The sequence below is a fragment of the Castor canadensis genome, chromosome 16, assembly GCF_047511655.1.
Source record: "Castor canadensis chromosome 16, mCasCan1.hap1v2, whole genome shotgun sequence".
Classification (NCBI taxonomy): Eukaryota; Metazoa; Chordata; class Mammalia; order Rodentia; family Castoridae; genus Castor; species Castor canadensis.
Window position 1 is genome coordinate 61,264,679 of NC_133401.1, and position 274,983 is coordinate 61,539,661.

The 274,983-nt window shown below is 42.1% G+C and overlaps 3 protein-coding genes, 1 long non-coding RNA gene, 1 other non-coding gene and 5 pseudogenes across 8 annotated transcripts; 5 read left to right on the plus strand and 5 right to left on the minus strand.

Moving 5' to 3' along the window:
• Positions 1 to 31,702: 31,702 nt before the first annotated feature.
• LOC141417936 (olfactory receptor 1J21-like) lies at positions 31,703 to 32,354 on the minus strand (annotated as a pseudogene).
• An 8,432-nt stretch (positions 32,355 to 40,786) lies between these two features.
• LOC109675903 (protein transport protein Sec24A-like) lies at positions 40,787 to 103,909 on the minus strand. The gene is made up of 16 exons (XM_074057196.1): positions 103,774 to 103,909; positions 100,220 to 100,346; positions 99,617 to 99,720; positions 90,967 to 91,117; positions 88,175 to 88,295; positions 87,743 to 87,891; positions 84,026 to 84,151; positions 81,623 to 81,732; positions 75,429 to 75,562; positions 75,017 to 75,107; positions 74,124 to 74,203; positions 72,841 to 72,935; positions 53,880 to 54,147; positions 44,922 to 53,635; positions 42,184 to 42,783; positions 40,787 to 41,050 (listed from the first exon to the last, which is right to left on the minus strand). The coding sequence occupies exons 8-13, from the start codon at positions 81,624 to 81,626 to the stop codon at positions 54,117 to 54,119; spliced, it is 435 nt and encodes a 144-aa protein (XP_073913297.1). The 5' UTR covers positions 81,627 to 81,732; positions 84,026 to 84,151; positions 87,743 to 87,891; positions 88,175 to 88,295; positions 90,967 to 91,117; positions 99,617 to 99,720; positions 100,220 to 100,346; positions 103,774 to 103,909; the 3' UTR covers positions 40,787 to 41,050; positions 42,184 to 42,783; positions 44,922 to 53,635; positions 53,880 to 54,116.
• LOC141418393 (U6atac minor spliceosomal RNA) lies at positions 76,844 to 76,960 on the minus strand (annotated as a pseudogene).
• A 116-nt stretch (positions 103,910 to 104,025) lies between the features above and the next one.
• On the plus strand, positions 104,026 to 159,224 carry LOC109696601 (uncharacterized). Of its 3 annotated transcripts, XR_002213335.2 has the most exons (8): positions 104,026 to 104,162; positions 107,093 to 107,218; positions 118,377 to 118,482; positions 123,322 to 146,450; positions 146,750 to 146,898; positions 148,901 to 149,004; positions 156,760 to 156,927; positions 158,875 to 159,224. It is a non-coding gene; the product is annotated as an uncharacterized lncRNA (long non-coding RNA). The 3 variants fall into 3 exon arrangements; XR_002213334.2 differs by having other exon boundaries at positions 156,760 to 159,224; XR_012442512.1 differs by lacking the exons at positions 156,760 to 156,927; positions 158,875 to 159,224 and adding an exon at positions 153,734 to 154,093.
• LOC109696600 (proteasome subunit alpha type-1 pseudogene) lies at positions 107,606 to 114,791 on the plus strand (annotated as a pseudogene).
• Positions 159,225 to 187,561: 28,337 nt separating the features above from the next.
• Hspa4 (heat shock protein family A (Hsp70) member 4) lies at positions 187,562 to 232,982 on the minus strand. 2 transcript variants are annotated; one of them, XM_074057197.1, is made up of 19 exons: positions 232,614 to 232,982; positions 219,862 to 219,919; positions 215,701 to 215,841; positions 213,606 to 213,728; positions 211,389 to 211,488; positions 210,621 to 210,754; positions 208,090 to 208,334; positions 204,147 to 204,223; positions 200,646 to 200,797; positions 199,683 to 199,789; positions 199,122 to 199,255; positions 197,865 to 198,046; positions 196,830 to 196,919; positions 193,334 to 193,486; positions 192,406 to 192,531; positions 191,846 to 191,953; positions 189,553 to 189,672; positions 188,017 to 188,178; positions 187,562 to 187,806 (listed from the first exon to the last, which is right to left on the minus strand). In XM_074057197.1, exons 1-19 carry the CDS (start codon positions 232,718 to 232,720, stop codon positions 187,603 to 187,605), a joined length of 2,523 nt encoding a protein of 840 aa, XP_073913298.1. In that variant the 5' UTR covers positions 232,721 to 232,982; the 3' UTR covers positions 187,562 to 187,602. The 2 variants fall into 2 exon arrangements, with proteins under 2 accessions (XP_073913298.1, XP_073913299.1); XM_074057198.1 differs by lacking the exon at positions 232,614 to 232,982 and adding an exon at positions 221,103 to 221,224.
• LOC141418314 (U6 spliceosomal RNA) lies at positions 206,670 to 206,764 on the plus strand (annotated as a pseudogene).
• LOC109696609 (glyceraldehyde-3-phosphate dehydrogenase-like) lies at positions 221,219 to 222,410 on the plus strand (annotated as a pseudogene).
• Positions 232,983 to 254,584: 21,602 nt separating the features above from the next.
• On the minus strand, positions 254,585 to 254,691 carry LOC141418261 (U6 spliceosomal RNA). The gene has a single exon (XR_012442945.1). It is a non-coding gene; the product is annotated as a U6 spliceosomal RNA (small nuclear RNA).
• Positions 254,692 to 256,943: 2,252 nt separating this feature from the next.
• Positions 256,944 to 271,699, plus strand: Zcchc10 (zinc finger CCHC-type containing 10). The gene is made up of 4 exons (XM_020179702.2): positions 256,944 to 257,037; positions 267,819 to 267,980; positions 269,739 to 269,780; positions 270,497 to 271,699. The coding sequence occupies exons 1-4, from the start codon at positions 256,997 to 256,999 to the stop codon at positions 270,762 to 270,764; spliced, it is 513 nt and encodes a 170-aa protein (XP_020035291.2). The 5' UTR covers positions 256,944 to 256,996; the 3' UTR covers positions 270,765 to 271,699.
• Positions 271,700 to 274,983: the final 3,284 nt, after the last annotated feature.

The window sequence follows — 274,983 nt, forward strand, 5'->3', positions numbered from 1 at the left end:
GCTAATGTGGACTGAATCTGTGGGGATGGGGAGGGATTGGTGGATTTGTGAAGAAAACTCAGAGAGTGCCTTGACAGGAGGATGTTAATAGTCTCACCTTCATGACAGATAGTTTCCATAGTCAGATAGAAAGAGAACACAGAAAGCAGTTGATGGTGAGGAAAATGAAGGCATATCACACAGGAAAGCTCAGAAGATTGAGGAAGGAGACCAATGTCTTGCAAGAAGGGAAGAGAATTGAGAGCTACAGATAGAGGACCACTGGAGATTCAGGTGACCACTATCTGCCTATCAAGACCCAGAAGGTGGGACATGACCTTCTGGAAACATAGTCTTCAGGTATAAAACAGTACAAGAGGCTTAGAGCTTACTATGACTCGGAGACAGTAGTCCTGGGTTGCAGTTGCAGTCTTACCACTATTTCAAGCCCTTAAGTTTCTAAAGAGCCATAGCAACTCCACACAATTTAATTTTAGAAGACTATTTCCTGCCTGTAGCCCGTGTAAACAAGGGACACCAAGAGTTCATGTGAAGACAGTTAAGATCCAAGATTCCTGATCCTAATCCCTTTTGCATACCAAGCTGAATCACAAAACATCAACAATTTAGGTGGGCCCAGTACATGGGAAACCATCATTGTTCTCAGCTGTGAGATGTAGGGGAAAGACAAGCCTGGAACAAAGGAAAATTTACCTAAGATGGCAGTGAACAACAGCCCTCAGAGAGGACAGTTAGGGACCTTTCTGAGGACAGTACTGGTGTCTGTCCCATGCAAAGAGGACATTTGTGTATGTCCGCCAGTCTGAACACTATAGCATCTCATCTTCTGAGGCCACTGGGAGAGGTGGATCTGAGCAGAATGTGCTCCGAAGTCCTCAAATTCCAGATCAATGTGTCACTGTTTACTTAGGGGTTGGTAGGAATATGTATAAAGAAAATAGATGTACATATCTCTGATCCTCAGTTTTTCTTGTCTTTAAAATAAGTAACTCTGAATCAACCTTTTTTGTAATTAAGAAATTAGCTGATTTACGACTGTGAGCAGCAATCAGCCGCAAAGATAAAGCATGATCTTGGTAACCCATCCCGAATTACAGGAATAGTCACTGGTGAAATTTGCACCTGTCTGGGCCTCAGTTTTTCTCTTTACAAGGATGATGAAATGTAGGATATCTAGGAGTGCTCTCAGCTGCAAACTTTTCTGTTCTAGGATTTGTGCATTGCCTTCCTTAGGGCTCCTTTGTATCACAGTTCCTCAGCCTGTAGAGGAAGGGATTAACCAGGGGTCGCTTCTGTGAAGATGACAGCGGCTCCATATCCTGACTGAGTAGGAGTTTGAAGGTCACATGTAGACACTCAGTATTGTCCCATAGGGGAGAGACCACAGACAAGTGAGACCCACATGTGAACAGGGCTCTCTGTATCCCATGCACAGATGGCAACTTCAGTCCATTAGAAAAGATGTATGAATAAGAACCATGAGGTATGTAAAATGTGTCAGAAATATCAGTGCACCCCCAGTGAAGACCATGAGGTCATTGACAAAGGTTATCAGAACAAGAGAGCTTTAGAATTGGGTAGGGGTCGCAGAAGAAGTGGCACACAGCACTGTGGGAACAAAATTTAAGGTGAAGTAGGAGAAGAGTGTGTCTGACAGCATGCAGGTTTGTAATGACCCATGATACGGCCACAAGAAGGGCACAGAAAGAGTCTGGGCCTCATGCTCATGGTGTAGTGGAGTGGACAACAGATGTCTGTGTAGCCATGATAGGCCATGACACTCAGGAGGAACCTGTTCATGTTGATGAGGTGACTGAGAAGTGCATCTGGGTCACGCACTCTGTGTAAGAGCTGTGATTGCTGCCCACTGTGATTCACCAATATCTTGGGGACAGTGACTGATGAAAAGGAGACTGTTGTATCTACAATGAACATTTTGTGTTGTTTGAAGGGTTTAGCTGTTCAGGATGTGCTAGCAGTAACATGTCAGGAATAGAATCTAGGAGGTGGTAAACGGTTTCTGTAAAATTCTATGAAATTGCTTTGTGTCTGAAATTTTTAAAATTAAATTACTGGATGTAGTTCTGTTTACAGTGAAGGATTGTGTTATAAATGGGCCATACGAGGCTCTGAAAGTGTACATGTTAGCAGTTTAGGAGTGGCAATCATTACTTTTGACAATCTCCCCTTATCCATTCTCAAACACTGTCAAATAATGCACTGCTTTTGAGGGAGAGTATGAGATGATACAATGAAACCAAAGTGAAGAGAGCTCTGATAAAATACTGAATTCCTAAAATGGTGTGTGCACACACAGAAACACATCTTTTTTTCCCTACTATTTGGCAAGACATGAATGAGGTGGAGTGAAAAGTATTTCAAAATGTATGTCACCAGTCAGAGCCAACCGCAGTGGGCTTACTTACAGATGAGCTCAGTCTTCAGGTCTGTTCAGAATTCATCCACGGAGCATGGAATAGTTGGTAAGAATCATCACTGCAACCCATTCATAATGCTCATTTTTATTTCCCTCCAATATGCTTTAACATATAACATATGAAGTTAAGTGTACACTTTTTAAATATCAAGAAAGGTGTCTGACTCCAAATACGGCATCGAATCTTCTCATCATCTCAAAAGTTCCTTCAAGCTACTTCCTAGTTAGATCTTGAATGGTCCCAAAGTTCGATGTAGTAAAAATTTATCTTTTGTGGTACTGGGGCTTGGAATCAGAGAATACACCTTGAGTCACTGATTAGGATTTCATCAACTATTTGCCCACACTGGTTTCAAACTGTGATCCTCCTGATCTCTGCCTCCTGAGTAGCTAGGATTATAGGTGTGAGCCACCAGAGCCTGCAGTAATTCTTTTTTTTTTAAGTGGTATTGAGGATTGAAGTCAGGGCCTTGAGCTTGCTGGACAAATACTTTACCAATTCAAACAGAATCCTTTTGGCTTTTAGTTTGTTTGTTTCAGATAGTGTCTCATGGTAAGTTTGCCTAGAATGGAATTGAAATCATGATCCTCTTGAGCAGCTGAAGTTCTGTCTGTTATGCCACCATGCCTAGCTGAATCCCATCTCTTAAAGGTTCTACCACCTCAACACTAGCACACCGAGGACCAAGCCCCCAGCACATGAGCCCTTGGGGACAAAGTTTGACCATGTACATGGAATAGCCAGATATATCCCAATGACCACCTCTCAGTGAGAACATGACTCCACAGAACTTGTGTCTTCTTGCTCTAGACCCACCAATTAGAACTCGCCAAGGGTAACCTGCTCCAGTAGTGCCCTGGCCCCCAATAAAGATGTGAGTCTACAAGTATCATGTGATAGCAAGAGGAAACAGATTGCGTCAGTAACAGACATAGCTCATAAATACACCTATGCATTTTAACATCCTAAAAATCTTACACAGTGGGTAGACCTATGTCTAAGATAAGATAGGTGTTACATTCCAACCATCCTTCAAGTATTGTCTGGATCAGGAGTCCTCATTTCCTCCACACTCAGACTATTACATTGTTTCACTCATGTTGTAATAAGGAAGGCAGACAGCTTGTGGTATCAGACACTTCCTTCAGAAGTGCACACAGCTGTTCAGCAGCTGTGTCCTCTGATGTTTCAAATGGCAGCTCAGGTACAAGGAAGCAAGCCTCACACGGGCTTTGGAGCCCTGAGTCCTACCAGAGCCAGTGTCTCTTAAATAGCCTAAGAGCATAGTTCAGTTTCCAGTGTCCCTTCATCCCATGATGTACCTGGACAGGTACAACTTACCCATCAGGAGTCTTTTTATCACGAACAAGGTTGACTAGTATTGCAGCTGTTGAATCTTTTTGAAGGTTAGCAAAGCAATCAGAATCGTAGATAAGGTTGCTTAAGAGCTCAGTTGACATATTTTCTTGTAGGTTATCAGAAGAATGGAGCTAATAAGCAATCCAAGAACAATTTCTTTTACAGACAAGAAGAAAGGATTTTGTTGGTACACATGCAGTTATAGAAATAATCAGAAGATCCTGTGTATCCTTTACCTAGATTCCCCATGGAGATATGTTGCAAAGATGTACCACAAAACAACTCATTGGTAAGTTTGTTTTCTTTCTTGTTTTTTTTTTTTTTTTGTGGAACTGGGGTTTCAAGTCAGGGCTTCACTTGTAAAGCAAGTGCTCTACTGGGGAAGGCAAGCTGCACTGCATCTTGCTCTGGTTCTGAGGAAGTGTTTACCCTGGCGTTCCTCCCAATGTAATCATCCGAAGTAGCTGGGATGACAGGTGTGCACCCCAGAGCCTACTGTGACTAGTTTTTGTGTGTTGATTTTGTATCATGCAACCTTGGCGATAAAATATTACTCAAACAGTTATTTTTGTATGTGGAATCTTTAGGACATTCTGTGATCAGAGATCAGTTTACTTCTTCCTTTGCAGTTTGATAGTTTTTCTTTCTGTTGAGCAGTTTCTTTTCTTTGGCTGGAACTTTCAATGGTGTGTTGAAGAGGAGTGGTGTGAGTGGCATCTGTATCTTGATCCTGGTCCACAGCATGGGCCACTTTATGGCCTCCACCTTCTTTTTCTTCAGTGTTTTCATTGTTTAAATAAACAAGTACTTTCACGTGGTGACCCAGGTCTTCCTCAGTGACAGACATTGTTGGTTGTCTTGATTCCTGTTTGCATTCTCTGCTTGAGAATTCTCTTGATTTCCTGACATTTCTGTGCTCCGATCGTCAGCAGTCCACTTAGGCAGGCAGCACAGGTCTTGCCTTGACCTTCAATGGGTGCTCTAGCAGCTTCTAATTGACCTTCAAAAGGTTAACAGCAGGGGCTGGGCATACAGTTCAAATGGTAGAGCACCTGCCCAGCTAGTATGAGGCTCTGGGTTCAGTCCCTAACCACCACAGATATAAAGAAATTGCCAACATTTTTTGATGTTTCATCTTTCCCTTCTGCCACCCCAAAGGGGCATCAGCAGAACCTCACCAGACAAAATGTTCATGTGTTGATGAATGAAGGCTTCTCATGCGACATCAAGCTCAGAAGGACACTTACATCTGCAGCTCTGGCCTAGAAGAAGTTACCGTGACAACTTCTGGTAAGTTCTTTTTCATTTCCATTCATCAGCAGGGATTTTCTAATATCCTTTGTGATTTCTCCTTGGATCCGTTGACTGTGTATGATTGTGCTGTTCTATAATACCTGAGAAAAACAGAGTGTTGGCGTCTAGTAACTTTCCCTGAAACACCCCTTAACCGTTCCCTGAGACTCCTGCCAAGTGGAGGGGACAGTGACAGTGGGCCAAGAGTGACATGCTGGGATAAGGCCACCTGGAGGGCCACTGACTCCCTGTCATGCACATGAGAGTGAGGGCAAACTAGTGTTATCTAGAAGAGCTCTGCTTCCTGTTCACCTTGTAATTCAGCTATTCCTGGGAGTGCTGGTCACACAAGCACAGAGCAGGCTGAGCTGATGTGTCACGACTGTGTGGTCTAACCCTTAACCCCTCTCCCTGTAGTAATTTGGGGTCATAAAGGAGCACAGGGGAGAGGACAAGTGCTCTGGGTCCTGCTGACCACCACTGCACTTCAAGGTGATGTGGTGGTGAAGGTATAGTTACTGGCATCACTGGTGAGGCAGCACAAAGGACAAAGTCGCTACTTGTCCAGCCTGTGTTCTCCGCTGGACCTCATGAGTGCTATGGAGGTCAGGGCTGGTCCACCTTTTCCCCTGGGAGCTTCCCTGTTACTAATTTTCAATAAATCTTGTCTCTCAGAGCATTTTCTTCCCTCTCTTGGCAACCTCCCAGACTGCCCTTGCACACTTAGACTCTGCAATATATTAATCATATATTATTAATTTTTCCTTCTGAGTCTTCATTTTATGATGAGAAAAGATACCTCAAATGATTGTTTATCTTTTCTTCTTTTTTTTTCTTTTGATGGTACTGGGGTTTGAATGCAGGGCTTCATTCTTTCTAAGCAGGCATCTACCTCTTGAGCCAAACCTCGAAGATTTTTCTGTCTTTATTCAAGTGATCAGAGGTAATCTTTGGCTGCCTATATTGTCTATCCTGGCAAATGTCCAACGTTCACTTGAGGATGTGCATTCTGCTGCTGTTGGGTGCAGTGTTCTGTAGGGTGTATAGATCTTATTGCCTTGAGCCTTTTATAAATAATTATATATAATAACAAATAATCTATAATTTCATCTCTTTTGAGTTAAAACATATTTTTTTGAAAGTAATGCACCCACTTCTCTCTGTTAATTACTACTTGCATGAATATATGTTTCCTTCCTTTCAACGTCAAAGGAAGATTCTTACAGTGTAGAGACAGGTCATACTTTTTTCTAATGTCCTAATATCTGCCTTTTTACAGGAAATTTTCATCAATGAACAAGTTGAAGGTGTTGGTTTTTATCTGTAATCCCATCTACACGGGAGGTGTAGGTTGAAATATGGTCCACGGCTAGCCTGGGCAAAGCCCCAAGCCCCTATTTGAAAAATAAAGGAAAAAAGGTCTGGGTGGTGTGGCTCAAGTGGTAGGGCACCTGGATAGCAAGCCCGAGGACCTTAGTTCAAAAACCCAGTCTGTCCAAAAAAGTAATTACTGAAAAGAAAGGATATAATTTTTCCATGTAGCTATTTGTTTTTATGGCTCATATTTTTCCTTAATTACATCTATTACTGCCTTCTTTTGTGGTATTTTCTGGTTTATCAATTTTATTCCATTCTCACTTCTTTTTACCTTGCATGTTTTATTTTCTTAGTTATTGCCTGTGGAATCACAGTAAACATTTTAATTTATAGTAATGTAGTCATATTTAATTAATACCAGCTTATTTTAACAGTGTTACAGTTGCTTCTATATAGTTGTACCCCTCATTTTATGCTGTTGGAGTTACTAATTACAGCTTTATATATTGAATATCCATTAACCTAGTCTTATACTTGTTTTATGTAGTCATCTTTTAATTTATATAGGAAAAGAGGAGTAACAGCCAATATACTTTAATACTTATTTATTTATTCCTGTACTGTTGCCTTTACTGTTGTTCTGTATTCCTTCCTGTAAACTTAGTTAATGTCTGTTCTTTTTATTTCAGAGTGATGGATTTACTTATCATCTATTACAGGGCAAGTTGACTAGTGATGAACTCCCTAAGTTTTTCTTTTATTGGAAATGTAATAATTTCTCCTTTATTAAATCCAGGAATTAACACATACTAGACAGACACTCTGCCACTGAGCTACATCCCCAGACCCTCTTGGTCATTTTTTGAAGGTTAATTTTGCCATATATAGAATTCTTACATGGCACATGGCTTTCCCCCAGTACTTAAAATATACCACTGCACTGCCTTCTCGCCTACATGGTATCTGATGAGAAGTCAAGTGTTAATTCTGCTGATGGGCCTTGTACAGAATGAGTTGCTTCTCTTTTGCTGTCTTCAAAATTTTCTTTTTGTATTTGAGTTTTAGTAATTTTCTAGTGTATGTCCCCTTATAGGTCTCTTTGAGTTTATCCTCCTTGGAATTTGTTGATCCTCTTTACATATTAATTCATGCCTTCCTTTAGATTTAGAAAGTTTTTGCTTATTGTTTCTTCAAAACCTTTTTTTTTCCTTTTTGCCACTTTCTCTCTTCCATTTCCTTTTTGGAGTTCCTGTGATGTATAGGTTGTTATGCTTGATAATATCCCAAAGGTCCCTTGTGCACTGTTTATTTTCCTTTATCCTTTCTTCCTCTTCATCAGACTGGACACTTTGGAATGTTTACATATACAGAATGAGATTATGTTGAGGTTAGGACCCAACTCAGAACACAGAATTTGTTTGTGTTACATATGTGTAGTATGCACATACCTGAGGATATTTTTATATAATATTTTCAAGATTTTGTGCATAATTTGAAACAAAGTCACAGGTGTAGGCCTTCCATCTGTGTCTTTATACTAGTACTCAGAAAACGATTACAGTTTCTTACAATTCGAAGTATTTATTTGGCAACGTCAAGTTGTCAGTATTTTAATCTACTCTGGCTCCTCCCCTATATTCCTCTATCCATCCCTTTTTCTCTATTGTTTTGGGGGGTGACACTGGGCTTTGAACTCGGGAGCTCACATTTGCTAGACATGTGCTCTTTCGCTAGATCTACCCTGCCAGATCTTTGTGATGGGATTTTTCGAGATAGGGTCTTGGGAACCATTTGTCCAGGTCTGGTTTCGAATCGCAGTGTTCTGATCTCTGCCTCCTAAGTAGCTAGGATTTCAGGTATGAGCCAATGGTGCTCATCTCTTTCTTTCTTCATAGGGTTTGCTATATATTCCCAGGCTGGCCTTGAACTCAGGATCCTTCTGCCTCAGCCATCTGCTCACAGGTGTGCGTTATAATGCCTGACTATAGGTGGGATTTTTCAAGATTGATTTTTGGTTTCATTATGATAAATTTTAAGGACATATATGAATTTTTTATTATAAATATAGAAATTACTTGAAGCAAATTGATCTCCAGGCAGTTTCCTGGCATGACTATGATCTGTAGGGATTTTGTGTTATAATTAGGCTTTTGTACTGTGAATTTGACCTGCACCATTGAGTCTGAACACTTAAGGGACCTTTAGAACTACAATCATTTGAGTTCACAAACAGCATGGAAAAATGATGAGGTTTTTCATCCAGGTATTCGTCATCCTTCAGCAGGTACATGTGGAGCAGTCTGCTCTATCCCTGTTGGGCCACCAGAGAACAGAAACTAACCCTGTGCTCTGGCAAGGGTACTGCATTCCAGAAAGCACTTACTAGACTCACAGTTACCTGGTTCAAAGCCATAGCTGAGCCAAAAGAACTGAGACATGTTAGAAATTCAGGATGCATCTCAGTGGTCACACAGTGCCTGGCTTGTGAAGGAAGTCACTGGTGATTGGAAGAGAATGAAATATGCTTTTAAAATATGTTTTTAAAGGCTGGTGGAGCAGCTCAAGCAGTAGAACAACTGCATAGTAGTAGTGAGGTTCTGAGTTCAAACCCTAGTACCACCGAAAATAAAATATGTTTTAAAGAGGAACTGAAAGGGTGGATTTGTTCAAAGCACATTATATGCCTATGCAGACATATAACAATGGAACCTCTTGGTACAATTAATAAATTTGATTAAACAATCATATATAAGTCAGCATGGCACACTGTACTGTGTACTTATGTGAAGATATGAAATGTCTTTAGTGACTGGGCAGGATTTGGTACCTGTAAGGAACCTCTCCCCCATTATTCCTGTACCACCTTTGTACTGTGCTTCTTATGGGGAAGTTGAGGCAGAGAAAGACAGAGGAGGCTGACACTCCTAATCCCACCCTGGCTCACATTTAGTCTTTCTAGAACTTGATTTCTTAGCAGATTGTTTGTTGTTGTATGTTTTCCCTTCAATCCAATGCAGGATGGATGGTGAGGAGGAAGCAGAAGAGTATATTTAGTGTCTCATTCAGTCCTGGTAAAATGGAAGGCAAGGGTTGTAACTTCCAGCTGTTGCAGCCTTTATTCAGGACCACATCTGCTCTCATGGAGAGCACTGTGAGACTGCAACCTTGAATCCCAGCAGTCCTCACCCGGAGAAGAGTGTGACAAGAGGTATGAACACACTCCTCCACATCCAGGTGGTGGCATTGAATGAGCACCTCTCCCATTGCAGTTGTCCCTGGTTTTACTGAACTGCCTGAGCTGGTCTGAATTTCTTTCTCTAGCTCTGGCACTGGAGCCTTTGCTCTGCCTCTGGGAAGGATTGGAGGCTCTGTGATTGCCCCACTGGATTAAAGGCTCTGTGACTGCCACACCTGAGTGGGGTTGCGTGACTGCCCAACCTGATTGGAGACTCTGTGACTGCCCCACATAGAGCAGAGGAGCCCCAGCAAGGGCTGTAGTAGGTGAGATGACTGCTTCCGCCTGCTACTCATGGAGAGCCCTGCTGGAGCATCTCCTACCATGTAATCCCTCAGAGATGGGCACCCACCCATCCCCAAAGCAGCCTGCTTCCTTTGCACCCTGTTGAAAACCTCTATGGATTGGGGATTGAGATGACACTGAGGTCATTTTTGTAACTGTGGGGTTGTTGTGTGATGCATATTTGCCCGAATTTACTGTGTGGAAGACTAGGTCCTGCTTTGGAAGTTAGGGGACGTAGGATCTGCATTCTCTTGGGTGAGAATGGCCATGACAGAGCCACTGTGCCAGTTGCTGCCATGCTTTTCCTGTTTCTTATCAGGTAATTGGTGAGGTGTTATTCTTAGGCACTGACTGAATAATATCTAAAGGTTATTAGTTGATTAACATGTGTAAGGATTTTTCTCATGCATTGTCTGACTTACCTTCTGGAACCGTAGCAGGTGCTGTGTAAGACAGAAGTGAGATCACCTCATTAGTAATTAGGGCAAAAATTGAAAACTTTGGGAAAGGATCACATGGTTTCAGATGTATTGGTAGCAACCTCTCTTTTCTCACTGCTGTGGTGTGGGCACCGTACCTCGGGTCGTGGACAGCACCATCTGTCTTCTTAACCTGTGGGCTGGCTCCTAGTCTGCTTTCATGTATGTGGGGGCTTTATGGTCCCCCTACAGCTCCTTATTACAGGCAGTTCACAGGCGAGTTTGTCTTGTCCTGCAGATAACAAACGAATCATCTTCCCTAGGAGCTAATGAAGAAAGAAAGGGGACTAGTGTTCTTATCAGAAGTCAAGGTGATGAGCTTTTGCTATTGGGAATTTGAAAGGATAGTTCAGGTCTCTGTTGATCTGCATTCCCTGTTCTTTTCTAAATATTCTCTGCCTCGGTTTTATTCTCATCAAAGGAGTAGGAAAGAGGTGAAAGGACACGGATCCTAATTGTGAACAGACCTAACATATCCTCTGATTATTTGAATATGTGTATTTGGAGTTGGTTGGATGACAAAACATGTTAGAAAATTAATTCATTCCTGATGGGGTAGGACAGTGCCACAAAATGGACAGTGTCCATGGGAGAGTCAATCTGAGTATCCAAAATTAAGATTTTTAATCCTCTTGTTGTTTGTTGAGACAAGAACGCACTTTTGACCTCCATCCAGTCCTTGATGCCAGTACTTTGTGAGACATTATCATTAAATCTGATCCAGCAATCACACACTCCCAGGGATATGGCAAAAGGAATGTGACTCAGGTTACTCCAGGGGCACCTGCTCACCCATGTTTATTGCAGCGCTATTCACAATAGCCAAGTCATGAAAACAGCCAAGATGACCCACTAGTGACAAGTGGATTAAGAAATGTGGTATTCATACACAATGGAATTTTACTCAGTCATGAGGAATTTTGAAATCTTATCATTTGTAAGTAAATGGATGGAACTGGAGAACATCATCCTGAGCGAGGTTAGCAGGCTCAGAAGACCAAAAATTCTATGTTGTTCCTCATATGCAGACTTTAAATCTAGGGCAAAGGCAGTAATGAAGTTGGACTTGGGTCACACGCTAAGGGGAGAGCACATACGGGAGGAATGGGGATAGGTAGGAAACACAAAACTTGAAAGTGGTTGATGTCCCGACTGCAGAGGAGCTAACACAGTAGCCTTAAAACGACAGAGGTCAATGTGGGAAGCTGACCAGGAAATAGTGAAGAGGTCAGGTAGAGATGACTCATTTCAGGTTGTAATACACTTGTGCATGGAAGCAATGCTAGGAATCTCTCTGTATAGCTATCCTTATTTCAACTAGAAAAAACGCTTTGTCTTTCTTATTATTGCGTATGTCTTCTCTTCAACAAAACTGGAGAAAAGGGCAGAAGAGGTTCTTCCTGAAAGCGAGGGAGTTGAGGAGGAGAGGGCAGGGGAAAGGGGAAGGTGGGAGAAATGACCAAACAATGAATGCACATATGAATAAATGAATGAAAAAAACTAAAATAATATATAGTTGTAAACTTTTTACCAAGCCTTCTTCTGGTGAGTTGATAGCCTCTTTAAAATAACAACCAAGATGATCTACTCTTCCCCTCTTTTCAACACTGTGGTAGAAAATGCCATCAATTAGAAAAAGAATAAAGGACATGAGAATTAGCAAAGGAGCGGAGGAAACTGGACTTTCTAACAGATGCCTTACTCTCTGTATAAAACATCCAAGAACATTCCAAAAGCATTAGAATAAGAGACCTAGAACATTTTTTAAAGTTCATCATCACCCTAAAAAGAAATAGCACAGTCATTTTCAAAACTGGAGCTACTGCTGTGAAGAATGGTACAGAGGTTCCAGAAAAATTAGATTCGCATATGACCTAGCAATTATACTTCTGGTTGTATATCCGAAAGACATGAACATGGTTTTCAGATGCTATTTTCACACCCATGTTCATAGCAATATTGTTCACCATGACTAGAAGTGAACCAAGAGTTCATCTCCAATGACTGGATTAAAAAATGTGGCATGTAGACATAGTGGAATACGAGTCAGCTTTAAAAGGAAGGAAATTCAGATGCATACCCCCTGTGGATGAACTTTGAAAATGTTATGCTGTGTGAAGCAAGCTGGTAACCAAGAATGAATACTGTGTGGTTCTGCTTACATGACCTATCTAGAACGGTGGAATCCATAGAGCCAGAGAGTACCGTAGTGCTTTCCAAGTGACTGGAAGGGGACTTGGGGGTGTGTTTGGTGCATTCAGATTTGAAAACTCTGAAGACCTGCCACAGAGTTATGTGAACATACTGAAACACATTCATCTGCATGTTTAATACGATTCAGTTGGTAAATTTTGTTGTATCTATTTCACCATAATTTGAAATAGTTTCACACCTCGCATTTGTAAACATCAATAATAATCAGAAAGAAAATGGAGTAGAAAACCAAAGGCTAGCATGACTCCATTGTCATTGTAAATATTAATGGATAAAATGAAATAGTACCTGAAAGATTGTAGAGGTCTACCATATTCATGAATAATGACGATTTCTGCCACAAGAAATGTATATTTTACCCTGAACTAATTCAAAATGTTCTCTGATGTACATGTAATAAAATTCCAACAGAATTTTTCATAGAATTTTAAAGAAACAAAGATGAAAAAGGAGAAAAACATTTTTGAAAAAGAAATAGGTCATGACTGCAGAATTAGGCTGCAAAACTCGAACATGTTGTAGATGTCTGGATTCAAAACAAAGGTGTTCAAATAGGAAAAGAAAATGGAAGAGCAGAAGCAAGAACCACTAGAAACAGATTCACGCATATATTGAAATTTGATAGGTCACAAAGCCAGATCTTTGGGGAATCCTGGTATTCCAGTAAATGTTGCTGTGAGAAGAGATTTTTGTGGTACTGCAGGTGGTGGGGGCGGGGGGGGGTAAAGTGGTAGAGCACCTTCCTGGCAAACTTGAGCCCCTGATTTCCAACCGCAGTACTGCAAGACAGGGAGAGAGAGAGAGAGAGACAGAGACAGAGACAGAGAAATTACCCAAAAGGAAAGAAAAACCAAGTTGAATACAACTATATTATTATGAGAACCTTTGTCAATGTCACAGTGTACCCCAGTACAACAATAATAAAATAAGTAGATAAAAGTAAAAGAAAGTGAAATTGTAAGACTTCAATATTCAATATAAAATGGAAAAAAGTACAAAATATGAAAGGGATAAAAGAAAAAGGAAAGTCTGTCCATTCTTCTGTGAGAGGAATTGTGCTTTCAAGCAATGGGAATTAAGACTGGTGTGTTAGATATGAATAAATTGTGACATGTCTAAAAGGAATTCTGAGTCTGTATTCAGAAAAACAATAGGACCCTCTACACACACACACACACACACACACACACACACACAAAAACACACACACACACAAGAGAAAGAATAGAATTTTTCTTAGACTCTATCTATGAGGGTTCCCAGATGAGCTTTAGGATACATGGGAAATCTTTCTTCATTTTACATAAGAAGGTGGGCCCTCCTGGAAAAGGTCAGACCAATACCATGTAAAGCTTCCCCCTCTGAGCTGAGGGAACGGCCCATTAACAAATCCTCCCCTGCCACCCCCGAGTCAGCTCTGAAATGGTCTGCTCCACTGTGAGGGTTCCAGGCAGAACTCTGAGTGTTGTCTGTTGAGGCTCAGCCAGGCCTTGGCAACAGCCAAAGCAGCCTTGGAGCCATGGATGGGCCCAAGACTGTCCATCAGATGTACTCGACGCTGGTCCTAAAGGAATTTTCCAGGCTTGTGACAACAGATCCTGAAGAACTGAGACCAAAAGCCCTATGATTTTCCATGGGAGCTAGTGATATATGTAGCTATTATTGGACTTTTTTCTGTTCTACTGATTTTGTGGAGAAGTTTTCAATCCGTTCGAAGCCGACTTTACGCAAGAAGAGAAAAACATCTTGCTGTGAAGCTTTCTGGACTAATTGAGGAAAAATGTAAGTTACTTGACAAACTTAGCCTTCTTCAGAAAGAGCACGATGGCTTGCAGTCATCGTTAAAGGATGCTAGATCAGTAGAAAGACACCCTTTTGAGGCAGCCTCCACAAAGGTGGAAATATCCAAGTCGAAACTGGAGGAAGTTCTCCTTCTAGGAAACCAGCTGATAGAAGAGAAATCTAAACACTCAACAAGTTGAATTGAATGTGGAAATGTCAAAAATGATACATTGCCTGGAGGATGAGTCCAAAGTTCTCAAATCCAAAGTAGCTAAAGCCAAAATAACCTTAAGACTCCTTCAGATCAATGAAGCACATCTTAAGGACTCAACAACAGATGTTTGGAAGGAAAACACCAAACTTCAAGAAAGCTGTAAGCAGCTTTTACGAGAAGCTGAAGCATGCAAAGAACAAGTGAGTGAACTTCATAGACAGAAAATTAAAGTGGAAGACTCTGTGGCACAGGCAGAACAACTTCTAAGTGCCAAGGAAGATCACATCAGGTCTCTAACTGAATGCTTGCTAACGATGAAAGTCTGGCCTATTCTTCAAGAATACGTGACAGATAATGGGCACTTGCAATCAGCAGTGAAGAGTAGATCAGGAAATGGCGCTTTCTTAGATAACCAGACAGAAGAAGCCTTGAGAAAGCTGATGTATGCTGTGAAGTTAGATGGTTCTTTAAAAACCTTAGAACAAGAAAGGAACCAAGTTTATACACAGTTGTGTGACGTCGAGAGAGCAAGTGAAGATCTTAAACAGCATATTAAAAGTGTCCAGTGTGAACAAGAAATTTTACAGTGTGAAAATACAAAGTTGGAAGTTGAGAATAAGAAACTTTGGCAGAATATTAAGAAAATTAAAGAACTGTATGAAGAGAATGGAGTGAAATTCTACATGAAATTTATGGCAGAGGATCATTACCGGCGAGACATAGAGAAGAAAGTTTCCAAAGCAGAAGAAAAGATGAGACAGGCTGCTGAAGACCTGCAGACCTATAAAAATGCAGCCAGAGAGCTCGAAGAAAAATTGGAGAGAACCAATCATTATTATCAAGAGCAGATTGTTTCCTATGATCAAAAAGCTTATTTTAACTCCTTGAAAGCCAAGGCTGCTGAAAAACAGCTCAAGTATTTTAGGAAAGTCAATGCCAGCAAGAGACAAAAGTTACTGAGAATGCGTTGGAATTTGAACATTTAGAGAAATGTGGTATTTCAAATGCAGCATGTGGCAGGGAGCATTTTCCACGTGATCCCTCACCATTGGGTGAACCTTCATCAGAAAGGAAAGCTTTCCTGTCTCCTTCAGTTTTCTTGGAAGGTCCATTCAGACCTCCACCTTTTCTTCCTCAGGGAGGACAAGGCTCCAGAAGACCAGAGAATCCTGTAGAGCATCACATTAGCAATGAAAGAAGACAATCAAGCAATGACAGGGTGACTGTCCCTCGTAGAGCACCTCCTGAGACTGGATCCCTGTCTCCTCCATGCAAACAGGATGGAAGAATGATTTTCCCTCCATCAGATCACCCGTGTACTGATCCAGCTCTTCCTCCACAGAGACATACTTCGTATGTGCCTGTTTCATCTCTGCCTATGGAAAGTAAAGTAGTGTGTCCAGGTTTTGTCCCTCCTGTCCGAGGTCCATTCTTCCCAGTGCATCCAAGCCCCGGACAGTATTTTGTCCCAAGGGATTTCCGTGGCCCACCATATCCTCCAGTTCCAATGAGAAATGTCCATTCACCGAGGGGTTTCCCCAGTTATCTTCCCCCAAGAGCTGCATATTCCCCTGCTGTAGCCACGTTCCTGAAGTAGAAGTGAGTTTTCTTCAGGGTCGATTCCACCTTCAGATGATCCTGCAGCTGAACCTGTAGAACGACAAGAAGAGACTTGGCAGTGTTTTCATCTCTGCATAACTTTGACTTCTCTCTTGTTTTTATGTAGAAGAACTGCTCTTATGTGTCATTATTATTTACCTTCAATGTAAGATTTAATAGAAGTATAATTTTCTGGATAGTATTTCACAAGTAGGTGATTTAAATAGAAATTTTATTATTTTATTTCTATTCTCTTTTATTTAGATAGTATATTTTCTTTCATTTTGTTCTAGATAAATTTTAATTTGATTATTTAATCTACAGTTACATAAACAATAATTGGAATTTTATGTATGAAATCTTGCAATGGAGCTTTTAAATTCCACAGGCTATGTATTTAGGCCTCAAATACATTTACTATAATGGTAGATTGTAAATGGAAGGCCCGTTTAAAGTCTTTTCACCTCTCTGTCATTTTCAGTCTAAATTATTACAGTTAGTCATTATACTTTATCTCAAATTAAAGCTTACTAGAATTATAATTATCAGAATAAAATTTTAAAAGTAGATGATTAAAGTAGGAATCATATATTATTCCTTTGTATTTTATTCAGATAGTATGTTTCATTTGCATTTTAGTCTAGATATATCGATTTGAATTTGATTATTTAGTACACTGTTACATAAGCGTTACTTGCAGTTTTATTTATGTCATCTTGCACTGGCTGTCTTAAACTCCAAATGTTGCGTCTTTATTCCCAAAAATGTATTTACCATAATTGTAGACGAACAGGAAAGTAAAATCTCTTTCAAAATACTTTTGACTTCTCACATTTTCACTTCCAATTACTACTGTTACTTAGTAACTACCTCAAATCGGACCTTAATAGAATTATAATGATGAGGTTGACATTTTATAAATAGATGCTTTAAATAGGAATCTTATTTTAATTCCATTCTATTTCATTTAGATAATATTTTCAGTTTTGGTCTTGACTATTTAATCCACTAATAAATAAATAGTAATTGCAGTTTTATGTATATCATCACGCAGTGGTGGTATTTTAAACTCCAAAGGCTGTGTCTTTACGCCAAAAACTGTATTTAGTATACTTGACAGCATTGTGAAAGTAAGGCCTCTTTTCAAAGTAATTTTGACTTCTCTCTTATTTTCAGTTTAAATTAACTATTGTTATTTAGTCATAATGCTTTGCATCCTATTGAAGCTTAATAAAATTTCATTCTCAGGATAGTATTTTATAAATATATGATTTAAATATGAACTTATTTTATTTAGATAATATGTTCTCATTTTATCCTAAGTAGTTTAAGTATTTTATTCTGATTATTTAATACAATATTACATAAGTCATCAGAGTCTCATGAATTAATCTTGCATTGGGGTCTTTCAAACTCCAAAAGCATTGTGTCTTTATGCCAAAAATGTATGTATTGTAATTGTAGACAAAGTGAAAATAAAATCTCTTTTCAAAGTGAAAACAAAATTAAATTGAGTCAAGGCTAAGTGACTTTCTGGAAAACATAGAGGACATTTTCATGGACTCCTTGAAGGTACATGCATTGATAAAATCCAAACCATTAAGGAAAGGATTAGTATTAATTCCTATGGGCACACATGCAAACAAACACATTCCACATGAGTAGTGGAAATCAAGCTAGAGATTAAGACCTACTAACAATGTACATAACCAATAAAGAGTAAAAAAAAAATGCAAACTATGAGGTGCATGCTTAGATCTTTTGCAAAAGAACACCCTAGCAAAAATTTTAAAAATGAGTATATGATTACAAAATAAAATTGGAAAATAAACAAAGTAAACAGATCATCCTCCTCATCATCTTTGCTCAAAATCAATGAAACACAAAGGAATGAGATAAAATTTCACACCCAATGGATTAGCAAACATTTAAATCAATTAAATGACCCCCTTTAGTATAAAACTAACGGGATAGCTTTGAATTGGAGGATTTAAACTTCCTTCCAAAGTGTTACCAGTCAGCTGACTTGGGCCCTTTTTCTCTACCCAGAGAGCAATCATGAATTGAGGACTCCCTCTTTCAATGTCAGTCAGGGTCCTTGATGCTAAAAGCCTGGAGGCTGGACTGACAGACCCAGAGGTTTACAGCTCCAAGTCCTGACAGCTAGGGCCTTATTCTTCCAGGCTTTAGAAGGCAGAGATGTGTTAGAAGCTAGAAATTTATGACTCTAGGTACTCAGCAGGAGACCAATGGCTCTGGGCTTTCATCAGGAATGGCTCTGCACTGCAGCTACTGTAAACCTTGGCTCCCGTTGCAGCTGGAGGGAATGAATGTTCCTGGAGCTCCCCTCCCCCAACAAAGGCTCCAGGAATGGGCTGTGCCTTGGAAATTTGGGAGACAGCTCAAGCAGAGGTAGTATTTGGAGAGGATGTGGCTGCTTGTGCTTCTCTCTTGGCTTGGAAAGAAGCCAGTGGCCCTCAGGTAAAGTTGCCAGTGGCACTGCCTGGTGTCTGGGTTTGGACTGGGCAGCCCTACTTTTCAGCTTTCCATCCAGGAAACAAACTGGAGGGGAAAAAAATAAATGCAGACATATAAATGTGCATGCAGTACATCTGCTAAGGCTATCTGGCATTCCTGGCTGCAGAGTTTCAAAATAACCCCACTGGTCAGGCTTGGCCTGACTGACTCTCAGAATTTCCCTGTGTGCCCTAACCTCTTTGTGAACTGGGTTCTTGGGTTCTTAATTTTTTTTTTTTTTGGCGGTACTAGGGTTTGAATTCAGAACCTACACCTTGACCCACTCCACCAGCCCTTATTTTGTGTGTGTGTGATGATTTTTTTTGAAGTAGGGTCTTGTGAACTATTTGCCTGGGCTGGTTTCAACCCTAGATCCTCCTGATCTCTGCCTCCTGGGTAGCTGGGGTTACAGGCTGAGCCACTGGTGCCCATTTTCTTAAGTCTTACCCCCTAGACCAGCCTTCATGGTCAAAACCTCAAGTCTTTGCTCTGTGGGAAAGTGACAGAGCAGACATCAAGCATCTGTATTTTCAAAGAGAAGGAGAAAATGAGCAAAGCTTATTTGAAAGGCTAGGGTGGCCAGGTGACCCACACTGGGCTGACACTAAAAATTACACCAAGACCACAGGAGTGACCTGGGGTTGTGGACTGCAAACAGGGTGCCTGGTCCTCTTATGAGTTGTGGAATCAGTGCTTCTATGTGAGGAGTGACCTGCAGAGGGCGGGGCACACCAGCTAGGAAGCTTTGGCTGCAATTCCAGGAAATAGGACTCAACTGGCTTAAATGATAAGGAAACATTACTGTTTTATAATACAAGAAGCCCACGGCTGGGCATTTCCACCATTGGTTAATTCAGGAGCTCAGTGATATCAAAGGTACAGATCCTTCCCATGCATCATTTTGCATCATCGAGTAGTCAGCAGATGTCCTCCCTCCCTCATCCTCTCAAGGTGGCTGCCATGCCTCCAGGCATCACGGGCTCACCCAGTTAGAACAGCCAAGAGTGCACTGATTGTCAGGAATTATTCTAAGCACTTTGGATCCATTAGATCTAATTTAATGGATTTCACTCTACACAACCACCTTGTAAGGTAGGAAGTCTCATGGGACCCATTTTACAGATAGGGACATTGAAACCCAGAGAGGTGAAGTCATTTCCTGAAATCACACAATCAGAAGGTGGTAGGGCTGGGATTTGAACCCAGGAACTTGATCTCTAGAGCCCCAGGAATATCCAAAGGCTAGAAAAGAAGACTGCATGCTGGCGGCAGAGTGGGATTTGAATGGAGGGTCTTGGACAATTTCCTCTCTGCTTCCTGGCTGTGTTTCCAGTGCCTTTTGGTACCTACAGGATTTGGCAACATGCTAGAGCCCTGACTTAATCTGAAATCTATTATGCTCAAATCAAATTGGAGGCGGAGCCCTCTGGAGACATGTGCTTCCCACAGCCAGACGTCCTTAGGAGAAGTTTGGATTTGGACAGTCATAGGTAGCTCAGACAGAGCTAGGTGGAAGAGAATTATTTTGGGTGAAGCAGCAAAGCTGGGCCTGTGCATCCAGCATTGGGTTCAGTGGTCCAAGTGTTCTGTTGGGTTCCAAGAGTGGAAAAACCTCTCTCCTTTTCTTAGCAAGCTGCTCTTTTAGTGTTCAGGGTATGGGCCCAACCTATTGCATTTGAGAAATGACTGACCCTGATCCTCCCAGCACAGCAGAGGCTCACTTGGCCATGCCTCTCTCTTACTTGCTTTTTCTTTTAACAGATCTGGGGAGAGGCCTTGCAGAAGCTGAACCTGCAGCACCCAATGGGATCAGGGAAGGAGGAACTGTCTGGGGTTTCCAAGCAGCAGAGCCTGGTCCCCCATCACTGTGACACTCATTAAAAAGGCAACACACTGGTATTTCCCAGCCCATGGAAAGTGCATGGCAACAGAGACTAAAACTGCCTGGGAGAATTTTCTTGTGCCTAGCATGGCTTCTTCCTCCCCATGATCTGAAAGTTGCTGCTGCTTCTTCCCATCTATTGCAGAGTGAAAATTTCACAGCTACAGTCTTTTGCAGGTCCTGTCCTGAGAGCATGCATGGACTGAAGGGTGCCCACTATAGGTCCGGGAGGGGGTGGGGTGAAGGCTAAGGAGGGGAAGACACCAAGGTTGAACAGAGATAGAAAAAGAAAATCCCCCCATTGGAATCGCTCAGTCACATTAGCTGAGGGAGCTGCTGTGTGCCAGGAATATTTGAGCCAGTCGGGCTCTGAACCAAGGGAGTCGCCTCTGATTCTGCCAGCCATGGGTACCTCTGTCTGAGTCACTAAGGCTGAGGGTTGCAGTGACCTTGGCAGAGGCCTTCGGCTGCCACCAACCAACTCTGGTTTTCCAGGCTAAGCTTCTGCAGGCCTTAGTGAAGTCCAAAGGATGGGGTTTATTAATTATTTGATTACATTCTTTCTTCCTCTGCTCTGCCCCCAATGTGTCAAAGGGCAGGGAGCTGATCTGTGGTGCCTCCTGTGTGTCCCACTAGTGCACAGTGGGTCCTCACTGTATAGTCCTAAGTGGCGTAAGGAACACGCTGTCCATCTAATTTGCCCTCCCTGTCCCTGATGGAGAGGGCCATTTTCCTGGTGGTTGCTTGATCATTTCTGCAGTCTCAGTGCCTGTGGAATGGCCCAGTGCAGAGTAGGTGCTGTGGCAAACAAGGACCCCCTCCCACACCTTCCCCAGGCCTTTTCACCTTTAAGAGCCCTGAGTTGTTCTGGCCGCCAAGTCCCAGCTCTCAGTCAGGAACTATCCAGGGTCACTGCATGACCCAGTTCTGACCTGCTGGGGGCTTCTGGTAAGAGACAGGCACAGAGCAGAGTCCCCTTTGTGCTTTTCTTTCCTGCCATGAAGCTGCTGTGGGAGGAGGTGATGTTGACCTTTCAGCAGCCATCTTTTGACTCTGGAGCTCCAAACTTTGGGAGAGAAAGCCACCATGATGAAGAGAGCAGGACAGTGCTACCTTTGTTCATCACTGAGTTCTGAACCAGCCTCCTCTGGAACTATTCCCACATAAGCAATAGCCTCGTGTTTTAAGCATTAGTAGCCTATTCTTTCTCCTGCTTGCAGCCCAATGCGTTCTAATGGATTCAGCACCCAGTGCATGAGCTGAATAGATGAAAGCACTTGCTGTGTGCCCCATGCACTTTCCTGTGTTCATTCAGGAGTCTTGCAAGGAAGGTCCAGGTATTATTTCAGGTCACAGTCAGGTGTGGTGGTGCATGCCTGCAATCTAGCACTGGGGAGGCTGAGGCAGGAGGATCCCGAGTGTGAGGCTAGCCTGGGCTGCATTGCAACACCCTGTCTCAAAAAGCCAAAAAACAGACGAACCCCCTCCCCCACAAACGCAACATAAAGCATACAGACAACAGAGGATACAGACACGCACATTCACACACACACACAAAATGAGGCATGAGTGCTCAAGTCTTTTATTAAAAGTTGGGTCATCTTACAGTACCATTGTCACTAGGAATGGGGAGGGATAGGAGGAGTATCCCAGAGGGGTCTGAGGGAGTAAGAGGACTGACTGATGGGGACGGGATGGGCTCCACCACAACTGCTGAAATGTTCAGGCAGTGCGAGTCAATTCTGAGGCAAAGCATGGGATTTGTGCGTGAATTTGGAGGTAACTTTCCTTGGTCCTGGGCATTTATTGAATCCCTTCTGTACCCCAGCTGTCAGTGACAGACACTTTTCAGGGGTTCTTTGGCAATGTTGGGAGATATCTTGTGTTCTCACAACTGGGGAGGAGGGGTGCTCCTGGCATCTCGTGGGCACCACACGCTGCTATGGCTTGCAATGATGCCCTCTCCCAACTAAGAGTTATCTGACCCCAAACGTCTCTATCCTGGGTTAGAGAAACCCTGCTGTACATCAACTTGCTTTCTTAGACTCACATTTTACAAATTAGACAACTGAGGCTCAGAGAGGGGAATTGCCTTGGCCAGGGTCGCCCAGCCGGTTAGATTTGGAGCTGGGATATGAATGGAAGCCTGTTTCATTCCCCACCCACTAACTCCCAGTTGTGGGAGATAGGATTAATTTCAAGTTCTGGCAAATGCGGCTCAGAGAGGTGTTGTGACCAGTCTAGGGTCACACAGCAGAGCTCTTCCAGTGACCTTTATTATCCTGTGAGACACTCAGGAAAAGGCCAGCCCCCTTTTAGAGTGAGTCCACTCCCCACACCCAGTGATCACTAACTCACATCCCTTTATTCTCTGCCCAGGACAGCTTCCCTCACTTATACCTGTGCCCCAGGTCAAATGCCACCTCACCCAAGATCCCAAAGAAACAGGGATCTGGGGTGGAGGGGGCAGGGCCACCCCACTCCCTCCCTGCTTTTAGGGACTTGTAGTGTTTCCCCTGAGGACACTGGGAGAAGGATTCTAAGGTCTGGAAAGGAGATAAGTAAGCAGTAATGTTCCTGGCCCAATGTTGATTATAGTCTAAAAGGGGCATTTAACTGACTCAGGGAATCCTCTGCAGAGTCTGTGGGGCAGGTCAGGGACTCACTGGCACACTGAGAAGAGTATGACCAGAAGGCCATGTGACAGGAGGTGTGAACCCCTCATCTCACATCCAGGTGGTGGCAGTGACTGAGGAACTCTCCCATCCCAGTTGTCCCTGGTCTTACTCAGCTGCCTTTTTCTAGATTATGGAACTTGAGCCTTCTCCTCTACTTCTGGGAGATGGCTCTCTGTGACTACCCCACCTGATTGGAGGCTCCGTGACTGCCCCACTGACTGGGGACTGTGAGACTGCCCCACATGGATCAGACAAGCTTTAGCAAGGGCTGTGGTAGGTCAGATGACCGCTTCCACCTGCCTGCCACCCATGGAGACCCTTGCCAGAGCATCTCCCACCACAGGGTCCCTCAGATATGGGCACCCACCCATCCCCAAAACAGCCTGCTTCCTTTTGCACTATCTGACTTACCTTCTGCAACCATTATACAGTCCTGGCTAGGACAGCATGGGCCATCACCCCATCAATAATGAGGGCAAAAATTGCAAGTTTGGAAGGGATCACATGGCTACAGACCTATTACTAGCGTCCTCTCATTTCTCACTGCTCTGTGGTCTGGGCAAGGTACCTGGGGTCCTGGGCAGCATAGTCTGTCTTCTTACCCTCTGGGCTGGAACATGGTCCTATTTCACAAATGCAGGTTTTGTGGTCCCCCCCACCCCATAGAGAGAGTACCACAGTTCCTTTATAGGCTGTTCACCAGAGGGTTTGTCTCTGTCCTGCAGATCCCAAATGAATCAGCTTGCACAGGGGCTAAAGAAGAGAGAAAGGGGCTAGTATTCATATTGGAAGTCAAGGACATGAGTTTTTCCTGTTGGGAATTTTAAAGGCTAGCTCAGGTCTCTGTTGGGATGGGGTCTCTATAGATCTGCATTCTCTGTTCTTTGTTTTCTAAATATTCTCTGCCTCATTTTTATTCTCATCAGAAGATTAGGAAGGAGGTGAAAGAACATGGATTCTAGTTTGGAACAGACCTAACTGATCCTCCGCTTGTTCTGAATATGCGTATTTGGAGTTGGTTGGGTGACAAACAATATTGAGAACCAACTGACACATGATGGAGTAGACAGTACCAAGAAACCTAGTACCTAGAAACCTAGGTACCAAGTACCTAGACAGTGGTCTAGGTTAGACTCAGTCTGAGTATTTGAAATTAGGATTCTCAATCTCCTTGTTCTTTGTCACGACCAGAACACAGCTTCCTGGTCTCCATCTGAATTTCTGATGCAAAATACCATTTTGTCAGACATTTATCATTACATCTGGGGCTGCAGTTTGGTAGTGTCAGGGTCTCTTTTGAGCAGAGCCTGGCAATTTTGTGATAAAAAATCTCTCATGCTGTAAAGGTCAGAGTTAGGAAGCCACATGCATATGAGTGTTCCCGTTCTGATGCTGTGAGCTTTACCTGTCTCTGGAATAAAATACAGCAAAGATGTGAGGATGGCCTTCCCGGCTGGGGAGCATGAACCATGTCGCTCAGAAGCTTATGGGCAGTGTGCTCAGCCTTGGTCTCTGGAAGAGCTGTGAGGACACAATCCAGAAGCTTTGACCTTTTCTTCTGCTAGTCTTCAGGTACCGTAGCAAGGCGTCCGTTTCTTGGTGTGGTAGTCAGAGCCCCACCACCCCAGTTCACCCGATGAGGAAAGAGGGGGGTAGAGAAATGAGCACACTTTTCCCTCAGATTTGGGTATTGAACCCAGGGCCTCCTGCATGCTGGGCAGGCACTCACCACTTGACGTAGCCCCCAGCCTTTTTGCGTGTATTTTGTTCTCAGAGCTGCCTGGACCTGGAGATCCTTCTGCCTCTGCCTCCTTAGTAGATGTGACTACAGATAGATATTGACAGCCCAGCAGAAACCTCTTTTCTCCAGCATTTGTGTCTCTTTTTCGTCCATAGGGCTTAGGTTATCATGAGCCTTTCTACCAACATCTGCCACATCATCTTTATCTGCCCCCAGAATGGGTGATAAAGTTGTTGCTTCCAGAAATGAGTCAGAAGAAGATTCTTTCAGAGGCCGTGATGGTTAATCTTGATGGCCAAGTTGATTGGGTTGAGAAGTGCCTAGCAGACTGAAAAATCACACTTCTGGATGTGTCCAGGAGGGCGTTTCCAGAGAGGATTAGCTAAGGAGGAAAAACCCACCCTGCATGCTGGCAGCACCATCCCAGAAGCAAGGGAGGCAGCCAGTGATTGCAGGCATTCTCTCTGCTTCCTGGCCACAATTAAGTGAGCTGCTGTGCTCTGCCATGCCCTCTGTGCCATGATGGACTGAAACCTCTGAAACCAACAGTCAAAATTAACCTTCCCTCCAATAAGTTGTTTCTATCAGGTGTTTGTCACAGCGGTGAACACATGACTAACACAGTAACCATGGCACATCCTGGGTTGATTTTCCTCCATTCTGTCACCTCAGGTCCAAGACCATTCCAGGCTTCACAAGTGAGCTCTGTATGTCAACCATCTGAAGTCATCATAATGACTGCTGTAGTGTTGTCCCTCCGTATCAGTCTTTCAGGAGGCTTTCGGGAGCCTCTGCAGATATCACAATCTCCAGATGCTCAAATCCCTTAGATAAAATGGCATAGGATTTGCATATAAACTGCAGCCACCTCCTGCATGCTTTAAATCTCTCTAGTTTACTTGTGAATCCTAATGCAAGGTAAATCTATGTAAATAGTTGTTTGACTCAAATTCTCAGTGAATAATGACAACAAAAAGGTCTGTGTGTTGAGTACAGATACTTTTTTTTTCCTCTTTGAATATTTTCCATTTGTGGGTGGTGTTTCTGTGATTTGGGACCACAGCACAGAGGGACAACTGTTTGGGCAGCCTTTCCCATTGTATTGCCACAGACGACTGCAACCCATGTCTCTTGTGGTTCTTTCTGACTGTAATGATTTCTCAGTCTTTGCTTTCTTTTTTATGCTCTTCACTCTTTTGAAGAATCATGGTCAGGTATGACCTTGTATTTGGGGTTCTCTGACTTTTTATGCTTATACAATTAGTATGACTTTGGGAGAATAATTACACAGAGGTAATGTATCCCCATCAAATCATATAAGAGATGCGTGGTATCAGTGTTATGTATATGGATGATATTAACCTTTATCACCTGGTTAAGTTAATATTTACTTTGAAGATTATGGCTGTTTTTCTATTGTCTTTGGCTTCAAAACACTAATCCAGGTGTCTCTGATGGGCAGAGGAGAGTATTAAGCTTCACATTCAGGTCGGGGGGAGGGGCAGAGAGGATCTACAAGGCACTACTTGGACATCTTCTGCAGAGAAAGTCAACTCCTTCTCTCCTATTTCTCTCCTTATTCAAATACTTGTTTTCATTGTACGGATTTAGTTATATTTTTTCTACTTTAAGTTATTATCCAATGCAGGTTGAATATCTATTATTTAAATCGTTGGCATCAGAGGGGTTCCAGATTTCAGATGTTGGAATGTTTACAATATTTAATGAGACCCCTTCGAGATGGGACTGAAGAATCAACACAAAATTAATTTATGCTTCAAGCACAGCTTATACATGTGGTCTGAAGGCAATTTTCATCTTTTTTCTCTTTGTTTTTTCTACTTACCAGGCCGAAGCTATGTAGTCTCAAACTTCAAATTTTCAAATCTCAGGCTGTCCAGTGCTAGGATTACAGGCCTGCTCCACCATGCCCAGCTGTTAAGGTAATTTTATACACTATTTGTAGTGCATTTCTGTCTTGAGTGCAGCTTGTCTCATAAGATTACCTGTGGAATTTTCCACTGGCACTTGCCAATATTGCAGATTTTGGATTTCCTGATCATGGATGTTCAACCTGTAGGTAGATATTAATTTGCTTCTGGCATTGGATTAGCTCTCACCTTTGAGAGCTCATTCAGGTTGAATAGTGTGTGTTTTTAGCATGCCCCACTCATTTTCTTCCTGCTTGCCTTCCTTCCTTCCTTCCTTCTTTTTTACCTATCATTTCTTTACAATTTATTTGGTTCTCTCTGTCTCCCTTCCCCCCACCAGCACTCCCTTAGAAACTACAGTAGAATGTGCCCCAGGTCTGTTTTTCATGAGCCCAAACAGTCATTTTTCACTGCAGCACAATATACATAAACTTCATTATACATAAACTTTGGATTTATTAGGACACAGAGTTCATTGAGCAGATAAAGCCAGCTTTCATTGTACACAAGGCAAAAGGTCAGTGCCCAGAGAAATCTTCTAAAGGCCCATTGACATTTTAGTTTGTAACCTGAAGCACCAGAAGGCAAAATTTCAGAAGAAAAAATACAAACTCTTAGAGGGTTGCCATGAGCAGTAAATGGCAGGAGGGGTCTCCTCAGCTCATGAGAGACATTCTGGGATATCTTGTTGCACAGCAGCCTCATCTTGGAATGGAGGTGGTTTCATGAAATTTCAATGGCCATGATACGGGCGGTCCCTCTTCCCTCTGGAGAGAACAGCGTCTGGGGAACTGTGCAGGGATGAGACATGACCGTCCCTTTCAGGACTCCCTGAGCAGAAGTCAAACTCTTCTCCCCAAGTTGTTTCAGTTGGTATCTAAAGGGTTGACCTCCAATGGCACATTAGTAGTAGATTGAAATTGCCCATGGGAAGGAGGGTGAGGTGCCCCCTGCAGTCCTGGCACAGGCCTGCCCTCTGCTAACTCTGGGTCTGGAAGACGAATCACAAGACATAGCCCTGGTTATCTGGCTGTCCCAGTGGGGACTCTGCTAGTCTGGCACAGTGTCTGTTTCTGTGGGGAGAGGGCACTAGAGACCTGCAAGGTGCTGTGTCCTAATGACCAGTTCATGTCCTGTGAGTGCTTCACATAGAGACCCATAACCAGGGTGATTCTGAGACCATGGAGGCATCTTTCGCATCGCCTGAACCTGGCACTGAGATGAGGGTGGCCCAGGAGAAAGGATGCAGGAGCTAGGAAGGATGCAGGGTAAGGAGTCGCTTAGCAGAATGAGGTAGAAGATGTGAGGCTTATGTGGAATTGGCCAGCCCATAACCACTCACACTGTGCCCAGGACAAGCAGACAGAGGCTTTTCAGCTCTGCTCCCACCCTGCTGCTGACCTTGTAGGGGTTTCTTTTCCCTCTCAGGTAGGCCTTTGTGCATGATGCATATGGCTTCCAAGATGAATTTGGGGTCATGGGGATGGAAAGTTGTTTTCCCTTTGGCTCTGAACCTTTTAATATGTTCATTGATTTCCTTCTATTCTTCTCTGTCTCTCTCTCCCTCCACACATTCACCTTTTCACTGAGGTTTCAGGGAAAAACAGATTCCCAATGGAACCTCTGCCCTGGCCAGGTGAGGCCCTGCATGGCTATAATCCCAGCTATTCAGAACACTAAGGTATGAAATCTCTTTGGTTTAGAAGTTGAGCCCAGTGTGGGCAACAGAGAATTTCCACCAAACACACCAGCAAGCAAACACACGCCTATCCCTCAAACCCTCGCTGTTTCTATTCAATCTCCCTGTGTCCTTAGGTCCCAAATTCAGTGGCTCTTTCCACATCTAGATCATCTGTCAGTTCTCCAGTTCCCCAGATTCTACATTTCACTACTAAGTTTTGGTGTCTAGGAAGTCACTTCCCTGTTTCCCATGCAGGGAAGGAAAATAGAATTTCTTTTCCTAAACCACATGGGTTCTTAGCTGGGACAGATTCCTATTAACGAAAGGCCGACCAAGAGGAGAAAAACACCAAGTTTGAAAAGATGATCCATGTCTGTCACACAGGAAGGAAATAACTCTCCCAGGCTAGTAACCAACTCCCAAAGCTGTGCGTTGGGCTTCTGTTTTCTACTGTATTTTAACAAAGAGCAATGACTCTTAGAGTGCTGAGACAAAGATTAAGAAATTTCCACTTCCAGTGTGGGAAAACTGTGAGAAGGTGGCAATGTCTGCTCCAGATTGCTCTGGTTTCTGCTTTGCCAGCTTAGGCTGATTAGTGCCTTCTCCAGGAAGGAAGAATTTCAGCTCTAGCTAAAGGGGAAGGAGAGAAAGACAGAAAGTTCTTATGTGTATGTTGATCTTTGTCTTGCCATCAGGGAAACTCCAGCTTCTTAACTGTCTCAGGTCAACACTCCTCAATACTTGAGAGAGAAATCTTTTAGTTTCCTTCTTGCCTTACCCTTGCCTCACGTCAGCAGTGATTCCTCCATACCTGATTATATAGTAAATCCCAACTTCACTGGGCTTTGTAGGGGATGATGTGTGCACACATAAGCTATGGTTCATTCTCCAAGAAGTGTGTAATGTAATGAGGGGATGCGCTATGGATAAAGATATGCATAACACAAGAAGGAAGACTATGAGGAGAACAAAATACTCATATTATTTAGTCCATGTTAGTATATCTCATATATTTTCACAGAACTGCTGCTATGATAATACTGAAGAGATAAGAATATATGATGTATCATATGTAGTCTTGTTCCCATAGGCACCAAGATAAGTTATCATGGGGGTTCACACGCTGCAGAAGTCCTGTGAGGTGTGTGCTGTACAGATCTGTGGGCTATAAACAGTCAAGGAGTTGATACAAATGCACAATTCTTAGGGTTTTATAGATTCCTGGAAGTTTTGTAGCAGAGAATGAGCAAAGAGAGAGGGAGAGAATTCAGAGAGAGCTGTGTTGGGAGAGCAGAGCATTGAAGTTGGTGAAAAAAAAAAGCGTGAGGACAGCTTGAGGCCACATGGTGTTAGGCTTTCTACTTGAAGGGAAGAATATTTGGGAATATTGTGGCCTTTTCCATGTTTTCTATGAGACTTGGTTGACAGATACAATCAGTGTGTTAGGAGGATTAAAGGAGTCTGTGTTTAGGGTAGAGATGTACAGAGAGGAAGGAGTTGAGAGTACAGGACTGAGACACCTCCTGCCATAATGCTGAAGGTGGAATGGAGGTCAGAATTAGCAAGTAGCCAGATGAAGTCAGGAAGCAGTTGATGGGTACAATGAGGACCTGTCACATAGGAGAGTGGAGGAGATTGAGAAAGGAGAGTACTACCAGGCAAGAAGGCCAGTGGCACAAGGGCTGCTGAGGACTGGCGATCCAAGTGAGCACTGTCTGGATGTCAGGACAGAAGAGGTGACCTTGTTGAGACTTACTCTTCACATGTAGAAGAGGAAAGAAGCTTGGTGTCCTGATCACTTGGTCCTCTAGAGTGAACTGACTCAGGACTCAGAATCGGGAGTCCTGGGTTCCAATTGGAATCCTGCTGTTAATTATGACGTTATGTCCCCAAGGTGCTATAGCAACTGTAAATGCTTAAGATTTAGGGGAATCTCTGCTTCCTGCAGCTTATATGAAATTCATGGGACGTCATAGATCCAGGTAAAGAACAGCTACCATCCAAAGGATCCGGTTCCCCATGCCTGACAAGTTCACATGCTGAGTAACAGAACACCAGAAGGTTAGTTGGGCACAATGGACAGGCAATGGGTAGTGTTCTGAGCTGTGAGATGTAGAGGGAGACGTACGCCTGGGGCAGAGCAAGAATGACCTGACATGGCAGTGAACAACCCTCTGAGGGTAGGACCTTTCTGTACCCCAGCGGCTAATGGTTTATATCCCAGGGCTAGAGAACCTGTGTGTCTGTCACCGTGAACACTGTGGCAATTCCTTATTGAGATCATGGGGCAGATAAATCTGAGGAGTGTCAGCTCTGAAGCCCTCTGAAATTCTCATATCACTGTCATGGACATTTTCTTAGGGGGTGGTAGGCCCTTCTAAAGACAGTGTACACGTGGTATGTCTGATCCTCAGTTGTTGTTATCTCTATAGTCTGTCAGAAAGCCCTTTATATAGAAAAACAAATTACTGGTTAAGGAGATATAAGCACCTGTTAGTCTCAAAAATGAAATGAAGAATCCTGCACCACTACCCATGCCAGTAATCCAGCTACTCAGGAGATAGAAATCCGGAAGATCGCAATTTGAAGCTACCTGGGTAAAAAAGTTCAAGAGACCCTATTTCAGCCATGAAAGGATAGACATAGTGGTACACATCTTCTCCAGCTACTTTGGAAGTATAAATTGGGGATTTCTTCCCAAGACAGCTGTGGCATAAACGTGAGACCCTTTCTCCAAAATACCCAAAGCAAAAAGTGCTTAGAGTGTGGCTCAGGTGGTAGAGCACCTGCCTAGCGTGCACAGGGCCCTGAGTTCAAACCCCAGTACCAAGTTATGTGCATGATAAAGCATGAATTGTGATCATGTGACACTAATTACAGGAATGGTCACGAATGAGATTTGCACCTATCTGGGCCTCACTTGCTCTTTTTACAAAGAAGAAATGTCGGGTATCCAGGAGCCCTCTCAGCTGTAGACTTCTGTTCTGAGATGTGAGGGTCACCTTCCTTTGGGCTCCTGTCATGTCAGTATTCCCCAGATGCAGAAGAAGTGATCAATCAAAGGTATCTTAAGGTGACAGTGGCCACCCTGTCTTGCACTGAGCAGGAGGATGAAGGCTGCATAAAGACACCTAGGATTGCCCCATAGAAGAGGGAAACCACAGTGAGGTGGGAACCACATGTGGACAGGGCTTCCGTATCCCACAGACGGGTGGCAGCGTCAGTACAATGGAGAAGATGTGGGCATTAGAAACAATGACGCACGTAAATGGTGTCATAAATGTCACTCCACCCACGGTGAAGACCATCAGCTCATTGACAAAACTGTCTAAAGAAGAGAGCTTTAGAATTGGGTGGGGGTCGCACAGGAAGTGATGTACAAATTGTGGGAATAAAGGTAGTTTGAAGTAGGAAAACAGTATATAATAACCCACAATATGGCCACCAGAAGGACACAGAGTCTGGGCCTCATGATCGTGGTGTAGTAGAGTGGACAACACATGGCAATATGGCAGTCGTAGACCATGACATTCAGGAGAAATCCGTCCATGTTAATGAAAGTGGTAAAGAAGTAGATCTGGGTCATACAGCCCATGTAAGAGATGGACTTGCTGCCTACTATGTGATTTACCAGCATCTTGGAGACAGTGACTGATGAAATGTAGATGGTGACACTGGAGAGGTTGGCCAGGAATAGGTACGTGGGCATCACTGCTGTTTGTCAAGATGATAATGTTCCCATTGACCATAATGAGGTACAGCCCCAAGAAAGCCCAAAGAGAATGTCCTCCTGCTCTGCCTTTCCAGAGAGTGTGAGGAGGAGAACTCTGTGTCTCTAGTCTGTCCCCATCCATGTCTATTGGGAAGAAACTGTCATCATACAGTAAGATCACATGCCAGCAGTTGAGCAGAAACTTCTTAAATAGTTTCAAAGAGATCACACGTAGGTTGAGATTATCTGGATTGCTTTATTGTATAGCTCCATAGAAAAGTCCTGGTTAATTTTAATAGGGTTTCTTATAAATGGCTGTAGTTTTATTACCTCTACTCTTAATTGCAGAGCATGTAGGTATTTTCTTGTACTCCTTCTTCTTCCTCTTGTGAAACAGATATGAACTCTCCACCACTTGAGCCATTCCCCAGCATATTTTTTGCTTTAGTTTGTTTTCCAGATAGGGTCTTGTGCTTTTTCCTAGCAGCCTTGGACAGTGCCACCCTTACTTCTGCCTCCTTAGCAGCTGGGAAAGAAAGGTGTTTACAAACACCATTGCCACGCCTGACCTCGTATAGGTCCTTTCTTGTACAATATGTAACTTAATCTAATATTTGCAGCTTAACATGTCACTTAATTCACAAGGAAACTGAAATTGCACAACTACATGATTTATCCAAATTCACAGAGACATTAAAAGTTAGATTTACAAGTAAAATTAGGTTCCTTTTTCTTTTTGCTATATTTTAATTAAGTCTCATTAGTTGAAAATTAACCAAGGGCAAATGCTGTATCAAGAGCCATACTATAACTTGATGATTTTGGGCTGTGATTTTTCTATTTTCTTAGAATTTGGAACATTTGGGAGGAGCTTTGATAGATCTTCCAGGTAGTGTGTCCTCAACACATTATCTGCCATTAAGATGGCTTCCCATTTTGCTAGGTGTGGTGGCGCACCCCTGTAATCCTTGCTGTTTAGGAGATGGAGATTAGGAGGATTGCAGTTTGAGATCAGCCCAGGCAAAAAGTTAGAGGCCCCCATCTCAACCAACAGGCTGGACATGGTGCTTCATATCTCCACCCCAGCAGTGCAGAAGGCTCACATGGAGGCAGCCCCTCGCATTTATCTGAAAAATAACTAAGGCAAAAATTGCTGGGGTCATGGCTCAAGTGTAGAGCGCCTGCTCAGCTAGTATAAAGCCCTGAGTTCAAATTACAGTACTACAAACCAAACCCAAACAAAAGGCCTTCACATTAGCTCACAGCTCTTGGTCTGCTGGTCAGAGGTACTGGCCAGTGACTATGGGCAGCCCCCTCTTGCTGCCATCAGAAGACGAAAGGCAGATACCTGTTTGCTATCTGTTTGTCTTCTACGCTTTTATTTCTCAGTTCTTTTACAATGTCATTTTTTGGTATTTAGTTGGTTTTCCTACTAAATACCAATTCCGTTTTCATTCCAGTGTCTTCTCTTTTATTTAAAGTTAGTTTATTAGTGGTTATCTTGAAAATGACAATTAATATCCTAAACCTAGTTTGAAAAGGCCAACTTAAGGTTCATTAGAATATACTGTCTTTGAGCACACATAGTTACTTTGTTGTTATCACAGAATACACACTTATTACTGTGTGCCAATTGTTACACGTTTATGAGTATTATTTTGTGAACTGCCTTTTAAATCGTACCGAGAGAAAGGAACGGTTACACTGAGCACGAGAATGCTAATCTCCTGTAGAGTTCCCCTCACCAGGGGTCTTTCTACTCTCTGTGCCTAGAGAGTTACTGCCCAGGGTCCTTGCATTGTAGCCTGAAGGATCCCTCCTGGCATTTCTTGTAGGGCAGATCTGTTTGTAATGGACTCCTGCTTTTGTTTATCTGGAAAGTCTTAATTTTTCTTTTATTATTGAAGGATAGTTTTCCAGGTATAACATATTTGGTTAACAACTTTTTCTTTGAAAACTTGCAATGTGTCAGTCCTTTTGTTGTGGCACCCGTGGTTTCTGGAGAAAGATAAGGTTGGTAATGTTACTGCGAATCTTCTGCATGCTGTGAATCGCTTCCGTCTTGTTGCTTTCAGAATTTTCTCCTCTTGTTGGGTTTTAATATTCTTGCTAGGCAGGTGGTCTGCCACTTGAGCCACCCCTCCACCCTCATCCGGGTTTTGACATGCTGACTGTGCTACGTCTTGTGAATCTCTTTGGCTCTGTACTGCTTGACGTTTATTGAGTGCCTTGGGTATACATTCATGTCCTTATGAGCAGATTTTAGATGCTTCATCCGTTGTTCCTTCAAATATTCTGTCTGCCCCTTTCTCTCTTCTCTCTCTGAGATTCCTCTGATGCAAACATTGGTATGCATGACAGTGTCCCAGAGATTCCTCAGGACATACTCCTTTGTCACTTTTTTCTGTCTGCTCTTCAGACTGAATGGCTTCAATTTTCCCATCTTCTAGTTCTCTGATGCTTTCTTTCATCTACTCAAATCTGCTATTGAACCTTTATGGTGAATTGTTTATTTCAGTTATTGTGTTTCTCGCCTCCTTAATTTCTGTTTGATTTCTTTCTATAGTTTGCATTGGTTTGATTTTCTCATTCTGCACTCATCGTTACAGGTTTTCTTTTTTTTTTAATTTGGTAGTACTGGGATTTGAACTCAGGAACTCACTCTTACTAGGTAGGCTCTCTACCACTTGAGCCACACTTCTGGCCTTTTTTGCAGTGTTTATTTTTGAGATGCCTGAGGCCGGTCTAGACCATGATATTCCTATTTGTGCTTCCCTGCCTATCTGGGTTGAGAGGTGCAGGCCACTGTGCCCAGCCATTGGTAACCTAGGAACTTGTGAACTTTGTGCCTGGGCTCGCCTGGAACAGCCTCTCAAGTAGCTGTGCTCCTAGGCATGAGCCACCATGCCAGCTTCTTTAGTTCTTTCTGCATGTTGTCTTTTTTCTTTGTTATTTGGTTCATGTGGCAAAGATGTAGCATTTTTCATTGTAAAGAAAGCATGTTCCTTCATTTGCCTGTAGTATAGAATCCCTTGTGTAGTATTTGGAATATTAAGTGGTTGACAGTTTGGGAAAGTCCTTGCAAGTGTGCAGGCCCAGCATGGCAGTGTGGGGATGACAGTGACTCTGGGAAGCAAGAGAGTTACCACAAGAGCTGCTGGAGGTGCTCTTTGGAGGGCTTATGGTGGAGAAAGAGGAAGAGAAATGTGCCATGGATTTGCCAGATTCCGACAGACTAAACACAAGTGTAGTGGCCAGTGCTCCTGAAGAGTATATGTGGAATGACACTGGCTTTTGAAGGTTGTCAGTTACTCTCTGTCTTGTCAGTTACTACCTGTCTGAGTAGTAACTCACAAGTTACTACTACCTGGCTGTGAAATTTTAGTGTAGTAGAGGCTATTTGTACTCAGTGATTCTGAAAATACAAAACCACGCATGAGCCAAGCAACATCAGGTGTGTTAAGGGAAAATTGAATTGGAAATTGAGACAGAAGAAACTATGGTCTCTCTCTCTCTCTCTCTCTCTGTCTCTCTGTCTCTCTCTCTCTGTGTCTCATCTGTGTCAGATGCCAACTCTAATCCTGAAGGTTTTGTCTGTGACTTGTCTGTTTTCTCAGAATTTGAACATTCATGGGCTTTAATAGGCCTGCCTGGTGGTTTGTCCTCAGCACTTTCTCTGTCATTAAGATGTGGTCACCAGAGCTCACAGCTCTTGGTGTGCTCACCTGAGCTGCTGTCAGTGGTTATGTGCAGTGTCCCCTCTCCTTAGTGCCATCAAAAGAGGAATGGCAGAGGCCTATGGTAGCAGAATATTTTTTCATGTGATGAAAGGGATTTGCAAATTGATAAAGAGCAATTTCATGTGGTTTACAAAAAGTATTCCAGGACTAAAAAATCACCAGAGGTGTGGGTGTGTGGTGGTCAAGTAAAACACTGTGGACTGTAGGGTCCCTGGGAGAGGTCATTGGTCAAGTGGGAAGGAAAGGAGATGTGATCAGTGGGAGATCAGTGGCCTGAAGAAAAGGAAGCAGAAAGACCAGCTGCTGCTATGGGAGGTGGCCTGACTGCCTGGCAGAGAATATCGTAGCAGTTACTTTTGGGGGGTGGATTGCATATAGGATGTACATATTATGGAGACAGCGAGGAATCTACCAGAGTGAGAGTTAAATGAATGAAATTGAAGAGAAGTGCTGAGATTTGAATTCAGTTTTTATCTGGATTCACTCCCATTGTCAAAGTAGAGCAGGTCAAGAAGGAAGGTAGACATTGCTCCTGAGGAAACACAGTAAATGTGGACCGTATATGTTGAAGGCTTTGGCAGGCACTGGGGGGTATGTAGTCTCACAAGCAGAGTTCATTGACTGTAGATGAGAATACTATGGTCTTCAGGACAGACAGTTTCACAGCAGAAGCAGAGGGAAAGGGGTGTGATAGGGATGTCGGGGGCCTGTGCTCTCGGGGGTTGTAACTGCTACAAAGGCCCTGTGCTGAGAATGGCCACAGTCTCCTCCTAGAGCATTTGCATTGAGAGGTGGGCTGGCTAGGAGGGGCATTTGGTGGATGAAATATCACTGTTCCACAGTTTAACCTCAAGACATTGAGCTTCTGAAGCAAACCACTGAATTGTGGTAGGGAATGCAGTTGGTCTGATTAGATTTTCATCAGGCAATCTGTGAAATGGAATTCAGCTTCCCCTGCAGCTTCCTGAGGGAGAGAGTACTTCTAGCACAACTGTGACAATGACATTAGCTCATATAACTGAAATCAGTTGATGTCTGCTCTCATGCATTGATCCGTGGTCAGTCATGCTAGGGTGTCAGCGTGTTTCCACATCTGACATAACTGCTTCCCTGAGTGTTTGGGTCCCTGCACCATGAAAAAAGGCTGAGGACTCCAGTGCAGCCAGCATCCCTCTTGGGGCTCAGGCTGGCACCAAGTAGCTGAGATCTGCATCACCTTTATTATGTGATCGTGGATCACTTTCGGAGGACACGGAGTCAACTAGCAACAAGTGGACATGAGGGACACAGTAGCATGTCTGACAGAGGAGAGTCTGTGTTGGGTTTCCAGGAAGTGGGACTCTTGGTTCTGAGCTCTCCCAGGCTTCTGAACAGACTCCAGCCACTGGTCATAGCACTGCTAAACCTAGTTATCTTCTCCTCTTTCCACTGCCCACTTTCCTGTTTCCATCCTGGAGATGGACTGTTCTGTTCCCAGTGCACAGCTCATCTGTTCAATGTGCATGAGAATCTGTCTATTGTTGGAGGAAATCGTCTCTCATTTGCTCTCCCAGCCCCACTTACCTGGATGCTGTCTGCTGTTGGGCACTGTCACAGAATTCCTATATCGGCTGGTTCCCTTCTGGACCTGGGTGATGGGAAATTCACAGCTGGGCTGAGAAGGGAACGGCCTTTTCTCCTGGAGCAGAACATTAAGGATGGGACACGTGGCTGTCTCTGGTCAAGCATGGGTGATTGGGAACTAACAAATAGATCCCTTCCCTGGAGACTGGGGCAGCCATGAGGACTGCTGCCTAGTTGTGGCCCCTGGGGTTAGTTCCCTTGAGGTCTCTTTAAGAACACATTCTGTTTATTGTTTGTGTTCTGTCTTAATATAGAAAACAGCAATGTGAGAATCTTACTTTGGATCTAAATAGTTGTTCCACAATCTTGCAGCTTTTTATTCATATAAGCATTTAAAATGATAAATTTCCTCCAGACATTCTACAGATTTGGGTATCATTTATTTTTGTTATCACTTAATTAAAATATTTAATCATTTGCCTCATTGTTTGATGTATGTTAAGTTGTAACATTTGGAAAAATTGTCTAGTTATGTTATTTTCTCTGGCTTTAATTAGAACATATGAATGTCATGAAGTAATGGGTTTTATTGGGTCATTTTCCTGCGTGCATACAAAATACTTTCATCATACTCAACCCTCTATTACTGCCTCTTATCCCCTCTCCTACACCTTGTCCCCTTTCACATCTCTAAGATTCCCTATTACTTTCACGCTCTTTTTCCTTAAATTCCACGAGAGAAAACATTCAATGACTTGTCTTTCTTGTTTCTCTTAACATGATGAAATCTCATTGTCTTGCAAATAATATCATTTCATTCCTCTTGGCCAAATAAACCTCCATTGTGTCGATTCACCACATTTTTACAGCGCTCATCCACTGACAGGCACCTATGGGTTCTGTCACTTGGCAGTTGTGCAGTGCTGGGTTGACATGGCTGTGCTGATGTCTCTATGAAAGCTCACTTTGTTCTGTGGTATCTTCTCCCAAGGACTGAGGCAGGGGCATCACCCTGAGTCCAAAGTTAGCCTGGCCTAAATAATGAGACACCGCCTCAAAATATCAAAAAATGTAAACTTCAACTACTCCCCCCAATAAGTTTATAAAGGAAGAACTAGGTTACTTACTGGGTAAGGTAGGAGTTTAATACTTTTTAATTGCATACATATTAAAAACTAAATAATAAAAGCAGGGGGTGGGAAAGGAAAATAGAAGCAAGATATAAAAGAGGTGAAAAGTATATGGTGGGAAGGCATTCAATTAGTAGGAACAGAGAACACAGTAAGATATGTGCAGAGAAAGATAAAATAGTAAAGATCATAGAAACACATTTTTGATAATAGCTGCAAAAAAAAATAAAAAAGAAACAAAAATCCATAGTTCTTCCTTATTGGGGAGGTTGGTACAAGATTTCCCTGCTCCTTGGAACAGTTGTTTTTTTCTTTGAAGGTCAAACAGGCTAGGCCAGTGGGGGTTGTCTAGTTTGGGGATTTAAGTCAATGGCAGACCGCTCATCCAGCAACTGCACAGTCCGGAGCCAGATCTCCTACCCAGCAGGTGCACAGAAAATGCTACTTGCAAGCTGGGCGAACAGCAAGCAGCTGCTCCCCTCCTGACTCCCGGCAACCTGTGGCTCCCAACCTCCCAGTTCTCTCCAGGCTAGTTCCTCACTCGTGTTGACTCCAGGCTCGCTCCCCACTTGATTGATGGAAATTACCGAGTCAGTCATGCTCCTGCTGACTCCTACTGTGCTCTCCACTTGACTGTCATGATTGCCACTGGGGCTTGTCACCACTCTGCCTTGACTCACGCCAGATTGCATCCAGATCCCAACGAGGCAGCACCTTGGCAGTGCTCACTGTCCATGCTCACTCCCCAGGCAGCAGCCCTGGCTTTGGCTTGCGGGATTCCCATGTCACTCAGGTTGTGCCCACTCCCAGTCTGTTCCCCACTGCACTCCTGGCGGGTCCCATGCACCTGAGGCGGTCCCGTACTGGCACTTTCTCAGCATGGCACCTCTGTCTTGGAGTTTGTGGTCTCTACCCACATGGTTTTGTGTCTGAATTTCAGTCCCAGTCTCAACTAGTTTTATGGATCCACACACATTCTCCCAAGTGATTTTTTGTTTAGTTACTGGGGAGGGGAAGCTTTTGGGGATTAGAGATACAAAACTAGAGCTTCTTCTGCTCTTCCCTGGAATGTTCTTAAGGCCTCTCTTTAGCACTCTATTTGAGGGTCCTTTCTACTTTTAGAAATCTAAAGTTCAGTGTTCCCAGACTTCTGTTCTATCCCTATCTGCTGTTTACTACTGCCTTCCTGTGCCTTTCATACCACGGCCTTTCCAAGGAGATGCAGGGCCATGGAGGGCATCTTTACCTCCTGGCCCTGTTCCTATAGCAATTCTTATACGGCAGATATGCTTGTAATGAATTCCTTCAGCCTCTGATTATCTGAAAATGGCTGTTTTTTCATTTGTTATTAAAGGATGATGATGGATGCACAGTTGGTCATTACATAAAAATAAGTAGCATTTCTATACACAAATAATGAACAGGCTGAGAAAGAAATGAGGAAAATAATACCATTCATAAGAGCTTCAGAAATATTTTTTGTTTCATTTATTTATTTGGAAACAAGGTCTCCGTGTGTAACCCAAGCTGGCCATAAACTCTCAAGCCTCCTGTCAGTTTCCCATGTGCTGGATTTACAAGTGTGTCCTACCATGCCTGGCTATATAGTACAATTTTAACCCGGGTGTTGCTGCTGGCTCATGCTGGCAATCCCAAGAGCTGAAATGGGGAAGGGGGAAGTGGTGTGAGGTCTCCCCGGGTTAAGACTTAAGGAGACCCCCGCCATCTCCAAACTAACCAGAACAAAATGGACTGGACATGTGCCTCAAGCAATAGAGTACTTGCTTTGCTAGTGTGAAGCTCTGAGTTCAAATCCTGACCCTGATAGATAGATGATTGATACGTAGGTAGAGAGATAGATAGGTAGACACTGTTAAGTAAATTTTTATAGAGAAACCCTAAGGCAAAAGTTCCTGGGACTGAGGAAAGTCCTATGTGTTAGATCCCAGTAGTGTGGCTAGTGGGCAGGTGGTGAACAATGCTATATAGATGGGAGTTAAAGCAGAGACAAAGTTTTTTATTTACTTTCCAAGAGAGAAAAGGACCAGACACCATTGGCTTCATGAGGTAATTTGAGTGAGTCCTTAAATGTTTTTGTAAGGAGGCAGTTGTAGAAACAGGTAGGGGGAGTGGGTCAGGCAGTTGTTTGTCCCTTTCACAGATGGTGAGGTTGCATCCCTGATTAGATCAGCACATTGGCCGGGTTTGGCTTGGTCCAGAGATAGGTCTTCAAAGTTTTTGAGTACTGTCGTTTGTCAGACTAGAACAGAAAAGAGTTTGAAAAGGATAAGCAAGGTTTTGTGGGAATCTACACAGAATCGGGTCTAGATGCAAAAGGGAGTTATTTAGACTAATTTTTGGGCTTTACAGTTCCCTCCATCAGACATGGAAGAGATGATTCTTTGGAAGATGACAAGGGGCAACCCCCGCCCCCACCCACTCTAGGGTTGTTGAGGATGTGAGGTCCATCTTCTATACATGCTTCATGCTGAGAAGGTGTACAGACTTGTCCCTGAGGAGTCAAGGGGTCATTTTGGACTCGGTGCTTGTGGTTCACACCTATAATCCTAGTTACTCAGGAGGCAGAGATCAGGAGGATCACAGTTCGAAGCCAGCCCAAGCAACTAGTTCTTGAGACCCTATCTTGAAAAAAATCCATGACAGACACAGCTGGGTGGAGTGGCTCAAGGTGTACATCCTGAGTTCAAACCCCAGTATGAAAAAAGGGGAATCACTTTGGGGTATGGGTTGAAAATGAATAGCCAGGTTGGGTATTTGAGTCTTGGGGTTGTGCAAGTTTTTCATGATTAAGGTTTTGTGGTGCTGAAGAAAAGATATCAGAGCAGAGAAGGCATGGGCCAAAAATGAGCAAAGAAAGGATGGCAGCCAGAGGGCCAAGAAAAGTGGTGAGCATTTATACGTAGACCAGACATTGAGCTTCCAGGAAAAGCAGTCCATACCCCAATTTTTAATTTTTATTGGTCATTCCAAACAGGTATAATTACTTGGTTAATAGTAATAGGAATTATTCCTGATTCATTTATGTAGAAACAGCATTTCCTGGTTAGATGGAAATTGTGAACATGAGTTGAGGGTTTCTCCCCCTTCTCTCTCACCAGGACATCTTCCTTATCCCTTTCCTCTCCAGTGACAAAAGGATACAGAAGAAAGAAGCAAGAAGAAAATCATGTTGTGAAAACTCTAAATTTGGTGAGTGGGGCATTACTGGGGTTTGAACTCATGAGGAATGTTGCCATTACTCACTGAATTTCCTGATTAATAAAAACTCATCAATCTCACGTGATTTGTAACCCAGGTCACACATGGCTGCCAGGATTGTAGGGTTCAAGTGTTTAGGCAGTGTGTCAGTAGGACTCAGTGACTTTTCCTCACCTTGGCTGAGGCACAGGTTCCCCATGATGTTCTCCAGGGCAGTCTTCTCGCTAGGCCTGAGGGTGAGTAATTGAATGATGATGCCTTGCAGTTCCACAGAGAGGTAAGATGGTATGCCATACCTTGGGTGCAGGACCTGCTGCTGCAGCTGCAAAAATGTCTTCCCTTTAAATGGGAAGGCAGCTGTGACCATGTAGTCCAGGGGGACACTCAGGCCATTGTATTTGTGGTACAGGAAGAGTTTGGTGGCATGGACTGAAAAAACAGCACACAACTCTATCAGAATCTGAAGCTAAAGCCAAAGTCGCTCTTCTCGATGTATCCTTGGGCATGCAGCAGGATGTTAGATTTCACGTGTGTGTGTGTATCATGCCTTTTTTGTGGCAGTATTTGATGGCACACACAATCTGCTTGTATACTCCATGGGCCTCATTCTCATGCAGGCAGTTGGTCTGTTGGATATACTGCAGGAGCTCTGCCCTACTACTGTGTTCCATGATGATGTAGCCCTGGTCCACTGTTTCCATCACTGGAACCGTTTAGTCATGCTCGGGTGGTACAGAGTCTGTTGATGATCACGTTTGGGTGCTGTAGAGACTGCTGAGAATGAAAGGGGCTTCCTCTGATAATGGTGAAACAAGAGGCATAAACTGCCCTCCCAGCTCTCCTGAGAACTGATAAAAAGCATTTTCATGGCCTGGGGACATGGCTCAAGTGGCAGAATGCCTGCCAGTCTAGCTTAAAACCCTGTGTTCCCTAGAACTGCAAGAAAGAAAACAGTATTTCACTTCTCATAACTGCTTCAGATGTGGGCAGACCTCTTTATTTCTATATGGATTGAGCCTGACATGTTGCAGCTATCTTCAGTGGTAACCGCCATGATGGCTCTAAAGAAAAACCTGTCACATTTTCCTCCACAGATAAATTCATTAGAGCAGTGTGTGGAGCTTTTGAACTAGACCTTGGTGCCTGGATGTTCCTGACTCTTTGATACTAGCTTAGAATTCTTCAGATACACTCTGGCTTGGATAAACTCACTTTCTCCTAACATTTCTCATCTGACCTAACCCGTGGGGATCCACTTTGTCTTCCTGCTGCCCCAAATCACACTCCCATCACTAAGTCCCCAAGAAACTGTACTCTGTCCTATTCTGTATGTGTCTGTTTCTCTTTCTTCAGTCTCAATGATGCCTTTGGGATGGTTCTCATGCACTGGGGCTGAACCGTTTAGTTTCATTTAAACATATTTATTATGACTATTTTTCTTTTATAAATATTAAATATACATGTATGGATGCATATGTAAATTACAGAACATGATGACATGAGCCTTTATACACCTACATGTAGCATAAGAAGTAGAGGGCAGGACTAGGGATGTAGCTCAGTGGTAGAGCCCTTGACGAGCTTGCATGAAGTCCTGGGTCAATCCCCAGTGTAAGGGGTCTCTAGGCGTTGGGTCCCTAAAGGAAATTCCATGCTGGGAGTGAAAACAACCACAAGAACCCTGGCACCAGAAGAAAGACTGCCTCCCAGTTCTGGTAACTGGGACCTAAGCTAAATGAGCACATGTGTACTTCCTGAACTTTGCTTCATCTTTTCTGAAAGTGTAATACTTTTCTGTAAGTTATTACTTTTTTTTTTTTTTTGTAAACTGTGACCTTTTCTGTAAGGTTGTGTCCTTGTTATGGGCAAGGCAGACATGGATTAAGAAGTTCTCAGTCTCCAGTTTTCACCTGATCTGTAAATAAATCCATTTTCTGCTCTTATACATATTATGTTGTTCTCTCTTAATGTAGGTGGGTGTTCCAACCCAGAGCCAGGCCCTATTGCTGGGGGAATGGGAAGCTCTGGTTATAGAATTTGGCAAACCTTGCAGGGATGGAATTGAGGCAGGAAATTTAGCGAAAGTACCCAAACCAGGTCATGGGGGACATGAAGCCTCCCTGGAGCTAGCCTTATGGGGCAACAGGTGATCTATCTCTACCCAGAATGACTCCAAAATGCCCCTTTTGAAAAAGCATTTTCATCTGGACCGAACCCTAATTAGAGCCCATGTAATTCACATGTATGGTCAATCAACAAAAGCCACTCCTAAGTACCACTCAAATCTCTTCCCTTTTCTTATCCCCTGCAGTGTATAAAAACCCATCCCAACCAAGGGGTGCTACAGGTGCTGCTGGTAACCCCTGTCACTTACAGCCTGATACTCCCCCCTTTCTTGGGGAGTGTACACTCTTGCTCTCAATAAAACACTGTTACTGTTTTGCTATCTGTATGTCACCATCTAATTCTTTGCTTGGATGCCAAGTACCTGAGATCTTCTCTACCAGGGTCTTCTGAACCCACCCACCAGTAACCATTTTTGGTGAATCAGCCAGGAGGTAAGCCCCTACACAAAATCCCACCTCTGTTCCCCACTTTACTGAGCCAGTGTACTTTCACTTCCACTTTCCTTATTTATCTGGAACACCTGGCACATGTCTATCACTATATACCACCAAGCACACCTGATTCAGGTTGGACGCCCAAAGCAGAGGCCTCCACCCAGGGGTCAGACTGGTGGACACTGGACACGGCCATTGGAGGAGCCAAAAATATCAGCATGTTGATGCCCATCCACTGCCAAAGACGTCTGGCCATGTTTTGGAGGAAAGTTGGGGTCATTCTCATTCCCCTCTACCATCTCAGGACCATAGAGGGTACCCTAAGGGCTCATGGAGTCCCAGCCTCCTTACCTCCTAAGGGTTGTGTTTCTTCTCTCTCTTCTCCTTTATTCTTTCTTCAGATCAAAATGGGGAGAAGTACATGTATCCCAACAGATTCTCCACTTGGCTGTATCCTTAAACATCAGGATCATCTCGATCCTGGTAATCTGAAAAAGAAACACATTGTCTCCTACTGGAATGTAGCCTGGCCCAATACCAACTGGGGAGTCAAGTAAAGTGGCCCAAGATGGGAGCTGAAGTTATAATCCCATTTTACACTTAGATTTGTTTTGTAAGAGAAAAGGCATATGGTGATAACTATCGTATGCCAAAGCTTTTATGGCCTTGTGTCAAGACCCTTCCCTTTGTAGGTCGACCTCCAGCCCCCAAAGGAGGAAAGCAAATAATGAGGATGTGGACATCCTTGATCCCCTGCTACAGGGAGCGACGCCTGGCTCCCGGGGGACACCTCTCTCCTTACTATAATCCTCCCTGTGCACCCCAACCTCTGATGAGCCCCCCACACTCCTGAGACCCCTATATACTCGAAGTGAAACACTTTCCTTAGAGGCTTCCCAAGCCTTGTTCCCGCTGGGAGAGATGGAGGGGCTGGAGGGGCCGGTTTGGGTATAAGTGCCTTTTTCTGTAGCTGATATCCAACAGTGCAAAGAAAAACGTAGGAGATATTCTGAGGACCCAGATAAATTTGCAGAAGGGTTTCACACCCTATCCTTGTCTTTCCATCTGTCCTGGAGAAATATCAGTTCCTTTTGGCCAGCTGTTTCACCCTCACAGAAAAAGAAAGAATACTTATTGCTGATTGTAGGGAGACAGATGTGACCCTTGGGATTGTCAGCTATGGACTGATACTGTCCCTGAAAATGAGCCTAACTGTGACTACCAACACTCTGGGGATGGGGGCAGAGGTGAAGGAAAGCTAACATGGTGGAGGCAACCCTCATGGGCATGAAATCAGGAATGCTAAACCCATTAATTATGATGAGGTTAGAGGAATTACTCAGGTAGAAGTCCTGTATCATCTTAGGACAGGCTGCAGGAAGCCTTTAGAAAATATATCAGTGTCAATCCCTGCTCTAGAGAGGGGCCACTCCCTCTAGGCCACCATTTTATTACTCAGTCCACCCCAGACTTCAGGTGGAAGCTTCAGAAGGTACAACTTGAACCTCAGACTAATAAAATCCATTTGCTGGACACTGCTTTTCTGATCTATAATAACTGTAACCTGGAAAAGAAAAAGAAAAGACAGAGTAAGGAAAGGAAGCAGGACAAAGTTATGGCTGCCATGTCTCATGATTGGGAATGCCCTCCCTTGCAAGGCACCCTAACGTGAGAGAGGAGGCAATCCCAAAGTCAACCTATTACTAATGCAAGAATCCTCGGCATTTTGCCATGGATTGCCTGGTGCCCCCCACCCCCACCCCGAGCCCTTGTCAAAACTGCTCTGAAAGAAGAGTTTTGGCACTGGAGGGTTGACTGTCCCCACTCTCAGAGAAGGACCCAGGCAGTTAAGACTCTGGCTGCACTGGCAGAAGCAGAGCAGAACTGAGGGTGCCAGAAGTGCCCTCAGCAGCCCCCGCCTAAGATCAGCACATGGGTAAGTAAATTCACTTCCTATTGGATATGGGGCAACTTACTCTGTTCTTCCTACCTATGTGGGAAAGCCTTTCTCCCTGATGATGTAATGAAGGTTGATGGGAAAAAATAGGGTTAGAAATTCCACCCACCTCTTGCCTTATTATTTTGAGATCCAAGTCTTCATGTACAGATTTCTTGGAATTTCTTTTTTCTGCAGTACTTGGGTTTGAACTCAGGGCCTCATGCTTTCTAGGCAGGTGCTCTATCACTTCAGCCACTCCACCAACATGCATAGATTTCTTAGAGTCCCTGGATGTCATGGTTTACTCTTGGGACAGGATATAATAGGAAAACTGAGCATGGTGCTGCTAATGGGACTAGAGAAACAGATGATGCCTGTAGAACCCATAAAAAGGGCCTCACTGAGGCCCTGTTCCTAAGAACTCCCAATTTGGAAAAACCTTGTATGGTATTCTGCCACCAAAAGGGTACTAACTGTAGGGTACTAACTCAGAACCTAGGGATGGAACCTTGTCCAGTTGCCTATCATTCTTTTTTTATTCATTTATTCATATGTGCATACATTGTTTGGGCCATGTCTCCCCGCCCCCACCCCTCCCTCTCCCTCATTCTAAGAGGTTGGAAGGAGTTGCCCTGGGTTTGCCACGATGTCTGAGGGCAATACTTGCCATTACCTTCCTAGTACAGGAGGCCACTACTCTGGGTCAGCAGCTAGAAGTTCTTACCTTACCACCCATTAGGTAAGAGCCACCTTGGAACTAAAAAGTCACTTGGGGATGTCCAGGGAGAGATTAACTAAATACCAAGCCAACCTTCTAGAGTTCCCAGAAGTGAAGATAAACATCCTAAATCCTGCATCTTTGCTGCCCTGTGAGCTAATGACTGAGCATACTTGTAAGCATGTGATCATACAAACTTATGCACAGAAACCAGACCTATCAGATAAGCCACTCCTTGAAACCGAGGCTGAATGGTTTACTGATGGAATTAGTTTTCTGCTAAATGAGGAGAGAAAGGCAGGGTATACAGTGGTGAGCCAAGAGAAATCACTGAACCTCAGCCTTTGCCAGCTGACTGGTTCTTCAGCCCAAAAAGTAAAACTGATAGTCTTCACTACAGCCTTAACTTTGGGGAAAGAAAAACAGACTTAACATCTATACTGCTTCAAAATATGCCTTCCTGAATGTTCCTCAATATATTAAAGGCTATATATGACAAACCCATACCACCATTATATACTAAATGGAGAACAACTGAAACCATTCCTGCTGAAGTCAGAACGAGATAGGATGCCCTCTCTCCCCACTCTTACTCAATAGTTTTGGAATTCTGATTATATAGGCATAGGCAACAACTTCCTAAATAGAATTCTAATGGCTTAGCAACTAAGAGAAAAATAAATGAATTAAAAAGCTTCTGCAGAGCAAAAGAAATAGTCACTAGACTCAAGAAATCAGGGAAATAATCCCATTTGCAATAACCTGAAAAACTCTAATGAAGTACCTTGGAATCAGTTAAAAAAGGAAACCAAAGACCTTGTCAAGGGAAACTATAAACCACTGAAGAGAGAAATCGAAGAAGACATCAGAAGATAGAACGCTCTCCCATGCTCATGGATTGGCAGAATCAACCTTGTGAAAATGGCTATACTCCAAAAGCAATCTACATGTTCAATGCAATCCCTATCAAAATTCCAATGACATTCTTCAGAGTAGAAAAATCGATCCTAAAATACATATGGAATTGTTGATTCCATTGTTAATGCCCTTGCTGTTTGTACTAAAATGGAAAAAATGAATGTTCTCCAATCTCTAGACTCCAAGTTTGTTTCCCTGGTAAACTCTTGCTGTTTGTGTTTGCTGAGTCTCATTCTTTTGTTTCCTTGTCCCTTGTGAACACTAGTGAGTTTGAGGCCTCTTGTGAGTTTTCAAGGGTTCTTTAGTATTTATATATTTTTAGGAGTCAATATTGGGGTTTGAATTAGGGCCTTGCACTTGCCAGCCAGGGACCCTAGCACTTGAGCCATGCCCCCAGCACTATTTGCTGTTTTTGAATAGTCTTGCTTTAGTTGTGGGCAGTACTGTTGGTTTGAACTCAGTGCTTTGGGCTTGTTAAGCAGGTGGTCTCCTGCTTCAGCCTCAACTCCAGGGGGTCTTACATTTTTGCCCATGCTGTCCCCTGGGTCCTTCTGTTTATGCTACCTTCTTAGCTGGGATGAGAGGCACAAGCCTTATTTGCGTAGAGAAATAATTTAATGCCTTTCAGAAGAACCGAACGGGAGCTTTGGTAATAGTCCATATTCCATAAGGGCGTCTACTGTGCCAACCCACGGAACAAGTGCTTCTCTCTTGTCCTATCCATCCATGCACTAGTTTTTGTGGATTTCTGGCTGGATGTCACACACAAAAGCCAAGAGGTGACCCACGACTTTATCCTTATTCTGCCAGAAGTAGTTCTGGAGGATGGTCATCTTCTCCTGGGTCACCATCTCCACCTTAGTGCTGCAACTGCCAGAGGATCCCAGGGCCACAACTTCCTGGCCTTGAGCTCTTTCTCCCCCTGCAGGCAGTACTGGTCAGTTTCAGCCTGTCTTCTTTAGCCTGCTTCAGCCTCTGGCTCTTTCACTTGTGGCCCTCGCACACCTTCTCAGCTGTCCACTTCTCAGCCTGCAGCAGCTGCTGGATCCCTTCCCACTGACTGGATGTGGCTCCAGAGACCCGGGGACAGGTAAGAGGTCTGAGGCAGTGCAGTGGCCACTCAGGTCAGCTGCCATGCCCAGCATTTCATTGGTTTAAATGGGGTCTCACTGACTTTTGCCTAGGCTGTCCTCAAACTGCAAACCTCTCCTATATCCACCTCCTGAGTAGCTAGGATTACAGATGTGAGCCACTGTGCCAGTACTGTACTTAAAAATCTACTGCTATAAAAATTTTAATTCAATACTTCCACGTTTGGTTCAGCCGTATAACCAACTGGCCTCAGCTTGTTTCAGTTTCTCATAACTATAAGACGGATTTAACTGGCTGAATGTAGATGTGATAAATTTACATTACCATACTGCTTTGTCTTACACTAAGTTTCAAATACAGCAATACTGAATTTTTGTTTTCTTTTGAAAAACAAAAATTACTAATGGTAAAACAATTGACTTATAGTATTTACTACACTGTCTACAGTCTTCAAGTTCATGGATAATGTAAGAGTAACTGTTAAAAAGTGAAGTAAGGCTGGGCATGGTGGCGAGTGCTATAATCCCAGCACTCAAAGGCTGAGGCAGGAAAATCACAGTAACAGGCCACCCTGAGCTACATATCAAGTTCCAGGGTAGCCTACGCTATGAGATCATGTCCCAGAAAATCAAAAAAAAAGAAATAGAAATGTGATAAATATTTCATCTGAGCCATTGTTAAGTAAGTTTAAATACTAAAACGTTTGCTAAGTATGAGTTCAAGTCTTCGTGCCCACGGACTAGGGGAAGAGGGAAAGAAAAGAGTAAGAGGCGAGTAATATCGAAATACAACAAATCTGTGCAGGAACAAGACACAATGAAATGCACTGAAAACTTTGGAACAACATGGGGTAGGGAGAAAGAGTAAGGAAGAGTAATAGAGGGGGTTAGGCTGATCAAAGTACAATATATTTACAGGTAAAATACCAAGGCAAAACTCCATTGAGACTGGGTGCCGGTGGCCCACGCCTGGAATCCTACCAAGTCAGGAGGCAGAGATCAGGAGGATCGCCATTCAAAGCCAGTCTGGGGAAATAGTTTGTGAGACGCTATCTTGAAAACACGCATCACAGAAAATGGGCTGGTGGAGTGGCTCAAGGTGTAGGCCACTGAGTTCAAATCCCAAGACCACACACACGCACACACACACACAAACTCCACTGAACAATGGACACTTAAACAATGAAGGACAGGACTATAAAACAGATCGTGTTAAGGGGAGGGCATGAGTGGGAGGGGGAAGGTGAAATGAAGAGGGTAGAGGAGGGAGAATATGGTTGATGTATTTTCTATACATGAATAAATATGGAACGTTAAAACCTGTCAGAGTCATTTCAAGAAGAGGAGGGAGAGGAGGGAGAACAATGGAGGGGATGAACCAAACTGATATGCATATATCGACACGTCACAACAGAACCCCCGTGCAACTATTAGATACTAATAAAAACATTTAAAAAGCAGAGTCAGGTGTGGTGATGCACACCTGTAATTCCATGGTACTACAAACCAGAAAAAAAGAAAGGAAAGAAAATAGAAGGCTTAGAAGTCCATGTAAGCCCCTCCCCAGGTGTCCTCACCCTCCAACACCGCACTGAGTTTTTTATGATTCCTGTGCTATTCATATTTATACATGTGTGTGTACGCGCCCACATCTGTTGGTATTGATGATGCTTAGTTTTGCTTGTGGTGGAACTTTATAGGAAGGTATTTTGGGGTTTTTCTCTGATTTGTCTTTTTTGGCACTCAACATCATGTTGGGAAGACTCATTTCTGTTCACGCCAGTAGTTCATGAGCACTGCACACGGCAGGTCATTGCATATGCAATTTACTAATCACTGTCCCAGTGGGTTTTTGGCTGTTCCCAGGAATTTTGGTTTTCTTTTTCCTAAATTACAAAGTAACTTTGGGGTTCCTTACCCCTGTTCCTTGAGCATAGCTCTAGGGTATACACTGAGAAGCAGAGCACTGAAAGGAAGAGAATAAACTTGGTTACCATTTGTCACAGCAGCTGAGGAATTTACACCCCAGTGAACAATGCTGAGACCCAGTTGAATCACAGGACAATGATTTTTGATTTTCATGTTGGAGACAGAACCCAGGGCCTTCTCACGCTAAGCCCACGCTCTGCCACTGAGTACATCCCTATTCCTAATTTGACTTTCTTTCCTGAGAAAGGTTTTGCCATACAGAATAGACTGGTCTTTAACTCTCCATCCTCCTGCCTCCACTTCCTGAGTGCTGGCATTACAGGCTTCCACCACCACATCCAGCCTTGCTCATTTCAAATTTGTGTTTATCTCATGAGAATGAACTAGTTTGTAATTATGCATTTTTGTTTTGTTTTGGGATAGGATCTTGCTATAAAACTGGCCTCAAATTCCTGGTCTTTCTGCCTCATCCTGCCAAGTGCTGGAATTACAGATGTACACCACCAGACCCTATTATAATTATGCCTTTAATTTGCATTTTTAATGATTATGAAGTTAACAATGAGTTTTTCAGGATATTGGACTATTTCCTCTTCTGGGAAATAAACTGTCTGTTCATATTAACAGGTATAAGTTTTGTCGTTTAGAAGCAAGTATATTCTAGACTCTGTTCTTCACTAGTTATATGTGTGGCACACAATTCCGTTCTCAGTTTGTAGCCTTTTTCCTTGCACTGTGGTTGTGTGTTTACCTTAACAATGTTTATTCTACAGAATTTCTAGCATGTGAGTAGGTTGACTTAAGATGATAGACTCCAGTGTAGCAGCACCCATCATCACTTCACTACAACAAAACCCATGACTCATTCTGACCCTTCCACCACGCCCTCACCTATTCTTTCCTCCCATGCTTGGTTTTCTTTCTTTTTTTTTTTTTTCTGCAGTCCTGGGACTTGAACTCAGGGCCTACACCTTGAGCCATGAGTCAGCCTTTTTTGCGATGGGTTTTTTGAGGAAGGGTCTTGAGCACTATTTGCCCAGGCTGGGTTTGAACCATGAGTCTCCTGATCTGTGCCTCCTGAGTAGCTAGGATTACAGGTGTGAGCCCCCGGTGCCTGGCAGTTTTCTTTAACTTTTTGATACAAAGTCTTCCTATGTTGCTCAGTCTGCCCTCCAACTCCTGGGCTCAAGCCATCTTCCTGCCTCAGCTTTGTCTCCCAAGTCACTAGAACTATACATGTCCAGCTCTCATGTTTTTTTTTAAACTGTAAACATCATGTTTTCATATGTAAATATTTGAAAGGATATGCCTCCTGTCTGGATGCCTTCCTTACCTCCCATGGGCACAAACACCCCATGCCAGCTGCCCAACCTCCAAAAGGCCCTCCTGTCCCTCTGCGGCTCCAACGCTGGTGCTGGAGAACCATCCCATGGGAGCCTTCATACCCTGCCCCTCCCACTGTGGGCCTCATGGTTCTCACCTCCACCTCCAATGTGGTGACCTTACCTTACTTCTTCACACCTAACTTTTCAGGACAGACGCTTCTTCATTTATGATGGGGTTGTCTTGATAAACCCAATGCAAGGTGAAAATATGTGAGTCAAAAATGCATTTAAACACCATAGCCTACCTTACACATGATCAAAACATATTTGCCTACAGTTGGGGAATTACTAACAGAGAATAAACTACTGAGTTTTTTGGAAGTTACTGGGATTTGAACTTAGGGCCTCACATTTGCTAGGCATGTGCTTTACCACTTGAGCCACTCAATTACTCCTTTTGTTGTGTGTTGGGTGTTTGTTAGATAGGGTCTTGCTTTTTGCCTGGGCTGGCCTCAAACTTGGATCCTCCTGATCTCTGAGTACCTAGGTTTGCAGGCGTTAGCCACTGGTGCTGGGCAAAAGTAATGACTTTTTGTGTAACTTACTGTGTAACTTAATGATGGGATGTGAAAATACAAAACAATTTCCAGTTAAATGCTAGCAACACAGCATACTGGAGAGTATGAGATGCTGCCCTCTGGATCCTGGTGCTGACTAGGAGCTGTGGCTCATTGTGGCTGCCTAGCATTAGAGAGAAGATCTCTAATTTTCCACATTCCAGGAAAAGATCCCAATTCAAAATGCCAAGTGTGTTTTCCACTGAATGTACATTGCTTTGGCACCATTTTAAACCTGGAAAATCATCAGCTGAATATTGTAAGTTGGCAACTGTTTGTCATGAATTGTTCTCTGCCACCTGGAATGGATGGACAACCCTGCTGCTACATGCAATGTTTCCCAGTTCTGGAATACACAGAAGGATTCTTCACTCACAGGTCTGGCCCCTCAGTCAGATGGCTAGGACACCTGGGCGCTGGCTAGACATCTCTCTTCCTCTTGACACAGCCAGTTTAAACTTCCTTACAGTGTGATGGTCTCAGGTCCAAACTCCTGGGCTTCCACATGTCAGGTCAGACTACTCACTTCTATTATGGCAAATAAAGAGATGGTAATGTTTATTAAGGGCAGAGAAAGATTTATTACTCAGCCTGGGTAGTACTGTGGAAATGGAATTTATTACTCAGCCAGGGATATACCATAGGAATAGGCAAAGTAAGCACTCATCCCATTGTTAGCCATCTTTGGGGTACAGACATGCATTTTGGCTTTAAATAGCTACAGAGTTGGGCAGGGTTTGAAAGGTATGCACAGATAAACAGTCACACTTACAGGTGTTGATCTGGTTGGATGTTGTCTCAGTCCTTGCTCTTAAAGGGTCCTGGAGAAGTTGTTACTGCCGCCAACACTTGAGGGGAGCAATCTGGTGCCCAAAAAGTGCTTACTCCTGCTCCACAGTGCAGCCTCATTGTTATGGGTATCTGTCCTCATTTGGAAAGGTGGTCTGTGCTCCAAGGCTCCACTGTCATTAGGGATCGTTTCAGTCCCTTCTCACAAAGATGCTACTGATCATTCCCATCCTTCCTTGATTCCAAGGTGACTGCAGGAGAGAATAACTCAGAGCAAAGGATAACAGGTACAAAACTGAATCAGAGATGCTAAGTCTTTCTCCTTTGTTCAGTTAATTTGTGTACCCAAGGAAGGAGTCAGTGCTTTTCAGCAAAAGCAAATGCTTTCACATTGCTTAAATTGTCCCCTTTGTTTGAACATTCCTCAATGTTGAGGGAACTAGAAGACCAAACCTACAAATTATGGCATATTCCTATGCCTTTATAGGAAACACACTTAAGAACATAATAGCAGAAAACTTCCAAAATATCAAGAACAAGATGCCCATCCAGGCACAGGAGGTCTCTAGAACAATAAGCTGACACAACCACTGAATGTCAGGGTTGTGGGGAAAGGGGAAGGGAGGGTAATAGAGCAGTTAGACAGATAAAAGTATTATAATTTACAGGTAAAATGCCAAGGTAAAACCCTTTTGAACAATGAACATACACTTAAACACTGAAGGACAGGCATGCAAAACAGGTGATGTTAGGGAGAGGGCACTAGTGGAAGGGGAAAGGGCAAATGAAGAGGATAAAGCAGGGTGAATATGGTCCATGAATTTCCTGTATGTGCATGAAGATGGAACACCAAAACAGGGTGAATTCAGTTTAAGAAGCCAGGAGGTGGTAGAGGGACAATAATGGTAAGGATGAACCTAACAGAGTACAAACTACTCATATGTGGAAATGTCACCACAAAATCCCCTGTATCACTTTACAAACTAACAAAATTGTTAAATCAAGACATACATGTGCAGGCCAGATTTCAAGTAGCAAGATTGCCCAAACATCAGGGTCTTTTTGTGTTGTTTTTTTGGTTTTTGGGTTTTTTTTTTTCCTGAATGTTACCTTTACAAATGGCAGGATGGACAAAAGTTTTATTGACCATTTTTGTATGTGGAAGGTTTAGATGTCATGCACTTGAAATAAAGAGAGCATGAGCTGGTCATTTCACATGTACACATTCACACTTTTCATTTTGAAAATGTTTGCATAATGGTTAGATAAAATTGAGACACGCACCTCTACATATTTCCAATTGCACGCGTATGAGACCAACCAGAGCAAACAGTCCAGAAAACCCCATCTCCAAATTAAGCAGAGCAAAATAAGCTGGAGGTTTGTCTAAGCAGTAGAGAGCCTGCTTTGCAAGCTCAAAACTCTGAGCTTAAACCCCACTCCCACCAAAAAAAATTTTTAAAAGAAAAAAAGACTTTTACATGAACAGATACTTAAGTGAACTCTGCTTCAGTTAAAGTTTAGCTTCCTAAGTAGTCAAAAGCTTCACAAGATCAACAGGAAACACATGTGATTGTCTTGAGACAACACAAAACCTTCCTTTAAGCCAGTTTCTTGCAATCGTTACTAAGAATAGATCAATATTGAAAAGCCTTGTCATTACAGACTTAGAGAATCAGGTTTTTGTTTTACATCAGTATGCTAGATTTGAACCTCAGAAAATTCTTTAGGCGACTTTTAAATTATAGCCAACTAAATCACACATATAAACCTTTGATAAGCTTCCTCTTGTACACAGTTTGACGATCTACTTGTGTATACTTTACATAACTTTCCACACCTCCTGTTTTCTTGACTTAGCCCTCTGTTTTCATTTTGGAACAATTCTTTAGGACAAAAGTTACTTTACAAAATTCTTTCCATCCAAAAGCACTGAGATATGTCTGGTATTTTTTTTCCTATTTGCTAATTTCTGTCTCTTTTTTTGTAATTTGAAGTATGAAATAATTTTTATAAATTTTTTAACTGACACAAAGTTGTTTCTTTTCCCCATCAAATAAAGCACTCTTAGTAGCCTTACATTTCAATAAAACCCAGGAAGAGAGGCAATATTAAACAACTTCTCGATACAATAGCAATTTACAAATATGCATTTGTTAATAGATCTAATTATAGATGAGAGTTGAATGCAAATAAATAAATACAGTTAGATAGATAAATAAAAACAACCTAGTAGTACTTGATAGGCAGCAGGTTCAGCAAGATTACAGAACACAATATCAATACAGAAAAATCAGGTGGATTTCTATACACTAGCTTAGTAGTCCAAAAATAACTAAGAAGACAGGGAAAGGGCATAGTCACATAGGGACACTTACAGTACACACCAATAATACAGTTTTAGAAATTTAAGTCCATCTCAGTGAAAGACTAAAACTACAAACATTTTTGAAAGAAATTAAGCTCTAAAAATAACAGAACCTTCTTCCATGTTCATGAACCATTAATTCTGTTAAGATGGCAATGCTCATCCTGTGACGGATTCAATGTAATCTTCCTCAAAATCCCATCTAACTTATTTGCAGGATTTGAAAAGCCAATTTTGAGATTCATATAGAAATTCAAGGAACCCAGAAAAGTCACCATCTTTACTGAGAAGTACAAAGATAGAAGACTCACACTTACTGATTTCCAAACTAAGTTCAATACATTAAGGGAAATCGCTCAAGGCCCAACCAAAAATCTAGCCCTCTTTCATTCCAGGATCAGAGGGGACGTGCACAAGCACACCACCCTAGACCCTGAGACACTGGAGGGTCTACCAGTTCTTCCCACGTTTTATCAGGCAATCCTCACCAGACAGACAAACTCCAAAATCTTCAACAGAGCCTCCCAAACTCACTTCTCAACCTAAGTAAAAATGGCTTCAAGGCCTTCAGATCTTCAACGAAGGAGGTACCAAGGGCTGAAAAGAGGTGACAGGCTGATTGTCTGTGGCAACTGCCAACTCCCTTTCACTCCAGGGAGCCCTCAGGCTCTGTACACTAGCCCTAGCCTTACTTGAGCTAATTCCAGGCAACCACAGGTTCTATCATAATTCAACTTAGACTGCTATAATAATGGCCAGCCTGGACATTTCAGTTCCAACTGCCAAAATCCATGTCCCCCACCAGATCCATGTCCATGCTTCAAACAGGAGTGCCACTGGAAATGGGACTGACTTCCTTTCCTTTTCCATGAGGAGAGGTCATTCCAAGCCCAGGAATCCCATGAACAGCCTATTCTTTGTGATTGGCAGATGCCTCTGACCCAGTTCCTGGACTATGAGGCATCAACAGATGGGGGAGACCTGTAACTCAATTGATGTGGTCCAGGGGCTCAACAGGCTCCTGTGTCCTCTACCTCTTATCTCCTGTGAAGCCCTGAATGTGGCAGGAAATAAAATTATTTTTCTGATAGAGATGGCAGCTTCATAGTCTGTCCTAGTTACTGTTCCAGGACTCACTGTTCAATCCCTGATCCTCCTCACAGAAACAGATGGACAGCCCCAACAGGGTTGCTTCCTTGCTGCTTGTTTGCTCACTGGAGACCACTGTTTTCACTCATTATTCCCTGGCACTGCCTAAATTCCCCTGTCCTGCTCTTGATAGACATATCTAATCCTAGCTAGGACCAGCTTTGTGTCTAAAACACATGTAGCACTGGGTCCACCTTTTTTATGGTAATGGGCATTGAACTCAGTGTCTTACACTTGCTATGCAATGCTCTACCATTTGAGCTACAACCCCAGTCGGTAGTGTCCACTCTTGACTGGCATTTCTGGCCCCATAACCACAAGTCACCCTGACCTTTGACCCTTTGTAACTTCACTAAATTCCCACTGAGGTCTGGGACACTATTCTCCCTGGACGTCTGTTTTCTTGACTCTAGTCAAATATTTCTGATAGACTTCAACCTCTCCCTCAAGTGCCCCTCAAATCTTCTAAAGCCAGAGGCCCAAAGAGGACTCTGGCTAAATTTTTATCAGCTGGCCTAAAACCCCCTTGCAATTTCCCCTGCAACAGCCCCATCCTGGCAGTAAAAAAAAACCAAAACAAAACAAAACAAAATAAAATAAAAAAAAAAACGCAACAGTTGGCTCTTAAAGGATGGTACAAGATCTCAGGTCCCCAATGAGGCAGTTCTCCCCCCACCCTAATTGCCCCTAACCCATATACCCTACTAAGTCAAATCCCCACAGGGTCCCTGGTTACAGTCCTAAATTTAAAAGAAGACTTCTTTTGCATCCCTGTACACCAAGATTCCCCATTCTTGCTTCTCTCTCTCTCTCTCTTTCTCATAAACTCTTACAGTATGTAGATGATCTGCTCCTGTGTAGCCCCCCTCAAACATACCACACAACGTAATTTACCACATAACAAGGGATATAGGGTCACCCCTTCCAAGGGCCAAACATCAGTTTCACAAGTCACTAACCTGGGTCTCACCATTACCTGGGTGAGTAGCCATTGTTCATTGCAAGTGCCAGCACAGATCACAGATATCATCTCCCTTAACAACTCTCTGGCAGATGCCTAGTCAAGGCTGCCACCCGGGGAAATTCATCACCTGACACTCCTGGAAGGATTGCCCTTTAACCCATGCTCTTCTCACCTTCCCCAACTTTGACCCCCCAACACAAGGACTGAACACACCACTCTCACCCGGGCTCTGGAATACCTAGTTCTTTCACATCTCCATAATCTCTTTCACTCAGGGTACAAGGCCTCACTAAATCTGTTTCAAGCTCAACTAACTCAGCCACTTAGTCTTACTTTATCTGCTCCCGGGTGTCCCCCCGCCCCAGGCAAGTGTTAGGCCCCACCCTTCCCCACACACCAGGCACAAGGCAGTCTGCCAGGACTACTCTATGGCTGTCCTTCTGTCCTTCACCACATACCCCACACTTCTACCTCACTTCTCACAGAGGACATCTGGCTCACTCTCCACCTTTCCTGACAACAATGTAGACAATATGCTTGTTGAAAGCTTCACTTTGTAAACCTTCCTCTGACCTTCCAGCTCAGTCTCCAGCCATAAAGCCAAGGGATGAAGTCTGTATCTCCAATTCCTCAACACCACTAAAGCCAAAATGGCAAGGGCCACACCAGGTGATTTTGACTATGCCCACCATGGCCCAGGTTAATGGGCAACCACATTGGATTGACCAAACTCCACTAAAGGTACAACCCAGTCAGAACCCGAAAAAAGGTGAGAGCTCCCATATACCAACATCGCTCCCCACTTAAATATTCCTCTCTCCCCACAGGACCCACTTCACTCCACCTTACCAGGATCACTGACATCCTGACTCATCCATGCCTCTAACTATAGCCCATTTTGAGTCCTTTCTATACTATCTTGCAGAGGGCTATGCTGCCATCCCTATTCAGTCCCACACGTGCCTCACAGGCCTCCTCTTCCTCCAGTAACTATGGCACCAGGACTTTTCTCCAACCCAGATTTCCTACTTCACCTTCTGCTCCCACCACTTAGAGACACTCAGTGACCTCACTCAATTCTGCCTTACTCCAAATCAGGGTTTTACCCAACAATCTGATACCAACCTCTCACAGGGGCCATGCTGCCTGCTCTTTCCCAGTGTGGGAAATGGAAAAGCCCCACTGGTGCCAGACCAAAACATTCTCCTTGGGGCGGGGGATTGGCGGACTGGATCAAGGGGCAGTGGGCCTGCCTAGCAAGCATGAGGTCCTGAGTTCAAACCCCAGTACCGCCAAAAAAAAAAAAAAAGACATTCTCCAAGGTGGCTACTTTGACCTACAATTTCTGTCTGTCTGCACCAGGCTTCCTTTCCCTGTGTGGAACATTTTCCTGTCTTTGTTTACCTGCCAACTTCTCAGGCACCTGTACCCTTGGACACCAGATTCTGGATGTGGCTACACTACAAAATAACCAAACAATTCAGGTTCCCCACTAAGCTTCCCTGACCTTGGGAGCCTGAGTCCAAAGAGCCATACAACTCATTCAATCCTTGTTGGCCTGGGACTCTCAGGCTCCCTGGGGACTGGGATAGCGGGAATAACCTCTTCCTCACTAAACTTTCAACAACCATCAAGAACTTTCTCCGTCACCTTAGAAGAGCTAGCCCAGACCCTCCAAACTCAAATTGATTCCTAGCAGGGGTGGTCCTCCTAAACTAGGGAATTCTTTTCTTTTCTTTTTTTGTTATGGGGCTTGCTAGGCATGCACTCTATCTTTGAACCACACCCCTGGGACTATCATATTGCACTTTTTGGCAGCATTGGTGTTTGAACTCAGGGCCTCATGCTTGCTAGGCAGGTGCTCTTACTTCTTGAGCCACTCCCCCAGCCCACTGGTGAACCCTTGACCTCCTAACTGCTAATGATGGGGGACGGTGTCTCTGTTTATAAGTTCAAAGCTGTGGGGTTGGCAGAGTGGCTCAAGTGGTAAGAGTGCCTGCCTAGCAAGTGTGAAGTTCAAACCCCAGTGCTGCCAAAAAAAAAAAATAATAATAAAAAAAAAAGATAAATGCTGTTTCTATGTCAACCAGTCTGCGTTCATTCACAATGCTCTTAAAAATCCCAGGAAAGCGATTCTGATCTCCCATAACATTCCTAAAAATCCCAGGAAAGTGCTTCTGGTCTCCCATAACATGTGACAGTCAACTGGGGACAGTGGTCTGCCTGAGTTAAGTGGATGCCACACGTGGCCCCCCCATTGGGAACTGTTATTTTTTCCTCATTCTGCTGACAGTGGAACTCTTATCTTTAAATTCCTTTCTCACTTTGTTTTCCAAAGGCTCCGTGCTTTGGTCCACACTACTACCCAAAAACAGTTCAACTCAATCCTGTTCCTCCAGATGGCCTGCTACAGATGCCTAAAACAAAAAGTCCCTGCCAGTACGCTCTACCTTTCAGAGACCTCAACTCCCTAACCTAGCAAGAAGCAGTTAACAGACTATTGTGGTCCCTTCTCCCAAACTATATATAGCACAAGGCAGGGATGTAGGGATGTTAAAGTGAGCATAAGGGCAGCCTTGCTGCGACCAGATGCCATTTCATATGCCGTGTGGATGGCTAACTGAAGCACCTCACCTAGCCCCAAAGAGTGACAGACATCTGCCCTTAGCCATTGTCACCAGGAACACGGGATGGTTAAACACACAAGTGACCTAATCACAACTTATCTTCCTTAGCTGCCTAGCCAAAGACTTTTCCTGCTAGCCATCTTCCTGGTACTTTTCCAACAAACTCCTTTATCTAACCCCAGTCTCTAAATGGCTGTGGACTCTAGCTGGAGTCCACAGTCCTCCACATATTCTTTCCCAAATAAAACCTGTGCTGACATTGAGCGGTCCCCTCACCTATCTCTCCCTGTGTTTCTCAGTTAATGAGGAATTTGATGGACTGTGAATGGATCCATGGTCTGGTGACATGTGAGCAGACATCAAAGAGATCATATGATCACACGTCTTTTCTTGGAGGGCATGCGTAGGGACGTGATTAAACATACTGACTTCTATAAATTAAGAGAAACCACTCAAGGCACCATCAAAAGCATTTCCCTCTTTCTTTCCAGGGTAGGAGGGCAATGCACAAATACTCTATCCTAAGGACTGAGATACTGGAGAATCTAGCAATTCTTGTCATACATTTTATCAGGCAATTCTCACCAGACATTAGACAAAAACTCCAAAATCTGTGACAGGGCCCCCCAAACTTCCTTCTCAACCCAGCTAAAAATGGCCTTCAAGCCCTTCAAAAGGAGGCATTTACAAATGAAAAGTGGTGACATGCTGATTGTATGGCCATGGCCACTGCCAACTGCATTTCACTGCAGGGTGGCCTCAGGCTGTGGACACTAGCCCCAGCCTTACTTGACCTAATCCCAGGATACCACAGGCTCCCCCATGGTCCTCATTCACCTACTATAATTGTGGCCAGCCTAGATATTTCAGTTCCAATGGCCAAAATCCGTGTCTCCCACCTGGCTTATGTCCAGACTTCAAACAGGAGTGCCACTCAAAGTGGGACTGCCCTTCCCTTGCCCACAGGAGAGGTCATTTGAAGCCCAGGATCCTCATGAACAGCTTATGCGGGGTGACTGGCAGATGCGTGGTCACTTGGACTATGAGGAATAAACAGCTGGGGGAGACCTACAGCTCGACTGATGGGGCCCAGGGGTTATACAGGCTCCCGTGTTCTCCATCTCCATGGAGTACTCCCATTTAACTCTGAATGTGGCAGGAAATAAAATTACTTTTCTGATGGAGATGGGGGATCCATAGTCTTCCCTAGTTACCATCCCTGGACCTCCTTAACAGTCCCCAATCCTCCTCACAGGAATAGATGGACAGGCCCAATAATGTTCCTTACTCCCCTGCTTGTCAGCTCTCTAGAGACCTCTGTCTTTACTCATTCTTTCCTGGTACTGCCTAATGCCTCTGTCTTATTCAAGCTAGGACCAGCCTTAGTGTCCAGAACACAGGTAACACTAGGTTCAGTCTTTTTGTTTGTTTTAGTACTGGTCTTTGTACTCAGTGTCTTGCACTTGGTATACAGGCACTCTATCATGCATCAGTTGACAGTGTCTACTCTTGACATTGATCCTTTCTAACGTCACCAAATTCCCGCTGAGGTCTGGAACCCCACGCTCTGTGGACATTCTCTTTCTCCAACTCAAGTCTGAAAGACTTCAGCTTTTTCACCAATTGACCCAATATCCCCTCAAACCTGAGGGCCAAAGAGGACTCTAGCTCCTCATTCCTAAATTTTGATTGGCTGACCTAAAACCTCCTGGAAATTTCCCCTGCAATACTCCCTACTGGCAGTTAAAAACCAGATGGCTCTTACAGGATGGAACCAGAACTCAGGGCCATCAGCAAGGGAGTTTTCCCTCTCCCCCATTGTTCCTTATACATGTAGCCTAGTAACTCAAATCCCCACAGGGCTTCCTAGTGTATAGTCCTAGAATCAAAAGATGCCTCCTTTTGCATCCCTGTGCACCAAGATTCCCAATTCCTTTCATCTTTGAGTGGAGAGACAACCAATACTCAGATTGCCCAGCAGTTAACCTAGACAGTCCTACCCCCACATCTCTCCTTCTGCAATACATCAATATAGGTCTAACAAAAAAACCCTGGAATTCAATAGCCAGGAGTCTGAGGCTCACACCTGTAATCCTAGCTACTCAGGAGGCAGAGATCAGGAGGATCCTAGTTCAAAGCCAGCCCAGGCAAAAAAGTTCATGAGACCCTATCTCGAAAAACCCTTCACAAAAATAGGGCTAAAGGAGAGGCTCAAGGTGAAGACCCTGAGTTCAAGCCCCAGTACCACCAAAAAAAGAGAAAGAAAAGAAGAAGAAGAAGAAGAAGGAGGAGGAGGAGAAGGAAGACTAAGGAGGAAGAAGAAGAGGGGAGAGGGAGGGAGAGGCGAAGGATTAGGATTAGGAGGAGGAGGAGGAGGGGGTGGGGGAGAGGGAGAAGAAGCAGCAGCAGCAGAAGCAGCAGCAGCAGCAGCTGAGATTTAAATACCATCTGGGGAGTACAGACACTGGATTCACGAGAGTACATAGTTTCACCTGCTAAGGATTAAATTTCCTTTTAAGAATAAGGTTTTCTTAAACAAGGAGCCTCTACACTGAGCCCCCAAATGGGCCGAGCCCTTTCTGTCTTAAAGCAAGCCCTTACCACTGCCCCTGGCTTGGGAAAACTCTTCCACATATGTCCATGAGGACAGGTGACTGCCTTGGAGTCCATGGCGCCCGCCAATCACCACGCAGCACACTCTGTCAAGGATGCGCCCATTTCTCAGGGCCTTGGCCTCAGTAGCTCAGGCGTCTAAACTGACCCTGAGGCGAGGGATGACAGTGCTGAACTCCATCAAGTAACAGGCATTTGAAACTCGAAGGCCTGCCATGGGCTATGCGACAGCCATTTTCAGAAGTACCAAGGTCTCTTTCTAGGCACCTCAGACCTCCAGTTGCAGTCTGGTCAAACTCTGAATCCTGCTACGTTACTAGCAGACCAAACACTGACCCCACACTCCAACACTCTTACCTGGAAGTCATTGCTCTGATCTACACATCCAGGTGGGAACCTCCAGGATGCTCCATCACTGACCCTGATACCACCTGCTCACTGATGGCAGCAGGTTTATGATTGGCAGGAAACAGGTTTCTGCTTATGCAGTTGTCAAAGACTGTCACAGGCCACTGCGTCTAGCCCTTGCCCAGTAGCTCTACTTCACTCCAAAAGGCAGAGCTATTTGCCTTCACTTGAGCTCTTCAATTAGAGGGAAAGAAAACAGTCGATATAAACTGACCTTGCGTATGCCTCAGAAAGGACACACACACACACTCAATCATCTGGAATAAAATGGACTTTTAACAGCCTAAAACTCTCCACTGAAACATGTCCCTGGAATCATAATCTTACCAGAGGCCATCAAACTACAAATGTGGGTAGCCATAATTCATTGCCAAGACCACAAGAAAGCCATGACCAGGTATCTCTGGATAACAATCTGCCTGCTAAATAAGTTGAGGAGGCAGCAACCTTACTCCCTCATCCCTTTCTACCCTCTCTCAAGTATAACTCTAGGGAAATTGAGGAGGCCAGTTGGAAGCACCAGACCATCACCTGCTCCTTCCTGGATCTTCCCAATGGAAGATTTTATCAGTCTACCTTTCTTGAAGCCAATACCTTGAGTGGTCCAAGGGGGAATGTATGGTGTACTTGTACAATACAGTAAACAAACCAGGAATGTAGTCATTTGTCATTGTGACATATTATGTACTGTACATAACTATTTGCTACACTTTTACATGATTAGAGCACACTGTTTATGACAGCATCAAGGGAGTAGTGCATTTGCACTCCACCCTTAGGATGACTGCCATGTCATCAGACAAGAGAAATTTTCAGCTCAATTGTGATCTATGGGTCTATTATGGTGGAAGAGGTCTGTGTTGGCAGACACATTGCTGTAAGGCCTATGACCACACATTCATAACGTGCAAACATCACCACCATCCATCTCCACAACTCTTTTTTAAAGCATTTTGCCCCTCAGTGGTTGGTACAAAACCAGAGCCTTTTGCAGGCTAGGCCAGGACTCCCCACTGAGCTAGGCTGGTAGCCAAGGAAAACTGAAACTGTCCATTCAGCAGTTACTCCCTGTTCTCTCTAGTAGCCATTCCTGCTGTCCTCAGTTGGTGGTGCAGAGGGAGCCCAGGATCTGCACATGCTCAGCTCCTGTTCTGCTGCTGCACTGCATTCTCACCCACGACCTCTAGGATTTCCACCACCCCGAGTACCTGTGTGTGTGGACTTCTGTCCACATTTGTAGATTGGTGGCGGGGAAAGTTTGGCCAGAGTCACCACTATGACTCAAACTCCAGCGTCCCCATCCAGAAGTAGGAACCTCCGCCCTGCTCTGCCCAGGCCTGTTGAGCATGAGCACATGGGGTCCTTAGGAGGGACCAACCGAATGAGGGCATTTCGGATGCTGCATCCCTCCTCTATGTGCGTGGCTCTCACCGCTCTCCTCCCAGGACAACAGTCCCCCTGCTGTTCACTAGGAGGTGAAGAGAACCGGCATCCTGACTGACAGGTGGAAAGGGATGCAAGCTGGAGTGGGTCCAGACTATGTTGATGCCAGGAAGCAATTGGAGGATGCAGAGGAAGGCGCTTGTTTTCAGACCTTTGGCACACGGATCAGAGGATTGGAAATACGGACGTTCAGCAGCAGCACTTTCGGTGCCTATTTCAAACCTTGAGGGCACTTGAAAAAGTACATGCCTGGTCTATTCCCAGGCTTTCCTCACATTTTGGTTCCAGGTGATTTTCCTAGTGGAGACCTCCATGTCCCATGAGGAGAGGCCCTGGCCATTGGCCATTCCGTGGAAAGACGGTTTCATTCCTCACTCCTGCGCTGGACAGAGGCCTTTGCTGGGCTTGCTGGGCTCACAGCAGCTTGAAAGTCCTGCTTGAATCCTTCCTGCAGCTGGCTGAGGATATACCTGGTCCAACCCCCACACTATGGTGAAAGGATCCACCGCACACGGGGTCCTCTGGCTCTCTGTTGTTACTGTGCCTTTCTCAGCTGTCTGTAGCTTTCACTGAAGCCACTTAGTTGTGGAAGTGAGGGTGTCACTTTTGGCCCCGCACACAACAACACAGTCTTAAAACAGAGTTCACAATCCTCCTCCTCACCCTCTTCCAGCCTTGAATATTCCCGCTGGAAGGCACTGTGGCCACATCGTGGGGCTGCCCGCTGGTGAAGGCGTGTTCATCTGAGGACATTCCCTTAGAGGACATGCCACTCTCTACCTCCCCAGGGGGCGGAGCAGCCGCAGGACCAGGCTGGGGGACGATGCTTGTGGTAGAGACATTCCTTGGCAGGATGCAGAGGGGAACATTAGGCAGGCTGGCTGTTCCTCTGCCCCTGTGCCCTGTCTTGTCATCGGAGGACAACGTGAAGGTCTGAAGAAGGCCAGGTGCACTGGCTCTCCTCCTTGGGGGGGGAGCAAAGGTGGAAGGGTCTGCAGGGGATGGGGTGGGCACAATCTCTGGGCGCACCTGGGGCTTAATTCGGGCTCTGAATGTAACCTCCTGGCACATTTGATCTCTCAACATGAGGTAGGTGGCCATCGCCTCATCAAATCGTCTCTGCAGTAGAGACTGGCGAATGTCATCTGGGTTGTAACCCAGGTCACGCATGGCCACCACGATTGCAGGGTCCGGGTGTTTGGGCAGACGCTCCACAGCTGGACTAGGTGACCCTTCCTCCCCTTGCCTTAGCCAAGGGTGCCCCACGACGTGGTCTACAGTGGGCCTCTCACTAGGGTTTTTCGTGAGCATCTGAACTATGACATTTCTCAAGCCCATAGAAAGGTATCTGGGTATGTCATACCTTAATTCCAGGACTGCCCGCCGCACCTGCATAACAGTCTCCCCTCTAAAGGGCAAGGCTCCCGTCACCATACAGTAGAGGACGATGCCCAGGCTCCAGACGTCCACCTTTCGGCCATCATAGGGTAGGCGCAGGAATACTTCAGGTGCCCGGTGTGTAAAGGCACCACACCAATCTGTGAGCTCCTCTCCAATGGAGTACCTGGTGCCAAGGCCAAAGTCGATGACTTTCACGTTGCCTTCAGTATCAAGCAGGATGTTGTCAGCTTTCAGGTCTCTGTGCACAATGCCTCTGTCGTGACAGTATTTGACTGCACACAGGATCTGCTTGAAAATGCCACGGGCCTTCTCCTCACACAGGCGCAGGGTGTCTCTGATATGCTGCCGGAGCTGCCCTCCGCTCACGTACTCCATGACCAGGTAGACATGGTCCACTGTTTCGATCACCTGAAACAGTCTGATGATGTTAGGGTGGTCCAGTGTCTTCAGTATAGAGACTTCATTCGCAAGGTAGGAGCTATTCTCCCACTTCTGCTGTAGTTTTACTGCAACCTGGGTTCTTGTGAGGTGGTGGTAGGCAAGTTTCACATAGCCAAAGTAGCCTTCGCCTATGGTCCTCAGGAGCCAATACTGAGCCTTCAGGATCTCATCAGGGGACCTGGCACTGAGAGAGCGCTGTGCTGTCAGCCACTCATACCTCTCATCATAGAATGATCGTGGCATCTTTACCAAATTTTAGAAAAGAAACAAATTAAAAAGCCCCCCCCCCAAAAAAAATAACCAATAATAAAGACAAAAAACAATGCTACCTGAGAAAAAAAGGAAACGTAACAGAAAGAGAATCAAAAGAAAAAAATAAAAGAAAGATATCAAATCAAAAGGTAAATAAAAATGAAAAATATTAGCAAAAACAGGGCGCAAAAACAAAGACCAAAAAGCAAAATCCCAAAATCCGTCAACCAAGCTTTGTAGTAGTCCAGCAGGTCACCAACCAAGAGCCTCCTGCGCTGTATGGACAAAAATCCAGCCCAGGCAAATTCCTTATATACCTGCTGGATGGCAGTTGGCCTTACTAACAATGGCCCCTCGGTGATGTCAGAGAACAAGTGAACCAATCACAGCTAGGCACAAGCCACGGGTCTTATCTCATTGGTCCAAATACCATTACAACTTTTTTTTTAAAAAATTCAAAAAATAACCTACTCCAACAGTTTCTTCCTTGATGGGTCATGGAGTCTGGTATTTCTCCCTGTGAAGCTAAAGCCAGTGGATGCTTCAATGGCCTCTTCAGTTGGAATATGAAACTCTGTGATAAAATTTGGCTTTTAAAGACCTCATCCTATCTACACTCAAGGTATTCAATTCCTTGGTCTTTAAACCTGGAGTGACTGATGTCAAACTAATCCTTTGGTAGCAGTTCTCAAACTTCCACTGTCACAAAAAGAAGTGTTCCCTAAAGCACCATGGAGCACTTTTAACATCTGTTGTGGGGGTGGGGGGTGGAGAGAGCCCACTTCACCATAATTTCCCTCATCAGATTTTGTATCAGAAGCCTTGGAACCCAGAAGACAGTGCGTTGGTATTTTCAAAGTGATGAAGGATAAAACCATCTGCTAAGAATTATAGCAGAGAAAAAGTGCTACAGCCCATTTGTGCTGCTGTTACAAAATGCCTTAGAGAGGGTTATGTGTAATTAACAGAAATTTATTTCTCACAGTTGTGCAGGTCGGCAAGTGCTTGGTTAAACTTCCCGGGAACTTCAGTGTGCCAAAGTGCTTGTTTTTGCTTTCTTACTTTGACTGTTACCCTGTTACTATTTCCTCACAAGGTGGAAGGGTAGAGACAGTCTTTGAAAGAAAACAATGTAGCAGACACACTTGCATCCCCCATCCAAATGCAACAGATGAGATTTTATTTTACTTGCTTCAGATCTCTTGTTGTTGCTGCTGCTGTTGTTCTCCTCCTCCCCTTCCTCCTCCAATTCCTTGTCCTCTTCCTCTTCTTGGGGTGTGGGGAGAGATCTTGGGCAGAGTCTCAGTGTGTAGTCCCAGCTGCCTTGAATGCTTGATCCTCCTTCCTGAGCCTCTGAAGTGCTAGGATTACAGGTGTGCCAACTCCCCCACCTTCATCTTTTCAATTTTTTTTGGGTGGGGGAGGGAAATAAGCCACACACCTGCCTAAAGCCCTGGGTCCCATCTACCCTCCTGGATATTGTCATTTTTGGCTTTTGTTCTGTTTTGACCTTGCAATACTTAGGATTTAACCCAGGGTGCTTCCCACATGCTAGGCAAGTGCTCTACCACAGAGCTACATCCTCCTTGGATATAATTCTTAAGTCATTCCGTCTTTCCCATGTGTTTATCGACCTTTCCATCCAGTCAGCTCACTGAATTCTTCTTAGGTTAGTGTACCTGCAGACACCCTTGAATTCCATGCAGTCATATGACCCTGCACATAAAAGTACAATTTCTCCTCCATTGTAGTTTTTATCCTTTCATTTATTTTTTTCGTCTTACCATGATGTCCAAGACATCTGGTACAAGGTAGAATGTTACCAGTGATAGGAAGCAGAGTTCTCTCCTGTCTGACCTTAATAGAAATGTCTCAAATATTTCACCAGTAAGGATACCGTTTGCTATAGGTATTTGATAGATAACCTTTATCAGGGTTCAGGAAGTATCCTTCAATTCTGAGTTGAAGTTTTTATAAGGAGCAGGGAGAAGGATCAGAAGAAAAAAACAGTAGGCCTGAGTTCTGATAAAGTAGCAGGGAGATAGGGATGGCTTAGTAGAGAGGTAAAACCTGAGGAATCTGAGCGTGGAGAGGGTCACATAACACTGGGGAGGGGGAAAGTCACGTAGCAGTGGGGTAAAGTAGCCTATGGAACTGCATATAACCATATATGGATTAGACTTTGCTTTTTCCTTCTGTAACCTGCTTGCAAGGATATATAAGGTGAGACCCCTTTGTTCTAGGGGCTCAGCCTTTGGACAGGAGTTCGCTGGGTCTGTGCCAGCACAATAAAACTGCTTCCTGCTAAACTGCCTCAGTGTCCCATATCTCAGCTTGAGATTCCCACAACAATATTAAAATTTTATTAAATGCTAGCCAGACACTGGTGGTTTATAAGCCTGTGATCCTAGCTACTTAGGAGGCTAAGATCAGGAGGATCATAGTTCAAGGCTAGCCTGTGCAAATAGTTTGGGAGATCCCATCCCCAAAATAATCAGAGCAAAGTGGACTGGAGGTGAGATGTAGCTCGAGTTGTAGAGTGCCAGCTTTGCAAATGCAAAGTACTGAGTCCAATCCCAGTGCCAACAACAAAAAAAATTATCACTTTTTGTGTTGGCATCTATTGAGATGTTTGAGGTTTCTTCTTCATTGTTAGGTTGATAGATTACATTGAATTTTACTTAGCCAGAGTTGGTTTTTATGGTCACAGCACACTTGGCTGTTCCAGTAGCAGCGCCCCTCCTCCATGAATCCCTATCCCTGCGTCCTTACCTATTCATCACCCCTCCCACATTGATCCAGTAAGTTGTTCTGGTCAAGATCTGTTGTGATTTGGCCAATGAGACATTACAAAGGTGACACAAGCAGAGGTTTGAAAAGCACTTGTGCACTGGGCTTGCCCTGTTTTGCTGCTTACTGGGAAACCTTGTGCCACAGGAGAAGGCTGAGGTGACCTGACACAGATGTGACTCAGCTGACAGCCAGCTCCACGGCCAGACATGTGAGGGAGGCCGTGCCATCAGATGGCTGTCGCTGCCCGAGGACTCAGGTGAGACCAGCAGAGCTGTCCAGGTGTGCCTGCCTGCGCTGCCAACCACAGAATCACAAGCACAAATAGGTGCTGTTTTCAGATAGTTTTTTGGGGGTGACTTGTTAGACAGCAATAGATAACTGATACAGGGGACATAGAACTATTTGGTTCGTCTGTAATTTTCTCTCTCCCACAAAAGTTCTAGCTGTATTAATAACCTTTTCCCACATGAGGGGCCAAGTCTCCTTTCTAATTGCTGTCATCTTCCATACACAGCTTGTGGTACAAGATGATGCTCTAGCTCCTGCCACTGCATCTAAACACCAGCCAAGCAGAAGAGGAAGAGGAGGGAATTTCCTCTCCTACTTCAGTCACTCAGCCTGTCCTTTTCATATTGGTTATTCTTGAGATGGGGTCTTGCTTTACATCTGGCCTAGACCAGCTCCCCACTAGCCTCAGAGGCTTTCACTATAGTCCAAAAGGAAAAACTCAACAAGGCGCAGCATATGCTGGGCAGTTGGTTACCCAGAAAAACTTGGTCCTGCCAGCTATGCCAAGAGATCCTAGGTTTTCAAGCCCAGCCAAAACATTTGACAAGACAGCCTTGCCAGCCAGACCTCTGGACCTGTCCCCAGGGCCTCCAAAATGGATGCCAGCTAGAGCACCCACTTCCCAGGAGAGGGAGGGTCCAGGATAAATTTGTTTTGAATCTTGTCTCCCAAGGGTGGAATAACCTAACCCACTGGGGGAGGTGGAGGCTGTGCAGACAATACCCTGAGGCAATAATTCTCAGTCAGGTCCCTGGACCAGCAGCCTAACCTGGGAACTTGCTAGAAATGCAAATTCTCAGATCTCACCAAAAACCTTAATCAGAAACTCCAAAGGTCTGCCCAGCAGACCTTAAAACCTTGTAAAAAGGCCTATACCCAAGCACAAGAAAAAAGAAAGATTGCCAGTTGCTGTATGTAAGCTTTTAATTAACTTTACTGGAAAGTCAAATTCATGAGTTAGTACAGATCAAAAGATTGTTTGCATGGGTTACAAATGAGTCTTTTTTTTTTTTTAACAGGAATGAAACAGTGCAAATTATAAATTGTAAAAAGGAAGAAAAACCTTGTTGGTAAAATTCCAGAGAAGCAAGATTTTACACAGCATATTGAAGATCGATAGATATTTTAATTTGAGAACAAGAATTTAATGTTATAGAATTATACACTACTTTATAAAATTAAAATTTCTATGTAAGGGTTATATTAGTAATAGTTAACAAAATCTTGACATCACATTTGGTGGTCTCCTACATAATAGCTGTTGTGTATCCTTGATTAGAAGAAATAAGTCTTTGTCTAACTATTGCAAAACAGTCTATCATTCTCATTGTTCTTAAAGACAATGAAAATACATGCAAATTTAAAAAATGGTAGAAATATTTTGATTTTAAAAATACAGCATTTCAGAGGTCCGTGTTTGATTTCTCTGTGGTGGTCCTTTGTTTGCTATAGTTTGCTGAGATCACAGTGAAAACATCTCAATCACCACATTTAAGTCACAAACTTAAATGGAAGACAAAGGTAGGACAAGTTCCCAGGAATTCTGCATTGCTGTGATTTCCTTAAAAATACTAAGTCCGATTTCTTCATTTTCACTTGCTATATATGCAATAAGAATTCCTAATATGACAAGGCAGATTCTGTTCTGTCTTCTACCATGTTTTGAAGGAACTGTGCATTCACTGGACTCTCATCCCTCACAAGTAAAATGTAATTTTATTGTTGGATAAAATGTAAAGGTAAGAGTGGATCTAGGACTGGAGGTGTGGCTCAAGTAATAGAGTGCCTGCCCAGCAAGCCTGAAGCCCTGAGTTCAAACTTCAGTACTGCCAAAAAAAAGAAACAGCAGACTTGTCACAGATTTTTGACCTACTGTGATAACCCATTATATTTATTACACAAATGGCTACTTCTAGAGGTTTTCTCTGAGAACATTTGGTTAATTGTGTGAACTTTGTGTTGTTTAAGGGAAAGTGTAGAGTGGAATTGGAACAAACTGTGAAGTCTTTTTGTAACAAGTAATTCCAATAATTGTTTATAAAGCACAAATTAGTACTATCTACTGAAAATAATTATTTTTCTTCTTCTTTTCTATATTCACATAATTTGCATAAGTATTAGTTTGCATATATCTGATTCCAAACAGGTTCTTGTCAAGACCAAACAAAGTATGTCACAAATGAAAAACTTGACTTACCTTATTACATAAAGTACTGAGAAAAATGGTCTCTGCTCTCTATGCCATGAGAGAAAAGCTATTGTTCTGGCCGACTCTGGTGTATCAAATTCTGTCTGTTAGACAAAACCAACAGTATCCAATCAGCTTTAAGTTACGTGTCTATTATAAGGACTATAACACTCCTCAAATTTTACCATGCTTATGAATCAATTGCCTGGTGGTTTTGTTGGTCCAGATAGTGAATACTTTTCTTGGAGTTCATTTTGTCTCAGTTGTAAATTCTCAACTCTGCCACTGTTACATTAAAGTGGCCATAGACGATATGTAAGTGAATGGGCACACCTGTGTTCCAATAAAACCTGAATTACAAAATAGGTGGCAGGCCTCCATGATCTAAGAGAACGTCCTAACTCTTCTCTACATTTTTATGACCTTAGAATAAATGGATTTATTCAGGTGGTTATTAACAAACATGACATTTTATTTCCTCATTACTTAAAATACCTGCTCACTGAGTCCAGTAATTTTGTTCAAGGTCTGAAAACCAGGTCTTATAATCCAACTGACAGTGACCAGGGTGTCAATTATCCTAGCTAGAATCTTGACACATCAGTCTTTTTAAATAGCTGAAATGCCTAATGACTCCACCAATGTAGACATAGAACCCATCACTTAAAACATGCCAATATGGAAAAGTGATGAAATAAAACACATATTCCAAAGGTGGCTACAAACTGGTAAGAGGGATTGAAAAATAAAAACACTAAGAAAGATTGTCTATTATTGATTTGAACTTTAGAATTCAAAACTATCCAAATGCTATAGGTTCCTCAGGGACTATTTCAACTATTCTTTCATAAGCAAGAACATTCTTACTTTACAAGACTATTTGTAGTGACTTGGCCAAGACCACATGGCTAGTGATACACAAAGGTCTATTATTCCTATCTTAAGTAACCAATATTAATCCAACTGACAGTGACCACCTGTCATTTGCTAAATTAAACCAGAATTTCAAGTAGTTTAGTTCTTACTTCAAAACAGCACTTTCAAAGACCCTGCCAAAGACTGGAGGTAACATTCAAGTGGTAGAGTGCCTGCTTTATAAGCATAAAGCTCTGAATTCAAACCCGTCCTACCGAAAAAAACAAAAAAAAAGACCCTGCTAAGCACCTGCCTGGCAAATGACAGGTCTTCAATACAATCCTCTGTCCCTACTCCACCCCCAAAGAAAAGAGGGAGGGGAGGAGAGGAGAGAAGAGGAAAGGAAAGGCCCTTCCAAAGACTGAAAAATCACTTACCAAGAACAAAACAACACCAGAATGGGGTTGTAGCTCAGTGGTAGACTCCTTCCCTACAATGTGTAAGGCATAGCACCAGTCTCACAGAAAAAAAAAGAAAAACAGAAACAGAGAGAGAAAGAAAGACAGAGAGAGAGACTCACAACACTAATATCATTTGTAGTAAACTCTTTTTTTGGTCATTAACTAAATTCATTGCTTTCTCCTCCAAATAGAACACTGTCTTAAACATAGACAAGTCAATGCGAAGTCACACGAAGAATGCCATTCTCTCTTTTTTTGACAGTACTGGGGGATTTCAACTCAGACCTCACCCTTGCTAGGCAGGCACTCTACCATTTAAGCCACACTGCCAGTTCTTTTTTGTATTGGGTATTTTCAAAATAAGTTCTCTGGAACTATTTGCCCAGGCTGGCTGCAAATTGTGATCCTCCTGATCACTGCCTCCTGAGTAGCTAGAATCATAGGCATAAGCCAATGACAACTGGCTAAGAATGTCATTCTTAGATTAGGAGGTGAGGTACGAGCATTGTGGGTTCCAGCCCAGCCTGGCCATACATGATGACACTGTCTCAAAGAAAACAGGGAAAAAAGAAAGTCATTAAAATATAATATCAACTAGCATGGTGGCAAGCCCATGTAGTCCCAGGTACTTGGGAGGCTGACATAGAAGGACCATTTAAGCCCATGAGGTCATAGACCAGTAAACACAGCAAGATCCAGTATGGAAACACACACACACACACACACACACACACACACACACAAAACGAAATGTTTTCTTTTTGGGAGAAATTTGGAGTGTTGATTTCTGATTTCAAAATGGGATAGTCATGTTTTTGCCTCACTTGACATGTCCTTTAAGTCTATAGTCACTGAAGTAAAAGTCTTACCATAGTCTGTGGAATTGATGCATAGTTTGGAACTCCTACCACTTGGTGGAGAAAACTCTGCACAGTTTTTCCCAACACAAAGCATCAGTGCCTGTGAATAGGAGTAAAATTATCTTAGAGGATGCCTCATAGGAAGTGTTGGCACCACACCTCTGGGAGTATTTTGAAAGGTCAGAAGGATGCGTGTATTTACAGAGATTGTACAGATCATAACAGGACTAAAAACAACTAGTATTTACCACAGTGACACCTGGCATGGAAAAAGGCAGTGGTGGGAGAAAATGGCTGACACAAATACATGTAGAGCAAAGAGTACAAATCTATTCAAGAAGAGAGATACCATGGGGAAGGAAACCTAATGCTAAAAAGGAACAGTGGTACAGTGAGGGGGTCAGGAAGTCAAACTACTCACAGAGCCTGAATCCAGGAGGAAAGCGCCATCTCTGCTCAGTTTCTCCGTGGAGAGCTGAAGAACAGGGGGCTGAGGGTTGATTCTGTCATTGATGCTGAGGGCTCCCCGAGGAAGTGAGGAGGTGATTACAGCTGCTAGACACAGGTAGGAGAGTCACAGGGAAGAAAAAAAGCAAGTAAAGGAGTGTTACCTCCAAGAGTTTGGGCCTTACTCACTTAGGCCAATCACAGTTATTCATAATATGAAGAAGATGAAGCTAAAACAAAGCTGCTTAAATCCCAAGAAATCCAAATTAACTTCTGATCCTAACTATTATTTCAAAAGCAAATGCAATCCTATGTAACACTATATAATTCTGTAGAGTGAACAAATGATGTCAGTGAGGTCCAAATAACATCTGGAATTAGTTAATAGTAGTACAGCAATCGATTTGAATTTACTGGATTTCACAAGAGTATCATGCTTTTGTAATTTACTTTATGTTGATGTATTTATTTGAGATAGGCTCTCACTATGCAGTCCAGGACGGCCTGAACCTCACCATCCTCCTCCCTTGGCACCACGCCAGCTGAAAACATTTTAAAATTTTCTATTCTTTCTTTGTTTTGACACAGGGCTGCCTGTGTTGCCTAGGCTGGTCTCAAGCCTGTGGGCTCAGATGATCCTCTCGCCTCACTTTCCAAGGAGGTGGACGATGGAGTGGACCAAACCTGTGGGCTCAGGTGATCCTCTCGCCTCACTTCCCAAGGAGATGGACGATGGTGTGAACCATCACACACATCCGAGTAAAATGATGGGGGTGAGAACTTTCTGCATTGTATTTGTAACTGACCTGTAAATCTAAATTCCAAATGAGGGGAGAAGAGGAGGAAGGGAGAGAGAATGACGTGTTAACACTGTTTCTCTCAGAAAGTATTAGGAGTGCTTTACTTGTCTCTCATTTTTTTTAGTGGTGCTGAACTGAGGGCATCCTACTTGCTAAGCTGGCTCTCCACTACCCAGCCACATCTGCAGCCTCCTCTCTTCCTGATAGTTACGATATTATAGACACAAAATCAACAACATTAAAATTCCATGTCAACTTGCTATGCTGCTATTTTTTAATGGGAGGAAAAAAGTAAGACTGAACCAGGTATGGTGGCATGGGCCTGTACTCCTAGCACTCAGGGGGTGAGGAGGATTTAGAGTTCAAGGCCAGCCTGGGATGCACAGTTAGACCTTGTCTCAAAAAAAAAAAAAAAAGAGAGAGAGAGAGAGGGAAATTTAAGTTTAGTTAATTGAACTTATCAAATAAGTAAGATTATTTTGTAATACAAATTAATAATGTTAAGAACAATTTTCATTTGTAAAAAAATTACCTCCTGTTTCTCCTTTATGTGATGGTTAATCTTACCTGTCAACTCTTTAAATTTTTTAACCATGGTTAAATGCCATGAAGTAGGCAGCAATGTCTTCACCATGTGGGTGTTGTCAGGGCCGAGGGCCCTTCCATCCTTGTCAAGGGAGTGCTAACCTCTCCTGTCATACAACACCTTAAATGTCACCTTGACTGGATTGAGAAGCACACAGGAGACCAGAGAACACACCTCTGGGGCGTCTGAGATGGTGTTTGCAGAGACGATTACATCATGAGCTCTCTGGATGGATTAAAACTCCTTAATTGATTCATAGTTTGATGCCATTACTGGGGGGAGGTGAAGGTGGGAGGTGGGGCCTGGTTGGAGGAAGAAGGTCCCTGGGGTGTCCTTGAAGGGAATATCTTGCCCTGGCTGGTTCCTGTGTTCCTTTTCTCTGCTCCTGGCTGCATGATGGGAACTGCTCTGATCCACAACACCTCCCCACCATGATGGACTGACACCTCTGAAACGGTGAGATAGAATAAATCTTTCTTCCCTTAGGTGATTTTTGTCAGATATTTTGTCAAAGATGATAAAAATAATGAATACAAAAGATATCTTAAATTTTTAAAAAATTTTGAAAGATTTTAACCAAAACATTACTCCCTATCTCTACATATACTAACTTGAGCACAACTGTAAATAGATGATGATTTAACATTTTTATGCTTTAACTTTAATAAATATGGCAATAAATAATATGACTTTAATAAATTTCCTATCAAAAGCAAAATATTACAACTCAGATAAATATTTTCCCTTTACTTCAAAGACAGCATTACATTGAACATGGACCTAGGGTACTCAGATGTCATTTCACTCTTACCATACATCTTCCAGATCAATTTGTTTAAATAAATAGGCTGCTCTGGTCAACTTGACATTTTCTTTATTTCTTACATCTGTTCTAGAGACTTGACTTAGGAAACTAAATAAAGGTACTATTTTCAGGAGCTTCCCTGAACCAGTATCTCTCTACATATAACTAGCAAAAAGATAAAAATATAAAGCTTTAGATAACAAACAAACCTCTTCTCAATTCAGCACTGGAATGAGTATGATCACGCTTAGAAAACATCTAGAAAAAGCCACTAAAAAAAGGAATCCATCTTTCCTCATCTGAGAGATTGTCAATTCTGTACAAACTGGGATGAGTTGTGAGCATAAGGTGAACCAAGGGCTGGGTTTGCACTTGACACAGCAAAATGTGTTCTTCTAGATACACGTTTGTCCAGTCTGGAATGATTTCTGTAATGAAAAACAAACCCCGTGCCCACCAAAAGAAGACATTTAAAAAGTACAGAATTTTGTAAATGTCAGACAGAATTTCCAAATTTACTATGAATTATTGTTTCAAAAAATATTCTAAGAAGTCATATACGTGTATTAACTTGTGTCTACAGTGTCACCTAAAAGTCTGGAGCAGTTAATGAACTGACCATGGCAAAGCTATCTTATATGTTTCCTCATCATAAAATAGGTCTACTATCTACCATGACATAGTGACAGTGATGTAACAATCTAAGCAGTATCACAGGAAGGACGTCAGTACGTAGCAGATGACAAAGGCACACATGACGGGCTATGGTATCCACTAAGTGTTCTACCAATGCTGCATGATAATGAGTGGTGGCTGTCTCTGTTTCTCCCACACTTAGAGAAACTAATCAAGATACCAAAGCTTGCAAATCAATGATGAAAAGTAGTAATACAAATGATGACTACTAAGTACAAAAGAGTTCATAAGCAAGAGTGACATTTAAATAGTGTATTAGCTTCATGGAGAATGATGAAGTTTTGAGGTAAAGGTTTCCAGGGGACGGAAAGGGGTAAAAGAGGCAGAGAAAACAGGAATGAGATAGGACTAAAGCAAGGGCACCGGCTAAATAAAAGACTACGAGGAACCCTGGGGGAAGCGCAATTTATGAGGGACAAGAGAGCACTGCTCATGTGTCATACTGACACACCTTCACGTGTCCTGGCGGTGCCCATGCTGGGTCACTGTCCTCAGAACCAGCTGGGCTTCTGATGCCCATGAGCACCTGCACTTGTGCAGCCGCCTACTTCCCAGGGCTGCAGCGCATCAGTGCTATGGGGACAGGACCTGGGCACTGAACTTCCTGTGTCCTGTTACACACTCTCTGCCTGACGAAACCAACTCTCTTCCTTTCTCTGTTTTTGCTTTTCCTTCCTTTTTTATGTCCTTCCTTCTTTTTCTTTCTTTCTTCCTAGTACTGGCGTTTGAACTCAGGGTCTTACCCTTGCTAAGCAGGTGCTTTACCACTTGAGCTACACCACCGGTCCTTTTGCACTATTCTGCCCCAGCTGGCCTTGGCAGCAATCCTCCTAAATATGCCTCATGCATAGCTGGGATCACAGGGGTGCACAATCATGCCCAGCTTGTGTGTTGAGAAGGGATCTCACCAACTTTTTCCCAGCTAGCCTCAAATCTTGATCTTCCTGATATCTGCCTCTGCCTCTGCCTTTTATTATAGGCATGCACCACCATGACTCAGCCTACCAAACTAAACTTTCTCTGGTCCTATCTGTGACCTTTCTTATAAAACCCAGTTTTAGCAAGAACCCCCACCCTCAATATCTGATCACTCCCTACAACTCATCAGGTTCATCATTCTCCATCATCCCCCAGCTGATGTCTAATTACCCTGGACTATCTTCATAAGAATCTTGTTAGCAAGAAGCCCCTTTACTCTTTTTTTTTTCTGTTCCTTTGAGACAGTGTCTCAATAGGTATCCCAGGCTGGTCTTGAACTCACAATCATCCTGCCTCAGCAGACCAAATGCTGGCATCACACGGGTGTGCCAATAGTCCTTGGTAATCTTGATGGTACCTATTAGTAATTTTCTATCCATCAACCCCACCTTACTCTTTCTAAAATTCCCAACTACCCATGAGGCATTCAGAGCTGCATGTAGTCTTCTACTGTGCTTCCAACAAGTGTCATTGAATGAAAAAACAAAAAGCTGTATGATTTTTGAAATTAGTATGTGGACAGTCACTAAGAAGGAGGCAAGTACTACGGGAAATGAAAGAAGCAAAGCTCCAAGTACACATTAAAAATATTTAATGAGTGTCTATTATGTTTGTTTTGGATTTTTGTTTATTGTTTTGGCAGTACTGTGGTTTGAACTTAGGCCTTTGCACTCTACCACTTGAGCCACATCCCCAGCTATTATGCAGGGAACTGTTTAGGTGCTGGAACAAAGTAGTGAATGAAAAAGATAAAAGCCCTATGGTTATGTCAGACTGCATTCTATACAAGGAGAAGAAAATAATAAATAAGCAAAATACCTGGTCAGTAATATGTGCTTCAGAAAAAACCTAGAATGGAAGAGTCAGACATGTCAGGGTGTTGTAGGGAAGGGAAGGATGAAGCGGCGCATGTTAAATAGAAATAGACAGAAAACCTGAGAAGGAAGACAGATATGAGAAAAAAATCAAAACAATGACAAAAAAAACCCTGAAGTAGAGGGAGAAGCTCTACTTCTGTGTACTTATATTCCAAAATGGAAATATGTACCTTGAAACTAGAGCCTTTCCTATGAGGGGAGAACAGGTTGCCCACAGCATCTAAAAGAGATTACACACACCAGGCAAGCAGATCTTGGAAATTCAGAAAAACACAGAAATAAACAAGATCTAAAGCAGCCCTGATCAGTACTTTTTATCAAAAAGCACTATTATCAAGAGCTTGTAGATAAAATGCTATGAGAAGATTACTTGAAGTCTGTAAGCTTGGACATTAAATGCTAGACACTGGATAAATAAGCCTATTCCATGATTCCAGAGTTCTCTATTTTTTTGGGAGGTGAGGTAGAGACACAGAGCAGTTAGGGAAACATGTAAATTACATGCCTGTAATCCCAGTGCTTAGGAGGTATATAGCATGACCCTGTCTCAAAACAAAAGAACCAAATGAAAAACGCTATGAACAAAGCTAAAACTAAACTGAGGCTCCATGAAAGAAAATTTTCCCTATAGGAAACTCAGAAAAGGGGTATCTATTTCTGTGAAAGGCACATCGAATGTGAAAGAAATCAATCTTATGAAAGGCTTCCCTGAGGGAGAAAGGATGTAAGAACCAAACTGATGTTAAACTCTGCATTTGAAAACGGGACAAGAGAATCAAAATGACAACTAGATCTGAGATGGAAGTAAATAGTTAAAGACCCAAATAAGTTTTCTCCTAGCACACAAGATTTGGGAAGGCTGTGAACATGTGTGTGGTAGTAAACTAGTTTTTAATCTCAAATTTCATGACTACAGGTCTAACAATCTTTATAGTGCCCTGCCACCTCTTACTATCCAAGCTACTGTGCTCATAAAGCACTGTTATAAACAATCCTACTAAGTACCGACATTAAACACTGGGTAGCATGGTTATTAAGTCCAAAGCAGATGAGTACAGAGACTGAAATCAGTTTACTGGGGACAAGGCAAGCGAGGGAAGGAGGCAGGAGTGCCGCTAATTGCTTATGGGCAGAAGATAAAAGTGCTCTAAACTCAGACTGCGATGATGGCTGCACAACTCTGTAGATAGACTAAAAACAATGGAATGGTACAATTAAAATGGTGCAGTCCTGTGACAATAATTCTATCTCAGTAGCGCTGTTTAAACAAGCAAAAAGTATTATCTGTGGCAGATCTTTTTATTGACATAGCTATAAGCACCCAAATTGAAACCTATAAAGCTAATCATTTACAAGAAAACAAAATATGTGAATTTGCTTAATGGTTTTACTTGTAAAATATTTACAAGTGATATCCACTCTTACCCATATTGGCCAATAACCCTGAAATTGCTTGAACATCAGCTTCCAGAAAGACTTCATTCAGAGTTGAAACTACTGGCAAACACAAAGTACGGATAGTATTCTTCTTTCACCTTTGGGGAAAACACATGATAGTAAGGACAGCTACATTCAAAAAAGATTATGCTAGAGTCAGGTCTTTTCACTATTGAACCAAGTAGTGTCATATAGGAAGCAGAGATGCTATCAACACTCTAGTCTGTGACAACAATAAAGTTTTTTTTTATTATTATTTTTTGAGTATAAAACTCTTTATTTACAGTATTACTAAACAGATAACAGGGAGCATATTTAAATGATAATATCCTAGCATTTTCTTCCTTCTCCACTTCTTTCTCTATATCCCCCCCACCACCCCGCTTTCTTTTTTGAGAGGAGGACTCACTATGTAGCCCAGGCTGGCCCAGCCATATGAGTGTTGGAATTACAGGTATCTGTCAGCACACCTGCCAATATGCTAGTGTGCTTTGTGGCCTTTTTTAAGTTCAGAAAATTTTTATTTTATTTATTTTATTTGCAGTACTGGAGTCTGAACTCAGGGCTTCACACTTGCTACCCAAGACCTCTACCAATTGAGCAATGCTCCTAGCTTTAATTTTACTCTTTTTAAACACAGAAAAAAAAAATTAAAGGAAATAGATTAGTAGTTACAATGCCCTTTCTTTGCTAGTTACCTACAACAACTATCAGTAATTCAAAGTAAAAATGAAAACTTTTAAGAATCATCAAATTATCTCTCTCCTCTCTCTCTCTCTGTCTCTCTTCTCTCTCTCTCTGTCTCTCTGTCTGTCTGTCTCTCTCTTTCTCTCTCTCTGTTTCTCTGCGGGGGATTGAACCCAGGACCTTCTGCATGGTAAGCTCATCTGGGATGTGAATAAACAAACTGGACACAGCAAGAAACTACTCAGGAATAAAAAGGAGTAAATCACTAAGATGCAGCATGTGGATGAATCTCAAAATGCTAAGTAAAGGAAGCCAGACTCAAAAGTCTACACACTACAGGTTGAGCAACCTGAACCCAAATATCCAAACTCTGAAATCTTTCAAGCACCACAAGTGGAAAATCCCGCTCCTTAGACATGAGGGTAGGGTAGCGGTCAAAATGAAGGCACACTAAAATATTGTATAAAATGATCTTTGGCTATGTCTGTAAGATGTATAGGAAACACAAGTGAACTTTATGTTAAGATCTGATCCCATCCCCAAGATATCTCATAATGTACATGCAAATAATCAAATATTTGAAAAAAATCCAAAATTGAAAAAATTCTTCCAGTGCCCAGTCTTGTTTTGTTCTGTCAAGTAAGACATAAATGTCTAGACGGGCACCGGTGTCTCACATCTGTAATCCTAGCTACTCAGGAGGCAGAGATCAGGAGGATTGAGTTTCAAGGCCAGCCCAGGGAAAATGAAAAACGAGACCCTATCTCAAAATACTCAGCAGAAAAAAGGGTTAGCAGAGCGGCTCAAGTGGTAGAGTTTAGCCTGCCTAGCAAGTGTGAAGCCTAGAATTCAAACCCCAGTGCCACCAAAAAAAAAAAGTAAATTGAACATGCCTCAGAATAAAACACAAATTAGATGTTAATTAGGAATGAACAAGTCCCACCCTTAAGAACTGCTGTCTGTCTCCAGCACAAGTCCTTTCAAAACGTCCACTGGACGAGGTCTTTCCCTGGCTACTCTATCTTAAAATAGCAACTCGAGCACTTCCTATACCCTTACCTGCTCTGCTTTTCTCCTTAACTATGACACTGTTTATCCTGTTTATTATCTGACTCACTAATAGAACTAAAATCTATGCAATAATTTTTTTTTTTTTTTTTTGAGACAGGGTCTCGCTGTGTTGCCCAGGCTGTTCTAGCACTCCTGGGCTCAAGTGATCCTCTTGCCTCAGGCTCCCCAGCACTGGAATACAGGCCAGAGCACAGCTCAATAAAGGGATTTTTAAACTGATGCACAGAATGTCTGCTACAAAACAGACTCTCAATGAGTATTTATGGCTGAGTATGGTGGCCCATGAGTATAATGCCAGGACTTGGGAGGTTGAAGCAGGAGGAACATGAGTTCGAGGCCAGCCTGGACTATACAGTAAGATCCTGACTCCAAAGAAAAGAATGTGTGAATAAAATGTAAAATGGTCTAGGAAAATAAACACCATGGCTTTACCAAGAATAACAACAAAGCTCTTATGATCAGGAACACTCTTTTGGCTGAACAGGCATTCCTAATTACTCCAAAGAGTCTCTCATACTCAGAAGAAGACATTCTACATGAACAAACGTACCTTTACTACAATACTGTGCTGAACGTTAACACAGTAGAGCTTATGTTGTGGTTTTTGTGACAATAAAGCAAACAAAAACTTACCTTTGCTTGATGTATACAAGAGTGCTGACTGAAAAGAACCCAACTGCATGTCAGGAAGACTCTTTTCCGCTGACATCTGTACTGTATACCTGGCATCTGGGTTGACATTGGGCAGAGACAGGAAGTCTGTGGAGCAGACAAAGAAGTTCCCATGGAAAGTGTGAATGGTGAGAACTAGGCGAGAACAAATTTTAAAATGACTTTATATGCCTGCCTCTGGATATTTACACTTTATCCTAGTCACTTATGAGATACTAAAAATAGGTAGATAATAGAGAGGATTTAGTGAGATTGAGGGGGATAGGTGTCTTCTTAAATAAAGGTGAGGATACAACCTTCAAAACGCTTTCTGGGAGGGACAATTTGGCTCTACATATTAACATTATTTGAACTTTAGCAATCTCTTATCTAAGAATTTATGCTATAGATATACTCATTCAAGTGCACATTTCTTTGTGCAAAAACATTTTAAACAGATTTGTCACAGCAAAAAATTTTAAAAATCACCATCACTGGTTATCAGTAGTAAAATAACTAAACTGTGATTTGTTCCTTTTAGTGAAATTAGGTAGACATTAAACAGAATGGGATAGGTTTATATAAACTAAAATGAAGGGATCTTTAAAGTTTATTAAGTGAGCATGTCATTTATGCAAATACACCATCTATGTACTTTCCATGCAGTTGTACCTAAGCCAAAAGCAGAAAATCCTGTTATGCACCAAAGTGGTTACAGTAAATACATAAGGATGTAATTGTGTGTACAATCAAGCTGATATGGAAGGAATTTAGCTTTAGCAATAGGTATATATGCAAATATACACATGCATAATGCATGTATAAAATATTTTAAAGAAAAACAGATGCATATATTGTGAAATAAAAACTAACTTTAAAACAAGAAAGATACAGTTCTGCACATACAAAAACAGATGTCCATGATGTGGTTTAAAAACATGTGAGCATCTCATGGAGCACAGCAGAGCGGGAGCCAGCATGCAGAAGCCTGGTGACTTGCCAGATTCACACTGCCCCAAGCTCCCTTGCCAGCATCTACAGCAGGGAACATCATCTGCAGCTAGAGAAACACTTCAAGGTGGATGGGTACCCTGACTATAAGACCAGGTGGCCCTGGCTACCAGGCTCAACCTGAAGGAGTATGATGTGCAGGTGTGGTTCCAAATGTATTTGATCCTTAAGGACTGTGAGGAACTCTTTTTTTCTGGGGGGGGGGGGGGCGCAAGGGGGAGTCCTGGAGTTTGAACTCAGAATTTTGCACTTGCAAAGCAGGCACTCTAATGCTTGAGGCACACCTCTAGTCCATTTTGTTCTGCTAATTTTGAAGATAGGGTCTCACAAGGTATTTGCCCAGGCTGGCCTCAAACCTTGATCTTCCTGAACTCAATCACTCAAGTAGCTAAGGCTTATAGGTGTGAACCACCACTGCCCCAGCTAAGTTCATTGTTAAGGCAGGAAAATGACATAAAACCAGCAGAAAAAAAAAAAAAAAAAAAAGCTAGGCCCCAGTGGTTCATACTTATAATCCTAGCTACTCAGGAGACCAAGATCAGGAGGATCATGGTTTGAAGTCAGCCTGGGCAAATAGTTTGTGGGACCCTATCTTAAAAAAAACCTATCACAAAAAGGGGGGGGAGGTGGGCTGGTGGAGTGGCTCAAGGTGTAGGCCCTGAGTTCAAACCCCAGTACAGAAAAACAAAAAAACAAAAAAAAAAAAAGAAAAGAAAAAAATCCTGGACCCATTGTTTGGTTTTCCGGAGATTACAACAACAGCTACGACCACTGAAAATAAAGTGCCAAAAGCAGAACATTTTACAAACCCCGCCCCATCCCCTTGCCCTGCCATTCCTGGCTCTCCATTATAACCAGCATTTGGAAGTGACTTGATCACAAAGCACTGCTCCTTTCATCTTTTCAGTCTGGACAGCTTCTTCTACCACAGCCTGAAGTCTGATCCCGATTTCTGGTCAGACACTGTGAAGTCCAGGGAGCTCCCCTCAGCCCTAGAGGCCTTCCAGAGACTTTCTATCTCTGCATTGGCACCTGGGTACAAAGAGGGAGGTAGCATGGCAGATTGAGGGCAGATCAGGCCCAGGATGGTTCTGAATATTTGAGGGGGGGAGGGTCTGTGCCTATGGCTCTTGCAGGTCCCATGGAGCCAGATCCCTGTGGGTACTTTTGGATCTGTGAATACACCATTTCCCCAAACCTGCTAGACAGTTCTCATGGATATGGTAGGAGAGCAATTCTTGCAGATTTTTTTTTTTTTCTTTTTGGGAGGGAACCCAGGATCTTATGTATGCAAGGCAGGCTCAGTAGTAACTGAGCCACACCCCTAGGTGGGGAAAGCATTTCTGGGGGATTCCTTCAGTACTTGGTGCCCACAGGCTCTAAATGGCCCTGCCCACCCTTACTCACACTTGGCTAGTGGGAGGTTTTAATGTCTGCTTTGTGCCCTGTTCTGGCTTTAATATTAATTTCCCTGGTGTTTGGCAGGTTGGTCATTCACATATGTTATGTCCTCTTATGTTTCATTCATTTGAATTTATTCCTCTACGACAACTGAAGTGCCTTATTATTTCTTCCCCACCCCCATAAAAAATCCCCGTGATTGTGAGAGTCATCTTTTTGACCTGGAATTAAGGCTAAAGTATGTGCTTACCTTGTACGGGAAAACTTTTAAAGGGATGTCAGAAGCCAAAGAATGGGACCTAGTGGACTATGTTTCTCTTTTTATATGTTTTAATACTTCATCTTTTTCCCCCTGTGGTGCTGGGGATTGAACCCAGGGCCTCAGACATGCTAAACATGCCGTCTACATACAGCTGTACCCACCCCATCTCCTATCAATGATTTCTAATGAAATTAATTGATCATAAAAGAAAAAACTAAGCCAGTTAACCACACAGTTTTCAGTTAGGCACTCTGTAGAGAAGCTCAAGCCTAGTTTGTTGGCATTTTCCCAGGCTCTTCCTACCCTTACCTTTTTTTAGGGGGCCGGGGGTAGGGGCATGGGGAACACTGAGATTTGAACTCAGGGCCTTGTACTTGCTAGGCAGGCACTGAACCATTCCTCATCCCAATTCCCAGTCTCTTTATGAAAAGTAAGATAATAAAAATAACCTCTGATTCATCAAATAGAGAAAGTCTTAAGCATGTTTAGTATGAACACTTTCCCTAATTAGCAGTCAGTATCTGGAGAAATAAACATTTTTTAATTCTGCCAATCTTATATATTAATTTTTAACATTCTGTTTTGAGACTGTGTCTTACTTCATAGCTCAGGCTAGTCTCAAACTTATGATCCTCCTGCCTCAGCCTCCAGGCACACAGTTCTTTTTTTAAAAAAAAAAATTATTTCTCAATGCATTTCTGTATGTCTTCATATACTGCCTTGTGCTAGCTGCTCTGGTGCTTATTATGAGTTTATAAGCACAGACCACTGTCTCACCAGTTGAGATCTGCCTTACTTAGAGTACTAACATCAGACCTTTTAATTTCATTTTCTCCTCTTTTCTACCAGCATATATTAATTACACAAGGGGTTTTGTTATGATATTTCCATACACGCATATAATGAGCTCTGATCAGAGTCAACCCCACTATTACTCGTTCTTAGCTTCCTCCCCCCATTTTTAAACAATTTTTAACGGGTCTGACAACTCTACTTTCATACTTGGGTACAAAATACTTACTCACCCCTCTCATCCTCCAGACTCCTGCTGGTTCCCAACCCCAAATGCTCCTCCTTCTGACACTCCCACAAACTCCTTTTAAATAATGCTACTATTACCACACCAAAGTAACTGCAGGCATTTCACTCAGCTTTTCTCTAACTTCTCAAGGTCCTGTCAAAAAGAATAATCCATTAGTGGTATAGAAACTTCTCTATTTCTCTCCTACTAAATTAGCATAGCCCACTATAAGATTTATTACTGGTTAAACTGATCAGCAGGAGGCTATTGTGCACACCTGCAGCCCCCAGCTGCTTAGAAGGCTGGGGGGAAGGGGAAATTGAGACCAGCCTGGGCATTATTCAAGGGAATAAATGCTCTTACATTGCCTTCTACTTAGAATAACGTCATATGTCATTTCACCATTCACTGAAGAAAACAATCATGAAGAACTTACCCGGAGAAGCCAAATCAGAATACTGTCCACTGAGAAGGAATAAGTCAACAGCTACCTGTTGACCAGAACAGTCCAAGGCTAATTTCTTATAGAAGTCAATGGATGGAGTCAGGTGTATTTTCTATGAATAATAAATAACAAAGATACATCAAAAAATCATTATCAAAAATGTAAATACATCTGCATATATGTATAATTATAACATCTTTGACCCACCTCTATATGTGTGGGTTTTTTTTTGGGGGGGGGCAATACTGGAGTTTATATTCAAGGTTTCACCCTTGCTACATAAGCCTTCTATCACTTGAGAAACACACCCAGGCCTACATAGATTAATAACAATTATCTCTGGGGTATTCTACTCAAACCTTGTACATTTTTATACTACTTGATTTTTCATTAAAAAACGGACTAGACAGGTGTGGTGGCCAAGCCTACAGGCCCAGCAACTGGGAGGCTGAGGAAGGAGGACAACAAGTTCAAGGCCAGCCTGAGTTACTTAATGAGACCCTGTCTCAACAGACTAAAAACGAAGATGCATGTGTGCTGCTTTTTAAAATGGAAAAATGAGACCTGTTGACACATTGTAGGAATGGGGGGAGGGGAGATAAAAGAGAAAAAGGGAGGGGAGAATTCCACTATGACATATTGTAAGAGCTTTTGTAAATGTCCCAATGTTACCCCAGTACAACAATAAAAAAAATAAATTAAAAAAATGTGCTGCTAAAGAATTTTCTTTGAACTTTTTAGGGCTAGGGATATAGTTCAATGTAGAAGCAAGACCTAGCATGAATGAGGGTTTGAGTTTGATCCCCAGCAGTACTGAAAAATTTTTAAAAGAAAAGTAAAAGAGACAAAGAAAAGAATTTTCTCTGAGTGACTTTTCCTGTCAAAAAGTAAACATCACTAATTACATTAATTTTGTAATAGGCAAAGATAATTATTTTAATTAACATTTGTCAAATGCTCAGTATGCTGGTAACTATTCCAAACAAACCACAGGTAACACGGAGCCCCTTCGACTACCTATTTCTGCTTCACATGGAAACCGAGGAGCTAGTAAGTACTCAAGTGTCCACATCTAATAAGCAGTAGAACATTAGGCAGTCTGTCTCTAGGAGTCACATAATTAGCAGAATAAGATACTGGCTTCTCTCATCTTTTGGGAAACATATTTCTCAAACTCTTAAGGTCATAATGCAAGTTGCTCAAAAGCCAGTGCCAGAATAACAAATTATGGCCACTGCTTACTAGGGACTTGCTTGTCCCTAGCAAGTGTTATTTCTTTAGTTTCCCATACTTTCTCATCAAAGCTAGGTTGGATTATAGTGGCTTGCTAAAGATATTAGAAACAAGGCATGGGAGCCTCAGGTAGAGAAAATTGTAATAAAAAAGGTATGTCTACAGAAGAATGAAACCCTTTACCCAATTCCTTATAACCCTCCTCCCCATAACTGAAAAGTACATTAAAACAAACAAAAAAGCTGGGTGCTTGTGGCTCATGCTTATAGTCCTAGTTACTCAGGAGGCAGAGATCAGGAGAATCATGGTTCAAAGCCAGCCCAGGGAACTAGTGCGCGAGACTCTATCTCGAAAAACCCTTCACAAAAATAGGGCTGGTGGAGTGGCTCAAGGTGAAGGCACTGAGTTCAAGCCCCAGTACTGCAAACAAACAACAAACAAAGAACCCTGTGGCCAAAGGGATAAGGGCACCAGCATAAATCATATCATAAACTTGATAATTTTCTGACATTAACAAATGATCTGTTTGGGTTCCTCTCTTGGTTTAAGAGCTCCCACAACAAGAATTGGGAGTTGTGTTTGAAAGACAGACATTCAACCACCAGTTGGGGCCATCAGGTCAAAGGCAGCCTGAAGGGCAGGACCCAAGGCACCTGGGTCTCCACTCTTGGTAAACATTTGTGGCAAAGTTTTCAGTAAATCCTGGAAAAGCTTGTGAAATGAAGAAGAAAACTCAAGAGTGTTACAATTCAAAATCTTTCTCACACCAAGTAAGTATCTAATACAACAGACAAGACACTGAGTCATGAGGAAAGGTCAGAGAATCTACAGAGATTAAACAATGAAGTTGGTGAGATGACAAGAAAGCCATTTTAAATCAACATTATAAATTGGCAAGCAAGACATCAGAATTGGAGTCTTACAGCTCTAGAATATGCAATAGTTCAGTAAGACTATAAGTTAAAAATGTATCCAAAAGAACTACCCCAGTGAAGAAATACCATCTATTTTAATGCCATGGAATATGGCTTTTTTCATGACCTCTATATATTTTATAAGTTCCAAAGTTCCCTGTTGCAAAATCTAAGATATTTACTAACTTGCCAAGTAGTTAATACTACCACTAAGAAAAGACAAAATCAAAACCAACTACCTCTTCAAGTTAGGGCGTAAAAATAAAGAGAATTAATGGTAAAAAAGAATACTTCCCATGATGGCACAATGACCACTGCCAAGAGCAGAGCCCATAGACTTGCTAGTGAAAACGTCACCCTACAGCATAGATGCATGTACAGGGTAGATAACATCCCCCTTCAGACACGTTCTGTTCACCTCTCATTGTATTATGTCATGGCAATTTCCAGGCAGGTGATAAGAGTTCTTTGAACTGACCCCAATGACACTCTGAACGAGAAAAGCACTCAGTGCTTCCCTACAGTGACCAGGGGCGACTTTCAACTTTCCCACTTCCCAGGAGGTCTTCAAACGTTCTTCCTTTTGGAAGAGGCTTATCTTCTACTCTGAGCTACACTCCCAGTATGTTTTCTCACCTTCTTGATGATGTTATTTTTGTTTGCTTTCTTGAGACAGGGTCTCACTGCGTAGGCCATGTTGTCATTGAACATGTGATCTTCCTGTCTCCACCTTCTGAGTGCTGGGACTTCAGAGGTACACCGCCACACCTGGCTTCTTGATGATGTTCTGTAAAGCACAAACCTCTTTAATTTTGAAGAAGTCCAATTTATATACTTTTTTCCTTTTGTCATCAATACTTTTGATGCTTCATCTAAGAGTCCAAGATTCACTCCTATGCTTTCTCCTAACACTTCCAAACTTTTAGTCTCACAATAGGCTCTATGAGCCACTTTCAGTAACTATTAATTTTTTCTGTAGTGCTAAGTATTAAACCCATGGCCTCATGCAAGGTAGGCAAGTGCTGAACCTTTGAGCTAAACCGCCAGCCTGAGTTAATTTTTTTATGGTAAAATGTACAAAATATATAAAATTCATCATCTTAACTATTTTGAACATACAATTCAGTGGTATTTGATGTATCACAATGCTGTGAATCCATCATTTATTTTCAGAACCTGTTCATCATCCCACACAGAAACTCTGTACCCACTCACAATTCCCTACTTCCCTTTCCCTCCAGCTCCTAGTAATCTCCATCTTCTTTTCTGTTTCTATGAATCTGCCTATTCTAGATACGTCATGTAAGCAGAACCACAGAATATATTTCTCCATTTGTGTCAGGTTTATTTCACTTAGCAAAATCTTTAAGCTTCATCCATGTTGTATCATGAATAAGAATTTCATTTTTCCTTGAGGCTGAAAAATATTCTATTATATGTTTATATCACATTTGCTTATTCATTCACTTGCTCATGGCTACTTGGGGTGCTTCCAACCTTTGACTATTCTGAAAAATGTTGCTATGAATGATGTACAATGATTTGTCTGAGTCTCTGATTTAATTCTTTCAGGTATAAAATAAGAAGTGGAATTGTGAAATCTTATGCTAATTTTATGACAACTCTGAGAACTACCAAACTGTTTTCCATAGAAGCTGTACCATTTTCCACACTGACCATCAATTCATGGGGGTTGTGATGTTGCCATACCTTGCCAACATTTGTTGTTTTGCATTTTGTAAAAACTAGCCATCCTTCTGATGGATGGGAAGTTAACTGATGATGAGTTTTTGGATAGTTTGATTTTTTTTTTTTTTAGAAATACGCAAGCAATTAGTATTTTATTCTATGATGGATTCCACATTGTTACAACAAAATGAAAAATGAGAAGACATGGTCTACATTAACAGAGGTGAAATGTATAAACATACTTAAGTTACAACTCACAGCAGAAAGTATAGCTATTTCTTATTATAGTTTGAAAAAAATATTTTTTGTCACAAACAATACACAGAAGGATTTTTGTTTTGTTTTTGGTGCTGAGGACTGAAGTCAGAGCCTCTAGAATGCAAGGCAAGCAGTCTACCACTGAGCTACATCCCAGCTCTCATTGTGATTTTGACTTACATTTTCCTAATGATTAAAGATGTTGAGCATTTTTCATGTCCTTATTGTCCATTTGTGTATCTTTTATGGAAAAATGTCTAGTCCAGTCCTCTACCCAGTTTTCAATATTTTTTGTTGTTTTTGAGGCATAGTTCTTTATGTGTTGTGCATACTAAATTCCATATTAGATATATCATTTGGAAAATTTTCTCCCATTCTGTGGGCTAATTTTTTCACTCCCTGGACAGTGTTCTCTGATGTACAAAACTTGTTGTTTTTCTTTTGCAGTACTGGGGATGGACCCCAAGGCTTTGTGTATGCTAGGCATGGGCTCTAATACTGAGCTACATCTCGAGCCACAAAAGGTTGCTGTCTTTTAGGAACCTGGGATGAAACCCAGGGCCACACATGCTAGGCAAACTGTTGTAGCACAAGAACTTTATTTTTAGTTAGGCCTCACTAACTTTGCCCTCATAACTCATAACTCATAACTTCCTGCTTCTGCTTCCTACGTGGCTAGGATGACAGTCATGCACCATCACACCTTATGCACAAAACGTTTTAAGATTGATGCCGGGTGCTGGTGGCTCACGCCTGTAATCCTAGCTACTCAGGAGGCAGAGATCAGGAGCATTGGGGTTTGAAGCCAGCCAGGGCTATCTCGAAAATATCCATCATAAAAAAGGACTGGTAGAGTGGCTCAAGGCATAGGCCCTGAGTTCAAGCTCCAGTACTGCAAAAAAAAAATAGTTTTTGAGATTGATAAAATCTAAGTAGGTATCTTTCTCCTCTACTGCCTGTGCTTTTGGTGTCATCTCTAAGACGTCATGAAAAATTTCCCCTATGTTTTATATTTTTAGCTCTTAAGTTCGGTCTTTAATCCATTTTTAATTTTCTTTAAAAGGTACAAGACATTCACTCTTTTGCACGTCTAGTTTTTCCATAATTATTTGTTGACAAAGACCATCATTTTCCCCATGAATGGTCTTGGCACTGCTGTCAAAAATCAATTGAAGAATGTGAGGAGAAAACCAATCGATTCATCACATGTATTAGGTCATTTCTAAGTTTACTATACAACTTGGGGTCTCCATGTACATCCTCAAATGCCAATATTGTTGTCTTTCCTTTTGTGGTACTGGGATTAAAACTCAGGGTCCCCCTTTTTATTTTGGTGACATTAGGGTTTGAACTCAGGGCCTTATGCTTGCTAGCCAGGTGCTCTACTGCACTCTAGGCTTTGTACTTGCAAGGCAAATCCTCTACCACCTGAGAAATGCCTCCAGGTCTTCTGGCACTGGTTACTTTGGAGATAGGGCCTCTATCTGGTCTGGACTGCTATCATCCTATTTAGGGTTCCCACTGTTGCTTGGATGACAAGTGGGTGCCACTGAGCCCAGATATAGGTTGAGATGTGGTCTGGCAAACTATCTTCCAGGGCTAATCTTCCACATAGCTAGGATTAAAGGCATGAACCACTGCTGCCAAGCTGAACACAGAGTTCTGTTCTTGCTTGGCAAGCACGCTACACCCCCAGCCCTCAACACACTTCTCAAATGAATGGGAAGGAAAAAGAATCATAAACTTAATCTGAATTCTAACATTAACTTGTTTTGTTTCCTCTTTTCTAAAGAGAAAGACTGGACCAAAGGAATCTTACAACTCCAACAATCTAATGACTTTGTAGTCAAGACTTTCCTTCACAGAATAAGCACATACCATACACCGCTGATTTATCAAATGGTCATGAAATACTTCTAAAATGGAAAATTCCTAAGGCAGTTTAATAAATGTAAGTATAAAACATACACTTTCAATGTCTGAAACTATTAGCATCTGTGTTTGGGAGAGACCTTCTTGAAGACTGTACAAATGAATTCTGTGTCAAATGTTATGAAGCCAGTTCTTATCCTAGTGTTGCCAGCAAGTCTAAAAACAAATTGAGAGAATGTTTTGTCAGGTTTTCCCATATACATGCACATGAAATGTCTGCTAAGCTTACATCTAATTCAGTATTATGGAAAGTAGCCCAGCACAAATGAATTTTTAAGCCAGCCAACATTCCCCTATCATGAAAACATATCCTCCCCAAGGAAAAACACTGCACATAAGCAAAATAGTCAATGAAAGAAAGCAACAATACAGAAATTCAGAAACTATTACTTCTATATAACATAAAGTTGTATGTACTTAGGAAGTAGCATGTAAAAATACTAGAAATATGTACAAAACTTTGCAGGCAATTTGAAGTGATGTTTAAAGAATGCATCAAGAACTAGGGATGTATAAACTCAGTGGTAAAGCACTTGTCTGGCATGAGCAAGACCGGGGGTTCAATTCCCAACACCATGAACAAAAACTATCACACACTGTCTCTAAAATGAAACATGAATTCAGGTACTGCATCTTTTAAAAAATGTACACAAACCTTTTTATATTATTTAAAGCATTTCCTTAAGGACAACAAAGATGACCAAAAGCATCTGTTTTGAAAAACACAATGTGAAACCATAGTAGCTTTTCATCTTATTGATCTTGCTTAGGTGAATTAAAGGGCCAGCTCATTAACACACAACCCCTATGCACAATCTACAACATGAGAAATACAAGTGATGGCAGGAATGAGGATGCCTTATTCCCAAGGTGAGGGAGCCATTCCACTTGTGATGAGGTTCGGTCTACACATTCTTCTGTACTTCCTCACAATGAAAGGTCACACTAGTTTTCATCCGGTAAAATAAGAGTCTCACCAATATTTAAACAGAGTTATTTTAAGAGACTCGAAGAGTTGTAACAATCAAATGCTATACGTGCACACTATTTGAAACTTTATTTCAAGGGGCTGGTAAAGTGATTTTTTTTTTTAAGAAAACTAGGACCCAAACAATTAACTGGGTATTAAATATGATGGAATTACTGTTACTTTTTTCTGATGTGATACTAATTTTGAAGTTAGGGTTGAAAGTCTGGAAGCATTTATAGGTAAAGTGGTATGATAGCTGAGATTTGCTTTAAAATACTCAGGTTGGGCAAAGGAGAGTGAGATGGAGAAAAACAGCAAAATGCAGGCCACCTGTCACTCGTATAGAATCCTAGATACTTGGGAGACTGACATAGGATCACTGTTTGAGCCTGAAGAAATAGGTTGAGAGACACTATTCCAAAATAACCAGAGCAAAATGCACTGGATGTGCGGCTCAAGAGGTAATGCATTTGCCTTGCAATCTCAAAGCTTTGAATGCAAACATCAGTTCCACTCATAAATCAAACAAACAAAAGCAGCAGAATGCTGAAGATGGAGGATAAGCACCTGGAATTCATTCATTATTCTGCTATTTACCTCAGGCTTCACAATAAAGTTTCCAACTAAAGGAGGCCTAAGATTTCACTGACGTAAGTGAAATTTTAGAACATACAGCTTTGTTTGTACTTTTAAACTTGCCATTTATTTTGCAAACACTTAGTTTCACAGATTGTCTGACAAACTCTAGCAAACTGAATTCAAGGATCCGGTTTCAACTGCATCATGAGACACACCAAATATGAAGAGGTACGCTGGAGGTTATGGTGGTTCCAACTGAACAAAGACAAAGAACCTCATTAAATACATTTAACAGGACTGAATTTAAACTTACTTTCTGGGTCCGCAGACAGCAAAACCATAAAAGAAGCATTATTTACAGACTGAGTGGAGGTAACATGTAAGATATCTTCCACTGTTTACATAATTAAAAGAAAAATGAGTCTGTGCCTGCCATAACTAAAAAGAGTATTTTCTCTAGGACAGGAAAGGTTGGAAATATGAGAAGGGTTCCTGGAGGTACCAGCAATGTTCAATTTCTTGACCTAGGCAGTACTAACAAAGGTGTTTCTTTTTTTTTTTTTTTTTTCCTTTTACCTTATTGGCACATATCTTTTTTTTATTCATTTATTCATATGTGCATACATTGTTTGGGCCATTTCTTCCCCCTGCCCCCTTCCTCTCCCCCGCTACACTCCTTCACTTCCAGGCAGAACCTGTTCTGCCCTTTTCTCTAATTTTGTAGAAGAGAAGACGTAAGCAATAATAAGAAAGACGTAGCGTTTTTGCTAGCTGAGATAAGAATATACAGAGAGATTCCTACCATTGCTTCTATGCACAAGTGTATTACAACCCAAACTGATTCATCTCCACCTGACCTCTTCATTACTTCCTGGTCACCTTCCCATATTGACCTCTGTCATTTTAAGGTTACTGTATTAGCTCCTCTGCAGTGGGGACATCAAACACTTTCAAGTTTGGGTTTCCTACCTATCTCCATACCTCCCGTATGTGCTCTGCCCTTAGCATATGACCCAAGTCCAACAACATTACTGCATTTGCCCTAGATCTAAAGTCCGCATATGAGGGAGAACATACGATTTTTGGTCTTCTGAGCATGGCTAACCTCGCTGGGGATGATGTTCTCCAGTTCCATCCGTTTACTAGAGAATAATAAGGTTTCATTCTTCTTCATGGCTCAGTAAAACTCCATTGTGAATAGCTCTGCAATAAATGTGGGTATGCAGATGCCTCTGGAGTAACCTGAGTTGCATTCCTTTGGGTACATCCCCAGGAGTGGGATTGCTGGATCATATGGCAGATCTATATTTAGATTTTTAAGCAGCCTCCATATTGTTTTCCAGAGTAGTTGCACTAGCTTGCATTCCCACCAGCAGTGTACAAGGGTTCCTTTTCAAAGGTGTTTCTTTATAATTTAATGATAACCTACATATTTGTGTTTTACTGACTTCTCTATGTGAACATTATATTTCACAACTTAGGGAAAACATTTTTCTGTGACAAATCAAGTGAGCCCTAAAAATGTGAGCTGCTATTTCGTAAACTTCTTTTATGAAGATTTGCTTTCAATTCAATAAGAAGCACATACCTCTTGCCAAATTCATAATGTACCTGCACCTCAAGAGGTAAGCCAGCAGGGTGGAGGATGGCTCAAGTGGTAGAGCACCTGCAGTGTGGGGTCTTCATTGAAACCCCACTACCACAAAAGAACAACAACAAAAAAAAGAGGTGAGCTCAGAAGGAGCAAAAGCCTTTGTAACAAGGAACTCCCCAAATTTCAAGGCAGCCGTTCAAAGCTACAAGATGAATGGAGCTCAGGAAGCCATTTCAGCAGCACAAACGCTTGTGCTCTTCTGCCTTTAGTTCCACAGAGAGACAGCCACACTGCAGGAAACCACGACCAACCTCTTAAGGGCCATAAAATGTTGTCTCCATTGCAACTTTGTGGTGAAAGAGACCGAGCCCTCACAAGTTCCACAGTACCAGGAACTGCCTATAGACAATGCCAGAAAATTACACTAACATACTAAGCTCTTAAAGGTTGGCATGAAGTCCTACCTTCAAGTGCCCTTTTCCCTAGAGGCAGTGATGGCACAGTGAAAGAATAACCATATCAACAGGCCTGGGTTTTATGCAAGTATTACCACTTACATAGAGGTGTTTGTTGAGTCACTCAACCAACATTTGTCTTCACATCTGTAAAATAGGATTAACAGTGTTTCTCTGGATGACCTCTCTCTTAGTGTCATCATTATTATTATAATTATTACTACTTGCAGTATGGAGGCGTGAATTCAGGGCATATACCTTGAGTCATTCCACCAGCCCTTTTTTTGTGATGGGTTGTTTTCAAGATAGGGTCTTGAGAACTAGTTGCCTGGGCTGGCTTTGTACTGTGATCCTCCTGATCTCGCCTCCCAAGTAGCTAGGATTACAGCGTGAGCCACCTGTGCCTGGCTTCTTAGTGTTATTTGTAATGATAAAAAATGTACATGCTGTCTGAAACGTAAAGACCTAAACAATAGTCATGAATTTTATCATTTTTTGACACCAGGTCTTGCTGTGCACCCCAGCCTAGCCTTGAACTTGAGATCCTCCTGCCTCAGCCTCCTGAGTAGTACATTTCAGGTGTGTGTCATCACACCTAGCTCAATAAAAATCATTTTAAAAAATATGTTCTATCCAGGTGCTGTATTTAAAAACGCATACCATCATTAACTTGGTAACAAGTTACACTTCTACCTCCTATGGTCAGGAAACCTGCCAAAAGGGTTTATACAGGTCCTGCATGAAGAACATCTCACAATTGTACTGGAGGTAACCACAGGCAACTGCTGAAAAAAACAGACCAAAGTTTTTCAAGGCAATGATCATCACTTTGAAAAGGGAAACATTAATCTATTCTTCCAGGTAACTACTGGAGCATTAGAATTTTGGAGAAAAAAGCATTCCGATTGCCAGGCCAAAAGACTATAAAACTACGTTGCTGAAATGCATTGATTTTAAACCCTGCTTTTTTTTTCCAGGATCTTTCACATGAAAGTTTTCCTTTTTATTTTCTCATTAAGCACTCATAAAACCAAGATTTAGATATACATCCAAATCAACTTTTTTTGTTGTTTTGTTTTGTTTTTTTTTTTTAGTGAAACAGGGTCTCACTGTGTTGCCCAAGCTGGCCTGAAAGTTGAGATCCTCCTGTCTCAGCCTCCCAAGAGAGACGGCATCCTAAAACAGTAATGAATGAAAGTATTACAAAGGTTTTGATATTATGGGAAGGGGCCTACACTGTTCTCACAAAACAACTATTACAGAAATAATTCTATTTAAAGTTGATACAGATAAAAACTTCTAAAATCTTCCTAATGAAAATCAGTAAGGGGCTGAGGGCATAGTACAGCGGAGAACACTTGCCTAACATGAATGAAGCCCTGAGATCGATCTCTAACACCACTCACTACCACTGCCACCACCTCCAGAAGGTATCAATAAATGCAATAAAACCCTATTACCAAAAGAAGATTTGCTTTTCAAACTGTCAAGGATTATATAATGCTCTATTTAAGTTCCTCAAATATTTCCAGTCATCCATGGGACAGCTCAACTCTCTTAGAACTGCACTGAAGCTCTTATGATGTGACCCTTACAGAGTCTTCAATCTCATTTCCTTTCTGGTCTCTTTTCCTGTACATCCCCTGAGCTTCAGCCAGAATGAATTACTTGCAATCCCTTAAATACACCACGTTTCCTCACTGCAGGCACGCACTCCCATGCTCACCTCCCCATCACTTCTTGAGCACTGACAATCTGAAGAAGTTTCCCAGCCAACATGCTAAGCTGCACACTCTTAGCCAGACTCACCACCAAGAGCAGAGTCTCCAAGCCTTTCTTTCTCTGCCTTCCAGTGATCTTCTCCTTGTTGCAACAGGGAGATCACCTTGGGTATGGTAAATGGAAGTCCAACTCTTAGAAAAATAAGCAAATAAAACACTTAAAAACCAGAAAGACTAACAGAAATAAGTTACAGAGATCACATGTGTCCTGCAAAGTCTAAAATATTTTCTACCTGGCCTTTTATAGAAAAAGTTTGCTGACTTCTTGAAAAGGCAAGTGGGAAAGGGAAGTCCAGAGGCTCAATGCAGTCCTCTGCTGAGATGAACAAACAAACCACAGAACAATTGCTGTTAGGACAGTTTTGTCTGAATCATGAAGAAACTTCTAATGTGGAATCATATAGAGGGACAAGGATGACTATCAATACCACCTCCTCCATTTCTGTACACATGTCAATTCCACATGTCTATAAGCTGTATGCTTTCAATATTTATTTACAGAGATCTGACTGATATAAACCTAAGGCAACACTCAGTAAAAATCTTACAATGACCCACAGCTTTTCTTCAAGGAAGAAGGTGCTGAGACCTCCCCATTTCTGAATTCTGTTTCTACAGGGAATTTCCTTACCCAGTGTGGCCAGGTGATTGTAGTTCTCCAGTATCATCTCTCAGTAAAAGCTGCTCTGAGAAGGATCCAGCTTTCTTCACTCATCCTGAGTAATGCATGCAGCCATGTCCTCAAACATTATTGACACCTGCAAGGACAAACCATTCCAGCTCACCCAGAACCAACCATCACACAGTAGGGGAGGTGGACAAGGTACCATGAAATGCTACTCATGACATTCAAGGTGCTGAAAGGTCCAGGTCATTTGTTTAATGAATATTTGACCAATGACAAATACACACTGAGCAGAATAAATATGAAACACCTGTTATTGTTTGAACCTGGAGTGTCCCCGAAAGTTCTGTGTATTAAAGGCTTGGTCCCTAGCCTAGCACTACTGAGCCTGGGTGGTGCTAGAACCTTCAGAAGGTGGTACCAAGTAGAAGGAAGTTAGGGAGTGTGCCCATGAGGAAGATAGAGACCTAGCCACTTTTGTTCTGGCATGTTGCTTCCTGGCCACCTTAAGGTGAGCAGCTTGATCCGCTGCACACCATCTGCCATGATGCACTGCCTTGGCACAGGTCAAAAGCAATAGGGCCAAACAACCCTGGACCAAAATCATGAACCAAAATAAACATTTCCTGCTAAGTTGATTATCTCAGGTATTTTGTCACAGTAATGAAAGGTAAATTAATACACTGGCCTAGTGTTAGCCACTATGACATATCTCTAGGTAATAAGGCAACTAGTGTGTTAATTACAATAATCCTTCTAATAAAGATTTGATAATACATATTAAAAGGCTTAGGAATGTGTGTATTCTTTAATCCACCAATTATTGTATTTGTGTATAAAATTGTATGCACAAGAATATTATGTACTGGTGAAAAAATGGAAGTCACCTAAATAGTCACTGGTGAAGACTAGATTGAATAAATCAAGACACTATCTGTTTCCTCAAGCTTGAGGACAGTTATTATGAATATTAAAATAGAAATTGAATGCTAATCTTTTGAGTATAATCTATTTAGTCTTCACCATAATCCTGTGAAGAAGGTGTTACTATGATCTACACTTGCACAAGAAAAAACAAAGTTACACAGAAGATTAGAATTCCGCCCAAGTCACACAGCTGGCTCAGTTTTGGAGGTTTCAGCTCATGACTGGTAGGCCCTGTTGCTTCTGGGCCTATAGTGCAGAGCACAAAACAGTGACAGTGTGAGTACAGGGAGTCTGTTCACTTCAAGGCTGGGAAGCTAAAGAAGACAAGGCCAACATCCCCTTCAAGGACATACTCCCCAATGCCCTGACTTCCAGCTTCTTTCCACTTGGCCCCACCAACTTCCTGTAGTGCCGTGGGCTCAAGACCAAGCCTTTAACACACTGGCCTTTGGGGAGATTTAAGATCCAACCATAGCACGAACACTGCCATGCTGTCGTGAGAAAGAGCAGTAACAAATACAAAGCCTTCAGTGCATTCCGTGCATGCCGGAAGCTCACTAAACATTCCGCGTCAGTGTTAGATGAAGAAGAGTAGATAAAGGACAAGTATTTTCTGGGTCACAGAAACACTGTCAAAGAGTTCCTGTTTTTGTAGTTGTTTGTTTTTTTGCTGGGAATCAAACTCAGGGCCTTACACAAGCTAGCATGTACCCGACCACTGAGCCACACTTCCAGCCCTTAGCAGTTAGGATGAAATCAGTATTATTAACACAGTATCCTTCAACCATGGCTGAATGGTCACTATGGGCCTGGCCCTGAGCTAAACACTTTCCATGCACTAACTCATGTCATTCCCTCATCTACCCTAGAAGATAGCACTGATTTTATAGGTGAAGAAACTGATGCACAAAGGGATAGAGTTATTTCCCCAAAGCTCACAAACAGCAACAGAAGAAAGAGGTTAAAAACATGTGTCTGACTTAAGAGCCCCACTTCCTAACCGCTGTGTGCACTGCTTCTCTGCCATAGATGATCATGGAACGCTCCTGTAGCTTACTCTTTATTCCTGGAATAAAAGACCTCTCCTATTGGATCCCCTGCTATCCTAGGCCCACTCACTGTCTCATCCTAATGGGGGGGGGGGGCTTCCCTAGACTCCCAACATAAAGATAAAAATGGCAGGCCAGTCATTTTTCCCAAGTGGTAGAGGAAAAGCATATGATCCATAATGTCCACTGGGAGAAAAAAACTAAAAACTAGGGGCTGAGAAATCTGGGAGAGGCATCATGAGGATGCTCAGGAGGAAAGAGAAAAAAGCATTCTTGCCAGGGACAGGGAGTAACATGGAGGAGACAAACTGGCAGGGCCAGAGAGGAGTTTTCCCAGGTGTGCAGTTTGTCTGTCCATAGTGATAAAAAGACACCCAGGCATCTTGCTTGTCAAATTAGTAATGACGACACAGATTGAGATTAGTGAACAAAAGTGAACGCTGGAGATGGGAATATCCCCTACACAATCCACCACCCACGAGGGTGGACCAACTCCTGCTCTGTAAAAAATGGCCTCTAAATCCTGATGGAGGTTGTATTGGGTAGAGAACTTCAGTTAAGTTGGGAAAAACTCCACCTCCATTCACTAAGAAACGAGATGGCAATGAGCTCACAAGACTGTGCTTCCCTTTGCTCAGGAGCCATCCCTGAGCTCTTCCCCAAGGACAGCTGCAGTGGCCCTCAGAGGCTGGATGGGAGAGAAGAAAAGGGACCAGGAGAAAGTCCTTTCTGCTTTAGGCCCCTCAGAATCAGCAGCTGTCAAATCCTTTTCATCATCCCAGAATGACCCCAGGGGTCTTCAGAGAGGGAAGTCAGAAGGAGCTGGGAGTGGACAGGACCAGGGAAGGGCTGGGACCATGGTGGCCCAGGGCCCGGGCCCCACTCTTCTTGGCTCAGGGAATCTCCAGGATCAAGACTAGGAAGAGACCCTGGACTCCATCACTGACCCTCGCCCCATGCCAGGCACCTTCTTACACTGCTTGGCCCCACATTATTGATCCGCATACTGAGGGCAGAGTGGGGCCACCTGACCCCATTGGCACAACCAATGAGTAGCGGCTCTAGTCTCACTGTCTTCCCCTGCGACAGTCTTCCTCAGCCTCAGCTGCGCCCACCCAATTTCTCTGCCTCCTGCAAATGAATCCATTTCCAGGGTTTTCAAGAAAACCCTTCCAGAAACGGGGAACGGTGGCTTCCCCATGCCCGGCGGGGCCCGGCCGCAGAAAAGGAAGACCTGGTTCTGGTTCTGGTCCTGGCTCTGGCGTGGGGGGCGGGCGCCTGGCTCCCCGAGGAGGACCGCGTTTCCCACGCGTGACCGCGGCCGCGGCCGCTCCAAGCCGGCAGCGCGGGCAGGGAACGCGCCGGGACGGAGCTCAGGAGGCGGGAGGCTGCGCTGGGGCGAACCGGGACCGAGCGCCGACCGCACACGTCCAGGCGGCGTCGCGGACGGCCGGCGGGGCAGTCGAGAGCCCGCGGGGCCACCGCGCCTGCAAACGCCTCTCAGCTGGTCCCGGCCGCTTCCCCGCCCGCATCCTCTCGAGGCCTGCGCCCGCCTCCCGCAATCCCCGCCCCTGCGCCGCTCACCTCCCCGGGCTCGGGAGTCTCCGTGCCGAGCTTCCGCCGCCGCGATCCGCAAACGCAAGGCTCCAAAACCGCGCCACCCGACAGCCGCCTGGCTTCGGTGCTTCGCCAGCGCGACCTCAGGCCCAGTACCCCAGCCCCGGCCAGATGCTTGACAGCCGTGAAGGCCCACGAGAGGCGGAACTGGGTCCCAGGGGTCGCGCGGCCGCTATGTCCTATGGGAAATGTAGTCCACACGAGGACCAAAGCCTTCTGGGACATGTAGTTTCCCGCGTTTGTCCGCCGGGGGCTGGGCAGATCATGTTCTCTGGCTGCAGCAAGGCTCCCCAAGCGCTCTGGGGTTCACACCTGTCCCCTCTCAGCTGTGGAGCCCTGGGTTCCAGTCAGTGAAGGTAAGCTGACCGAGCCCAGTGTCATCGCTGTGCACTCGTGTGACTGACAGTGAGGCCAGCAGATGGTGACTCAGTAGAGTAACATAACCCGCAGTTATCATCAAAGGGGTGTTGAGCATCTGCTTGGTGCAGGCACCATTGACGTCCGTTTGAAACACGTTAACGGACAAAACGAACACCATTGCTTTAGGTGGAGTAGGTTTTATAAGGCAGGGAGCAGACAAGAAGTCACAAACATAATTTCACAGCATTTTAGAGGATCCTGTTACCGGGGAAAGCAAAGGAAGCGCAGGATTGGGGTTTCTGGGGACAATTTGGGAATGTGAGCTGGGTGGCCTGTCCGGTGAGAAGGAGCAAAGGTTCCCAGGCAGCTCGGGAAGTCGGGGCCTGGGGAGGCGCATTCCAGGTGCTGGGAACCAACAGACAATTTATTCTTAATATAAATACCTTGTTACAAGAAAAACAGAAGGTTCGCCAAATACCAAAGCGGTAAAAGAAAAATGCTGTCGGTGCCGTTAAGCAGAAAATTAGTGACACATTTTGATTAACTCCTTGAACAGCCTTTTGAGTTCTACATTAATCTCAGTCTTGTCACCTATCCTGTTTTTCTCCCCGCTGAAAAACATGCCTTGGACATTTGAATTTGCCACCTAATATTCTCTCAGTAGTGTTTCTAATAGCTTTAGTGTATTCACTGCATTTAATGTTTTAAAAGTATTTAACTAAAGCTTATTTGATTCAATATATCTAACTAAACCCTTATTGCTGGTTGTTTATATTGAGTCTTTTTTCACCATTAATACCTTTGCAGCTGTATCTTTGAAGATTATTTTCTTAAACTCCTTGAACTTGAATTGCTGGATTGAGTACTGGCAAAACTCTTAACATATTTCAGTACACTGCTTGATTTCATCCTGGAAAGTGTCACAATTTATATCTCCATGAGCAGTTGCTGACAATATATGCCTAGTATTCCTGCCCACTCTGGATTTTCTTTTAATGCTTGTATCTAATAGAGCAAACAATTACCTTGTTTGAATATGTAATTTCAAGAACTTGTGAAATTAGATGTAATAAAAATGTTACCTTGTTTTTGTATATAATTTGTTACTTGGAAAATTAAATGTGTTACATATTTATTCATTATTTAGATACTTTCTGACATTTAACTGCCTATATAGATACCATGTCAGCTTTCCATACTGAATAATTACTTCAGATATTTAACTTATAAGAGAAATGGTTTATGTTTAGGCCTCCCAGTTTTGGAGGTTCCAGTCTGTGGCCAACTGTCCCTGTTGCTTTGGGGCCTGTAGCAAGGCAGCACTCATGGTTGGGAGTTTGTGGTGGAAGAAGCTACTCAAATCATGGCTGGGATATAAGATGAAGCAGGAAAGAGAAGGAGACCAGGGTCCCTCAATCCTCTTCCAGCACACACCCCCAATAATGGGAAGACCTCCTCTAGGCTCCATTGCCTTCAATACTGCCTGAAGATGGGCTGAAGCTGGGGACCAGATCTTTAACACAGGGGCCTTTGGAAGACATTCCAGATCCAAACTTGTTATGGTTTGTATATAAAGAGTCCCTCTTCCAAAAGGCTCATATATTGAAGGCTTGGTTCCTGGCTGGTGGAGCTATTTTGGGAGGTGGTAGAAACTTTAGGAGGTAGGCTTTAGTGGAGAAATTAGGTCACAGGGGGTGTGTCACTGGGGCTGCACCTTGTCCTGGGCCCCTCTCTGTCTCTGCCACATGCTCTGCCTCATCACAGACCCAGAATCAAAGGAGCCAAGAGCTATGGACTGAAGCCTCTGACACCGTAAGCCAAAACAAATCCTTCCCTGAAGTTGTTTATGTCAAGTATTTTATCACAGTGGTGAAAAATCTGACTAACACAAAACTATAGCCAGTACACTGGCCATTTCCTATTGAAGTGCTGAAATTTGAATTTTCATTTTGAAATAGCATATATGCATAATTTTTAAGGGAATAGACCTTTGTTATTTACTCATTATAAAAAAACTTGTACAGTACATGGAATGAAGAAACATGTAGTAAAGAAATAAATTCAGCATTGATTCATAAATGCTCATTTCTCATACTATTTAAAATGCTAAGTATATACAGAAAGCCAATTAGAGTCCAATAAAACACGTGATTATAAAGAGAAAATTCAGTAGCCATCCACCCAAGTTGAGAAGTAGATGCTCATTAACACTCAGTACTCCCTTCTGATTTTTAATTTTTTTTTTTGGTAGTATTGGGGTTTGAACTCAGGGCTTCACACTTGCCAGGCAGCCACTGTACCACTTGAGCCACACCTCCATCCACTTCTTCCTTCTAAGCACAGCTGCTGTCACGACTTTTGAGATAGACTTTTCTTTATAGTTTTACCACGCATTTACACATTCTTACACAAGAGTTTCACCTGTAACTAACTTTATGTAATAAATCATACACCTATATGTTTGTGTCTTGTTCTTCTTTTTGTTAGATTCATCCTTATTGCAGGACTACTGTGTCCATTGTGGACATTTTATGTTGTTTCCAGGCTTTAGCTACTCAGGACTCTGCTAGTAGTAATAAAACATGTCAGTGATAGAATCTAAGAGGTGGTATATGGTTTCTATAAAATTCTTTCAACTTTTCTTTGTGTTTGAAATTTTAAAAATACTGCATGCACTTGTGTTTACAATGAAGGGTTGTGTTATAAATGGTCCGTGGGAGGCTCTGAAACCACATATTTCAGCAGTTTGGGGATGATGGTCATTTATTTTAACAATCCTTATCCATTGTACACCATGAAATAATGTATCGCTTTTGAGGGAGAGTATAGATAACAAAGCAAAGAAGATTGGTAAAATGTTGAATGTCTAAAAATATTGAATGTTTATGTACACACACATATAAACACACATTTTTCTACTTTTCAGCAAGAAGTGGGGCAAAAAGTATTTCAAAATGGATGTCAACTAGTGAGAGTCAACCACAATGGACTTACTGATGAGCTCTGTCTTCAGATCTCTTCAATATTCAGCCACAGAAACATGCATTGACTGGTAAGAACAGTCACAGTGACACATTAATGATGCTCATTTTATTTCCCTCTAATACAATTTGATATATAACAAATGAAGATAAGTGTAAATTTTTTTAAATGTTGAGAAATGTGTTTGACTCCAAATAAGACATAGAACCTTATCATCATCCCAGAAAGTTCCCTCAATTTACTTCCAATTAGATCTTCAATGGCCCCCAGAGGTCCATGTATCAAGAGCTTAACAGCTTGCGGCACTATTAGAGGGTGGTGGAACCTTTTTTTTTTTTTTTTTCTTTTTCTTTCTTTTATTCTTTGTTGTTGTTGCTGTGGTACTGGGATTTAAAATCAGAGTTTTGTGCTTGTTAGACAGGCCCTCTGTTGTTTGAGCCACACTTCTAGTCTGGTGATGGAACCTTTTAAAGGTGAGATCTAGTGGGAGGAAGATAGGTCACTGGAGGTAGCCTTTGAAGGGGACAATGGGACCCTGGTCTTTCTTTGTCTCTATTTTGCCTCTTGGTTATCATGAGTTCATCAGTTTCCTCTGCCATGTGCTTTCACCATAATGTACTGTGCTGCTATAGATTCAAAGCAACAGGGCCATCCAACCATGAACGGAAACCAAGAGTGAAAATAAACCTTGCCTCCTTATAAGTTGATTATCTCAGGTATTTTTCACAGTAATGGGAAGCTGACTAACCCACCACTGAAAACCACCCAGCCAGCAGCAAACACTATTCTGATTTCTTTCACCATAAATTGGTTTTGCCAGTTTTAAAACCTCATAGAAACCTCATGGAAATCATATAGTATATACTTTTTTGTGTCTGGCTTCTTTCACAAGTGTATTATTTATGAGATTCACCCAGGATGTTTTATGTATTAGTAATTCTGTCTTTTCAATTACTGTGTTGTATTTCATTGCATAAATATTCAAAAATTTGCTTATCCATCCACCTGCTAATGGACACTTAGATTGCTTCAAAGCAGCTATGAATATTAGTGTACAAGTCTTTGGTGGGCACAGATTTCATTATTCTTGGACAGATACCTAAGAGCAGAATTGCTGGTTGTGGGTTAGGTTCATTGGTCTGCTTGCGCTGCCTTAACAAAACACCACAGACTGAGTGGCTTGCAAATCAGAGACTTGTTTCTCACAGTTCTGGAGGGAGGAAAGACCAAGGGTGCAGGTGCTGGGAAGTAGTTTCTGCTCCAAGGCCTCCTCTCCTGGCATATAAGAAGGTGCTACCTCACTGTGTGCTCACATGAACACATTTTTGTGGATCTGCAGGGTATGGTGAATTCTTTATAACTTCATGTTGTCTTAGCATCCATTTTGTAAAGAACCTGGGCTTTTGCATACCACAAGCACAGCTTAGACAAAGTTTCCAGTTGTCCACCTCCTTGCAGTTTCTCAAGGTGATCTATTCAGGTACTTGCATTATACAACTGCCTCCTGGTGGCCAGCTCCTATGGGACAGCTAGTTTCAATCTACTTGATTCCCCATATTGGCAATCACACCCTTTATGTTGGTTTGGTTTCTGTTGCTATAACACAGTTCCTCAGCTGGGTATTTTATAAAGAAAAGAGATTTATTTAGCTCATGGTTTGAGAGACTGAAAATCCAAGATTGAGTGGTACTATCTGATCAGTCACTGTTGAGGGCTGAATCACACATGGTGGAGAAGTAGGAAGGAAAAATGGTCTAGTGTAGAAGGGGGATGTGCAGAGACTGCCTTGCTTTATAACAATCCAGTCTTGAGAGGACAAAGTCACTCCTGAAGACCAGCATTCATCTTTTCTGAGGGCAGTGCCTCAGTGACCCCACCTCTTTTTATAGTGTTTGTGGTACTGGGGATTGAACTCATGGCCTTATGCTTGAGAGGTGAGTGCTTTACCAATTGAACCACACTCTCAGTTCTTTTGCTTTTTTTTTTTTTATTCAGCTATGGGCACACACTTTGTCTAGGCTGGTTTCAAACTCCCAATCCTCCTGTCTCTGCCTCCTGAGCAGCTTGGATTATAGGTGTACACCACCATGCCTACCTAGACTTCATCTCTTAAAGGTTCAACTAATTCAACACTACCATACCGAGGACCAAGCCCCCAGCACATGAACCCTTGGAGACAAAACTATATCCAAACCACAGTTTGGCCACATGGACTGGCCAGATATGCCACAGTGACCACCTCTCGGTAAGAATATGACTCCACAGAACTGTCTGCCTGCTCTAAACCCACCAATTAGAACTTGCCAAGGGAAACCTGCTTAGGTAGTGCCCTGGCCCCCTATAAAAGGTATGGTCCCCAGATATTGTGTCATAGCAAAAGGAAACAGATTAAGTCAGTAACAGACATAGCCCATAAATACATCCATGCATCTTAACATCCAGAAAATCTTAAGACAGTGGGTAGACTTTATGTCTTGGAGCCATCCTCCAAGAATCTTCTGGATCAGGAGTCCTCACTTCCTCCACACTCACACTATTACATGGTTTCACTCATGTTGTGATAAGGAAGGCAGACAGCTTGTGATATCAGACACTTCCTTCAGAAGTGCACACAGCTGTTCAGCAGCTATGTCCTCTGATGTTTCAAATGGCAGCTCAGGTACAAGAAAGCAAGCCTCACACTGGCTTTGGAGCCCTGAGCCCTACCAGAGCCAGTGTCTCTTAAATAGCCTAAGAGCATAGTTTACTTTCCAGTGTCCCTTCATCCCATGATGTACCTGGACAGGTACAACTTACCCATCAGGAGTCTTTTTATCATGAACAAGGTTGGCTAGTAATGTAGCTGTTGAATCTTTTTAGCAGGTTATCAAAGCAATCAGAACCATAAATAAGTTTGCTTAGGAACCCAGTTTACATACTTTCTTGGTAGGTTACCAGGAAAACAGAGCTAGAAAAGTAATCTAAGAACAAATTCTTTTACAGAGATGAAAGGAATGTGTTAACTTAATATCTCTCATCTTGATCTTTGGTTAATTTGTTTCTAAAACTTTGATTTTTGAAATAATTGTTGATGCACATGAAGAGAGATCCTCAGTATTTTTTACCTAGGTTCCCCAATGATGATATTGTACAAAACCATAGTACAAAACAGAACATTGGTAAGTTTTTTGTTGTCATTTTGTTTTTTGTTTGTTTGGTTTTTGGTGGGACTGGGGTTTGAACTTAGGGCTTCAAAACACTCACTCTACCACTTAAGCCACACCTCTAGTCCATTTTACTCTGGTTATTTTTGGAGATGGGGTCTCACAAACTATTTGTCCAGGCTGACCTTGAACCATTCTCCTGATCTCAGCCTCCAAAGTAACTAGGATTACAGGTATGAACCACTGGTGCCTGGCAATAAGTTTTCTTTTTAAGTAGGAAAAAAAGACAAGTTTTCCTATAGCCATGATCACAAGGATTTGTATTTTAATTTGTTTTAATACCCCATTCATTCCTTCAAGAATTAGGTAATTGTTTTGATGAAAATAATTTTATAGGAGCCAAGTGTAGGGGCACATGCCTATAGTTCTGGCTACTCAGGACTGAGGCAAGAGAGAATCACTTGAACCCAGGAGTTCAAGACCAACTGGCCAACTTATCAAGGCTCTGTCTCTAAAAATAAATGAATAGAAGATTGGGGGTGGAGCTCAGCAGAGCACTTGGCTTAGCATGTGCAAGGCCCTAGGTTTGAACCTAGGACCACAAACACCAACAACATAAAAATAAATAACATTAATTTTTTTGCACTACTGGGGGTTTGAACTCAGGGCCTCACACTTGCTAGACGGGCACTCTACCACTTGAGCCACTCCACTAGCCCTTTTTGATGTTGAATATTTTCAAGATAGGGTCTCACAAACTATTTGCATGAGTTGGCTTTGAACCATGATCCTCCTGATCTCTGCCTCCTGAGTAGCTAAGATTACAGGTGTGAGCCACCAGCACACAGCTTACTTTCTTAAGGATAATAATTTTATAGTCTCCATCATATTTTATAGGAAATTTCCTATGAAACAACAGCATGACAGTATTTAACACAAAAATATACTGTTAATTGACAAAAACAGCATATCAAACCAGAGTATGTTAGCATTTCATATTTTTAGCAAATGTTTCTTTTAGATATTTCAAACTCAGTATACTTAAAATTAGATATTTTGTTCTCGTTCAAAATCAGTTGTAACCACATTTTTAAAAACCGATTTTAATTTTAAGAACAATTTTAGGTTCTCAGCAAAATTGAAAAGGCATTACAGAGTTTCCACATTCCTTGACCCCACTCATTCACAGTCTCCACCATTAATATCCTGCACCAGAGTAGTATATTTACAATGATTGAATAATCTACCTTGATTTGATAGGATCACCCAAAGTCCTGTTTACAGTAAGATTCATTCTTGGTGCTGTCTCCTCCCACTTTTTTGTTTTTGGCACTGGAGCTTGAACCCAGGGCTTTGTGCGGGTTAAGCACATGCTCCACCAGTGAGTGACACCCCCACCCTTTAAGTTTCAGTTAATGGAAACTCCATTCTTACACCTCCTTAGCCAAAAAATTTCAGATTCTCCTTGATCTTTCTTGTTTTTCATGCCTCACATTGATCCACTAGTAAAGTTAGGACTTTTCCAAACATGAACGTATGACCCCACCTCAGTCACAAAAGAAAAAAGTTATGTTCATATCTTTTTTGCTCAAATTGTTCAATTACCCAGCTCTTTCAGAAGGCTTTTTTCCTTAGTCTGTATCGCTTGAAGTGTTTCCCCAAACACTCATGCATTGAAGCTTGGTCCCCAGCGGGTGATGCTGGTGCAAAGTGATTGATCATGAGGACGCTCACTTCATCAGTGGGTTAACTGTTGATGAGTTCGTGCTGAATGGGCTGTTAGGAGGTGGCCCGGCTGGAGGAAGTATGTCCCTGGGAGCCCTCCTTTGAAGGGTACACCTTGTCTCTGGCCCCTTCCTGCTTCTATCTGCTTCCTGGCTGCCATGAGTGAGCAGCTTTCCCCTGCCATGCCCTTCTCCCATGATGCTTATGCCTGCTCACAGGCCTAGAAGCAATGAAAGCAGTCAAGCATGGACTGAAACCTCTAAAATTATGACCCAAAATAAAGCTTTCCTCCCTTAGGTTGTTTATGTCAGACTTTTTGTCACAGTGAAGGCAAACACAATCACGAACATTTCCCCTTGGATGGCAGCACAGATCATTAGTCAGAGTCCAGTACTGAGTACACAGAGTATCTGCTCAGTCTGAGTTATGGATGGTGAAAGTTCATGAAGAAGTTCATTAACAGTCTACACGCAGCTACTGCTAACACAGTGATTCAAGCAAACATTTCGGGTGCTTCCTTCCTGTGATGCTCAGGAAAGACAAACTTTCAGGAAAAACCTGTGGTAAGTTGACTATAAGTAAACCTGCCTCAAAGATCCTCCATGGATCCAAATTAGGAGCCATCTCCCCTCCCCTCCCACCAAAGTCTCCTCCCATTTTATTGGTTTTTTATTTGTATGATATTTTCTGGGTAAAAATCCATTGTCAGATTTTATATCTTATCTATTTATCACCTATCTTTCTCTCTCTCTAGTTTGGGTCTGGTAGTTTAGATCTGGTTTGTCCCTTGGTCCATGTGCCCAAGGCTCGATTGCCAGCCTGTGGCACTGTTAGTAAGTGGGCCTAGTGAGAGGAAGGCCATGGGGGCAAATCCTTGAAGGGGGGATTGGCAAGCCACTCTCCTTCTCTTTGCTTCCTGGCCTCCATGAAGTGAGCCAGTGCTACGATGTTCTGCCTCACATAGGCCCAAAAACAATGGAGCTAACCAACCATGGCTAAAATCTCTGAAACCATGGGCCAAAATAAACTTTTCCTCCTTTTAAGTTGATTTTGTCATAGCAATGGAAAGCTGGCCAACACACACACACACACACACACACACACACACACACACACTACATCCTCCTGGTCTGTGGCTTGCCTTTTCATTTCTTAATGATATCTTTTGAGAAGAAGGAAATTTTAATTTTGGTAAAGTCTAATTTATCACTCTTTTAGAGTTCGTGCTTATGTGCTCTATTTAGAAAATCTTTACGCTCACAAGAGTGTGAAGACTTTTCCCTGTTTTCTACTAGGAACTCTTCATGCTTTCACCTCCTATCATTAGGTCTGTGATCCATTTGGAGATAACATTTCTGCATGACACAAGGTAGAGATTGAGGTTTTAATTTTTTTCCAGGACCATTTGTTACAAAGACTATCTTTCTCTGGAAGTGTGTGTGAAAAAAAGAAAGATTTCTCATGCTTAGCATGTGCAAGTCCCTGGGTTCAATCCCAAGCACCCTCTTATCCCACCAAAACCACTGATCTGGATGTCCACTTCTGACCACAGTGGAGTAGCAGAAACCTAATTCATGCTCTGCTGAAAACTGCACAAAATACATAAGGTGATGGTTTCAGGACACTGGACATCTGAGAAAAGGGCGAGAAAAAAGGCTTACTATACTACTACCTCACCTTGCTGCTCTGGGAGTTTCCAGGCCCTGGCATGGAGAATAGGAATGCAGCTGGACTCCTGTGGACTTCTTCACACTGGGCACTGTTCCTGTGCCACCTAACAAATCTTAAAAGCAGGACCTGGAAGTACCAAGCAGCTTCAAAATAACTTGACTATCTTGCAGGAAAAACAAAGAAAAAAAACCTCAAGAATATTTGTATGAATATAAAAATACCCAGCGGTTAACAATTCACATTGCTGGACAGCACATAAAAAATTCCCAGGCATACAAAAAGAAGGAAAATGAATATGAAATTATAAATCAGTAAGAAAATGCTAGCGCTTCAGCAGTGCTCTTACATTCACAGCTTTTCCTAGAGGCTCCCATCCAGGTCGGCAAAGCGGCTACGTTCTGCTGCCAGTGTGACAATGATGTCACTGTTTGGAGCCCTTGGGGCAGGATCCATCAAACTGAATATACAATGGAAGCTGTTAAACAAGGTTCAGCTGCAGCTGGTCTGAAATCAAAAGCCCATGTACTATTGGATGTGTTGAAGAGGGCACAGTCAGAACTTACAGCTCACCAAAAAAAAGTTCATGTTGAGAACCATATTGGCATCTCAATTGCGGGACTTATTGCTGATGCTAGAATGTTTATGTAATTTTATGTGCCAGGAGTGTTTGGATTCCAGATTTGTATTTGACAGATCACTTCCTGTATATTTTATTGTATCTCTAATTGGAAGCAAGACCCAGATACCAACACAGCAGTAGACCAGAGACCATATGGTGTCATCAGTCTGCTAACTGCTTGTTATGATGATATGGGCCCTCACATTTTCCAAGTCTGTCCATCTGCTGTTTTGACTGCAGAGCCATGTCCTTTGGAGCCCATTCTCAATCAGTTCATACTTAACTGGAGAGATGTGTCAAAATTTATAGAGTGCAATTTAAAGGAACTGGCTTGAATTGGAATGAACTTGGAGTTTATAATCTGTGATGATGATGGTGTGTCTGTATTCCTGGAAGCCCTTAAAGACAGACCACAAAGAAAAGCACAGCCTGCACAACCTGCTAATGAACCTGCAGAAAGGGCTGATGAACCAATGGAACAGTAAACAATAAAGTATATTATCAAATATTTCCGAATGCAGGAACACATACTGATAATCTGTACTTTGAGCTAACAGATACCAAGTGGTAGAATAGTATGTTTTAGGCATCAGTCTAGATGTGAACTTCTTCCCAAGCAACTTCTCTGAAGCCATTGAGAGGGACTATGTGATCATTTTCTAGAAAATATGAGTATCTATACTAATGTTTTTATATGAAGAAAATAGTGTCTTCGTGGTTCTAAAGAGTACTGTGAAATAAAATTGTTTCACCTCCAAAAAAAATGCTATCTGCAGAATCTCCTAATACTTGGAACTGAAGCAAAAACACCCCTAACTTCTTAATGAGTCAAAGAAGAAATTCCAGTTCACAGTAGAGTGCAGTAGGAGTGGGTGAGTGAGGATCCAAGGGACAAGTACCCAAGCTGAGCCACATTTAAGGGTCTACACCTTGAACCACTCCACCAGCCCTTTTTGTGTTACATATTTTTGAGATAGGGTCTCATGAACTATTTGCCTGGGCTGGCTTCAAACCGCGATCCTTCTGATCTCTGCTTCCTGAGTAGCTAGGATTACAGGTGTGAGCCACCAGTGCCCAGCAAAAAAGTTTTAAAAAGAAGAAACTACAAGGGAAATAAAATATTTCACCTGTGTGAGATTAAGCCAACCAGGGGTTTGAGACCAGCCTGGGCCTTTGTTTTGGCAGCACTGGGATTTGAACTCAGGATATCACACTTGCCTGGCAGGTGTTCTACCACTTGAACCACTCCACCAGTCCTTTTTTTTTTTGTGTGTGTGTGTGTGTGTGTGTGTGTGTGTGTGTGTTGGGTTTTTTTTAGATAGGATCTCATTAACTATTTGCCGGAGTCTGGTTTTGAACCATGATCCTCCTGATCTCTGCCTCTTGAATAGCCAGGTTTATAAGCATAAGCACCCAGCTTTTGGAGGAGCAATCAAAATGTTCTCTGCAGTAGTTGCATAATTTTACATTCCAATCAGCAATGTACAGGGGTTGAAATTTTCTTTCATCCTCAATAACACTCCTTATTTTCTGTTTTGTGTTGTCTGGTAATAACCATCCTAGGGAATAAAAAGTGCTATCTCCCTGTGTTCTGATTTGCCTTTCCCTGATGACTAGTAATGCTGAGTCTTTTCGTGAACTTGATGACTGAAAATCTTTACACAAACGTCTATTCCTAAGCTTTGGCCACTTGCTAATTGGATTGTTTATTTTTTGTTGCTGGGTTGTAGGAGTTATTTTTATGTTCTAGATACTACTTATCAGGTAGATGATTTACAAATATTACACACATTCTCTAGGATTTATTTTTCACTTCCTGGTAGTGTCACCTTATGCATAAATTTTAATTTTGGTGAAACCATTACTTCTATTTTTTTCTTTTGTTACCTGTGCTTTCAATGTCCTACCTAAGGAACAGTTCCCCACACAACATCATGAAGCTTTTCCCCATATGTCATTTTCCAAGAGTTCTATGATTTTAGTTCTTAAATTTAGGTGTTTGATCATGGATATTCACATGTCATTCTATGGCATGTGAATATCCAGTTTCCCCAAACAATTTGTTGAAAAGACTATTCTCTCTCCCCATTCAATAATCTTGGAATCCTTGTCAAAAGTGAATTGAAGTGTGTGTGTGTATGAGTGTGTGTGTGCGTGTGTTTACTTCTGGGAATTCTGTTCCATTGATCTGTATGCCTACTCATAAGCTAATACCACACCATTTAGATTACTGGAGTTTTGTAGTAACTTTTGAAATCAGGAAGTGTGAGTATTTCAACATAGATCTTTTTCAAGATTATTTTGACTATTCAGGGTCCCTTACACTTCCATGTGAATTTGAGGATTGGCTTTTCTATTTCTACAACCACAAAAAGCTATTGGAATTTTGACAGGGAATGCATTGACTTTGTAAATCTCTTTGGGTAATATTTTCTTCTTCATGTATTAAATCTTCCAATTCATGAACACAGAATATCACTCTAGTTAAGCCTTTAAAATTTGAGCAATATTTTGTAATTTACAGTGTACAAATCTTTTACTCCTTCAGTTAAATTTATGGCTAATCCCTTTATTCTTTTTTTTATTCTTTTTTTTTCCCATTCTTCTTTTATTTATTTATTTATTTTTATTGTTGTGCTGAGTGGGGATACACTGTAGCATTTACAAAGGTTCTTAACAATGTATCAAATATATCATATTTGAATTCACCCCACTGTTCTCCTTCATCCCCCTTCCCCTGATTCCTGGAACAGTTTCAACAGGTATCATTTTTGCATTTACATACATGTGTATACATTATTTTCACTGTATTCATCCTCCTACCCCTTTCCCTGCCACTTCCCCGGCAGAATCTGTTCCACCCTCCTGTTCTCCAATTTTGAAGAAGAAAAAATATAAAAGATAAAAAGAGGAAAATGATGTTTTTGCTACTTTGAGATGAAGATAGCTACACAGGAAGTTTCCTTGTGTTGTTTCCATCCATATGTGTATTACAACTTTTATTCTTTTTGATGTTTTTGGAAATAGAATAGTATTTTAATTTTCTTGTCCATTGCTAGTATAGAAACCAACTAGCTTTTTGTTGGTTTATTTATTTTGTTTTTTGGTTGGTTTTTTTTTTTTTTTTTTTTTTGGTGGGTCTGGGGTTTAAACTCAGGGCTTCACACTTACAAAGCAGGCTCTCTACTGCTTGAGCCACACTTCCAGTCCATTTTGCTCTGGTTATTTTAGATAGGGTCTCATGAACTATTTGCCCAGTCTGGTCTCCAAGTGCAATCATCCAGATCTCAGCCTCCCAAGTAGCTGGGATCACATGCATGAACTGCTGGCACTGGCTTCAAATAGTTTTTGAGAATCAGTTTTGTATCATGCAACTTTGCTGAATTCATTTATTAGTTAAAACGATTTTTTGTGTGTGGAATCTTTAGGATTTCCATGAATAGAGATAATTTTACATCTTTCAATTTGGCTGTCTTTTATTTGTTTTCTTGACTAGTTTCTTAGCTTTGGCTAGAACTTTCAATGGTGTGTTAAACAGAAGTGGTGTGAGTGGCATCTCTGTCTTGTTCCACTTTATGGCATCCACCTTCTTTTTCTTCAGTGTTTTCAGGGTGCACACGAGCACCTACTTTCATGTGGCGATGGAGGTCTTCAGTGACAGACATTGTTGATTGTCTTAATTCCTATTTGTGTGAATGTCTGACATTTGTGTTCTGATCCTCAGCAATCCTGTTAGGTAGGTAGGGCAGGTCTTGCCTTGATGCTACACCAGGGACTGTAGGCAGACTCCCGGTTGACTTGCAAAAGGCTAACAGCAAGCTAGTGGAGTGGCTCAAGTGGTAGAGCACTTGCTTAGCAAGTGTGAGGTCCTGAGTTCAAACCCCAGTACTGGCAAAAATAAAAGCAAAAAACAAAACAAAAGGCTAACCACAGGGGCTGGGGGTGTGGCTCAAGTGGTAGACAGCCTGCCAAACAAGTTTGAGACCCTGAGTTCAATCTCTACCACCACCACAGAACTAAATTACCCACATTTGTTGATGTTTCATCTTTCCCTACTGCTACTCCAAAAGGCTAACAGCAGAACCTTACCAGATAAAAACTTCATGTGATACCAAGCTCAGAAGGCCAATTACATCTGCAACTCTGGCATGGCAGGAGTTACCATGACAACTTCTGGTAAGTCCTTTTTCATTTTCATTCATCTGCAGAGATTTTCTAATATCCTTTGTGATTTCTTCTTGGATCCATTGGCTGTTGAAGAATGTGCTGTTGTGTCACCCCTGAGAAAAACAGAGTGTCAGCACCGAGTAACTTGTCCCTGAAACACCCCCTTTCCGTTCCCTGAGACTCCTGCCAAGTGGAGGGGACAGTGACAGTGGGCCAAGAGTGGCACTCTGAGATAAGGGCCACCTGGAAGGCCACTGACTCCCTGTCGTGCACATGAGAGTGAGGGCAAACTAGTGTCATCTAGAAGAGCTCTGCCTCCTGCTCACCTGCTAAGTCAGCTATTCCTGGGAGTGCTGTCCACACAAGCACAGAGCAGGCTGAGCTGATGGTGTCATGGCTATGTAGTTTGACCTTTAACCCCCCCGCCCTGAGGTAATCAGGGGTCATAAAGGAGCACAGAGGAGAGGACAACTTCTCTTGGTCCAGCTGGCCACCACTGGACCTCAAGGTAATGTGGTAGTGAGGATACACATTACTGGCAAGTCACCACGAGGTACACAGGTGCTAGTTGTCCAGCCTGTGGTCACCACTGGACCTTAGCCGTGCTGTGGAGGTTTGTGCCTGTCCACCCTTTCCCTTGGTAGCTTTCCTGATACTAAGTTCAATAAATCTTATATCTCAGATTCTTCCATTTCTTGGCAACCTATCCCACTATCATTGCACAGCTGCCTAGCAAGCATGAGGCCGAGTTAAAAAACCGCATACTGCCAAAGAAAAGTAATTATTGAATAGGAAGGATGGTTTTTCCATTTTGCTATTTGTTTTTGTATGTTTCATATTTTTTCCTTAATTATACTGATTACTGCCATCTTTTGTATTATTTTATTTATTTGCATATTGTAGTTGTACTGGGGGTTCCTTGTGACATTTACAAAAGCATTTACAATATATCTTAGATTCATCGCCCTTCATATTTTTCCTTTATCTCCCTCGCCCCATCTTGAATAGTTTCATCAGGTCTCTTCCATTTTCACACATGAGAACGTAGTACTTCCACCATATTCACCCTCCTTCGCTCTTTCCTTATGCCTTTCCCCTCCCACTGGTAACAAGCCCCACACAGAATTTGTTTTACCTTCCCGTCCTTCATTTTGTAAAAAAGACATTTTAGTTTGTTTCTGATGGTTATGCAGGAAGTTTCATTGTGACATTTCCCTGTATATATGTCTTATACCCAGAATTGGTTCATCTGTGTTATTTTCTAGTGGAAAAATTTTATTCCTTTCCCATTTTTTTACCATACATTTTTTTAGTTATTTTTTTTAGTTACTGCCTGGGGAATTTCAATTAACTTCTTAATTTGTAGCAATATAGTCATGTTTAATTCCAGCTTATTTTCAACAGTATTAAAATTGCTCCTTTATAGCTCTATCCATCACTTGTTAGAGTCAGTAATTACATCTTTGTATATTGAATATCCATTAACCTAGTTTTACAGTTATATTCGATGTAATCATCTTTTATATTATGTAGTAAAAGGAGTTACAAGCCAAAACAATTTAATAATTACTTGTGTATTTCCAGCAGTTGCCTTTACTGCTCTTCTGTTTTCTTTGTGGGCACTTCAGTCACTTAGTTACTGTCTAGTCCTTTCATTTCATTCTTTTTTGGGGGGAGGGGGAGACTGGGGTTTTGAACACAGGGCTTTATGCTTGCAAAGCAGATGCTTTACCACTTGAGCCACACCTCCAGCCCCAGTCCTTTCATTTCAGACTGAAGGATTTCCTTTATCACATATTAAAGGACAAGTTGGGCTACTGATAAACTCCTTAAGACTTTCTTTATTTGGAAATATATTAATTTCTCCATATTTTTTTGGCAATGCTAGATATGGAATTCAGGGCTTCACATATGGTAGGCAGGCACTCTCCCACTGAGCTACATCCCCAGTCCCTCTCCTTCATTCTTGAAGGTTAATTTTGCCATAATTAGAATTCTTAGATGGCAGATGGTTTCCCTGTAGCCCTAAAAATACACAATCTACTGCCTTCCTACCTGCCTGGTTTCTGATGAGAAGTCAACAGTTAGTCTTGTGATGATCCCTTGTATATAACGAGCTGTTTCTTTCTTGCTACTTTCAAAATTCCCTCTTTGTCTTTGGGTTTCAACAGTTTTATTAGTGTGTCCCAGTAAGGGTCTCTTTGAGTTTATGCTGCTTGAAATTTGTTGATCTTCTTTACTGTATTTATTCATGTTTTTCATGAGATTTAGAAAGTTTTGGGCTATTTCTTAAAAAAAATTTTTTTTCTTTCTCTCTCCTTTCTCTCTTCCTTTTCCTTTTGGAGTTTCTATAATATATATAGGTTGGTATGCTTGATGATATCCCATAAGTCCATCATGTTCTATTTATTTTACTTCATTCTTTTTCTCTGCTCCTCACACTAGATAATTTCAATTATCTTCAGATTATTGATCTTTTTTTTTTTCTTTTTTTCTTGTTTTGACAGTACTGGGTTTTCAATTGAGGGCCTTATACACTTGCTAGGCGGGTACTCTACCACTTGAGTTACTCTGCCAGCCCTTTTTTGTGTGGAGTATTTTTCAGATAGGATTTCATGAACTATTTGCCTGGGGCCAGCTTTGAACCATGATCCTCCTGATTTCTACCTCCCAAATGGCTGAGACTACAGGCATAAGCCACCAGCATCCAGCCGATACTTTCTTTTGCCTGTTTAAATCTGCTGTTGATCTTCTCTAAAGAAGTTTTTACCATAGTTATTATACTTCCAGATCCTGAATTTGTCTGGTTTCCTTTCATGGTTTGTGTTTGTTGATAGTCTCATTTTGGTCCTACATCATTTTCCTAATTTCATTTTGTCCATGGTATCCTTTGGCTCCCTGAGCAAATCCAAGGCAGTTGGCTTAATATGTTTCACTAGTAATTGTGATGTCTGGGCTTCTTAGATGATTTGTGTCATATTCCCTTTTTCTTGTGATTGGGGCACAGCTTCTCTGTTTTGTAACTTCTTGTTTAGAATTGGACACTCTGAATATTTGTAATTTGATAACTCTTCTCGGGAGATTTTTCATGCTCCCCTGGTTCTCCTGACCTAACTGGGGGCAACTGGAGATGCAGAACAGACAAATGATAGAAGACAGACATGCAGAAAGTTGGGGCCAGGTGTTCTGGGCGCTCAGGTGGAGATGCACAACAGTCTCCTTGCTTCTTTTCTCTAATATCTCTTCTATTACTTTGCTTCTTTTCTTTATCTTTAAAACCTTTCTTCTAAAGTCAGTCTTTTCTATTCTTTAAAGTTTCTTGCCTTACACTTGCTCTATCCCATGTTTTCTTTAATCTCTTTAAGTCTTGGCCCTCAGACTTGCACTGTCCCATGTTTCCTCTAATCTCTAGCATAACTCAGCAGCAGCAGCAGCATGACCTCACACAATGAGGAATATACAGTTTGCAAATATGGTTCGATAAAAGTTCAGAGTTTTTGCAGGTGTCTGGACAAAGATTTCCTTAAATGTATGGCTCAAAAAATGGAGGAAAAAAGGACTTATCTTTCAAAAATCATCCAAGAAATGCCACAGAGAGTCAGGGAAGCCAGTGCAGCTGAGTGAGTTGAAACAAGGCAAATGTCTACACTGGTTTTTCAGAGCATCATCAGACCAATAAAATCATATAATCCCCAAATTTGGCTGTATAAGGTCCCTACAGTGTCTGACAGCAACTAGTCACTGAATAAGGCTGAGAAATGGAGGAATGTTAATTTTTGCATGCTTTTTACCTCTTCTTTCACGAAGCACTCACAGGATGTTATATGTGTCCACGAGTTCAGTCACATCCCAGAGTTGTGGAATCGTTGATTCCATTTGCTCTTTGAAGCTCAGTCACTGCTTTAGTGGGAAGACCAGGCCCTAGAGCGTCACACTTCCCCACTTTGTATGGGGTCCCTCTTTCCAGTCTAGCTTGCTTTGTAGAACTATTCTTCAGACCCAACAGCAGCATGCTGCACCTCCCTGTCCTGCCACCGGGTCAAGAAGGGGTAATGAGTGTTTATCCAAGTTCTGCCTTAGGACACAACCCCAGCCCCATTGAGAACATGCTCCACTGAAGCATTTTGTTAGGAATGTCCTTAGAACCCCATTTTTGTGGTCCTCTTAGGGGACACTGGATCATGACAAAGGAGAGGACGTTTTCCTAGAAGGAAAAACTCCAAAACTACCACACACGCTGAGGGCTGGGGAAGCTGTCCTCAAATGACCTTTTGAGACAGTCCTTACACACACACACACACAGCATTCATGTATGTAATGCATTATGGATAAGGACATGTGCCCACAAAAGCCAATCAAAGCTGTCAGTAATAAGAGGGATGCCCCTCTCAGCCCCCTTCTGCTCCACCTTTGGCCTTAAATTACACAAAGACAGAAGAATCAGGGCCTTGAGCTTTTTTTGCTCAGGCCTGCTCCATGTCCTCTGTGAGAGTGTATTTTCATTTTCAATGAATCTATGCTTTGCTTGCTATTTCTGTGCCTTTTGTTCAAGTTGCTAAGAACCTGGAACTAATACACGTTGGAGGTGCTGAGACCACCCAATGGTAACAAGTGGAATTCCTTTCAAAGATGTGGATTGGTGGCAGGGACAGTACCAACAGCACTGGCTCCCTAGACTCAAGCGGGTGTCACCATCCACCAGTAAACCTGCCCCCAGCTCACTGCACTGAGCATGCACAGTTCAGAGGGAACACATGGCTCAGGCCACCATCTTTGAAGAGGGATTCCAGGAAGCTGGGTCCCTCCCCACCTTGCATGATTCTCACTGCTCCCTTCCCTTACCATCAGGTCCCTGATGCTGTCCACTCAGAGGTGAAGAGAACCAGCACCCAGCCTGGATAGGAAAGGGATGCCAGCAAGAAGCAGGTCCAGACTACCTTGGTGCCAGGAAGCAAAATGGAAGATACACAGGCAGGCACCTGTGTCCAGACCTGAGCACAACTCATAAGCCTGGAAATGTGGAGTGGAGGATCTGTGCTTCGGGGAGCAGCACTCTGGGTTCTGTTCTGGGTGCTAATTTCAAACCTCAGCTGCACTTGAAAAAATATGTGCCTGGTCTATTCCCTGGTTTTCCTCACATTTTGGTCCCAAATGAGAGTTTCCCAGTGGAGCCATCCATGTCTCTCCTGTCTGACCTGACAGCACTCCCCCTATTTCACTTCTCTGCTTTTTCTCCTTTGCTTGCACTTTGCTTGCTAAGTGACCTATTTTTCTTTTGTCACCAACTGGAATGCAAGCTACCTGAAGGCAAGCACTGTGTTTTGCTCACTGCTGCAGATCCTGGAACAGTGGGCTCACAGGGGGATGACTTATTCAGGCACAGTAAGACCAATGCTGAGGGCCCCTAAGAGCCTTGAGGTCCACTACAATGTTTCCTTTTTGGTTTCTCTTAAGAAATAATTAAATAATTACTAAGAAATAGTAAACCCAATCTAGATTATAGTCATCCCCAATACCAAAACAGTCATAAAATATAATTTTACTCACATATCTGGAGACAGGGCCTTGTTATGTAAGCCAGGCTAACAGTTAACTTTCAATCTTCCTGTCTCAGTCTCCCAATTGCAGGCATTACAGGTGTGTCCTGCCATGCCTGGCTATAAAATACAATATTAACCCAGATGCTGGGGGCTCACATATGTAATCCTGGCTACTTGAAGGCTGACATTGGGAAGATCATGATTCAAGGACAGCCCAGGCAAATAGTTCACAAGACTTCATCTTCAAAAATAACCAGAGCAAAATGGACCAAGGGTGTGGCTCAAGTGGTAGAGCGCCTGCTTTTCAAGCATAAAGCCCTGAGTTCAAACCCCAGACCCACCCCCAAAATAATGATAGATAGGTGATAGATAGATAGAGATAATGTTGAGTAACTTTTTATGGAGGAACCCTGAGGCCAGGAAAGTCATATGTTAGGTCCCAGTCATGTGGCTGGTCAATGGGGTGAAAACAATATCACATAGACCAGAGTTAAAGCAAGACAAAGAGTTTTTTATTCACATTCTGAGGGAGGAAAGGAGCCAGACACCATTGGCCTCATGGAGCAATTCAAGTGAGTTTCTAAGAATTTTTGTAAGGAGGGGATTGTAGGAAAGGAGGTGGAGGGAGTGGACCAGGCAGTTCTTTGTCCTTTTGACAGATGGTAGGGTGTACCTCCCTGGTGAGATCAGAACATCAACCAGAGCTTGGTTTGATCTAGAGACATGTCTTCAAAGTTTTTGAGTACTGTCATTTCTCAGACTAGAACAGACAAGTTACAGGGTGGGTCTGAAAAGATAAGCAAGGTTAGGTGTGAATGTACACAAAATCTAGTCTAGATGCAAAAGGGAGTTATTCAGGTTCACTGATGGGCTTTACATTTCTTCCCTCAGACAGGAAGGACTTGATTCATTGGAAGATTATAAGAGGCAACCTCCACTCTACAGTTGTTGAGGAAGGGAGGTCCATCTTCTATAATTGCATTGTGCTGAGAAGGGGTACAGAATTGTCCCTGAGGAGTTAGGGGATCACATATCATTCTGTGTGTGTTATGTATAGAAACTCTTCTGTCCATCCTTCAGGAGCATCAGTTTTATTATAAGATACTTGAGAAGGAAATACATTAAGAACCATCTCCGCTAACCCCCAGAAATATGGAGGAAATGATAGACGAGCAGGGAATGGGGAAGAGTCCCAGGGAAAAGTCTCTGAGGTTCCCCCAGGGGTGTTGTAAGGGGTTTCTCCTCTCCAGACAGCTACAGGCAACCTTCCAGCTCACTGGCCCCACTCTGCACAGGATGCTTTGGAGGCCTTCTCAGTGGCAGATGCCACTTCACTGAAATTTCATGGGGAGAGTCTCATGGCAATTTGGCATGCACATGGAAAGATAGTTTGCACACCTCTTCCTGCACTGGACAGAGACCTTTGTTGGGCATGCTGGATACATGGCAGCATGGTCTCCCTCCCCAGGTTCTTCCTGCAGCTGGTTGAGTCTACACCAGGCCAATCCACAGAGCCCAGGTCCTCTGGCTCTCCATTGTTACTGTGTCTTTCCCAGATTTCCATGGCTTTCTTTCCAGCCATTGTGTTATGAAACCTAAGGCATGACTTTTCCACCAGAATCCAACAGTATAGACTTAAAACAGAGGTCAGGAACCTCCTTGTCACTCCCTTCTAATTCCAGTTATAATCACTGGGAGAGACTGTGGTTACACGAAGTTGTTTCGAACTGGTGAGGGCGTGTTCATCTGAGAACATGCCCTCAGAGGATGTGCCACTTTCCATCTCCCCATGAGTGGAGCAGCCACAGGACCAGGCTGGGGCCTGTGCTGAGGGTGGGCAGTCCTCCTCACCAAGATGCTGAGGGGAATGTTAGGCAAGCTGGCACTTTTTCTGCCCTGGCTTCATGTCATAAAATGACAAGATGAAGGGGTGAAGGGCAGGTACAATGGCTCTCCACCTTGGGGGGAAAGCAAAGGTGGATTTGTGAGGGATAGGGAAAAGGTGCTTAACATGGGTGGTACACCTAAGCCCCTGGCATGTGTGCTGTCTTGGCATAACGTATTTGTGGCCATTGCCTCATTGAATTTTCTGCTTCATTGAGACTGGTGGATCTCACCTGGGTTGTACCACAAGTCCGAAATGGAAGCCAGGATTGTAGGGTCTGGGAACTTGGGCAGTGACTCAATGGAAGGATTCAGTGAATTTCCTCTCCCTGGCTGACCCACAGGTACCCCATCGTGCATCAGAGTGGGCATCGCCCTGGGGTTGAGGGGAAGCTGTTGATGTTTCCCAATTCCACAGAGAGGTAAAATGGTAGATCATACCTCAGGTACAGGACCTCCTGCCACACGATGTGGATGGTGCAGCTAGCCCTCTGGCCATCTCAGCATAAGGTATGTGGCCATTGTCTCATTGAATTGTCTGATAGAGACTCACGGGTCTCATTTACCAGGACAGACATGGAGGCCAGGATTGCAAGACTGAATGGTCTGAGTATTTGAGTAGTGTCTCAATAGAAGGACTCAGTGAATTTTCCTTACCGTGGCTGAGCCACTGGTACCCCAGGATGTGCTACAAAGTGGGCCTTGCAGTAGGGTTGAGGGTGAGTAATTAAATGATGCTTCTCAATTCCATAGAGAGATAAGATGGTAGGTCATACCTTGGGTGCAGGAATCCGCTGCTGCTGCTGGGTGATGCACATAACCGTAGGGGATGTGTGCTGACTCAGCACGAGGTGTGTGACCATTGCCTCATTGAATTTTCTCTCTAGTAGAGATTTGAGAAACACATATGGGTTATTACCCAAGTTCAACAGAGAGGCCAGGATTATAGGATCCAGGTATTTGGGTAGTCTCAGTAGAAGGACTCAGTGAACATTCATCATCTTGGCTGGGCCTCCAGAGCTCCTATGATATGCTCCATACGGGGCCTCTCAATAGGGTTGAGGGTAAGCAGTTGAATGATGATGTCTCTCAGTTGTTTACAGATGTAAGATGGTAGGTCATACCTTAGGTACAGGACCCACTACCACATAATGTGGACCCTGCAGGTAATCCCCTGGCATGTTTGCTGTCTCAGAATGAGATATGTGGCTATTTATTTCCTTTTTGAATATTCTCTTCAGCAGACACTCGTGGATCTCATGTGGATTGTAATCCAGGTTAAATCCATGGAGGCCAGGACTGTAGGGTCTGGGTGTTTGGGCAGTGTTCCAGTAAGAGGATTTAGCAAACTTTCCTCACGTTGCATGAGCCACATGTGCCCCATGAGGTGTTTCAGAGTGGGCCTCTCACTAGGGTTGGGGTTAATAACTGAATGATGACATTTTGCAATTCCACAGTTAAGATGGTAGGTCATACCTTGGCTGCAGAACCTTGTAGAGCATAATGTGCATGGTGCAGCTAACACTTTGGCTTGCCTGCTGTCTCAGAATTGAGTATGTGAACATTGCCTCATTTAAATGTCTATTTAGTAGAGACTTGCAGGTCTCACAGGAGTTGTAACCCAGGTGAGACATAGAGGCCAGGATTGTACAGTCTGGGTGTTTGGGCAGTATATTGATGGAAGGACTCAATGAACAGTCCTCCCACTGACTGAGCCATGGATGCCCCATGTTGTGTTCCAGAGTTGGCCTCTCATTAGGGTTGAGGTAAGCAGTTGAATTTCATAACTCCTTAAAGAGGTAAGATGGTGGATCGTACTGGGTACAAGACCTGCTGCTATATAACTCAGGTGTGCAGTACCCTCTGGCTTGTATGCTGTCTCGGTATGAGGTACATGGCTATTGCCTCATTGAATTTTCTGTTTAATAGGGACTCTCAGATCTCACCTGAGTTGTATCCCTATCAGACATTGAAGCCAATATTGTAGGGTCCAAATGTTTTGGCAGTCTTAATATAAGGACTCAGTGAACTTTCCTCACTTTGGAGGAGCCACATTTGTCCCATGATGTGCACCAGACTGGACATCTCACTAGGGTTCAGAGTGCATAATTGAATAACTTTTTCATGATTAAATAGAGCAGTAATATGGTAGGTCATGCCTTAGGTGGTACAGGACCTCCTTCCACAATGCAGATGCTAATACTAACCCCTGGCATGTCTTCTGTGTCAGCATTAGTTACTTGACCACTGCCTCACTGAATTTTCTGTCTTATAGGAGACTTGAAGATTTTGCATGGATTGTAACCCAGGTCACTCATGTTGGCCAGGACTGTAGAGTCTGGGTGTCTGGGCAGTGTACAATAGAAAGACTGGTTGAACTTTCCTCAACTTGGATGAGCAACGGTTGCCCAATGATATGGTAAAGAGTAGAGTCTCCCTAGGGTTGACAGTACATAATGGAATGATGATAGTTTACAATTCCATAGAGCAGTAAGATGGTACATCATACCTTGGGTACTAGTCCTGCCACCACATAATGAGGACAGTGCAGCCAACACCCTAGCTGGAGTGCTATGTCAGTATTGGTACTTGGCAATTGCCTCATTGAATTTGCTGTTTAATAGAGACTCGAGATTTTAACTTGAGTTATAACTCAGATCAGACATGGAGGCCAGGATTGTAGGGGCCAGGTGTTTGGACAGTGGCTCAGTAGAAGGACTCAGTGAACATTCTTCATCCTGGCTGGGCCTCTGGAGCCCCCATGATGTGCTCCACACAAGACCTCTTGATAGGGTTGAGGGTAAGCAGTTGAATGATGTTTTCCAATTCCTTAGAGATGTACGATGATAGGACATACCTTGGGTACAGGATTTGCTGCTGTATAAAGTAAATGGTGGAGCTAACCCCTTGGCATGCCAACCATCTCAGCCTAAATTTCCTGTTTGATAGAGATTTGTGGATCTCATGTGGATTGTAACCCTGGTCAGATATGGAGGCCAAGACTGTAGGATCTGGATGTTTGGGCAGTGTCTCCATGGAAGGACTCAGTGAACTTTCCTCACCTTGGCTGAGCCATGGGTGCCCCATCTTATGCTCCAGAATTGGCCTTTCACTAGGGTTTAGGGTGGGCAGTTGAATGATGATATTTCACATTTCCCTAAAGTGGTAAGATGGTAGGTTATTCCTTGGGTGCAGTAGCTGCTGCCCCATAATGTAGGTAGTATAGCTAATCTCCTGGCATGCATGCTTTCTCAGCATGAGTTATGTAGCCACTGCATATTAAATCTTCTAATAGAGGCTCACAGATCTCACATGGGTTGTAACCCAGGTCACTCATATTGGCCAGGATTATTGGGTCCAGGTAGTTGAGCAGTGTTTCAATGGAAGGACACTGTGAACTTTCCTCACCTTGTCTGAGCCATATGTGTCCCATGATGTGCTCCAGAGTGAGCCTCTTGCTAAGGTTGAGGGTTACTAATTGACTGATGATATTTCACAGTTCCGTAGAGAGGTAAGATGGTATATCATATGTTGAGTTTAGTACTCCCTTCTATATGACGGGAACAGTACAGTTGATTAGCTTGAAGGTCTGCTCTCTCAGGATCAGGTATGTGGCCATTGCCTCACTGTATTTTCTGTTTAAGAGAGTCTCCTGGATCTCATGTGGGTTATAAACCAGGTCAGACATGGAGGCCAGGATTGTAGGGTTCAGGTGTTTTGTTAGTGACTCAGTAGAAGGATTCAGTGAACATTCTTCATCTTGGCTGGGCCTCTGGAGCCCCTATGATGTGCTCCATACTGGGCTGCTTGATAGGGTTGAGGGTGAATAGTTGAATGATGATGTTCCCCAATTCCTTAGAGATGTAAGATAGTAGGACATACCTTGGGTACAGGACCTGCTGTAATGGGGATGCTGCAGCAAATACCTGGCATGTCTGCTGTCTTGGCATGAAGTATGTGACCATTGCCTCATTGAATTTTTTTTGTCTGAGACTCATGGATCACAGGTGGGTTGCAACCCAGGTCAGACATGAGGCCAGGATTGTAGGGTCCAGATGTTTGGGCAGTGTCTCAATGGTAGGATTCAGTGAACTTCCTCATCTTGGCTGAGCCATGGGTGTCCCATGTTGTGCTGCAGAGTTGGCCTCTCACTAGGGTTGAAGGTAAGCAGCTGAATGATGACATTTCACAATTCCTTAAAGAGGTAAGAAGGTAGATGATACCTTGGGTGCAGGACCAGCTGCTGCATAATGTTAACTGTACAACTAACCCTCTGTCATATGTGCTCTCTCAGCATGAGGTATGTGGCCATTGCCTTAGTGAATTTTCTGTTTAATTGAGTCTCCTGGATCTCAAGTGACTTTTATCTGAGGTCAGAGATGGAGGCAGGATTGTAGGGTCCAGCTGTTTGGGTAGTGTCTCAATGGAAGGACTCAGTGACCTTTCCTCAGCTTGGCTGAGCCACTTGGTGCCCCATGTTGTGGTCCAGAGTTGGCCTCTTGCTATGGTTGCAGGGAAGCAGTTGAATGATATTTTGCATTTCTTCAAAATGGTAAGGTGGTAGGTCGTACCTTGGGTGCAGGACCTGCTGCTGTATAACATGAATGGTGCAGCTAACCCCCTGGCATGTTCATTGTCTCAGCATGATGTACGTGGCCATTGCTGCATTGAATTTTCTGATTAATGGACACTTGAGGAAATCACAAGAGTTTATCCCAGGTCAAAAATGGAGGCAAGGAGTATAGTGTCCAGATGTTTGGGTAGTGTCTCCATAGATGGACTTGGTGAAATTTCCTCACCTTGGCTGTGCCATGAGTGCCCGATCATGTGCTCCATCCAGAGTGGGCCTCTCGTGTTGGTTGCATAATTGAATAATGGTGTTTCACAATTCCTTAGACATGTAAGGTGGTAGGTCATATCTTGGGTACAGGACCTGCTGCTATATAACATGGATGGTGAGTTTACCCCCAGCATGTCTGCTGTGATAGCATGAGGAATGTGGACATTGCTTCATTTAATTCGCTAATTAGAGACTCACAGTTCTCACATGAGTTGTAACACAGGTCAGATATAGAAGCCAGGATTGTAGGGCCCAGGTGTTAGGGCAGTATCCGCATGGAAGGACTTGGTACCAACTTTCATCTTGCCTGATCATGTGTTCCTCATGATGTGCTCCAGAGTGGGCCTCTCACTAGTGTTGAGGGTAAGCAATTGAGTGATGGTGTTTCACAATTCCTTAAAGAGGTAAAGATGGTAGATCATTCTTTGCGTGCAGTAGCTGCTGCCCCATAATGTGGATGATGCAGCTAATCCCCTCTGCCATGTGTGCTCTCTCACCATGAGAATGTGACCAGGATCTATTGAATTTTCTGTCTGCAGAACTCATGTGGGTTGTAACCTAGGTCATACATGGCTAGGAATGTAGGGGCCAGGTGTCTGGGCAGTGGCTCAAAGAAAGTACTCAATGAACTTTCCTCCCATTGACTGAGTCATGGGTGCCCCATGATGAACTCCATTTGGACCTCTCTTTAGGGTTGACGGTAAACACTGGAATGATGTTTTCTAGTTCCTTAGAGATGTAGGATGGTGTGAATGCCTTTGCTGTAGGACATGCTGCCAAGTGACACAGACTCTTCCTCAAACACCCTGGAATGTCTGCTGTCTCAGTATAAAATATGTGGCCATTGCCTCATTGAATTTTCTGATAGTGATGCATGGATCTCAGGTCAATTGTAACCCAGATGAGACATTCAGGCCAGAATTACAGGGTTCGGGTGTTGGTCAGTGTCTTGGTGGAAGGACTTGGTGAACTTTCCTAACCTTGGTGGAGCCTTGGTGCCTCATGTTGTGAGTTGGCCTCTCACCAGGGTTGAGAGTAAGCAGTTGAATGCTATTTCACAATTCTGTAAGAGGTAAGATGGTAGGTCACACCTTGGGTACAGGACCTACTGCTACATAACATAGACGTTGCTGCTAACCTTCTAGCCTGACTGCTGTCTCAGCATGAGGTACATGGACACTGTTTAATAGAGCCTCGTGGACCTCATGTGACTTGTATCCCAGGTCAGACGTGGAGGCCAGGATTGTAGGGTCCGGGTGTTTGGGCAGTGTCTTGATAGGAGGATTCTGTGAACTTTTCCTCACCATGTCTGAGCCACATCTGCATCATGATGTGCTCCTTAGTAGACCTCTCACTAGGTTCAGGATAAGCAACTGAATGATGATGTCTCACCGTTCCTTAGAGATGTATGATGGTAGGTCATACACTGGGTGCAGGACCAGTTGCTGCATAACATGAATGGTACAGGTAACTCGTAGCATGTCTGCTGTGTCGGCATGAGGCATGAGGCTATTGCATCACTGAATTGTTTTTCTAACAGAGAACTCAATGATCTTACATTGTTTGTAACCAAGCAGAGACATGGAGGCCAGCATTGTTGGGTCCAGGTGTCTGGGCAGTGTATCCATAAAAGGTGAACCTTGTTCACCTTGAATAAACCAGTTACCTGATGATATGTTCCAGAGTGGGCATCTAGCTAGTGTTGAGTCCTTAATTGAATGACGAAGTTTTCCGATTCCACAGAGAGGTAAGATGGTAGACGATACCTTAGGTACAGGTCCTGCCATCATATTAGGTAGATGGTGCAGTTAATTCACTGGCATGTGTGCTGAGTCGGCATGTGGTATGGGGCCATTGCTCATTGAATTTCTATTTAGTAGAGACACATAAATCTCACATGGGTTGTAGCCTAGGTCAGACATGGAGGCCAGATTGTAGGGTCCGAATGTTTTGGCAGTTTTTTCATACAAGGATTTGGTGAACTTTCCTCACCTTGTGCTCCATAGTGGCCCTATTGCTAGGGTTGAGAGTATGCAGTTGAATGATGATATTTCTTAATTCCATAGAGAAGATGATAGGTCATACATTGGGTGCAGGAACTGCTACCACATACATGGATGCAGCAGCTAGCCCATCAACTCTGCTGACTCAGCATGAGGTTTGCGGCCATTGCCTCATTGAATCATCCAATAGAGACTCTTGGATATCCTGTGGGTTGTAACCTAAGTCACACATTGAGGCCAGGATTGTAGGGTCCCAGTGTTTGGCCCGTGTCTTGATGGATGGATTTGTTGGGCTTTCCTCACCTTGGCTGAGCCACCAGTGCCCCATAATATGCTCCAGAATGGGCCTCTCTGGTTGAGAGTGCATATTGAATGATGATGTACAGTTTTGTAGACAGGTAAGATTGCAGATCGTACTTTAGGTGCAGGACTGCTGCTGCATAACAGGAAGGCCGCACCATCCACCTGGCATGTCTGTTGTCTTGGCATGAGATACGTGGCCATTGCCTCATTGAATTTTCTGAGAGAGACTCACAGATCTCACATGGGCTGTAACTCAGGTCAGACATGAAGGCTAGGATTATAGGATACAGGTTTCTGGGCAGTGTCTCTAAGGAAGGGCTCTGTGAACTTTCCTCACTTTGTCTGAACCACGGATGCCCCATGTTGTACTCCAGAGTTGGTGTCCCTCTAGGGTTGAGGGTAAATGGGTAAAAATGCTTCACAGTTCCTCAGAGAGGTAAGTTGGCAGGTCATACCTTCAGTGCAGGACTTGCTGCTGCTCCATATTGTATATGGTGTATCTAACTCTCTGGCATGTGTGCCCTCTCAGCCTGAGGGATGTGGCCACTACATTGAATTTTCTGTTTAATAGAGACTCTCAGATCTCATGTGAGTTGTATCCCAAGTCAGAGATAGTGGCCAGGATTATAATGTCCAGGTATTTGGGCAGTGTCTAGATGAAAGGACTTGGTGAGCTTTCCTCACCTTAGTTGAACCATAGATGCCGCATGTTGTGTTCCAAGTTAGCCTCTTGCTATTGTTGAGGGTTAGCAGTTGAATTATGATATTTCACAGCTCCTTAACAAGGTAAGATGGTAGGTCACACCTTGGATGCAGGACTTGCTGCTGCATAATGTGGACAGTGCTGCTAGATCCCCTGGGCATGTGTGCTGCTCAGTGTGAGGAATGTGGCCATTGCCTCATTGAGTTCTCTGTTAAATAGACACTCGAGGATCACGTGTGAGTTATGTCCCTGGTCAGACATGCAGACCAAGAGTATAGGGCAGTGTCTCAATAGATGGCCTCTGTGAACTTTCCTCACCTGGGCTGAGCCACAGGAGCCCCATAATGTGCTCCAAAGTGGACCACTCACTAGGATTAAGTGTGGGTCATTGAATGATGGTGTTTCACAGCTCCGTAGAAAGGTAAGATGGATCATTTCTTGGATACAGAACCTTGTGCCACATAATGTAGACAGTGCAGCTAACTCCTTGGTGTGTGGGCTGTCTCACCATGAAGTATATTGTCATTGCTTCATTGAATATTCTGTTTAATACAGACTTATGGATCTCACATGGGTTGTAACCCAGGGCAGACATGGAGGTCAGGATTTTAGGGTCTGAGTGTCTGGCAGTCTATCCATAGAAGGACTTGGTGAACTTTCCTCACCTTGACTCAGACACAAGTGTCCCATGATGTACTCCAGAGTGGGCCTCTTGCTAGGGTGGAGGATAAGATGTCACAGTTCCTTAGAGAGGAAGATGGTAGGTCATACCTTGGTTGCAAGATCTGGTGTCGTATAAAGTGGATGCTGCAGTGAACCTCCTGACATGGTGATTATCTCAGCATGAGGCATGTGGCCATTGCCTCATTGAACTGTCTGCTTGAGATTCCCAGATTTCACAAGTTGTAATACAGCTCATACATGGAGGCCAAGACTGTAGGGTGTGGGTGTTTGGGCAGTGTCTTGATGGAAGGACTCTGAACTTTCTTCACCTTGACTGAGCCATAGTTGCTCTGTGAGGTGTCCCAAGTAGGACTATGAATAGGGTTGAAGGTTAGCAGTTGAATGATGATGTTTTGCAATTCCTTAAAGAGGTAAGATGGTAGATTATACCTTGGTTATGGGATCTTCTGGCACATAACATAAATGGTGCAGCCAACTCCCTGGCATGTGTGCTGTCTCAACATGAAGGATGTAGCCATTGTTTCATTGAATTGTCTAAAAGAGAATTGCCATCTCACATTGGTTGTAACCTAGGTCAGACATGGAAGCTAGGGTTATGGTGTTTTGGCAGTGTTTTGCAATTTCTTAGAAAACTAACATGGTAGTACATACCTTGGGTGCAAGACTTGCTGCCACATAACATGAATGTTGCTGATGCCCGCTGGCATGCTGATGTCTTGGTATGAGGTACAGTGCCATTGCTTCATTGAATTGTCTAATAGAGACTCACAAATCTCAGGTGTAACCCAGATCAGACATGATTGTAGGCCAGGTGTTTGGGAAGCATCTCAATGGAAGGTCTTGGTGAACATTCCTCACCTTGGATGAGCCACAGTTGCCCCATGATGCGTCCAGAGTAGGACTCTTGCTAGTGTTGAAGGTAAGCAGTTGAATGATGATGTTTTGCAATTCCTTAAAGATGATAGGTCATACTTGGGTGCAGGACCTACTGCCATGTAACATGGACAGTACAGCTCACCCCCTGGCATGTGTGCTATCTCACCGTGAGGTATGTGGTCAATTTCTCATTGAATTGTCTAACAGAGACTGAAGGAACTCTCCTGATTTGTAACCCAAGTGGGTCATGGAGGCCAGGTCATGGAGGCCAGGTCCAGGAGTTTGGGCCTTGTTTTCTTGGGAAGGACACAGTAAACTTTCTTCAAATTGGCTGAGCCACAAATGCCCCATGTTGTGCTCCAGAATGGGCTTTTCCCTTGGCTTGATGATATGCAGTTGAATGATGATGTTTCACAATTCGTTAGAGATGTAAATGTTAGGCTATTTATTATTGGGTGCAGGACCTGCTGGTGCATATTGTGAAAGGTCCAGCTAATTTGGCATGTGTGCTTTCTCAGTATAAGGTACATGGCCATTGCCTCGTTGAATTGTCTAATACACACTCATTAAATTGCCTGTCTAATCTGGACTTTGGATATCACACAAGTTGTAACATTGGTCAGACATTCAGGCCAGGATTGCAGGGTCTAGGTGTGTGTGCAGTGTCTCCATAGGACTTGGTGAACTTTCCTCACCTTGGTTGAGTGACAAGTACCCCACGATGTGCTCCAGACTCGACCTCTGGCTAGAATGGAGGATGAGTAATTGAATGATGATGTTTTGCAATTCCACAGACAGTTAAGGTGATAGGTCATACCCTGGATGCAGGGCCTGCTGCTGCAAAACATGGAGGATGTAGCTAAATGCCTGGCATGTGTGCTTTCTCAGCATGAGGTACATAGCCATTGCCTCATTGAAATGTCTGATACTCAAGGATCTCACATGAGTTGTAACTCAGGTCAGATGTGGAGGCCAGGATTGTGGGTCCATGTTTTTGGGCAGTATCTCCATGGTAGGACTCAATGAACATTCCTCACCTTGGCTGAGCCACGTGTGACCTATTATATGCTCCAGACTGAACCTTTCCATAGAGTTGATTGTAAACATTTGACTGATGTTTCACAATTCCTTAGAGATGTAAGATGGTAGGTGATACCTTGAGTATAGGATCAGCTGTCCCATAACTTAATGGGTGCAGTTAATTCTTGGAATGTGTGCTGTCTCAGCATGAGGTATGTTGCCATTCCCTATTGCATTTTTATGTAATCCAGTTTCTCAGAATCAGGTGAGTTTTAATTGAGGTCAGACATGGAGGCAAGGATTGTAGAGTTCAGGTATTTGAGCATTGTCTCAATGGAAGGACTCAGTGAACTTTGGCTGAGGCACAGGTGCCCCACATGCTCCACAATGGACATATCATATCACTGGGACTGAGGGTGAGTAATTGAATGTGATGTTTTGTAATTCCTTAGAGATGAAAGATATGTAGTTTTTTGACACATGACTGCTACCACATAATCAAAAGTTTCAGCTAACCCCCTGCATTTCTACTGTCTCAGCATGAGGTATGTGTCCATTCACTCATTGATTTGTCTAATAGAGACACAAGGATCTCACGTGGGTTGGAACTTAAGTCAGTCATGGAGGCCATGATTGTAGGATCCAGGTGTTTGAACAGTGTCTTGGTGGAAGGACTCAGTGAACATACCTCATTATGCATAGTTACCCTGTGAGGTGTCCCAAGTAGGACTCTGAATAGGGTTGAAGGTTAGCAGTTGAATGATGACGTTTTGCAATTCCTTAAAGAGGTAAGATGGTAAGTCATACCTTGGGTGCAGGACCTGCTGCCTTATAATGTGGACATTGCAGCTAACCCCCTGGAATGTGTGCAGTCTCAGCATGAGGTGTGTGGCCATTGCCTCACTGAATTGTCTGTTGAACTGACACTCGCAATTGCATACAGTTGTAACCCAGGTGAGACATGGAAGCCAGGATTGTAGGGTCCAGGTGTTTGGGCAGTGTCTTGATAGAAGGACTTAAACTTTCCTCACCTTGGCTGAACCATAGGTGCCCCATGATGCACTCCAGAGTGGGCCTCTCCTAGGGTTGAGGGTGAGTATTTGAATGATGATTTTTCACAATTCTATGGAGAGATGATAGGTCCAACCTTAGCAGCAGGTCTAACATGGGTGGTTGGTGTGTGTGTGGTTTCAGCCTGAGCTATGTGGCCATTGCCTCATTAAATTGTCTAAAAGAGAATAGAGGGTCTCATGTGGATTATAACCCATGTCAGCTATGGATGCCAGGATTATAGCTTCGGGTGTCTGTGCAGTGTCTCCATGGAATGACTCAGTGAACATTCTTCACTTTGGCTGAGGAACAGATGCGTAATGATGTGTCCAGAGTAGGCCTCTCACTAGGATTGAGGGTAAGCTGTTGAATGGCGGTGTTTCCCCATTCCTTAAAGAGGTAAGATGATAGGTCAAACCTTGGGTGCAGCATCTGCTGCCATGTAACATGGATGGTGCAGCCAAACCCCTGGCATGTGGTATGTTGCCATTGCTTCATTGTATTTTCTGTTTAATAGAGACTCACAGATCTCACATTTGTTGTAACCCAGGTCAGACATGGAGACCAGGTATGTACGGTCCAGACGTTTGGGCAGTTTTTCCATGGAAGGACTCAGTGAACTTTCCACACATTGACTGAGTCACAGGTGCCCCATTATGTGCTCCAGAGTAGGCCTCTTGAATTACAATGTTTCCCAGTTCCTTAAGAGATAAGATGGTAGGTCATTCCTTGGATGCAGGACCTGTTGCCTATTAACATAGATGGTGCAGCTAACCCCATAGCATGTGATTTCACTCTATGAGGTTTGTGACCATTGCCTCATTCAACTTGCCCTCTAATTGAGTCTCTCATATCTCACATTAGTTGTTATTGAGGTCAGAAATGAAAGCCAAGGTTGTAGGGCGCTGGTGTTTGGATACTGTCTTGATAGAAGGACTCACTGAAATTTCCTCACCTTGACTGAGTCACAGGTGCCCCATGAACTGCTCCAGAGTGGGCCTCTTGCTAGGGTTCAGGGTGAGTAATTGAGTGATGGTATTTTGCAGTTCCATAGAGAGGTGAGATGATAGGTCATGCCTTGGGTACGGGACCTGCTGTCTCACGATGTGGACAGTGAACTTAGCCTCTGTCATGTGTGCTTTCCCAGCCTGAGAGATGTGGCCATTCCCTCATGAATTGTCTGTAATGGAGACTCAAGGTTCTCACATGAGTTGTAACTTAAGTCCGACTAGAAGCCAGGTTTGTAGGGCCGGGTGTTTGGGGACACTTCCGGTGGAAGGACTAAGTGAACTTTTCTCACCTTAGCTGAGTCACAGGCGCCCCATTATGTGCTCCAGAGTGGACCTCTTTAAGGATGATGTTTCCCAGTTCCTTAAGAGGTAAGATGGTAGGTCACACCTTGGGTGCAGGACCTACTGCTGCATAACATTGATGGCACAGCTAACTCATTGGCATTTCTGCTGCTTCAGCATGAGGTATACAGCCACTCCTCATTGAATTTTCTCTCTGAGACTTGCCTATCTCTTCACTGTGTTGTAATCCAGCTCAGACATGGAGGCCAGGATTTTAAGGTCTGAGTATTTGAGCAGTGTCCTAATAGGAATCTGTGAACTTTCCTCACCTTGACTGAGTCACAGGTGCTCCATGATAAGCTCCAGAGTGGGCCTCTTACTAAGTCTGACGATAAGCCCTAAATGATGATTTTTTTTTTTTTTTTGCAATTCCTTATAGATGGTCAATAGTTGGTTGCAGGAAATGCTCCCATAGCTGTACAAAGGTGCTCCATTTAATGGTAAGTTTTCCATGATCTTGTAGGATACTCAGACCATCATACTTGTGGCATAGGAAGATATAGGTGGCTCAGAATGCAAAAGCACTAGACACACCTGTCAGCTCTTGCCCACCCAAAAACACGGTGCTAATGCCAAAGTCACCTTGATGTTTCCTTGGGTGTCCAGCAGGATGTTGTTCAATTTCAGGTCTCTGTATGCAGTGCCTTTCTTGTAGCAGTATTTTGTGGCACACAGGATCTGTTTCAGTGTGCTTCCAGGCTCATCCTCTCACAGGGGGTAGGCCTGTCAGATACTGCAGGAGCTCCCCCTACTGGTATACGATGTAGTTGCGGTCCCCTGTTTCAATCACCTGGAATAGCTTGATCAAGTTCAGTTGGTACAGTGTCTGCTGCTGATCACATTTGCATGGTGCAGAGACTCCTGAGAGGGAATGGGGCTGTCTTTGAAAGCATTTTCATGGCCTGGGGACATGGCTGACGTGGTAGAGTCAAGCCCGAGACCCTGGGTTCAATTCCCAGTACTGAAAGAAAAGAAAAAGAAAAAGCATTTTCATTTCACTTAACTGTTTCAGATATAGTCCTCTTTGTTTCTGTATGGATTAAGCCTGACATGATTGAAGCCATCTGGAGTGGTAGCCACCATGATTGCCCCAGAGTGACACCTACCAGATTTTACTCCACAGTTTCCTAGCAGAGTGTAACTGGATAAAACCGGTAGAACTTGGCAACCAGACCCTGGTGTCTGGAATGTGCCTGACTCTTTGATGTTAGCTTAGGATACAGAAGATGCATTCTGGCTTGGATAAAGCCACTTTTGTCCCAACTAACATAAACACTTCTTCTGACCCAAACTGTGGGGATCCATGTGGACTTGCTGCTGCCCAGATCATTCTTCCATCACTAAGTCCCCTAATAAATTGCATTCTGAACTGTTCTGGATCTATTTCTCTTCCTTCAGTCTCATGGTGCCTTCAAGCTCATTCTCATGCACTTGAACTGGGTTGCTCTGGGACAGTTTCTATTAAACATTTTTGTAAGATTTTTATTTTATAAAAATGAAACATATATGTATGGGTGCATATATAAAAAGAATAAAAAATAATGGCAGGCGCCTTTATACACCTAACATGTAAGTTAAGAAGTAGAGGGCAGGACTGGGGATGTAGCTCAGTAGCAGAGCACTTGACTAGCATGCATGAGGTCCCAAGTTCAATCCCCAGTAAAGGAGTCCCTAGGAATCAGGATACCTGCAGGAAATTCCATGCTGAAAATGCTCACCCCAGGAACCCTGTACCAGGAGAAAAACTGTCAGTTCGGGTAACTGGGGCTTACAGTTAAAACTGCACATGTGTACTTCCTGGCTCTTGTTTCTTTTTTGCAGTGTGACACTGCTATGAGCAAGATGGAGACAGAATGAGAAGTTCTGTCTCCAGTTTTGCCCAATGTTGTAAATAAATTCATTTTCCCCTTTAATACATATTATATTCTTCTCTCTTAATGCAGGTGGGTATCCTAACCCAGAATCAGGCCTTATGGCCAGGGGTGGAGGTGGCACTCTGGTTACAGAACTTGGCAGACCCCATAGGAATGGAATTGAAGCAGGAAATATAGGGACAGTACCCAAACCAGGTCATGGGGAACAGGTGGCCTCCTTGCAGAGCATTTCATAGGGAACAGGTGATCGAACTCCAACCAAAGCCACCCCAAAATGCCTCCTTTGAAGTAGTATTTGCATCCATACCCAAACTATGGTATGTACACAAGGACCCCTAATTTTAACTCACTGAATTCACATGTGCAGTCAGTCACCAAAAGCCATTCGTAAGAACCAACCAAATCTCCCCTTGCTCACCCCTTGTAGTGAATACATCTCTTTCCAAACCAAGTTATTGACGCTCTTGAGCTGCTTCCCCTCCACCCCGCCCACCACTGGGGTTTGAACTCAGGGCCTACACTTTGAGCCACTCCACCAGCCCTTTTTTGGGGATGGATTTTTCGAGATAGGGTCTCGTAAACTACTTGCCCAGGCTGGCTTCAAACCATGATCCTCCTGATCTCTGCCTCCTGTATAGCTACAATTATAGGTGTGAACCACCAGCACCTGTCCAGGTGCTGCTCTTAAGCCATCTCACCAGAGCCCACTCCCTGCCTTTGTTTGGGAGTGTACTTTTCTGCTTTCACTTACTCTGTCTCAGTAAAACTGCTTTTACTTTGAAATCTATGTATCTCAGTCCAATTCTTTGTTTGGGATGTCAAGGACCTGAAATCTTTTGGATCAGGGTCTTCTGAGACCATACATTGGTTACATTTTTGGTGAATGAGCCTGCTTTTACTGAGACAGATTTCTTTACTTTCCACTCATTTGTCTTGGTCACCTGGCACATAGCTATGACCTTGTCTCACCACACATACCTGAAACAGTGGAAGTCCAGAGTCAAGTTCTCCATCCAGGGATCAGACAGCTGCAGATTAGATCCAGCCTTTGGAGGCAGCCAAAAGAATTTAACTGTGTCAACGCCCATTCCAGAGGCAGAGACATCAGGCTGTAGTTTGGAGGGAAAAGGGGTTGCTCCCAATTCCCCCCACCAGGACTCCCAGGACCATCATGGGCCACCCCAATGGCTCTTGAAGTAGCAGCCTCATTACCTCCTTAATGTTGTATTTCTTCTCTCTCTTCCCCTTCATTCTTTCTGCAGATCAAAATGAGACAAATGCATCTATCCCAACAGATTCTCTGCTTGGCTGTTTCCTTAAACACTGGCATCTTTTAAATCCTGATAATCTGAAAATGAAACACTTTATCTTCTACTGTAATGTAGCTTGGCCCCAATACCAATTGGGGAGTCAAGAAAAGTGGCCCAAGAATGGGAGCTTCAATTATAATCTTACCTTACAGTTATTTATATTGTAAGAGAGAAGGAAAATGGTAAGAAGTGGCATAAGTCCAAGCCTTTATGACCATATATCAAGACCCTTCTCTTTGTAGGGGGACGCCCCCCAGGCCCAAAATGGGGAAACAAAATGGAGGATGTGGATGTCCTACTAATGTAGTGAGCTTTCCAGTGAGCTCCTGTTCTCTGACCTAAGTGGGGGTGACTAGAGATGCAGAAAGGACAAATGATAGATGACAGACATGCAGAAAGTTGAAGCTAAGTGTGCTAGGCACTTGGATGGAGACACACAGCAGCCTCGTTGCTTCTTTTCTCTATTAACTCTTCTTTTACTTCTTTTCTCTTATACTTTTAAACTTACTTCTAAAGTCTTTCTTTAAAATCTTACTTCTTTTCTATTCTTTAAAGTCTCTTTCCTTAGACTTGCTCTGTCCCATGTTATCTTTAATCTCTCTTAGTCTCATCCTTCAGACTTGCACTGTCCCATGTTTCCTCTAATCTCTAGCATAACTCAGCAGCAGCAGCAGCAGCAGCCAGCTGCATCATTCAGTGGCAGTCCTTGCCCTGGCAATAGCTTCCGCTTCTCGCAAGCAGCCAACCAATCCATCCATCCCCCATCAAAAAACCTCTTGTCCTACTTCAGCCAGTGTTTTACATCCAGTGGTAAAGGAGGAGGTGGAGCAACAGTTCTCAGGGAGGGGTATGACATTGTAACAAGAGAAACCTGTGTTCTACTTCTCTGAATGTAAACAACTTAAAAAAGCAGCTGTGCTGCATTTTGCCTTCACCCCCTCTGCAGCTGGGGCCATGCCAAACTCAGCCTGTAGATCACTGAGCACAATGTGCTTATGTCAAGTTCTCATAGGCTTCTCAGAATCTGCTCCCCACATGCTAAGGGAGCGACACCTGACTCTCGGGGGACACCCTCCTCCTTACCGTAATCCTTCCTCTGCACTCTAACCGTTCATGTGACCCCCACCTACTCAAAGCAGAACACTTTCCTTGGAGGCTTCCCAAGGCTAGTTCCCACCGCCAGAGACGGCAGGGCCAGAGGGCCCAATTCAGGTGCAAGTACCTTTTTCCAACAATGCAAAGAAAAACTGGAGATACATCCTGAGGGCCCAGATACATTTGCATAAGTGTTTCGGACCCTGACATTGGCTTTCAATCCGTCCTGGAGAGAGAGTCACTTCCTGTTGGCCAATTTTGTACCCCATAGAAAAAGAAAGAATTCTCACTTCTTCCTGTAATGAGGCAGATGTCAGGGAGTCTTGGACTCATCAGCCACGGGCTGATACTGTCCCTGAAAATGAACCTACCTGGGACTAAAACACTCAGAGGATGACACGAAGGACAGCTAACATCATACAAGAAATTCTCCTGGGCATGAAATCAGGAATTGCTAAACCTATTAATTATTGTAAGGTTAGAGAAATTGCTCAGGAAGAGAAAGAAAACCCTGTATCATTTAATGATAGGCTGGAGGAATTCTTTAGAAAATACACCAGTACCGATCCTTCCTCCAGACAAGAAGAAGCCCTCCTGAGCCATCGTTTTATTGCTCACTCTGCCCCAGACATCAGGCGGAAGCTTCAGAACTACAGCTGGAACCTCAGACTAATAAGACCCAGCTGCTAGATGCTGCTTTTCCAGACTATGACAATCTGGAAGGATTGGAGGAGAGAAATACAGTCACAGTTATGACTGCCATGATTGGGGATGCCAGTACTCACCCTTCAGGCATGTTTAGGTGGGAGAGGCAGCAATTCCAAGAAGCCAACCTGTGACAAATGCAAGAACCTGGCACATTTTGCTAGGGAACGCCTGGAGCTACCTCTCACCCCTTATCTCAACTGCTACAGAAAAGGAGGGGATTCTTGGCACTAGAGGTTTGACTGTCCGTGCTTGCAGAGAGGGGTTCAGCCAGTGAAGACTCTGGCTGCATTGCAGAAGCTGAACACAAGTGAGGAGCCCTGAGGCGCTTTCTATATGCCCCACCTAAAATCATCGTTATGAGAAATCTCAGGTAGCCTTGAATGTCTTGGGTAAGCAAATTAATTTTCTATTGGATATGAGGCAACAACATACTCTAGTCTTTCCACCTATGCGGGAAAGCCTTCCTCCCAGACCATGATTGCAATGAGGGCCACTGGAAAAAATAGGGTTAGAAATTTCACCCCTCATGCCTTGCCATATTGAGACTCAAGTCTTTGTGCGTAGATTTCTTAGAGTCCCCGGATGCCCCACTCCACGTTTGGGCCAGGATATAATGGGAAAATTGGACACAGTCCTGCTAATGGACTGGAGAAACAGCTAATGCCTTCAGGGCCCTTAAAAAGGCCCTAGCTGAGGCCCCAGCCCTAGGAATTCCCTTTTGTATATGTATCAGAATAAAAAGAACTGCAGTAGAAGTCCTAACTCAGAAGCTAGGGTCAGAAACTCGTCCAGTAGCCTAAGAGGTTGGATGGAATAGCCCTGGGTTGGCCAGGATGCCTGAGGGCAATAGTTGCCACTTCCCTCCAAGTGGAGGAGACCACTACAGGACCTACTCCCCCATCAGAGAAGGGCCACATTGGAACCAAAAGGCCAATTGTGGATGTTCAGGGAGACATTAACTAAACATCAAGCCATCCTTCTAGAGTCCCCAAAGGGATCATAAAGACCAGTAGCATCCGAAATCCTGCATTTTTGTTGCCCTCTGAACTGATGTCCAAGCACACTTGTGAGCAGGTGATGATACAAACTGATGCATGCAGGCCAGACGGGGCAGATAAGCCACTCCTCAACCCAAGGATGATTGGCTTACTGTTGGAAGTAGTTGTGTGCTAAATTGGGAAAGAAAGGCATGATATGGAGTGGTGAGCCAAGAGGAAGTCACTGAAGCATGGCCCTTGCTGGCCGGGACTTCAGCCCAAAAAGCAGGACTGATAGCCTTAACTAGAGCCCTAACTCTGGAGAAAGAAACGAAGACTTAACACTTCAACCACTTCAAAAGATAAATTCCTAGTACTGCCTGCTCATGCAGCTATATGGAAGGAAAGGGGACTTCTCTCAGGAAGGCAATTCCCAATAAAACACAGAAAGGAAATCCTTCAGCTATTGGAGGCTTGTCGCCTACCTAAGGAGGTGGTAATGATCCACTGCTAGGGACATCAGAAAGATTTAATCCTAGAACTGCAGGGAAACAATCAGGTGGACTGAGAGGCTAAACAGGCAAGTCTGTGGCCTCTAGATGTCTCACTGATCTCTGCTCTGGCACTCTTCCCTCCACGGGAGCCTGCAGATCTCAAATGTACTCCTGATAAGGAAAAGGAGGCTGCCCTGATGGGTGGCGCACAGATGGTAAGTTAATCTTGCCTCAAGCAATCCAATGAAAGGTGATAAAAATCTATACATGATACTTTCAACTTGGACCAAGATGCAACCCAGGGGCTAATTGGTTGTTTCGGGGAACTGGAATAAAATCTACAGTTTGGCAGGCAGGTTTGCCAAAGCTGTTCCTGTGCTTTTATAACAATTCTGGTCCAAAGATTCCCCCACTGGTTGATCCAATCCAGAGAATGGGGCACTTACCTGGGATAGGATTGGGAGGTAGATTTCATTCACATGCCCCCTTTACTAAGGATATAAGAAGTTGCTAGTATCCTTTTACAGGATGGATTGAAGCTTTTCCCACATGGACAAAAAAAGCCTCTGAGGTGGCAAAGGTCCTTCTAAAAGAGATTATTTTTTAGATTCGTCCTACCCTGGACACCTCAAGTGAGAATAAGCCAACTGGATCCTTCAGACCTTGGGAATTAAATATCATTTACATTCAAGCTTGGAGGCCCCAATCCTCTGGTAAGGTGGAAAGGAACCATCAAACCTTGGCCAAGCTTTGCCAAAAGACCTCTAGAAAAACTTCTGTCTATTGCCCAGCTGAGAATGAGAAATACACCATAGGCTAAGATCCATCTGAACCCCCTTTGAAATGCTCTATGGGAGGCCAATGACTTAGTGATGGGCCCTGAGACTGACAGTCTCCTCAACATATATAAATAGATCTAGGGACATTGCAACAAGCAATCTGGGAGTTGGGAAATAAGGTTCCCCCAACAAAAGAGAGAAAACTCAGAAAATGAATTGGGAGAATAGGTGTTGATCAAGACCTAGAAGGATGGACCCCAGCTGACCAACTCCAGTCCAAATGGAAGAGTCTCTATCCAGTGATCATGGCCACTCCCAGAGCCATCAAAGTGCAAGGAATGGATAGTTGGATTCATCTTTCCAGGACAAAGCTTGTGACAGAGGAACCTTCTTTTGACCAAGGTGACTGAGATCACTTACTCCTGGAGCTGATAGAAGACCTGAAACTTCTCTTCTGGAGAGATAAAAAAGCTTCAGCTTAAAAGGTAAGTCATGCTTACTTCCTTCATTTCTCTCCCACAATGCCAGTGGGGCCCTTGCCTACAACTCCTACTCCTGGTAACATTCCTGATATGGTTCATCTGGTTTCAAGAAAAACATCAGGGTTTATTAATAAAGAAGCAGGTGTAGACAGCAGTTGACTGTCCAACCTCCTGTCTTCATTAGGAAATAGCATTTTTATCTGGCTTCTCCCATTTCTAGTCCCTTTGATTTTAATGTCATTAGAGTTGTGCTTTGTCCCATGCATTTAAAATTTCTTTACCCATTTCATTTCTTCTGCAAGTTCTGATGCAGCAAGACTACCATCCTGTGCAAACAGACAAACTCCCCATGAGCAACCTTCATCATGCTGGATGAAGATTCAAATGAGGACCACCCGGTGGCCTGGCAAGTCCCGAGGGAAAGAAGTAGGAGAGACAACTTCCCTGATAGGTAGGATCTGCAGCCCCTTGCCAGCTTAGAAGAAAACACAGAAGATGACCACCTATCCTGAAGCAACTCTAATTTCTTGGGGTTTTCTCTCTCAGGGGAAAACGAGGCAGGAAATGTAGGGACAGTACCCAAACCAGGTCATGGGGAACAGGTGGCCTCCTTGCAGATCTTCTCATGAGGAACAAGTGATCTAACCCCACCCAGAACCACCGCAAAATGCCTCCTTTGAAACAGCATTTGCATCTGGACCCAAACTGGGGCATGCACAAAAAGGCCCCTAATTATACTTCAATGAATTCACATGTGCAGTCAATCACTAAAAGCCACTCCTAAGTACCACCCAAATCTCTTCACCTTGCTCACTCCTTGTAGTGTATAAATACTCACCCAAACCAAAGCACTGGTGCTCTTGAGCTAACAAGTGCGGCTCACAAGCCACCTCACTCGGAGCCTGCTTCCTTGCCTTCCTTGGACAGTGTGCTCTCTCTCACATGCTCTATAAAGCTCTGCTGCTACACTGTAATCTGTGAGTGTCTGTCCAGTTCTTTGGGATGCCAAAGACTTGAGATCTTCTCATCCAGGGTTTTCTAAGACCACCCAGTGGTAACAATCTGGTGGCACCTTTTGGAGTCAGTACTCAGAGAGTTCTTGCTCAGAGCTCACTGGTCCCAAATGGAAGGGTTAATAACAGCCCTTGCAGCTATGAAACCTAGTTTTGTTTTGGGACTCTTCCTTTCTTTCCCTTTCAGCCAGTGCCATCTGTGATAAAATGGGAAAAAAGAATGCTTTACAATCTATCGGTCCAAAGTTTATCTGGTAAACTCTTGCTGGTTTTGCACACCTGGCCTCATTCTTCTTGTCACTTTATTTCAGTCAGCTGTGGCTTCTTGTGAACCTTCAGGGGTTTGGGGTTTTTTACATATTTGGAGGGAAGGCAATACTGGGGTCTGAACTGAGGGCCTTGCTCTTGCCAGCCAGGCACTCACCACTTGAGTCGTGCCCCAGCACTTTTGTACTTAGGCCCGTGCTGGCCTCAACCTAGATCCCCTATCTATGCTTCCTCGTGGCAGAGATGACAGGATGAACCACCATGCCCAGCTTCCTACTGGTTGAGATTGGGTCTTGCTAACTTTTTGCCTGGGCTGTCTCCAACTGCAAACCTCCCCAACTATAAACCTCCTGAGTAGCTAGGATTACAGGTGTGAGCAAACATGCCTGTACTTTTTAATTTACTGCTATAAAAATTTGATTCAAAGCTTGCATCACTGGGTGCTGGTGGCTCATGCCTGTAATCCTACTTACTCAGGAGGTAGGTTTGAAGCCAACCAGGGCAAATAGTTCATGAGACCCTATCTCAAAAACAACACAAAAAAGGACTGATGGAGTGACTGAAGAGGTAGGCCCTGAGTTCAAGCTCCAGAACCGCCAGAAAAGAAAAAGAAAAAAAACTGGCCTCAGCTTGTTTCAATTTATCATAACTATTAGTTGGATTAACTGTATGTCCATAGACCTGGTAAATTTATATTACTGCATTGCTTTGTCTTTCCCTAAGTTTCAAATACAGCAATTTTTTCTCCTTTGGCAAATAAATGACTTAAGGTATTTATTACACTTGTCTAATGTCTTAAATTTCATGAATAATCTAAAAGTAACTGTTAAAAAGTGAAATAAAGGGCTAAAAGAGTGGCTCAAGTGGTAAAGTGCCTGCCTAGCAGTGTGAGTCCCTGAGTTCAAACCCCAGTACCACAAAAATACATATATATAAAATGTGATAAGTGTTTCATCTGAGTCTTTTGTAAGTAAGTTAAAATATTAAAACAGTTGCTAAGTATGAGTGCAAGTCTTTTTTTGGCTTTCCTCCCCCACCCCCCACCGGCCAGACTAGGATTGAATTTGGGACCTCACATTTGCCAGGCAAATGCTCTGCCACTTGTGCCCATGCACTCAATCCCTTTGTTCTTAGTTTGTCTTTCAGATAGAGTCTTGTGCTTTTTTTGCCCAGGACACTCTCAGACCCTGAGCCACCCATCTCCACCTCTTGACGAGCTGGGATTGAGGGCATATAAAACAAAACTGGCGAAAGCAAATATTTAAAAGACTCAATAAGTAAGTACTTGCTAGAGTCATTTTATATGGGTTTAAGTGCAAATGCTCCAAAGAAGGTCCCAGACTGAATGACAAGACTTAGAATAGCCATGGTTAAAACTTTGAAAAAAAGTTCAGCAATTGACAGAACCATCTAATTATTTCCTTTGCATACAGCATTTTATGATAATTATGATTGACAGCATTACATCAGTAACAGTACATGTTCCTTGTTACAATTAGGAATGCAGGGACATGAGGCTGCAAAAAAGCTAACATCTCTAGCAATTTTAATTTGGAGGACACCTGCTGGGTAAAGTTTCTTCCTAAGTGTTGCATTTTAGAAGGCTTATGTATTTGGGGAACATAAATACATTTAATACACAAAGGCAAAAGCAACAATTATCATGACAGCTACACAGATGTCATATATACATTTTAATTTAGCTTTTTCCTGTAGAGTAAAATTTAGGATGTTTGAATAGGTAGATAACACTGACAAAAGTCAAAATTGTAGATCTCTTACAAGTTAGGGAGACAGTGCCAGTGATCCCAAATAGTACATCTCAGATATAAAGTAACATTAATTTGGTTAAGACAAATAATTGTAGGCCACATTTTAAATAGCAGATTGCCCAAATGACAGATTTTTCCCCTGATTTTTACTTATTATGAACAAAATTTTCATTGACCATTTTCATATTTTGAAGGTTAGGATGTCATGCACTTTGAATTAAGAGCATTAGATGATCATTTTACATGTATTAAACTTAAACACATTTAATTTTCTGTTTGGAAAATATTTGGATAAAATTTAGACGCTCAGCTCTACCATACTTCTAGTCACAGACATATAGGACACTAATTGTGTTAGAACTGCTTAAAATAATAGTTGCTTGTTTCACCACACAATTTTCATTTAAAAGACTTTCACATGAACAGATACTTAAATGAACTCTGTTTCAGTTAATGTTTAGTTTCCTAAGAGTCAAAAGCTTGGGAAGGTTGACAGAAAACACATGGAATTATCTTGATAAAATACAAAATCTTTCCTTAAAGCCAGTTTCTTACAAATGATACTAAGAGCAGATTAATACTAAGATAGCCTCGTCATTATAGACATAGTAAATTAGGTTTTTGTTTTACATCAGTATACTAAATTTTGACCTTAGAAAACTCTTTAGACAATTTTTAAATTATAGCAATTTAATCAAGCATATAAACCTTTGATAAGCTTCATCTTGTATATATTTTTAAGATATACTTTACATAAATTTCTAAGCCTTCTGTTTTCTTGCTCTATTTTTCTCATTTTGGAACAACTCTTTGAAATAAAGCTTACTTTACAAACTCCTTTATTCATCCAAAAGCATCACCATATGTTTGATATTTCTTTCTAATTTGATGATTTGTCTCTAATTTCTAATTTGCATTTTGAAATAATTTTTATAAAATTTTGAATTTAAACAAAATTATTTCCCCATAAAATAAAGCACTCTTAGTGGCCTTATATTTTAATAAAACCCAGGAAGAAAAGCAATCTTAAACTGTTTCTCTATACAATTGCAATTTCAAAAATTGGTAATACAGCTAATTATAGAAGATAGTTGGATGCAAATGAATTTTAAAAAGGCATTCATACTGGATAGAAATTTTAAAACTATATTTGAAGACCATTTAATCTTATATATAAAAAATCCTAAGGAACACACTTAAAACCTATTAGAACTGGGCCTGGCAGAATGTCTCAAGAGGTAGTGTTCCAGCCTAACAAGCTGGAGTTCAACTTCCAATACTGCTAAATAAACAAGTAAGTAAAAACAAACCATTAGAACTGATAGATAGGTTCAGCAAGATTACAGAAAACAGTATCAACATGAAAAAAATCAGTTGGATTTCTATACTCTAGCTTAACAGTCCAAAAATGACTAAGAAAACAAGGGAATATTCACCTAGGGGTTACTTACAATGCAGTAACAATAATACAATCTTAGAAATTTAAGTGAATTTCACTGAAACACTGAAAACAATTTTTGAAAGAAATTAAGCTCTAAATAATGGAAACTTGTTCCATGTTCATGGACCATGAATGTAGTTAAGATGGCGATGCTCCTCCTGTTATCGATTCAATGAAATCTTCATCAAAATCCCATCTAACTTATTTGAAGAATTTGAAAAGCCAATTTTGATATTCATATGGAAATTCAAGGAACCCAGAAAAGTCAACATCTTTAGTGAGAAGTACAAAGTGGGAAGTCTCACACTTAGTGATTTCTAAACTAACTACAAAATTACAGTAGTCAAGACAGTGTGGCACTGACATAAGGGTAAGGCATATGAACATGAGGACAAGAAAATGAAATCGAGAGTCCTTAAATAAACCAGTACACTTAGGGCCAATTGATTTTGTTTTCAGTTGTTTGTGATAAAGTACATGTAATATAAAATTTACCATTTTATCTAGTGGGGTTGGAACTCAGGGCCTTATGTTTGCTAGGTAGGCACTCTACCACTTGAGCCACACCAGCAACTCTCTTTGCTTTAGTTATTTTTCTAATAGGGTCTTGCATTTTGGCCTGGACTGGCCTGAATTGTGATCCTACACTTCCTCTGTAGCTGGGATGATGTGCATGCCACCAAGTCCAGCTTCTATTGCTTGAGATTGGGTCTTGAGAACTTTTTGCCCAGGCTAGCCTCAAACAATCATCCTCCTGATCTCTGCCTACTGAGTTGCTAGAATTACAAATGTGCATCTGGTTCCATCTTAACCATTTCTGCAAGTACAGTTCAGTGGTATTAAAACCAGCTGTGCATCACTTAATTGCTGTGTCAGCGATTTTGTCATTGTGCAAACAGATTTCACCAATATGGAAGATTTGCTCTGGAAAGCAAAGGCCCTCCATAATCAACTTAGCTAGAGTTTGCAAAAATTCTTAAACTGCCTTCATATCAGCACTCACAGACTCACCACTTAATGTCACATTATGGAATGAATAATTCTTGAACTGTTTAAACCACTCCAAGCTAGCAGAAAATTCAACATCATAGTCAGGTCTAACATTTTCTCTTTATATCACAAACTTTTTGCTTTGGTTGGTCAGCATGGTGCTTTCAGGGAGACACTTCTGTGCCTGGTCATTAATTCAGGTCATCAGAAGTGTCTCTGTGTCTGACACAGGCCCTTCTCTAATTTTTGGTCTCAGTCTTCAATGAAGAACATCCTTATAAGCCTTTATCACTTTGTTCTTGTTCTTCAAGATCATCCATATCATGTTCCAACATGCCTCACTAGCAAGTAATGACCATTGCTGATTTTCCACCTTTGTAACCCTTAATCACTTTTATTTGAAGGGCAATTATTTGACTTACTAGCAACATTAGTAAGGAATTTTGTATGCCTATGAACAAAACATGAGATTAAATAAAACACAAAGTGCTCTTCCCTTAAGCCTTCTCCTTCTGATCCCTCAGGGCCATCGTCCTTACAGAGGTGACTCCAACCTTCTATACCCTGCACAAACCAGCTCAGGACAAACATTTAATACCCAACAACAGGACAAAGCCAAAAAGGGACTTCATCTTTTCTGCAAAGATGCAAATGGGAAACTAGACGGTCCAGGTGCACATTTGCTTTCCTATGTCTGACCTGCATAATATCTCAGCCACACTTGGCTCTTGCAGCCAAGACCCTCCACCTTTATTAAGGAATTCAAAACTCTAACAGCCTCCTTTGATCTTTCTTGGCAAGACATCAGGATTGTCCTAAGCATTTGTTGTACCCTTGAAGAAATGTCCTGAAATTGGTCACTAGCTGAGACTTGGGTTGATGAGACTCATACACGAAACCCTTACAGTCCCTCTGGGACAGATGCTCTCCCAAAAGAGGACCCTAGATGGGACTACCAGGAAGGATCAAGGGGCAGAGAGCAAACAGACCATATGATCACATGTCTCTTGGAGGGCATGCATAGGGCCGTGATTAAACCTATTAACTTCAATAAATTAAGGGAAATCACTCAAAGCACCACCAAATATCCAGCCCTCTTTCACTCCAGGCTAGGAGAGGCTATGCGCAAATACACCACCCCACAACCCAAGACACCGGAGGATCTAGCAATTCTTGCCATATATTTTACAGCCAATTCCCACCAGACCCTAAGCAAAAGCTCCAAAAAGCTGGAACAGGACCCCGAAACTCTCCTCCCAACCTTACTAAAAATGGCCTTCAAACCCTTCATGGTCTTCAAAGGAGACATAGAGGGCTGAAAAGAGGCAACAGGCTGATTATATGGCCAAGGCAACTGCCAACTCCCTTTCCATTCCAGGTGCCCTCAGGCTCTGTATACTAGCCCTAGATCTAGTTGAGCTAATCCCAGGCCAACACAGGCTCCCCACAATCCTCACTACCCTGCTATAAATGTGGCCAGATGGAACATTTCAGTTGCAACTGCCAAGATCCATGTCCCCCGCATGGCTCATGCCCATGCTTCAAACAGAAGGGTCACTAGAAATGGGACTGCCCTTCTTTGTCCAAGAGAAGAGGTCATCCCAAGTCCAGAATCCCCACAGACATCCAATTCCTAGAGACCTTTGACCCTGTTTCCAGAGTATGAGGAACTCACAGACTGGGGAGACCTGAAGCTTGACTCCATAGAAGAGTCCTGTGTAACCTTGAATGTGGCAGGCAATAAAATTACTTTTCTTATAGATATGTTTATATGTCATTATCTTCCTTGGACCCACTTTTTAGGGCCTGATCCTCCTCATGGGAATAGATGGACAGCCCTGACAGAGTCACTTTTCTTCCCGGTTTATCTGATCACTGGAGACGAGTTTGTACTCACTCTTTCCTGGTACTCCCTACATGTTCCATCCTGCTCATGAGCAGAGATGACTTATCCAAGATAGGAACCAGCTTTAGTATCCAGAACACAGGTAAATGCATGTAAATATACTCTTTGACTGTCCCTTCTAGCCCCACAATCACAAGTCACCCTGACCATTGATTCTTTCATACTTCAGCTAGTTCCCACTGTGGTCTGGGACACTACACTCCCTAGACATTTGCTTTTTACAATTCCTGTCAAAATACTTCTAAAAGACCCCAGTTTCTTCCCCAGGTGCCCCCAACTTCCTCTAAAGTCAAAGGCCCAAAAAAGATGCCAGCCTCACATTACTAAATTTTTATCTGCTGGTCTAAATGTCCCTTGCAATTTCCTTGCAACACCTCCATCCTGGCAGTAAAAAAAAATAAAAACGAACAAATGAAAAAATTGATGGCTTTTATAGGATGACAGGAGATCTCAGGGCCATCATTGTGACAGTTCTCCCTATCCCCCCAACTGTCCCTAGCCCATATACCCTACTAATCAAATCCCCATGGGAGATTCCTAGCTTACAGTCCTAGATTTAAAGAATGCCTTCTTTTGCATCCCTGTACACCTAGATTCCTAATCCTTACTTCCTTTAAGTAAAGAGACCCTGATTCTCAGGTTGCCCAGAAGCTAACCTGGACAGTCCTGCCCCAGGGATTTTGGACAGCCCTCAATTATTTGGGCAGACTTTAGCAAAGGATTGTTCCCTAATACAGCTCCCCCTGGGTCAGTCCTCCTCCAATATGGAAGACAGTTTTCTGGTTATGCAATTGTCAGCTGCTCAGAGGTCACTGAGACCTCTGCCCCTGCCTGGTATCTCTAGGCCAAAAGACAGAGCTAATTGCCCTCAAGCTCTTCAACTAGGGGCAAATAAAACAGTCACTGTGTATACCGTCTCTGCCTATGCCTTCTGTGTAGTACACACACACACACACACACACACACAGCCATCTGGAAGGAAAGGGGACTTTTAACAAGCAAAAAAAAACCAGTCAAACACTCCCGTGAGCTCATAAACCTACTAGAAGCCATCAGACTCCACGTGCAATAATTCACTGCAGAGCCCACCAGAAAGCCACAGACAAGGCATCTCTGGGCAACAGTTAGGCTGACAAACAAGCCAAGGAGGCAGCCAGGCTATCTATGCAGGAAGCTTTACTCCCTCTCTGCAACATAACTAGGGAAACTGAGGAGGCCATCCCTAAAGGATTCTCTGCACCCCTGAGGGTTGATTACAGGGATTAGACCACCATCTCCTCCTGCCTGGATCCTCCCTATGGAAGGTTTACCAGGCCTTCATATGTCTAGCCATCCTGGAGCCAATACCCAACATGACCATCTTGAACGTGCCTTCACAAGGGAAGGGATGCTCCAGACTCTGAGGTCCATCTCCAGAGTGTGTCTTGTCTGTTGTCTCACTACCCCTGATGGTGGACAAACCACCATCCCACCTGCAACCTATTCAGAGGTGAGGGACCTTTCCATGTGAAGACTGGCAACTACACTTCACCCGTATTCCACTTTGTAAGGGCCTCAAATACCTGCTTATCTTTGTAGATACTTTCACAGGATGGATAGAGGCTTTTCCTCCCAAACAGAAAAAGCCTTAGAAGTGTCAATGCTCTCACTGAGCACATACTCCCTGTGTCTCTACAATCAGATTATGGCCCTGCCTTTCTACTATATGATTCTCAGGGTTCCTGTCAGGCACTTTAAATTCTATGTACATGCTTCCTGGCATTTCCAATCTTCAGGAAAAGTAGAAAGAGTTAACAATACCCTAAAAGACAATTAACTAAATTAATACAGAAGACAACAATCCTGACCCGCCCTGCCCCCAATAGCACTTCTTCAAGCCTGTATCACCCAAAGACAAAAAACCCACCTTTGCCAGATGCTGGTGGCTCATGTCTGTAATCCTAACTACTCAGGAGGCAGAGATCCGGCGGACTGAGGTTCAAAGCCAGCCCCATGCAAATAGTTCAGAACACCCTATCTCAGAAAAACCCGTCACAAAAAAGGGATGGTGGAGTGGCTCAAGCAGTAGAAAACCTGCCCAGCAAGCGTGAGGCCCTGAGTTCAAACCCAAATACCACCAAAAAAATACTTAGTCCTTTGGAAGTATTGTACAGCATGCCATTCCTTCAGACACATCTCTTATTGGACTGTGAAGCTCACCATTTAATTCAGTATGTCATATCCCTAGGAACAACCAACAGAGCTATCATGAGTACCAACATACAACTAACCCCAAACCAGATCCAACAGAAGACTTATCACTTGGGCCTAGAGATTGGATGTACCTTAAAATTCTTCCCCAAGAGGAACCCTCAAAGCCTGTCTGGACAGGACCCTATAAATGTTTCTAACTGTTAAAGAGTCAGTGGTGGTCAATTTTCAAGACAAGGCATTTAACCATGGTCGCTTGCTTGCTTATCAGCTTGCAGATGTTTGGAGAGGACCAACTGATAAGAGAACTTAAACTGGGAAGGGTAAATCAAGAGAGAATGAGGAAATGGATAAAAACTGTGTTCATGCCAAAAGCACATATTCCACCACAAAGTGGGGCAGAAACCACTTAAAGCCTGCTTCTAAAATTTGATTAGTCCCAAGAGAAGCATATTTTAATATAACCCAATAGGAAATTTAGGCAATTAGTGGGGGGAGGGGGCGAATGTACACTCTATAGTACTCAGCCCTGGGGGAGGGACTTGACACTAGACAATGCAATGCTTGGTGTAATCGTTTTGAGTTTATCTGCTTCCTGGGCACCCGATCTTGCAAGACTACCATTAAAGTCTCTCTTCCACTGTACCCCACATGTCTCTGAGTCCATTCTTTGAGTTTGGACAGGTGTGCATATTTCTCACACTAACCACCCCTACAACACTTAAACTTCCAGGTGCTTCTCCCTGGATTTGTATCTCTGGAATCAGGACAGCGCCCCACCTGAAGACTCACTGACTTCTGGTCACAACTGTGAGCTGGCAGGAGGTCTCCATCTGCTGTTTCCATGCACTCCAGATGATGCCGATTCTGCTGCATAACCTTGTGTGGATCCTGTCTCGTGGTATCACCTCATTTATTCCATTATTCTTTAGGAACTTGCTTGTTGGCCCCCTGCTAACCTCTCCTAGTCTCAAATTCAAGACCTTATCTTAGATCTTTTGCTATGGGGTGATTTCTCTGACTTTTCCAGGCACAAAATCCTCTTCCTCCAGCCAGAGGTTTCTTCCATTTTTTCTGTAGCCACATGATTACACCTTGGGACACTTTCTTCACCTCACTACCTCGACACAAAGCGGAATTCTCCTCCTTGGGGGATTCATGATGTAAATCATCTGACTATTTCTATGCCTCCCTCCCAAACATTACTATAAAATGCTACTTTCACTATATTCACTTTCCCTCTCATACAAAAAAACACTATTTTTATCTCACACTCATACTTGGGCACTTTAAGGGCTGCACAGTTATTACTAAAATATACAAACTCATCATATGCTACCAACAGTTGGCTGTGTGTAAACACCCAGTCAAACATGCCCCTGAGATCATAAACCCACCAGAGGCTATCAAACTTCCAATGCAGATAGCCATAATTCATTGCTGAGCCCACCCAAAAGCCATAGATCACATATCTTTGGGTAAAAATCAGGTAGACAAACAAGTCAAGGAGGCAGCCAGGATACCTTGCAGGAAGCTTCTCCCTAACATATTTCTAGGGAAAAATTTTGTAAAAAAGAATATAACTCTAGGGAAATCAGTGAGGTAGGTCATCACCAAAGGATTCTCATATATCCAAAGGTTGGTTACAGGGACTATACCACAGTCTCCTCCTGCCTGAAATCTCTCAATGGAAGGTTTTACTGGGTCTTCATCAGTCTACCCATCTAGGAAACAATAACCTATATGACCTCCTTAAACATGCCTTCATAAGGGAAGGGATACTACAGACTCAGAACTCCACCTCTAGAGCCTGTCCTGTCTGCTATTGCACTAACAATGAGGGAGAACAAAAAACCCACCTGACCTGCGACCTATTCAGAGGCAAGGGAAAGAATGGCAATGAGACTTCACCTATATGCCACTTTGTTAGGGCCTCGAATACCTGCTTATTTTTGTGGATACTTTCAGAGGGTGGAGGTTTTTCTTCCCCAAGCAGAAAGAGCCTCAGAAGTGATTAATGCTCTCACTGAACACAGAACATCCTCTTTTGGACTCTGTCTCTTCAATAAGGTCATGGCCACACCTCACTATCACAGGTTCTCAGGGAGTCCATCAGGCTCTTCAAATTAAACTATATATACCCAAATGCTGCCTGGCGTCCCCACTCCTCAGGAAAAGTAGAAAGAGCTAAGCATACCCTAAAAATCATTTAAATAAACTAATGCAGGAGACTCAAATTTCCTGACACACCTGCTCCCAATAGCACTTCTTCGAGCCCAGATCACAACAAAGACAAAATCCCACATGAGTTCTCAGGAATTATATGGCCATTCCTTCAAACAGTTATCTTACTGGACCCCAAAGTTCACTGTTTAACTCAGCATGTCAGCTGTCCACGAGTGCCAGCATGCTAAGAACCCCAAACCAAACCCAACAGAACACTCCCAGGAAGACTTATCCCTTGGGCCTGGAGATTGGGTGTATCTTAAAACTCTTCCTGAAGATGAGGAGTCCCTAAACCATGTCTGGACAGAACCCTATCAAGTGCTTCTAACCACCCCTACAGCCATTTCTCCCTGGTTCAAATGCCCATGAACAGGGCAGCACCCCCATCCCAAGACTCACAGACTTCCAGTCACAGCTGTGAGCCCAGGGAAGATGTGGAAGATGTCCATCTGCAGTTTCCATGCACTCAAGCTGGTGATGATTCTGCTCCATAACCCTCTGTGGACCCTGTCTCATTTTATCATCGTATTTATTCCATTATTCTCCAGGAATGTGCTCGCTAGCGGCCTACTTATCTCTCCTAGTCTCAAATTCATGACCTTATCCTAGAATTTTTCTACAGGGTTACTTCTCTGACTTTCTGGGGCATGAAACCCTCCTCCTCCTCCAGCCAGAAGTTCCTCCATTTTTCTATAAGCTACATGTCTACACCTTGGGAAACTCTTCACCTCATGGCCTCAACACCGAGGGCCTCCCATCCTTGGGCTTCTCCTCTTCAGGGGATTCCTGATGGGGATCAGGCCAATCCTTTGCCTCCCTCAGTCCCATCTTCCAAATTCTACTATAAAATGCTACTTGTTACTATAACCTCTTTTCCTCTGATACAAAAAAAACAGACTGACTTTGCCTCATGCCTGTATTCTGGCACTGAAAAGTCTCCATGTGATTACTAAAATATACAAACTCATCTTATGCTACTGTTTGTTGTATGTAAACTCTGTCTCTTCTGGGTTCTAGAAAGGTAAACCCTATTGATCCTTATGAATGGGCAAGCTCCGAAGCAGAACCATCCTTTGTCTATCACTGTGGACCCTGTGCTGATTGGCTCCCTATTGAAGTTGTACACTGCTTTAGCCAGCCTAACCAAGCCTTTTCTGTTTACTTCTAGGAAACTCCCCCAATGTTAGGCCCTCTATTTAACTCTATAGAACTTATAGATCCAGCTCCCATCTGCATCAAGACTGAATGCCCTTATAGGACTCAAATGTGAACCCTATCCAATAACCTTTGCACTGGGACTGTAACTATTGAAGACAAACGTGGAATTTCTTCACCTAAAATCTAGTGTCCTCCAACCAGGTCAGGTTTTCTTCTACTCGAGATATTTCTCTACTCACAGACTTACCAAACTTCTCAGCTCTGTCTAGGATACCTTATGGAATGCATGTCAAGCTTCTTGTACCTCTAAAATGACAAGCACAAGTAAAATGACAATGGCATACAGGGGATGTGAGTTAGGGGACTCTTCTCCCTTTCCTTCAACCTCTGAGTAGATCAGTAGAAGGCCATGCTTTTCTGGGAAAATAAAACTGCTTCACCTCATTCACCCTCAAAATCCATGCTTAGCCTCCTTGGCTGCTGTCACATGGACAGCTGAATACTGTATTCTGGGAAGTTCTAATGGGAATGTCTGTCTGTGGCACATAACTTACTTCCTTCAGTATACTGCACATTACAAACACATCTATTCAGACAAGCACATATCTCTCTGCCTTCAGACTGGACAGGAACATGCACGCTCACAAATCTATCCCGTGCCATTTCCAGAGCCCCAGGAGAAACTCAGATACCCTACCTATGTATTAACACCAAACCTTTTAAGAATGAAAGAGAGGTTGGTTGTGTGGCTCAAGTTCAAACCCAAGTACCAAAAGAACCAAAGAGGCACTCAACTCAAGATATTCATAACAGGCTTAGGGATTACATCAGGAGTACAGGCTGGAATTGAAGGAATTTTGTAAACCTCTTGCCTGGTTTACAAAACTTAGTCACTTGAGATAGACAATGTTTTAGATACCCTAGATTAATCCACATTGATGAGGTAAGGAAATAATTCAACTCTTCAGCTGCAGTGTTCTTACAAAACAGGAAGTCCTTTGATATGCTTACTGCTACCCAGCAGAGAACCTATGCTATGCTTGGAGAAGACCGTTGCTTTTGGGCAATAGAGCAAGACAAGTTCAAAGTAACATTCACAAACTAACCCACCGAGCCTCTCAAATTGGAGAAGTCACCCAAGGATGGCTCTCATGGGAAAATATATGACAATGTTATCCTGGCTTTCCTCTTTCTTGGGACCTCTAATATCTATTTTATTCCTTTTTGCCATTGGTCCTTGCTTCATTAATACTCTAATCATATTTGTTTCTTCTCAACTCTAGGCATAAAGTAACAAATGATGCTACTACATGGATTGCAGATGTTGGGGGAAGGCCAACTGATAAGGGAACTTAAACTGGGAAGGGTAAATCAAGACAGAATGAGGAAATGGGTAAAAATTGTGTACGTGCCAGAAAGCACATATTCTACCACAAAGGGAGGTGGATACCACTTAAAGCCCCCAGTGCCTTTTACCCTCCTGGACCAGGCTTCCATACAATTTTTTTCCAAGTTCAATTAGAACCTGTCATATCCCTATAGACTGCTTCATCAGCCTCTGCCAGAACAAAAAGTACTTAAGCAGGGACATCTCTACCACACTTCCCGGCTCAAAGCAGTTACAAGAAGATAAGAAATTCTCCCCACTAAAATCAGGATTGGTTCTGTTGTTCTGTCAGGGGGATATGAAGGAGGCCTCCATTTTAAGGGAAAGTGGCAGAGAAAGGAATATCAAGAAATCAGATGGAGATGCTGAGGGGCCCAAATGGAACAGGGAAATAGAACTAAGCTTGCAGAGATATTCCCCTTTACACAAAATTCAAACCATTATTGAGGAAGAGACCATCAGTAAGGTCTGCAAAAAAAGACATAGCCAATCAAAAGTGGTCTGTCCCCAAGGTATAAAACTTTTCTCAACCCTCTCCTAAGGTGTTATGCTCTTTTGCCTAATTGCCCACCATCATCTCCCCTTTTAATGGGATCCTAAAAAGTCTTTGTTTTCTCCCACTCTCCACCTTGATAAATTCTTTTATCAACCTGGGGCTCACAAATCCCTGACAGTAAGGAGTCAGTGCTTTTCAGGAAAAGCAATATAAGCACCTCTTACAGAAGTATATTCTAAGGTGACAATGAGTGCAATATAGTAAACACATAAACCAGCAATATAGTCTTTTGTCATTGTCACCTATTATGTACTGTACATAATTGTACATGCTATACTTTTGCATGACTAGCAGCATAATCTGTTAAGGAAAACATCAGGTGAATAATCCATTTGCACTACACCCTTAGGATGACTGCCACATCTCTAGGCAGTCATATTCTTTCTACTCAATTCTAATCTAAGGGTCCGCTGTGGTGTAAGTGGTCTATGTTGGCAGAAACATTGCCATGAGGCCCAAGACCACATGTCCATAATGTGCATCCATCACCACCGTCCACCTCCACAACTCTTTTTAAAACATTTTTCTCTCACTGGTCCTGTCTAAGTCAAAGCCCTCATGCATGATAGGCCAGAACTCTACCACTGAGCTAGGCCTGCAGCCAAGTAAAACTGAAACTTTATACCCATTAAACAATAACACCCCATTTTCCTCTCCATTCTTGCAATCATTCCTTTTTTTAAAAAAAAATTGGTGGTGGGGATGGAACCAGGGCTTTATGCATGCTAGGCTAACTGCTCTGCCACTGTGCTACATCCCCAGTCACAGCCACCACTCCCTCTGTCTTTTGGAATTTTCTACTTGATCTTTGCGACCATAATTCCTCCAAATGGTCTGAGGTTACTTCTGTGCAGGCCTTCATGCCCCCTCTCAGAATCCGGACCTGTGAATGGGAAGTCAAGAGGGTCTGAAACTGAAGATTCCCCTGATATTCTAGATGATCCCTCGGCCCCATCTGCATAATCTGATCTTCCTTCTAGTCCTCCCCCTTGTTCCCAGGAGCAACTTGCCCTTCCCTTAAGCCTTTCTCATTCTGATTCCTCAGGGTCATCCTACTTGTGGGGATAACTGTCTGACCTTCTGTCGCCTGCACATACCAGGTCAGGACAAATGTTAAATATTCCACAACAGGGTAAAGGTAAAAAAGGACTTTACCATCTCTGTGAAGCTGCAAAAGGGGAACTAGGGACAATCCGGGTATACTATTGCTTTCCTGTGGCTGATCTGCATAAGCTCTCAGCCAGGCTTAGCTCTTTCAGCCAAGACTCCTCCACCATTATTAAGGAACTCCAAACGCTGACAGTATCCTTTGATCTTCACTGGCATAACATCAGGGTTTTCCTAAACATTTTTTGTATCCGTGATGAAAAGTCTTGAATTTGGTCACTAGCTGAAGCTTAGGCTAACAAGGGTCATACTCAAAATCCTCGCAATCCTCTGGGATAAATGGTCTCCCAAAAGAGGATCCTAGATGGACTACCAGGAAATGATCCTGATATTGCAGAAAGCAAATGTCCAGGGAGAGTAGTGTCCCAGACCTCAGTGAGAACTTGGTGAAGTGAGAAAGGCTCCAAGGTTGGGTGACTTGTGGGCAGAGATCAAAGAGACCATAGGATCACATGTCTCTTGGAAGGCATAAGTAGGGCTCTGATTAAACCTAGTAACTTCAATAAATTAAGGGAAATCACTCAAGGCCCCACTCAAAATCCAGCCTCTTCTTCATGAAGACCTTGAATTTTATGCAGAGAATCATGTTACCCTGCATTTAAACTAGTCTGGCCTTCTCTCTTGCCTATAGCTCTCACCTGCCTCAGATTCCTTCCCAGAAAACGGCTAGCTCTTACTCCCTTGGAACTGCTCTATGGCCATCCTTTTGACCTTCACCATCACATACCCCATACTTTATCTCGCTTCCTCCAGCGAGGGGATATCTCACCTACTCTCCACCTTTCCTGGCAACAACTTAGACAATATGCTAACAGTAATCTTGCTAAATCTTCCTCTGACCTTCCAGCTCAGTCTCCAGTCATACAACCAGGAGATTAAGTCTGGATTGGCAATTCCTCAACACCACTAAAACCAAAATGGCAAGAGACACACCAGATGATTTTGACTATGGCCATCATGGCTCAGGTTAAAGGGCAACCACATTGGGTCCACCAGGATCACTGAGACATCCTACTCATCCATGCTTCTGACCCTAGGCCATTTTGAACCATTTTTATACTATCCTGCAGATAATATCTATCTCCCCCCACCGCTGGTATCCCACCTCTACCCCTCTGGCCTTCTCTACCTCATATGATAACTATGGTTCCACAGAGACTTCCAGGACTTTTCTCCAATCCTGATTTCCTTCTTCATCTTCTGCTTATGTCTTCTTTTGTTTCTGCTATCTCTCCCACCAGCTGGGGCCCACCTGTCAACCACACACAAAGGTTGCTGAAAAAAAAGCAACTCTTCTCTGTTCTCTCACTGCTAGTTCTGCATTTCTACACAAACCCAATGCCACCCTTTCAGCTGATCTCAAGCACTGCATCCAGTGTTCCATGACTGTCCAGCAGCTCCACTCACACACCCCTCTCACCTCCTTTCCCACCTTAATTCTTACACCTCTAGCATGGGCACCCTCATTCAGTTAACAACTGTGCAAATCACCCTTATCTGCTCCATACAACAGGAGCTTATTAATCTCCAAAAAGAGTCAACCAATTCTATATACTTCTCACTGCCAACCCACTCTAGGATTAGAAGCTCTGTCTCCACTCAGACGCTCCTTGACCCCCTAGGCATCTCTATGTCTCACCAGAAACTTTCCCAACCCCAACTTCGCCCACTCCATCACCATGGTCCCTAGTTGGCTCTGCAACCAAACTCTTACCCTTCAACCCTCTTCAGACTGTCAAAACTCTGCATTTCCAATGCAGGGTGGAGTGGCATAATCTCTTATGCTTCTCAGGCCCCACAAACATATCCACTGCTACTCCCTCTACCAGGTACCAACAGCTTTGGGGCTGCTCCCAAAGCAAAGCCCAACCCTGGAGACAATGCTCAGACACCCCCACCTGCATTGACCTCACTCTTCAATAGCTCCCACCCCCTTAGAGACACTCAGTGACCTCACCCAATTCTCCCTCACCCCCAAATCAGGGTTTTACCCAATAGCCAGATACCAATCTCTCACAAGGGCAATATTGTCTGGCTCTTTCTTAGTCTGGGAAATGGTAAAATCCCACTGGTTCCAGGCCGAAACATTCTCCTCACTGGCTGCTTTCACTTACAACTTCTGTCTGTCTACATCAGCCCTCTTTTTCCTGTAGGGAAGTTCATCCTATTTTTGTTTACCCACCAACTGGTCAGGCACCTGTACCCTTGTACACCACATTCTGAATATGGGTATACTACCAAATAACCAAATGATTCAGGTTCCCCTTTTAGCTTCCTTGCTCTTGGTGGCCCAAGCTCAAAAAGCCATACAACTCATTCCACACTCCTTATTGGCCTGGGACTCTCAGCCTTCCTAGGAACCAGGATAGCAGGGATAACCTCTTCCTTGCTATACAGCCAACAACTATCAAGGACTCTAACACCTTAGAAGAGCTGGTCCAGACCATCACCTCCCTCCAAATTGATTCCTTGGCAGGGGTGGTCCTCCAAAACCAGCAAACTCTTTACCTCCTAATTGCTGAAAAGTGGGGAGTGTGTCTTTTCTTGAAGAATGTTCTATGTCGACCAGTTCGGGGTCATTAGTGATGTCACTAAAAAACTCTGGCAACACACCTCCAACCAACAAGCCACAGACAACTGGTGACAGTGGTCTGCCTGGGCTAAGCGAATGTCATGGATGGCCCCACTATTGGAGCCCCTTATTTTTTAACTCATTCTGCTGACATTGGACCTTGGGTATTTAAATTACTTTCTTGCTTTGTTTCTCGGAGGCGCCATACTTTTATCCAGGATACCACCCCAAAAACAGGTCAACTCAGTCATGCTTCTCCACTGACAAACTACAGTCATCTAAACAAGAAGACCCTGCCAGTACCCTCTCCCTTTAAGAGACCTCAACACCCAGGAGGAAGAAGGGAACAGACCACAGTCATCCCTTCCCAAAAATATATACATCAAAAGTCAGGAATTTTAGTGGAAACATAAGGGCAGCCTTGTTAGGATCAGACACCATTTCTTATCACTCCCAGATATTTATATCAAACCCTTACCCAGCCCCAAAGAAAGGGTCATCCATTATCACTGGGGTCAAGGGATGGTTAAACAAACAAGTGACCTAACCACAACTTATCTGCCTTGGCTGCCCAGCAACGGCTAATGGCAAAACCATTTTCCCATCTAGGAAACTTCCAGGCACTTTTCCGCCCACCCCCCCTCTCTACCCCTCATCTGGCACTCTAGCTTCTGCTGGAGACCCCATTCTATAGGTTCTCTTTCCTGAATAAAACCTGTGCTGATGTTGATGTCTCCTCATCTATCTCTCCACATTTTTCTGCTTATCAGGAACTTGGTATGAAGGATCTGTGGTCAGGTGACTTGTGGGCAGAGATCAGAGACTATATGATCACATGTCTCTTGGAAGGCATGCATAGGGCCATGATTAAACCTATTAACTTCAATAAATTAAGGGCAATACTCAGGTCCCTACCAAAAATCTAGATCTCTTTTACTCCAGGCTAGAAGGAACCATGCCCAAATACACCACCCTAAATCCTGAAACACCAGGGGGTCTAGCAATGCTTACCATACATTTTATCAGGCAATCTTCACCAGATATTAGACAAAAACTCTAAAATTTGGAACAGGGGCCCTTAAACTCCCTCTCATCCTAACTATAAGCAGCCTTCAAGGGAGGAGGCATTGAGGGCTGGAAAGAGGCAACAGGCTGATTGCACGTCCAAGGCAACTGCCAACTCCCCTTTCATTCCAGGTGCCCTCAGGCTCTACTAGCCCTAGCCTTGGTTGAGTTACTCCTGGGCCACCACACAGAGCCCCCCAACCCAGTCCTAACTGGTCTACTATAATAGTGGCCAGCCTGGATATTTCAGTTGCTACTGCCAAAATCCATGTACCCCACCAGGCCCATGTCCACGCTTCAAACAGAACGGTCACGGAAATAGGACTGCCTTTCCCTTGCCCAGGAGGAGATCATTCCAAGTCCAGGAAACCCATGGATGACCTTTTCCTGGTGATTGGTAGATGTTTTTGACCCAGTTCCTGGACTGTGAGGAATCAACAGATGGGGGAGATACATAGCTCGACTGATTGGCCCAAGGGCTATATAGGATCCAGAGTTCTCCCTCTCTGTGGAAGAGTTCCATGTAACCCTAAATGTGGCAGGAAATAAAATTCTTTTCTGATACAGATGAGGGCTTCATATTTTGCCCTGGTTACTATCCCTGGACATACTTTTCAGTACGCAATCCTCTTTTTTTTTCCCCCCAGTACTGGAGTTTGAACTCAGGGCCTACACCTTGAGCCACTCCACTAGCCCTTTTTTGTAATGGGTTTTTTCTGAGATAAGCTTTTGCAAACTATTTGCTTGGGATGGCTTCAATATGTGATCCTCCTGATCTCTGCCTCCTGAGTAACTAGGATTATAGGTTTGAGTGACCCACACCCGGCTCTCCACAATCCTATTCATAAGAATAGATGGACAGATTCAACAGGGCTGCTTACACTCCTGCTTGTCTGCTCACTGGAGACCATTGTCTTTACTCATTCTTTTGGTACTGCCTAAATGCCCATATTCTGCTCTTGACAGAGATGTCTTATCCATGCTAGGAACCAGCCTTAGTGTCCAGAACACATCTAGCACAGGGTCCGCTTTTTTTTTTTTTTTTTTTTGGCAGTAGTGGAGTTTGAGCTCAGAATTTTGCATTTGCTAGGCAGGTGCTCTACCATCTGAGCTACTACCTGAGCCAACAAGGTCAACTCTTGATTAGCACTGCTGGCCCTACAACCACAAGTCACCCTGAGCATTGATTATTTCATACGTCACCAAATTCCTTCTGAGTTCCGGGACACTACACTCCCTGGACATTCTCTCCATCCAACTCCAGTCGAAATACTTCTGAAAGACCTCAGCTTCTTCACCAGATGCCCCCAATATCCTCTCAAGCCAAAGGCCCAAAGAAGACTACAGTTCCTCCTTACAAATTTTTCTTAGCTTCTTAGCTTCTCATTACAGATTTTTATCAACTGGCCTAAAACCCCCTTGCAATTTTCCCTGCAACACCTCCATCCTGGCAGTATAAAAAACAGATGGCTCTTACGGAATGCTATGAGATCTCAAGGCCATCAATGAGGCAGTTCTTCCCATCCCCCTAATTGTACCTAACCCACATACTCTACTAAGCCAAATTCCCACAGGGTCCCTGGTTTATACTCCTAGATTTAAAAGATGCCTTCTTTTGCATCCCTCTACACCAAGATTCTCAATTCTTATTTGTCTTTAAGTACTACTGATAATAAGATTTCTAACGGGGTGCCAGTGGCTCACGCCTATAATCCTAGTGACTCAGGAGGCAGAGATCAGGAGGATCTCGGTTGAAAGCCAGCCTGGGCAAATAGTTTGTGAGACTCTATCTCAAAAACTCCCATCCCAAAAAAAGGGGGGAAGGGGTTGGTGGAGTGGCTCAAGGTGAAGGCCCTGAGTTCAAGTCCCAGTATTGCAAAAAAAAAGATTTCTCAGCAGCTAACCTGGACAGATCTGCCCTATGGATTTGGGGATTTCCCTAGTATGCCCCCTCCCTCTCTACATGTTTCTCCTTCTCCAATATGTCAATGACCTCTCATCTGTAATCCTAACAAATACCATCTGGGTACACAGATATTGGCTACATGCTACATGTGAGTAGACAGTTTCCTTTGCTGAGGCTCAGATTTCCCTATAAGAAGTATGGTTTCTGGGGCAGATTCTAATCCATGAGATGCAACATGTGGCTGGGAGGTGCAGGAATTTCATTTTAAACATGGGCACTTCTACCAACAAAAATATGTTCCTTCCTGGGAAAAGAAGAGGTATTGTTTCATCTGGATCCCACAGTTTGAGCTCATAGTCAAACCTCTCTATGAGGTTTGACGAGGTCTTGGGGAGGAGCTTCTACATTGAACCCCTAAAATGGGTCAAGTCCTTCAGTCCTTAAAACAAACCCTCACTACTGCCCCCACTGATTTGAGAAACCCTTTTTCATATATGTTCATGAGAGAAGCGAGATTGCCTTGGGAACCCTCGGGACCCACCCATCATCCTGTAGCATATCTGTAGCTCAAGGGTGGCCCCCATAGCTCAGGGCATTGTCCTCAGTTCTGGCTTCTAAATCGACTCTGGGGCAAGAGGTAATACTACTGACCTCCATCGAGTAACAATTATCTTAAACACGAGAGATCTCAGACCTCCAGATTCAGCCTTTGCAAACTCTAAATCCTGCTAGATTACTATCTGACCCAAACACTGATCCCACACTTGGACACAATTGTCTGGTGGTTATTGTTTTGACCTGTATAGCCCCCAAGGACACTCCCTTCCTCTATGGTGACACCACCTTTTCACTGATAGCAACAAGTATATGATTGGCAGGAGACAGGTTTCTGGCTATGCAGTTGTCAGCCTCTCAGAGGCCATTGAGTATAGCCTCTTGCCTGGTAGCTCTACTTCAACCCAAAAGGCAGAGCTATTTGCGTTCACTCAGCTCTTCAATTAGAGGCAAATAGTCAGTATATCCATTGACCCTGCCTATGCCTGCAATGTAGTGCATGCACACTCAACCATCTGGAAGGAAAGGTGCCTTTTAACAGCCCAAAGCATCCCAATGAAACACGTCCCTGAGATCATAAACCTACCAGACGCCTTCAAACTCCCAATGCAGGTAGCCATAATTCATTGTCAAGCCCACCAGAAAGCCACAAGCAAGGTATCTGGGGGAACAGTCAGGTTGACAAACAAGCCAAGGAGGCATCCAGACTACCTCTGCAGGCAGCTTTACTCCCTTCTCCCTTTCTACCCTCTCTCCAATGTAACTCTAGGGAAACTGAGGCAGCCATGGCTAAAACATTCCCAGGCACCCCTGAGGGTTAGTTACAAGACCCAGACCACCATCTCCTCCTGCCTGGATCCTCCCAATGGAAGGTTTTGTCAGGTTGTCATCAGTCTACCCTTCTTGCCATATATGGCCCAGGTAAAACCTGTGCCATGTTTGGGGAAGACTGATGCTTTTGAGTTAATGGATCAAAAGTTCAAATTAACATTCATAAACTAACCTACCAAATCTCCCAACTTAGAAAAGGAGCCACCCAAGATGGCTCTCAAAAGAAAATACCTAGTCAGGGTTATCCCATGGTTATGTCATGGTCTCCCCTTCTTGGGACCTCTAGTATCTATCTGCTTTGCCATTGGTGTGGCAATTAATTAATATAATAACAAAATTTATTTCCTCTTGCCTCCAGGCCATAAAGTTACTTATCATGCTACAATATGGGATCCATACCACGCTGCCTGAGCCTGCAATGCCCCTTAGCACCCTGGCCCAGGCTGCCATACAATTTTAATCCATGTTCAATTAGACTCTGTCACATCCTCATGGCCTGCACCATCATCCTCTGCCAGAACAAAGAACACATAGGCAGGGACACGACGACCACCCTTCCCAGCTCAAAGGGGTACAAGAAGACAAGACATTCTCCCCACTAAAACCAAGATTCCTTTCATTGTTCTGTCAGGGGGCATGTGGAGGAGGCCCCCATTTTAAGGAAACATGGCAGAGAAAGGAATATTAAGGAATAGATGCAGTGTGAGGGGTGGATCCTGCCCACTGAGGGGCTCAAATGAAACAGGGAAGTAAAACTAAGCTTGCAGAGATGTTCCCCTTTGCACAAAATTCAAACCATTATTCGAGGAAGAGACAATCAATCAGTAAGGTCCATGAAGAGATACACCAATCAAAAGTGACCTACCCAGAGGTATTAACCCCCTTGTATTAAATTGAAATCATGACCCAGGGAAGGAACAACCAATCAGTAAGGTGTGCAAAAAGGGAGTCAATCAAAAGTGGCCTGCCCAGAGGTATAAAATCTATTCTCACCCTTGTATCTGTGACTTATGTTCCCCATGTAGCTGCCAGCCATCATCTCCCCTTTTAATGGTGACCTCATCTCTTTCTCCTACTCTCTATCTTGCTAAATTCTTTTACCAACCCAAGGTTTCCAAATCCCTGACAGTAAGGAGACAGTGCTTTTCAGTAAAAACAGTATAAGCACCTCTTACAGAAGTATGCACTAAGATAGTAATAAGTACAATATAGTAAACATGTACACCAGGAATATAGTCCTTTGTCATTGTGACATATTATGTACTGTACATAATTGTATGAGCTACACTTTTACATGACTAGAGCACACTGTTTATGACAGCATCAAGGGAGTAGTGCATTCGCACTCCACCCTTAGGATGACTACCACGTCATCAGACAAGAGAAATTTTCAGCTCAACTGTGATCTATGGGTCTATTATGGTGGAAGAGGTCTGTGTTGGCAGACACATTGCTGTGAGGCCTATGACCACACATTTATAACTTGCAACCATCACCACCATCCATCTCCACAACTCTTTTTTAAAACATTTTTTTCTCTGTGGTTAGAACCAAATCCAGGAACTTTTGCATGCTAGGCCAGAACTCTACCACTGAGCTAGGCTCGTAGCCAAGGAAAACTGAAACTGTATATCCATTAAAGGATAACTTGCTATTCTCCTCTCCCTATCTCTCTGGCAACTACCATTCCTATTTCAATTGGTGGTGCAGAGGGAACCCAGGGCTGTGTGCATGCTCAGCTAGCTCTACTACTGTGCTACATCCTCAGCCACAACCCTTAAGATTTCCACTATCTTAAGTACCTTAAATAATGTAAGTGGACTTCGGTCCACTTACAATAGTCACAGATTGGTGGCAGAGAAGTGTGGCCAGAGTTGCCACGTATGACTCAAACTCCAGGGTCCCCATCCAGTGGTAGACCCTGTGCTATTGACTGGAAGGTGAGGAGAACCAGCATTCTGCCTGACAGGTGGGAAAGCCATGCAAGCTTCAGCGGGTCCAGACTGTATTGATGCCAGGAAGCAACGTGGAGGATGCAGAGGAAGGTGCTTGTGTCCAGACCTTCTGTATGCAGATCGTAGGACTGCAAATATGGAAGTGCAGCAGCAGCACTGTAGGGAGTTCAGCAGCATTATTTTAGGTGCCCATGTCAAACCTCAAGGACCCTTGGGGCTTATTCCCAGCCACTTCTCACTTTTGGTTCCAGGTGAGACTATCTTAGTGTAGCCATCCATGTCTCTTCTGTCTGACATGACAGCACTCCCTATTTCCCTTCTCTGTCTTTTCTTCACATTGATAAGCACGTTCCTTGCTAAATGACCTAATTGTATTGTCACCAACTGAAATGCAAGCTACCTGAAGGCAGGCGCTGTGTTTTGCTCACTGCTGCAGTTTGTGGAACAATATGGGCTCACAGCAGGATCACCGACTCAGGCACAGCAAGCCCGATGCTTAGGGCCTCTGAGAGTCTTTTGGCCAATGACACATTTTGGTTTCTCTTCACAATTCATCACTAGATAATAATGAACCCATTCTAGGTGACAGTCATCCTTACTACAAACAGAATCACCAGATAATGTAAGTCAAAGAAAACACAGTCTCTGAAGTTCCTCCTATGGATTTGGAAGGGATTTCTCCATTCCAAACAACTTCAGGTGACCTTGCAACTCACCACCCCACTCTACAAAGGATGCTTTGGAAGGCCATCTCGTGGCAGATGGTGGGAGAGGCCCATGGTCATTTGTCATTTCATGGAAAGATGGTTTGCACACCTCACTCCCGCACTGGTAGGAGGCCTTTGCTGGGCTTGCTGGGCACACAGCAGCTTGAAAGTCCTGCTTGGATCCTTCCTGCAGCTGAGTTGAGTCTATACCCGGTCAAACCCCCACACCATGGTGAAAGGATCCACAGAGCACAGGGTCCTCTGACTCTACATTGTTACTGTGCTTTCTCAGCTGTCCATAGCTTTCTTTGAAGCCACTTAGTATAGTGAACACAGGACCTCACTTTTGGGTTGGCACACAACAGCATAGTCTTAATATAGAGGTCACGATCCTCCTTGTCCAGCCCTGGCCATTTTCTCTACTTGAGATTGTGGCCCCATCATGGGATTGCCCACTGGTGAAAGTGTGTTTATCTGAGGACATGTTCCTTGGTGTCCTCAGGGGTGGAGCAGCCACAGGACCAGGCTGCTCCCCACCTGTGGTGGGGATCCTCCTTGGCAGGATGCAGAGGGGAATATTAGGCAGGCTGGATCTTCTTCTGCCACTGTGCCCTGCCTTCTTGTCATCAGAGGACAAGGTGAAGATGTGAGGAAGGCCAGGTGCACTAGCTCTCCTCCTTGGGGTGGGGAGGGGGCACGAGGGTGGAAGGATCTGTGGGGCATGGGGTGGGCACAATCTCTCAGTACACTGGGGGCTTATAATGGGTGTTGAACTTAATCCCCTGGCACACCTGTTCTCTCAACATGAGGTAGGTGGCCATCACCTCATCAAGTGTTCTCTGTAACAGAGACTGGCGAATGTCATCTGGATTGTTGTAATCCAGGTCACACATGGCTAACACGATTGAGGGTCCAGGTATTTGGGCAGAGGCTCCACATCAGGAGTAGGTGACTCTTCCTCCCCTTGGCTTAGCCAAGGGTGCCCCACAATGTCAAGGGTGTCCCACAATGAGAGTGGGCCTCTCACTAGGGTTTTTCATGAGCATCTGAACTATGACATTTCTCACACTCATGGAAATGTATGAGGGCATGTCATACCTAAATTCCAGGTCTTCCTGCTGCACCTGCAAAAAGGTCTCCCCTACAAAGGGCAAGGTTTCTCTCACCACACAGTAGAGGATGACACCCAGGCTCCAGACATCTGCCTTGGGGCCACCATAGAGTAGGCGTAGGAAGACTTCTGGTGCCTGGTGTGTAAAAGCACCGCACCCATCAGTCAGCTCCTCTCCAATCAAGTTCCTGGTGCAAAGACCAAGGTCGATGACCTTCATGTTGCCTTGATATCAAGCAGGATGTCGTCAGCTTTCAGGTCTCTGTGTACAATGCCTCTGTCATGGCAATATTTTACCACACCCACAATCTGCTTGAATATGCTTCAGGCCTCGTCCTCATCTTTGTTATGCTGCAGGAGCTCTCCTCTACTCTTGTACTCCATGACCAGGTAGACACGGTCCACTCTTTCCATCACCTGAAACAGTTTGATGTTAGGATGGTACAGTGTCTTCAGTATAGATATTTTGGATGTAATGACGGAGTTGTTCTTTCCCTTCTGCTGCATTTTAACTGCCACCCAGGTCCCCGTGATGCGGTGGAAGGGAAGTTTCACACAGCCAAAGCAGCCTTCGCCTATGGTTCTGAGGACCCAATACTGAGCCTTCAGGATATCATCAGAGGATCTGGCTCTGAAAGGGTCCTGGGCTGTCAGCCCCTGACACCTTCCATGACACAATTGTGACATCCTTACTGGATTTTTAAAAAGAAACAAATTAAAAAGCCAAAAGAGAAAAGATAAATTGAAAATAACCAAGAAGAAAAACAAAAAACAATGCTGAGTAGAAAAAATAAAATGTAATGTAAAAAGAAACAAAGCAAAAATTAAAAAAATAATAAAAATGAAAAATAGAAGCAAAAATAGAAAACAAAAAACAAAGACCAAAAACCAAAAACCATCAACCAAGATTTGTATTAGTCCAGCGGGTCACCAACCAAGAGCTTCCTGTGCTATATGGACAAAAATCCAGCTCAGGCGAACTCCTTATATACCTGCTGGATGGCAGTTGGCCTTACTCACAATGGCCCCTCAGTGAGGTCAGAGAACAAATGGGCCAATCACAGCTGGGTGCAACCCACAGTGCTTGTCTCATTGGTTCAAGGATCTTTCAATTTAAAAAATAACCAACTCCAACAGATTTTTCCTTGGGTGGGTGATGGAGACTGGTATTTACTCCTGAGAAGTTGAAGCCAGTGGATGCTTCAATGGCCTCTTCATTTGGAGTCTGAAAGTCTGTGATGACTTTGGGTTTTTAAAGACTTCATCCAACTAAACTCAAGGTATTCAATTCCTTTACCTTTAAATCTGGAGTGAATGATGCCAAATGAACCCTTTGGTAGTACTTCTTAAACATCATGACACTATAGCACCGTGGGGCACTTTTAACACCTATGGGGGGGGGCAGGGAAGATTGATTGATTGATTGATTGATTGTTATTGTTCTTCTTCCTTTTGGTGGAGTTGCTGAGGTTCCTGGGCAGTATCAGTGTGTAGCCCCAGCTGCCTTGAACGCTTGATCTTCCCTTTTCAGTGTCTGGAGTGCTGGGATTACTGGATTACAGGTGAACCAACTCCCCTGCCTTCTTAACTTTTTTTTTTTTTTTGGTGAAAATAAACCACACACCTGCCTAAAGCCCTGTGTCCCATCTTCTCTTCTCATCATTTTTTTTTGGGTTTTATTCTGTTTTGTTTTGACTTTGCAATGCTGGGGATTTAACCCAGGGTGCTTCCCACATGCTAGGCAAGTGCTCTTCCACCAAGCCACATCCTCCTTGGATACAATTCTTAAGTCATTCCTTCTCTCCCATGTGTTTATCGACCTTTCATCCAGCCGGCTCACTGAGTTCTCCTTGGGTTAGTGTACCTGCAGACATCCCTGAATTCCATGCAGAGAATCATGTGACTCTGCACATAAACTTAGCCTTCTTCCTCCATTGTAGTTTTATTCCTTCCATTTATTTTCTGATCGTTCGCTGGTAGCCAAAATATCTAGTACGGTGTCGAATGGTTAGGTTCTAGGAAGCGGGTTTCTCTCGTGTCTGATTTTAAGTGAAACTCCTCAAATACTTCACTATTAAAGATACCGTTTGCTATAGGAACTTGACTTTATCAGGTTCAGGAAGTTTCCTCAAATTCTCAGTTGGTAAAGGATTTTTACGAGTGATATTAAAATTTTCATCAACTGCTGGCTGGTTGCTGGTGGATCATGCCTGTGATTCTAGCTACTTTGGAGGCTGAGACCAGGAGGATCGCAGTTTCAGGCCAGTTCAGGCAAATCGTTTGCAAGACCCCATCTCCAAAGTACCAGAGCACAATGAACCTGAAGTGTGCCTCAAGTGGCAGAGCACCTGCTTTACAAGCACAAACCCTGAATTCAAACCCCAGCCCCACAAAAAAGAAATTATCAAATGCTTTTTGTGTTTGCATTTACTGAGACAATTATATGGGTTTCTTCTTTACTGTTAGTTTGATAAATCACATTGTTTCCTAAATTTCAGCTGAGCCAGACCAGGTAGTATAGCTAATTGGTAGAAAACTTGCTTCGTATATGTGAAGCCTTGAGTTTTATTTCAGCACAGAAAAAAAAAAGGAATAAATTCCAACTGTCCTTTTATCTCTTCTATACGTGCACATGTATATTTTCAGTTTGCCAATATTTCTTTTAGGATTTTTGCCTAGGTCATTAGTAAGATTGCTATAATTTCTTTTCTCACAGTGTATCATATACATTTGCCTATGATCATCATAGTAACCTCATAAAGTTAATTATGAAGGGTTCCTTCCTTTTTCACTTTTCTGGAACAGTTTAAATAAACCAGAGACTTATTGGGCATGGTGGTGAGCACCTGTAATCCCAGCTACTCAGGATCTGGAGGAAGGAGGATTTCAAGTAGGACGGCAGCCTAGGCAAGGTTCACAAAGGAGAAAGAGACTGATGTTCTGTGAATGATTTAGCAAAATCATCCATAAAACTCACTGGGCCTGCCGTTTTCAATATGTTGTTGCTTTTTTTTTTTTTTTTTTGAGATAGTCTCTTGCTATATATCGAAAACTTGGTTTTACCTCAAAGTCCTCCTGCCTCAGCCTCCTAAGGACTGGGATTACAGGTGTGTACCACTACATCTGACTTTGTTGCATTTTTAAAATAACCCTTCTGTTTTGGAATAATTTAAGTTTTACAGAAAGTTTCAAAGCTAGTAAACAGAGTTCCTTGCATAAACAACAGTACATTTGTTAAAATAAGAAACTAGCATTGGTACATTACTAATACCTAAATTCCAGTCTTTATTTGTATTTCACTTGCATTTTCACTAATGCCCTTTTTCTCTTCTGGCATGCAATGTGGAATATCACATTTTACTTAGCAAGGGTTGGTTTTTATGGTCACAGCACACTTGGCTGTTCTAGTAACAGTGCCCCTCCTCCATGAATTCCGATCCGTGTCCTTATCTAGTCACCCCTCTCATATTGATCCAATAAGTTGTTTTGGTCAAGATCTGTTGCAATTTGGCCAACAAGACATTAGCAAAGATGACACAAGCAGAGGCTTGAAAAGCACTTGTGCACTGGGCTCTCCCTGTTCTGCTGCTTGCACTTGTGCACTGGGCTCTCCCTGTTCAGCAGCTGTCCAGGTGTGCCTGCCTGCGCTGCCAACCACAGAATCACAAGCACAGTAGGTGTTGTTTTCAGACACTGCGTTTTGGGTGATTTGTTAGTCAAGAAAGGCTAGAGGCATGCCTTAAGCAGTGGAGTGCCTGTCTAGTAAGCATGAAGCCCTGAGTTTGAGCTCTACTGCTGAAAAACAAAAGGAATGAGGAGGAGGAGGAGGAGGAGGAAGAATTTGGACATAGAGACACACACAGAGATGATGTGCAGACACAGGGAAGTGGCAAGCCAAGGAATACCTGAAGCCACCAGAGGCCAGGAGGGAGGCATGGAGCAATTCTACCCCGTGGCCCTCAGAAGGAGCCAATGCTGCCTCCACTACACCTAGATTTCAGACTGCTGGCCGCATAACTAGGAGAGAATAACTTTCTGTTGTTTAAGCCAGCCAGTTTGTGGTACTTTGTCACAGCAGCCTTAGGAAATGAGTGTGCTTACTATCACTGTGACACCATGTTAGGCCATCCAAACAAAACCAGAAGCATGTAGGGGCACTTTTTGCCCTTGGCCCATGGAAGGTCCAGGGCAGAGGCAGGTCCACTGTAACATGAAATGTCACCTCAAGACCCAGCAAAGGCCCTAGCAAGGAGTTCACAGGAATCCATGTTTTTTAATGAGGTGGTAAATTGGCCCATTTTAACACAAAGAGGGCTGAAAAGGGAAGTTTAATCTCCCTCAAGTCTGCCAATGAAATAAGAAAAAGGCCCAAGAAAATGGCACACAGGACACATCACCACAGCTCCATAGAAGCTCCTTAAAACGCTGCCTGGGAAAGAGGAGGGGTAGAATATGGTCCATGCATGGTGTATGAAAATAGAACAATGAAACCTGTTGAAATTGTTCTAAGAAGTGGGGAATGAGACAGAATGAGAGAAGGGTGAATCTAATTAAAATACATTGTAAGTACATATGTAAATGTCACAGAACCTCCCCTACAACTTGATATGTGCTAAAAACAACAACAACAACAACAAAAACACTGCCCAGCTTGTTTCCAGAGATCCCAGTGTGGAAAGGAGGTAGGGATGTCAATCCACATTTTCACACCAGGAGAAATCACCACTGCTAGCAAAATAGGTCCTCTAGGAGCAAAGAGAGAGTGGGCTAGCAAAAGACATGAATGGCCTAGAAGAAGATTGCTGTCCTCTACTAAGAACAGCAGCCCTGTGATCAGGTCCTGACGTCATGCTGGGCTGTCTTTGGAGCCCTCTAGGAAGAACCATTCCACTTTCCCACTTGCCTTAGAGAAAAGGTGAGGTCACTCATTGCCAGGGACCAGGGAAGGACATTCATCACTGCCATTGTGAGTGAGGTCAAGCCTTCCAGAGAAACCTCAGCCCAAATTTGTTTCATAGCAGAATGTTAGGTTTTAACAAGTCTGAATGGTCCCAGAATCCATGCAGGTCTGAGCCCACTTCATTCTGCCATCACCCCATAGGAAATGCTAGATTTTTCCTAAAGCAGCAGATCCCCTCTGACCATGCTCATATCACACAGGACCTCCATTTAGCCACCTGCACATAAACCCTGGCCACCCTCCTTTTCCTTTCACTCACAAGAAGACCACCAGACCACTGTGTCCCACAGCTAGCCACCCCACTCACCTCAGCTCCTCACCAGCCTTCTGCTCCAGCCCCGCCCCTCCTAATTCTTCCCATGAACATCCAGGTGCATCCATAGCACAAAGACCCCACTCCTGTGTCCTAGCTATGAAACTGACTGACTTACCAACACACTTAGAAAAAAATCAAGGGCCTAGCGAGGTGCTGGTGGTTCATGCCTGTAATCCTAGCTACTCAGGAGGCAGAGATCAGGAGGATCTCAGTTCAAAGTCAGGGCGGGCAAACAGTTCATGAGACCCTATCTTGAAAATACCTAACACAAAAAGGGCTGGTGGAGTGGCTCAATGTATAGGCCCTGAGTTCAAGCCCCCCGGTACCACACACACACACAAAACCAGTCCAGGTACAAATGAGATGCTTTTGTCTTGATATCAAAAGATACATGCATTCTGAGCCCCAGGAATGCATCTTTAAGTATATCAGACCTCCCCTGGAATGCTGCTTCCATGGATGACTTACCTGCTGTGCCCTGCAGGGGGCACTAGGCATCCACCCAGCCACGGCCAGGTCCTACAGCCACAGGCAGCCCCTGAGACATGCTTCCCCAACTGAATTACCTAGTCTTTATCCTGACAGGTCAGTGATGCTGCACTCAGGCAGTAGTGACCCCAGCAAAGTTGCCCAGAACCAAGGCACTGCCACTTGGTTCCCAGCTCTCTCCACACACTCCCTTGTGCCCAGGTAAGGTGCTTCCTCCTTCCTCCTGGATCATGAACCCAGATTCCTCCTTGCTTTATAACCCTCCAGGGACCTCTGGCCATTCTATGCCCTGAACTTTCCACCCCACACTGTTGCTCCCTGCACTGCAGCCAGTGGTCAAGCTGTCCTCAACTCCTCAGAAAACCCTCTCTCCACTCCCTGTGCATCCTTTACTTCTCAGTTCTACTAGGCCTTCCCAAGGCCCCCTGCTCCATGCTTACTAATTATCTACTTACCTGTAGGCCGCACTAGACCAAGACCTGCAAGAAGACAGCTATAGGTTCTGTTGATCTCTGTCTCTCCAAGCTAGTACACAGCAAAATGACTGCTCAAAGAATGTTTTTGAAAAGGCAAACAAGCCAACAATGACTCAGGTCCCCTCTAACAGTTGCCACGGTATTTGGGCCAGAGAATTATCAGGTCCCTGGCAAAGTCCTCCTACAGCCCATGGGACAAGGGTGGCAAAGGTGGCCATCACAGCTGTGGCAGATTGTCAGGATCAGTTTATTTTGTAAACTCATTTCATTGAAGCAATTTCATTAAGCAGTGTTGCTTGATGAGTTACCTCCAATTTAGGGCTTCTTTCTAAAGTGTCCTTAAAAGCCATGTGGAGCAGGTTGAAGAGCTGAATGTGATTTAATGGGAAAACTAGAAAACAGAAGGGTTTGAGGAAGGGGTGGACAGGGTGCATACCTGAAGCTAGGTTGGAGTCTGTGGGCTCCATTAGAAAAAGGAACTCCACTCTGGAAATGCTGACAAGGAGGACACACACAGAAGTCACAGACTTACCTTCCAGTGAGGCCAGGGAAGTAAGTCGTACACGGAGGTGAGCTGAAGCCAGGCACCTGAAGAAGGCAAGCTCCAGTGATGGCAAGTTAGAGCCAATTCCTGTAGCCCACATGCCCGTGGGGCCAGTGCAAGCTGGATGTGGTATTCAAAGAGACACGAAGTCTTACAGCCGGAAATAGGTTCACCCAAATCCCACACTTTCCTTGGCCTTTCTAAGGCCTCTCACTACTTACTCTCCACAGCTGAACTTAATACTCCCACCTTTTGCCCACAGTCACCTCTCACCCCAAGATGTTTATCATGTGGCTCAACAGTCTCCTTTATCCACTGCCCAGTTAGATTCTCTTTCCCCAGGACAAAAGCATCAGCACTACCTGGGAACCTGTTAGAAATGTAAATTCTAGGCCCCTCTACAGACCTACTGTAACTCTGAGCGTGAGGCCAGTGATGGGCCCAGAGCCCAGGAGCTGATCCCAGCTTGATTCCTGCCTCTCCAGTTCTGTCTTTCCTACCTGTTCTCCTGATTAAACATTACAATAACTGGAAAACAAGCTGGTTCAGACAAAACTTGAAGAAGGTAGCCAATACCAGAAGCAATCATCTTTAAAGGGACAGAAGAAAGCCTGGGGACCCCTGCACACCAGAAAATTTTGGCTGTTTCCCACCACCCAGCTCTGGGCTCTGCACAGTGAGGTTAGCGATGGAGAGTAGACTTGGGCATCAGGAAGCTCCCTCTAATCTGAGCATCCCCAGGCTGTTTCTCATTCCCTCCACTAGCTGCACTGCATTCAGACAAACGGCTGCTTCCTGGGAGTGTCTGTGCACAGCCAGAGACCCCTGCCCTCTGCAGACATCAGTGTCTTGGCCTGCCCTTTGCTGGGGCTAATGGGATCACACCTGAGTCAAAAAGAACAGCGAGACCTGGGCACCAGGTGGGACAGGTTCATAGCATTGCAGGGGCAGGAAGCAACACTCTCTCTGACCCAGTGACTAAAGACCATGCCACACTGGAGAAGGGTGGAGCGTCTGTGTTTGCCCTTCAACATTGTTCTTCTAGAGCCTGGGTCCTGGCCTGGGAAGGACAAGAAGGAAGGTTTCTCTGCAGCCCTGGAAGCTGCGATCACTAGGACTCATTATGCCTGGAGCAGCCACTCTGCTTTTCAAAGAGTAAGTCACATGACTAGGGTTAATACTTCCATCAACACCTTCTACCTCCACCATCTCCCGTGATGACAGGACTGGTGCTACCCCAATCTACAGATGGAAACCAAGGATCCTGAGGTTCCCCATCAAAATGCCCTATGTGACCAGCAACACCTGGGCACTTGTGAGAAATTACACTCTCAGGCTCTACTGAGAGCTGCTGAGTCAGACATGCACTTTAACAAGATTCTGGCCACTGTGAGAAGCACTCGGCTGAGTGACTACCCCAGGCCTGAGTGCAGTCCAAGATTTTTTTTTTTTTGTCCGCCCTGGGGTTTGAACTCAGGGATTCATGCTTGCTACAGGTGCTCTACCACTTGAGCCCCCACATTCTTTTTTCACCCAGTGATGCTACAATTTGGGTGGTCATGAAGTTAGTGGCAAAAGCATTTTCTAGCTTGAGGATTCTGTTAAGCCACACCTGTTTTGACTTTCTTTTCCAAATTTCTCAGGTTCCTTCATGAAGTCTGAACTGTGTGCTGACTCTGATCTGCACACCAACAATTAAGGCAAAGAAAGGACAATGGCACCCAGCAGGAAAGCAATAACACTACACCTCACCAAAGATTATTAAATCAGAGCTGGCTCCAGGGGGGGATATTGAATTCTTGGGGAATGAATGCCACTCCAAATACTTGGGTGAGTCCGGCTCACCCATGGTTTCAAATTCCAATTTCAGTTATCCACAGTCAGCCATAGTTTGAAAATATTAAGTGGAAAATTCCAGAAATAAGCTGAAAAATTCATGAATTTTAAATCGCACACCATTGAGTAGTGTGGTGAAATCTCATGCTGTCCTGCTCAGTCCTGCCCAGGAAATGACATCCCTTTGTCCATTGTATGCATGCTGTATTCACTACCTGTCTGTAAAGCAGTAGCCATCAAGGTTGTAAAATGTACTCAGTGTTGTTAATCTCTTACTACTCCTAATTTGTTGAATTTTATCACAGGTATGGATTCAAAGGAAGAAAATATAGTACCTATAGGGTTTGGTACTATCCAAACCCTATAGCAATCACTGGGTCTTGGAATGCATCCCCCACAGATAAGGAGAGACTAGTATAAAAGCTATATTTAGGTGAATTTTTGGAAAGCACAGCCTTGTTCCAGGAACCCAACTTTCCAGAAAGGTAACAATGTTTTTGAAACAAGGTGGCATAAGGGTTCCTGACTCTGCCATCTACCTGCTTTGTGATGTTCACCTGCTTGGGACCTTTCCTCACCCAGGAAATGGAGGATGAGATAAGATGATTTCAACAAGAGTTTTAACATTTTTTCCTCACTGAACATTGCATTTCTCCATTCAAGTACTCTGAGCATATTCTCCATTCCAGACTGCAGGAGACAGTTGGAAACTAGGTGGTCTATCCTTCAGTTACGGATGCAGAAGAAAACAGGACAGAACTAGTCACAGAGGAAAGGCCCTTCACCCAACCAGGGCTTTCCCTGACCACTGCATGCCCCTCCCCCAATTTTCCAAGTCCTATCCTATGCAGATCATCTACTCCTCATGTCAACATCACTCAGGTCCTAGAAATATTCACTGGCAAGGCTGGGCCAAGCCCTTTCTGGCACATCTGACGCAGCTCACCTCGGAATACTTGGTTGGGATGTACATCCTAGAGGCTGAGCCACTGAGATGGTCTTTCAAGTGATCCCAGCTTTCTTTCCTGAACATCAGCCAAACCTAAATAGTAGACCAGTGTTTTAAAGTAAGTTTTATTATTTTGTTTTCACATTTACTCACATGTGTATACATTGTTTGGGCCACCTCCCCCACAAAGTTAATTTTTTTAAGTGCATATAAGAAAAAACAATGTTTAGACCTGCAGTATGTGGTGGGTGCTAACTTGTAAGAAGAAAAGTTATTTAGCTGGACACCAGTGGCTCCCTCCTGTAATCCTAGATACTCAGGAGGCAGAGATCGGGATTGCGGTTCAAAACCAGTCTGGTCAAATAGTTTGTGAGACCCTATCTGGAAAATACCCAACACAAAAAAGGACTGGCAGGGTAACTGAAGTGGAAGAGTACCTGCCTAGCAAGCTTAAGGTCCTAAATTCAAATGCCAGTACTGCATGCTCCCCACCCACAACCCCCCACCTCCCCCACCCCACAGACTCCCAAGAAAAAGAAAACTCTGTTTAAATGTTCTCTTTGGCTCCAATCATTGATCCAAGACTCCAAATCTAACAAAACACCTGGTCCTCAAAGGCTGTAAGCCTGGGCATGGACTAGTGGAAAAGATCCAAGACAAACAGCTTTCTATATTCTTTTATTTTCTATGTGTTATGCTGGAACCTTACAAATTCCAGAGCGGTTGGAAGTAAATGTCCCTCTATTTTCCCTGTCCTTCCAACAGGTGCCAAACCTGAACTGTCAAGGTCTGGATTGGCCTGTTACTTGCCCATGGGTATTGGGCAAATCTAGAAAACTTTTCAGTCATGGGGATCCAAGCTTGCTTGTCAGGCACTACACCACTTGAGCTATGCCCCCAACCTTTTTGCTTTAGTTTTTAGATAGGGTCTTAAGAGTTCAGACCATATCCTTCTACCTAGTGTCCCTTTTAGCTGGGATCACAGAGCACAAACCATCACACTCCCGTTAGTTGTAAAATGGGATCTCACTTTTTGTCTGAGTTAGCCTTGAATTTCTATCCTCCCAATCTGCCTCCCAAGTAGCTGGCTTTACAGGGGTGAGCTACAGCACCTGGTCCATTTTTTCCTTCGGTACTGAGGTTTGAACCTAGGACCTCACACTTGCTAGGCGGGTGCTCTACCACTTGAGCCACTCTGACAGCTGTTTTGTGTTGGCTATTTTTGAGACAGGATCTCTATTGTGCCCAGGCTGGCCTTCAAACCACAATCCTCCTGATCTCTGCCTCCTGAGTAGCTAGGATTACAGGAATGAGCCATGGCCCCAGACTGTACTTCCACAAATGTCATCTGGGGTCTCCCTGACTACCCAGACAAAAACCCTCCCTTATCCTCCCAGAGGTGTTGCTCCTAATTTGGGCACCTTTCCCATTTCACCTTGTGAACTGATGCATAAGAAGTCATGTTATTCATTTCTATGCCTGCATCATCTGCTCCAAATAGCAGCATCCAAATCACAAAGGCAGCAGCATTTGTGTTTCAGGGCCATATCCCACGGCTGCTCCAGACAAGGACCATCTAAAGACTGCACTGGTGATTCCAAGACTCCAGATGACTGGTGAGAACCATCCCCATTTACATTCACCCATAGACACAGAGTGCTCCCCAACCTCCCTCCTTTCTTCTGGCCCATTTCCACCAAGCCAAACTTCTTGGCCAAGTGATTGGACACCTTTGGCCTTACTGAGTTCAAGCCTCTAAAGAACACTCAGATCCATCTTTTGAAATGGGAGCTCCTTAAGAGTTCTTCACACACATCCAGAGACCCCCCACTAGAAAATTTCACACCAGCCTTGATTTTGCCAACACTCTTTTGCAGTGCCATGCAAACATACCAGTGCCCCCAATAAACAGGGCCATTCTTCTTTCCAAGTAGTTCACAAACACCTGTAAGACAGGTATGCTTTGGCCCATTGCTACCTAGGCTTCCCATGCCTCCAACCAGAGGTCACTCTTCCCTCAGGACAGATGGAAGAGAAAACCAAACCCACTACAGGGGCACATTTAAGACACATGGTTGGACCAGGCATTGGGAGTGAGTTACACCCAGGAAAGCCATAGGACCAGGACCATGTAACAGGAATGACCAAGCTGGGTGACAGTAGTTCACGCCTGTAATCCCAATTACCTGGGAGGCTGAGAACAGGATTGTGGAGAGGTTAGTCTGGGCAAATACTTCCCAAGACCCCATCTTCAGAATAACCGGCGCAAAATGGATCAGAGATGTGGTTCAAGTGTTAGTGACTTGCTTCACGAGCATGAACCCCAGTCACACAAAAAAAAAAAAAAAAAAAAAAGTGGGTGAATGACCAGGGAATAAGGCACCTGACCCCTCCCCATTGAGGCTCCAGGCCTTGGGCAGCTAAGGTTTCTTCTAATGACTTTAGTCCCTTTCCACATCCATCAGCACCCTACTCACCAACACACATTCCACACACAATCACATCATTGTTCTAGCACTCTGGCCATGTCCTGTTCTGGCAGTATCAATTCTGGCACTTACCTTAATGCACCATCATCTACTTCCTGCTGTTAGCCAAACCCTCACAGGAACAAGATAGGGATTCCTACATCAGAGGAACTGGGCCAAGACTGGGAGGGTGAGTACTGGGAAAGAAAAATTCATCACCCAGTAGGCAAGGCCTAGATTGTTCTCCTGCCTGGAGGGCTCCAACAAGTTAAATGGAATGCAGCTAAGTAGAAAATTTTTCATCTGTAACTCTGTCTCTCACACACATGCACATGCACGCACAGCAGACTGCATTAGGAAATTAAGAAAACCATTCCTTTGAGTTTAAGACAGGTTTATTTTATTAGTTTTTCCTAAACTTGTCTCATGTTTACTGAATGTTTTTCTAAGTGTAAGAATGTGACCTGGAGTTTTAACAAACCAATTTGGATAATGCAACCTGGATAAATGCTTGTTTGCACACAAGTCATGAATTACTACTCTCTGATCTGCCTCCATGTAAATCTAATTGGTCATACAGCCTGTCTAAACAGACAGCAACAGACCATATCATCTTATTTCTAGTTTTAACTTTAAGCTTCAAATTCACCCCCATCCCAACACCTAAACCCTTCCCCCACAACCCACCCCCCACAAATGTTTAGAAGAAATGGCCATTAAGGACTGAGTCAGTTGCATAAGAGTTAGCTTAATCCTGCAGCCAGCATTTCAAATAGCTATTGGCCTCGTGGCAGGCCAGCTGGAAGTTCTGAAGCACACACAACAGGGAGAGAAGAGAGGACACACTAGGTCTACGGCACAAAGTCTATGGCTAGGGAAGCTTCCATCATGGCTTTCACACCACAAACATGCTCCCCTGCCTCCTCTCCAAGGAACTGTCTATATAGCACTTAAGAGTGTTACACTCTAAACACTTTCTGTGTAGATGGACAAAAACTTAGTTCTATGGAAGGTATAAGATTATTTCCAACATAGGCCAAAACAGAGAGGCACTCTGTTACACAGAGTATCAGTTATTACAAAGATCAAAAACACAATCAACAAAGCTTGTAACAAGTTTCTAAGGCAAGTAACCAGCTCTGGCCTCTAATACAGACTTCCCTTAAAGTTTCCAAAATGCTTCCCTGCTATCAATATGCCTCTAAGAGCAGTCCAAGGAACACTTTGGTACACCTGACACTGGCTGCACATTTAAGAATAGGCTGTTGCTGTATTGTTGGGCACCACTTTTCTTTAACACTAATTTCAGACTCATCCCATACAATCCAGTGCATCTTAGTTTTTTATGATCTGTCAGCTGTGTAAGTACAAATTAGCAGATTCATGACAGATACTAACACTTAAAAGACAAGTGACTGTGAATGAACTAAAAAAGAACTTTTAACTCTTTATTCTAAGAGTTCAAGCTAAATCTTAAATTTACACAAAACATCTCCCACCTGAACAAACAGGCCAGGATACAAATCTTTACACCATAATGAACAAGGATGGATTTCTCAGATTTACCATGCCTATATCCCACCAGTATACCTACCCCCAATTCTAATCTTCTCAAAACGTTTTGAAGATTTTGATGCTTGGGCTATTAGTGAACATAGCTTGAAGTGCTCCCAAGTCTAAAATGCTCAGTTTACAACTTGCTCCAAAAGAGGGGGTCTACATTCCCAAGAGTAGCACATGGCATTTACAATGAGAGCTCATTTGCTGGTGGAGGAAGGAGAGAACAGGGCTGGAGTGGGGGTGAAGTGTTCAGATGCTCAGAGCATACCTGTGCTGCTCTCCTATGTTAATCCATGCCAGAGCATGTTCTAACACTCAGAAACACAGGCAGTCACCCCCCATCCCCACACCAGGCATGCAGCCTTGGTGGCAATCTCTGCAAAAGATTTTTGAAGCATACATCAAGCTCCTACTGTGTATGTCATAATGAAAAGCCTTCTTGATAGCTAGTCATAGTTTTGCTACAGCTTAGCTTTCTTTAAAAAATAATAATTCTTGTAGAAGCATAATTAAACAAAAAAGGAGTGAAGCATAAGCTCAGTAAAACTAACTGGGCTTCTAAATAGTACCATTATGAAAAGAGATACAATGCACTTAATTTCTGTATCTAACTATTTAGAAGTCAAAATGCTTGATACATTACCTATATTCCCCACCCCCCAAGATCCCCTAAAAACTGACTAAGAAATCTCCAGTATTCACTTGCTCTAGTTGATATTTAGAACAAAGTTGACAACTTAAAGCTTTATAATAGTCTGTTTTAATATAAAGAAGTGTTGTAATCAATCAATGTCCATCTCAGGAAGCTTCTTGTCTGCATCTGAAGGCACAGCTATGTCTGCACCCTGCTCAGCAGCCTGAGGGCCTGGGCTGTTTCCTTGTCCATCCACTGGTCCATTCTGCTCTGCATTTTTTTGCTCCTCTTTTGGAGGTTCCACTTTGGGTTTGGGCTTTGAAATTATAGGACTACAAATACTAGTCAGCTCCTAGAATGGAAAAAAAAACCCTCTGGTTTCTTTATAAATTAACAAATTTTACATTAACATGAAAAACTCATGATCACCCTTTCCCACTCAATCTCTAACCCAGAAGCTAAGATGTAATAAAGAAGTTCCTTCCTAAATGTCCCTTGAAAACTATTAATAATAACAAAGCAAACAAGAACAGACCATTAAATATTTAAAGCTATAAATTACCTTAATTTTAGCTTCAATTTCTTTTGTCTTAACAACTGGATCCATGGTCAGACTCTGCTTGTTCTGCAGATTCAGCTTGTTATTCATCCACTCCATTGCTTCATTCGTGCTTTTTTCTACCTTTGTCACATCAGCAGCATCCAAATGGTCAAACTGGTCCTCCTATGACCAGCAGACAGTAAGGCCAAGTGTCATGGGATGAAACTCTCCCTCCCCAAATCTTACCTCCAATCTTTCAACAAATCTTTCAAAAAAAGTAAACCACATCTAGTCTCATGATCTAAATACATATTAAATATTCAAGAAAGAAAATAAAGGTTTTTTTTGGGGTTTTTTTTTTGTGGTACTGGAGTTTGAACTCAGGGCCTACACCTTGAACCACTCCACTCCACCATCCTTTTGTGACGGGTTTTTTTGAGAAAGGGTCTAGCAAACTATCTGCCCCACTGGCTTCAAACCAAGATCCTCCTGATCTCTGCCCCATGAGTAGCTAGGATTACATGCATGAGCCACCGGTGCCCATCTAAAGTTCTAGTTTTTTAAACACTCAGAAAAGAGATTTAAAGTCCACCAAGAGCTATGACTAAAGTGGCAGAGCACCTGCCTAGCAAGTATGAGGCCCCAAGTTCAAACCCCAGTGCTACAAAAAGAGGAAAACACAAACACACACACAAATTAAAGGCCAACAAAATATGTAATGGTAACAATTAAAAGGCTTCAACAGTATAAGTACAAGTATTTCAGATAAAATCTTACGAAAATAATTTCACATTGTAGTAAGTGCTATATTTCATTAGAGACAGATGAAGGTTAGGCATGCTAGTCTGGAAGACTATAATACAACAATACATTAAAGAAGTCTTACGCAAGCAGTTTTTAATTTAAAGAGCCAGCTCAATTTTCTTATTAAGTCTCTTACACTCACAATATACCAAAAACCTAGAGCACGGCTGGAGGTGTAGAGTGTTTGCCTGGACCTGGGTTTAATCCTCAGCACTGCTGGAGGGCAGGAGGGTTATGAAGTCAGGAGCAGTGTGAAGTGGTTAGAATCTAAACTTTGGAGTCAAACTTCAAGCTGAATCCCAGCTGTCCCAATTTAATAGTCTTACTTAGGTATGTCTTAAAGTAGAAGTTACCCACAAATGTTGATACTAGCATACGTGAATTCCATGAGATAATATATTTATGAAGTGTGTACCATACAGCACTCAAAACCATTAAGCAGGTTACTATTAAAATACTATATCTGCATAACAAGCCAAATTACAAGCCTAACGAGCTCAAAAAAAGACCAGGACAGAGCATGTTAAGTCTAACACAGGAAGCAAAGGAAATTAAACAATACTTAATTCCACATTTCGCCTATTAAAAAAGTACCAATCCCATAGTTCCTAATAAGATTCTATGAAACAATACATTCAAAATGAAAACAAAATTATTAAACAGTTAAAGAAAACACAAAACACTGCTATGTAAATGCCTCAAAACTTAAGTCTACCAAAATAAAAGACTCCCGATGACCCCCCCAAAAGATACCTTGTTTTTGAAAGAGCTGATTACTTTCATGTACTGTTGGATTTGTTTCCCTAGTTCTTCAAATAACTTTGGTCTTTCTTCAGATTCCTGGAACCGTGTCTTAATAGGCTGACCTAAATTCTTAACAGAAAAGACAGTAATTCTTCACAGAGCAGCTTAAACTTCAGTGTTGTACTGTTTCTACTATGGCTAAAGATTAACTATGGATTAAAGTACATTTAATCTTCATAACACATATGTACACATACACACAAATTAATTTCCAGACCATCAGAAATATAAGGCTGCCTCAGCTGGATATGAGACTGTATCTCAACAGTGTTCCATGTGGAAGCACGTCTATTTTTCACCTAAGCCCCAATTCTCAAAACACAAGGGGGTGGAAGAAGAGAAGACAAAACCAAATCTTACCTAATAGAGATTCACAACAAATATGAAGTATACTTGCTAAAAAAAGTTTTGGGGTTATTTTCTGTTTTTGGTAGGACTGGGATTTGAACTCATCAGGGTTTCGCACTTACAAAGCAGGTGCTCTACCACTTGAGCCACACCTCCAGTCCATTTGGCTCTGGTTATTTTGGAGATGGAGTCTCTCAAACTACTTGCCTGAACTGGCCTCAAACCTTGATCCTCCTGATTTCAGCTTCTTGAGTAGCTAGGATTACAGGTATGAGCCACCGGTCCCAATCAAAAATAAATTTTTTTAATTGAAAAATAACACCTGAATCTGATGAAACCTCTAGCACTAACCACCACTCTACCAGATAATGTTAAATACTACTATGAAGATGAAAATCAGCAAAATCCAGACTGGGGGGAAGACTCTGTAGGATAAATGATCCAGTTTCTCCAACATGTACATATGGGAAAAGCACAGCAGAAGAACTACAGATATCAATTTAATAGATACACCAGTAAAATGCATGAGCTTTATTTGGATGTTGATTCAAACTACAAAATAACCACTTATGAAACAATGGAATTTGAAAATTGAATACTATGGTGATACTACAGAATTTTTAGGTAAGATAATAGTACAGCATGAGGTTGTATTTTCTTTAAGTACATACTGAAATATTTTTGGATTCAACACAATCATGAGGTACTTGCTTCAAACAAGTGGGAGTAGAAGGAACAGAGATGAAACAAAATGCCTCTAATGGCTGAAGCTATGATTCTCTCATGTGTTTAACATGTCTCAGAAGACATAGTAAAACAAATCACCACAATAGGTAGAACCAAATGTGGAATGTTCTTGCAAGGATGATACTAAGCTGCAGGCACTGTCCCTGGGACGCAGTCCATTCAAGAGAGTAATTGCAATGATCCAATTTCATGAAAAACCCAATACTCCAGAGCCAAAACCTTAGGGAAATGCACAAAGTTCATTCTGTGTGTTTCCATCCTTTTTCAAACAAAAGACATCGAACTTTGGATAGCACTTTATGTTTTAACCCTAAGGTTTAACAATCAGATTTTTTACATACAAAAACAGGTGCTGTGCTTTTATCAAGAATCAAAATGAGGCCAGGTGCCAACAGCTCATGCCTACAATCCTAGCTACTCAGGAGGCAGAGATCAGAAGGATCATGGTTTGAAGACAAATAGTTTGCAGGACCCTATCTTGAAAAAGCCCATCACATAAAAAAAGGGCTGGCAGAATGAATCAAGGTATATTTCAGACCCCAGTAGTGGGGGTGAGGGAATCAAAACTACAGTTGGGCACAGTAGATTGGCCTGTAATTCCAACTACTGGGAGGCAAAGATCCAGAAGATCACAGTTCAAGGCCAATCCTGCAAAAGAGCTGGGTGTAGTGATGTCTCTGTGTCATAAGAAGCATAAAGAGAACGATCGAAGTTCAAGTCAGCCCAGGCATGAATCTGAGACCCTATATGAAAAATGCCTAAAGTAAAAAGGGTTGAGTAGTAGAGTACCTGCCTACCAAATTTAACTACCACAGAGGTTAAAAAAAAAAAACAAAAAAAACAAACTACTAACTTCATTGCAGGTGCCTTTGGGATAGGGATTACATCTTGCTAGTTTTTCTTGATACCAAGAATACAGTAAATCTTTAACTCAATATAATACTGGAAGTCAAAACTAAATTTTTAGAAAAATTATTTTGGTGCTTATAAGGCTTTAAAGTGAAAATAAGTCATAAAGTATATTTCTCCAAAACATCATTTGTAGCCTGTGTTCTTAAGTGACATGAAAATTTCTCCAATTTTAAGCTACTCTTCTTCATAGAAGCTACAAAGATTGGGAATACCTCTGCTCTCAAGAGTCACTTACTTTTAATTCAGCCAATTTATCTACATAAACTTGCTTTGGCTGGTCTTCTCCATCTTCATACAACCAATTTTCAGTATCTTCTAGTTTTAAGGTAAAACTGTTACGATCCTAACAATAAAGAAAATGTTGTAATCAAGTTAATAAAAGATCAGTTGAAGTCAGGTGTGGTGGTGTATAATTATAATCCCAGCCCTTTGGAAAACTGAGGCAGAAGGATCTTAAGTTCTAGACAACCCTGTCTTCAAGAACAACAACAACAACAAAAAGATGAATTACCAAAGCAATCACAAGTACAGACTGCACTGATCTATCTGGGATTTAATCTTAATATATAGCAGTAGGGAAATGGAAGATACAAAAAAACAAGGCTGGCAAATGCTTTTTTGATTGACAGGTATAGTGGGTTTTATTAGTCTTTTTGCTATAAGGGACTCCACTATATTCGAAGATTTCAGAATAGAAAACTGCATTATATACACATGTAGTTCCTTCTAACCCATTTAAAGATGCTCCTAGAAGACACTAGTAGTTAAGCAGCTTACACTATGGCAAACACTTACATCTTCATTCACAAACTTCTCATATTCACCACTAAGCTTGTCTCTCATTTCATACACATATTCTTCCACTGCATTCTTAGCATCATTCCGTTCTTTCTCCAGTTTATCCTGCATGATCATCTTACCCTGAGAATACAAGTTAAACATTAAGATAATTAAGACAATATCCTCTTAAATTCCAACTAAGAAAATTTAAAAGTAGAGAAATTTTCTTCTCAAAATCCTTTTAATTCTGTTGAGTCACCCCAATAAAGGGGAGCTGGAAGACTACTTAACAAATTTTGGAGATCAAGGAGTTTTGTGGGTAAGTTTAGGAAAAAAGAGCAGTGGAAACATTAAAAAGTAGCACTCAAAAGCAAAAATAAAGGAGAATTTAAGAAAACCTTCAACTATTGGTTCAATGTCAGCTGATATATTCTGAAAAATACATCAAAGAAAAATAAAAATTCATGCAGTCTAAATGCTAAAGGTCCCGTAAAACAAAACTATCTTGAGATCAATTGCATACATGAAAAAACCCTCAAGAGAAAACAATTCAAATAGTGCTACCATTGTTGGTATGTTATTTCTCTACTGATCAGCTCCCATGACTTACCACCTTAAACACTCCAATCTGCAGTGAACAAATACACTTATATGCCACAAACTGAACAATACCCACCCCCCCAAGCCAAAGACAACATTGTCAAAAATCTCACAACAGCTTCATATAGTCATCATGTTAGTATCATCATAAAAAATTGATACCATGGGATCTACTAAAACTTATCCTTGCTATCCCACAAAAAAAAAGGAAGAAAAAAAAAATAATCGAAATTATTTTCTCAAAGCCTAACTAGCAGAAATAGATAGAGATAACTAGGCACAGAATCTGAACACTATGGTCACCTTAGTTTATTAGCTCACTGTTCTAAGAGACTTTAACAACCTCATTTTCGATGTACAAGTTGAGCATTTCTCGGTCTATCTGCCATAATAGCTGATTCTCAATTGGCAAGTCCACTGTACTGGTCTTCACTTTTGCCTTCTTGGCTTGAGGTGGTTGGTCCATCTTTTTGTCTTTTGATCCAGCTTGAGAGGTCTAAAATAGTAAAAATTTTTGAAAACAAAAACATAGACTCATAAGTTTCAAAATAGGTCAAATGTCAAAAGTGTCTGCCTTTAAAACTTAGTGTTTTCATGATCTAAATATTATGACTATCATAACATAGAAAATGAAGATGATATGTAGCATCTAGACTAGTTAAACTCAGAGATGGTTGTCAGGGACTGGGGTAAGGGGAAAACGAGCAACTATTATTGAGTTTCACTTTGTAAGATGACAAAGTTCTAAAGATTGGTTAACTGCCATGTATACATACTTAATGCTATATGCTTTAAAATGTAAACTTTGTTGAATGTACTTTACCATGCTAAATTTTTTTTTTTTTTCTCTATTGGGGCTTAAACTTAGGGTCTTAAACGCTGAGCCACTCCACAAGCCCTTTTTTGTGAAGGGTTTCTTTGCGATAGCGTCTCGCAAACTATTTGCCCAGGCTTCAAACTGTGTTCCTCTTGATTTCTGCCTCCTGAATAGCTAGGATTATAAGCATGAGCCATCAGTGCCCAGATAAATCTTTAAAAACTACATACACAGCAACCTTCTGCAATCCCACAATCAATATACAATCCCTATTTTAAAATTTTCAGGATGTAGCCTAGCACGTGTGAGGGCCTGGATTCCATTCCCAGCACTGCAAAAATTAAAAAGTTTTGAAAATTTTTTTCTTCCATTATTATATAGCCATTCATAGAAAATAGTGAGGAAAGGGTAGAAAATTTTTATAGATTAGTATTATCAGTTTGATTCAGAATATTTATAGTAATGTACATTCTCAAGAGGACTGAGAGAACACATTCCACTGCACCAAGTCCACAGATGGAAACTCAATTAGCTTCATCTCATTGTTATTTCAAATTTCTCTAGATCAATAACCTGTTTTCACACACTTATAAACCACATTTTTCTTCAAAATTCCCTACTCACATTCTATTCAGTTTTCTTAGGGCTTCAGTGGTCCTCCCACCAAAAGAAAAAAAAGTTGAGTCTCCTAGTTTTTTCTAATTTTATATTATTTCTCTGTATAAGTTTCTATTGCCAATGCATCCACCACTTCCTTTGTGGTTACTTTTGCAGATTCTATGTTTGGAAAGCCTTTCCTCATGCACAGATTAGGAAAATACTCACTTTATATTTCATTTTTTAAAAACTTTTCAATTAATCTGAAATGTGCTCTATGATGTGAGGTAAACCTTCCATGTCATCTCCCCACCAGCTACTCAAGTAACTTAACTTGAGTCATCACTGAAAACAGGTGTCTTTTTATCTCGTTTTTCTTTAAGACAGGGCCTTACAATTATAACTCAAACCAGCCTCAGTCTCCTTAATGCATTACAGGTATGCACCACCATGCCTGACTTCATTTCCTTTAGAAACAATACTATGAAAGGCATTTTAGCTCCTGAGCTACCCCATGGTAGCCTAAATAGTAATCCTATGGCTACAGGGCATTGAGGAAAGGGAGCTGTACATGGGACCTGGCAATGTTCCTTTCTTCTCTACAAATACACAGGAGAGCAATTCCTTCTCCCATTGGTGTACCCAACCCACCCAACAACATGGAGGGTCTTCCATCCTGGAAAAGGCCTGTGACAACTAGAGGATCTGAGCATGATTGTCTTTGTCCATGTTTTTCTCCTTTTAAAATGCACAACATAAGAAAGCAAGTAAAATCTATTCACTGACATGAGGATGGGTAACAAACAAGTCATCTGAAGGCTCTGCCAATTTTTTTTAAAGGCCACTATGAGAATTCCAAAGAGGGAATTTTATAGGTACCTTGAAAGAAATACTGTTTTCAATACTAAAAATCAAATTTAGGGACGGGGGTGTGGCTCAAGTGTCCACCCTTCCAAATGAAAGTCCACAAAAAAATGAACAGGTTGTAAAAGGTTCAAAAATGTTACACAACAATTTTAGCATTGTATTTATATTACCTGCTAAATGTACTTACATACACCTTCTTTAAAAATAATCTCTCAATAAAAAGATAAGAGAAAGGCAGTTGACAAAAATCTGAGAGAAAAAATCTTAGGCCTAATTTTTTTTTAAGGTGGTACTAGAGTTTGAACTCAGGGCTTTGAGATTGCAAGGTACATAGGCCTCATTATTGTTCATCAATAACAAATACATTATGGAGACTATGACTCAGAAACAGCCAGCCAGAAACCAGTATGAACATGGCTAAGGTTTCTGAATGCCTTCCCATGTATCAATGCAATAATACAGTTAAAAGTCATCTCACAAAAGGACTTTACAAACGTACTACAAAATATTGCTTAAAAAACTGTTCAGCCGGGCACCAGTGGCTCACACCTGCAATCCTAGCAACTCAGGAGGCAGAGATCAGGAGAATCATGGTTCAAAGCCAGCCTCAGGCAAATAGTTCTTGAGACCCTATCTCCAAAAAACCATCACAAAAAGGGATGTTGGAGTGACCCAAGTGGTAGAGCACCTGCCTACCAAGCATGAGGCCCCAAGTTCAAACCCCAATGCTGCCCCCACCACCAAAAAAATTGTTCAAATAATACAGTATAATTAGTACCAAGAAAGTTTCTCAGCCAAAACTCTGTACAATAAGCCCGCCTTATTCAAAGTTTTTTTTTTCCCCCTGGTACTGGAGTATGAACTCAGCGCCTTCACCTTGGGCCACTCCACCAACCCTATTTTTGTGACACGTTTTTGGTTTGGTTTTCTTTTCCCCTGAGATAGGGTCTCAGGAACAATATATTTGTCCGGGTTGGCTTCAAACTGCAATCCTCCTGATCTCTGCGCCTCTTGAGTAGCTAAGATTACAGGCATGAGCCTCTGGCACCCAGCATGGATTTTTTACACAGTTTTAACAAAGCATGGTTAAAAATATTTGTGTGTGTGTGTGTATAATAAATTTTAAGTATTAAAAGAAATTTCAAAAATATTTTAAATTCCAACATGTACATTACATAGCTCAGTTGATACAGAGCTCTCAAGTCTGTTTTATGATATCATCAATTCTGTCCCTCCCCTTAATTTTGTGAAAACATGCCTACCCAAAAGCTAATGGTGCCCAAAAAGCAAGTTATAGTGATCCTTCTAAGCCAAAAAAGGACACACACAATGTGCTTAAGTGATAAAGGGACAATTTTAGAAAGGTGGCATGTCTTTAGTGGAAGTCCAGTAGCATTACGAAAAAAATGAAACCAAGCATCCCCTGTACAAGTACTGAACTCTATGCATCCTAAGCATTCATAGTTTTTCCTCAGGAACAGTCTTCTGGGAACCATATACCTGCAGACACCAAGAGTCTGTTATATGTGAGGAGACTGAAATTCATAACAACTTGTACCTCCATTTCTTCAGACTCTGCCTTGTTTTCTGCTTGTGTCTGCTGTTGTTGCTCTTCAACATGTGGTTCCTCCTGGTCCACTTGCATCTTCTGAAAAACAGGTCAAATTAAATCTTCAAAATGGGAAATACTAATGAAAGACAATGCAGCCACCATGACACACTGACAAAGTCATGTGGTAGGGAATTCCTGTGAATTAATTATCAGCAATCAGAATCAGCCATTGAACATGTTACCAGGAACATAAAAGTTTTCCTCTCTGGATCTGTACAATAGGGATAATACTTGTCTTGCCCTGCCCTTGTATAAAAGAGAGTGATTATGGAAATTCTCTGTAAACTATGAAGTACTCAAAGTATACAATGTGGCATCATTTAACACAATCTACAAAATACAATCTGAAGAGCTCATGAATTTCTCCAAGCTTCCTCACAAGTAGACGTCTCTCAAAAGTCTTTTTTAGGCTAGAGACTTGTCTAGCAAGTGGTAGAGTGCTTGCCTAGCAATTGTGAGGCCCTGAATTCAATTCCCAGTACCGCAAAAAAGAAAAAAAAAAAAAGAAATTTAAAAATGTGAACTTTTTCAAGCAATTCCTACATCAGCCTTTTCACCTTCAAAATTAAAACCACTTTTTACATGAAGGAGGTAAACTCACTGAAATTTCTCTTAACACCTCAAACAAAATCTCTCGGATGAGATCAAAGCATTTATAGTTTTATAACTGCTTTGAATATGGTGCACAAAGAGACTAAGACTCATGCAAACAGGTACATACCCTATTCTACTTGTGAAAAATAATAGAACGACTCAAGAGCACTCTCTTATAACCACAAAGAATCAAAAATAACTCATTGAGAAATGCATGTTCTGAAGAGAGGAGCCATTTTATGCTCCATTTCCATACAAATTCTGTGTAAACATAGTTTCACATATATTGGGGAAACTAGACATGTGCAAGCCTACTCTCAGCAGCTTTACAATTTTTAGACAAGTCACCTCCAGGCCTTGATAAATAGTACAAAATGTCCAGATTACCTCTTCCTCCTTTGCATTTTGATCTGTTTCCATTGGTTCCTCATTTTCCTCAGATTTGTGCACTTCCACTAGGGATGCACTGGACACACTGAAAATGCCATGGACGTTTACTCGAACCTTGACTTTCACTTTTGAACTGGAGCCATCAGACTGGGGAGTGACTTTCTGAACTGAAAACTGAGCTAGGGACATATGAGAGACAAGAAAACACTTACATGATGAGTTCAAACACAAATACATGCCAGCACTGCCAGGCTACGTTCATTTCTCAATGAAAAATCAGTAACTAGGGACTGAGGGCATGGCTCAAAGTGAAAGAGCACTTGCCAAGAATGCATAGGCCCTGGGCCCAATCCCCAGTACCAAATATCAGTAACACAGCAAAGTGAGTACTCTTAGACTCTTACTAAATCATATTTCTTCTTCCTTTCACCTACACTCAAGCTTTTACTATCCTGTAACAAAGGGCTCACTTATCTCTTTTTCCTTTTCCCTCAGTACCTTAATTCATCTTTATGTACTACTACCAGATTAAATTTCTTAAAATACAGATTTATCACGTTCTCTACTTTACAAAAAGAAACAAAAGGCTATGATTGCTTTCTAATTTTGTCATTTATCAAGAAACTGCCATTTCTAGATCTAGTTACTATACCAAGGTTTACTTATTTCTAATTCCCACAATACTGCAATTGAATTAGCATTCCTATACCTATTTACAAATGAGAGAGCAGAGTATGTTAACTTTCCACAGCTTTTGCATGCCATTGAGGATACTCCTAATACTTTAACCCAGTTAGTACAGACCTGTATTACACAACTCTAGCTTCTTTCTCTTCTAAATTGGTTATTACTTCCAGATTATAAGAATTCCCAAATCCTATACATATAAAGACTCTAGTCAAAATGGTTCCAAACTCTAGAATATTATACTGATGTATAATAATAATCTGCTAATGATTTTCTGTGCACATCTTGTAACTCTATGTTAGGGTCAGAAATGAATTTAACTCTTCTACACTCTATGTCCACCACCACCTACTGCACAAGGTATAGCCATACTGAGAAATACTGCCTGCAATACGGAAGAGTCAGTTAAATATAAACTGTCTGGTTCTGAACCTGGCAATAAGACTAGAAAAGACTTTTCTGTTGTGACCTCATGTGCCATAAACATTGCATTTTTTCTTTCTGCTATCACAGTTTTCAATGTAGACACAAGGTTTTGTTATTATTTTACTATCAATCTCTGCTTACCTATAGCAGGATCTGGATAGGGCAAATCCTGAGGAGAGCTATAATAGGCCTCAAGAGTGAAAGGTTCCTTTCTATAAAATGTGAGGACTTTAGAGAAAGGAGCAGCATGATTTTTTGAGAAGACTTCACAGTCACTGAATGGAAAAAGACAAAAACACATAAATTCCATAAATTCAAGTATCTCTAACACTTTGACCCATGTATTCTAGGCTTGTAATCATTGTATAGTCCTAGTTTTCTCTTTTCTCATTGACATAATTTCTAGTTACAAGGTTGGGGGAAGGAGGGAGGAGAAAGGAAAGGAGAGAGAATATGAATGAGACAGAGACAGACATAATAAAAAAGGAATGTACCCAAACAGCCACTGAAAGCACCAGTGATTTCAGAAGGATCAAACACAGGAAACTAAGTACACAAAATTATTCTGACTATAATGACTGATCACTTTGTTTCACACACTGAGAAATTTTTACAGATCGGTTTAAGCTGAACTAGAAGGCAGTACAATCAAACTTAACTGATTTAACTAAGTATAAATATGATTAGTAAGTGTTTTATTACCTTGACCCTTCTTCAGCTGGAGAATTCCATCTCAGAGATATGGGATATGCTACCACATCAGTAATAGAAAATTCTCTGACTTTGAAAGCAGGCGACAAGATTGCACACTAGAATGATAATTTTTTAAAAATCCATTTGATAAGTATAGAGACACTATGAACGAGTATCACCAGACCTACAAATCAGACCATTACTTGCCAGGTGATCTATAATCTCAAGTTACTCAGGAAGCAGAGATGTGAAGGATGGTGGCTTGAGGGCCGCCCAGGCAAAAAGGTAGTGAAACCCCATCTCAACAACAAAAAAAATCAGGGTATGTGGCACAAGCCTGTCAACACAGCTATGTGGGAACTGTAACTAAGAAGCATAACTAGAAGGATTACATTCCAGGCCAGCCCAGGCAAAAAACATGAGACCCTATTTGAAAATTAACTACAACATAAAGGTCTGGGGACAAGGCTCAAGTGGTAGAGCACCTGCCTAACAAGTTCAAGGCCCAGAGTTCAAACCCTAATCCCCCAAAACGGGTGTGTGTGTGTGTGTGTGTGTGTGTGTGTGTGTGAATAATCACTAGATATTTCCATTATTTTAATGGTGTCTGAACGAGCATTTCTATAAACTTCTATTGTTGCCAAATTACCTATATGACCTAGCTTTTCTTTATCATTTTTCTGCTAACCCTAAGCCTTAATTGATGTACAACACTACTTTATCTATAGACAGATAATGTGCCAAATTCTAGTAGAATTTTAAGCTTAAAGAGTTACCTAGTTTCTAGTTGATGAATTCATCTTACTATGTGTTACAGGTTACAATTCTTTTGTAAACAGCTGCTTTCCATTTTAAAACAAAGGCTTCAGAATTTTATACCCTGTGACAACCTGAGCTAAACTCAGACTATTAGGTAAATATATAAACCACTATCATCTTATTATAATGACCTATGAACAAAAGAAAACTCACCTGCAATGCACAGCCTCGAGTAACAGCTTCATCAGCATTTAATGTTGTACTAAGTTCTTTACCAAAAAATTTGCTTATCTTCTCTTTCACTGCAGGGATTCGTGTAGCACCACCAACTATCTCTACTGCATATATATCTTCTTTCTTTAATTCTATGTTAAAACAAGACATTAAGATTAACAGAATCTTTAGTTTTAGAGTCAAATAAAAGAGTACTAAGATCTTACCATAACTCACAGACTACAACAAAAACCCCTCTCTTCCTAATTCCCTGCAGACATATATACCTCACAGAGTGGCATCTGGAAACAAACACGGTGTTTTGATTCTCAAAACGATGCGTGAAGGGAGAATGACATGACAATAGTGGAATCTGGGAAATGTCACCTAGGAATATATGCCCTTTATTGCTAAGAGATGGTGAGCATTTTTTCATGTGTTTTCTTGGCCATTTGAATTTCTTCTTTTGAGAAAGTTCTGTTTAGTTCACTTGCCCATTTCTTTATTGGTTCATTAATTTTGGGAGAATATAGTTTTTTAAGTTCCCTATATATTCTGGTTATTAGTCCTTTGTCTGATGTGTAGCTTGCAAATATTTTCTCCCACTCTGTGGGTGGTCTCTTCAGCTGAGAGATCATTTCTTTTGTTGAGCAGAAGCTTTTTAGTTTTATGAAGTCCCATTTATCTATGCTATCTCTTAGTTGCTGAGCTGCTAGGGTTCCATTGAGAAAGTTCTTGCCTACACCTATTAATTCCAGAGTATTTCCTACTCTTTGCTGTATCAACTTTAGAGTTTGGGGTCTGATATTAAGATCCTTGATCCATTTTGAGTTAATATTGGTGTAGGTTGATATACATGGATCTAGCTTCAGTTTTTTGCAGACTGCTAACCAGTTTTCCCAGCAGTTTTTGTTGAAGAGGCTGTCTTTCCTCCGTCGTATATTTTTGGCACCTTTGTCAAAACTAAGGTGGGCATAGCTGTGTGGATTCATATCCGGGTCCTCTATTCTCTTCCACTGGTCTTCATGTCTGTTCTTGTGCCAGTACCATGCTGTTTTTATTCCTATTGGTTTGTAATAGAGTTTGAAGTTGGGTATAGTGATACCTCCAGCATTGCTCTTTTTGTTGAGTATTGCCTTGACTATTTGTGGTCTCTTGTGTTTCCAGATGAACTTTAGGGGAGATTTTTGTGATGAATGTCATTGGGATTCTGATGGGAATTGCATTAAACATATAGACTGCTTTTGTTAGTACAGCCATTTTTACTATGTTGATTCTACCAATCCATGAGCACGGAAGAGCTCTCCACCTTCTGTAGTCTTCCTCGATCTCTTTCTTCAGGAGTTTGTAGTTCTCCTTGTAGAAATCATTCACATCCTTTGTTAAGTTTACTCCTAGGTATTTGATTTTTTTTTGAGGCTATTGTAAATGGAATTTTCATATATTCCTTCTCAGTTTGTTCATTGTTGGTGTATAGAAAAGCTAATGATTTTTGTAACTTGATTTTATATCCTGCCATCTTGCTATAGCTGTTTATGGTGTCTAGGAGTTTCTGGGTAGAGATTTTTGGGTCTTTAAGGTGTAGGATCATATCATCTGCAAATAGGGATATTTTGACAATTTCTTTACCTATTTGTATTCCTTTTATTTCTTCTTCTTGCCTAATTGATCTGACTAGGAATGCCAGTACTGTGTTGAATAAGAGTGGGGATAGTGGGCACCTTTGTCTCACTACTGATTTTAGGGGAAATGGTTTCAGTTTTTCACTGTTAAATATGATGTTGGCTGCAGGTTTATTATATATAGCCTTTACAATATTGAGGTACGTTCCTTCTATTTCTAGTTTTCTTATCATGAAGTGGTGTTGGATATTTTTCTGCATCTATTGAGATGATCAAGTGGTTTTTGTATTTGCTTCTATTAATGTGCTGTATTACATGTGTAGATTTGCGTATGTTGAACCACCCATGCATCCCTGGGATGAAGCCGATTTGGTCATGGTGGATGATCTTTCTGGTGTGTTGTTGGATTCGGTTTGCCATTATTTTATTGAGGATTTTTGCATCGATGTTCATTAAGGAAATTAGCCTATAGTTCTCCTTTTTGGAGGTGTCTTTGTCTGGTTTTGGGATGAGAGTAATACTGGCTTCATAAAATAAGTTAACGCAGTGTCCTTTCTCTTCTATTTCGTGGAACTGTTTAAGGAGGGTTGGTATTAGTTCTTCTTTAAAAGTCTAATAGAATTCAGCACAGAATCCATCAGGTCCTGGACTTTTCTTTTTTTGAGAGACTCTTAATTGCTGCTTCAATTTCATTTTGCGTTATAGATCTATTCAAGTGATTAATATCCTCTTGGTTGAATTTTGGATGGACGTTGGTATCTAGAAGTCTGTCCATTTCTTCAAGATTTTCAAATTTATAGAATATAGGTTCTCAAAGTAGTCTCTGATGATTTCCTGGAATTCAGTGATTTTTGTTATGTCCCCTTTTGCATTTCTGATTTTACTGATTTGGGTTTTTTCTTTTCTCATTTTAGTTTAGTTTGCCAGGGGTCCATCAATCTTACTTATTTTTTCAAAGAACCAGCTTTTTGTTTCATTGATTCTTTATATGGTTTTTCATTTCTATTTCATTGATTTTGGCCTTTATGTTTATTATTTCTTTCCTTCTGATAAATACTTAATACCACCTCGTTTCCTAGTTACATTTTATTTAACAATCACTGACTACTTCTTGAGACAACTTAGTTTTTAAAAATCGCTAAAGCCAGGCACAGTGTTGTGTGTCTGTAATCCCAGCTATTCAGGAGGCTGAGGAAGGAGCAGTGCTTGAGTTTACAAAATCCAGGCTAGCCTGAGCAACACAGCAAGACCTCTCTCAAAAAAGAAAAAAAAAAAAAAAAAAAAAAGAAACAAAATAGGGTGGGAGTGAAGGAACTATCCAGTGTGGAAAGAAGAACATGCTCATCTGTCATAATTAATCACTTTGATTTAAGACACAAGACAATGTTAGCTAACACTATCTCAACACTCTAAAATAGTCTGCAACCAACACAACAGGTAAACATTGTCCAAAAAGGTTTTAGGAAAGTTAGTAATGTATTCTGAAATTAAACTGCTACCTTTTAGCCTGAGACAAAATTAAAACATTCTGTGACATTATGTGGCTATCATATCTTTCTTTTGCTCTATCTTTCAGCTAACCAACAACTCACTGACAAAAGCTTTTAAGACTACCACACCACCATTGCAGAAGACAACTTCTCCAAATAACTGGAAAGGTGTTATCCACCTTTGATTCTAAGTTAGGTTTTTGGAGAAACTTCTTAGATTTCCCTGCATACTTATCAAAAGATTGCTTTCGGGGAAGAGAGGCACCCCAGGGAGAAGATATGGAACTGAAGGAGTTCAAACAACAAATATTTGTATAACTGCTTGGGATGGGGGAGAAAGGATAAACAACACTTTTAGTATGAGATACACAAATCATGAAAATACTTACTGGCTTGTTCCAAGACACTACGAAGTGGTGGCTCCACTCTAGCTAAGAGATCATCACACATTTCCAGAAACTTGCCTCTATTAAAAAAACAAGTTAAATCACATTCCACTTCAATGCAGAATGAATGACTATAATCAAAAACAAAGTGTTGGCATGGAAGTGGAAAACTGGACCCCCTCATACATTCCTTGGTAATATAAAATGAAAATGAAAACAAAGAGTTTGACATTTCCTCAAAATGTTAAAACGTAAGAGTTATATGACTCAGCAATTCCACTCTATATACCTAAAAGAACCGAAGACACAAACTCATGCAAAAACATGCACATGAATGTTCACAAGCAGCAGCATCATTCTTAATAGCCAAAAGGTGGAAACAGCCAGGCACTAGTGGCTCATGCCTGTAATCCTAACTACTTGGGAGGCTGATATCAGGAGGATTGCAATTCAAGCAAACAGTTTGTGAGACCCCATCTGCAAAATAACCAGAGCAAAATGGGCTGCAGGTGTGGTTCAAGTGTTAGACCGCCTGCCTAGCGAGCACAAAGCCCTCAGTTCAAACCCCAGTATCACAAAACAAAAAAGACTTTTATAAGTTACATCTCAATAAAATAAAAATTGGTAGAAGTATGACAAAAAGACTGCTAACAGCAATTGCAACCAGAATTTTTACACTTTTGTAGGAGTTTTAAAAAGCAAGTGCCCAGCAATAGAAAACCAGTCTATACTGGCATAGTATTCAGTATCACAAAATAAGGAATGAATGCTATGTACAACTAAATGACTCTCAAAATGTTACACTACTTCAGTAAAAAGAACAGATCATATACATGAATGAAAAACAAGCTGGGCACTAGCTACTAGGAGAGGCAGAGATCAGGAAGATTACAGCTGCCAGCCTCGGCAAATAGTTTGAAAGACCCTTTTTTGAAAAATCCCAACACAAAAAAGGGCTAGCAGAGTGGCTCAAGGTGTAGGCCCTGAGCCACAAAAAAAAAAAAAAGATATGTAATATATATATATACACACACACACACACACACATGCTTTAAAAAAAGATATATGCATTATATATATGCAGCTAAAGTGCCTTTCAAGTATAAACATGAGAAACTATCTTCAACATGCAAAAAGTTAAACACTGTTCTCATGTGCTGTTCCTTCCAAAAGCCAAAATGATGAAGAACAACATAAAACTAATCGTAACCCACTGGGATGACAATAATTAAAAAAAAAAAAAACAAAGAACAAGTATTGAGAATGTGAAAAAAGTGGAATCCTTATACATTGTGGGTGGGAGTGTAAAATAGTGTAACTGCCAAAGAAAATAATTTGGCAATTTCTCAAAAAGCACAGAATTAGTCACATGAGCAGCAAATCCACTCTTAGGCATATACTCAAAAGAACTAAAAACAGATAGTAAAATAAGTATTTGCTCACAAATGTTCTCAAAGCACTGTTCAAAATAGCTAAAAAGCAGGAAAAACTCAAATGCCCATCAACTGATGAATGGATAAACTTGATATATCCTTACAATTGAATACTAGTTGCCCCTCTCCCCCAAAAATGTAATGATACGTAAATATGGACAAATGTCAAAAACTTATTTAATATTTAATTCCACTTATACAAAATATCCAGGGGGTATGGCTCAAGTGGTAGAATATCTGCCTAGCAAGCACAAATCCCTGAGTTCAAACCTCAAAACTGCCCCCCCAAGAAAGAAAAAAAAAAAAAATTGAGAAGAGGTAAATCCATAAAGAAAGCAGAATGAGGGATCGTAGAGTGGCCTGCCATGAGGCCTTGAGTTCAAATGAAGCATGAGGTCTTGAGTTCAAACCCTAAAAAAACAAACGAGGGCTGGAGGCATGGCTCAAGCAATAGAGAACTTGCCTTGCAAGTGCAAAGTCATGAGTTCAAACCCCAGTACTACCACCAAAAAAAAAACAAACGAAAGGAGGAATGGAAAATGCTTATGTGGAATGTGGTTTTATTTTGGGATGAAAATAATTTGTCTTTTTACTATATACAAATGGCTGTTTCACAACACTGTGCATTTGCTAAATACCACTTAATGGTATTTATGGTCAGTTACATGGTGTGCGAATTTCACCTCAATTTTTTTTTTTTAAATATAAAGAAGAAGTTAGGGCTGGCAGAGTGGCTCAAGTGATAGAGTGCCTGCCTAGCAAGAGGGAGGCCCTGAGTTCAAACTCTAGTACTGCCAAAAAATAAAAATAAAAAAGACAGGCACAAAACCAGGCAGCAATGGTTCACGCCTCCAAACTACTTGGGAGGCTGAGATCAGGAGGATCATGGGTCAAGTAAAAGCCGGGTAAATAGTGTGCATCTGCAAAAATGGACTGGAAGCATAGCTCTGAGTTTAAACTCCAGTACCACCAAAAAAAAAAAGAAAAGAAAAAAAGCTAATTAAGAAATATTTAATGTAATGTAATGTCAGATATGGTCTTGTTTCATTAATAAAGACTGGCAGTGAACACTAAAGACTAAATGAAGGCTCATGTTCATTCTGGCAGCACATACTTGGAATACAGAGAAGATTAGCATTGCCCTCTTGAAAGGATGATATACAAATTCATGAAGCATTCACATTTTGGGGTGTGAATGAGATCAAAGTACAATATGTACATGTATGGAAATACAGCAATGAAACCTACATATAATTAATATAGGCTAATAAAGAGTTAATAAAAAGTCTAAATGACCGCTATAAAGAATGTAACAGCTCTTGTTCTAATTATGTAAAACCTGTTTTTATAAAAAGAGTACACAGGCAAAGCATTTTCCAAAAAGAATCTAAACTACCTAATATAGATCTGCTTGCATATTATAAAGATATGACATTTCACTAACAATTTCTGGAAAACATACCGGTCTATTCCCAGAGTCCATCACACACACACACCCACACCCACACACACAGAGATTAATAAAAATGAAAGTCATTACTTCCAAGTAGGAGAAAAGGGCAAGTAACCAACTTGGATACCAGTCAACAATAAACTCCATCTCAAATAATTTAAGGATCTCTCAGGCATACTTCCCCAAACAAACCATCAGTTTTGCCTGAGTTCTACCAACAGAGTTTACAGCCAAAAGAACATCTCAGTTTTTCATCCTAGCAACAAATTCAGGCAACAATAATACTGAGTGTTTCTGAGAATAGTCCTATATATCATTTACTCAGAATTCTTACAGTGCTATACGGAATTCTTGCAGTGCTATTGCCCTTTGGTGATCCTGAACCACTCAAAAGAACAATTTCTTAATCAATGGCTAAATTAAATTCAGAACTAACTACTTGCAACATGTGCCAAATGAGAACAGAAACATTGGTCTTCATTATCAGAAAAATCAAATCCAGCCCTCACATAAAAAGCAGGGTCTCCGTACCAGTGACTCATAGCTCATCCTCACTGTATGGGAGGATGAGATTGGGAGGATCAAGATTCAAGGCCAACTGGCAAATACTTTGAGACCTCATCACCAAAATGACCAGGCCAAAATGGATTGCAGATGTGTCTCAGTGGTAGAATGCCTGCTTTGCAAGCGTGAAGCCCTGAGTTCAAACTCCAGTCCCACCAAAAAGTACAAAAAAACACCCAAAACTCTTAACTTTTACCCATACAACCATTATTAACATCCATAATGATTTCAATAATTATCTAAATAAGGTTAATGTAAGTGGCAAAAGAAATGACAATTCACTTTAACATAAAAATATTAATATGGCCAGCAGCTCGTGCCTATAATTCTAGCTACTTGGGAGGAAGAGACTGGTCCAGATTGGCCCAGGCATAAAAGCAGGACCCTACTCAAAAATAAAAAACAAAAAGGTGGCAAGCTAAAGCCCTAAGTGCAAACTCCAGCACCGCCATAAATAAATGAATGAATAAATGAACAGATGTGTTAATATGGTTACCTATTCATAGTTCCAGATACATCAACATCATTCATAAAACATTCAATGCTCAAAGGTAGGTCTGAAGCATTTGCACTCATCAATTTCTTGAGTTTCTCACACTCTTGCGACAGTCGTAATAATGCACGAATTTTAGACTTTATATCTAGCTTATATTTCTTCCCAAATTCTTCACAGAAGTGATTTACTAACACCTCATCAAATTTTCTGCCTCCCAGTGTTGTGTCAAATGCTGTAGCCAAAACCTTAGGGGAAAAAGGAAGATAATTAATCCAACAGTTAACCAATCAATTTAAAACTTTATCACGATAAATAATTATGTGGTTTAAAAAAATGAAAGATGCAAGGGCGTATACATTGAGGTTGAAACAAGGCAATGTTCATTTGTCATTTAATCAATCCCTACTAAAAGTACATGGTGAAAAACAGACATTAATCTCTTATTTACAGTTTATGACACAAATCTAGACAGGTGAAATAATCTGCAAGTCACAAAGTTACTAAAGTGGTAGAAGTAGATTTCAAAACCGTATCTTGAGGGGCTGGAAGCATGGCTCAAGTGGCTTCTGCCTCGCAAGCGGGAGGTCCTGAGTTCACAGAAGAAGGGGGAGCCACATCCTGATTTTAAAATCCATGCACTTCCCACATGTGACTTCCAATAGCAATTATATTCAAGGCCAAAAACAATTAATATACCACGTACATACTTTATTTTCTTTTTTTTTTTTTTGGTGGTGGTTCTGGGGTTTGAACTCAAGGCTTCATGCTTGCTAGGCAGGCACTACCACTTGAGCTACTCCACCGGTACTTCTAGTCTTATTAACTATCACAAAGATGTGACTGATACCAAGAACAGCAATCAGTTTATTTCCAGAAGTTAATTAACCACAATTTTGTTTCTATGTAACAGAAATCTAGTAAACTTTTTCTGTTTTCCAAATCTGTAGCAGATTAGTAGCAAACTAGATCAAATAGATTGAATACCTGAAGACAGGTAAACAAAATCTCCTAACAATGTACTTATCATGAAGAAATTTTCTTAACGTGAACTTAAAAAATTAGGACACAGAATATAGTATGCATCCACTTCTTTTCTTAAAAAGCTAGAATATACCAAATTTCTAAAGAGTGGCAAAATTATAAACAATGTCTTTTCTTTATACTTATGTGTTTTTCAAATTTGGCAAGTGTCTTTATAAGGAACATTTTAAAATTTAATTTAAAAGCAATCAAGGACACAGCCTTTCTGAGATCCCTCCTATATGGGGGCTTTTCTCTTTTCCTCTTTGTTTATAAAATCTCTGCTCTTTTGCTCAATAAATAAATAAAACAAAGGCAATCAAAAGGTATGGAAAAGCTGAGGTGTCAGACAACAGTGAAGGTCAATTTAGAAAATCAAACACAAATGGTCACTAACCCACATTACTGATCCAAACTAGGCTAAATATAAATTATACCCAGAATCTTCTGTTTAAAAAAGTTTAAAGTACAAAGTTGGAGCTACAGCTCAAGCAGACGAGTGCCTGCCTAGCAAGTGTACAATCCACAGTCCAAATCCCATCAAACCCCATGATGTCATAACTTTTTTTAAAAAAGTGAAAGTACAGAATAAATTTTAGAAATAATTCTATTAATAAAGTCTAAACAGAACTGTAATTCAATTTATAGCTGTAAACATCACAAACCTTTCATTTCTCAACCAAGATTTGCCTGATTAAAAAAAGCTAGAAATAAGATAAACCAGAATATAAAGTAGAACCAATTCTCAAAATGTCCAAATTTTTTTTTTAACTTCACATTTGTCCCTACCCCATTCCCAATTGAAGGGCAGGGCTTAAATTTTGGCAACAAAATCCTTAATGCAAAATTCAAATAACTGAAGCAAACATTAAAATCATCTAGCTAGACAAAGAACTGATTTTATGCCAGGTGCAAGGGGCTCACACCTGTAATGCTAGCTACTCAGGAGGCAGAGATCAGGAGGATCGTGGTTCAAAGCCAGCCTGGGCAAATAGTTCGCAAGCCCCTAACTTGAAAAAAACCCATCACGTAAAAGGGCTGGTGGAGCAGCTCAAGGTGTAGGCCCTGAGTTCAAGCCCCAGTACCAGGGGAGAAAAAAGAACTGATTTTATACTTTAGCATGGAACAACCAGAAAATGAGCAAAATCTAAGGTAATTGTCACTATTCTCTTTGCTTTTAACACTTCTACAATTCCATTCCAGAAACCTGTATTATCACTCCTAGTTAAGTTTTTTTGCACCCACCCTTCTTTCAGAACACTACAAATCTCAAGAGCAAAAGGAGAGGACCTTTACATTCCCTCAATCCCCAGTGCAAAATACACCAAGGGAATACAAGTTACAGACTCCTCCTATAATAAGCCTGCAAGGTAACCACTATTTTCTCCATAACAGAGATGAGAAAAATAAGACTCAGGGATCTTAAGAGCTTTCTCCTCAAGGAGAAATTCTTTGTCTCTCAAAGATGTGTAATTATACTTGTAACACAATCTTCTGGAAAAAATACTTACTTTCAGTTTTCCTCTATTAAATGCACATACAGACACTTGATAAGCAGAATGCCCCATGTCTACAAAAACTACATTTCTTGGCTTCTCTTCTAAGGCAGGAAGATCTTGCTTATAGATTCCGTATGCAAGAGCAACTGTACAGGGGAAAAAAAAGTAAGTTCAACATAATGTACCATCTACATAATAAAATTCATTTAAGTAGGAAAAAAACAGGTTTTATAAATAACAAATAGAACTGCATCGTATGTAATGTTTTAGAATCAAATTCCTTATAAGCAACATCTTACAATTTATTCATGAGAAATGTTAACTTCAAAGGGTTAAATAGGTTAAATGACTCAGGCTTCCTTACTTACAATTTCAAATGTACTTTGTCAATTTTCCCAAACCAAGTCCCCCACTCTCATACTTTCCTCAATGTCTTCTACCCTGTGTCATGTTAACATTCCCATACATCTGTTTGCCAAGAAGCTGTTTTATGCTCCATTTCTGACTATCAGCCCACAAGTCAGACAAAAAAACCTTGAAACCAAAGCATTGTTACAGTGTGTTTCTTTCCAAACAAGTAGTGACTAAACACCAAGGTATATACTATGAGGGTACAGAAAAAATACTGGTCAGATTAATTCTTCATGAGAAACAGGTAGTAAGCAAGGATGCCAATCCTACAAGCAAATAAAGCGCAAACAACTCTCCAAAGTTTTAAAATTTCACAACCTTCAAGATTTAACAATTCAAAAAAGTAGTAATTCTATAGTTCCTTCTTACCTGCAGTAGTTTCATTCATTAATCGAAGGCAATTAAGACCAGCAATCTGTGTTGCATCCATCACTGATCGCCTTTCTGCATCAGTATAGAAACAAGGAACCTACAACATAATTTAAAAGCTTACTGCATGGTGAACTTCATTTTAATAAAATCTAGGAACACCCTCAAATACCTACAGTAATTTATTCTGTATATAATCAAGGGAGTATTCCAAAACCAGTAGGAAAAGGTTAGAATATTAATAAGTACCATCAGGACAAATATACAGACATATATTGCATTAAACAACATACAATACAAAACACCACAGTAACAAGAGCATAAGTTATTGATATATAACAGCAAGAGACTGCTATCTTTATAAAGGTCTGCTTGCAGTATTGGCCCTTGCTTGGCATCAAGGAACTTGATTAATAAACAGTTTCCTAATGCTGGGTGTAGTGACTCATGTCTGTAAAACCCAACAGCCTAGAGGCTGAGGCAGGAGGACCACAAATTCGACACCAGCCTAGGCTAAATAGTAATATCCTTTCTTGAAAGAAAATTTAAAGATGAAAAATCAAATCCCTGGAGTATGAGACTCAGACAATTTCCCAAGTGGAGGACTCTTGAAACATGCTGATACACATGAAGGGATTAAGTACATTCTGTCTGACTCTTGAAAGCTTGTGTCTAGTTTCCTCCAACAGTTCCCTTGTGTGCTTCTTTTCCCTTTATTGGTTTTGCATTGTGCTCTTTCACTTTAGGTAAATCTTAGCATGAGTACTGCTATATGCTGAATCCATGAATTCTCCTAGCAAATCACCAAAATTCGGTGTGATCTTGATGATCTCCCTCCATAGAAGTCTTAATGTATTACCTTTTAATTTAATCCTCCAAATTAGAAAAAGTTACCCAGGCATTCTACTACTTTCTATATATTTCACTTCAACTTAATTCAGGATCCAAGTTAAGGGCACTAGATGAATGAGGACAAATCTAGGAAAGCTGAAGAAAGTAGGAAACATCTAATACAGAACCTACCACATCAGTCACTGAGGCATCAGGGACACTGAATCTGGGCCCCTGGTATAGCATTTTTATTTTTCTTTGCATCCCCAGAATGTGGCTATAAATAATTGTATTACTGACAAGTGTCAGTGCCACTTTACCAGATACCCAAGGACTCAAGGGTGAAAAACCCAACCAGTTCTTGCTTTGTCAATCAATGTACCAACATTAAGACAAGACAGGCCGCAGAGCTAATGTATCAGATAACACTGGCAGAAGGTCAATGACAGAGACAACATAGCCATCCATATTTCAATAGCCTCTAAGGACTCTACTAAGGACAAGACTCCAAGTAACTAGGCTTCCATTTAAACATGGATATGAGAAAGACAAGGTAAAGACTACTGCTGCCTTTTATTACTAGATACAGAGAGCAATTAGAAGAGGAGAAAAAGATAGCCATTTATAGCATCCAACTAATTCAAACAAGTGGCTTCGCCTTCCCAGGTTCTACGCTAGGTGATAGGAAAAATCTTGAAGAAATGATATTTGAGCTGAGCCTTGAAGAACAGGCAGAATAATGAAGGCGATCTGAAGCCATGTTATCAGTGACTCATGCCTGTAATCCTAGCTATTCGGGAGGCAGAGATAAGGAGGATCGCAGTTCAAAGCCAGCCCAGGCAAATAGTTTGAGAGACCCTATCTTGAAAACACCCAACACAAAACAGGGCTAGTGGAGTGGCTCAAGTGCTAGATCACCTGCCTAGCAACCAGTACCGCCAGGGAGGGAGGGAGACCTGAGCAAAAGCTACAGGCAGAAAAGACTATTTGAGAAAATTAAGACTAGTTTGTAGGTCATTGTAATGCACTGCAATTCCAGCACTGAGGAGGCTGAAGTAGAAAGATCATGAGTTCCAAGCCACATAGCGAGACCCCGTCTCGAAAACAAAAAAATAAAAAGGGGTGGGGAGAGACTAATTCAGAAAATTCTTAAAATAATCATTATGACCTGAGACAAAAACAGTAATTTTACATGCTAGTAATAGTTTTCTTCTCTTTGCTTCTTTTTTTTTTTTTTTGGCAGTACTGGGGTTTGAACTCAGCCTACACTTTAAGCCACTCCATCAGCCCTTTTTTTGGTGATGGGTTTTTTTCAAGATAGGGTTTTGCGAGCTTCTCTTTGGTTCTTGATGCAAGTCCCTAAAACTGTATGGGGACCAAACTCACCGAAACAACACAATCAACAACAGGCTTCTTAAGAACACTTTCTGCTGTCTCTTTCAGTTTGGACAAAAGCATGGCAGTTACTTGCTCAGTGGTAAAATTCCGCTCTTCTTCCATGTAAGTCACCTGCAAGAAAACAGAACAATGCCTCAACATTATTTGTGGAAAATAAGAGGGAACTGAAGAAAGCTTTCTGCAAGCGATTATTGACTTGAATGTTACTTTTAGCTTTTTAACATACTTTTCAAACATAATACTCAAAGATGGAGGACCACAATGCAAAACAACAAAACTGAGACAATAACCTGTGCAGAAAAAAAATTGGTATAGCTAACCACAACCCACATTGCCCTCCATAAAAAGGCTGGTAATGGAAACTATTTTGCATTTGACATATTATGCATTTTACTTGTTTACAGTGTTCACTGTATTACTCACCTCCCCAATTAGGTTACAATATAATATGAGAACATAGTTTTTGTCTGATTTACCCCAGCACCTAGACAGCCACAATAAATATTTGTTGAATAAATGATCAACAAGTCTCAAAGAAAAAAACATTTCAAAATAAAACCTTAACCTGGATAAGTTTGTAACCTTGATAAGAGTTATAAACTTTAAATGTTGTTAAGACGTGCCCAGGATAACCATCCCACATTCCCTTACTCCCCAGAATAGAAAATGTTCTGCTGCCCCAACTTATGTGCCACTTTCTCCGTACTCCATAGCCCAATCATGACTGATCGTGGCTTGGAAGCTAACAACTTCTCACTTCATTTCATGATAAAGATGGGAAGAACCTAGGGAACCCACCCCCTCACTTAGCCCCTTCCTAAACAGTGGCCTTTTTACCACAATTTATTAGCTATTTGCTTAATTATTGGTCAATTCCCCGCCCCCTTGTACTTAAACCTATTGTATCCTCTTTCTAGTTTTCTCCATCAGCTTTTTGCAATACTTATGACTCAATCTGCAAATACCCATTCTCTGTTATGCCTCATTTCTTCACCTTCCTTTTCCCCCACCTTGCACTCCAGTTTCATCCTTTACCATGCCATTTAAGCTATTCTGAGATTGCCACACGTATCTTAAGTAAACCCAGTGATCATTCTTAGTTATCAGAATTTTTTCCCTCCTAAATACAACTGAATTCTCTGCTACAGTGACACAAATACCTTGCTCTCATCACCTGTTGGCTTTGCTTTGTACAGTGTGGGTATTTCAAACACCAAAAGTTCTACTTGCCTTTGAAAGTTCACACACCATTCTAGATTCATCTTACTACCTCTAAATATGAGAGGTAGATGTTTCTACCCACCTCCCAGCCTCTCACCTATGTTATCAATTCACTATGGCTTTACAAATTCTTCCATTTGTCCCAGAGAAAAAGACCAAACTCTTTCTTCTTCCAAGAGAACATCTCTTTCCAAACTAAAATCCTACCACCAAGAACATAACCATGTATGTGGCTAATGACTTGAAAGTACCGATCTTTTGCTTGTTCTGCCACAAGCTACTCCCTAAACACACACTAGAACATGGCTGCCCCAGTGAGAGCAAGACAAACAGCAGCTGTTTGAAAATAAAACCATGGTCCTCAGTGGTCAATGCTTATTAACTATACCACCCAAACAATATCCACGTCATTTTAAAAAGTCAAAGAGTGGACCAGGCATGGTGGGGCACCTGCATTCCTGTTCTCCCAGCTAGCCGGAGGAAGAGGTAGGAGAATCATACCCTAAGGCCAGCCCTATCTGAAAAATAAACTAAAGCAAAAAGGGCCTAAGGCGTGGCTCAGATAGTAGAGCACTTCCCAGGCAAGTGCAAAGCCCTGAGTTCAAACCCCATACCACAAAAAATATTTTTTAAAAAGTCAGTTTTTACCAGCAAAAGCTTTTGCTAAACAGTTTTATTACAACTTTTATCAGAAGTCTGGGAAGGATGTCTCAAGTGGCAGAGCACTTGCCTAGCAAGCTTAGGGCCCTAAATTCAAAACCCAATACCACAAAAACAAAACAACTTGCCTCAGAAAAGATACTTATACTGAGCTGATAAAATACTGCTTTTTAATCATAAGGAACTATCTTAAGAACCTTACCTTTATACCTGTTAATCCAGTGGACAACTGAACAATATCATATGGTAGATTAGATTTTTCTGCTTCCACAAACGGATCAGAGAATGCTCGTCCATGGAATCTTTTAAATCCTTGGACTGTGTTCTTTGCATTGGAAATCACCTAAGAGAAAGAATCAGAGTACAAAGACTGCTTTTAATTTTCAACAGTCTCATTAAGTTAGCATCATTCTAACTTTACAAAGTTTCTTTCTTGGTTTCCATTTTCTTTCTGAAAGGTACCCAGAAGCATGTTAAGTCAGGAACAAGGTACTTGCGTGGGTACCTCAACAGCAAGGTTAAAACCAGAACCTAGTTCTTCCTACTTCTCCCTGAAGTCCAGAAACTATGGACAGGGCTCAAGCAGTAGAGCAGCTGTCTAGTAAGCACAAAGCCGTGAGCCAATCCCCAGAACCACAAAAATAAAGATTCTGTTCTTAAACTCTGAATACCTGTTTGCATAAAATGAACAAATTCAGCAATACATATCAATTCAGAAATTATAGTTAAACTTTCGGCAGGCAGCTGGTGGCTCACACCTGTAATCCTAGCTATGCAGGAGGCAGAGATCAGGAGGATCAAGGTTCAGAGCCAGCCCCAAGCAAACAGTTGGTGAGACACTATCATGAAAAAAACCCAACACAAAACAGGGCTGTTGGGGTGGCTCAAGTGGTAGAGTGCCTGCCTAGCAAGCATGAAGGCCTGCGTTCAAACACCAATATTGCCAAAAAAAAAAAAATTTCCAAAAAAGAAAAATTATCACATGAAATACACAAAATTGAATGCAGAATGACAGTAGGAGAATATTATTTATAACTACAGCCAGAAAACAGCCTCCACATTGCTGTAATAACATAAAAAAGTGAAATAAATTCTGGTATATCCATACAATGAAATACATATAAGATTTTTTAAGTAGAAATCTAGGGGTGTAACCCTATGGTAGAGCCTGGCATGTGGGAAGTCCTGGGTTCAATCCCCAATACTGGAGGGGAAAAATCTCTTTAGGAAATGTGTCTTCACACATTTCTATGTGCATAACATCAATTATTTAGGGAGGAAAAAGCACATTCATATCCTTAGAAAGAATATAAAAGTTTATACGTTAAGATGCTAACAGTGGGAGCTACAAAGGAGGTAGAGGATCATGGTTAAGAGGCTGGCCCCAACAAAAAGTTAGGGAGACTCCATCTCAACAAATAAGCCAGGCACTGTGATACACACTTGTGGTCCCAGGTACACAAAGGATCACAAGTAGGATTATGGTCCATACCTGTCCCGGGCAAAAATAACTAAAGCAAAAAGGACTGTGGATGTGGCTCAAGTGATAAGAGTACTTGCTTAAGAATGTGAGGCCTTGACTTCAAACCCCTGTAACACCAAAAATACACACGTCCGCCTACACGCATGCACATACACACAGAAAGAGAGAAAATGAGACTGGAAACATACCTTAGTAACAGCATGTGCAAGGTCCTAGGTTTAATTCCCATCATTAAAAAAAGATATCAACAATGATTTCTATATAATATGAATAGGTGATTTCCAAATGGCTGACACTTTTGCATTTACATTTTCTAAATCCTCTAGAATAAACTATAACATATGGGGGGTGTGGAATATTGCCAAAGACATTCAAAAAATTCCAGAATGAACTTGTGCATCCCCTCCCAATGCAGGAGATGTAAGAAGTCCTGGCAGGTATACTACACTACAGAGCTCTTGTGCATCAGCTATGGCAAGAGGCACAAAGAAGTCCATTTGTTAAAAAAAGAAAAAGAGGCCTCCAAAAATCAAGCCCTGCTTGAGCAGACGGCCAAAGAGAAACTCTATATCCCAATGTCAACTTAGAACTAGAACACGACAGCCAGTTTACTACAGTAACTGTTCTCAATAATGAAAGCAGGATTTGTAACAAGAATTCACTAGCGTTGGGCACTGGTGGCTCACACCTGTAATTGCAGCTACTTGGGAGGCAGAGATCAGAAGGATCATGGCTCAAAGCCAGCCTGAATAACTAGTTCACAAGACCCTCTCTCAAAAATACTACACCTACATACACACACACACAGGCTGGCAGAGCACCTGCCTAGCAAGTATGAGGCCCTGAGTTCAAACCCTTGTACCACCAAAAAAAGAAAAGGGAATTCACTGGAATTTTAAAAGAAAAGACACTTGAAAATACCACTAAATTTGTTTTGTATTCCCTCCTAAAATATTTTGAACATTCCTCAAATAAGACTATAAAGGAGATGAGTACAGTGGTACACATCTGTAAGCCCAGCTACTTGGGAGGCAGGAGGATCTCAAGTCTAAGGCAGGCTTACGCAAAAAAGTGCTGAGACCCTATCTCAAAAAACAGAAGCAAGCCAGGAGCCAGTGGCTCACAATTGTAATCCTAGCTACTCAGAAGGCAGAGATGAGAAAGATCGTGGTCAAAGCCAACCCGGGCAAATAGTTCACAAGACTTTATCTCAAACAAAAAAACCCATCACAAGAAAGGGTTGGTGGAGTGATTTAAGATGTAGGCCCTAAGTTCAAACCCCAATACTACCAAAAAAAACAAAAAAAAAAAGGGCTAGGGGATATATATAGCTGAAGTGATAGAATACTTGCCTAATATGCATGAAACCCTAAATTTAATCCCCAATTGGCGGGGGATGGGGGAAAAGGAGGGGAGAAAGGATACCACAAATTTATATAAAACTCCAAATTTAATAATTTAATTGAAAACCAACTGACCAAGCACCTTTTTCTTAAGTGCTTAAATTTTAAGCCCTGCCTGGTCCAGAGACAGTCACTTTGTATTGCTCCAGACTGTGTGTAATGAGATAAAACATGCAATTCTAATGTTACAGACACCTCAGACATCCAGGATAACAGAATTCTTAAGGTTTTGCTGCTCTGGTTACTCAAAAAAATAAATAAACAAAAATAAAAAACAACAGCATATCTCAGGTTCTTGGTTTACAAAGAAAACTTTAAAAGGGAGGGAGAGGCTGGAGTCATGGCTTCTGCTTTACCACCATGAAACCTTGAGTTCAAATCCCAACATCACAAAGACTTCTTTTCTATAGTGGAACATTCAGCAACATTCTCAACCTTCTAACTAAACTTTTAGATTGGCAGCTACTGTTGCTTTCACACAGAACACATATATGATTGTATTATGAGCAATTATGAAATGTTGCTCCAAAAAAACAATAGAAGGGAAAACTAATGCCAAGTCTTTTTTTTTTTTTTTTTTTGGTGCTGGGGACCAAACTCAGGGCCTTACACTTGCCAGGCAAGCACTCTTCCACTGAGCTAAATCCCCAACCCCATGCCAAGTCTTTTAATATACTTCCTTGATGGCTGGAGAACTGGCTCAAATGAAACAGCACCTGCCTTGCAAGCACAAGGCAGAGTTCAAATCCCAGCACTGCATTTAAAAAAAGAAAAAAAATCAAATATTCTTATGTGAGAAATTTGATTAAGGCTGAGGCAAAGCCAGGCACTGGTGGCTCACTCCAGTAATCCTAGCTACTCAAGAGGCAGAGATCTGGAGGAGTGCAGTTCGAAGCCAGTCCAGGCAAATAGTTCGTGAGACACTCCCTCGAAAAAAAAACCCATCACAAAAAAGGGTAGTAAAGTGGCGCAAGGTAAAGGCCCTGAGTTCAAACCCCAGTACCAAAAGAAAAGAAGGAGGAGAAAAAAAAAGGCTGAGGCAGGAAAATTGTGAGATTGAGACCAGCTTGGCCCACATAGAGATTGTCTCCAAAACCAAAAAGAAAATCTGGGCCAAAATACATACAAGCAGTTTGCATTTCAATTAAAAAAAATTGTACTAAAAAACATACATACAAGGGCTGGTGGGGTGGCTCAAGTGATAAAGCACCTGCCTAGTAAAGTCTAGCAAGTGTGAAGCCCTGAGTTCAAGCCCCAGTACTGCCCAAAAAATTTACATTAGAAGTCTTCATTAAACATATTATACCACTGTTACTTGTTTATGTATTACACCATTGTTTGCTTCCCACTCGAGTACATGAAAACACAGATTATGACTCTGTCAGTTCTGTACCTAAGTCCTATCAGTACTACATACAAGTTGCTGAACAACAAAGAACAGAGAAATAAGTCAATTTAAGAAAAAACAAAACTCTACCTGGCTCTTAGCTGCTGCTCCAATCGAACGATTCTTAGGACCAAAAGAAATACAAGCCCTAGAAGATAAAACAAACATTTAAGAATCAAACTTCATTATAATATTACATTCAAAACCACAGCAGGCAAGATTTCTGAATCTCAGCTGAAAAGCATATATTTTAATAGTATACTTTATGTCTTATGATTTTGACCTTTTCTATTGAATAAAACTGTCCATGGAATGGGCTGCCTCTTAGAACAAGTCCTGCCATATAAAACTTGGTGCATGTCTGGTATGATAACCACTTGTCTAGAATACTACAGAGTGAACAAGCCAGTCTCTTCCATCCTAATTCAAGTCTTGTGTTCAGAATCCCACTGTAAAACAATACACTCTCTCATTAGTATCAATTAAACATTCTTGTTTTTAAGACAGTTCATGGGACTGGGGATATAGATCAGTGGCAGAGCACCTGCCTAGAGTGTGCAAGGCCCTGGGTTTGATTTGTAATTTAAATACCACTTTCAGGTATGGTAGTACAAACCTATAATTTCAGCACTAGGGAGGCTGAAGCGGGAGGAACACTAGATGGAGTCTAACATGGGCTAGAAAGCAAGTTCCAGGCAGCCCGGGCTACATGGAGACCCAGTCTCAAAAAAAAAAGTGGATAACCACCAAAAACACAAACCCTAAAAACAACTCTTACCCTACTGAGTAAGTAAAAAGTAATCTTCTAGAAATAACTTTCAAGGATTCAGAATTACTGATAAGAAACTTCATTCCCACTTCTAAATTACCAATTCATACATGGAATTGGTCTGTTTGCTGCTTTAGAAGGCAAAATGTAAAACCTGATTAAAGGTAAAAACACTGCTTAAGTTTAAAGTCAGTTGTTTATGAGTTGATGCTTTTACTATCATGGATTTTTTTTTTCATTTTAATCCCTCTATATAACTGTGCCCTGTGTGTTTTCATTCTTTCTCTTCCCCTCCCCTCCTTCCCTCCCTCATGGGACTGGGGTTTGAACTCAGGGTTTCATGCTTGCAAAAAGCAGGCACTCTACTGCTGAGTCACAGCTCCAGATCATTTTGGTCTATTTTGGAGATGAACTATTTACCCAGGCTGGCCTTTGATCTTGATCCTCCCACTATCAATCTCCCAAGTAGCTAGAATTACAGGTGTGAGCCACCAGCGTCTGCCTTCTCCTTACTTTCTTTACGCTGCAACTGTCATCTTCTCTACCTTCCCTTAACTCTTACTTTTTCCAATCTAGTAGATGAGTAAGTGTTCTGGAGGCTCTGTGCTCCTCACTGTTGAACAGACAGCCATATCTTCTAGTGCAGTGCCAGCTGCATCCCTGAGACATGATGTAAAGGTCGGAGTTAGTGGATTCAATTGTACTGGGCACCAGATCACCAGAGCTGCTTTAAACTCTGGCAAAGTAGGTACAGTCACCATTAATGACCCACTCATTGACCTCAACTACATGGTCTACATGTTCCAGTATGACTCCACCCATAACAAGTTCAATGGCACAATGAAGGCTGAGAATGGGAAGCTTGTCATCAACAGGAAGGTCATTTCCATCTTCCAGGAACAACATCCCGCCAACAGCAAACGGGGTGATGCTGGTGCTGAGTATGTTATGAAGTCCACAGGTGTCTTTACTACCATGGAGAAGGCTTGGGCTCACTTGAAGGGTGGAGCCAAAGGAATCATAATCTCTGCCCCTTCTGCTGCTCCCCCAATGTCTGTGATGAGTATGAACCATTACAAGTATGACAACTCCCAGAAGATCGTTGGCTCTTGCACAACTGCTTAGCCTCCCAGGCCAAGGTCATTCATGACAACTTTGGCATCATGGAGAGACTCATGACCACATCCCATGCCATCACTGCCACCCAGAAGACTACGGACAGCCCTTCTGTTAAACTGTTGTGTAATGGTTATGGGGCTAACCTAAACATCATCCTGGCCTCCACTGGCACTGCCAAAGCTGTGAGCAAGGTCATCCCAGAGCTGAATGGGAAGCTCACTGGCATGGCCACCCCCAACACATCAGTGGAGGGTCTGACCTGCCACTTGAGAAAGTACCAATATGATGACATCAAAAAGGTGGTGAAGCCTATAATCCTAGCTACTCAGGAGGACAGAGATCAGGAGGATTGCAGTCCAAAGCCAGCCCTGGGCAAAGGCTTCGTGAGAATTTATCTCAAAAAAAAAAAACAAAAAAAAACCCATCACAAAAAAGGGCTGGTGGAGAGAGCGACTCAAGTGGTAGAACACCTGCCTACCAAGTGCAAGGCCCTGAGTTCAAACCCCAGTGCTGCCAAAAACGAATAAATAAAAGTGGAGAAGTAGACATTTCAAGGCCTCCTAAATGACATCCTGGGCTATACCAAAAACCAGGATGTCTCCTGTGACTTTAACAGCAATACCCACTCTCCCACCTTTGATGCTGAGGCTGGCATTACCCTCAACTACCACTTTATCAAGCTCATTTCTGGGAAAGACAATGACATAACAGGGTAGTGGACATTACAGTCCACATGGCCTCCAAGGAATAAGAGTCTCTGGACCACCCATCCCAGCAAGAAGGAGGCCCTCAGCTGCAAGGGAGTCCCTCCACGTTCAGTTCCCCAATATACTGACTCTCCCCTCCTCAGTTTCCATCCCAAACCCCCTATAAAAAGAGAAGGTACTTAGAAACCTATTTTGTCAATACCATCAGTAAAGTTCACAGCACCCACAAAAAAAGAAAATGAGTAAGAGCCTTGGAGCCTTACTGCTTTAGTCCGAATCTGACTATGGTAAATGACCTATTCAGAATTATCTGAATTAAACTTACTAGGCCTGTGCAAACTGGCAGAATGCCAGGCCTCTCTGGATCTCAGTAACCCTTTCTAGCAATGGGTCAAGAATCATATAAAGCCTGTTTTCCAGCTGGGGACCAGTTGCTCATATCTGTAATTCTAGCTAGTTGGGAGGCTACGGTCAGGAGGATCACGGTTTGAGGCCAGCCCAGGCAAATAGCTTCCAAGACCCCAGCTTCAAAATAACCAGAGCGAAATGAACTTGAGGTGTGGCTCAAGCAGATCGCCTGCTTTGCAACAGCAAATCCAGTCCCACCAAAAAAAAGAAAATCAGTCTTTCAGAGTTATAGGCATCTGTGCATGGTATGAGTTGAGGGGAGTAGCAGGAATGATATAGTATAACCTAATGAGACTTTCTCTGAATCCTAAGCTCTTTAGGCCTATAAAGTGTTGGGAGTAACCCTCTCAAAAGCACATGTATCAAACTTAGCCTTCTGCAAATATGCCACAATTTACTAAAATAAACAACCCTAATGGAAAAATTAGACATGTTGAAACTATTCCAGGAATGGGAGGGAAGAGGGGATATAGGAAAATGATGGAGGGGGTGAATCCAACTATGATATATTGTAAGAACTTTTGTAAGTATCAAAATGTATCCAAGTACAATAATTTAAAAAAAATCTTCTCAGTAGCACTTAAATGTCTCTCCTATTACAGCCCATACTATATTGCCCTTGAAGAACGCACTTTGAAAAGAAAAGGCTGCCTAACCTTGGCCTACATCTTTCCACAAACCTCCAGATTGGAATTTCTAAGGTGTATCCCACCAAAACCTCAATCTCAAAATAAAGCAATGTTATTCATCTTCAAATTTTCCTGCAGCCCTTTTTTTTCAAATTTTCATCTCAGAATTTACTAGCTCTGGCTGGGCCCAGTGGCTCACGCCTGTAATCCTAGCTATTCAGGAGACAGAGATCAGGAAGAACACGGTTTGAAGCCAGGTGGGGCAAATAGTTCATGAGACCCTATCTCGAAAAAACCCTTCACAAAATAGGGCTAGTGAAGTGGCTTGAGGTATAGGCCCTGAGTTCAAGCCCCAGTACCGAAAAAAAAAAAAGCCAAACTTACTAGCTCTGAGACATTAAGTTCCCAACTTCCTTGTAAGTCCTTTTGAATAGCTAATTCTCTATTGTACCACAATAACTCTGAAGCTGTTTTGCTTCTAACTACTTTCCAAACAAAACCAATCACCAATAAAGCACACATCTCTTAATATGGATCCTAGGGCTTCTCACATCCCATTCTAACCCAACCCCATTTTTTTTTCCAGTACTGGCATTTGAACTCAGGGCCTACACCTTGAGCCATTCCACCAGTCCTTTTTGTGATGGGGTTTTTTTCAACATAGGGTCTCACAAACTGTATGCCCAGAGTGGCTTTGAACCTCAAACCTCCTTATCTCTGCCTCTTAAGTAGCTAGAATTACAGGCATACAACCCCATTTTCTAGCTGCATCTCACCCCCACAACTCAACACATGCTCAATAAAGTCTTAACCTTCCTGTTTTGCTAAAACCACCTTTATCATGTGAAATGCCCTGGTCCTGCAGCTGTTCTCCAGGAATGACTTTCCAAGCCATCCCTCCCAAGTAAAAAGTAACCACTTCTCTCAAAACTTACTGGACTTGACTTAATTTCTACTTACCACTACCCACAAACTGAATTACAATTGCTAATTTATTTGCTGCCATTCATAAAATAGTGCTTTATAAACCATGTCACAGTTTCTGGGTGGGTCAAAACCAACCCAGGACTCAGAAAAGCAACACCACCAGCATGGTCATATATAAGTATATATTGTGTAATGAAGCTTCTTATAACATGCGTATTATTCCTTAAAACAAAATTTGTAATAAAATGAGGTATTAGGTTATAGATACATGCTGTCCAATAAGTAGCCACTAGTTTTATAATTTAATCAGTTCTTCAGTCCCACTGACCATGTTTCAAGAGCCCACATCAATACTTGAGTGTGGCTTGTGGCACTGTTTTGGACACTCAGATATAGAGCAGAATGTTCTATTGAACAGATAATGTTCCCTAACAATATCACTCTTGACAACATTTTCCTTGAAGTCAGTCGGTATTTTTATTCTTAAAATCTACATCTGCCTTAACAGTAGTAAGTGTTTTACATATCTTGAAGAACCAAACAAATGTACATCTCAGTTCAAATTATTCAACTTTTTTTGGTCTATGCATATACACATTGCAAATAGTTTTTTATTTGTGGGACTGGGATTTGAACTCAGGGCTTCTCACTAGGTTCCCAACTTCCTACAAAGCAATCAAATGTCAATCTAGAGATGTAACTGATTTAGGATGAAATATGAATGACATATAAGTAAAATACTTCAATGACTACCACGTAATACAGCAAAAAAAAACCTCAAACAAGTGCAAATTCTTGCAACAGGAAAATTTCACTTTCCTTACTATATCATATAACATCACCAACGTATATCATATTAATTCTTATGTTCTAGAAGAGTTCTAGAACAATAAGCCAACTATTCTGTAAGAGATAGAACATACAACAGAAAGAACTCTGGAGTCAAGCATGGGCTGCCCTTCTAGTTGTGTGTGACTCCCAGAGTTTAATCTCAAAGATTCAGTTTGCTCGACTCTGAAATGGGGTGTAATACAGCACCTATCTCATAGTATTGCTGCAGATTTACTTTGTGGTACTGGAGTTTGAACTTGAGACTTGCTTATCTAGCAAATGCTCTACCACTTCAGCCACACTCCCAAGCCTACAGATTAAACTTGATGATCCAGTTGTAAAAAGGCTTATGTCAGAGTCTTGCCTATCAAAAAATAGTAACATATTAGCTCTTTTAGCTCCAATGAAGCTAGGGACTATTGGCATCTAGGTAACTACCACTAATGCAATCCTAATAAATGCAGTAAATTCTAAAACAAGAGAACTGAATGCCCCCTCTTGAAATATTCCATGCAATTTGCTTCTCCTCAATAAATACTTTGGATTTTGTGTGTGACAAGAATATTTCAAGAAAATATTTCTACTTCCCACTCACCAGAACTTCCCAAGTTTGCACACAGACTGCATCCTGTCCCTTTCCAACCTCCCTTGTCCCACAGATTCATTACAGAGCTTTCAAATACCAGGCAGTATGCTAAGTGTTCTACACTGGATACACCCAAACACTCTAAGAACTTGGGGAGGGGTGGGGATGGGGGGCGGTCAATACTGGGGTTTGAACTCAGGGCTTCCCACTTGCAAAGCAGGCACTCTACCACTTGAGCCACACCTCCAGTCTGTTTTTGCTCTGGCTATTTCTGGAGATGGAGTCTTGAAAACTATTTGCCTGGGCTGGCCTTAAACTGTGATCTTCCCAATCTCAGCCTCCAAAGTAGATAGGATTGCAGCATAAGCCACTGGCGCCTGGCCTGAACTCAGGGCCTTTGAGCTTGTTAGACAAGGTTCTGCCACCTGAGTCCCACCCTCTAGCCCTTTTTGGTTTTTAGGTTACTTGTTGTTAAAATAAGCATCACTGCCCCCCTCCCCCTCCTTTATAGGTAAGGTTTTTGCCTGGACCAACCTGGACTGCAATCCACCTGCCTAAGGCCTCACCTGTAGCTGGACCACAGACATACACCACCACATCCAGCTTATTGAGAAGGGGTCTTGTTAACTTTTTGTGCAGGCTGGCCTCAAGCCACCATCTCCTTATCTCCACCTCGACAGTGGGACCATATACATGAGCCAGAGTCCAGCCCAAAAACAACTCATTAACCCAACTTTTTTAATGGACCCAGAAACAGCTAGTAAATATTAAAGTCCAACATTCAAAATCAGGACTATAAAATTCCAAATACTGGGAGGGAAAAAAACTAAAGGAAAATAATGGAGGGGTAAATTCAACTATGATATGTTGTAAGAACTTTTGTACATGTCACAATGTACCCCCAGCACAATATTAAATAAACAAAAATAAATTCCAAATCCTATACAAACATGATTTTTGACTGCCTACCAGGCCCTATTAAATTCACCCCTACATCTATACCTTCATTCAGACATCCCAATCCTTTCCCCCAGATAGTCTAATCCTATTTGTTCAGCATTATTCCAGCCCCCACTGACTTCTCTGAACACATTATTTTAACTCTGTACTATGTAACCTTGTCAATAATTGTACATTCATATTCTACTTTCTCCTAGATCAGTTACACCCCTGGATAGCAGCTATCTTTATTTCACACTTTCTCTCTACCCACACAATGCCAAGGCAAAACTACAAAAACTTTAAGGAGTACTTAAGTAGTCACACATTTGCTGCCTGATATTACTTTTCCTCCATTCCAAACTGCAAGTTGATATTACAGGAAATTAATTCAAGACCCCTCTGTTGTAACAGAGTTCTAGAAACAGTATTCTTTTTCAGCCAGAGAATAGTGTTGTTCTTTTTATCTCCTGGGTAAGAGATGCTACTGACCAAATATTTATGCATATTCTAATAACATTCTAAGAATAGCTGCAGTTGCACAAATCCTTAAAAGGTTTAGTTTTGCTAAGCACCAGCAGCTTAACCTTGTTATCCTACCTACTCAGGAGGCAGGGATCAGGAGGATCACATTTTGAGACCTGCTCAGGCAAAAAAGTAGGTCCTATCTCAAAAATACCCAACACAAAAAAAGGGCTTGGCAGAGTGTCGCAAGTGTGAGACCTTGAGTTCAACCCCAGTACCACCAAAATAAATAAATAAATAAGGGGTAGTTTTGTTTACAAGTGTGTGCAGAACTACTCTTAGGATATTAGACAGATACTGCTCTAATTCACTTTCTTAAACTTAAGACTTGCTAAAGAAAGCAAGCTTTTCAGAGAACTCACAAGAGAGACTATTAAGAGCTACAGGCACAATTGCCACAGAAATGGGATACTACCTGAGTCAATATTCTCTGGTTACTGGCTTAGTCCTGAACTAGAAAGTACCAAAAATTAATACCAAACAGACCAAACTCATTCTTTTGAGATTTGCAGTTCTAAAATACAGCAAATTCTTAAGTCAATAAGCTTTGCACATTAAAAGGTGCACAGTTGTAGAACCAGAAAGGCAAACTTCCACAGATCTCATTTAATTGTCTTACTACATTGTCCAGTAATAAAATGCACCCATAAAAAAAATACAAAAGGGGAGGGGAAGTGGATGCAGCAGTGCGCTGCACACCTGCATACCCTCCCCATCTCTGCTCACTTGCATTCTCTCCCCACCTGTATGTCTACGGGTTTGAATTGTTGGTATGCCATTTCAAAGTGCTGGTGGTGAACCATTTGAAAGTTACAAACATCATGACATTTCATACTTAAATACCATAACATGCATTTTCACGGAATAAAAACAATGCCCATAAAACTACAACTATCGTTTTCAAATCTCTGAAAATTAACTGTAGTAGCCAGCAAAAAAGCATTCACTTGAAGAATGCCTTTTGAAATATGGGGTCTTTATTTGTTTCTATGCCAGAATCCATTTAAAGACCATGCATTTTTCCCCCGCTAGGAATCTTGTAAAATATTCCATATTATGTATACTTTTTCATAGTGTCATTTAACTTGTTCCTCAATTCCCTGCATTTCCTGTAACCTTCAGGTTAAGTTTATGTGCTAGAATATAAAGGATTAATTTGATTCAAGAGAAACATTCTTTGACAAAAAAAAAAAAAGGCCAAGCATGGTGGTACACACCTTTAATCCCAGCACTCAGGAGGCTGAGGCAGGAAGGGTCATGAGTTCTAGACCAGTCTAGGCCACACAGGAAGGCCTTTTCTCTAAAAACAAAACAAAAAATTTTAATGGCAATATATACAATATGTCAAGTATTATGAATCACTAACTCAAGAAAAAGGCATGAGTTACAATTTTTTTTGCCAGTACTGGTGTTTTGGGGAGTTTTTTTTTTTTTTGTGATACTGAGGTCTGAACTCAAGAGCCTCACATTTGCTAGGCAAGCGCTCTACCACAAGCCACTCTGCCAGCCCTTTTTTTTTGTGGTGTTGGTTATTTTCGAGATGGGGGTCTCTCAAACTACTTGCTCTAGGCTGGCTTCAAACCGTGATCCTCCTGATCTCTGCCTCCTGAGTAGCTAGGATTACAGGCAGGGACCATCAGTGCCCAGGTGAGTTATAACCTCCAATGAGGTAGCAAAATCACTATTTTTAACACAAACTAATCCCTTGAATTCTTGGAAACTACTCTAGAAATACATAGTGAAACATTAAGTATATCCTTTGCCCCAGCACTTCCAGAAATTTATCCAACACAAATAAAAAAGTGAAAAAGATACAAAGACACAAAAAAAAAATACAAAACTAAGCCAGTGCCAGTGGATCACACCTGCAATCCTACCTACTTGGAGGCTGAGATTGGAAGGATCACAGGTCGAGACCAGCCTGGGCAAATAGTAACACCCATCTCTAAAATAACCAAAGCAAAGTGGACTGGAAGCATGGCTCAACCAGGAGAGCATCTGCTCTGCCAGCATGAATCCCTTAGTTCAAACCCCAGTTCTACAACAACCACCAACAAAAAAAAAACCTCGAAATTTTGTAATAGCAAACAATTAGAGGTAACATGTTTGAGGAAAATGTGTTATCATCATAGATGAAATATTACATATTTAAGGTGGCAAATTTGGGGCTAGCAGAGTGCCTGCCTAGCAAGCACAAGGCCTTGAGTTCAAACCCCAATACCGCCAACATCTTATTCCACAGCCTCTGGTCAAAAACAGCCAACCACACAACTCAAAAATTAAAAACCCCCAAACTTATCACAAAGCCACTCATTTCTTTCCCATGCTATCACACTAATAGAAACTAACAACTCCCACATGGAATAAATGTTGCAATAGCCTAAGTACCAACCTGGTATAAGTCTATTTCTCTTGCCTTTCTCAAAGAAATACCTTCTCCTCACAAAAGCCAATCATTTTTAAAATGTGCACCTATACAAAAATGCTTAACATGATTTACAAAGTCTGCCACAGTCTAGTACACACTGCCTAACTCCTCAGATTCATCTCACTCATCTTCTCAAGTGGCTCAAGAGTTTCATGATCCTTTCAATCTGCCAAGTATGCTAAACTCTTCTTTCTTCAGCCCTTTCCTGTTACTTCTGCCTGGAACCACTCTTCCTCAAGCCCATCATTATCTCAAAGGTAAACTCCTACTCATCCTCCAGGTCTCACTTTCAGAGCACCTTCCAACTCTACCACACACCTAACTTAAATTAGGTTTCCCTGTTACACTCATCATATTCTGTACTTTCCCACCTTGTTTTTATTTATTTATTTATTTAGGCTGTTCTGGGGGCTCGAACTTAGGGCAGGTGCTCTACCACTTGAGCGACTCCACCAGCCCTGTTTTGTGTTGGTTATTTTCAAGATAGGGTCTGGAGAACTATTTGCTTAGGCTGGCTTCAAACCACCTCTGGGCTGGTGGAGTGGCTCAAGGTGTAGAGCACCTACCTAGCAAGCATGAGGCCCTGAGTTCAAACCCCAGGACTACCAAAAAATAAAAAAACAAAATCGCAATTTTCCTGATCTCTGCCTCCTGAGTAGTTAGGATTACAACAGAAATGAAGCACTGGCGCCAAGCTTCCACCCTGTTTTTCAACAGTAATGATACACTTTTGTACATCTGGCTTTTTCTCAAGAATCTACATGGTATTTTGTTACATGATGTAGCTAGTCACCTATTTTAGGCAAATTTAACTTCCATCAAGACTAACTTATCTGAAAACAACTCCTTAAGGTTCAAATGAAATTCATGGTAAAACTACTGTTGCAGCTGCTGTTTGTCTAAAACAAAAATAGGAGGATAAAAGGAAGACTAATAACACTGTCTTTCCCAATCTTTGGGATTCTCTTCAGGTGTCCCCTTGGGAGGTAAAGTATATCCAATTTTATGTCCATTTCTAGGCATGGTAAGGACCAAGAAACTACATGTTACTCAGTGTTCTAGTCTTTTTCATTCCTTAGGGAGACTATCTTCAGAGATAGAAAACTAGGACCCAAAATGCCTACAAAATTGAATACTTCTTTTTAAAAAGCACTTACACAATACACTTCCATGGAAATACAAATTAGAATACCCATTATTTAAAATTATAAAGGGGAATGGAGTTTGACTGGTAATGTGGTGGTGGTAGGTGGGTAATAAAAATGCTCTAAAATTGACTGCAGTGGTAATTGCACTGTTTTGTTACTAAGAACTATCAAACTGTACACTTCAAATAGGTGAATTGTACATTATTATCTCAATAAAGTCGTTGGAAAAAACTAATAAACTCAGGAAACCTCAAGCTGCAATTTAGGATTCTGGGATGCCATTTCAGGTAAAACACCTGAAGTAAGCCTAAAGGAGGTAGGCAGAGATCTAACAAAAGTCTTCTTAGTAGTAAAATGAGTAGCATACAAAGTGATCTACTTGGGCGAGAACCCTGCCACACGGAGTGTGATTTAAAAATTCAGGGTGAAAAAGGATGGGCCTCAGAATTGAGAGACTTTAACAGCCACACTGAAAACCTGGAAATAACATGCAGTTTATTACAAAATCTTATCTAAATGGAAAACAACAGGTTAAAAACTATCTACATGGGGATGGGGAGAAATAAGAGGTGATACAGGCCTATAATGCCAGAACTTAGGAGAAAGAAGAAGGACTGCAAATTTGAGGGCTACATAGTGAAATCCTGCCTCAAAAAAAGAAAAGCTGACTACATGTACTCAAAAGGATGGCTCTTTTTCACTCTAACCAAGGAAAAGACCTGGGTGAGTCACCTTTTTTGGAGCTCTGTCTATACTGGTCCCATAATGTACTATAGATTCTAGAAGTCAAATAGAGCCCTTGAGTCATTCACTAACAATTGTGGCCAACACCCAGCTGGAATTTATTATTGTGAAAAAGCAACGCTATTAAGGGAGTAGATACCCAAAGACCCAAGACCCCCATCTCCAAAATAACCAGAGCAAAATGGAGTGTGGCTCAAGAAGCAGAGCACCTGCTTTGCAAGCTCAAAACCTTAAGTTCAAACCCCAGGCCCACCAAAAAGAGAAAGAAAACGTGGAAAAGTCTAGAGATGTAGCCTTGTGGTAGAACGCTTGCCTAGCATGCGCGAGGCTCGGGGTTCCATCCCCAGCACGGCAAAGCAAAAAAAAAAAAAAAAAACCTCGCCAGGCGTGGTGATTCATTGCTGTAATCCCAGCACTAGAGAGGCAGAAGCAGGAAGATCGAGAGTTCAAGGCCAGCCTGGGCCAGACCGTATCTCCAAAAAAAAAAAAAAAAAAAAAACCAATTTATTTTTTTAAATCCCTTCTAATATCTACCCATTCTACCACAATCTCAAAAAATTCAGGATCCATTAGAGCCTGAGCCTCTTGTGCTCAGGCACCCTCTCTTCAGGACGCCACCCCGCCCCCACTCACGTGGGACTCGGACCGCTTCAATCTCGCGGACAGCAATCGCCAGAACCTGTTTAAGTTAACTTTTATTAAGCACCTGCTGTGTGCACTACTCCAAGCCCTGCTTTGGGCTGAAGAAACGTCACCAAGCCCTGGCCCGATCTGAACCCTCTACAAAAGGACTGTGGTCCACCTCCATCCCGGGTTTGCCTTCCCTCCAGTTCCTACTCGTGCCCTCCGCTGACCAGAGTACCGGCTCAAAGCCTTCGTTTGACCGGCGAGAAAAGCCTCGCGTCTGGCGCAGACCCACACTCAAAGAGGGTAGCAGTCACGGGTAACCTGGCACCCAGGGGTGGTTCCCTACCGTCAGGGTCCTTGGCTCGGAATGAAGACCCCCGGCCCGCATGCCCCAAGCCCAGGAGCTACCACCCCACCCCGGTGCACGCGGGCGGCCCGGCCCAGTCCACACTTACGGAGTGCAGCGGTCGCTATACTCATTAGCGATCGTCTCGATGCCACCGGCACGGGCCACAGCGACGTAGCAACTCTGGAAACCCAGGTCTATACCCACCACCGACATGGCGCCAGCTACTGCTCGGGCCCGGGTCCGGCCGCCGACACAGGACACGGACCCCGACGGGGTTGTCGCGCGGAGAGCGGGCCGCGTGGGCTAGGGGACCAAGGGTACCGGGAGACCTGGGAGTGTCCACGCGAGCGCCTAGATCCTTAGAAGGAGGACCGTAGCCGAGGGCGCTGTTCCGGCCGGCTCCGGCTCAGCAGCCACAGAGGAGGCGCCGGTAGCGGGGGCGGAGAAGATCTCGAAGGATCTCGTTGGGACGAGAGCAGAGATGCAGCGCGAGAACTGCGCAGGAACGGAATGTTCTCGCGATATCCCAACACAGAGGTTTTTTTCCTTTTGAGGCCCCGCCTCCGTGACGTAACGCGTGTATCATGTTCTGGCACTAGAATCTGGGAAGGACCTGGGTTGCGGAGAGATGTCTTGAACCGTAAGCTGGCGGGTGGAGTTCGGTTGCTTGGCTCAAAACGGCAGTGAGTTATGGGGCGTCTCCTCTTCCAGAAGAAAGTAGCAGAGCCGGCTAAAGACCACTAAAGAGGCGCCATCGGCCTACTGTTGTTTTTTATCTGAAAGAATCTCCGGTACTCCATTTTCTGTTGGGCCCCCAAAAGAGAAAGCAAGCTAATCTTCAAACAACACAGGGCTCTCTGCTCCCATTGGGTAGGTTGGCGGGCAGGAGACATGGCCGTCGTTTGGAACTCAGCCCTGCGCATGACCTTACATGGAGCTCTTGTCTATATTAAAGGCTGCACCCTCACCAGCAGAATGGAGGATTCCATTCCATGTGACACAGTCTTTTGTTTTCTTTTCTTCAGCCTAGTCTAATCCATTCTCTAAACCACTCCAGTCCTTAGATCAGAAAGTCAGAAACCTTTCGGTCCTGAACACATTCCAAGCACCTATCCAGTGCTAGGCCCTAAGCTAGATTCAAGGGACACAGATAGATGACATGTTACTAGCCTGGAAAGTCTCTCAGACTAGCGACAGGTTTAAGTGAGGCTAATGAATCTTAGGCTTTAGGGCCCCTCTATTTCACCAGATCCTGGAAGGGCAGCGAGTTGCTCCAAGTGACAGCGCTCCAGAGAGAGAGGGGAGGCCAGCTTGAGATTTGGAAGCAATTCTGTCTAGCACTTCTAATAAATTTCCTAAAGAGATTTCAGAATAAGGAGAATGTGAATCTCCAAGTCTCCGATAGTGTTCTTTGATTTCTTGTTCTAAATATTTACTTTATGATATTTTAAGAGCCCCCAACAGGGCCCCTGCACATGCCTTGTACTCCGTGCTACTTTGAGAGGCTGGCAGAACAAGATCAGTTGGAGCCAAGAGTTAACCGACCCCTATCTCAAGAAAGCCGGGGATGGTGGTGCACACTTGTAATCCCAGCTATGCAGGAGGTATAGGTAGAAGGATTTTGGTCTGAGGCCAGCTCTGGGCAAAAAATGCGAGACACTATAAAAAAAGTAATAAAGCAAAAAAGGGGGTGGTTTAGAGTTCCCGCCTAGCAAGCAAGAGGCCTTGAGATCAAACCACAATACTGCAAGGAAAAAGAGTCCCCTGCAGCGTATTAGCTTCAATTCTACAAAACTTGTATTATTCCCCACCAGGAGGATAGCTATACAAAGGGTATCCTAGTACAAAGTGGCAAGAACTATAGGCACAGAATGGTGGACAGTGGGAAGACTTCCCAAAAAAGACTGTATTCAGTGTGGTTTGAAGACTACAACAGTTTTGTATTGCTGTGACTTGAAGGTCTCAGAACTGGAACAATTCAAAAAGTGAGCAGGATTGGAGGGCATGGCTCAACTGGTAGAGTGCCAAGCAAAAGACCCTGAGTTCAAACCCCAGTACTGCAAAAAAAAAAAAAGAGTGAAAAATAGATTGTATTACACTGACACCCCACTCTTTAAAGGACTCAAATCTCTGGAGTTTGTGCTATCTCAAGAGGCACTTCAAACTCTGGGAGCAATATCAAAGCCCAGGTTGTTTGCCTTCAAACTTGCAAATTACCACAAGGTTCTTACATTTTGGCTAATGCAAACCTATTTTCAAAGACAAGTACCAGATGCTACCTGGTAATAGGGGTTAAAGGAGTGGAGGAAACAAGGAAAAGCCTTTGGGAAAAAAAGAGAACAAGGATAAATATTTGCATACTCTTGTATGCTTATTCACCATAACCAAAAGGTGGAAGCACCCCAAATGTCCGGTAGTAGATTGATTTTCAAAATAAAGTACATATATACCATGAAATATGCAGCAATAAATAAGAATGAACTGGGTGCAGGTGGCTTATGCCTGTAATCCTAGCTACTCGGAAAGCAGAGATCAGGAGGATCAAGACTCAAAGCCAGCCGGTGAAAATAGTTCTCGAGACCTTGTCTTGAAAAAACCCATCACAAGAAAGGGCTGGTAGAGTAGCTCAAGGTGTAGGCTCTGAGTTCAAACCCCAGTACTGGAAAAAAAATGAGATTCTGATACATGCTAAAACAGATAAACATTTAAATCATTATGCTAAGTGAAAAAAGCCAAACACAATTTGACAAATTTTGTATGATTCCACTTGTATGAGGCACGTACAATAGGCAAACACATAGAAGCAGAAAGTGGAATACTGGTGAACAAGAGTGTGGGTACAGTGCAATAAAGAATTGTTATTTAGGGATACTGAGTTTCTGGTATGATGAAAAAACTCTGGGGATGGATAGTATCACCACTACCCATGATTGAACAATCATGTAAATATACTCAATGACACTGATTTTAAAACTTTTTTTCTCCTGTTGGTACTAGAGATTGAACCCAGGGCCTAATACATGCTAGACAAGCTCTCTACCACTTCAGTTATAGCCCCAGTTCTTTTATTTTGTATCTCATTTTTAAGATAGCAAACTTTGCCAAGACTAGCCTCAAACTCTTGATCCTCCTGCCTTCATGTCCTGTGTAGCTGGGTTTATAGGCATGGAACACCACACCTAGCTGATTTGTAAACTTAAAAATGATTAAAATGAGCCCGATGCTAGTGGCTGACACCTGTAATCCTACCTAATTGGGAGGCTGAGATGGGGAGCATCGAGGTTGGAGGCCAGCCCCAGCAAATACTTTGCAAGACCCCCATCTCCAAAATAACCATAGTGCCAAGCACTGATGGCTCACCCCTATAATCCTAACTACTCAGGAGGCAGGGATCAGGAGGATTGGAGTTTGAAGAAAGAACCTATCTCAAAAAAACCCTTCACAAAAAAGGGCCAATGGAGTGGCTCAAGATGTAGGCTCTGAGTTTAACCCCAGGTACCACAAAAAAAAAAGTAAAATACCATAGTAAAATGGGATAGAGTTATGGCTCAAGTGGTAGAGCACCTGCTTTGCAAATGCAGGACCCTTAGTTCAAACCCCAATTCCACCAAAAAATTAAAAGTAAAAATAATAGCCAGGCGCCAGTGGTTCATGTCTGTAATCCTAGCTATTCAGGAGACAGAGATCTGGAGGTTCAAAGCCAGCTGAGCAAATAGTCCAAAAGACCATATCTGGAAAAACCCCATCACAATAAAGAGCTTGTAGAGCGGCTCAAGGTGTCGGCCCTGAGTTCAAACCCCAGTACTTGAAAAAAATAAAAATAATAAAGAAGCTAGCCAGGTACCAGTGGCTTATACTTGTAATTCTAGCTTTTTGGCAGGCTGAGATCTGGAGGATCAAGGTTCAAGACCATCCTGGGAAAATAGCTCACCAGACCTCATCTCCAAATAACCAGAGCTCAATGGACTGCAAGTGTAGCTCAAGTCCTGCTTTGCAAACCCCAGTCCCACCAAAAAAATTTTTTTTAAAAGCTAATCTTTTTTAAGATTAACCTTGACCTACCTTCCTCTCCCTCCTATTTTTTTTCTACCTAGGGGAGGATGTACATAACACAAAGGATAGTACAGCTCTTAATTATGACAGAGTCTGCCTCTATACAGCCCAGGCTGCCTAAAGTGTCCACCACCTAAAAGACCACCATGACAGGATGACTGACTCTCTCTGCGTTCCTTCTTTTGGAAGGCCTCCCCAGCCATTAGCTAACTTGGCAAAAAAAAAAATGTATATCCATATCTTTTTATGTCACAGATTCATACCTCACCTGCCTTATTGGCCTTGGTGCTAATTTGCATTCGAAATACCACCAGCCCTATCACTCTTCTTAATGATTTGTCTCTCAAAATAAAATGTAACTAACATCAGTCACAGACTACTCATCCTGCTATAAATAGTTTCCTGGATCATCAAACTTATAGCTCAAGAGGCTATTCTGGGATATTTAAATAAATGAAGTCAGAAAAAGTTATTTGAGAATTCTTAAGAATCTAAAGAGGCAAGGTTCAAAGAGTCACAATAGAGTGAAGCAAAAAAGTTTCCAGACTATTTAATGTTGGAGGCATCAGGATTAGAGCACAAGTTATTTTCATTCAGCAAGTATCTTGACTATTTTAGAAGCAGGAAGTTTGTTAGATATTTTTCTCTGGTACAATTACTAAATTTAGTGCTGAGCAATCACCAAAGGTGTTTGTTTTTAAATGTACAGAAATTCAGAAACTGCCCACCAAACAACAAAAGGGTATGGAACTCATAATCCTCCGTCAAGTGTTCATTAGAATCCTGTCTTAGCCTCCAGAGTAGCTTCTGCAGTTGTTTGTGTCACGACGAAGCTAACTGCTCAGATAACAGTGTCTTTCTGACCTCTCTGGTCTCACAGTGAGTGGACCAATGTCCTTAGTCAAAACAACAACACTTTTTCAAATTCTAAACTCCAATAATTCAACAACGTAGTTACCATGTATTTCATTCCTAGTGTATGTGCCAGACTTTGGGCTCAGTGACATCAACATTATAATTTATTTAATCTTCATGGCAAACCCACCAGATAGGGGTTATTTTTCTCCATTTTATAGATGAGACAACCAAGACCTGATAAGGAATTCATTCAAGATCACAAACTTTAGCATTTGTCTCCTAGAAGACAATTTCCCTCCTACAATGTGTTCTTTTTTTTTTGGAGGGGAGAGTTTGAACTCAGTGCCCAAATCTTGAGCCACTCCACCAGCCCTTTTTTGTGATGGGTTTTTTTTGAGATACAGTCTCGAGAACTATTTTCCCCAGCTGGCTTCAAACCTCGATCCTCCTGATCTCTGCCTCCTTAGTAGCTAGGATTACAGGCATGAGCCACCAGCACCCAGCATAGTTTATCCCTAAAACAGTCCAATCTGGCTTTGGTTGGTTTTAGGATTTCCTTTTTTTTTTTTTTACTTTTTGCCTCCTGAGTAGCTATGAGTACAGGCGAGAGCCACTAGCACCCAGCACAAAAAAGGGCTGGTGGAGTAGCTCAAGGTGTAGGCCCTGAGTTCAAGCCCCAGTACTACAAAAAAAAAGTTTTCAGTTCATGTTCCTTATACAGAATCATTAAAGTAAATACGGGCACAAAGAAAGGAAGAGGGGACAAGGGACTGGAGGTGTAGCTCAAGCAGTAGAGTGCCTGCCTAGCAAGCATGAAGCCCTGAGTTCAAACTCCAATACTGCCAAAAAAAAAAAAGTAGCCAGGTGCCAGTGGCTCATGCCTGTAATCCTAGCCACTCAGGAGGCAGAGATTAGGAGGACTGAGGTTTGAAGCCAGCCAGGGAAAATAGTATTAAGACTGAATCTCAAAAAAACCCATCACAAAAAAGGTCTGGTGGGACTGGCTCAAGTGGTAGAGCATCTGCCTAGCAAATCTAGCAAGTGTGAGGTTCTAAATTCAAACTACAGTACTGCCAAAAAAAAAAAAAGGAAGAAAGCCAAGCATGAATGACTCTTGAGAGGCTGAGGTAGGAGGATCATGAGTTCAAAGCCAGTTTACAGAACCCTATCTCAATAAAAACAAAGAAAGAAAAGGAAAGAAGATGAACTAGAGTCATTCCCTGATAAGATTTTCTTCTTTTCGGTATTTTTGTTGTATATGTGTTGAATTTGGTGTACCTTTTTAAACATTAGGTTAAATCAGCTTTTCCCAACACATAAGTGTTCCAGGAGACATTAGCAGGTTAATACTACCATTTTAAAGGTTTTCCCAGGGGAAAACCTGTTTACCTTTGTGGAATCCTAAGTATAAATATAAATATATAAGAAATACTAGGTTAAGCCAGGCCTGTAATCCCAGCTACTGTGGAGGAAGAGATGGAAGTTCCAGGCCAGCCCTGACAAAAAGTTGACAAGGCCCATGTCAATCAGTAAATCCCAGGTACATGAGAGGAAGTCCAGCCCTAGGCAAAAATGTGAGATCCTATCTGAAAAATATTAAATCAAAACAGGACTGGGGGCGTGACTCAAGTGGTAGAGCACTTTTGAGGCCTTGAGTTCTAACCCCAGTACTGCAAGAAAAAAGAGACACAGAGACAGAGAGAGAGGTTTGCACAGTTTAATCTCCTGCTGTTTTCACCAAGTATTTGACTAACCATATGCTTTTCTTTTTTTGGCAGCACTGGGTTTTGAACTCAGGGCATCATGCTTGCTAAGCAGGAACTCTACCACTTGAGCCACTCCACCAGCCAAAAAAAACTATAGCCCAGGCTGGCCTTGGCATTGTGATCTTCCTGCCTCATCCTCTTAACCTCATTGATTACTTTTCTGATATTAAAAACTACCATTGCAGTTGATTTCTAACTCCAAATTGGCTAAAAGCCAAAGGTTTTGTCCCACCCTGTCTATCAAACTATCTGCTTCCATAGTGGTGCTATGATCTCATTCAGAGTTTTTCCCTACAGCCTGACTCTTTGCCCTTATTCAAGTCCATTCTCTTATGCCTGTGGCTTCCAGAATCATGGGCAATCCCACTCCTTCTTCTCTTCATAATCCTCAAATACTAGGTGAACTTTGCACAGATTTCTCTAGGCCACATAAGCTGATATGATCAAATTCAACACAGTCACCTCAGCCCCTTGGACTGGGACGTAGGTCAAGTGGTAGAGAACTTGCCTAGCAAGTACAAGGCCCTGAGTTCAATCCCCAGTACTGGAGTAAAAAAAAAAAAAAGGCTAAGCCCTTGATCACCAATAATTTTACTGGCATGACTCACAGTCTTTTTATTCACCAGCTCCAACCAACTCGGCCCTCTTCCACCTCTAGCAGCTGACATTCCAACTCCACCCCAAAGTCCTGCCTGTTGATCTGGTCAGCTGACTGCTTAGCCCAGGTCTGCCCTGGTCTGGCCTGTTTCTGAACACAGAGGCCTACCAGGGTGTTGTTTTGCCTTAGCACCAGCTGCCATCTCATTCTACAACTTACAAGCCTTCTGGACCATTTTTCACTTTAATTGTCAGATTCATCAGGACTCAGTATATCCTGTCCAGGTTTCCCTGTCACTTGTCTCAGGACAGAATACTCTTTGCTTCTCACACTAAGAATTAAAGGCAAGGCTGGTGTTGTGGCTCAAGTGATAGAGCACCTGCCTAGGAAGTACAAGACCCTGAGTTCAAACCCAAGCACTGCCAAAAAAAAAAAAAACAAAAACTCAAAGACAATGATTTTGAGGCCTCCGGAAAGAATTCACTTTTCAGTTTTCCCCATTAAAAAATCAGCAGAAGCCAGGCACCAGTGGTTCATGCCTATAATCCTAACAACTAAAGAGCCAGAGATCAGGAGGATTGTGGTTCGAAGCCAGCCAGGGCAAATAGTTCTCAAGACCCTATCTCAGAAAAATCCATCACAAAAAAAGGGCTGGTGTAGTGAGTGACTTAAGGTGTAGGCTGAGTTCAAGCCCCAGTACTGCAAAAAAAAAGAAAAAAAAATCCAGAGGGCTGAGGGTATAGTTCAGTGGTAGAGCACTTTCCTAGCATTGGAGTTAACTCCTGTAATCCTAGCTTCTCAGAGGCATAGATCAAGAGAATTGGCAGGGCAACAGTTCATGAGACCATATCTCAAAAATACTCAATACAAAAAAGGACTGGCAGAGTGGCTGAAGTGGTACAGCAAGTATCTAGCAAGCATAAGGCCATGAATTCAATCCCCAGAACTGCCAAAAGAAAAAAAAAAAAAAAAAGAAGAAGCAATCCATAGAGTAATATTTGTAATCGTAATTTGGTAAAGGAAGTGTAGTGATAAACAGCCTCCAGTTCATGTGGCACCATGCCATGCGTCGCTTCACAAACACAGGAGGACCATTTATTTTCTTGTTGACATGTAGTTAATGTTCAAATGCAATGTGAGTTCAAAATCTAAATTTATCACAGATGATTACAGTTCGACACTTGAACACCAGCAGCACAAGCTCTAACTCAGAGGAGAGTGACTAACAATGCATTTTCCAGGGAATGGCACAGCAAGTCAATCCCTCTGGCTAAAGGCAGAAAGTAGAGATGACTTGAGTTCACTGGAAGCATCAGGCAGCTCTTCCAGACAAGACAAAGGTCAAGCCTAGAAAAGGTGACCTGGCATCATCCAGAAGAAGTTTTCAGGGCAGAGATACTGGGAAGCAAAAAGCCTAATAAGAATTTTGGATATTCTCAAAATACCTCAAAAAACAAGCTTCTCAGCAGAGAGTAGTTAAGACATTAGTTACACTAGTGTAATTAATGGATAAGCAGTCCTTTAAGAATACTATTTAGCCTATTAAATATACATATATTTGCTGGGAACCAATGGCTCATGCCTGTAATCCTAGCTACTCAGGAGGCAGAGATCAGGAGGATCCCAGTTCAAAGCCAGCCCAGCAAGTAGTTCGAGAGATCCTATCTCAAATATACTCATCCCAAAAAAAGGACTGGCGGAGTGACTCAAGATGTAGGCCCCAAGTTCAAACCCTAATCACACACACACACACACACACACACACACACACACACAATATATATATATATGTGTGTATGTCCATCAAAGGCAAAAGTTTATTACTATTTTTATGGTGGTGGGGTTTGAACTCAGGGTCTCACACTTGCAGGGCAGGCATTCAAGTGCTCAACACATTCTAGGACACTGGAGATTTGCTGCTACTTGTGCAGCAAGGCCAGCCACTTGCCCTCCTATGTGATGATTACTAATGGTGTGGTAGCTGGCAGCAGAGACACCTGTCAGAGCTGCATGAGAGAACACAGTGAAATGAAGCAGTGATAATCAGAACTGTGATGCTGGCACCAGAAAAACAGAGGCAAATCAACAGAAGTAAAAGTCCAGAAACAAGCCCAAGTATGAGAATTTAGAATGTGATACATGTCATTCCAAATTATCAGGGGAAGGAGGTGATATTAGGATATTAACCACTTGAAAAAAAATTTTAGATCCCCGCCTCAAGCCACATGCAATATATTCATGCCACCAAAAGAAAAAAGATATATATATGCTATAGATATACATATATATATATTCCTGATAAATTAGATATTTAATGTTTACAGATTAAATTCCAAAAACAAATCTATGTAATTACCAAAAAGTAAAAGTAAATACAAGCCAGATATTATTTGGTGTTTTTTTTCTTTTTTTGGTGCTACTGGGGTTTGAACTCAGGGCCATCACACTTGCTAAGCAGGTGCTCTACCACCTGAACTACTCTGTCAGCTGTTTTTTGTGTTGGGTATTTCAGAGATAGGGTCTTGCAAACTATTTGTCCAGGCTGGCTTTGAACCGCTATCCTCCTGATCCTTTGCCTCCTGAGAAACTAGGATTAAAGGAATGAGCCACTGGCAACCAGCTATATTTGTATGTTTTTAACTTTTAAAAAATTATACTTTGAGCCAAGTATGGTGGTACAGGCTTTAATCCTAGCACCTAGAAGGCTAAGCAGAAGAATCTTGAGTTTAAAGCCAACCTGGGCTATATAGTGAGTTCAGGATCAGCCTGAGCTCTATAGTGAGACCTTTTCTCAAGTAAAACAAACAAGCTGGGCACCGGTGGCTCACGTTTGTAAATCTAGCTACTCAGGAGGCAGAGATCAGGAGGATCAAGGTTCAAAGCCAGGCTGGGCAAATAGTTCTCAAGAATTTATCTCGAAAAAAACCCCATCACAAAAAAGGGCTGATGGAGTGGCTCAAGGTATAGGCCCTGAGTTCAAACCCCAGCACCACAAAAAAAAAAAAAAAAAATGGCAGAATGGCTCAAGTGGTAGAGTGCCTGCCTGCCTAGCAAGCATGAGGCCTTAAGTTCAATTCTGTCACCAGGCACCAGGGACTCATACCTATAATCTTAGCTACTCAGGAGACAGAGATTAGGAGGATCATAACAAATAGTTTGAGAAACTCTATATGGAAAAAACCTATCACAAAAAAGGACTGGTGGAGTTGGCTCAAGAGGTAAGAGGGCCTGCCGAGGAAGAGTTTAAAATACATATATATATCTCGTCCTCAAAAGGTAAGTGTAGAATTACCAGCAATCCCACTCCTCCTAGGTTTATGTTCAAAGGAATTGAAAGGAAAGATTTAAGCAGATGCTAGTTTTTTGAGACAGGGTCTCACAATGTAGGCCAAGCTGGGCTTGCAATGGGGAAAGCATAGTTCCCAGGAGTGTGTTAAGGAGGGAGTATGGAGGACTGCTGAAAGGCTCTGAGGCCCTATAACCTGCAATCCAACTCCACCAGGTATTATCTGAGTTGAGTTTATTGTAAGTGGGTTAATAGTCTATAAACTTCAGTTTCCTTACCTGAAAAATGGAAGAAATAATAGGACCTACATTCTAGCTGGGGTAGAGGTGAAGAAGGTGTGAAGGTGGGGATGCTTTTTCTGATTCTATGATGCTTTTTCTGATATTATGAGAGTTTTTTTACCCAGATGTTTTAGAATTGGTAATTAAGACCTACAGGTGAGAACAACTACAAAAAAATGCTAACTAACTGGCACCTTCAAGAAAATTTCCAGTAGCCAGGAGACAGTGGCTCATGCCTATAATCCTAGCTAGCTACTCAGGAGACAGAAATCAGGAGGATCATAGTTTGAAGCCAGTGAAGGCAAATACTTTTAGACCTTATCTCAAAAAAAAAGAAAAAAAAAAATCCAACACAAAACAGAGCTGGTAGAGTGGCTCACATGGTAGAGTGCCTGCCCTGCAAACTCATGTGAGGTGCTGAGTTCAAACTCTAGTACTGCCAAAACAAGAAAAAGAAAGTTGCCAGTAATTAGAGCCAGCCAATTCTACTCAAGAGAGTAGGCAGAAACAGTCTAGTATTTCCAGCCTTTTCCCTTCTCCAGCCATCCCATCCCTCCAGTTTCTGTAGGACAGCCAGGGAAGAGAGAGAGGGAGATGGTGATTTGCCTTATGGGAATACAGACTTCTAGATGGTGAGATTTGTTCTCCTCCATATAGAAGAGAGGGAAAGGCAGAAAGTGCTGTCTTTCTAGGGAAGACAAATGAGAAGGAATGCTCTTGTAAAAACTAGAGACAGAACTAATCCTAGCACTCAGGAGGCTGAGGCAGGAAGATTTCAAAAACAACGTCAGCCACAACTACATAGGAAGACCTCTCTCTCTCAAAAAAAAAAACCTAACAAAAAAAAAAAGACTGGAGACAGATGCATGCAAGTGGAGAAGACCTGTGTTCTGTGCTGAGGCAGCATGCCTCTGAACAAAGGAGAGACAAATAAAAACAAAGGAGAAAATTGGAGAGGGTTGACTATAAGAAGGGACCAAGAGAGGAAAGCAGTCTGGTGTGATGAAGGAATGTCTCCTCTGGATCCACTGCATGTTGGGGGAGGTGACTGAACTTGGGCTGCTCAACAAACCTGACCAAAGAAGGCTGTTGGCAGGGAGAAGGGACCCCTGGAGGCAGCTGTTGGGAGGAATGGCCAAGCTGGAGCTAGCGTCTTCCTTATCAGGGAACTGTGGAGTGGGAGGTTTGGAAGGGGCCCTCAGAGGACACACACTGGACACTTGCCACATGCTACATTAACAAAGAGGCCCACCAGCATTGACTAGACAAGCAAGGATAACAAAGAGCATTATAGACACACTCAGACAAGTAGAACCATTGATTTGAGGTGCTTTTGTTTTGTTTTTTAGCATTACTCCTGTTGGAACCCAGGGACTCCTTGCTTGGCAAGCACACTACCACTTTAGCCACACCCCAGCCCCTCTCCCGTTTTTTTGTTTTGTTTTGTTTTGTTTTGTTTTTTTGGTTTTTTTTTGCAGTATGGAACTTGAACTCAGGGCCTACACTGTGAGCCTCTCCACCAGCCTTTTTTGTGCAGGGCTTTTTCAAGATAGGGTCTCGTGGAACTATTTGCCTGGGCTGGCTTCGAACCCTGATCCTCCTGATCTCTGCCTCCTGAGTAGCTAGGATTACAGACGTGAGCTACCAGTGCCTGGCTAGCCCTTTTGTTTCTGAGATAGGGTCTCAGTAACTTTGCCAGGACATCCTCAAATTTGCAATCCTCTGTGATTTGGGATTTCTATTACTTGCAGCTAATAGTATCGTTTTTCTTTTTCCTTTTTGCTTTTTTGAGACAGGGCCTCTCTATGTTGTCTAGGCTGTCCTCAAACTTGAAATCCTCCTGCCTCAGCCTCTTGAATACTGGGATTACAGGTGTGCACCACTCCCACCTGGCCAAAAGTATTTTAATATACTTCTTTCTCTGTAACAGATTGTTCTCTTTCTCCATATATTGACTGCCCTCACAGCTTTGAATGTACATGTTTCAGAGCTAGTTCTCTACAGATATGAAAACTCAACACCTCCAGTTTTAATATAAGAGGTGAGAGAGATCCTAATTGGTCCAGTCATGCTGGTTCAGTCAAGTGTAACTGGAGGTACAGGGTCAACAACAGTTTTTAGAGAACTGTCATCATGAGCTAGAAAAACACCACTGATAGATGTCTCAGTTCTCACTGTTGCTGTAATGAGAAAAAGTTGTGCACCAGGATATCAGAGAGCTAAGGAATCCAGACAGGCCTGGGCAGGCTTTGAAATAAACATTTGATGGGTTGGGGAGATTTACATTACCTAATTTTCTAGGGAGTTTCACAGGTAATGTACACAGACTATGGGGTTTTGGGAGGAGCAGAGTGGTCTTTATAGGAGAAGAAATGAGGAAAGACACTGAGACCCAGGAGTTGGGGGGTGAAGGTTACGGTAAGTGCCATGTGATAATCTTCCCAGCAGCCCACAAATCTTCAGTAAAATCAATAAACATGATCACATACAAATTTATATGAACATGTTTGTGATAGTGGAACTACCCTATCGCACCTGGGGGAGGAGGGAAAGGAAAAGAGAATGATAGTCAACAACATCAAAATACATTCCATCTGCGCAGGTAGAGGATACAACAATATGTATTAAAAGCTGATAAATAATGGTAGGTGGGAGGGAAGGGATAAGGAAGAGTAATAGAAGGACTTGAACTGACCAAAGTATACTCACCTCAGGAATACATCAAGAAACCCATTTGAAAATTGACTTTGGAGCCGATGCCAGTGGCTCACTCCTGTAATCCTAACTATTCAGGAGACAAAGAGCAGGAGGATCACAGTTCAAAGCCAGCCTGGGCAAATAGTTTGTGAGATCCTATCTTGAAAATTCTCAACACAAAAAAAGGGCTGATGGAGTGGCTCAAGTAGACCCTGAGTTCAAACCCCAGTACTGCAAAAAAAGAAAAAGAAAACTGATTTTGGAATTAATAACAAAAAACAGAACTGTAAAATAGGTACAGTGTGAGGGGGTACTTAAAGGAAGGGGGAGGGCGAATGGAGGAGATGAAAGTGAGGGAATATGGTTGATGTGCTTCATATACATATATGAAATAGAATAATGAAATCTCTTGCAAATGTTTTAAGTGGGGAGGAAAGAGAGTTTCAGTGTACATCTAATCAATGTACAATGTAAGCCTATTTGAAATTGTCACCATGAATCCCCCCTGTACAACAAATATATCCTAATAAAAATGAAAAGAAAAAAATCAAGAGGTGCTTGGTGTGGTAGGCACCAAAGGGGGATCAGCTTCCTATCCAGATAGGAGCTGGGGAAGGAAAAGAGACAGGAAACTTAATAGGAATTAAACCACTAAAAATGCAGGAGCTGGGAGTGAGGCTCTGGATTTGATCCCCAGCACTACAATGAAAAAAAAAGTCATTGTTCGAATACTCTAGGCCCTGGATATTGGGGCCAAGATTACCAAGTTCTCCAAGTGCATAACAAGGACTCTAGGTGATAGCTGGATTTAAATTTTAATGAGGAAAACAAAAAGCAAACAACAAAAGGACACTACCTAGATTCTACCAAGAGCTACCTGATTAACCTGTGATTTTTAATTAAACCTGATTAATTACAAATTAGAATCCCAATTCTTCATGAGCTAGGGTTTCTGCACTGTTCACTGTCTACATCTGAGCTGGCTGGAACGGAAAGGTGAGGAGTTTCAAGTTCTTCTGTGCTTCTTAGGCCTTATAACTTCTAGCCTATATTTACTGCTTTGGGCACCAGCTGACCCAAGGAATTTCCTGGGAAACTTATTGCAATGTCCTGTTTTCTTGCGCTACTGTTTCAGATACCTTGAGGCCTTAGTGCTCTTAACATGGTGAAAGCAGGGATTTCTAAGACCTCGAAACCACATTGGGTCAAATTAGGCCTTGAGGTAGGATGGAAAAGTGGGAAGCACCTCCTCCCAAATTGTCAAAAAACAGAGTAACTTATTAGTGAAGCCTCAATATTTGCTGTTTCAATTTTACAGTTTGATGAATGGAAAGAGGGAGGGGCCATTTCTCCAAGGAAGGAAACATAGGATGTCATATCAGACTCCCTCAACTGTCTTAAAAGTCTTGGAAAAGGATTCATGGTAATTTGCCAGTATCATTATTATAGTACTATATCTAATTTGGAACAAAGGGTTGCCTTTGTGCTTTAAGGAAAAGTTCTTGAATTTAGTTCCATTAGAGTTAAATTGTGACAGTTTGCCCATTATAGTGGCTATTTATTTGTCTAGTTCCCCTTGTATTTACTACTTTAATAATATCAGTGGGCATAACTAAGCTGAGCCATCTACACCACCTCCTATCCTGGGTCATAGGATTGAACCAGAGGTAGGCAGATAAACATGTGACCAAGCACAGGTAAGTCTCTTTCAGCTAGTGGGAAAGATTCTTTTTCTCTCTTGTTTTGACAATGTCCTGTTATAGTTTTTTGTTGTTGTTGGCTTGTTTTGTTTTTGGTGCTCAGGGTGGAAGCCAAGGCCTTACTCATGCTAAGCACAAGCTCAGCCTTTCTAAGCCATCTTTCTTTTTCTCCCTTCCTTCCTTCCCTTCTTTTTCTCTTGCTTCCTTCCTTTCTTTCTTCCTTCCTTCCTTCTTTCTTTTCTCCCTCCCTCCCTTTCCTTTCTCTCTTTTTTTTTGCAGTACTGAGGTTTGTACTCAGGGCCACCCACTTGCTAGGCAGTGAGCATCTACCTTTTAGCTACACCTCCAATTCTGTCTTGACAGTAATGGCTGTTTTCTAAATCCTGTGCTTAATTCTTGGTTAAAACCTCTCTCACCCTTTCTTGTCCAACTTATTGCAAAGAGCCATTCTTCCTCACATGATTTAGATTAAGACTGCCCATGAGTCCCTTGTTGACCAGACATAGACTCTCCAAATTCCCATTCTTTGTTCATAAACCATTAGCTGAACTCTTTGTCCCCTGAAATTAGCTAGACACTGAGATAAATATTTCCTGTTTGGCTGACAGACTTAGACTAACCCTGAGTACAAAACAGCAAATTTGCTGATAGCAAGTGAAAGAAAATCTGTTGACAACTCCAGAGCTGGCTTGAACCTAAATTGCTGCCATACAAAGTGTTTCTTACCAAAAAAAGAAGCACTTTCCCATTGTGAAGTGCTCTTTGGTTATATTTGCTCTTTGTGTGAGAGGCTATCTTGCATTCTTATTTATAAAACAAAGTACAATTACTATTTTCTTTTGCTTTGCACACCATGAAACTGCAACATTGCTTATCTATCAAATCATTGAAGGCAAGATATACACACATACACACACATACACACACATACACACACATATACATGCACACATTTTTTTTATGTGTGGTACTGGGGTTTGAACTCAGGGCTTCACACTTGTTAGGTAGGCGCTCTACTACTTGAGCCACTCCACTAGCCCTTTTTTGGTGATGGATTTTTTTTTTTTTTGAGATAGGGTCTCTAGAACTATTTACTTGGGGCTGGCTTTGAACAGCAATCCTGATTTTGTGTAAGACTACACGAATAAGCCATGAGCACCTGGTTAGCATTGTTTTGTTTTATTTGTTTGAGATAGGGTCTCTCTAAGTAGCCCAACTGGCCTGGAACTGCTGATCCTTCTGCCTCAGCCTCCCCAGTCCTGGGATTATAGATGTGTACCACCACCTCCAGCTTTTCAGAGTGTCAAAGAAGTTCCAACTGAAATAAAATCATTGCAGCCTCAGGCCCCACATTTCCTGTGGGGCACAGTCAAGGAGGTAAGCAGCCAGCAAAATTCTATAAATAGTAATGCTCCTGGAAGAAATATTACAGCATTAAGTGGAAATTTACATGAACTATAATGAAATCATATACCTGACTTGGCAATTAAAGCATCTGGATTTAGGGCACATATGTTTATCATCCTCCCCATAAAGAGTTAAGAAGGGGAGTCTCATTTCAGCTACTTCCCTTTGTGTTTCTAAATGACATTTCTAAAGGTTTGACCAGATGGAGGCTTTGGCAGAGCACTGTGTTAGCTCTCCCAGTGTATCTGTGACCATTTTACACACATAGATATTGTAGAAAGGTCCTCATATAGGATATAGTGTTACATCTTTTGCTTTTTCTGATCAGCATTTGTTCCCTGAATATATGCCTCTAATTGTCTTCTTTCTGGTTAGCTGTTAATTGTGGAATCCCACCCTTGACTAGAGGGGTGGCATACCATCTATCATAAGCAAAGCAAACTCTGACCAGGGAATGATAACATTAAGATGAGGCACATACGTACAACAGTGGGTTGAACCTGATCATCTGCTGGCTATAATCTAAAGAGGAGGTGTGAAAGTTATCAGAACTGAATTTTTCTCAAGAGCCAGGTATAGTGATTCATGCCTATAATCCCAACACTTGGGAGGCTGAGGCAGGATGGAGAAGTTCAAGACCAGCTGGGGCTACATAGTAAACTTTGTCTCAAAAAACAAACAAGGTTGAGGGAGAAGCTCAAGTGGTAGACCGCCTGCCCAGCATGTGTGAGGTCCTGAATTCAAACCCCAGTGCCACCAAAAAAATAAATAACTAAAATAAAAACAAACAAACAGGGCTGGGATGTAGCTTAGTGACAGAGTGCTTACCTAACATCTGCAAAGCTCTGGGTTCAATCTGGGTGCCAAAAACAACAGCAACAACAACAAAAAACACAGCTAGATGTGCAATTCCTCCTTCTATACTTTGAGCTCGCCAATAAACTTCCAGTAAATTTATTGTTTATTTGATAAAAGTTTTGGTTTGTTTTTCTTGCAATTGAGTCCTAAAAGAGAGTTGTTCTAGATTATTTCAAAATAAAACTGGCCGCAGAGGAAAGCTCAGGGCTTGTTGGAGTCTGAGTCTCAGTCCCTTCCTTTAGGGTCAAAAACAGAACCCCAATTTAAACTCTCAATCAAAAGGAATTTATTATTTGGAGGCTACTTAAAAGCTAGACATTGATCTACCATTTGATCCAGCAATACCACTCTTGGGGATATACCCAAAAGACTGTGACACAGGTTACTCCAGAGGCACCTGCACACCCATGTTTATTGCGGCACTATCCACAATAGCCAAGTTACGGAAACAGCCAAGATGCCCCACCACTGACGAATGGATTAAGAAAATGTGGTATCTATACACAATGGAATTTTATGCAGCCATGAAGAAGAACGAAATGTTATCATTCGCTGGTAAATGGATGGAATTGGAGAACATCATTCTGAGTGAGGTTAGCCTGGCCCAAAAGACCAAAAATCATATGATCTCCCTCATATGTGGACATTAGATCAAGGGCAAATACAACAATGGGATTGGACTTTGAGCACATGATAAAAGCGAGAGCACACAAGGGAGGGGTGAGGATAGGTAAGACACCTAAAAAACTAGCTAGCACTTGTTGCCCTTAACACAGAGAAACTAAAGCAAATACCTTAAAAGCAACTGAGGCCAATAGGAAAAGGGGACCAGGAACTAGAGAAAAGTTTAGATCAAAAAGAATTAACCTAGAAGATAACACACACGCACAGGAAATCAATGCAAGTCAACTCCCTGTATAGCTATCCTTATCTCAACCAGTAAAAACCCTTGTTCCTTCCTATTATAGCTTATACTCTCTCTACAACAAAATTAGAAATAAGGGCGAAATAGTTTCTGCTGGGCATTGAGGGGGTGGGGGGAGAGGGAGGGGGAGGAGTGGATGGTAAGGGAGGGGGTGGGGGCAGGGGGGAGAAATGACCCAAGCCTTGTATGCACATATGAATAATAAAAGAAAAAAAAAGAATAAGAGAAAAAAAAAAGGAATTTATTGAAAGGAAGCTGTGATGACCCCAAGAATCAAAGGACAAGACAAATTTAAATCACCAGTGAAGAACCAGAAAGTCCTTGACTCTCAGCCATACAGCTTTATGATCACTCCACAGAGCTGTTAGGCCCAAAGACTCTGAGGAACCTGAGCAGTTTCATCTAAAGATAAGAGAAACACTTGGGCTGGGGGCATGGCTCAAGTGATAGACAGGAAGAGAGAGAAAGAGACAGAGACACAGAGACAGAGGACATGACACAACTTCTGAGCATTTTGCCTTTGAGTCCTCTGGGAAAGTGGAAATAATTGAGGGAGGTGGCTCTCACCTCATCCCAGAGAGTTTCAGGCACTACTGTTATCCCCAAGGCCAGAGGAGGATAGGCAGACATTTTTTATTTTTTCCCACTCGGAGAGCCAGAGCTTCAGACCCAGATACCCAGGATTTTACCCTTAAGTTCCTTTGCACAGCCTAAGACAAATGGTCATCCTGCCCTGAACCACTTCCTTATTTAGCCAAGTTGGTCAAGTTTTCTTATGCTACTAGGAGGAGAACAACTCTTGTTTGATGCCAAGGAAGATGAGGGGAGAACTCAAGCTTACTTTGTAACAGGGTCCAAGTTACCAGTTAGAACAATGAGGTTCCCTGAATAGTTACAATAACGAATTGTAAAACATAAAAAAAAGGGTAAAATTTTTTTTTAAAAAATAGCCATCAATAATCATTCTCTTATTTTGTCTTTGCTAGTACTGGGGTTTGAACTTAGACCCTCATGTTTGCTAGGCAGGATCTCTATCAGTTGAGCCACTCTGCCAGTCCCAGTGGTCATTGTCATTCACTCTAGAGATGACCTGCTGTTAGTCTGTTGAAAGTATATTCTTTTCCTAATAAACTTTACTTCCATTTTCACTACGAAAAAAATAGCCACCAATCTTCAGAGAAAAGACTATTCCTGAATTCCAGAAAAGATTGGAAGATTAGTCTTCTCTCATCTTCTGATCCCACTGAAACTGACTTACAGTGTGCTCAGAGTCTCACAGTATCTTGTGGAAACACTTTCATCAACTTCTAGTGCAGGATTGGCTATATATTTTGCAGGATCCAGTGACAACTTAAAATGTAATTTTAAAAAAACTTAAATGTTTTTAAAAAACCAAAAAACTTTTTTGCAGTACTAGGGTTTGAATTCAGGGTCTCACACTCAATAGGCAGGCATTCTACCACTTGAGCAACTCTGCCTGCCAATACCTGCTTCTTGGGAGGCAAACATAGTCACAGAGAACCGATGCTTAGAAAAAGTCCCATACTTGAGTTCAAATCCCAGTGCTGCCAAAAAAAAAAAAAAAAAGGCAGGCATTGTTACTGTTCAGCCTTCTGCCTACCAGTGCTCATAAAAGCCAGGAAACAACCATCAAGCACGTGGACCAAAAGTTACCCTGTCCAGGCGTTTCCATCCTCCCTCATTCTTTGAGACATCTTACATTATAAGAAGACATTTCAGGAGGCTGTCCCAGAATAAAGGAACAAACTGCTTACAGACTAATAGTGTTCATTTTTGCCAGATGGAAATGACTTCCAGCTTTTACATGAGGTTTTAATTTTTCAGCTCCTACCCATTGAGGTTTATAAAATCTTAGTGTCTGAAGTTTACCCTGTCTCTCTGGGCAAAGCTGAGGGTTCCTCAACCCGATAGGCCTCAATGGGAAACAGCTATATTGGCTTAGTCTTGCCACTGAGAAAACAAATAATAATTATATTTGTATATGCATGTAATGGCCCCTATATTGAACTCTCCTTGAGTACCTTATGTTAATTCTGGTAGGATTTCCAAGATGTGCAACCAAAATATTGCAAATAATGTCATTTGTCAATTTTTCTTTCTGTTTGTGATATCTCATTCTGTCTCAACTTTTCACACTTGCTATAATGCAATTCTTTTTAGAATTGGCTAATGATTAAATAAATCTTAACATTATTTTGCAGGAAACTTGAAAATTTATAATAAAGCTCATATAGAAAAACAAATGCCAAAAAAACAATAAATCAAGTGAAGAAAAAAAGCAGTAATTAGGAGGAACTTACCTTTCTACAATAGAAATATCCTATAAAACCACCACTTAGGAGGCAGAGGGAGAAGGGTTACAAGTCCAAGGCTAGCCTGGGCTACATAATGAAATAGTTCATGAAACCCCATTTTCAAAATAACCAGAGCAAGGGCTGGTGGAGTGGCTCAAGTGGTAGAGTTCCTGCCTAGCAAGTTTGAGGCCCTGAGTTCAAACCCCAATACCACCAAAAAACAAAAACAAAATAACCAGAGAAAAATGGGCTGGAGGTATGGCTCAAGTGGTAGAGTGCCTGCTTTGCAAGCCTGACACCCTGAGTTCAAACCCCAGTCCCCCGAAAAAAGCTGGGGATATAGTTTAGTAGTACAGTGCACGCTTGCCTAGTGTGCATGAGGCCTGGGATCACTCTCCAGTACCACCACCACCAATAAATAAATAAGTCAATCCTATAAAACCATAGTAACAAAACAGTGAGACAGAACTGGAGTGCGGCTCAAGTGGTAGAGAACCTGCTTTGTAAGCTGGAAGCCCTGAGTTAAAAAAGTCCCGTCCCACCAAAAAAAAAAAAAAAAAAGTGTTTGAAAACAGTGAGACAGAACTTGAAGCAGGAGAATTGTGAATCAAGACCAAACCAGTCTGGGGTACATAGCAAGATACTGGTTGAATGCCTGCTTAGCCAGTGCAAGGCCAAAATAGGAAAAATATTTGTAATATATAAAACAAAGGGTATATATGTAAAATATTAAAAATCTACATAAATTCAAGAAAAACTTTCCAAGTTAGGTTTTTTGTTTATTTTCCAAGCTAGGTCATACTTTTCTTTCTTTCTTTTTTTTTTTTTTGGTGGTGGGACTCGGGCTTGAACTCAGGGCTTCACAGTTGCAAAGCAGGGGCTCTACTGCTTGAGCCACACCTCCAAGAAACAGGTGAGTGCTTAAAAATTTGTTTCTTCCAGCATTGTGTTAAATTAAATAATCTAATTGTTCAATAATAGGGTACTGGTTTTATAAATTGTGGAATATTCATGTAACCCACATAATACATAAAAGAAATGAATAAGACTTATATGTGCTAATATAGGAAAAGATGTCCATAAATACAGGAGAATGAAAAAAATGTAGCAGGAGAACAGAACAGGAAGATCTTTTTTTAAATTGTTATTTTATTTTATTTTGGTGGAACTGGGGTTTAAACTCAGATGTTCTACACCTCCAGACCATTTTGCTCTGGTTATTTTAGAGATGGGATCTTGTGAGCTGTTGCCTGGACTGACTTCAAACCTTGATCCAACCAAGTAGCTAGGATTACAGGCACAGCCACAGGCACCAGGCCAATTTTTAATTTTTTCAAATACGGAACACTTCACAAATTTGCATGTCATCCTTGCGCAGAGGCCATGCTAATCTTCTCTGTATCCTTCCAATTTTAGTATATGTGCTGCTGAAGCAAGCACCAATTTTTAAATTTTTTAATTTTATTTGAGATGGGGGTCTTCCTATGTAGGCCAGGGTAGCCTGGAGCTTGCCATGTAGCCCAGGCTGACATGGAACTCTTGATTATCCTGCCTCTGCCTATCAAGTGCTGGGATTACAGGCATGCACCACAATGCTTGGCTGTTAATATCTTTTTTTTTTTTTTTTTTGGCGGTACTGGGTTTGAACTCAGGGTCACTCCACCAGCCCTTTTTTGGGGGGGATGGGTTTTTTCAAGATAGGGTCTCAGGAACTATTTGCCCAGGCTGGCTTTGAACCTTGATCCTCCTGATCTCTGCCTCCTGAGTAGCTGGGATTACAAGTGTGAGCCACCAATGCCTGGCTTTAATATCCATTTTAGTTGCCATGTTGGCTCATGCACATAATCTCATGAGGTAGAGACTGGAAGGATCAAGATTTGAGGACAGTTTGGGGGAAAAGTTACCGAAACGCCCGTCTCAACAAATAAACAGGGCATGGTCCTCATGTCTATGATCCCAACTACACAGGAAGCATAATAATGATCACAGTTCACGGCCAACCCAGGCAAAAAGGAAGAGCCCCTATCTGAAAAATAATTTAAGCAAAAAGGGCTGGAGCCAAATAGTACAGCACTTGCTTAAGCAAGCATAAGGCCCTGAGTTCAAACCCCAGTACAAAATAAATAAATAAATACAAAAGAGACATGTTAAAGAACAAGATATACTCAAAGGTCACATCATAACCTTTTCTAGCTCCCAAAGCTAATCGCTTTCTACCCCTTACCCTTATTTTTCTTTAGAGTACTTATATTTATTTGAAATAGCCTTTGTCTTTGTCTCTTCTGTTGCTATTAAAAAAAATACCTGAAACTAGGTAATTTATTTAAAAAAACCAGAAGTTTAGCTCATGGTATTGGAGGTACAGAGTCCAACAGTATGCCACAGGCATCAGCCAGTGTTCTAGTGAGGACCTTCCTGCTGCATTATAACAAAATGTAGGATATACATCACACGGGGAGAGAGCAAGCAAGTGTGCCAGAAAGAACTCACTTTTATTGTTGCGGGAATCTCAAGCTGAGATACAGGACACTGAGGCAGTTTAGCAGGAAGCATTTTATTGTGCCAGCACAGACCTAGCCGACTTGTGTCCAAAGGCTGAGCCACCAAGAACAAAGGTCTCACCTTACATACCCTTGCAAGCAGGTTACAGAAGCAAAAAGCAAGGTCTAATCCATACATGGTTATATTCAATTCTACAAGCTACTTTACCCCACTGCCAAGTGACTTTCCCCTCCTCAGTGCTATGTGACCCTCTCCATGTTCAGATTCCTTAGGTTTTATCTCTCTGTTATGCCATCCCTATCTCCCTGCTACTTTATCAGAACTCACACCTAGCCTGTTTTCTTCTGATCCTTCTCCCTGCTAGTTAAAACAAAGCCACTCCCTCAATAATTCATTAATCCAGGAATAGACTTAGTCATACTGGCAGAGTTCCCATGACCCAATCACCTCTTACAGGTTCCACTTGCAAATACCCTTAATATACCACTTTGGAAATTAAGTGTGCAACACTGCTAGACATTCAAACCATAGAGCCCTTACTTGCTTAATGTCTGTAAAAAGTTCCATGTGTACAAGGACTTAATTTAACACTAACTCTAGCTCCTAAAAGTGGTAAAATAGTACTAAATAATTACTAATTGATTAAATACAATGACCTAGAAACATGCATACGTGTAAGTTTCAGAAAGTCATGCATATTTCAAAAATGTGGATTTAAGAGCCTTATCTCCATGATCTGACCCTAAATGTAGGTGTGACTAAAATATTTGAACAGCTTTTTTTCATTAGACAAAGCAGCTGTACTTAAATCACATTTGGCCCTCTAACATCCCTGTGAAATACATAAAAACTAGAAACAGTTAACATATGCTTGCACTTCGCTTTGCTAAAGCCATTCTTTCAATTGACGGCCTAAATCCTGCTCAACACGTTCCTAGTTCCTCCCCTCCTAGTTTTCTTAACACCGCACAGCTGACCCTCATTCTTCTTTGTCTATGTGTGCACGTGTTTCCCTCCTTCCAGAATGTTCTTCCCGGTGGTCAGCCTTCAAAGCCCTGTTCACGAGGGACACACACCACCCCTCCCCCCACTGCTTTCGCCAAGGTGCATCCCGGGAGGCGGCCCCCACTGAGGCCCTCGCGGCCCGTCTGGCTCCGCCCACGTCTGCCGCGTGCGCATTCCAAGTCCCCACCCCTCGAGGAGTTTCCCAAAATCCTGCGCGGCAGGCCTCGGCCGTCCCAAGATGGCGACTCCCATGCACCGGCTCATAGCCCGGAGACAAGCGTAAGTGAAGGGGGCCGTTTGGGGTCTCCGGCGGGCTGGGGGCGGGGAGATGTGCGTCAGCCTGCCAGTGAGCTGGCGCCAGGACACCGGGCTTGTGTCGAGTACCTATGGTAAAACGGTCGTTTTTCAGATACACTGGCTGTTTCCTGAGTGGCTCGGCTCGGGCGTTAAATTAGAGGAGCATTAGAGGATTTCGCGGAAGATTGTCGCGCTAGGGCCACGGGACCAGATACCGCAGGATTTGAAGAGAGCCCGCACGTTTGGTTTCCCCCAAGGGAACCCAAAAGTTGGTCACGCCGTGATTTATGTCCGTCTGCCGACCCCACGCGTGGCCAAAAAATACCCTGAATCCTCGCCAACATAAAACTTAAACTTCTGTACGAAACAGCCAGCCTACAGCGCCCTTTTCCTAAGCCATCTTCTCACTTTCTGTCACTTTCTCTCCTCCAATAAATACTAATTTACTACCTACCACTCTGCTAGAGTTTGAGTGTAAAGAAAAAGGTGTTAAAGACAGAATTCCTGTTTTCAGGGAGCCTACGTTCTAGCGGTGGAAATAGTTGTAAAACAAGTACATACAGCTGGTGATAAAAGCTTCGCAGGAAATAACTTGGGGTGGAAAAAGGGAAAGGCCCACTTTAAGTTGGTTGGACTGGAAAAGCATCTCTGAAGAGGTGATATTTGAAGAGAGATTGAAAAGGTGAGGAAGGAGCCAGTTACCAGAGGATTTGGGAAAAGAGTAGCCAGGCAGTAGTGTAATTGCTTTGAGGCTGGAAAGAGCTTAGTTTTTAAGAAAGATGCCCTTTTGCCAAAAGAGCAAGACAGTAGTACAAGTTTACAAAAGATATTTCAGGGATCCAGATTCCCCTTTCTTATAAAGCCTTTTACAATAAAGACACACAAAATGTGCCTTTCTTTCATTCTCTCAGTCTCTTATTCCATCACCATGTGTATGCCTATAGCTCGAGCTCAGGCACACTTACTTGAATTATTTTTACAATACTGGGGCTTGAACTCAGGGCCTCGCACTTGCTAAGCAGGTGTTCTACCACTTGAACCACACTCCCAGGCCTATATTTCTTTTTATTTTCTATTCAAAGAGCCCCATTCCTTTTCCTCTCTACATACACTCTACATTTTCGGACCTGATGAGGTTTCCTTGAGTGACAGATGTCAGAGTAGTTAGTTTGGAGGAAGACGACTTTGAAGTCAGTTCTGAGATTGAGAATGGAATGATAATACTTAATAGAAGTGCTAAATTGTGTCCCATTTCTCCCCCACCCCCAGGCTTGCTCTTTTGTGTATTGACTCTAGGTTTGAATAAGCTGTTGTTTCTGCAAGATGGCTGCAGTGCAGCGTCTAGGGTCCTTTATGTCTTTTTGGCTTCAAGTTGATTACATTTCATTGGTCTAAATTGGATTATATGCTGTACCCTGATTTATGCCTTCAGGCTTGTAAAACTGTGATTGACTTAGAGATCTTATTTCCTCTCTGCACAATTGAGTGGATAATCTTAACAATGATTAGCTGTATGTGTAGATCACAGGAGGTAAATAAATGCTGGATTGGCAAAACCAACCAATATCCACTATAAATATGGAGTGAAAATAAGACTTTTAACACTTAAATAATGCTATTTATTTTCTTTTTTGGCAGTACTGGGGTTTGAACTCAGAGCCTTGAGTGTGCTAGACAGGTGCTCAGCCACTTGAACCATGACTAAATCCTTTATTTCTTTGGTTATTTTTGAGATAAGTTCTCACATTTATGCCCGAGCCCACCTCATTGCAATCCTCCTCTTTATGCTTCCTGAATAGTTGTGTTGACAGGTGTCCTACGCCCAGGTTTCTGGTTGAGATGGGGGTCTCTTGAACCCTTTGGATCACGATCCTCCAAATCTCTACCTTCCAAGTAGCTAGAACTACAGGCATTCGTCTCCTCACCCAGCTTCTTTGAAAATATTATGTCTACCTAAGTAAAGCATTAATTTTTCAAATTAGCATTTGCTTAGATTTTTGGATACCTGCTAAAAATAAATTATTGTCAAGATTGTGCAATCTGGCCTATAAATCAGGAGTTAATAAAAGTCCAATTTAAGTTCTCTTAAACCCTTGCCCATCTCAGCAGTCATTCATTTAAAACTGAGCACCAATTATGTGTGCAGTAGGGGTAAAAAGATGACTGCTTTAGGTAAAAAACAAATTCAGCATCTCATTGTACATCCATGTCTTAAGAAAATGTAAATTGTCATGAAATCATTGGTCCATATTATCCTGATTAGCCCAATTGTGGACTAATAGTAATAGCATCCATTTATTTGCGTATTATTTTATGCCTCATGCTATACTGCTTGCTTTATACATACCCCAATCTATTAAATGGGAGTATTGCTCTAAAATTCATTAGATTGTTTATAGGGATGGGGCATGATTATGTATAAGTAGTACTCAGCTAATTCTTGGCACATAGTAAATGTAAGCCTTGATTATGGTCACAGCTAATTGTTAAGTCTCACAATAACCTTTTAATGTGGGTATTATACCTTTTTTTTTTTTTTTTTTTGCGGTATTGGGGTTTGAACTCAGGGCCTATACCTTGAGCTTGACCACCAGCTCTTGAGTTCCACTTTCCTTGAATAGTCCAATACTAAAGCCATTAAGTGGAGTAGAGCAAATTAGTTGTCCATAAGGAGGGTTGACCTGGCATTAGATATTAGAGCTGAAATGGGCTGAAGTGGGCATTTACAGAGGGGCCTGAACTGGCATGCAATGTTAGCAGGTGCAGAGGGCATTCAGACTGGAGAAACTCCAGTTCAGGGCCTCGTATCCCAAGCAGTGTTAGGGAGTTGGCAGCCCAGGGTAACTTAGTACAAGCTGTAACCCTCATGGGGAGAATATCTAGTTGGAGTGGGTGGGTAGAGTGTAATTTGGTATGGGGTATCAGATTCTGAGTAGGATAAGAAATGTTTCCAGTTGGTGGGGCAGGTGGCAGCCTGACAGTGGGAGTCAGAGTCCAGGCTAGGTGAGGAATATGTCCATATGGCATATAACAGGGTTGTGGGAAATAGAGCAAGGCTGAGGATCAGATCCCAAGTGAAGTAAAGCGGGTATCTGTATGGGGAGGGGGTAGCAGTGGCAACAATGGACAATTGGTTACATAAGGGAAAATGATGGAGTAAGTAAACCTGTTATGGGTAATGGGAGCTAGGTTTCTCAATGAAGAAGCAAGTGTCAGGCTGGTGGAGTGACTCAAAATAAGAGCAACTGCCTAGCAACCATGAGGCTCTGAGTTCAAACCCCAGTGCTGCAAAAAAAAAAAAAAAAAAAAACGGAAAAAAAGCTAGTATGGAGGAAAAAAATAGAATAAACTTGTAAAGTTGGATTGGAATTAAAGGTATCAGTGTGAATTCATGGTTTTCAAATTATTTTTTTCTTTTATTCATTTTCTTTTATTATTCATGTGTGCATACAAGGCTTGGGTCATTTCTCCCCCCTGCCCCCTCCTTACCACCCACTCCGCCCCCTCCCTCTTCCCCCCACCCCCTCAATACTCAGCAGAAACTATTTTGCCCTTATTTCTAATTTTGTTGTAGAGAGAGTATAAGCAATAATAGGAAGGAACAAGGGTTTTTGCTGGTTGAGATAAGGATAGCTATACAGGGCATTGACTCACATTGATTTCCTGTGTGTGTGTGTTACCTTCTATGTTAATTCTTTTTGATCTAACCTTTTCTCTAGTTCCTGGTCCCCTTTTCCTATTGGCCTCAGTTGCTTTTAAGGTATCTGCTTTAGTTTCTCTGCGTTAAGGGCAACAAATGCTAGCTAATTTTTTAGGTGTCTTACCTATCCTCACCCCTCCCTTGTGTGCTCTCGCTTTTATCATGTGCTCAAAGTCCAGTCCCATTGTTGTGTTTGCCCTTGATCTAATGTCCACATATGAGGGAGAACATACGATTTTTGGTCTTTTGGGCCAGGCTAACCTCACTCAGAATGATGTTCTCCAATTCCATCCATTTACCAGCGAATTCAAATTATTAAATGTAGATGTAAATGTTTATATTTGACTGATGTATAAATGTTTGTGTTCCCTGGCTCTGTCCCCTGGCATACCTGGGTGCAGCAACATCCCAGAACCTGTGAGCACATGTATGCTCCTATCTTGGCTCTAACTATCATCAGGACTCTTACAAGGAATGGCTAATTTCAGGCTGGGGCAGGAAAAATACAAGTTGAGTGTGTTTTTTTTGGTCATACCAGAAAGCAAGAAATCTTTATGGAATGAAAAAGCTATGTCAAAAGGACACAGAATCCAGGGGCAATTTGAGCATCTAAATAAATGATGGTAGTGGATTATAACCTGTTAAATGAATTAGAAAAACATTAATTTACTGTATTCGGTGTCCCACTCCTGAAACCCCAGCTACTTGGGAGACTAAGCAGGAGGATCACAAGTTTCGAGGACTCTGCCTCAAAATAAAAATAAATAAATAAAATGGAGTGGGAGTATAATTCAGTGATAGAGTGCTTGCTTAGCCTGTGTGAGGCCCTGGGTTCAATCCTCAGTATTGAAAAAAAAAAGAAAAAAGGTGGGCCGGGGCACTCAAGTGGTAGAGTGCCTGCCTAGCAAGCATGAGAGCTTTTTTGGGTTTTTTTTTTTTTTTTAAAAGATTCAAAGGAATTTATTCTCAATATATTGCATAAAAATAAGCAAAAGACAATTACGAGTGAAATTACATTAATATATACAGTCATGTTCGGGGGGAATAAAATATTGTAAGCTGCCAGGCACCAGTGGCTCATGCCTGTAATCCTGGCTACTCAGGAGGCAGAGATCAGGTTGATCACAGTTTGAAGCCAGCCCGGGTAAATAGTTCACAAGACACTTGAAAAACCCATCCCCTAAAAAAAGGACTGGTGGAATGGTTCAAGGTGTAGACCCTGAGTTCAAGCCCCAGTACCGCAAAAAAAGACTCTACACTAAAAGAAAATCAGCTTGTAATTTTTTTAAAAAGTTTATTTTAGCTGATACAGAAAAACATGAAAATTGTACATATTTATGAGGCACCATGTGATGTTTTGATATATGTGTGTTATATAATTTTTAAATCAGGTTAAACATATCCAGCTCCTCAAACATTTATCAAACCGTGAGGTTTTGAGTTCAAACCTCAAACCCCAGTACCAAAAAAAAAAAAAAATGATGATACTCTCCTTTTTTGGGTTTTTTTTGTTGTTGTTTTGGGTTTTGTTTTGCTTTTTTAATAGTAGTGGAGTTTGAACTCAAGGTCTTGTGCTTGCTAGGCAAGCGCTCTACCTCTTGAGCCATGCTTCCAGCCCTAGAAAAAAGCATTAATCTATACGGATAGATAAATAAGTAATCGTTTAATGAGGAGCAGAATGTTTATGTTCACGCACTAGTCCACAAATAATTACAGTATTATCAACTGCTGTGTAACAAATCACTCTAGAGTTTAGTCAAGGTCCATGCAGCAGTAGGTGAACTTGCAAAAAGTCCCTTTCTTGTGCTCCACTTCCACATCTTGTCAGCTCCTGAGTGGTTCCAACTCAGGCTGTGCCAGGTGGTTGTGGTCAAGATATTGCCAGGGCCTGCAGGCATCTGAAGACTTGACCAGAACTAGGCATCTACTTTTAAGATGGTTTATTCACATAGCTATGGCAGGAGGCCTCAGTTCTTTGCAAATGGCCCTTCCTAAAATGTAATTGATTGTCTTGATGAGGTGGCAGTTACATTACCTAGTCTCCAGAGTCACACTCCATTGTCTGCTTTATTTTATTAGTTAGAAGCAAGTCCTGAAGTCCAATCCACATTCAAGGAGGGGTTAATTAGGCCATCTCTTGAAATGAGAAATACCAAAAATTTTATGAGCATACTTTGAAACCACTGCAATAGAAAAAATAACTTTACAGTTGCAAAGTCTGGTAGACCTTCCCTCAGTCAAGGAATCAAAGTGAGCATCATCAGTAATAAGACAAACTGGATCCCTGACAGGACACAATGAAAAGTATAAACCGTCACTTTTATTATATTCTTGCCAAAGCTTCTTGCGCTGAGTCTGGCCATGTAGGGGTATCAGCTGTGGTAGCCAGTCTCCAAGATGGCCTTCAATGATTCCTACTTTCTGGTGTACAGTTTTGTGCTCCCCACCCAATGTACCAGGATTGGTCTTTGTGACAAATAGAATGCTGCAAAAGTGATGATTACATCCCAGATGAGATTACAAAAGACTGGCTTTCTTGGGTTGTCTTGGTCACTCATTCCAGGGAAAGCTGTTGTGAGTAGCCCTGTGGAGTGTGGAGTGACTAACATGGCAAGGAACTGAAACCTCCTGCTAACTACCACATGAGTGAGCTTGGAAATAAATCCTCCAATGCAAATTGAAGCATGGCCTGAAAAACAGCTAGCCTGTACCTAAAAATGTCAAAGTCATGAAAAGCAAGACACAAATAGTGAACTCTCCCAGACTGAACTGAATTTTCCTACAATTGACATTATTGGAACATTTGATGAAACTTAAATGGGGTCTAGAGATTAGTAGGAATGTCTCAACATTAATTTTTTAAATTTTATTTTCATTATATTGTTTACATAGGATGTTCCAGTTTGTAGAAAATATGCAATAAAGTACTTTGGGTTGATGAGACATCAATCAGGGTGACAGCTTACAAATAATACAGGAAAATTTGTTATTTAAAACAGTTATTGCAGCTGGGTGCTGGTGAATCATGCCTGTAATTGTAGCTACTCAGGAGGCAAGGATTAGGAGCATTGCAATTCAGAGCCAGCCTGGGCAGATGAGATCCTTTCTTTTTTTTTTTTTTTTTTTTTTTTTTGGCACTACTAGGGTTTGAACTCAGGACCTTCCACTTGCTAGGCAGGTACTCTACCATTTGAGCCACACCCCTAGTCCGAGATCCTTTCTTGAAAAAACCCAGTACAAAAACAGGGCTGGTGGAATGGCTCAGTTGGTAGAGGGCCTGCCTAGCAAGCATGAGGCCCTGTGTTCAAACTCCAGTACTGGGAAAAAAAAAAAAGTTATTATCTATAAGGCTGTGATGTTTCAAACTTTTAAAAAGTTACATAAAGGAAAGGCAGTCTTTTTTTCTTTTTCTTGTTTTCTGTCTTGTTGTGTTATTAGAGATCAAACAGGACCTTCATGCATGTTAAACAGGTGCTCTGCCACTGAGCCTCACTCCTAGTCAGGAAAACAATATTCTGGTATCTTCTGATATAGTTGTATGTAGATTTCTGTTATGTAAATACCTACAAGTGGAATTGCTGAGACATACACTATGCATCTTTTCAGCTATAGTAAATGTGTTTTATTTTGTTTATTTTCAAAATAGTTGTACTAGTTTGTGTTCTTATCAACAATAGATGAGTGTTCTTGTGTTACGTATCCTTGGTAACATTTGCTGTTGCCAGTTTTACTTTGGTCTTTCTAGTGGTATTTTATTGGGACTTACTTTGCTTTTCTTTGATTACTAATGAGTACTTTTTCATGTTTATTGTTCATTTGTATTTCCCAATCCCATTTTTCTACTGTCTTTCCATTTTCAACTTCATCTTATTTGTTTGTTATCCATCATTTTCTTATTGATGTATGAGAGTTGTTTGCATACTCTGTAGATGAGATCATTGGTATACATGTTGCAAAGATCTCCCACTTTTTTTCTTTTTTGGCAGTACTAGTGTTTGAACTCATGGCCTTGAGCTTGCTAGGCAGGCTCCCTGCTACTTGAGCTTCCAACCACGATCCTCCTGATATCTGCCTCCTCAGTAGCTAGGATTACAGGTGTGAGCCAGCAATACCCAGCTTAATTTTATTGTTTTAATTAGCAAACATTAATAATAGGGGATTTCTTTGTGATAATTCTATGCATGCATGTAGTGTACCTTGAACAAGTTCATCCCCTCCATTATATTTCCATTCCCTCCTTTCTTTCCCCCGCCTTTTCACAGTGTTTTGGTGGTGTCATTATGCTGCCTTCTTATGTATATAGGTAGCATACTTTGTTAATATCCTTTCCTTTACCCCTTCCCCGAATTGGTTCCCCCCAGACAGTCCTCTATAAACACTCATGTCCCATTAGTATCGTTATCCTTTCAGGTCCAGGTTCCACAAATGAGGAAGAATATTCGATATTTGCTGGCTTAGAAATTCTTGTCTAGTTAATCTTTTTTTGTGGTACTGAGATTTCAATTCAGGGCTTTGTGCTGTGCTTAGGCAGCCACTCTTCTGCTTGAGCCACACTCCCACCATAGTTAATCTAGCTTTTTCTTCTTGATTAGTTTTTTGGTTTTTGTTTTTTTTTTCTTTTTCTAGTGGAACTGGGGTTTAAATGCAGGGTTTGCACTTGTAAAGCAAATGCTCTTAAAGCAGGCATTCTGCTGCTTCAGTTATACCTCCAGTCCTTTTCGTTATAGTTATGTTGGAATGGAATCTTACAAACTGTTTGCTGAACTTCAATCAGTTTCCCAAGTAGCTAGGATTGGGCTGGGATGTAGCTCGGTGGTACAGCGCTTGCCTAGCATGCGTGAGGCCCTGGGTTCGATCCCAGCACCAAAAAAAAAAGAAAAGACAAAAAAAAAAAAAAAAAAAAAAAAACCTCTCCCCAAGTAGCTAGGATTACAGGTGTGAACCACTGGCACCTGGCCTGTGGTTTTTTGTTGTTTGTTAAGAATTCCTAACTCAAATCTTTTTTCTTATATTATACTTCCTTCTTTTTCTTATGCTTTCTTCCACTTTCTTCTAAAATCCTGTTTGGTCAGGTGTGCAATCAATATTTGCATGTGATAGAGAATAAAAATAAAGCTTTTTTTTTTTTTTTTTTTTGTGGTACCGGGGTTTGAACCAGGGCCTCACACTTGCCAGACACCCTTACTGCTTAAGCTACTCTACCAGCCCTTTTTTCAGATGGGATCTTTCGAACTGTTTGCCTGGGACTGACTTCGAGTTGTGATTCTCCTGATGTCTACCTCCTGAGTAATCTAGGATTACAGGTGTGAGCCATCAGCACCCTGCTGAGAATAAAGTCTTAATTTATATATATGTATAACCAGTTGTCTTTGTGCTATTTATAATCTGACTTTTTTCCACTGCTTTGTAGTGTTATGTTTCTCATAAATGAAAAGTTCATGCATGCCTGGCAAGCACCAGGTCCCAAGTACAACCCCCAATACTGTCAGAATTATTTTTCTTAATGCTTGCATGTACATTATGTATGTGTATGTGTTTCTAGATTTTCTGTTCTGTTATATTAGCTTATTTGTGCATCCTTGCTCTCATATTCTTACAGTTTTATAATAAGGCAATGTCTTCTAATGCAAATATTTTCTACTTTTTTTTTTTTTTTGGCACACTGGGATTTGAAATTAGGACCTTATGCTTGCTAAGCAGATACTTTGCCATTTGAGCCACTCCACCAGCAATCCCTACTTACGTAAAAGGATATTTTGGCTATTGGCCTTTATTTACTTTTTTTGGTGGTGCTGGGGTTTGAACTCAGGGCCTTGCACTTGCTAGGCAGGCACTCTACCTAGTGCACCATGCCTCCAGTCCCATTATTGACCTTTTGAAATTTCATACACATTGTAAAATAAACTTGTTAAGTTCCACACCCCCAAGGAAGTATGTTGGGATTTTGATTGCCATTATTTTGAATATATAGACCAATTTGGGGAGAATTAACGCTTTTATAATATCAAGCCTTCCAACTTAAGAACATGGTATATCCTTTTATTTAGTTATTATTTAAATGTTCGGTTTTTCTCAGTAATGTATGCTTTCTGCTTAGGAGTCCTGCACCTCTCTTCTTTTATTTATTTATAGGTATTTGGTATTTTTAGAAAATTATTAATATGACCTTGAAATTTTTTAGTTTCTAACTGGTTTTGTTAAATAGAACTGCATTCTTTTTTAAAAATATATTGCCCTCATATCTAATAGCCTCTTCTTTTTTGTTTTGGTGGTACTAGGATTTGAACTCAGGGCTTCACGCTTGTACTGCTTGAGCCACACCTCCAGTTTTTTTCTCAGTCTTTAGATAACTAAAAACTGGCTGGAGTCTATGTAAGGTTTGACTTATTCTTAGGGTATAGCTATTCAATCTTAACTCTGAGCACAAGTTTATCTAGTTTATGATAAGTGATGTTTACCTTCTTGAGATGGGTAAACACCTCCAGCTTAATTGATTTAACTCTGAATTTCCGTCTTCTTCTATGTCTTGACTTGATTATACTTTTTTTTTTTTTTTTTTTTTTTTGGTGGTACTGAGGTTTGAACACCAGGCACTTTTACCACTTGAGCTAGCCAACTTGGTTATTCTTTATCCCCCTGTTAATTCTTTGATTCCTCAAGCAGATTGTTTAAAATGTTTTGACTGGCAACTGGGGACGTGGCTGAAGTGGTAGAAGCTTGCCTAGCAAGTACTAAGCCTTGAGTTCAGTTCCCAGTACTAGGGTACTTGCCTAATATGCGTGAGGCCCTGGGTTCAATTTCTAGCACCACACAAAAAAATTAAAATATTTTGACTATCCTTTGTAGTTTTGAGAGTCTGAATTACCTACTTGGTCATTATTGGAATGGAATTGCAGAGTCAAGATTTTAGCTCAGTTTTATTTAACTCCAAGTTCTTTTAACCACATCCTATACTTCCTTCTATGTCCTTTGTCATGAAAATAATCATCACTTTATTCTTTTCAGTACAGAAAGCATCACAATGCAAAATTCTAAGATTTGTATTTTATTTTTTGTTTTCTAGTGAAGCAAATAAACAACACGTAAGATGTCAGAAATGCTTGGAATTTGGACATTGGACTTATGAATGCACAGGAAAAAGAAAATATCTACATAGGCCTTCAAGAACAGCAGAACTAAAGAAAGCTTTAAAAGAAAAAGAAAATCGATTATTATTACAGCAAAGGTAGGTTTACATGTGTTATCCAAAAAGTGTATGTGGTTTTTTAACGGACTAAATGTTTCAGATTTTAATTAAAATGCTAGCTCATTGTTAATGAATGCTTACTCTGTGCTAGGCACTGTACTAAGCTCTTTACAAGTATTAGCTTATTTAAGCCTCAAATCTATACTATTCATGTAGGTACCATTATTTTCCTCATTTTACATACGAAAACAGTGAGGCACAGAGAGATCAGTAACTTATAGTATCACACTACTAGTGGGAAGGTTAAGTGTTAAACCAACAATCTGTTCCTAATCATTTGCTTTATTGCCTCAACTGTCAATGAAGTGACAACAAAAAAACTGTATGAGGTGGCCAGGTGCTGGTGGCTTTGCCTATAATCCTAGCTACAAAGGAGGCAGTGATCAGGAGGATTTTGGTTCAAAGCCAATCCAGGCAAATAGTTCAAGAGACCCTATCTCGAAAAAACACAAAAAAAGGGCTGGTGGAGTAGCTCAAGATGTAGGCCCTGAGGTCAAACCCCAGTATTGCAAAAAAAAAAAAAAAACCTGAAGTGGGTGATATATGGAAAGCTATCCAAGTATATAAACAAAGTAGAAAATAGTATATATGCTCGGTAGTTTATGTTAAAGAAGAAAAGAATGGTGGATTTTTTTTTTTTCAGAAATATAAATGATTGCTAATAGTGATTATTCCCAAGAAGGAAGTGAATAGGAAGAAGACTGGTAAATTATTTACTTTTTCATATCCTTTGAATAAAGCTTTTTAAAATGTCTATGAAATATGTTTTAGAGAAGCTGAAATAGGGAAGGTATTAGTTCTACTTAGTATTACAGAATAGAAGCAGCACCTTCATAAGGACTATTAGCTACATAATGGTGTAGTAAACATCTTCCAAGGCAGCAGTCTTTCAATTTGTGCACTTGAAAGCTCTTTAGGAGTCATGCAGATAAATAACCAAGTTCTGGGTCATTAACATTCGTGTATGCTTTTCCAAAAACAAATCTGTGTGAAAATTTGCCTATCGTTCTTCTTTTACTTTTTTTTCTTCTAACAACTATTTTCTAATTTCACAAAAGAAATTAAAAGAGGGTGTACCTTGCCAGGCACTGGTGGCTCACGCCTGTAAGCCTAGTTACTTTAGAGGCTGAGATCAGGAGAATCAAGATTCAAGGCCAGCCCAGGCAAATAGTTACCAGCATCCCATCCCCAAAATAACTAGAACAAATAGACTGAAGGTGTGGCTCAAGGAGTAGAGCACCTGCTTTGCAACTGAGAAGCTCTGAGTTCAAAATAAAGTCCTCCCCCCACCCAAAAAAAAAAAAAAACCTGAAAATTTGGAAGGCATGAAGAAATGGTTAAAGTTGCTTTTTAAAAAAAAATGAAATGTCCATTTATAATACGATTTTGAAAACTCAAATTATAGCTGTCCTGATATTATTTGCTTTGTTTGGTTCAGTAAGTAGTTGATTTAAGTTCTAAACTAAAAAGCCAAATTTGTGCATTTAGTCATCTTAACCACTAACTCGTGGCTCTTAAAGGTATAGGTGATAAAATTTGTTGCTGAAGTGCTAATTAAATCAACTGGATGTGCCATATGTAATCTACAATCTTTCCACTTTGTTATAAAAAAATACTGTATTTTAAGTATATGTTATGAAAGACAGTAAAACAATTTTGAGGGTAGCAGAAGGGTTTTTCTGAGTCGTGTATAATCACTCTATTAACAGGAGCTTTTTTCCTTCTCGTGTCTACCAGCATTGGAGAAACTAATGTAGAAAGAAAGACCAAGAAAAAAAGGTATGTGTGGCTTTAAGAGTATTATATAGATAGTATGAAATACTAGTGAAGTGATAGAATGAGGACATTAAAATATTACCTATAAAATTTGGTCTGGAGTCTCTTGTTTGCAATTCTTAAATATCATTATTTTCTGATTTTTTTCTCTTTTTTTTTTGGTCTGGAATTTATTGCTTCTATTGTTCCTTTTTCTACATCTTTCTATAGACTTTATACCTAGAAATAATAGAATTGGAAATATTATGAAATTGTTAAGAAACTGTTGCCATATCTGGTCAAAGTAATTAAAGAATATAAGGCTAGGGTACAGCTTAATGGTAGAATGCTTACCTAGTATGTGTGAAACTCCTAGGTTTGATCCCCAGCACCACAAAAAAAGAAAATGAAACATTTACTATTCTGTGTGAGGTTTGATTAGTCTCAGTTGTTACACTGCAACTTTATTCTAATATTTTTCACTGAGAACCATAATACAGTAGATACACCTTTTGAGAACTCCATCTAGGAGAGTTACTAAAATAACCAGAAGACCTTTAAAAGAAGGAGACAATCCCCAAGAAGCCACAACAGGCAATCCCCAAAGTATTAAACCTGGGATTAACGTGCTAGCAAAGCTTCAGGAGATACATACATAGTATTGTATGACATTATTTTTAAGCACTCTGTTAATGTCAGCTTCCCATATATATATATATATACTGTTCATTGTCTAATAGGTCTAAGAGTGTAACTAGTTCCAGTAGCAATAGCAGTGATAGTTCAGCCAGTGATTCTTCATCAGAAAGTGAAGAAACATCTACCTCATCCTCCTCAGAGGACAGTGACACAGATGAAAGCTCCTCCAGTTCGTCATCTTCAGCCTCCTCCACGACCTCTTCCTCCTCCTCTGATTCAGACTCAGACTCCAGCTCTTCCAGTAGCAGCAGCACCAGCACAGATAGCAGCTCTGAGGATGAGCCACCAAAGAAGAAGAAAAAGAAATAGAATTGCTCTTTCCATGCTGGACCAATGAACTGAAAACATCAATGTGACTCTCAATGGAAAATTAGAAAATATTCAAGCAAATAGCTTAACTAGTCAAAATTTCTAGAGTTCAAAAGTTTCTAAGTGTTTTGTATTGTAAGGGCAGAAAGAGTATTAATAATGGATTATATATATAAAGACTTATTTTGGGGGTGAATCTTGTTTATCTCTGAAAGATATCTCTATAACTTGATCAAAGCTGAAAACTAGTAAATCTGGTTTTTTTTGTGATGAGACTCACTTTTTTCTCCTTGTAAAATAAATGTCATACTGTGTTAATGGTATGTATGGGACAGGTTTTCAGGATAATACATCAGAATATCTGGCAGTGAATTTCTAATACTTGTGGCTGTGTTTATTATGTAAGACTTAATACATTGTCTCTATAAGCTTAGGAATTTTCCTACTGTTAATAAATATGCTGTATTTTTACATTTATGTTCAGAAAGTTATTCTGACTTTTTGTTCTGAATGTATAAGTTCAGAGAACCTACTAATATATGTATAGATCTCTTGATTGCTACAAGTTTCAAGTTGTTGTGGTTTATCATTCATTTCATTTTGGTTCCTTAAGTTCTTAGAGTTACCCTTTTCTGAGGAAAAACATCCTGGTGGAATCTTAAAAAAGGAAAGAAAATCTGAAACTACAGAGTCCAATTTTGTTGCCTTTTTTAAAAATTCAGTGCATTGGAAAAGAAACAGCCATGTGTAAAAGGCTAAATAAATAAAAGTGCTATGAATATCTTTGTCTATTAACATGGAGTAAAAGATACCATTCAAAATAGGGGAAGGCAGGAGGAAGACCAGTAATTTTTACAGAAAATTAGGGCAATGCTGGTTGCCTTTTATTAAAATGATATTTAATGCTTTCAATAAAGATTTCCTTTTGCTATTTTTGAAGTTGTGGTGTGACAATTTACATGGTATCTGGTCACACATGATCATCTACCACATAAATGTAAATGACAAGGGTTAATCGGGTTGTTTACATAACATACACAGTTGAAATCTAATATGAAAGGTTAAAAAGGAAATACTGTGTAATGTTTCCTAAAATTAAAATTTATTACTGGACTCTGGGTATATAATTCTAGCTACTTGGGAGGCTGAAATCAGGAGGATCACAGTTCCAGGCCAACCCAGGCAAATAGTTCCCAAAACCCCATCTCTTGCCGCCTGCCTGAACTAGTCCTAGAAACCTAACTGGGAGCCAGGGGAGATTGAGAAAAGACAAAAGACAAACATGCAGAAAGCTGGGGTCAAGTGGGCTGAGCGCTCTGATGGAGACACCAACAGCTCTTGGTGAGGGGAGCAACAGTTCTTGGTGGGGGGAGGGTGTGACATCTTAGGAAAAGCAGCTGTGCTGCATTTTGCCTTCCCCCCTTCTGTGGCTGGGGACTGTGCCATCCCAGATATGGCTATGCTGTTCTCATAGGTTTCTCATACCCGGTTCTCCACACCCATCTCCAAAATAACTAGACCAAAATGAACTGGAGGTGTGGCTGAAGTGGTAAATCGCCTGCTGTGCATTTGTGAAGCCCTGAGTTCAAACCCCAATCCATTCCCCACCCCTCCAAGAAAAGGAAAATTTATCTTGATAAGATTGGTTTAACATCACATTTGATTTGTGATGTCTTTTAAGCTTTCTGAAAGAGTTACCACTTGTAGAAAAATCTTGATTTGGATTAAGTAAAGGTTTTTACAACTATAAATGTTTTATATTTTTATGAGAAAGTAGTACAAAGTATTTTGAAGGAAATAAGACTTCTGCTGGGCACTGGGGGCTCACGCCTATAATTCTAGCTACTCAGGAGGCAGAGATCAGTAAGATCTGGGTTTGAAGCCAGTCCAAGGCAAATAGTTTGAGACCCTATCTCAAAAAAACCCATCACAAAAAAAGGGCTGGGGGAGTGGCTCAAGGTGTAGGACCTGAGTTCAAGCCCCAGTACTGTTAAAAAAAAAAAAAAAGCTCCATAGAGTCTATAGAGGATATATCACTTCAGGCAGACTAAATAAATTGCTGATCACACACATTTTATAATGTTTATAGCCTCCTAAGGGTGATTTTGGCGGTTAAAGAACTTGGAAGAGGGGGACTAGAGGTGTGGCTCAAACAATAGAGCACCTTCCTAGCAAGCATGAAGCTGAGTTCAAACCCCAGTACCAACTAAAAAAGGTGGTGGGGGGGGGTTGGATGGGGCAAAAGTGGGGGAAAGAAAAAAAAAACAACACTAGGTGCCAGTGGCTCATGCCTGTAATCCTACCTATTTAGGAGATTGAGATGGAGAAGATCAACATTCAAGGCCAGCCCTGGCAAATATTTTTGGAGACCCCATCTCCAAAATAACCATAGTAAAATGGATTGGAGGTGTGGCTTAAGTGGTAGAGCACCTGTTTTGTGTGTGAACCCCTGATTTCAAACCCCAGTGCCACCAAAAAAAAAAAAGCCTAGTAAAATAATAGTATAAGCAACTTTCCTCATTTCATTAGATGAATGAACAACAAAAAAATTTTTTTGAGGTGGGGTTCTCACTATGTTGCTCAGGCTGATCTTGAACTGGTAGGCTAAAATGATCCTTTTACTTCAGCCTCCCAAGTATCTGGACCTAAGGTGTGCACCACCATGCCCTGTTCTGGACAAATTTGTTTTGTTTTGGTGGCACTGGGGTTTAAACTCAGGGCTTCACACTTGGTAGGCAGGTTCTCTACCAATTGAGTCACTTGCCAGTCTATGAACAAATTTCTTGAAAGACAATCTACCAAGATTCACTCAAGAACAAACTGATAAAAGCCAGATGTCAGTGGCTTGCACCTGTAATCCCAGCTACTCAGGCAGAGCTCAGGAAGATCTCAGTTTGAAGCCAGTCCCAGACAAATAGTTCGAGACTATCTTGCAAAAACTCACCACAAAAAAAGGGTGGTTCAAGTAGTAAGAGCATCTGCTTAGCCATGTGTGAGACCCCAGTGCTACCACAAAAAAATAAAAATAAATTGATGACTGGATACTTCTATGTTAAACTTTGAAACCTTCCTGCCAAGTTAACTAAGATAACTCCATTTATTTTCTTTGACTGCACTGGGGTCTGAACTCAGGGCCTCACACTTGCTAGGCAGACACTCTTACTGCTTGAGCCACTCTGTCAGTCCAAGTTAACTCCGTTTTAAAAAATGTATTTGTAGAGTTTTTATAGTTAAACATTTAAATTTATATATCAAAAGAGAAGAAACTTCAAACGGAGTAATATGTACAGATGGTGTACATGTAAATGAGGAAATAAAATTGAACCAATATAAAAAAATAAGACTTTAGTGTTCATTAGTGGATTTTCCCCCCTGTGAATCTACTTAAATTAGAAAATTATGGTCTGCATTTTGATGCTTCCAAGATGGTTTCCAATGACCCTTGTGTAGTCCATTCCCACTCTGAATCAGGGCTAACCTACGTGACAATAGAATGGAACAAAGATGACAGGGCATGACTTCATAATAGGCATTATAGCTTTTGCCTTGTCTCGTGAAATACTCACTCTGGATTAAACCAGCTTCCATGCCATAAAGATACATGAGCAACCCTTGTAGAGGTACTGAATCCTCTAACCAACAACTAGCATTGACCTGTCAGTCACGTAGGAGTCCTCTGGGAGCAGATCCTCCATCCCCAGTTAAACTACAGATAACTACAACTACTTAAGAGATCCCAAACTGGAACTGCCTACCACAGCCACCTGACCTCCTGACCCACAGAAATTGTGAGAAAATAAATGGTTATTATTTTAAGCCAATAGGTTTTGAGTAATTTGTTATGCAATAAAAAACACTAATGCTTATAAGTTTTGAAGTTAATGGCTATTAAAAGACTACATTCAGATTTCTGCTCAAAATTCGTCTGTGAGAGGTTTATCGTGGCCAACCTATCTATGTTAACCCCAGCTCTGATTCTATTTGTTTGCCCTGATTTTTCCTCTTTGCATTTATACTTGACAGTTTATTATGTAAATTTGTGTATATCTTCTCTACTAATATGAGAGTCCCATTTTATGAGAATAAGGACTTCATCTTGTTGACTACTGCCTCTGAGGCCTACCATGCTTAGTATGCTGTCTGGTATATAATAAGAACTCAGGAGATAATTATTAAAAGAATGAACAAATGAATTATAACAAATAAAATAATTAACATT

What these genes read in the sequence shown, in the direction of transcription:
- LOC109675903 (XM_074057196.1), bottom strand. An exon ending in TCCTCCTGGATTCAGGCTCT is followed by an intron (nt 75,108 to 75,428) that starts GTGAGTAGTTTG and finishes TCCTATTCACAG; the next exon opens with GCACTGATGCTTTGTGTTGG. An exon ending in CATCAATTCCACAGACTATG is followed by an intron (nt 74,204 to 75,016) that starts GTAAGACTTTTA and finishes TTTTTCTGTGAG; the next exon opens with ACTGGTGCTATGCCTTACAC.
- Zcchc10 (XM_020179702.2), top strand. Translation starts at nt 256,997, where the DNA reads ATGGCGACTCCCATGCACCGGCTCATAGCCCGGAGACAAGC. An exon ending in CTCATAGCCCGGAGACAAGC is followed by an intron (nt 257,038 to 267,818) that starts GTAAGTGAAGGG and finishes TTTGTTTTCTAG; the next exon opens with TGAAGCAAATAAACAACACG. An exon ending in CGATTATTATTACAGCAAAG is followed by an intron (nt 267,981 to 269,738) that starts GTAGGTTTACAT and finishes CGTGTCTACCAG; the next exon opens with CATTGGAGAAACTAATGTAG.
- Hspa4 (XM_074057197.1), bottom strand. Translation starts at nt 232,720, where the DNA reads ATGTCGGTGGTGGGTATAGACCTGGGTTTCCAGAGTTGCTACGTCGCT. An exon ending in CTGGATTAACAGGTATAAAG is followed by an intron (nt 213,729 to 215,700) that starts GTAAGGTTCTTA and finishes GTTTTCTTGCAG; the next exon opens with GTGACTTACATGGAAGAAGA. An exon ending in AATGAATGAAACTACTGCAG is followed by an intron (nt 210,755 to 211,388) that starts GTAAGAAGGAAC and finishes TCCCCTGTACAG; the next exon opens with TTGCTCTTGCATACGGAATC.